The sequence below is a fragment of the Lampetra fluviatilis genome, chromosome 37, assembly GCF_964198595.1.
Source record: "Lampetra fluviatilis chromosome 37, kcLamFluv1.1, whole genome shotgun sequence".
Classification (NCBI taxonomy): domain Eukaryota; kingdom Metazoa; phylum Chordata; class Hyperoartia; order Petromyzontiformes; family Petromyzontidae; genus Lampetra; species Lampetra fluviatilis.
Genome location: NC_136311.1, coordinates 3,966,504 through 4,231,533, shown reverse-complemented (window position 1 = coordinate 4,231,533; position 265,030 = coordinate 3,966,504). Strand labels below are relative to the sequence as shown.

General features: G+C 51.8%; 7 protein-coding genes, 1 long non-coding RNA gene and 2 other non-coding genes across 17 annotated transcripts; 5 read left to right on the top strand and 5 right to left on the bottom strand.

The window, feature by feature from the left end:
* The first annotated feature begins 1,865 nt into the window (after positions 1-1,865).
* KDM2B (lysine demethylase 2B) lies at positions 1,866-89,248 on the top strand. Of its 6 annotated transcripts, none has more exons than XR_013639644.1 (14): positions 2,495-2,580; positions 9,540-9,594; positions 25,603-26,390; positions 68,631-68,987; positions 69,723-69,866; positions 71,096-71,182; positions 71,839-72,456; positions 76,180-76,218; positions 78,941-79,926; positions 83,648-83,811; positions 84,294-84,455; positions 84,761-84,970; positions 85,130-85,388; positions 88,218-89,248. XR_013639644.1 is itself a non-coding variant. In XM_078873658.1 (13 exons), the coding sequence occupies exons 3-13, from the start codon at positions 25,617-25,619 to the stop codon at positions 85,321-85,323; spliced, it is 3,735 nt and encodes a 1,244-aa protein (XP_078729784.1). In that variant the 5' UTR covers positions 1,866-1,921; positions 9,540-9,594; positions 25,603-25,616; the 3' UTR covers positions 85,324-89,248. The 6 variants fall into 6 exon arrangements, 4 of the variants coding, with proteins under 4 accessions (XP_078729784.1, XP_078729783.1, XP_078729782.1 ...); XR_013639645.1 differs by having other exon boundaries at positions 85,130-88,293; positions 88,775-89,248; XM_078873658.1 differs by lacking the exon at positions 2,495-2,580 and adding an exon at positions 1,866-1,921 and having other exon boundaries at positions 85,130-89,248.
* On the bottom strand, positions 32,725-40,690 carry LOC144945410 (uncharacterized). Its single transcript, XR_013639655.1, has 3 exons — positions 40,679-40,690; positions 36,314-36,475; positions 32,725-32,751 (listed from the first exon to the last, which is right to left on the bottom strand). It is a non-coding gene; the product is annotated as an uncharacterized LOC144945410 (long non-coding RNA).
* Positions 89,249-97,744: 8,496 nt separating the features above from the next.
* Positions 97,745-119,046, bottom strand: HPD (4-hydroxyphenylpyruvate dioxygenase). Its single transcript, XM_078873655.1, has 14 exons — positions 118,992-119,046; positions 113,326-113,352; positions 112,234-112,296; positions 107,714-107,818; positions 107,272-107,314; positions 106,866-106,948; positions 105,785-105,874; positions 105,200-105,303; positions 103,340-103,417; positions 101,687-101,849; positions 101,312-101,383; positions 100,732-100,854; positions 99,960-100,076; positions 97,745-98,778 (listed from the first exon to the last, which is right to left on the bottom strand). The coding sequence occupies exons 1-14, from the start codon at positions 118,992-118,994 to the stop codon at positions 98,665-98,667; spliced, it is 1,185 nt and encodes a 394-aa protein (XP_078729781.1). The 5' UTR covers positions 118,995-119,046; the 3' UTR covers positions 97,745-98,664.
* On the top strand, positions 114,092-114,164 carry TRNAM-CAU (transfer RNA methionine (anticodon CAU)). Its single transcript has one exon. It is a non-coding gene; the product is annotated as a tRNA-Met (tRNA).
* Positions 116,669-116,741, top strand: TRNAM-CAU (transfer RNA methionine (anticodon CAU)). The gene has a single exon. It is a non-coding gene; the product is annotated as a tRNA-Met (tRNA).
* A 4,189-nt stretch (positions 119,047-123,235) lies between the features above and the next one.
* On the bottom strand, positions 123,236-163,541 carry LOC144945270 (huntingtin-interacting protein 1-related protein-like). 2 transcript variants are annotated; one of them, XM_078873653.1, is made up of 32 exons: positions 163,247-163,541; positions 150,229-150,292; positions 144,480-144,622; positions 143,997-144,053; positions 142,947-143,027; positions 141,870-141,946; positions 141,643-141,704; positions 138,948-139,088; positions 138,413-138,470; positions 137,180-137,255; positions 136,594-136,725; positions 136,155-136,225; positions 135,888-135,960; positions 135,496-135,679; positions 134,871-134,959; positions 134,216-134,332; positions 132,742-132,843; positions 132,113-132,307; positions 131,210-131,357; positions 129,937-130,023; positions 129,456-129,563; positions 128,817-128,953; positions 128,088-128,198; positions 127,231-127,289; positions 126,817-126,847; positions 126,560-126,622; positions 125,727-125,827; positions 125,239-125,344; positions 124,901-125,024; positions 124,726-124,793; positions 124,370-124,478; positions 123,236-123,560 (listed from the first exon to the last, which is right to left on the bottom strand). In XM_078873653.1, exons 1-32 carry the CDS (start codon positions 163,349-163,351, stop codon positions 123,553-123,555), a joined length of 3,087 nt encoding a protein of 1,028 aa, XP_078729779.1. In that variant the 5' UTR covers positions 163,352-163,541; the 3' UTR covers positions 123,236-123,552. The 2 variants fall into 2 exon arrangements, with proteins under 2 accessions (XP_078729779.1, XP_078729780.1); XM_078873654.1 differs by having other exon boundaries at positions 143,997-144,044.
* Positions 163,542-167,428: 3,887 nt separating this feature from the next.
* Positions 167,429-195,961, top strand: TBL2 (transducin beta like 2). Of its 2 annotated transcripts, XM_078873651.1 has the most exons (8): positions 167,429-167,611; positions 169,278-169,423; positions 170,298-170,482; positions 177,364-177,515; positions 182,538-182,664; positions 183,693-183,845; positions 192,935-193,170; positions 195,034-195,961. In XM_078873651.1, the coding sequence occupies exons 1-8, from the start codon at positions 167,446-167,448 to the stop codon at positions 195,258-195,260; spliced, it is 1,392 nt and encodes a 463-aa protein (XP_078729777.1). In that variant the 5' UTR covers positions 167,429-167,445; the 3' UTR covers positions 195,261-195,961. The 2 variants fall into 2 exon arrangements, with proteins under 2 accessions (XP_078729777.1, XP_078729778.1); XM_078873652.1 differs by lacking the exons at positions 167,429-167,611; positions 170,298-170,482 and having other exon boundaries at positions 169,341-169,423.
* A 35,648-nt stretch (positions 195,962-231,609) lies between these two features.
* Positions 231,610-238,315, top strand: C37H22orf39 (chromosome 37 C22orf39 homolog). The gene is made up of 4 exons (XM_078873649.1): positions 231,610-231,676; positions 234,083-234,250; positions 235,820-235,968; positions 237,315-238,315. The coding sequence occupies exons 1-3, from the start codon at positions 231,626-231,628 to the stop codon at positions 235,946-235,948; spliced, it is 348 nt and encodes a 115-aa protein (XP_078729775.1). The 5' UTR covers positions 231,610-231,625; the 3' UTR covers positions 235,949-235,968; positions 237,315-238,315.
* Positions 238,316-238,663: 348 nt separating this feature from the next.
* Positions 238,664-248,060, bottom strand: LOC144945267 (voltage-gated hydrogen channel 1-like). The gene is made up of 4 exons (XM_078873648.1): positions 247,632-248,060; positions 246,980-247,084; positions 242,497-242,731; positions 238,664-238,925 (listed from the first exon to the last, which is right to left on the bottom strand). Exons 1-4 carry the CDS (start codon positions 247,794-247,796, stop codon positions 238,735-238,737), a joined length of 696 nt encoding a protein of 231 aa, XP_078729774.1. The 5' UTR covers positions 247,797-248,060; the 3' UTR covers positions 238,664-238,734.
* Positions 248,061-254,278: 6,218 nt separating this feature from the next.
* LOC144945409 (protein spinster homolog 1-like) lies at positions 254,279-264,501 on the bottom strand. The gene is made up of 12 exons (XM_078873928.1): positions 263,595-264,501; positions 261,171-261,236; positions 260,756-260,892; positions 259,924-260,075; positions 259,636-259,702; positions 259,036-259,193; positions 258,121-258,273; positions 257,287-257,482; positions 256,526-256,591; positions 255,705-255,803; positions 255,252-255,417; positions 254,279-254,381 (listed from the first exon to the last, which is right to left on the bottom strand). The coding sequence occupies exons 1-12, from the start codon at positions 263,989-263,991 to the stop codon at positions 254,293-254,295; spliced, it is 1,746 nt and encodes a 581-aa protein (XP_078730054.1). The 5' UTR covers positions 263,992-264,501; the 3' UTR covers positions 254,279-254,292.
* Between the last annotated feature and the right edge of the window lie 529 nt (positions 264,502-265,030).

Here is a 265,030-nt window from a genome sequence, read left to right as displayed (position 1 = left end):
TTCGGAATCGCGGGTGCATGTCATTTTTAGATATTCATTACGAACTACCAAAAATGTCATCATACGGGCGTCCAGTTTAGGGAGGCGGAGGGCGCATTGCCCCCCATGGGGGTGATTTGGAAAGATGTGGGGGGGGGGTTGACCCCTCCCCTCCTCACCCCACCTGGGACCCCCCCCCCTCGCCCCGACTCGTGCCCGGCTCAGCCTCGGCACCACCACCACCACCCCACACACCCCGGCACCATCAGCCATTGGCTCCCACGGCAGTGACATTCGCGATCACGTGAGCCAAGATTTGTCCGTCCCCTGTTCTCCACGATCCCAACCAAACCCCCCTCCCATCGCCACCCCTCCCCTCCTCCTTCCACCCCCAAACACTGCCTCCTCCACTGCATCAAACGCGGTTTCCGTGTTTCTCTCACCGTGGCTACTGACCCCCCCTCCACTCCTTCTCTGCCTGTGTTCTCCACTCTCTCCCTCTCTCTCTCAAACCCTCCCCTCTCTGCATCCCTCCCTCCCCTCTCTCCATCCACTCCCTCCATCCTTCCCTTCGCACGCCACCTCCTCCCTCCCTCCCCCATCTCTCCCCATCCATAATCTCCCCTCTCTCTCCGTCCCTCCCCTCTCTTCATTACCCCCACCGCCCCCTCTCTCTCCATCACTCCCTCCCCCACTCCATCCCTCTTCCTCCTCCTCCTCTCCCCATGCATCCCCCCCCCTCTCTCTCCATCCCGCATCCCGATTCAACGCCCCCTCCTCCACACATCCCTCGTCACAGTCACCCCCCCCCACCACTCTCCTCCTCCTCACTCCCTCCCTCTATTTCCTGCTCCGCAGCGGTGCACAGATTGAGTGCGAAACGCGGCGTGGGTGCGTGTCTGTGTGAGCGTAGGCAGGCAAGGGCTTTTGCATCGACGGCATCATCGCCATCAGCAACAACAACATCGTCATCATCAGCAGCAGCATCGTCTCAACCATCGACATCGTCATCATAACAGCAGCATAATCAGTAGCATAATCAGCAGCAGCAACATCACAGCATGATCATGATGATCAGCAGCAGCATTTTGTTGCATCATCGTCGTCATTTGTAGCTCTAACATCTTCATCATCGTCGTCGTCACGTGGCAGCATCAGTAGCAGGAGGATCACAATCATCATCATCATCATCACGTGGCAGTGACAGGAGGATCACAATCATCATCATCATCACGTGACAGTGACAGGAGGATCACAGTCATCATCATCATCACGTGACAGTGACAGGAGGATCACAATCATCATCATCACGTGACAGTAACAGGAGGATCACGATCATCATCGTAAGCGATGCATCGACGACGCTCGATCCATTCGCTCACGATACCAGCGACAACGCTCCAGGATTAAGAATCGATTATTTTAAACGAGCGGGGGGGGGTGGTGGTGGTTGTCCCTGCTGGTAAACTCTGCGGCCACTGGAGGCGCTAACAATGCCACCGCCGTGCTCATGAAGAATAATCGGTGCTCCAGTCGAATCGCGACAAATCATCGACTCGCGGCGAGAGGCGTGATTCTTTGCCGGTTTCATCATCATCGTCACCATCATCATCATCATCGTCACATCATCATCATCATCAGCGGCCGCAACGGCACATCGTAATCATCGGTAGCGGCAACAACAGCAGCATCGGCAGCATCTCAACAGCAACATCATCAGCTGGGCACGGACTCCATCGACCCAGCATGGGTGCGGATTCAATGGAAGTGCCTTTGAACGCGACATCGCCTCTTCTTCCCTCCTACTCCCTCCTGCCAGAGAGCTGAGGGAGGGAGGGAGGAGGGGGAGGGAGAGGAGAGAGGGGAGGGAGAGGAGGGGGAGGGGAGAAAAGGAGGGGGGGCGGGAGAGAAGACATTTCCTCCTTAAGCTTCATCACATCAGGTGAGGGCTGAGGAATTTGCCCATCTCTCACACACACACGCGCACATCTCTCTATCTCACACACACACACACACCGCTCTCTCATCTCCTGGCTCGCCGCTCATTTCACGTCTCCCCCTTCTTCTCATTCTCTCTATCTCCACCCCTGCCCCCTACCTACCTACCTCTCTCTCGTGTGTCCTCCACTCATCTTAGTACAGACATTCATTGGTGTCCGGGCAGCAGCAACAAAATAAATCTGGCAAAAATAAAAGGTAAAAAAAATAATTATTATTAAATAATGTGCGTGCCATACGATACGGTAATTAAATTCGTATTATTTGTATATGATCGGCGATTTAAACGTACCAATCTCCGACCAATCTACGCCATTATTACACATTTAAATGTCATCGCATCTTCCCCACCACCAACATTTTGTGTCTCTGTTAAATTATTTAATACAAGACGGCACGTGATAGCACAGATACACACACAGCCACACACACACAGCCACACACACACACGCAGAGGATGTGATGTGATGCGGTGTGGTATGTGGCAAAACCAGGCGCGCCATCACTCCCACCACCACCACCACCAGCAAAATTTGCATCACGGTATCTCCTTCACCTGTGTAGCCACCATCCGGTATGGAAAGCGCGTCGTCAGCATTGAGGGTTGGTGGAATTCGTGTGTACACGCCGCCACCACCACCACCGCACTCACGCACGCGTAGTCCTCGTGAGAGCGAAATTGATTTTACGGGACTCTTAATTTGTTCATCTGCGCGCGATGTAGCGAGCAAAAAATGAAACCCTCTGAGTCTCAAGACTCGTTTTCATGGGGGGTGGTGGGGGGGTCCTGCCACGTTTTCCGCAGTGTTTCGGCATTGGGCGGAGTGGGAGGGGGGGAGATGTTGCTATGTGTCATCCAAATTGAGTCATTTGCTGGTTATTTGCCCGGTATTGGGATGTTTGGCCGATATCAGTTACAATGGAATGATGTGCCTATGTGTGTGTGTGGATTAATGTGGGTGTGTGTGTGATGGGCTGTGTGTGTGTATTAATGTGTGTGTGTGTGATGGCTCTGTGTGTGTGTGTTGGGTATGTGTGTATGTGGATTCATGTGGGTGTGTGTGTGTATTAATGTGTGTGTGTGATGGGTCTGTGTGTGTATTAATGTGTGTGTGTGATGGGTGTGTGTGTGTGTATTAATGTGTGTGTGTGTGATGGGTGTGTGTGTGTGTATATTAATGTGTGTGGGTGTGTGTGATGGGTCTGTGTGTGTGATGGGTCTGTGTGTGTGGATTAATGTAGGTGTGTGTGTGTGTTGGGTCTGTGTGTGTGTGGATTAATGTGGATGTATGTGATGGGTCTGTGTGTGTGGATTAATGTGGGTATGTGTGATGGGTCTGTGTGTGTGTCATGTGTGTGTATTAATGTGTGTGTGTCATGTGTATGCATTAATGTGTGTGTGATGGGTCTGTGTGTGTGTCATGTGTGTGCATTAATGTGTGTGTGATGGGTCTGTGTGTGTGTCATGTGTGTGGATTAATGTGGGTGTGTGTGATGGGTCTGTGTGTGTGTGTATTAATGTGTGTGTGTGTGTGATGGGTCTGTGTGTGTGTGTATTAATGTGGGTGTGTGTGATGGGTCTGTGTGTGTGGATTAATGTGTGTGTGTGTGATGGGCTGTGTGTGTATTAACGTGGATGTGTGTGATGGGTCTGTGTGTGTGGATTAATGTGTGTGATGGGTCTGTGTGTGTGGATTAATGTGTGTGTGTGTGTGATGGGTCTGTGTGTGTGGATTAATGTGTGTGTGTGTGATGGGTCTGTGTGTGTATTAACGTGGGTGTGTGTGATGGGTCTGTGTGTGTGTGTATTAATGTGGGTCTGTGTGATGTGTCTGTGTGTGTGGATTAATGTAGGTGTGTGTGTGATGGGTCTGTGTGTGTATTAATGTAGGTGTGTGTGTGATGGGTCTGTGTGTGTGTGTATTAATGTAGGTGTGTGTGTGATGAGTCTGTGTTTGTGTGTATTAATGTAGGTGTGTGTGATGGGTCTGTGTGTGTGGATTAATGTGTGTGTATGTGTGATTGGTCTGTGTGTGTGTGTGTGTGTATTAATGTGGGTTTGTGTGATGGGTCTGTGTGTGTGGATTCATGTAGGTGTGTGTGTGATGGGTCTGTGTGTGTATTAATGTGTGTGTGTGATGGGCTGTGTGTTTGTGTATTAATGTGGGTGTGTGTGATGGGTCTGTGTGTGTGTGTATTAATGTAGGTGTGTGTGATGGGTCTGTGTGTGTGTGGATTAATGTGGGAGTGTGTGATGGCTCTGTGTGTCTGTATGGAATAATGTGGGTGTGTGTGATGGGTCTGTGTGTGTGTGGATTAATGTGGGTGTGTGTGATGGGTCTGTGTGTGTGTGGATTAATGTGGGTGTGTGATGGGTCTCTGTGTGTGTATGGATTAATTTTGGGGGTGTGTGATGGGTCTGTGTGTGTGTATGGATTAATGTGGGTGTGTGTGATGGGTCTGTGTGTGTGTGTATTAATGTAGGTGTGTGTGTGATGGGTCTGTGTGTGTGTATGGATTAATGTGGGTGTGTGTGATGGGTCCGTGTGTGTGTATTCATGTGGGTGTGTGTGTTGGTTCTGTGTGTGTGTGCATTAATGTGGGTTTGTGTGATGGGTCTGTGTCTGTGTGTGTGTATTAATGTGTGTGTGTGTGATGGGCTGTGTGTGTGTATTAATGTGGGTGTATGTGATGGGTCATTGTGTGTGTGTATTAATGTGGGTCTATGTGATGGGTCATTGTGTGTGTGTATTAATGTAGGTGTGTGTGTGTGATGGGTCTGTGTTTGTGTGTATTAATGTAGGTGTGTGTGTGATGGGTCTGTGTGTGTGGATTAATGTGTGTGTGTGATGGGTCTGTGTGTGTGTGTATTAATGTGTGTGTGTGATGGGTCTGTGTGTGTGTGTGTATATTAATGTGTGTGCGTGTGATGGGTCTGTGTGTGTGTATTAATGTGTGTGTGTGTGTGATGGGTCTGTGTGTGTGTATTAATGTGTGTGTGTGTGTGTGATGGGTCTGTGTGTGTGTGTATTAATGTGTGTGTGTGATGGGTCTGTGTGTGTGTGTATTAATGTGTGTGTGTGATGGGTCTGTATGTGTATTAATGTGTGTGTGTGATGGGTCTGTGTGTGTGTATTAATGTGTGTGTGATGGGTCTGTGTGTGTGTGTGTATTAATGTGTGTGCGTGTGATGGGTCTGTGTGTGTGTATTAATGTGTGTGTGTGTGTGATGGGTCTGTGTGTGTGTATTAATGTGTGTGTGTGTGTGATGGGTCTGTGTGTGTGTATTAATGTGTGTGTGTGATGGGTCTGTGTGTGTATTAATGTGTGTGTGTGATGGGTCTGTGTGTGTGTGTATTAATGTGTGTGTGTGATGGGTCTGTATGTGTATTAATGTGTGTGTGTGATGGGTCTGTGTGTGTGTGTATTAATGTGTGTGTGTGATGGGTCTGTATGTGTATTAATGTGGGTGTGTATGATGGGTCTGTGTGTGTGTATGTGGATGTTATGATTAGGTTTGTGTATAGGTGCGTGCGTGTATGCAAATGTGCGTGTGTGGACGGATCTGTATGTGTAAGGATATGTATTTATAGGTGTGTGTGTATATGAGCGTGTGTGCAAAAGTATGTGTGTATGGACACGTGTGTGTATGTATGTATGGACACGTGTGCGTGTGCAAACGCACGCGCATGTACTGCATGTATACATACCCATTAGAATTGTTAAACCGGCTTGTTATTATTGCCACTACCGCTACGTAACCGGTTACCGCTTTGCCGCACGTGCAAATTAATGCCCGGAGCAATAAAAACGACGATTCGACGGTATGGCAGCAGCAGCAGCTGCAGCTGCAGATGTGGTGAGCGACCCTACTCGAATGGCCATCCAGAGGTGTTCCAGATCGATTCCGTGTCCCGGCGCGGCGGTAGGAACCGAGAGGGGAGGTTGCGGGCGAGTTTCTTAAATCCCCTCGCCCCCAACGCTCCTCTCTGACCCCGCACAAGCTGTTGTCGATGGGGGTGCAACCGCGGTTGAGTTGATGGCAGAGGTCGCAACCGGGTACCCGATACCCGTACCCTACCTGATACCCGGCTACCCGTACCCGGCCGGGTACGGGTACCCGTTTGCGACCCTGGTGCGGCCGGGTACGGGTAGACCGTGAGTCACTGGTGAATAACTGTTTGTCACTCATTTCCCAACGTCTTGTCTCTTTTCACAATTCAAGTTCCTAGAATCAACCTACCCGCGCCTGCAACATGGCTTCATCCCAGAGGTCGCAATCAGGTACCCGATACCCGTACCCTACCCGTACCCGGCCCTGGTGCGGCCGGGTACGGGTACGGGTAAGGAATCAAAACCCGTTTGCGACCTCTGGTTGATGGGCAGGTCGCGACTGATGGGGGTTAAAGTGTGGCTCCCATCACAAAGGTTTTTGCGGGTGAGATCGCGTAAGTGGAAATGTGTCGTTAACACGCCGCCACCCGACGCGGCCGATTTAGTAAGGTTTGTCACGTCAACAAAACGTGGCAATTAGTTGTGACGTACACGTGTCGACCCGTTCGGTTTAGCCGCATTCTTGTACAGGGAAATTGAGTTTTCGGCGTACAGCCGTTTCAATACGGGCAACGAAATGTGTTGTTGTCTATTTGTTTGTGTTTCTCCCTTGTGATGGGACTTTGTAGGATGAACGTTGAGATTTATTAGGTGGCACGGGGTGACCAATAAGGTCTGAATTGGTCTGTAATAAGGCAGGGCACCAACAAGGGGTTGACTGGTATAGTGTAGTGTATAGTGTAGTGTGTAGTGTAGAGTGTATGGTAGTCTGAATTGGTCTGTAATCAGGCAGGGCACTGCCAAAGGGTTGACCGGTATGTAGTAGTGTATAGTGTAGTGTATAGTGTGGTGTATAGTGTAGTGTAGAGTGTATGGTAGTCTGAATTGGTCTGTAATCAGGCAGGGCACTGCCAAAGGGTTGACCGGTATGTAGTAGTGTAGTGTATAGTGTAGTGTATAGTGTGGTGTATAGTGTAGTGTAGAGTGTATGGTAGTCTGAATTGGTCTGCAAAAAGGCAGGGCACCGCCAAGGGGTTGACCGTTGTGCTACGAGCTCAGCCCACCGCTGTGTTGGAGAGCAAATCCACAACATTTACAATTTAGCTACCGTGTGACGTTCCGCTCATAATTAAATCCAGCAACATCGGTGGATTGTTGCCATGAATGTGGTGGGTGCTCTCGCCTCTTTGAAGGCACCCGGCCTGCGAGGAAGAGTAGGCCTAACCACCCTTCCTAGAGGGGGCCTCTCCAGGAGCTCCCCCCCCCTCCGGCAGAGGAGAGGCCTCTCCCGCCGATCGTGGAGTGAGCGGGCACAATTTGAGGGAGACTGCGCGTCTGCCTTCTAAAAACTGAGGCACAAATGGCAAAACGTATTTACCGTGCGGTGACTTGTGCTGCCGCCGTGCCGTTTGTACCTTCGCGCGTGCGCCGATCGGTGCGTTCGTTGCAAAAAACAATTTCCACTAGGAAACGGTTTTTAGTTTCAGTTTTTTCAGTTTCATTTATGAGGTATAACCCTATTCATATTCTTGGTTCTTTCGGTAAAGTGACGTAGAAGGGAAATAATAAAATAATAAAAATATTAAACTATTAAATTCTCACGACGTTTCGATTACAACACAAGCAATCATCATCAGGTGTGAAAACTACGGCAAGAAAATAAAAAAAAAGTATAACCCTGTGAGCCATGCTGCTCTTGACTCGGGTGCAACCGCAACAAACAACAACAACATGAACAAAAAACATTTTAAAGTGGCTACACTTTAAGATGTTTCAGGAACCGGTCGGAGTTGGGGTTAAAATGCTGCGCGTTTAAACGGCGCGTTTGGCGCATTCTGGCTTTGGTTGTCACACACAAAGACCCCCCCCCCCGTCCATAAATGACGTCACGCACCTAGGGGGGGGGGGTAGGGTCAAACATTTGTGACGATATGTGACGAGGGGGGGGGGGGTGAGAAATGTGACGTCACATCAAAATGCGCAACTTTAAATAAATACAGACAACACGTTCTACTTAATTAAATAGACTTTGTAATAAATGTTTTCTCCTACAACATCAGAGTGCAGCGCCACATTAAATACGCACTACAATGACAATAGTTTAAGGCGATTTGAAGCATGTTTTTTTTTGGGGGGGGGGTAGAGCTTTGTGACGTCATATTTGAGGGGGGGGGGGGTCTGACTTTTTGTGACGCCGTGTGACGAGGGGGGAGGGGGGTAAAAAATCGTCCAAAATCGCGTGACGTCATTTATGGACGGGCCCCAATGTCATTCGACCTGGGTGAGTGTCACGTGAGTGATCCTGCACCCCGTGTGCATGTTGACGGGCTGTCGTGCCCGGTCGTGAAATCGAATCTGCCCAGTCTGTCGGCGAAATTCTCCACAGCGCGGCAGAACGATGTCCACGAGGCCGCAAGCACCGTCGTCTCTGACCCCTGGTGCCTCGCGATCATTACCACGCGCATACCCTGCGCTAATGGGCATGACCGGCTTCGTAATGATTCGACTCCGTTCTTCCGCGCGGCCAAACGATGAAAATAACGAGGCCCCTCCCTGGCAAGGGCTGCAATTAAACAATTAAGTAATTGCGCGTGGCTAAGGACCTTAATGGAAATAACAAGAGCCTCTGTAAACACGGAGCGGTGGACAGGAGGGGTTGTTTTTAGGTCGTTGTCCGCCAAGTCTTTGGCTGTTTTTTGCCGTTTCGTTTTGCATCGTGCCTCCGACGTGGTGCTGCTCGCTTTAGACGACGGCCTGTGGAAGGAGATATCACAGAACCACGTCTGAGATCCCCTTTCCGGTGACTTCTTAGCCCCCCCCCCCCCCCCAGTGCCGCCCCATCACTCGAGGAGCGCTGCACTCTCTCCACGCCCTCTGCTGCAGACAGAGACGTTCGCGTGGCGGTCAAGCCGGTGTTGTTGTTTTTGTTCTCGGCACCGCAATGCCTCCAAAGTAAAGCGTGAGCCCAAATGTAATGACGGCGAAGTGAAAACCCAATCTCGGTGTCGTCACGTCCGCACTGAAGAAGCGGAGGTGGCCCTGGCGTGGTGCTGGCCGCCCACCCCCCTGAGCGCTGTGCCCGCCTTCGTAGGCGCTCAGCAACAGCATTTGCCCCAACAGTACGACACGATTTAAAGCTTTCGTGACTGCAGGGATTCATATTCTTGGTTCTCTCGGTAAAGTCACGTAGAAGGGAAATAATACAAATATAAAACAATAAAAATTCTCACAACCTTTCGACTGCAACACAAGCAATCGTCATCAGGTGCAGTCGAAACGTCGTGAGAATTTTTATTGTTTAATAATATTATTTTATTATTTTCCTTCTACGTGACTTTACCGAAAGAACCAAGAATATAGTACGACATGAGTTACACTGTGGATCTCTGTCTCTTTTCACGAGACCACTAACCTTGCCTGCATTCTGCCTCCCTCCCTCCCTCCCTCGCTCCCTCGCTCCCTCCCTCCCTCCCTCGCTCCCTCCCTGTCTCACCGTCATCCCCGGACAGGAATCAAACTGGACCCATGCTGCTCTGTGGCCATGGCACGGAGGACAACCCCTGGGTGAGTGAGGCACCGCCGCCACCACCGGCACGTGGTCACTCTGACGACGCGGCCTCCGGTCGGGCCGACGTCCCCGTCAGTCTTTGCTCCGCGTGCCGGCCAGCTTCTCCCGGAACTCGGAAAATGGCTAGGGACTCGGAGCGAAACGTCGGACGTCGCAGCCGTGTCCGCGCAGCCCGGTGGAGTGGTGCTTGGGGAGCGCGGGCGGTGCAGCTGGACGGGGGTCCCGGGGGCCGGTGCTACCAAGAGAGGGGCGGCAATTGGCATGGGGATGGGGGGGGGGGCGTTGGAAGAGGGGCATTTAGCTCCCTGCAGCAGGGCCCATGCTGACCTCGGTATTATGCCCCTAGGCTCAGTGTTCATCCCTGTGGCTCATGGAGCCAGACTAAGGCTCCCTTTGGGGTTCAATGCGAATTGTTTTGGCTCATAGAGCCAGACTTAGGCTCCCGTAGGACTCAATTTAAATCACTGTGGCGCGTTGAGCCAGGCTGAGGTTCCAATTTAGACCAAACCTGGAGATTTGTCTCGGTCGCCACAGGCAGGCCTACCATCAGAACCGTGCAGTAAAGTTCAGCACGATGCCACCGCAACCTCGCGACTATTTACGTGTACCACACAAGATGGCAGTTCCCCGGACCGCGGGTTGAAGCCATGCAGTTGCTGTGTATGTAGGTTGAACTTCTTTCGCACCATACGTAGTCAACGGCGCTAATCGGAGGTGCGGGGGAAGGACAACAAACTCGGCACAATTCGTTTTCCAGCTGGATTTAAAAGTGCATAGCTGCAGTGGCTTCCTCACATCGGAAGGAAGAGCGTTCCAGACGGACCGCAGAAGCGCATCGGAAAGCGCGCGACGCGGCGGCGACCGTCTTTGTTTCGATGGCCAGCCAAAATGCCGCTGCCGCCGCCACCACCACCACAAGGATGACCAGAGTTTGCGTGTCGCGAAGCGTACGGTGGCCACACCGCAAGAGACACCGCGCGGGGAAGGCAACGGCGGTAGCCTGCGTGCGGCCAGTTTGCGTGATAGGTGTGCGTGGGATCCTCGCAACGTGCGTGGGATCATGAAGTGTGCGTGGGATTGTACAGTCTGCGTGGGATCATACGGTGTGTGTGGAATGGTGCACCGTGTGTTGGCAGAGTACTGTGTTGTGGGGAGCGGTAGTGTGCTGCACTGCTAACCCGGCGACCCGATTTTCGATTCCCGCTAATGGTCAACACCAGTAACGATTATCTGAATCGGTCCTGGGCCTCTCCTAGGTCTACTCAGCCTCAAGTAAGTACCTGGTGCGATGTGTAAACTTCGCCACTGGAAAGACAAAGGCGGCCACCCACCCCCTCGTGTGCCTTCGTAGGTGCTCAATAACGGCACTTGCCTCAACAGTCCGTTAAGGCTATGCAGGGGATCTTTGTCACTGTGTGTGATGGTCGTATGCTTTGCTGACCGTAATAGGTGGTCTAAATCTTGACTTAAAGCTTTCGTGACTGCAGGAATTCATATGCTTTGGGTCTTTCGATAAAGCCACGTAGGTAGAAAAAGAATACAAATATCACGACGTTTCGACCACCTGATGACGATTGCTTGCGTTGCGATCGAAACGTCGTGATGTTTTTATTATTTGTTCTATCTACGTGGCTTTACCGAAAGACCCAAAGAATGGGTGGTCTAAACTTAACTATGAGACGATTTATTTGACCAGGTAAGGCCCACTGAACTCTGGAACCGGCTCATCGCATGGGGATGTATAGCAGTAGCCAAACACTCTGAACGCGTGGTGGTGATGTCGATTGTGATGTCGATGTCGATGGTGATGTCGATGGTGATGTCGATGGTGATGTCGATGGTGATGTCGATGGTGATGTCGATGGTGATGTCGATGTTGATGGTGATGTCGATGGTGATGTCGATTGTGATGTCGATGTTGATGTCGATGGTGATGTCGATGTCAATGTTGATGTCGATGGTGATGTCGATGGTGATGTCGATGGTGATGTCGATGTCGATGGTGATGTCGATGTTGATGGTGATGTCGATTGTGATGGTGATGTCGATGGTGATGTCGATGGTGATGTCGATGGTGATGTCGATGGTGATGTCGATGTTGATGTCGATGTCGATGGTGATGTCGATGTTGATTCTAAACGTGGAGGGAACAACCGGAGGCCCCGGAGAAAAATCCACGCGACCACGGGGGGAGAGAGAGAGAGAGAGACACGCAAACTCCAAATATACAGCAGCAGGCGTCAGGGTCAGGATAAAACTCACGACATCCTGTACACCAGACGAGGTAGTTAACATCTCCTAGCCACCGTGATGATGATGATGAGAGAGACACGCAAACTCCAAATATACAGCAGCAGGCGTCAGGGTCAGGATAAAACTCACGACATCCTGTACACCAGGCGAGGTAGTTAACATCTCCTAGCCACCGTGATGATGATGAGAGAGACACGCAAACTCCAAATATACAGCAGCAGGCGTCAGGGTCAGAAACCACGACCTCCTGTATACCAGGCGAGGTAGTTAACATCTCGCCACCGCGGCGCAAGTCAAGCAACTCTTGCCCCAATAACGTTAGAGGCTATATGGGGATCTCTATCTTTGCCTTTGCGTGATGGTTGAATGAGAGATAGTGTGATGTGTATGTATGAGCACGCAGCTGTGTGATCAGCGTGCGTGTGTGATTGAATGTGTAAGATTGTGTGATGCGAGTGTGCGTCTATGTGTTGGCACGTATTTGTGAGCAAGCTGATGAGTGACGGGGGTTTGTGATGTGCGTGTGTGTAAGTGATGTGCGTGTCGACTCAGCATCAAATGAATATCTGATGCGGTTGTATAAACATCGCCACTGGGGAGACAAAAGCGGTCGGGCGTGGTGCTGGCCACCCACCCCCTCGTGTACCGTGCCGGCCTTCATAGGTGCTCGCTAACAGCACAATCTGTTAAAGGCTGTACGGGGGATCTTTGTCTTTATGATTATATATCTGTGTATGTATGTATGTGTGACGATATGCCAATGCGAGTGTGTGATGCCTATGTATGGATATGTATATTTGTGTGTGAGATGAGCAGTGTGTGTGATGAGATGCCTGTCTGTGTACGTGTTGCGATGATATGCCAGTGTGTGTGTGTGATGCCAGTGTGTGTGTGTGTGTGATGAGATGTCAGTGTGTGTGTGATGAGATGTCAGTGTGTGTGTGTGTGTGATGAGATGCCAGTGTGTGTGTGTGTGATGAGATGCCAGTGTGTGTGTGTGTGTGATGAGATGCCAGTGTGTGTGTGTGTGTGATGAGATGCCAGTGTGTGTGTGTGTGATGAGATGCCAGTGTGTGTGTGTGTGTGATGAGATGCCAGTGTGTGTGTGTGTGTGATGAGATGCCAGTGTGTGTGTGATGGGATGTCAGTGTGTGTGTGTGTGTGATGAGATGCCAGTGTGTGTGTGTGTGTGATGAGATGCCAGTGTGTGTGTGTGTGATGAGATGCCAGTGTGTGTGTGTGTGATTAGATGCCAGTGTGTGTGTGTGTGTGTGTTGAGATGTCAGTGTGTGTGTGTGTGTGATGAGATGCCAGTGTGTGTGTGTGATGGGATGCCAGTGTGTGTGTGTGATGAGATGCCAGTGTGTGTGTGTGTGTGTGTGATGAGATGCCAGTGTGTGTGTGTGTGTGATGAGATGCCAGTGTGTGTGTGTGTGATGAGTTGCCAGTGTGTGTGTGTGTGTGATGAGATGCCAGTGTGTGTGTGTGTGTGTGATGAGATGCCAGTGTGTGTGTGTGTGATGAGATGCCAGTGTGTGTGTGTGTGATGAGATGCCAGTGTGTGTGTGTGTGTGATGAGATGCCAGTGTGTGTGTGTGATGAGATGCCAGTGTGTGTGTGTGTGATGAGTTGCCAGTGTGTGTGTGTGTGTGTGATGAGATGCCAGTGTGTGTGTGTGTGTGTGATGAGATGCCAGTGTGTGTGTGTGTGATGAGTTGCCAGTGTGTGTGTGTGTGTGTGTGATGAGATGCCAGTGTGTGTGTGTGTGTGTGATGAGATGCCAGTGTGTGTGTGTGTGTGATGAGTTGCCAGTGTGTGTGTGTGTGTGATGAGTTGCCAGTGTGTGTGTGTGTGTGATGAGATGCCAGTGTGTGTGTGTGTGATGAGATGCCAGTGTGTGTGTGTGTGTGATGAGATGCCAGTGTGTGTGTGTGATGAGATGCCAGTGTGTGTGTGTGTGATGAGATGCCAGTGTGTGTGTGTGTGTGATGAGATGCCAGTGTGTGTGTGTGTGATGAGTTGCCAGTGTGTGTGTGTGTGTGATGAGATGCCAGTGTGTGTGTGTGTGTGTGATGAGATGCCAGTGTGTGTGTGTGTGATGAGTTGCCAGTGTGTGTGTGTGTGTGATGAGATGCCAGTGTGTGTGTGTGTGTGATGAGATGCCAGTGTGTGTGTGTGTGATGAGTTGCCAGTGTGTGTGTGTGTGTGTGATGAGATGCCAGTGTGTGTGTGTGTGTGTGATGAGATGCCAGTGTGTGTGTGTGTGATGAGTTGCCAGTGTGTGTGTGTGTGTGATGAGATGCCAGTGTGTGTGTGTGTGTGATGAGATGCCAGTGTGTGTGTGTGTGTGTGATGAGATGCCAGTGTGTGTGTGTGTGTGTGATGAGTTGCCAGTGTGTGTGTGTGTGTGATGAGATGCCAGTGTGTGTGTGTGTGTGATGAGATGCCAGTGTGTGTGTGTGATGAGATGCCAGTGTGTGTGTGTGATGAGATGCCAGTGTGTGTGTGTGTGTGTGATGAGATGCCAGTGTGTGTGTGTGTGATGAGATGCCAGTGTGTGTGTGTGTGTGTGATGAGTTGCCAGTGTGTGTGTGTGTGTGATGAGATGCCAGTGTGTGTGTGTGTGTGATGAGTTGCCAGTGTGTGTGTGTGTGTGTGATGAGTTGCCAGTGTGTGTGTGTGTGTGTTGAGATGCCAGTGTGTGTGTGTGATGAGATGCCAGTGTGTGTGTGTGATGAGATGCCAGTGTGTGTGTGTGTGTGTGTGATGAGATGTCAGTGTGTGTGTGTGTGATGAGTTGCCAGTGTGTGTGTGTGTGTGTGATGAGATGCCAGTGTGTGTGTGTGTGATGAGATGCCAGTGTGTGTGTGTGTGTGTGATGAGTTGCCAGTGTGTGTGTGTGTGTGATGAGATGCCAGTGTGTGTGTGTGTGATGAGATGCCAGTGTGTGTGTGTGTGTGTGATGAGTTGCCAGTGTGTGTGTGTGTGTTTGATGAGATGCCAGTGTGTGTGTGTGTGATGAGATGCCAGTGTGTGTGTGTGTGATGAGATGCCAGTGTGTGTGTGTGTGATGAGATGCCAGTGTGTGTGTGTGTGTGATGAGATGCCAGTGTGTGTGTGTGTGTGTGATGAGATGCCAGTGTGTGTGTGTGTGATGAGGTGTGTGTGTGTGTGATGAGATGCCAGTGTGTGTGTGTGTTGAGATGCCAGTGTGTGTGTGTGTGATGAGGTGTGTGTGTGTGTGATGAGATGCCAGTGTGTGTGATGAGGTGTGTGTGTGTGTGATGAGATGCCAGTGTGTGTGTGTGATGAGATGCCAGTGTGTGTGTGTGATGAGATGCCAGTGTGTGTGTGTGATGAGATGACAGTGTGTGTGTGTGTGTGATGAGATGCCAGTGTGTGTGTGTGTGATGAGATGCCAGTGTGTGTGTGTGTGATGAGATGCCAGTGTGTGTGTGATGTGATGCCAGTGTGTGTGTGTGTGTGATGAGATGACAGTGTGTGTGTGTGTGATGAGATGCCAGTGTGTGTGTGTGTGTTGAGATGTCAGTGTGTGTGTGTGTGTGTGTTGAGATGACAGTGTGTGTGTGTGTGTGATGAGATGTCAGTGTGTGTGTGTGTGTGATGAGATGCCAGTGTGTGTGTGTGTGTGATGAGATGTCAGTGTGTGTGTGTGTGTTGAGATGTCAGTGTGTGTGTGTGTGATGAGATGCCAGTGTGTGTGTGTGTTGAGATGCCAGTGTGTGTGTGTGTGTGATGAGATGCCAGTGTGTGTGTGTGATGAGATGCCAGTGTGTGTGTGTGTGATGAGATGTCAGTGTGTGTGTGTGATGAGATGCCAGTGTGTGTGTGTGATGAGATGCCAGTGTGTGTGTGTGTGATGAGATGCCAGTGTGTGTGTGATGAGATGCCAGTGTGTGTGTGATGAGATGCCAGTGTGTGTGTGATGAGATGCCAGTGTGTGTGTGTGTGATGAGATGCCAGTGTGTGTGTGTGTGATGAGATGCCAGTGTGTGTGTGTGTGTGTTGAGATGCCAGTGTGTGTGTGTGTGATGTGATGCCAGTGTGTGTGTGTGATGAGATGCCAGTGTGTGTGTGTGTGATGAGATGTCAGTGTGTGTGTGTGTGTGTGTGATGAGATGCCAGTGTGTGTGTGTGTGATGAGATGCTAGTGTGTGTGTGTGTGTTGAGATGACAGTGTGTGTGTGTGATGAGATGCCAGTGTGTGTGTTGAGATGCCAGTGTGTGTGTGTGTGTTTGTGATGCCAGTCTGTGTATGCGATGAGATGCCAATGGTTGTGTGCGATGGGATGCCTGTCTGTATGCGTGTGTGTGTGTGATGGGACGTGTGAGTGAGTGTGTGTGTGCTGGGACGTGTGAGTGAGTGTGTGTGTGATCAGACGTGTGAGTGAGTGTGTGTGTGCTGGGACGTGTGAGTGAGTGTGTGTGTGCTGGGACGTGTGTGTGTGCTGGGACGTGTGAGTGAGTGTGTGTGTGATGGGACGTGTGAGTGAGTGTGTGTGTGTGCTGGGACGAGTGTGTGTGTGTGTGTGCTGGGACGTGTGAGTGAGTGTGTGTGTGTGCTGGGACGTGTGAGTGAGTGTGTGTGTGCTGGGACGTGTGAGTGTGTGTGTGTGATGGGACGTGTGAGTGTGTGTGCTGGGACGTGTGAGTGAGTGTGTGTGTGTGCTGGGACGAGTGTGTGTGTGTGTGTGCTGGGACGTGTGAGTGAGTGTGTGTGTGTGCTGGGACGTGTGAGTGAGTGTGTGTGTGTGCTGGGACGTGTGAGTGTGTGTGTGTGATGGGACGTGTGAGTGAGTGTGTGTGTGCTGGGACGTGTGAGTGAGTGTGTGTGTGATGGGACGTGTGAGTGAGTGTGTGTGTGTGCTGGGACGTGTGAGTGTGTGTGATGGGACGTGTGAGTGAGTGTGTGTGTGATGGGACGTGTGAGTGAGTGTGTGTGTGCTGGGACGTGTGAGTGAGTGTGTGATGGGACGTGTGAGTGAGTGTGTGTGTGTGCTGGGACGTGTGAGTGTGTGTGATGGGACGTGTGAGTTAGTGTGTGTGTGATGGGACGTGTGAGTGAGTGTGTGTGTGATGGGACGTGTGAGTGAGTGTGTGTGTGCTGGGACGTGTGAGTGTGTGTGATGGGACGTGTGAGTGAGTGTGTGTGTGCTGGGACGTGTGAGTGTGTGTGTGTGATGGGACGTGTGAGTGAGTGTGTGTGTGATGGGACGTGTGAGTGAGTGTGTGTGTGATGGGACGTGTGAGTGAGTGTGTGTGTGCTGGGACGTGTGAGTGTGTGTGATGGGACGTGTGAGTGAGTGTGTGTGTGCTGGGACGTGTGAGTGTGTGTGATGGGACGTGTGAGTGAGTGTGTGTGTGATGGGACGTGTGAGTGAGTGTGTGTGTGCTGGGACGAGTGAGTGTGTGTGTGTGCTGGGACGTGTGAGTGAGTGTGTGTGTGATGGGACGTGTGAGTGTGTGTGTGTGATGGGACGTGTGAGTGAGTGTGTGTGTGATGGGACGTGTGAGTGAGTGTGTGTGTGATGGGACGTGTGAGTGAGTGTGTGTGTGCTGGGACGTGTGAGTGTGTGTGATGGGACGTGTGAGTGAGTGTGTGTGTGCTGGGACGTGTGAGTGTGTGTGTGATGGGACGTGTGAGTGTGATGGGACGTGTGAGTGTGTGTGTTGGGACGTGTGAGTGTGTGTGTGTGTGATGGGACGTGTGAGTGTGTGTGATGGGACGTGTGAGTGTGTGTGTTGGGACGTGTGAGTGTGTGTGTGTGTGATGGGACGTGTGAGTGTGTGTGATGAGACGTGTGAGTGAGTGTGTGTGTGTGCTGGGACGTGTGAGTGTGTGTGTGCTGGGACGAGTGTGTGTGCATACTGGGTACCGAGGTTTGTGAGGGGGGGGGGTCATGTCCCGGTCTCCTAGCAACCGTATCCATGACGTCACCACGTGGAGAATCTTCTCTGGGTGCGTGTGGAGCAATCGGCGCCTTATTTTAGTTTTTGCTCAATTACGATGCTGCCCCCCCCCCTTCTCCACTCCATACCTTCTCTAGCCCCCCCCGCCCCCACACAAAAAAACCCTTCCCCAATGTTCTGCACCCCATCGTCAGCTCATCCCACATTAATCTCTGCTTCTTATTCTTTTTAAATGAAGGGCAGGCTCACCCCGCCAGAGCTGCGTGCCACAGTGTGTCTGTGCGCGCGCGCGTGTGTGTGTGTGTGCGAGTCGTGTGTGTGTGTGAGTCGTGTGTGTGTGTACCATGTGGTGCTCCATGTGTCTGCGTGTCACGTGTATCGGTGTGTTTCCACGTGTGGACCATGCGAGTCTGCGTGTGTCTTTGTGTCTCTACGTCTGTGTGTACATCACACCCCGCGCGGAGCAGTCGGGCACGGTGGTTAGCGCACCGCACTACGAACCGGGCTACCCCAGTTCGATTCCTGCTCCGGGCCAACAACGGTGGATGATTATTTGAACTCAGCCCTGGGCCTTCCCTAGGTCGGCCCAGCCTTAAATTGATACCTGGTGCGGTGTGTAAAATATCAGCAGTGGCCACCCACCCCCTCGTGTGCTGTGCCGGCCATCAGAGCTGCTCGCAAACGGCACTTGCCCCAAAATGTTGTGAGTGCTATAGAGGTTTCTTTTGTCTTCGTATTTACAATAGTAGTATCATCATGATTGTCATCATGATCAGCATTAACTGCGTGCGTATTAGCAGCAGCAGCAGCAGAGCCATTGTCAATAGAATCAGCAGCAGCAGGATTATTGCGATTTTTTTTTTATAATCATCATCAGCTGGGTGTTCGTCTTCGTCATGTCTCCTGTCCAACATGTACAGTCTTTTATCAATATTGTGCACAGGCCACCGCTTCTGGTCTTGGCATTTGCCAAATCTTGAGGAGTACATTGTGGTGCTGCAGGGCATCTCAGGAGATGTGATCTATGGTTTGCTTTTGGGTAAAAAAAAAAGTCATCATTTTTTTGGGGTGGAGCGGTGGCGCAGTGGGTCAAGCGCTCATGTGCCACCGTTTGGCTCGGAGCACAGAGCCGGCACCACCGAAATACCTGGGTTCAAATCCAGGTGATTGAAATACCTGGGTTCAAATCCAGGTGATTGAAGCGCGTTCTCAAGAGTGCCCAGCCACCGAATAACCGCACGGAATACAATCGTCACGTTACGTTTGGCTCTGCACTTAATTTCAGCTTGCAGGATTAACTTATCGGTTTGACTTGTCACCGCATGAACATTACTCTCGCTAGCAGAGTGGGTGGGGGGAGCGCTGCTGCCCCCCATACTGTGTGCAGGACAGAGTGTCCCTTAAAGGAGGGACCTCAACGGAAGCTTTCTGATGTTCGCTTCCGGGTGCCGTTCGGACTCTCCGTCTTCATGAGATGATGCCAACAGCACAATCTGGGGATCATATTTTAGGGGAAAAAACTGAAAAGCAACCGCAGCGATCATAACACAGAGACAATGGCCCCCTGCCATGGGAATGTGGAATTTCCACCGGCGGTTTCGGGCCGTCAATAAAGATGGGAAGAGGGGAGTCGACCCCGAGCGGGGGTCGTGACTCTCGTGCGCTGCGCGTGGTGTGGAAGGTGTCACTGCGTGTGTAGAGACTCTCCTCCTCCTACTTCTGCTGCCCGTCGCCCTTCTGTAAAAAACGAGATGCGCGAGGCGAGACAGCCCTCGTAATCGCATCGCGGCGTTTAAATCGCGCGTGATTTCTTGACACGTAGGCTTTCGCGACCAATATTAGTCATAATATAGGTTTTTGGGTCAGATCGCGTTATTTGTAAATGTGTCGTAACCTTCCACCACACGACACGGCCAAACAGTAAACAAATATGTCACGTTTTTCAAAGGACAAATAATAATTCACTTCTTTAGCCCACCGGTGTGTTGAAGAGAGAATCAACAGCATTTTTAAATTTGAGTACGAACGTTCCGTTAATGAGCTCAAGCCATTCTGACTCTGCTGATGAGGCACTGAATGCCAAAACCCTGTCCAGAGTTTGCTTGTGTTAAACCAACGCTACTAAAAAAAGATGTTTTAATTCCAGAAGTTAGGCCATGTGGCTGATGGGATGTGTTAAAAAAACGAGTTTGTTTTGAATGCGGAGAGACAAATGTGAGAAGGGAGGCATCTTGTCTGCTTTCTTACTTGATTTATGGTCATTTGTGGACTTAATGCGGCGACCACATCTTGTCGCTCATCAGCATTCTGCCGCTCTTCCCAGAACTCCTCCATCCTTCGCCTCCCGTCTCTCCCCTCCCCCCTTTGATGTCTCATCCCTAACTTACGACATCCCCCCCCCATCCCGTTTCATCTTGCTCCTCCTAAGTCAGCGCCCTCTTTCTTGATCTGCGATCATTCTCTTCAGCCTTCTAATACCCCCACGTGCAAGCACAAAAAGCGAAGCCCAAACACTTAACGAAGCAAAGTTTCAGCCCTTCAAATGAAAACATAAAATATAATTTCGACTGTCATGCCACAAAAATGTATCTGAGTGCTCAAGTTTATTTTGTTGAACCATGCAAAAGCTCAAGGGGGAGACCATTATAATCTAATTTGCAAGAATAACCTGGGTCGACAAAAAAAAACCAGTACGGCAATGAAGTAAATAGAGATCCGAGCAACAGACACCGCGTGACGGTGTCTCCGATTCGTACGGTGGGCTTCGTACGCTGCACGGCCGGCTACGTACGGTGCAAAAGAAGTCCAACGTGCATGACGTGACCCTGTCGCAGGGTTCGGTGGGAAAGCGTCGCCGCTCCGACTGACCGTGTGCGGTCCGCCGGCGGTTACTTGCCAGCGGTCTCGGAAGTAGCTCTTTGACATCTCCTTTCGCGTGACGTTCTACTCGGGCAGGCCGATGCCGCCCCCCCCCCGCTCCCCGCGGTTTCCGTCGTCGCGTGGCGTGGCGTGACGCCAGCAGAGGATAGAATTGGATTTTTTTTATTGTTTTAAAGAAAAAAAATAACAATTTTAAAAAAAATACGTAATTTTTTTTTAATCAACGGGATTTTATTGCAGACGTGGCATCGCGTTCAAGTGGCGCGTTGGGTGCGCGCGCTCACGCGCTCTCCGCCCCGCGATCGCCTCTCTATTCACGGCCGTTCTTGCGCAAATGAAAAATAGATTTTTGCATTAAAATTAGAGCACGCGGGGGCCGGTGGTATGAAGATGAATGCGCGCGTGCGGGGAGGTGACCGGCATCAATTGTGTTTGGGATAAATGTGACACAGCTGCGATGATTGTGTGTGTGTGTGTTTTATTTTTATGAAGATCTCATAATAATCACGCGAACGTTTTAAGGCAGCGTCTTCGTCGGGCAAGGTTTTGCCCCGGCCTCTCGTAGTCTGCGGCCGTTGCGTCCCGGAACCCTTCCGGCTGCCGTCCGGATTCGGGGGGTTGGGGGCGGTGACGCGGCGATCCGGCGCGTTCGCCGCTCGTTGCCAACGGTTCCAGCAAGCCACCCCGGTTAATGTCAACCGGTGAGAAGTGACCACGCGAATACGAATAGGCGCCGCCCGTCGCACGACGCCGTCCGAAACGAGCACATCGTTGCAGGGGTTCGCGGTTCGATTCCAGCGGCCGCCCTGGTTAACACCGTGGTCTGTGTAATAGCCACGATAATACGACTCCTACGACAGACGGAGCCGTCTACTTGGCTCGCGGCGGACGTTAAAGAATCCCCGTGACATCGTTCGCAAGACTAGGCCGCTGTGTGCCGGCGTCAGGCTCCAAATTTTGGCAAAAAAGACGCCGAAAATGACCCAAGCGGGGACAAGGCACAGCGACACGGCTCCCCGCTGGCAGACGACGGCAGTCTGAGAGGCCCAGCGCAGCTCCTCCCGTTGCGATCGCCCTGCTCGGAAGAGGTGGTTGGTCAGTGGTTCTCTACCGTTTTGCTATGGCGGCCCCCCCCCTCCAATCACAACCACGTGCACCCCCCCACCACGCCGCTAGGTGACTAAGGCCACACCATCGTGGAGATCACGTGTCCACGCCTGCAGTCGACGCGGCGTTAGCAAGGCATTCGTTTGATGTTGTGCGTTTTGCGTTCGTAAGGCCACAACGGTGGCGCCCGGCGTTTCCTCGAGCGCGTTCACAATTTCCCTCCCGCACGGGATCCGTGCCTCCAGCCTGAACCGCCTCGCTTAGGCGGCTCTCCGGGACACGGTTCGGCCGGAACGTGTTCGGGTTCAATCGGCGAGATCCGTTAGCGCCAACGCGGGTTGTGGAAACCGTGGGCGGTTTTAGGTGGCGATGTGCGAATTCCTTTCGTCGTCTTCGTCGTGCGACTCGTCACGGTCGTAACGCGGTTACCTTATTCCTCCCGCTCCTCTTCTGTGAGGTGGGCCCCGTCGGTTTCACCTCTCACTTTGAAAACATTTAATTGCACGCGGCCGACCGTTAGGGAGAGGGGGGGGTGGCCCCCCTCTCCGAGCACAACAAAACCACGGCTCTGAGCCGACCAACCATCACGCGCTCCGTGGAGCCTTGGGTCGCAACAAAAAAATGTATATATATCGTGGCCGAAACGGTCGCCGGGACAATGTTTACGTTTCATATTCACATCCTTTTTTAATACAAAAAAACGGCGGTGGCTACCGCTGCACGTGGCCTGTAACTCCCCCCCCCTCCCAACGCTGTGGGGACAGTGAGGGTTGGTGGACCACACACACACATGGGAAACTTCCTCCCTACACTGCCTGGCTTGCCAGGGTACAATGGTACAATGGCAGTACAGCAAGTGGGCTAATATTCCATCTGTATTACATCTGCACGGAGTATTAAGTTTTAACCCCCCATCACACATGCTTCATTTTTCTCCTGGTACTCCGTTTTCCTTGTCAGTGGAGGTGGCCAAACTTTACAAAAGTACAGGACTGCAGAGCTTGGGCAATTGTCGATAGCGCCGGTTCTGGTTGCCTTCTCACTTTCCGTTGTCTCTCTCCCTGTTCCCAAGAGTGAGCGGTCACTGCCCCCGTTACGAATTGTGCATTTAACATTCTAACATTATTAATTGTCTAATTGTTTTAGTAAAAAAAAAGATCTGAATAACGCGGCCCGGTCCGAGGCCTCGTGCCTTACGTGGCCTGAACTCTCAGATAGTGGCTTTCTTTCAATTTCGACATCGTGGGGTTTTTATTTTTTACTCCGCTGAAGGGCCGTTAATTACATTGCGTTTTTTGTTGTCGTAATTTTCCTCCACAATGTGCGAGCTTAACTCGCAATTAACGTGAGCCCTGCAGCGTCCGTTGTTTTGCACACTCGTTTTTTTTGGTGGCCAATTCCTCAGGGCGAGGAGGTGGAGGACTGAATACGGAGTGAAGGAGTTGGGGAGGAGAAGGAAGAAATTGAGGAGGATGTAAAGGGTGATGAGAGAAAAGATGAAATACAGGAGGAGGCGAGGGAGGGGTGGAGGAGGAGGCATGAAGAGGTGGAGGAGGAAGAGGTAGAGGGGGGCAAGCAGGAGTGAAGGAGAAGAGGGGAGGAGGAGCGGGAAAAGGGAGAGTGCAGTTATCGATTCGGTAAGAATTGATTTTGTTTCTAGCAAAGGCAATAATGGATCTAGCGTGCTCTACGGAGGTCTAGAGCAGGGGTCTGCAACCTTTAAGACATAAAGAGCCACTTGGACCTGTTTCCGAAGGAAAAAATAAACTGGGAGCCGCAAAACCATTGCAACTATTAAAACAAATATAACACTGCATATATTGTTTCTTACCTTATTGCTATATACAGGATCGTGCAGTCAGCTGTCAATCTGAATAAAAAAAGGACTTTTTCACTTAACAATGTAAAATATATTTTTGCAAATTAATAGCTAAATTACCTGGTTAATGGGATTTTTGCTCCTGAACCTCAGTGCACAGTGTCTGCACATCAGGGCTGTAAGACGTCACCTTCATTTTCACACAGGCTTGCAAGCTGTCATCTGTGAGGCGTGATCGATGTTTGTTTTTAATATAGTTCATGTTGGAGAAGACCTGCTCACATACATATGTGGAGGCGAAGATCGACAGGACTCCAAATGCATACTTTTTCATGTTTATATAAGTGTTGGGGATGGCATTCCATGTTTCGAATACAAGTTTGTCCTGTTTGGGAAGGTTTTCAATATCACTCCATTTATGATTCTGAGCCAGAATGGCCTTCTGACGGGCAACATCCTCAAGAGTAGCGGTCAAGCATTTGAACTTGGACACCCATATATCTTTGTCGGCTATATCGGCCAGTTCCATCTCAAGATCAGGTTGACTTACACCTGCAAATGCAGTCATATTCAATAGGGATGGATCGATCGCCAGGGGAGTGACAGGGAAGGATAATGTCGTTTTTTCCTCTCTGAACTCACAGAATCGTTTCCCAAACGAACTTTGCATTGTGGTGATTGCAGACTTGAAATATTCCAAATTTATCGTATCATGACTTTGTTTGAACTCTCTCAAAGAGGGAAAGTGAGACAGTGTACCTCTCTGTAAATCTTTGACAAACACTGTCAACTTGCGCTCGAATGCCAAAACCTCCTCCAGCATGTGCAGGGCTGTGCCTCCTTTCCCCTGAAGGGTTGTATTTAGCGTGTTTAGATGTGCTGTCATGTCTACCATAAAATGTAATTTTTCCAGCCACTCTGGCTGTTCCAGCTCAGCAAAGGTGAGCTCTTTGCTGCCCAGGAAGGTTTTTACTTCTTCCAAACATGTGACAAAGCAACGGCAACGTTATTGCCTGTCACCGGGCGGGCAGTGTGGAGCTGAGCGGCGACCTGTCAGCAGCGGCAACGCCAGAGCAGGTGTCACAGTGCGCCTCCTCCCCTCGCTAGCATCCGCCCCGGAGCCGCGGTCAAGGTTCAAAAGAGCCGCATGCGGCTCCGGAGCCGCAGGTTGCCGACCCCTGGTCTAGAGGTATCGCAGTGTTGGTGCGGTGGGGCGGCTGGGTGAGTGCTGAGTCGGGGTGAGTGTTGGGGTGAGTGTTGGTGAGTATTAGGGTGTTGGGGAATGAGTGTTGGGGTGAGTGTCGGGGTGAGTGTCGGTGAGTGTCGGGGTGAGTATTAGGGTGTCGGGTGAGTGTCGGGGTGAGTGTTGGGGTGTCGGGGTGAGTGTTGGGGTGAGTGTTGGGGTGAGTGTCGGTGAGTGTCGGGGTGAGTATTAGGGTGTTGGGGTGTCGGGGTGAGTGTTGGGGTGAGTGTTGCGGTGTCGGGGTGAGTGTTGGAGTGAGTGTTGGTGAGTATTAGGGTGTCGGGGTGAGTGTCAGGGTGTCGGGGTGAGTGTTGGTGAGTATTAGGGTGTCGGGGTGAGTGTCGGGGTGTCGGGGTGAGTGTTGGTGAGTATTAGGGTGTCGGGGTGAGTGTCGGGGTGTCGGGGTGAGTGTTGGTGAGTATTAGGGTGTCGGGGTGAGTGTCGGGGTGTCGGGGTGAGTGTTGCTTGTTGCGAAGGGATGCTGTTTGAGCCCGGCGGCCGCCCCTGGTTAATCCTGCCGTGCGCACTCCCCGTGAAACACGACGCGCCGTCCGCTTCACGTACGGTGGACATTCAAATATCCCCCGACAAAAGACCGGGGCCGTTGCTGCGTGACAGCGCCACGGTCGTACCTCGCCAGCGACCCGCAGGTTCCTATGAAGTGGGAAGCACCACGACGCTCGCCAGTGGCGCGCAGCAGCGCCGTCCGTCGCGCCGGCCTCGCGAGCGGTGGTGGCCAACGCCCCTCGCCCCCTCCCCCGTCGCCCCCAGATCCTCGTGGTAAAATGGTGGACAACTCCACGCTGAAGTCACGGCTTGACCCGGAAGCAGACGGCCTGCCGAGGGTCCGGGCCCGCAAGGGCCGTCGTCACGGCGACGGGGAGAGCGACAGCGTCCACTCGGACTCCTCCGACTCCTCCAGCTCCACCTCGTCAGCCGCGTCATCCACCGCGGCCTCCTCCGCTGCGTCGTCCACCTCTGCCTCGTCCGCCGTGACCGCGGCCGCAGCGGCGGCCGCGGCCGCGGCGTCCACCTCCTCGTCGGTCTGCTCGCCCTCGCCGCCCTCCAGCGCCGCTTCTGCCGATTCCGGCGGAAGCGGCGGAGGCGGCGGTGGTGGCGGTGGCGGCGGCGGCGGCGGCGGCGGCGGCGGGAAGATCCGGCGCGACGCACCCTGCTGGAAGGGCTCGCCCGGCGCCGCCTGCGCCAAGCGGTTCAAGCGCGCGGGGTCGAGCGACTCGGAGCGCAGCGATGAGGGCTGCCCCCGCACGCCCACGGGGTCGCCCGACGGTGCCCAGCAGCCGCCGCTGGCGCCCGTCGGAGCGGAGCCGCCGCCCGTCGCTCGACGTGGCGCTCCGGCCGCCACCGTCGTCACCGGTGGCGGCGTGGCGCTGCTCAACCAGAGTCAGCCGCCGACGAAGGCCGTCGCCAAACCCAAGGCACCGGACAAACCGGCGGAGTGGCAGCCCGGGAACCGTAAGCAGCAGCAGCAGCAGCTGGCGCCGGCAAGCGGAGCCTCGGAGGACACCGCGGTCACGGCACCGGCTCCCGACGACGGGAAGGTGAGGTCGCGGCAACTCTGCACTCGTGGACATACCCGGGGGGGCGGTGCACTGCGGGGGTGCAGAGCCCATTTGCCCGACGGTTTTGCCGCGCCCAGCCCGGTTCGTGTTGTCGTTGTGAAATCCCTCCGGCCCCGCCTCCGAGTCTGCCATTGGCCGGCGGTTCATCCGGTCGGCTTGAGCTCCGCCCATTCCGCGGGGTGGTGGAACGGAACGTCGGACGGCATCCGAACTCCACCATAGCGGTGGGTGTCCTTGGCGGCGGGATGCTGCCGTGAACCCGTGTCGCGACGTGCCGATTCACCATCACGATCTGGGACCGCGATTCCAACCTCCCCGAAACATTTCTGTCTATTTTCCATCGCGGTGAATGCAGTGGCGCCGCGACCTGTGGTTGGCGAGCCATGTCCCACATCCTTGTCCCACAGCCTTGTTCCACAGCCGTGTCCCGGTACACGGGTGCCGTGACGGGCGGATGGGTCGTGGCGCCCTGAAAGAGGAGGGTTGACCGTGCCAATGAGGCACGATAGGGCACCGTGGTGGTGAGATATTGACTACCTCGCCTGGACCACAGGAGGTCGTGGGTTCGATCCCCACCCTGACGCCTGTATATTTGGAGTTTGCGTGTCCCTCTCCCCATGCTCGCGTGGATTATTCTGCGGGTAAGCAGCAGCCCAATAAATTACGAGTATTGGTCTGCGATACAGTTCCACGTGATAAGCCACTTCGTTGAGCTATCATTTGTGGCCAGGTTGCTTCTGAAAAAGAGCTGCATAGCTCAGTGGGCCTTAGCTGGCAAAATAAAAGTAGTTTATAGTTGTTACAATTAGATAGTCAAATATGTTCTGATTTTATTTTTTTTGTTCCGATTTATATTTGCTTCATTGCTGTACAGTATATTACTGTTGTTCTCATTATTTTATACATTTAACATGTTATCGTCTTGCAAACGAGACTCTATCCTGTTCTCTAGAATTCTCACCTGGTCACACGAAATCAACTTGGAACCTGATACTTGACTTGCGTTGACACCCAAAGCAAAGAGCATTCAGAAATTTTCTTTCAGCCGACCTAAAAAACAGAAAATGACCTACATACCGCTGAGATTAAACTACACGAGCATGTGCGTGCGTACGTGCGTGTGCGTGAACGCGTGCGCGTGGTTTATGTGGCAGTGGTTAACGCTCCGCCCTACGAACCCAGTGACCCTCTCGTGAGCAATAACAGTGGCGAATATTGCAACCGGTCCTGGATCTCCCGTATGTCAACTCGGCCTTCAATAGCACCCAGCGCGGTGTATAAAACATCACCACCCCCTCGTCTGCTGTGTCGTCATGCAGAGGTGCTTGCTAACACCACTTGTCCTAACAGTCTATTGAAGGCTATAGGAGAGGGATCTTTGTGTTGTGTCCTTGCCTGCACGCAGGCGTCCGTGTGTCTGCGTGCGCCCACGTGCTTTTGTGAGCTACGCGCGGACACGTGGCCTCAAAGTGCACCTCGCCTGGACACGTCACATCACTTGAGTTTCACTCGTAGTTTTTTTTGTTTAGATGATTATACCGACTGTAAGCACCCAGGAATGTCTGTCCTTAATGCTCGTGACGTCACTCCACATCGAACGGCCCCCCTCATTAATAATCATGAGCAGGTGACATCCTCCAAATGGACACCCCCCCCCCCCATGATTATTACCTAATATAATGAGCCAAGAATGTCTGTGTGCAACGCTCGTGACGTCACTCCACGGTCGACCAGCCCCCCTCATTAATAATCATGAACAGGTTACGTCCTCCACATGGACCCCCCCCCCCCTCATTAATAATCATGAGCCGGTGACGTCACTCCACATGGAGCACCCTCCCCCCTCATTAATAATCATGAGCACGTGACGTCACTCCACATCGAACAGCCCCCCTCATTAATAATCATGAGCAGGTGACGTCCTCCAAATGGACCAGAGGCGTAGCTAGGGGGGGGGGGCAGGGGGGTACATGTGTCCCCGGGCGCCAAGGTAAAGGGGCGCCAAAATGAGGCTTACAACGTTACATTATAACTTATTGCGGCGGGCGCGGCAGCCTGAAACTACTGCACAAATCTACACCTCAACCTAAAAGTTTATATATCCCGCCACACACAGCCTACATGTCATGTAATTACATTTTGGTACGCGCGCCTATTAAGAACTTACATGGAAGAACGTCCCAAACAACAGACAGGCGCAGTCTTTCAGCCTTAGTCACTGGCCTGTTTTTTGGTGGCGGAAACTACGACGGCCTGAAACACGCTGGAGTGCACGATCAGAAGCTGTTAAAGCTATATATGAAGGACTGAATGAACTAGTAGGGCTGCTAGACAAATTATCGGAGGACGTAACTATGACGCCTGAAACCATAAGTGATGCAGAACAGTTACAGGCATGCGTATTACATTTTAACTTCATAGTTTTATTACATTTCTGGAAACATCATTCTTGGAAAAATGTATTGTGTTCAGAAGCGCTTACAGGATCCTACTATGAATTTCAAGGAAGCAGCAACTGATCTTGAATCGTTGGAGCATGAATTTGTCAAGCTTCGTGATGATTTGAGCCAAGTTGCTGTAGAAAACGCCAAAACAAGATGCACAGCCTGGGGGATCGATGTGGACAGAAGAATTAGGCGATGTCGGAAGATGCCAGGAGAACTGGCAAGAGATGCAGGACTTTCAGCAGAAGAAGAAATTGTGCACGTTATGAGGAGCGTATTTGATCGATTTCAACAGATGTCAACACGGTTTTTACGACTAAAAGACCTGAACACAAAATTTTGATTTCTGCTGGACGTCAAAACTCTTCTATCCGACACAGATGTCGATGCAATTCATCGAAATTGCAAAGATTTTGGAAATTTCTATGACACCGACATCAATGGCCACGAACTTTTCACAGAAATTGGAGATTGCAAAATGCTGCTCAGTAACCAGAATGAAGTTCTACCAGAAACTCCTTTGGATCTTCTTGGTTTTATTGTGTTTTATGGAGACGACATATTTCCGAATTTGCGAATTTCACTGCAAATTTTATTAACAATAGCAGTTTCAATTGCAAGCTGTGAGCGGTCGTTCAGCAAATTGAAACTTATTTTGTCGTATTTGCGGCTTCAATGGGACAAGATCGTCTCAGCGATCTTGCTCTTCTTAGCGTTGAAAGAGAAACATTGGAAAAAAACAGATTTTGATTACGTGATTGACCAGTTTGCGACAGTGAAATCAAGAAAAATGAATCTTTTGTAGACTATGTCAACCAGTCTACGACAGTGACTGAGTGAGCCATGTAATATAATTTCTATAAATTTGCTTCTTTAAATACAATGTTTCATTAAAATTGTTGTTCCTTATTCGATGTAATAGGAAAATGTGATTAAACGGGGGGGGGGGGCGCCAATTTTATAGTTCGTCCCCGGGCGCAAAATATCCTAGCTACGCCTCTGAAATGGACACCCCCCTCCATTCATAATAATTAGCGGGTGACGTCACTCCACATAGGGGGCCGAGGCGCCTCCTCCCCCCTCCTCGGCGTCAACTTACAACCCTCACAACAAAGGCAGAACCCTCACGTCACGCGATCTCCGTCACGCTGTTGAGACATCAAAGTAAAAAGGACGTCATGATGAACAAGGGATTATCACCTTCACATGAAATAAGTCTGTCACCGCGCCCTTACAAACTGCACGCGCATTGATGCAATGAATATATATCGCGCCGCGGTCTGCTTTTTGCTTGCAAGTTTCAGATTTACAGCAATACACCCGTCCTTGGACGGGCAAAAGGCTCGTTGTTTATGATTACTTACGGCCCTCGGTTCGATTGTCTGGACCACGGCTGACGATCAGTGGCGAGTGATGCCCGAATGGATACTGGGCATCCGCTAGGTCGGCTCGGCCCTTACAGTGAGCACTCGGTGCGATGTGAAAACATCAGCACTGGGGAGACAAAGGTGGCGTCGTGCGTGGCGCAGCCCACTTTCCTCTCTTATGTTCCGTGCCAGCCTTAATAGGCGCTCGCTAACAACACTTTCCTCATCGGTGTGAATGTGTGTGTGGAGATGGAGCGGTGCAATTGGATCTCGTAAAATTGTGGTCGGTGTCAATCCATGGTCAACGACTTTCTCTCTCTCTCTCTCTCCTGAGTGTGACTGCTACTACGAACTCCAAACCATGGACCACATAAAGTTGCACTGCCCCAAATGTACACGTGGAGGTGGCGGGCGGGTGGGTCGGTAGGTGAGTGGATGGGTGAGTGTGTGGGTGGTAAGTGCGTGGGTGGGTGCGTGGGTGGGTGGGTGCGTGCGTCGGTGCGTGGGTGGGTGCGTGCGTCGGTGCGTGGGTGGGTGGGTGATTGGTTGCGTGGGTGGGTGGATGAGTGGGTGGGCGAGTGGGTCTACCCACAGTTCACCACCTCTCGGACAAAGCAATTGAACGGCTCAATCACTTACGCCCGAGTCTTCAGTGTGAGCACGAGAAAGGAGCGCCCACTTTCGATGCCCCCACGTTGTTACCCAAAAGTCTCTCAGCAGCCGCCCCCCCCCCGCTCTCCGTGCCACACGAGTGAGCGGCCACGCTGGCTGGCACAGCGAGACGAGCCCGAGGCCTCCATCGGTGCTGACTCAGCAATTGGGTCGCAGTCTCCCTCGGGACGTGGGGGCGGCAGGGGTGGGGGGAACCCGACGCTCATGGGGAAAAAGGGGGCCCTGAGTGTGGTTGGCACCCCCAGTGGTGATGACCGATGACCCCGTAACCCCGAGCCTCCCCAACCCCGAGCCTCCCCCCTCCACCCCCCCCCCCCCCAACCTTCCCGCTAGGGTTGCCACCTGTCCTGGTTTTCCTTGGATTGTCCTTGTGTTGAGGAGGCAGCAGCAGCAGCAGTTTCTGCCCTGGGAAATCTCTCGGTCTTCGCGGGACATGAAAAGTCCCGGTTGTTGTCGGCCGCGTCGGAGTAACGACAAGCCACCACTCGAGGCGACGCTTTCGCATGCAGGTCTCCCCTCTCGGATAAGACCCATTCGTGTTTTGATATCGCGCCATCATTCAAGAATACTGGAGATCGAACCGCTGCGGAATATGCGACGCGCACAGTTTTTCGCCAGGAGGCGCAGGAGGCCACAGACGGCTAAAACCAATCGCCGGCAACAATTGCCCAAGCTCTGCGATCCCATACTAGGATAACGAGTGCTTGTATTTCAGAGGTGGCGACCGTAAGCGCCCTCTCACCGGCGACGTTAATTCAGCCCTGTGCGCCCATTAGCCGTGTCGGTCCTGGGGGTTGCTTGACCGTACTTCACCGCGCTGGTCAGTGTTGTTGTTGTTTGTGAAGAGCAGGCGGCTCAGGTCCTCGTTCGGATGTCACGTGCCGCCGACGTGAGCCGTTAGCCGTGGCTGGGGGATCGGACTCAGCTCGCCGGATGGATTTAGCCTCTCTCCAGCCCCCACCAAAGCTATGAGGGCTGGCCTCTCTCCCAACTCGGTCCCGAGAAAGCAACACAACAGGCGGGGCCTCGGGCCCGTTCACGGCGGTGGTGCCGGCGTTGGTGGTGGGTGGCGGTGGTGGTGGGTGGTGATCAGTGATCAGTGAGTCAGCACCAGGGATGGGTGGGTGGGTGGGGGGGGCTGGGCTGTCGTGGTGGCGGCGCGAGAGGGGAGCGCCATCCTTTGTGAGTCCCACGTCTTGCCTCGCGCAGCTGGGGCCATCGCTGTGAATGGAGGCCCCGTGATTGATGTCGCGCTCCGCGGCTCCGGCCACATTCACGCCGCTCGGTTCCCTCTTGTGGCAGCGCGCCCGGGAATCCACGCCGCTAATTATTAACGATGGCACGGGAAGGGGGGGGGGTGCGGGCGGTGTTGTAATCTCACGTGTAAGGACACGCGGAGGAAGACGCGGCCCGTGGGTCGGTGGCGTTAAAGATGCGCGGCGGTTGCTGTTGCGCGTAAGACTGAGAATATCGATCAACATCTTGACGGTTGATGATAATAATGATGATGATGAACGGGCGACTGCTTTAAGCAGGCAGGAAACGCTGCTGCTTTGCTTGAGTGCGACTGGGAAACATCAGCAACTGTTCGCTGGCGGGACGTTAAAGACTTGTGAGATGTTTTCTGCTCGGGCACGTTCCCCGCGGGGCCCGACGTGAATCTGGCAGCAGCAGCAGCAGCAACAACAGAACCCCGCGATTGTGGGCAGCGCAAAAAGCGTTTAGGGGCCTGTGCCATCCTACAGCAGGGGGCGGGGGGCGCAGGCTTCATCCCCGGCGCTGTCGTCGGCATCGTCAGCCACGGTCAATCCACTGCTGGATGAAGGCCTCCCAGAATCGACGCCATCTCGCACGATCCTGCAATGCAACAAATTCAACTGTAACAAATGTCAGGGTTATGAATAAAATGTCATCATGATAATGGAGAGCAATCGAGAGAGAGAGAAAGAGCTCGGGCGATTTGGTGGGGGGGGGGGGTGTGGGAGCGGTGGTGCAGCGGTTATCACGCTGCGCTGCGAACCCTGCCGACCTGAGTTGGACTAGCAGCTCACAGCCCTGGGCGCACCCCAACTTCACCAACCCCCACTGAGCAGCATGGTGAAGTATGGTCGAACAACCCCTGCGCTTGACAGTGTGGGGGGAGACCTTCATCCAGCAGTGGATTAGCGAAGCTGCTGCACACCTGCAATGAGGATCACATTGCCTGTGTACCTAGCCTGGCACAAGTGGCGTGGTGACATCACCGCCACTTGGTGAGGAATGTCGGTTGTTACTGTGATTGAGCGTAGGCGCGTGCATGTGCATGTGTGTGTCTGTGTGATTGTACGTGTACGTGTGTGTGGGGAGTGGTGGTGTAGCGGTTAGCACGCTGCGCTACGAACCCGGCGACTCGAGTTCGATTCTCGCTCGCGGCCAAACACCGTTGACGATTATCCGAATCGGTCCTGGGCCTCCCTTAAGTCGACTCAGTCTGAATTGAGTACCCGGTGCGATGCGTAAATATCAGCACAAGGGAAGACAAAGGCAGCCGGGCATGGTGCTGGCCACCCACCCCCTCGTGTGCCGCGCCAGCCTTCATTGGTGCTCGTTAACAGCACTTGCCTCAACAGTCGGTTAAGGCTATATGGAGGATCTTTGTCTTTGTGTACGTGTGTGTGTGTGCGTGTGCCTGATCTTTCGCTGCTTGAGAATTCGGGCCGTCACCGAGAATAAACAGTTTTCGCTGACTTTCTCTACTTCCTCCACTTTTCCCATGTTTTTTTCCAAAACCCCCTATAAATAGCGCCGCTTTATCTCCCTTTAAAAACACACACACACGCACGCGCGCGCGTGCGCACTCGCGGCCGAAGGTTTTTATTTTTTTTACCCCCCCCCCGTCCGTATGCCCTGTTTGTGACTTTTTTTATTTTTGTGATCTTGGAGAGAGAGTTTTTAGTTTTTTTTCTCATACGTCTTTCGGCGCCGCTGACACCCAGAGAGAGCCAGGGGCCGCGGCGTGGCCCGTTGCGATCGGCCAAAGGACCGCAAATTGGCCGCGAATTTCGCGCAAATTACGAGCCCGTGCCTCTGGTACAGATCCGCCAATTGACACTTTCATTGCGATCATTGAGAGGCAGCAGCGATGTCGTTGCGATCCCACGTGTCCGCGTTTGTCCGCCTATCTGTGTCTCTCTCTGTCCGGCGGTGCGTGTGTCCGCGCGTCCAGGGCCCAATATTTCAGACTGCCAGGCCACCTCCAGCGTAGAGTTCTGAGACTCAAAGAAATTACGTAATTATAACGCTTTCCCATAGAGCAGCGGCAACAGATGACAAATTTACCCACGGGAGAGAAAAAAAATGTCTCCACGTGGCATTCATCACCGTGGCTGGCCGCGGGGCCACGAGGGATGTCCGGTCGAGGCTGCCACCCCGCCAGTCGCTAAACCAATCCAGTTTGGATGAGTGACTGAGTGAGTGAGTGACTGACTGGCTGGGTGAGTGAGAGACTGAGCAAGTGAGCAAGTGACTGAAAGAGTGACCGACAAAATGTAATGAGTGAGCGAGCGAGCCTTTGTGTCAATTACACGGGCAACAAGTATGCTCCGAGCAAGCTCTCCCTTTGCCCTCCCAGCTGCTTGGCATGACAGGTGAGAAGTTGCATTGAGCCTCTGTCTATATATAAATAAGTAAACAACATAAACCATGCCCACTGTTTCTGTGCCATGCCTTGAGATGTCGTCACATTTATATGGCATAGACTCGCACAGAGACCCACAGACTCGCACAGAGACCCACAGACTCGCACAGAGACCCACAGACTCGCACAGAGACCCACAGACTCGCACAGAGACCCACAGACTCGCACAGAGACCCACAGACTCGCACAGAGACCCACAGACTCGCACAGAGACCCACAGACTCGCACAGAGACCCACAGACTCGCACAGAGACCCATAGGAAGTTGTGACCGAGCGCAGTTTCTGAGATCCGACAAGATCGGGCAACACGTTGGGCCTCCCCCACCCACCCCACCTTCACCAACCCACACTGACCAGCGTAGTGATAGTGATGTGTGGTTACTCAACCTCTACGGCGTGGGGAGGCCTCCATCATAACAATAACAAAGGAGTCTGTGACGTGCTCGGATTTAGCGAAACTGACAAATCGTTTTATGGTCGCGAACTCGGGCGGCGCAGAGCACAAGGCCGTCACGGTTCGTTGTAGTCCAGCAGTGGATTTTGGGCTGAAGGTGAATGCCAATGAGCTTTGTACAAAAACAGTCGCACAACAGCCGAAGCGGGCAGTGACGAGTGGTCTTATACACCGCGTTGTCCAGAACTCCCCATCGCCGCACAGGTACATCGGAGCAGATGAGAGTGGTGAGATGACAGGGGAGAGGTAGGAGGGTGCGTGGAGGGGAGTAGAGCGAGATGAGAGGGGAGAGGCAGGAGAGTGCGTGGAGGGGAGTAGAGTGAGATGAGAGGGGAGAGGCAGGAGAGTGCGTGGAGGGGAGTAGAGTGAGATGAGAGGGGAGAGGCAGGAGAGTGCGTGGAGGGGAGTAGAGTGAGATGAGAGGGGAGAGGCAGGAGAGTGCGTGGAGGGGAGTAGAGTGAGATGAGAGGGGAGAGGCAGGAGAGTGCGTGGAGGGGAGTAGAGTGAGATGAGAGGGGAGAGGCAGGAGAGTGCGTGGAGGGGAGTAGAGTGAGATGAGAGGGGAGAGGCAGGAGAGTGTGTGGAGGGGAGTAGAGTGAGATGAGAGGGGAGAGGCAGAAGAGTGTGTGGAGGGGAGTAGAGTGAGATGAGAGGGGAGAGGCAGGAGAGTGCGTGGAGGGGAGTAGAGTGAGGTGAGAGGGGAGAGGCAGGAGAGTGCGTGGAGGGGAGTAGAGTGAGATGAGAGGGGAGAGGCAGGAGAGTGCGTGGAGGGGAGTAGAGTGAGATGAGAGGGGGGAGGTAGGAGAGTACGTGGGGGGGGGGGGGGAGTAGAGTGAGATGAGAGTGAGGGGAGTAGTGCGAGCTGATAGGGGGGAGGTAGGAGAGTGCGTGGAGGGGAGTAGAGTGAGGTGAGAGGGGAGATGTAGGAGAGTGCGTGGAGGGGACCAGAGCGAGCTGATAGGGGGGAGGTAGGAGAGTGCGTGGAGTGGGGTAGAGTGAGGTGAGAGGGGAGAAGTAGGAGAGTGTGTGGAGGGGAGCTGAGCGAGATGTCACCTGCACCCCTCCCCCAAACTCGACTCCTCATCCTGATTGGCCAGCGGCCCGTGTCGTTAACAATGAAGTGGTGCTCGGTCTCCACCCGGAGCGAGCGCTGTGATTGACGCAGATGTCGCCCCACAGGAGCGGAGCGCGCGTGCGTTTGTTTGTTGTTGGAGTCGGTCCGTCAACTACGGGGGGGGGGGTGTAGGGGGTAGTGTGGGGGGTGGGGGGGTCACCGGCCCAGCCTCACTCGCTCACGCGGTCCCACGATGGCCTCGCCTCGTGCTGCTGCTGCTGGTGCCGGTCAAGTCTGCCGGGAGCCGCTGGCGGAAGGGAGGGAAGGGGCCAGCCGCTCAATTCGGTCGTTTAAAAGAAAAAGCGTAAGGAGCCGTCCATAAATGACGTCACGCACCTAGGGGGGGAGGGGGTCAGACATTTGTGACGATGTGTGATGAGGGAGAGGGGGGTTTGAGAAATGTGACGTCACATCAAAATGCGCAACTTTAAATAAATATAAAACATTTATAACAACACTAATTGTTATAACAACACTAATTGTTATAACAACACTCCTACAACATCAGAGTGCAGCGCCACATTAAATACGCACTACAATGACAATAATTTAAAGCGATTTGAAGCATGTTTTATTTTCAAAATGGAAATATGGTTTTGAGGAGGGGAGGGGCAGAGCTTTGTGACGTCATATTTGAGGGGGGGTCTGACTTTTTGTGACGCCGTGTGACGAGGAGGGGGGGGGTGTGGTAAAAAATCGTCCAAAATCGCGTGACGTAATTTATGGACGGCCCCTAAGCTCTCCGGCACGCGGAGCGAAACGTCGGAACATCGCGCCGAACGACATGCGACACCGATGGCCACCGCCGCCGCGTGCCAACGTTGAGTCGACGTTGGCACGCGGTTGCAACCGTCGGGGTGGGGGGGGGGTCACTTCGCTTTGTGACGATTTCTCGGCTGAAGTTGCCGGCGCACGCCGCTGATCCGTTACGCTTTCGTTGTGTTTGCTGTCAAGTTGCGTTGTCGTGCTGTTGTTCTGTTGTTGTTGTTGTTGTGCTGTTGCGGTGTTGTAATGTTATGCTGCTTTGACATTACTCTTTGGTTCTTTCGGTAACGTCACGTAGGTAGAAGTAAACTAAATCGCGACGTTTCGAACGCAACACAAGCGTTCGTCTTCAGGTGAAAATCGCGATAGCTGCGATGTCTGCTGCGAGCAGCAACTACGTCTGCTGCCTTGATATTGTTGTGCTGTTGTCATGTTCATGTGTTGTTGTGTGTTAAGCAGCTGTCACGCTGTAGTTGTTGCTGTTCTTGTTGTTGTTGTCATCACCGTGGCCGAGCCCAGGTGAACTTTGCAGAATCGCCGCCGGCGTGCGAGTTTATAATTTGGCCGGTCGCCGATATTTTCTCTCTTGTGCCTCTCTCAGTTATACGTAAAAATACAAAAACCTGAAGACAACCTTTACATAATGAACTCTGAAAACAATATAACAGAACGCTATAATCCACGGTTAACGCCGGGAAGTGGCGCGCGGGCTTGTGATGCGGTTCCCGGGGAAAGCGTTTAGCGGCGCGACTGTTCGCAGGGGGGGCCTAAGGGTTTTTTTTGTCCTCTGCTGAACATAGAAATAGGTTTTACACTTTCTGCCAAATAATATAGCAGGTGGTAAAGATGTTAAAACACCAAACTGAAACCTTTTGCGCAAGGAATCATGGCTGCATTGACCACATATACTCGTGGTGAACATATGCAAACAAAAAACGTACTTCTAGATTTGAAGTTTTCGTGACTGCAATGATCCATACTCTTTGGTTCTTTCGGTAAAGTCACGTAGGTAAAAAAAAATGAAAACAACTCAATTAAATCACGACGTTTCGGGCGCAACACAAGCGTCCTTCATCAGGTGAGGACCACCTGATGAAAAATAATCGCGTGTGGTGCCACCTGTGCCAAAATCGCTGAACTATGCCATACTTCAGTGATTGTTTTCGCTGTGGTGGTCCCCACCTGATGAAGGACGTTTGTGTTGCGCCCGAAACGTCGTGATTTAATTTAGTTGTTTTAATTTTTTATTTTATCTTATTATTTTCACCTACGTGACTTTACCGAAAGAACCAAAGAGTATAAAAAAACATACTCTGATAATATATGCATTGTCTTTGAAACTGATTGGTCCACACCAGAGACAGCTTTCTTTAGAGCCTCGTCTCAAAACGGTGTTAGACCAGAGGACGCCGAAAGGCGAACAGCACAAAGACAATGCCACTATCAGGACATTGATACTGGCAAGGAAGAAGTCCCATGATCCAGGGACGTCGTCACCTCCGCCGCGCACGCTGAAGTCACTTAGATAATCCGACTTGGGAGGGGGAAGCAGAGATGTATGCAGTCTCTCCTCTATAACGCGAATTGGACGTAACGCGATTAATTTATTGGAGAACACTTTTTTGTATAACGCGGATTGCGAATTGGATATAACGCAATCGAGTGAACGGAACTATACGTCGCGCGACTCGGAACAAGCGGTCATGCGGGCTGCCTCGGCGTAGCATCGCACAAGGCAGCGGGATGCTGCTGGATGCTTCTAGATGCTACCCACACGCCTCAGTCTTGGTCCGGCCTGCGTACGCATCTTGCGTGTTATCGCGGACTGCGCTTTACCCCACATCAGATGTTAATTATAACGCGATTTTACCATAACGCGGTGTTCTTCAGGAACGCAGGTAAACAGACTGTATGTATAGCATACAGTATATTATCACATTTTAAACGTTATATTCCAACCCACTTTCGGTGGTGTCTTTGTGCCATCTCGTAAACCTGACGGGGGGCTCATCATCATCCCTATGTGGTCGATAAAATAGCTAACACTTATTTTGTGATAGCGGGGGTGGGAATTCAATAGTGATTGTCTTATGGATAGACTCGCCTCCACCATATGAATGTGGAATTTCCACCACTGGATCGGCAGGGCTGTGAACAGGCAAACGAGGAGCGCCTCAATGATCATTCGAGCTGGAAATCACCTAAACTTGTTTTAACATTGACAAGGTGGCAAACACCGTTTTTCATGTCCAAAACGCCGTTTTTCATGTCCAAAACACTGGTATTCACTCAACCTGCGTTCTTTTGCGACTCGCAGATGGCAGTGAGGGTAATGGTCCCTGAGAATTGGGATCTCACACGCAGGAGCAATCGCCACCCTTGTAGTGATGACAGACTAAGTCCCCCAGCTCACGCTTACAAATGTGGCAATCATATTGGTCTCTTGAGTTTTCATCCGATTCAACAATATACAACAGTACTGTACAGTAAACTTTGTCTTATGCCTTAATGGGTGCTTGCTAACCGCACTTGCCCCAAGTGAAAAACTAAAAGGGTTTTGAACGAAAATAATCCGCTTTTTATGTTCAAATCTGAATAATTCGAAAACGGAAAAAGATAGGAGCTTCCTCTCAGTGTATTAAGTTAATTATGTTTAGTTATTTCTGATTTTAAAAAGAACGGAATCTTCAAAATGAGTGGTTTCCGTTGGGTATGTATTTAGATAAAAGTTGAATCAAGTCGTCAACAATGTTTTTTTGCGGAAAAATACATTTTTTAGTAGTTGCTTGTCTCATCATACATTTAAAAAAAAAATTGTCAATCATATAAGGTGCATTATATTTATTGAAAACTTTTGCCTGGCGAAAACAGGCTTTAAGAAAAAAAATATCGGGCTCTATTTTGAAGGCTTGGAATTTCACGAGCGTCCTCATTCCCTCCCTCCCGTTGAGAAGTTTCTCGATCCCTAGATCCGCCTCTCGTCTGTCGAGATCAGGGGTCAGCAACCTGCTGCTCCAGAGGCCGCGTGCGGCTCTTTAAGAACTGGCCCCGTGATGTTATTAAGAACTAATCGTCTCGTATTCACATGCATTGAAATGTTATTTAAAAAAATATACCGAATTCACAATTTTTCTTTTGCTCATCTTGTTATTTTGGTTACAGACTCTTCTAGATACATTCTACATGACGGGTTGAACGGGGGGGGAGGGTTCGCAAGATTTCACCCACGTGCTGAAACGATGGAATGCATCGACGACACATGCGGGACCCCCTCGTGTATCGAGGCGGGAGTCCCCTATGCTAGACGTGCAAGATAGCGAACGCGCCTTCAGTCCACGTGGGCGGCGGCGAGATGTGGAACTTCCTCGTGCGCAAGTACAGCGCGGGATTGGTGGTCAGCACGTGTTTTGCGTGTGCACGTGGCGTGAGGCGGTGGCGCTTCTGTCTCAGACGTTGCCAGGTGGTGACCCCAGGTGGTGACCCCAGGTGGTGACCCCAGGTGGTGACCCCAGGTGGTGACCCCAGGTGGTGACCCCAGGTGGTGACCCCAGGCGTATTGGATGGCCGGCAGGGGTGGCACACACACGGGAGGGGAGGGGGGGGGAGATGGCACCCTCAGCGTGGGGCCACGAGACGGGTTCGTACGATGCCACCCACGTGCTCGAACACCGGTGGGGGGTGTAGAGCTACGCAGGTTCCGGGGCCCGCGGCCTGGCCGACTGCCACCCACGTTCCGGGGCCAGCGGCGCTGCCTGTAGAGTGGCTCCAACTCACGTTCCGGGGCCGCGTTGTTTTCGCCCGGCAGCAGCGTGAGGCGCGGCCTCCCATTGGTCCGCGGCGACGCGTTGCTCCGCCCATTCTCCCCATAACCACGCCCCCATTTCCCTCAACCCCGCCCCCATGTCTCCCCCCCCCAACCCCGTTCGCGTTGACGCGGCCCGCGTGCTTGTGGGCGCGTTTTTTTTGTCGCTTCCACGCCAAATTGGGGGGTCAGCGGCCAACCGGTTCTGGTGCATGGCTTGTTTCCCATTGGTCGCGAGCCGAGCACGTGACTCGCATCGACCAATGGTAAGCAGATTTGTGTGGGGGGGTGGGGGGTAAGACTCAAGCTGCACTCCGATTGGTGCACCGCGCTGCACGGGGGCTGTTGCATTTGGCTCCAATGGTGAAGCAATTAAATAAATAATCAAACAATATATTTTCCTTACTCTCTACATACACAATTTTTGACACTTATCGTCAACCACACATAAGACTCCTTCCTGTGAGAATGGGGGGGGGGGGGGTTCGTACCGTGCAGCATTCAAAGATGCACCGAAACTGCACCGGTCTGGCCGTAATAGGTGCGGTTCAAGCTCTGCACTAAACCTACCACCGGGTCCGCCGAACGAAACGCACCCATCTGCACCGGGACCTCTTTATTAGTTGCACCGTCCCTTACACCCGCGCAAGCGCAGCAACGTTACCGATTTGCACCGGTCAAATATTAATCGCTGCACATCCTGCACTGAAAAAACTGTGCAGTGACATCATATGGGGGGGGGGGGGGTGCGATCTTCTGCCTTCTGCACGGGTTCCTCCACTGACTTGCATCGACCTCATTACCGTAATAGCTGCCCCCTAGAGGGTCACCAAGCTGCACCCGTCTCGTATTCCTACAGTGGCTGCACTCAACATTGACCCATCTACACCCAACGACCCCCCGTAAAGCATTTGGCCAAGTGCCGTTAGCGAAGGCCCCCACCCCCCCAACCCCCCCCCAAACTCCCCCCCCCACCCCCCCAAACTCCCCCACCCCCACCCCCCCAAACACCCACCCCCCCCAACCCCCACACCCCCCCCTAACCCCCCCCCAAACCCCCCCCCCAACCCCCCCCAACCCCCCCAACCCCCCCCAACCCCCCCACCCCCCCCAAACTCCCCCCCACCCCCCCCAAACACCCCCACCCACCCCCCCACCCCCCCCACCAAACCACCCCCCCCCACCCCCCCAAACCACCCCCCCCACCCCCCCCAAACCACCCCCCCCACCCCCCCAACCCCTCCCCCCCACCCCCCCAACCCCTCCCCCCAACCCCTCCCCCAACCCCCCCCCCCAACCCCTCCCCCAACCCCCCCCCCCAACCCCCCCCAACCCCTCCCCCAACCCCCCCCCAACCCCCCCCCAACCCCCCCCCAACCCCTCCCCCAACCCCCCCCAACCCCTCCCCCAACCCCTCCCCCCCACCCCCCCAACCCCTCCCCCCCCACCCCACCCCCCAACCCCTCCCCCCAACCCCTCCCCCAACCCCTCCCCCCAACCCCCCCCCCAACCCCCCCCAACCCCTCCCCCAACCCCCCCCCCACACCCCCCCCCAACCCCCCCCCCAACCCCCCCCAACCCCTCCCCCAACCCCCCCCAACCCCCCCCACCGACCCCCCCCACAACCCCCCCCCCACCAACCCCCCCCACCAACCCCCCCCCCAACCCCCCCCCCCCCAACGCATCAACGCCGGCTTGGGGGGGGACTTCCTCCCTTAAAACCGCAGCGCTGCACCGACTCCGCCGCGTAAGCAACCAAGTGCGACCCCCCCCTCCATACTCCTCCCCCTCATGAATATTAAGTAGCGAGTGAAGGGGGCGGGGCACCGTCGATGAATATTCATGAGGGGGGCGTGCCCCCGCTCTCGCTCTCGCGCGCTGCCGCCGCCGCCGCCGGCGGCCATGATGGGAACTCGGGCCGCGGCGCGGCTCATGGAGAAGGCGAGAAGACGGCGGCAACGACGCGGAGGAGGAGGAGGAGGACGAGGAGGAGAGGGCGGAGGAAGAGACGGAGACCGCGAGCACCTCGAGCACCACCACCGTCACCACGGCGGCCAGCGGCGGACGGCGAGGGCGGCGCGGCCCATGAGCGCTTGGTTGTCGACGCGGTTGGAATGAGGCTAAATGCGTCATGGCGAACTTGAGTACGGACGAGGAAGACTACTGTGACACAGCCGAGGTGTGGTGTACCGTGCGTGGTGTGCGTGCATGGGTCAGTGTGCACGGGTGGGTTTGTGTGTGCGGTGGTGTGTGTGGGTGTTCATGGGCGTGTGAGGGTGCAGTGGTGTGTGAGGGTGCAGTGGTGTGTGAGGGTGCAGTGGTGTGTGAGGGTGCAGTGGTGTGTGAGGGTGCAGTGGTGTGTGAGGGTGCAGTGGTGTGTGAGGGTGCAGTGGTGTGTGTGCAGTGGTGTGTGTGCAGTGGTGTGTGGGGGTGCAGTGGTGGGTGAGGGTGCAGTGGTGTGTGAGGGTGCAGTGGTGTGTGGGGGTGCAGTGGTGTGTGGGGGTGCAGTGGTGTGTGTGGGGTGCAGTGGTGTGTGAGGGTGCAGTGGTGTGTGAGGGTGCAGTGGTGTGTGAGGGTGCAGTGGTGTGTGAGGGTGCAGTGGTGTGTGGGGGTGCAGTGGTGTGTGAGGGTGCAGTGGTGTGTGAGGGTGCAGTGGTGTGTGGGGGTGCAGTGGTGTGTGGGGGTGCAGTGGTGTGTGGGGGGTACAGTGGTGTGTGAGTGTGCAGTGGTGTGTGAGTGCAGTGGTGTGTGAGTGTGCAGTGGTGTGTGAGTGTGCAGTGGTGTGTGAGTGCAGTGGTGTGTGTGGGTGCAGTGGTGTGTGAGGGTGCAGTGGTGTGTGGGTGTGCAGTGGTGTGTGATTGTGCAGTGGTGTGTGAGTGCAGTGGCGTGTGAGGGTGCAAGTGGTTAGGGTGCAGTGGTGTGTGAGGGTGCAGTGGTGTGTGAGGGTGCAGTGGTGTGTGAGGGTGCAGTGGTGTGTGAGTGTGCAGTGGTGTGTGAGTGTGCAGTGGTGTGTGAGTGTGCAGTGGTGTGTGAGTGCAGTGGCGTGTGAGGGTGCAGTGGTTAGGGTGCAGTGGTGTGTGAGGGTGCAGTGGTGTGTGAGGGTGCAGTGGTGTGTGAGGGTGCAGTGGTGTGTGAGTGCAGTGGTGTGTGAGTGCAGTGGTGTGTGAGTGCAGTGGCTGTTGAGTGTGCAGTGGTGTGTGAGTGTGCAGTGGTGTGTGAGTGCAGTGGTGTGTGGGGGTGCAGTGGTGTGTGAGTGCAGTGGCGTGTGAGGGTGCAGTGGTTAGGGTGCAGTGGTTAGGGTGCAGTGGTGTGTGAGGGTGCAGTGGTGTGTGAGGGTGCAGTGGTGTGTGAGGGTGCAGTGGTGTGTGAGGGTGCAGTGGTGTGTGAGGGTGCAATGGAGTGTGAGGGTGCAGTGGTGAGTGCGTCCAGTGGTGTGTGTGGGTGCAGTGGTGTGTGTGGGTGCAGTGGTGTGTGAGTGTGCAGTGGTGTGTGAGGGTGCAGTGGTGTGTGAGGGTGCAGTGGTGTGTGAGGGTGCAGTGGTGTGTGAGGGTGCAGTGGTGTGTGAGGGTGCAGTGGTGTGTGAGGGTGCAGTGGTGTGTGAGGGTGCAGTGGTGTGTGAGGGTGCAGTGGTGTGTGAGGGTGCAGTGGTGTGTGAGGGTGCAGTGGTGTGTGAGGGTGCAGTGGTGTGTGAGGGTGCAGTGGTGTGTGTGCAGTGGTGGGGGTGCAGTGGTGGGTGTGGGTGCAGTGGTGGGTGTGGGTGTGTGGGGGTGCAGTGGTGGGTGAGGGTGCAGTGGTGTGTGAGGGTGCAGTGGTGTGTGGGGGTGCAGTGGTGTGTGGGGGTGCAGTGGTGTGTGGGGTGCAGTGGTGTGTGAGGGTGCAGTGGTGTGTGAGGGTGCAGTGGTGTGTGAGGGTGCAGTGGGGTGTGGGGGTGCAGTGGTGTGTGAGGGTGCAGTGGTGTGTGAGGGTGCAGTGGTGTGTGGGGGTGCAGTGGTGTGTGGGGGTGCAGTGGTGTGTGAGTGTGCAGTGGTGTGTGAGTGTGCAGTGGTGTGTGAGGGTGCAGTGGTGTGTGAGGGTGCAGTGGTGTGTGAGGGTGCAGTGGTGTGTGAGGGTGCAGTGGTGTGTGGGGGTGCAGTGGTGTGTGAGTGCAGTGGTGTGTGAGTGTGCAGTGGTGTGTGAGTGCAGTGGTGTGTGAGGGTGCAATGGTTAGGGTGCAGTGGTGTGTGAGGGTGCAGTGGTGTGTGAGGGTGCAGTGGTGTGTGAGGGTGCAGTGGTGTGTGAGGGTGCAGTGGTGTGTGAGTGCAGTGGTGTGTGAGTGTGCAGTGGTGTGTGAGTGTGCAGTGGTGTGTGAGTGCAGTGGCGTGTGAGGGTGCAGTGGCGTGTGAGGGTGCAGTGGCGTGTGAGTGCAGTGGCGTGTGAGTGCAGTGGTGTGTGAGTGCAGTGGTGTGTGAGTGTGCAGTGGTGTGTGAGTGTGCAGTGGTGTGTGAGTGTGCAGTGGTGTGTGAGTGCAGTGGTGTGTGGGGGTGCAGTGGTGTGTGAGTGCAGTGGCGTGTGAGGGTGCAGTGGTTAGGGTGCAGTGGTGTGTGAGGGTGCAGTGGTGTGTGAGGGTGCAGTGGTGTGTGATGGTGCAGTGGTGTGTGAGGGTGCAGTGGTGTGTGAGGGTGCCGTGGTGTGTGAGGGTGCAATGGAGTGTGAGGGTGCAGTGGTGAGTGCGTCCAGTGGTGTGTGTGGGTGCAGTGGTGTGTGTGGGTGCAGTGGTGTGTGAGGGTGCAGTGGTGTGTGAGGGTGCAGTGGTGTGTGAGGGTGCAGTGGTGTGTGTGGGTGCAGTGGTGTGTGTGGGTGCAGTGGTGTGTGTGGGTGCAGTGGTGTGTGTGGGTGCAGTGGTGTGTGGGGGTGCAGTGGTGTGGGATGCAGTGGTGTGTGGGGGTGCAGTGGTGTGTGAGGGTGCAGTGGTGTGTGAGGGTGCAGTGGTGTGTGGGGGTGCAGTGGTGGGTGAGGGTGCAGTGGTGTGTGAGGGTGCAGTGGTGAGGGTGCAGTGGTGAGGGTGCAGTGGTGTGTGGGGGTGCAGTGGATTGTGAGGGTGCAGTGGTGTGTGTGTGGGTGCAGTGGTGTGTGAGTGTGCAGTGGTGTGTGTGGGTGCAGTGGTGTGTGAGGGTGCAGTGGTGTGTGAGGGTGCAGTGGTGTTTGAGGGTGCAGTGGTGTGTGAGGGTGCAGTGGTGTGTGAGGGTGCAATGGAGTGTGAGGGTGCAGTGGTGTGTGTGGGTGCAGTGGTGTGTGTGGGTGCAGTGGTGTGTGTGGGTGCAGTGGTGTGTGTGGGTGCAGTGGTGTGTGTGTGTGAGTGCAGTGGTGTGTGTGAGTGCGGTGCAGTGTCAGGGTGCGGTGCAATGGTGGGTGGGGGTGCAGTTGGGTGTGCGGGTGTGTGAGGGTGCAGAAGTGCAGTGGGATGCGTGAGTGTGCAGTGGGATGTGGTGTGTCATGGTGCAGTGGCGTTGGTGAGGATGCAGTGGCGTTGGTCAGGGTGCAGTGAGCTGTGGGTGTGCAAGGGTTTGTGCATAGTTGTTGCGTGGTGTCTGTTGTATTGGTGTGTATAGGTCTGCACGGTTGTGTACATACGTATGTATTATTTGCATATAGTATAGAGAACTGTCGTGCATGGATGTTGGGGTGTGCACGAGGGTGCATGGGCGAGTGTGGGTGTGCATGGGCGAGTGTATGTGTCTACTGGTCCGTGTGTGCATGCGGTTTGTGTGGGTGCAAATGTGTGTGCGAGTGTTGGGTGTATTCATGTGGTTCTTACGGTGTGTGTTTGTGCCTAAGTGTACAGGGGGGGGGGGTGTTGGTGTGTTCCCGGGTTTGTGTGGTTGTGTGCATGTTTGTGTGTGTTCCATACAGTAGCATACCTTGGTATACCGCGGTATATACACTGTGCGTATTGTCTTTGCTTACGTGTACATGCATGTGCGTGTGTGCGAAAATGCACGCTCATTCAAACACGTGTTTTATATGTGCACAGTCGTTTTTGTGCTAGACTATGCATTGAAGTGTACACCTCTGTAACACGTGCACACTACTACATGTTCACAGTATTGTACACTGTAATATATGCATGTGTACAGTGCATACAGTGCGGTAAGTGCACACAGTCCGTATCCCGTGTATGTAACCATGTACTGTATACACGTGCGCTTTTGTCAGTGCAGTACACGTGTGCGCTCACGTGTGCATATGTAAATGTACAGTCTTAGACCATATATAAACAACGCCACGTGCTTAGGTGTGGACGTGTATTGATGTGTACACGTGTGTGGTTTAATTGTATATTGTGCACTGCCCTATCAGGGCATTTAAACCCACACACGCTTATTTGAGGCCTATGCAGCACAGCTCCGTACACCCAAATCGCTGTTCTTTCTATGCTCCTCGGTGCCGCTGCCGCTGCTGGCGTTGATTATGATGATGTAATTCTTCTTACCAGTCTGCCACAATCATCATCAGCAGCAGAATCGCTGCTGGAAAGTGCAGTCTGCACGCAGTGGGTTGTGTAATGGCGGTTGCCTGGGAACCGAGCACACAAATTGTCTCATTTTCTCACACCCGTCACTGGCTGTTCTATGGTTTGAGTAATAACAACACAGGGAAATGAAATACACTTGCAGTGCTGAAGGTGACGATGATGACTGCTGTTAAGGATGCTGATAATGAGGATGTTGTTGCTCATTCATGAGACTCGCCTTTGGTATTTAACCCACTCAAAACAACCGGACTATTGGTGAACGACACACTGGAACACACACAAACACACACGCGCACACGTGTTGTGTTACACGGGACTGTGTGTCGGCTTACACGCAGATGTGTCCTCGGAATTAGACATCACCACATGTCAGGACCACGAACATGTAGCAAGCTAAACAGAAGTAGCAGCAGCAGAAGCGGCAACAGTAACAACAACAGCAGCAAGAACAATAGCAGCAGTGAGCACAGCAGTGTCCTTTTTGAGTGGGTAGTGGTCTGTGGGCACGTGGTGTTTGTTGTACCCTGCACCCATACGTGTGCATTGTGTAACTTGTACACACGTGTGCGTCGCCATGTGCTTGTGTGCACACAGCTTTGCGCCTGTGTAAGTTCTGTAGATGTCTTGTTGAGCGCCTATTTCCAGTTGCGTGCTTGTATATGTAGCCCTGTGTGTACATTTTGTGCGTGTGTGTACGTAGCAATGTGTGTAAATGCGTGCTTTTTTAAGGTACGGGTAGGTGTGTTGGCACAGCTACGTTCTAATACAGATGTGTGTAATACAGATGTGTGTGTATATACGGCTGTGTGTGTGTGTACAAAGATTCGTATACTTGGGTACACGTCTGTTTACGTGCACAGCCTTGTACTTCAGCATGATGCTTGTTCACCGCTCGTGTTGTCAATTGTAAGTACACAGCCCCGTGCTTGTGTCGTGTACCCCGTTGGTTATGTACCCGGCTGCAGTGTTTTTGCACAGATGTGTGTACACATCCGTGTCCTTGTGTAAATGCTCTTCTACACTGCTACTTGTGCACAGAGTATACCCACTTATGATTACCATCGTTTATAGTACACCTATTGTACATCATGTTGTACTGCATGTGAGTGTTTTTTTTGCAGTGTTGTCCCAATGAATGGATTCCCATCCACCATGGGAATGTGGAATTTCCGCCACTCGGCTCAGGGCTGCCAATAGAAATTGGCACCCCCAGCGTGTGCACTTGTTACACGGTCTCCCTGTACCGCAGGTTTTGCTCGTATGTTGTGTTGTGTTGGTCGTGTTGAATACTATACGAGAGGAGTGGTGGCCTTATGGGGGGAGGTGGGTGGGGGTGGTATTATAGATACACGTGGTGGTGGTGGTTGTGTTAAGCATGCAGGCCCAGTGGTGGTTGTGTTGGGTATTGAGAGGCACGTGGTGGTGGTGGTAGTTTCTTTGGTAAATGCATGGGTCGTAGTTGTGCAGAATATCAGAGCCAGTGTGGTGCTTTTTGTGTTGACTGTAGACACAGTGTGGTCGTGGTGGTATCATTGTGATTATGTAAAGCGCGTAGGTATGACGGCACTGGGATGGTTTTGTTGCACAAGCAGGGTGGTGCTGGTGTTGATGATTTTGTTGAGTGTTGAATTAGAGTGGTGACATTTGTATTAAGTTGAAAGGTCGGTATTGGTGGATGCGTTGAGTACCATACAGACCGTTGTTGATGTTTTATGTTTACTATAGTTGCCACGCTTATCTTGGTTGCATTGACTGCAGAGGCAGTAGTATATAGCACGGGTTGTGTGACTTTAGAGACAGGCTGGTTGGTTGGTGGTTGCTTCTGTTGAGTGAGTGCCAATAAGATGGTGTCAAACAGAGACATGTGGGTGCTGGTATAGAGGAAGCGGGCTGGTGTTGAGTGTAGAGACAGGATGGTTGGCAGTTGCTAATGAACTGATGGTGTTAAATATCGAGGTGTCTGGGTGGTTGTTTCCCACCCTCCCCTGCCTGCCCTTTCCCCTATAGAGGCAGGTGGCAGCGGTGGTAGTGGTTCACTTTAGCCAGCCAGAGCCCGCCAACAAATGTGTCTCTGGGTCCACATGGCCGGACTGCCCCCGGACCCCCTTAGCTGGCTGAGGGGGGACACCACGCTGTGTTGGTGAGGAGAGGGGGGTGGTGGGACGGCCATTCTCCCCCATCTCCAAATAACTAATTAAATAAACATACAAGTGGGCAATAAAAAAAAAGCCCTGATGGGAGGTTTTATCTGGCGCTAAGCTGGAATGCAAAAGGGGGGAAGGGGGTGGGGGGAACGCCGGGCGAGGAGATGATGAAACTCTCGGTTATTTTCACTTTATTGTCTTGCGTCCCTGATCAATAATTACCCAGTTGCTAAAAGAGAGCGGGTTAACACGTATTGTTATCTGGGCCCCCACCTGCTGGTAAATCCAGTGAGTGAAACAAAACTGTGTGCAGGCTTGAGGTGCGAGGGGGGACCCACGGAGGTGTGACGTGGTGGGGGGGGGGGTGTGCTCGTTTGTCCAATTTGGTGTGCCAGCCTCAAAGAGGTGGGGGGCCGAGATCCTACTTTCGTGTTGGTAAAAGGTTAAAAGGGCGTCCGCCACAGTAGTTGTGATGGTTAGCGCACTCGACGTGATATCCAGAGGGGCGCCCCCATCGCCGCCTCTGTCCACCCAGCAGCAATGAATGGATGCGTCACTCGCACAAGTTAGGTCGATCGTCAGATTGCGCGCGTGCGGTGGGGTAAAGTGTGGGTCCCCACCACCTCGTTGTTGAGCGTCTGCAAAACAGACCGACCCAAGCGACCGTGGGTGCCGTTTAGCCGAGATGCGTCCGATGGGTGGAACAAAATAAGGAAGTTGTGTGCCGCAAAGAGCGCTGAAGGAACGTCGAGTTTTTGTCTTGGTGAAGTGGTGAGCCCAGAGCTTTCCTTTGCTGGGGGAAGGTATGAGGAAGTGTGCGAGTATTTTATTTGCACTTCATGTTGTGCGCTTGCTCCTCCATTCAAGCGGAGCAGTTTTTCAGGCCATTGCTGTGGGCACTAAATGGCCACGTTTAAATGGGCAAGTTTATTGTACCAGGTCATGCCCTTTCACATGAAGAAGCGACGACTTTACGGTTTGTGAGTAAAGCAGTGGATGAGGTCATCATTGTTCCTCACGTGCTTCTCATACTCACAGCTATGGGGGGGAACATTTGTAAACACCTGTCTATGATGCGGTTCGTTTTATCCGAGGGTTGTGTTTTCGCAGTTAATTTTAACAACAAAAAACCACACGCTTCGGCAACTTGCTAAATTGTGTCAGCGGTGTAATGTCACAAAGCGTCTTGCGTGGTGCCTTCACCTTGAAACGCGGTGTTTCAAATGTCTCCTAATGTGGCGTGAGTTGGTGAAACGGAAACAGCACCTAAAGCATCGCAGCTGTAATGCTCTAAAAACTCTGTGTATCGACGTGTCACACCAGTGCAGTGTAGCTGCCAAGACACTTCATGTAATGTTTATGAAAGGATGCTTTCAAAGGCCTTTGAAATCCATTGTGTCATTCACTTCTCAGTGCACATGTATATTCCTTTGCACTTACACGTATCTAATAACAATGCAGGATTGAAGCCCCCTTTTTGGACCAGCAAAGCCTCGCTGAGCCTCAAGACTCTCGTTAAGGAGTGGGTGGGGGGGGTCACCATGATTTTTAGCCAATCCCATTCATGAGAGTTTGGCAGCACGAGAGGAAACCAGAGAAAACCCACCATGCATACGATGGGTGGCGAAGATCCACGCGGATGGATTCAATAATCCATTGACGTACTTCCGTCTCCTGGCTACCTTACCAGGAAATGCCCACAACACGTGGTATTCCCAGGCAGTCAGCTTTATAAATATTAACCAGGCTCGTATCTGCTTGGCTTCTGAGATTTGACGAGATGGGGCCCTTTTAGGTCAAGTTGGGCATAGGCGGAAATTGAGTTTCCTGTTTACCTCATATTTTATATTTACCTCATATTTCATGTTAAAGTGTTATTAAATATTATAGGCCTCTGCCTCATCCAAGATCACTGGGAATGCAGCCAACGTTGTCCGTTCTTGGGCCTGGACACTGCTTGGATGGGTGGCCACCATGAGTGCCAGGTTGGTCATGGTTGGATGCGTGGCCACCATGGATGCCAGGTTGCCATGGGTGCCAGGTTGTCATGGGTGGATGGGTGACCACCATGGATGCCAGGTTGCCATGGGTGCCAGGTTGTCATGGGTGGATGCGTGGCCACCATGGATGCCAGGTTGCCATGGGTGCCAGGTTGTCATGGGTGGATGGGTGACCACCATGGATGCCAGGTTGCCATGGGTGCCAGGTTGTCATGGGTGGATGGGTGGCCACCATGGATGCCAGGTTGTCATGGGTGCCAGGTTGTCATGGGTGGATGGGTGGCCACCATGGATGCCAGGTTGTCATGGGTGCCAGGTTGTCATGGGTGGATGGGTGACCACCATGGATGCCAGGTTGTCATGGGTGCCAGGTTGTCATAGGTGGATGGGTGGCCACCATGGATGCCAGGTTGTCATGGGTGCCAGGTTGTCATGGGTGGATGGGTGACCACCATGGATGCCAGGTTGCCATGGGTGCCAGGTTGTCATGGGTGGATGGGTGGCCACCATTGGTGTCAGGTTGAAATGGTTGGATGCGGGAGGCTGTGCTTCAAGGTGGGCAGCATAAGGCATTGCAGAAAAGTTCATTGTTGTACTGTAGTTATATGGTCCCGTGGCTATGCTTCCTCCCTTTGCCATCGCGTGGCGAAGTATCGTCTCAATAACTCCTATGACCCACACAGCGTGGGGATGGACCTCATCAAGCAGTCGATTTAAAAGGGCTTTAAATGTACATGCATGTCCAGTACTACAGTGTCATTTACACCATGTATTATCAACCAGACCACATGAGTGTGATTCCTGGCCATGGCTAGCATCAGTGCCGACTAATGTTGTCCACCGCTACTGGGTTCAGTCCTTAATCAACCTGCGCTTTCCAATTTTGTGCGTGTGTAACCAGGTCAGAACTCAAGCAACCAGAGTGACCTGGGGCATTACTCTGCCAGTAGGGGAGGATGATGACTGCTGTTGTGTGTGTAGTCCCAATCGAGTAATTAATTCATGGTGTAATTTTCGAATTCGCTGTGAGCGAAGCGGACGGCGTGCATTTGTATGGCGTTGACACCGGCGGTAATAGTCAGGGCGCCCGCTGGATTTGAACCGTGGAGCTCTGCAATAAAACCGCGGAGTATGGCAGAGCACCTTGGGCAATTGCAATGACCACCAACGAAAATGTCGAAGGGGTTGTGTCACATGGTTAACGACACGCGTCGACACCCTCGGACGCACTGCCGTCCACTTTCACACACAAAGACAAAGATGCCCCATATAGCATTAACAAACTGTTGGGGAAAGTTCTGATCGCGAGTAGCATCTATGAAGGCCGTCACAGGCACACGACGGGGTGGGTGGCCAGCCTTTATCTCCACGGTGACGATGTTTACAAATTGCATCCGATATCAATTTTAGGCTCAGTTGACCTAGGGGAGGCCTGGGATTGGTTCAAATAATTGTGGCTAGTATTAACCGTGAGCGGGAATCGAACTCGGGTGGCCGGGTTCGTAGTGCAGCGCGCTCACCGCTGCACCACCGCTCCCCATTTTCACACACGTTTCGACATGCACACGTGCGTGAGCTTGCGACAGACGCGAACACACAAGTACAACGCGCACACGTTTTACAAGGCCCAGCAAAACTATGAATCGCTAAGTCGGGGGCTCTCAACAGTGCCAGTAAACCGCGAAACTCAGCTCGTCAACTTTTGCCAGAAATACCCACGCTTGAGGATTGCTGCTTATGCGTCAGCGCCCCAAGTTTGATGGGCCTGGCAAGTGTTTTTTTAATATAAACGAAAATAGAGTACATTTTCTTGCAGCGCCTTTGACAATAACGCGGCTCTCTGCTGTTCAAACGGGAGGGTGGTGGTTGCGTTGTTTTGCTTTTGAACACGATACACATGCCTCGCTCGCATAGCGTGCGTTGCGGGCTGAATGGAGCACATGTCCGAGCCAGGATCTTGGCAGCATGCGCCTCAAACTCTGGGGGGAGGAGGAGCGCCCATCGGCATCACGCCGTCAGCACGCCTCTACTGCGAACAACATGCCCCGAAAAGCATTATTACTCCGCGTCGCAAGTACTCTTTCTCATGTACACGTGTACAACAAATGCAGAAGAAAAAAAAAACTCCTTGGACTTTCTTAATTGCGCCTATGCTGTAGTCGACGCACGTGGTGTGACACAGGCACACTTGTGTCACTTTACGCAGCGCCCACGTGCACGATGCATGGGGGGGGGGAGTGTGCGTGCGTGGGAGCGGGTAGTGTAGCGGTCAGCGCGTCTGCGCTACGAACCTGGCAACCCGGGTTCGATTCCCGCTCACGGCCAACACACAGTGACGATTTATCTGAACTCGTCCTGGACTTCCCCTCAAATGAGTTCATGGTGCGATGTGTAAACATCGCCACTAGGGAGACAAAGGCGGCCGGGCGTGGTGTTGACCACCCACCCCATCCTGTGCCGTGCCGGTCTTTATAGGTGCTCGCTAACAGCACTTGCTCCTACAGTTTGTTAAGGCTATACGGGGGATCTTTGTTTTTGTGCGTGTGTGTACAGTAATGCAAGACTCGTGGTCGCGTGGGCGGGAGTCGTACAAGCCCTGTAGAACGTGTGCGCACCGTGTGTGTGTGTGCACCGTGTGTGTGTGTTTGCGTGGGCGCAAGTTTTGCTCTTAAGAGGTACACCAGCATGTTCGCGCGTGCCAAGTGTGTTGCCCCCCCACGTACAATCCGTCTCCAGCCGCCAGCCATCGCGTTGCTCGTTTGACGTGGCATTAGCGTGCGCATCCGCTGACGTGCATCGAGACGGCTGAGGCATTGGAGGAGTGTGGCGTTGCTGCAGTTTAGAGGGCAGTGAGCGGAGATTTCGTCTATTGTAGCGATGAGTCCCAATGGGGACGGGACGGGCTTGCAGTTGCTGCCTCTGATGCACTCGTGCAATGCTGAGACAGCCACATTTGACCTCTTCTCCATTGCCCATTCTCTGCTTCTTCCCTCTCCTCGCCCCTCCACTCCATCCTGTCCCTCCCCTATAGCCCTTTCGTGTCATGGTCACTCATTCCTCTACCTTTGTTACCGCTTGTAACCTATGTAGAGTGCTTTGAGCAAAGAAGGCGTTCTATGAATACAAAACAAGTTAAGTATTTGGCTGTCGCCTGATGATGCTGGTTGTAATTACTGGCGAAACGTCGTACTCGAATTGTCAATGTTGTTGGTTTTCTTTCCAACACACCGGTGTACTACACTAGTAACTAATTGGCATGTTTTGTTTAAGTGACACACCTTTCTAACTGGCTGTGTCGGGTGGTGGCAAGTTCAACGACACGTTCATATTTACACGATTTAACCAAAAAAACTCTAATGGATATTTTGAACTCTTCTCGCGTTGGTGGCCCCAAACAATAAGACAGCCACCACGTGTGCAGCTCTTGTCCGAGTTTGGTGGTCTAAACAAGGCCGAGACAGTTGTTGCATGCAGTGTGATGGGTGACGTGACACGCATGCAAAAGGGCGCAATGGCAATTGGGGGCTTCCTGCCTATGGTCGTGAGCGGCACAGCCTCTCGGTGTTTTGCCTAAATCTGCCGTGAGGATGTGGAAAACGCCATCAGATTTTTTTGCAGCTCACGTCGAACGAATCTCCTCTTCGGACGTTTGTTTTGCCCCCCCCCCCCCCAGTAGATGCTGATGCAAGACGTGCCGGCCTCAATTGAAGCGGTGAAACCACGCAGAAATTTTCCTCGGATCCGATCTGCGCGGTAATTTGAGGTCCATTCAACTCGCAGCGTTTTGAGTCACCAGGAATGCACTTTATTAGATCTGCTGTGGTCTCGTTTCCACAAAGGTTCTTTCATGGCAGGTCGTAATGTGGTTTTTCCTGGCTTACAGATAGAGCCTCTATACTTTTAATGTCATGATAGAGGAAATGTTATGCCCGAAGTACGAACGTAACATTACAATTAAATATTGTAATTGCCTATGGATAACTCGATCTAAGCAGCCTTGAGCCTAGTTTGTACTTGGACAGGAGACTGCCTGGGAATTCCAGTTGTTCCAGGCTTGGGCTGTGATGAGGTGGCTGGCAGATGACAGAGCAACACTGGATTCTTGAATCTGTCTGTGTTGATCTTTATTACCTCTCGTACACATGGTGGGTTTCCTCCGGGTTCTCCAATTGCCTCCCACACTACACCAAACCAAACATCCAACCGTAGCAGCACCCTCCTGAGCAAAAATTTTGAGAGTCTGTGAAGCGATCCTGCATCAACAAAAGACACGACGGATGATTATTTACTTGATGGGGGTATGTAGATTTAAACAATTTTACTTGCAGGTGGGCAGTTCCGTATTTGTGTACCCGTTCATCCCCTTCCAATCCACTGCTGGATGAGAGCCTCCCACACGCTGTGCGGGTCACGAGGATGGTTTGACCGTACTTGACCGCACCGGTCAGTCGTTGCGCGTTGGTGACGGCGGCCTGGAAGCATGGAGGTGGACGTGTAGAAGTGTAACGAGTGTTTTCTGTCGACCGCCGTCGAAAAGGATGGGGCCCACATCTTGACAGAACGGTTGGAAGGCCGTGGCCCTGCTGTGTTGGCCCCACAGGGGCGTTGCCGTGACTCTCGCTAACAAGTTGAAGGGGGGGGGGTGAACAAAAATAACCTTCGTCAAACGAGATGCACGAATCTGCAAAGGAATTTCTCTTTAAGCGAAATATTTCCAACGTGTGAGTAAATAAACCGACGTGCGCGTCGCTTCAGAGTGTGATCTGGCCGCTTAGACTGACCAGAACGTCGTTTGAGCAATTATAGATGGAAACAATTATATTTTTTTCAGGTGGCCAGCTAAGCGCCGGGGTTACACGCAGAGCCCTTTTTACCGCTCCACTGCTGGATGAGGGCCTTCCCACGCCGTGCGGGTCAAGAGTGTTGTTTGACCCCACTTCGACACGCTGCTCAGTTCTGTTTGGTGAAGGCGGCCGGGGGGGGGGAGCTGAGATGACGTGAGAGCGGAGAAGTAAGAGTACAGCTTTTCTGCACTCGCCACCAACGTAGCCTTTCGGCTCTGTTTGCGCACGGCAGTCGCCCATCCTTGGACTATCCAGGCTCAAACCTGCTTGACTTGCGAGTTCTCACGAGATGGGGGGGGGGGGCGGCGTATTCCGAGCGAGTTGGTCGTTCGGTCGGCGTAAGTGTGGCGGGTTTGCAAAGCTCGCTGCCGAGCACATGCTCTGGGATGCAAGCTCTCGGCATGGTGTGCCATGCGTGTACTCACGCATGCACGCGTGCACATGTTGGTGTTGCACGCTTGCCGTACGGCACCGTCGGTGCAAATGGACATGTGGTGGCGGTTGAGGGTGCCACACAAGAAACGCTTAAGACGTGCGTTGGCAAGAGCCGAGAAGTGTGGCGATAATTGAATAGGCATGATAATTGCACTGTTTAGAACAGCTGTGACACATTGTTGGAGGCAGTATACAGTTTCCTAAGGCCAGTGCAGCAGGAGAGATGTATTACTCACATTTCAGCTGTTAAGTTGGGGTGTTTTTTTTTTACGTTTAATACTCTGCGTTAAAGTGTTTTTAAGATTGCTCACGATTTTTATGTTATTTGCCCGTTGTTCGGTACTGGACGACGAGTGAATCTCAAACGCCCTTTACAGTGCGCCCCGCAAATAAATTGGTGCAGAGTCATGACTTGAGGCTTAAGCGATTTATTCCGATTGATTGATTGGTCATAAAGCGCAGGTTAATACGGTGAAAGCATGAGCTCCGTTCCGTCGTGTGACCCCAATATCGCGGACGAGATTAAAGGATCAAGCATGTAAAATTACGCAAAATGACGGCGGCCAGTTTATTCTTTATTTTCGGCACCAAAAGCTCTACACCTTCTTGCACACACGAGATACCGCGACGTTCTTGTCCGTGGTGGGGTGGGGGTTGCGGGCAGCTCACGTAACGTCGTCCTTGGTGCTGGACATGCGTGTGCCCCACTCTGCCCGTGTGGCCTTTTTACGCCTGACCGTAACGACACAACCGCACGACAACGATAATGACGGCAGTGATGAATCTGCTCGGATCTCTACTTTTTTTTTAAATGTCACAGGTGTCAGAATCTCAGTGGGAGAGGTTGCTTGCAGTGGGGGGAGGGAGAGCTGGGCCGTTTTCGAGCTCTGTTTTTCAATTCCTGAGAAACAGGGAGAGCGAGAGAGAGGTAGCGAAGAGGCCCCCTCCCTCCCCCATGGGTGGACTCGGGGTCTTGTACACTTCACTTTCCCACACACACAACCGGAAAAGTTAAATCGCAGAGGAGCAAGGGGGGGGAGGGCGAGAGAGATGATGGGGTTGGGGCTGCAAGGCTAGAGGGAGAGAGGGAAGAGAGCACGGGGCTGTGGTGGGTGGTGGGGGTGGTGTGGAGGTTGTGTCGTTAAAAAGCTGCCAAGCCTGCTGCAAGAGGGCCAGGCAAACAATCTCGCTGTGTCTTCCCCTCGGGCTGTTCTCATCTCTGGGAGTTGGGGGGGCTGGGGGGGGGGATACTGTACATGGAAACATTCGCTGGCTTATGTTATTTGCAGCATTTCAAATGGTCACAAACGATTGTGTAATTTGCGTTTAAAGGCCCAGCTCGTTCGCCAGTGTGTGTGTATGCATGGGGCGACGAGGGAAGGTTTCGTTTCTCTGATCTCGCTCCCGCGCCATGCACTGCTCCATCACTTCACATTGGCGCTCACAAAAGTTAACAATTTTTGTGTGGTACCAGAGTGGCGGTGGTGGCGGTGGTTACCGGTGGTGCCTTGTGGAATGACCGGTGATGGCTGCTGGTGTATTCCACCAGCCCGTTTTAACGCCAAAAAGTGAAAAACATGATTTTTCCCTTCACAATCAGCATTGAGGCATTGGTGCTCATCTCCTGCTTTTGCAGGCCTTGAGCAAGTGGTGGAAAGTCCACATATTGAGAGGGTGAGTCTCTCCATCTGCCAACAACTGTTGACTCCCCCCCCCCACACAAAGTGGTACTAATTTTTTTTTCCCCAAGGGAGGTGATGGGCCTAGCTAACACGCAACCAGAATTTTTACTTTTGCCACCTTGAGATTTGGCACTCTCGCTCACGCGGGCAAGTTCCACAAGTTAGGCAAGCTCGCAGTCACAATTTCATAATTATCCGCAATACATGTGTGGGGGTGTGTCATGTCGAAGGTTAATTATAGCCTTTGGAATAAAATAGGCCAATTTTTGGAATAAGTCAGTGGGTTGTGACAAATGTATGGAAATGAATGCCACCAAACCCCACCATCCCAGCGTGGATTGGGGTTCAAATCAGTTGGACAGAGTCCGTCCCATGCCACCGCGGGTATTTTAGGACCACGTCTCCCTTTAAGAAAGGAAAGGTGGGAGCATTATTTCCCCATTCGAGTTACAGAATTTCTACTTGGTGGGAATACACTACATCTATGCGAAAAAAGCTATTCCATCATTGTTCTGACGATTGCCCACACCTTTAATGTGTCGGAAGCGTATGCCCGAAATCACGGAACTGGCCCACAAGCAGAAACGAGCGTTCTAAATAAGTCCAGGTTCCAATCGTGGCAACCGAGCTTTGATTTTATTTTTCGACAGCAGAACATTGCATATGCGCTAACAGCCTAGTAGTGACAGCGAAATACAACAATCCAGAGTGTTGAAAGAACACCTCTTTAAGTTTAAAGGTTAAGCCCCCAAGCATGCACTATTGTCTTGCACCAGGCCACATGCCTTGCGGGCGGCGGTGTGTAGGAGAAGGAGAGAAAGGCGGGGGAGCGCACGGGGTGGGGGAATATTTCCTGATTGACGCGTCTTAATTTCCAAGGCGAGTGTGTGCAACAAACCTACAGAGAGAGAGATCTCAATGTAAACAGAACAAAGATCACCATCACAAGTGACTCTTCAGGACCGACCAGTGTGCTCACGCGTTTATTTGCACGATTTGGGAACTGTTGCCGTGCGCACTGTACCCGTGTGTGTGTGGGTGGTTGCACGCACCGCGTGGGGGGTTGGTGGGACAGCGATTGGTGTGCTGCGCTACAAACGAGAACACCCGCAACCCGAACTCGATTCCCGCTCACGTCCAATAACAGTGACGCAATATTCAAACCGGTCCTTGGCCTCTCCTAGGTCGACTCGGCTCAAATGAGGTATGTGGTGTGTAAACATCGCCACTGGGGAGACAAAGGCGGCCAGGCGTGGTGCTGGTCACCCACCCCTAAGTGCGCCCTGCCGACCATCATAGGCGCTCGCTTAGCAGCACTTGCCCCAAAATTCTGTTAAGGCTATGCGAGGGATCTTTGTCTTTGCACACTCCGCCGTGCCACGGATGGAGTTTAATGGCGCTGTGTCCGTAAAATGCTTGTGGGTGAACTTTCGCGGGGATGACTCATTGTTGCACGAATCCCTTGGCCGGCTCATGACCTGGCTTCGACAAAAGCCCAATGGATAGCTCTGGGTAGTGACGCTTCACAGCGACTGTGCTCTGCTCTGTTCATCGTCGTTATTGGTTTTTATTTTTGATTCTTTTTAAACTCGTAAATGACGAGTAGGGGCGGACGCGTGGTCCTCCTTTTTCCTCTCGAGCGCCGCTTTAGTCGGGACGGTGGCGGGCTTCATTCGCGACTTTTTTTATCGTCATCGTGAAGAGCACGCCGAGCCACACGGTGGGGTGCTGTGTGATCACACGCGCTCGTCGTTGTCATTAAAGCGACGAGGAGAGAGAGGTGACGTGTGGGGGTGCGTATCTTCATCGCTGCAAAGGGGCAGGGTGCCAGATCTCGTATTTTGTTGGAGACAACGAAAGATGGTTTGTGAACGATTCTTAAGCGACCAAAAGAATGGGTTTTGTTTTTATTTCCTTGTTCGGAGAAACAGGGCTTGCTCCCGCAGTCGGCGCTGTTATGCTAAATTATGAAATAAAGACGCGTGCAACTTCCTCAACAGAAAACGCATTGTGTCAGCACTGGTAAAGAAAAATCCAAATGTAAACGAAAAATGTAGAGAATCGCGCAAGAACTAACGATTTTCCAGGAATTTCTAGTTGTTTAAATGTTGCTTGCCCGTTTTCATTACGCGGCCCTTCTTGAAGAATGTTTCATTGTTGTGACAACCGCATGCAAGAGGTCGACCAAATTGTTCAAACTTTTTCCCAGGTACGCGATCTCTTTTCTTTTTTAAACGTGTTCTCTTCCAGTCCAAGAATGACCGGGGGAGCTCGGCCAATGGAGGGTTACGTTTATGGAGAGAGGAAAAATGCGCGAGCGTGCGTATGGCTTTATTTTTTTAATCGGATGAACCGCCGCCGTCATAAATATTTCCGTTGTGACGAGCCCGTTGAATGCCTCTTCCCCCAATTATGCAGTAGCTCCCGAACAGAGTCGAGCTGAGCTTGAGCGTCGGCAATTTCTCCGGCGAATTTAAGCGATGGTGGGGTGGCAAAACGAAAGGGATGTCAAGCCGGCTTTTTGGGCTCCCGTTTCTCGCCCTCCAGCGCTGAATTCTGAACACTGCAACAAACGGTTTTCCGCCTTTTTTCATTCTTTTTGGCAGACGCCACGCAGCCTCGGGTTGGCCCAGCTCTCTGGCTGAGGGATAAAAAGCGACGACGTTGGTGGCGATCCGTGCTGGTTAATTGACCGATTTATTGCCTTCCTGTCAAAGTTTGCGTAAGAGACAGACGCCTTTTGTTTCTAACCAGGTGAGAGAGAACCCCATTTCAACGGAGGGCTTAGTTACAAAAGGGCATTAGCCACAAATTATGCAATCTCACAGTCAAACCTTTCAAAATCGTCCTTATAATACACAAGGCTGTCCTTTCGAAGGTAATTATAGCTTCAGGGAAAATGGCTTTTTTATAGACTTGGATGGTTTAATACATGCGCAAACAAAACAAATGCACCATCACCACAATTCTAGCATGGATGAAAAAATGCAGCTTGTTTCAGTACCTCCATGTGACACGATGATGGTATTTTATGAGCGTGTTTCTGTTAGGAGTAAAATTACACTTTGCGATCAACCTAGTGTGTCTGAAATGCACGTCCGAAATCTTGGAACTGTCCCAGAACAAACACATTCTAAAATGCGCAAATGTCAAATGCCATAACTAAACTCGTGGCACTTGAAATTCATATCGGTTCCAAAATTTTACAGTGGGAAATATTGGCAAAATTCTGTAATTTATAATTAAAAAAACCAAGATAAAAGACCAGATGGGGGTGGAGGAAGTAGCGCGCGCAGTAGTTTACACACTGCTTTATATACCCAGGGACCCGAGTTCGATTTCCGGCCACGGCTAACATTATTGGCAAGTGATGGACTCCCCGCTTCACCAACCCGCACTAAGCAGCGCGATGAAGTATGGTCAAACAAGCCCCATTGGGGACACAGCTGGGGGGCGGCCTTCAACTATCAGTGAATTTCGATTTAAAGCTTTCGTGACTGCAGGGATTAATCTTCTTGGTTCTTTCGGTAAAGTCACGTAGAAGGGAAGTAATAAAATAATAAAAATAAAACATAAAATCATTTTCACGACGTTTCGGCCACAATGCCAGTAGCCGTCCTCAGGTGAAGACCAGGTCTGTCGGGGAGACAGCGTCTGAATGACGCTGGTCTTCACCTGAGGACGGCTGCTTGCGTTGTGGCCGAAACGTCGTGAGAATTATTTTATTATGTTTTATTTTTATTATTTTATTACTTCCCTTCTACGTGACCTTACCGAAAGAACCAAGAAGATGTATCAGTGAATTGACAAAAGGGTTGTAAATTATTCATCTTAAAAAGCAGACGGAGCAAAAGGAAATGATCAAAATAATTTAAATTCACATTGTCTTACCCAGTGCTTCCCATCCTCCCTGGGCCCACAGACTACTGTCAACCATCAAACATTTTTCATGGACCACCATGTACCAGTGACATTTGTCAGATTGAAACCTACTCTAAATCATTGTAACTCAAATAGTTCCGCAGAGAACTGTTTCCACCGGTCTTTCAGAAACTCATTTGTCCACGGATCACAGGTTGAGAACCACTGGTCTAAGCAACGAGTCCGATTTATTGTAGAAGACCGATTAACAGTTTACGGTCATTAAATGTAAGAGATGCTGTAAATTTCCTGTATTGCTAGCGATTCGCACTGGCATCTTCTTGAAGCCAAAGCTCCTTCCAGCCCACGACTCGGAGGTGATTCATCATCTCGCTTCCTGTGAAGACGTTATAAGCAGTGCTTGGACAATCTGTGCCACGTTTTTTTTTGCTCAGACGAAGGCCTCCCCAAGCCCACCACCTCTCAGTTTCCCCATCGCATGTGTACGCAACCTGCGGTGCCCGGGCAAGAGCGGCTTTCGTTAGGTGACCTCCAAGAAGCTTGGGAACCACCATCAATCCGGACCCATGCGCACTGAATCGCCCGGCTTGGGATGAACGGTGCGGCAGGAGGTGGCGGTGCCCGAAAGGCCGTGGGCATCACGATGCCACCCAACACGGGGCCAGCCTTATTCGTGGTGTCGCTCTTCTTCCTTGAGCTCGCCAGGCCTGCGAATGAGAGCCGAGATGTAGGGAATAATGCACTGAATGTGAAATGGCTCTTAGCTGTATGCTGTGTGTTGATATCTTCCCCTCCTCCCAATATAGATTTTATTATTGGCCTGAAGCCCCTTTTACAGTGCACTGAAAGGAGGCAATTGTGGACCTCTGTGGTGGTGAATGAAACGCAATTACCGTGGTAATCTGGGCGGGCAGCGAACGTCGCTGCAAATGCCTTTATTTAGAGATTATGTAACGCGCATCGAGTCCGGCGAAATGTGCAGGTGCAGTGTTCGCTTGTGTTAAAAAACGAAATAGCGCACCATTATCCAATTCCTGTGATTTAGTTTGCGTTTAACGAGGTCACAGCACTTTCCTTTCTGCCTGTGTTCCCTCACGTTGCTGCACTCTGGAATTTCCTTCAATTATCGTCTTCTTTTCCCAAGCTATTAATTCAATTCAAGAAACTTGTTACTCTCTTATCGATTTACAACTTTGGCAGTGCTCTTTGTTGCTGCCCACCTTATGTCTTGTGGGCCTCTGTCGGCCTGTGCTCAGTAGCTGAGGAAAATATACGGCAGAACAACTTTGTGCAATATTGTAAAACCTTGGATTGCGAGCATAATTCGTTCCGGAAACGTGTTTGTAATCCAAATCACTCGTATATCAAAGCACTCGTACGTCAGTTGTAATCACGTGACGCTCGGCAGACAAAGCGTATACACGTACTACTCGTATTGCAAGACCTCGCTCGTTCATCAAATTAATATTTATTTAAAAAATGTGCTCGTCTTCCAAAACACTCGCAGACCAAGTTACTCGCAATCCAAGATTTTACTGTATTTACAAACGTAAAAATCTGCGTGTTCAGACACTTTCTGCAGCAATATAGCGACCCTGCGTGTTTTTATTCCCCTCTCGTTTGGAAATTGGCTTCACGTGCACAAAAGAAAAAAAACACGCAAAGTGCAACGGCAATCATTATTATGATGTGCAAGTCAATGGAAAATGTAAGAGGCTACTAGGTTTGTGTGAGGTTAGCGGATGGAAACCTAGCGGTAACAGATTCAAAGCGTGGAACAGGCGGGTTGGTACGGCTGCAGAGCGAACCTCTTAGTCATCAGGCGTTTCGTTGGTGAGCTACTTCTCTGGTCTGCTCGCCGCAGCAGTGACACTTTGGAAATGCACTGTGGGGGGGGGGGCACAGAGGAGCCCCCCCCCACATCCCGCCGTCACCTCTTACATTGTCCACTTCACAATAACAACTCCAGTACATGCATTCCACCCTTTGAATGCGGGCGCCCATGGATGGATGGATCAGATAAGAATGTGTCAGCAATCGCAGGGCCTGCATGCCCGCCCGCCGGCGTCATTGACAGCCACTTTTAATGTTTTGTCGCCGGCTTGCAAGTTGGAGAGAGCGATTCCTTGACAGTAATGGCCGCATTTATCCCGACAGTTGCAATGTCACGGTGCGCGTTAAGCGGTGGGGGAAGGGGGGGCGGTGGAGGGAAGGGGGCCGGGGGTGGGTTGGGGGGGGGCAAGCTCGCCGCTGTGCTCCGGCAGCGTTTACGTATTCCGCTCATCGCCACCCGCGGTGGTGAGTGAGGTTGTTTCATTCAATTAGCAAAAACCTCAAAGATGGAATCAATCACGCGGCCGCCCCAACGCACGCCAGTGCGATGACGTGCGGAGGAAGGGTAGGCCAGAGTGCCGTGGCAGGTGCCTCGGGAAATCTATCGCCGAGCACAACGCCCCGGCGCCCATCAATCGACGTGCGTTCACGTCGCCGTTAACCTTTGCGTAAAAAACGACACCGGGTGTAAACAGTCCGCGTGCTGGACTTGCAATTCATAGGTCGTCGATTTGATTCCATCTTCTGCCAATGGGCACGTTTATTAACCCCACCTCCCCTTACCCAGCAGTGTAAATGGGTACATAACAGTTGGTTGACGGGCAGGTCACGTGTGGTGGGGTAAAGTATGTGTACCCCCACTTCTTGCAACAAGTGCATTGTGCGAGTATCGGCCCGACTGCTGTCTAGAGGGGCCCTGCAGGGCCCCCTCTGTGCAAGCCCCTTAACGGCAGCGGCGGCGTGAGCGCATGCGATTGCAAGGCTGCGTGCGCCTTTTACCGTTTGCTCTTCGTAAAATCTCATGCCAGCCGCCAGTTGGGGTATTTTTGGGTCGGATTTGGCCAGTGTGCGCGCGCACGTGCCCGTGCGTGTGTTTTTTTTCCCGCATCTGCCAAAAAGGTGGCGCAACACGTGCTGTGCCCCCTAACTCAACGACGGGTGGGCCGGTGCCGGGGAGAGAGCGAATCGGCCGTAAAAATCACGAGAGACAGCCACCCAAGACCATCACCCAGTCCGTTTTTTTTATTGGAGGCATCATCATCGGGACACTAAGTAACCCTCTGCCAGGCTTAAATAAACAACGTGCCCCGAATGAAAATGAGACGCCGTTGCGCTCTTTGGAAAAACCGCTCATCATAATTTCTGATTATTATGTTTTGTTTGGGTTGTGTTTATTTTCGCTGTGTTTTTTAATCCACGGGGGTTTCTATTTCATTAGGCGGATTACGTCGTTCGCCGAGTGCACTCACTAATTTATGTCGCCGGGTTTTTTTTACGTTGGTCTCGTGAGACTCGGCTGGGTTTTTTTTATCGGCTTGATTAACATCGATCTGTATTTGTAAGGCCCTTGTCGTCTATTTTACATCACTCGACGCAAACGAGACGGCGGTTTTGAACTCCGGGCGACGCGTTCGCAAACTTACTTTTGCACGGTTATACGTCGCTTATTTGGGGTGCGAGGTGCAGCGGTGGCGTAGCGGTTAGCACCGCTACTTTATGAACCCGGCGACCTGAGTTACGGTCCGCACCTCCGATTAGCACGGTTGGCTACGTACGGTGCGAAAGAAGTTCAAGCATAGATACACTGCTAACATCGGTAGCGAGTGATGTCCAAATTGAGCCTCCTGTCATCCACCTGGGCCTTTTCCAATCCACCAACCTGCACTGACTGCCCTCTCCCCCACTTTGTAATCCCGTACAATATCATTTAATGCTATTTTTGTATCTGTTTTTTTAATATATAACTGTGGTCATTGTAGCGACCTCTAGTATACTGGGGAGGTTACATGAAAGCATTATGTAAAACATGCACATTTTAAAAAAATCGATTCTTACACGATTCGGTGCATGTATTGTGAACTTAAGATACTTACGATTTAAGAACTCAACTGAAGCGTGGTCCTAATGTAAATAAAAACAATAATACGCGTCCCTTTGTCGATTCAATGCTGTATGAAGGCTTCCCCATCAGTTGGGGGGTGGGGGTGGCTGGCCATGCTTGACCACGCTGGTCAGTGCAGGTTCGCCGTGGCCTGGATTCGGAACTTGCAGTGCACTTCGCTAACGACTGCGCCACTGCTCTCCGCCACCCCTTTCAACTCTTAAAACATTTCCAGCGTGTGTTTTCAAACAGGGTAGATTTAAAACAAACAAACAAAAAACCTTTCATTGAAAAAAATATGTACTTTTTTTTTTTAAACCGTTTTAAAAAAATTCAAAGCTACGGCGGTTTGCTTTCAGCGAGTTGAAAGTTGGCGGTGCGACAGTAATTTTTACGCGCCGATTGATCGTTTCCGATTGGCTGCCACGCGTGCGGATTACAGGAATAACAGCGTTGGCGGACCGCCGCGCGGCTGGATACACGTGTAAGCGTTTTTCCAACGGCGGATTTATGAGAAGCGACGAGCAGGAGAGCGTGGACGTCGTTAGCACGCGTCGCACTTTACGCTCAATTAATGTGCGCTGCCTGTTGGTATAGCTAAAAAGCTGGGGCGGTCGCAGGTGGAACAGAGCAAAATCGTCGTTTAACATTTACTCCCTTTGCGTGAAAGTTGACACGTGGGATTTCCGCAACCAAATGTTTCACTTCATAATAGTTTTGTGGCTCCGATCGCCTCGTGAGTACAATACCCAATGGGTGTCGTGCACCCTGACGCAGCCAAATAATTGGAGTTGCCACGCGAACAAGCGACACGTCAATAAAAAAAAACTGATGCAAATAAAAGGCGGCGCTGCTGTCCGCATGACAACTTCATTTATTTAAGTTCAGTTTAATTTGTTTGGCTGTCTCAGGTGGAGGAGGGTGTACCACACAACATTGGTATTGTGTCCACATGGCGATCTGGCCTAAAAATCGATTTATGAATCATCCGCACAAAATATTCTCTCTGTTTTTATACGTGGGTGTAGGCGTTTGCAAAAGGACCTTTTTAATCGTTACAGCGGCAATGTTTAACAAATCTGGGAGCGTGTGTCAGAATTCACCGTTGGGGCTGTTCTAAGCAAAGGGGAGATGGTCAGAAAGTGGAGAAATTCCTTCCACATCCAACTCGAAACAAAATGAATAACGGTGGACGTTGGAAAAGATTAGCAGCTGGTCTTGCTGGATTTTCGGGCAAAGGTTAAGCTTGTTTAAGAAGCAATCAGAATTTCACAAGACCCTTTCATATTTGCGGTGCCGGTCTTCCACGTGTCACCACGTGGCCGCTGCTCCTGTGCACGGCTTGCGGACGAACAAACAAAATAAGAAACAAGCGAATGCGTTGCCTGCGGCAGGATCTTTGGCAAAATGTCTCCTCCTCTGCCGCAAATCTAAAACACTCCTCGAGGTGGATTTTAACTTCATTACGAGTAGACGCTCATTGAGCTCGAAGAGTCGATATAATCGCGTATGCGGCGGGGAGAGTGTCGAGACAGTTTTCACAATAAACGACTGCTCCGCGCGGGTCAATTTAAATTCACTTAAATATTTTTTTGGCAAATGTCACGCCGTTATTTCTGTGTGTTATGGACCCGGTGCGACGATATTGAGGATGGTTGTGTCTTTGTTTCGTGTGTTCTTTGAAAGAAAACATTTTGTACGACAGATTGCTATATATGTTGATGATGAGAATAATAACGATTTGCATTCATTTGTCAGTCCACTGCTTCATGAAGACCTTCTTATGCCTTGTTGATAATGGGAATTTATTTGACCATACTTCACCTCGCTGGTCATTACGGTAAAAGTGGGTTGGGGGGTGGGGGGGCGACCATCGGTTCGGATATCACTCGCTTTGGATGCTCGCCGTAGCAGAGAGTCAAACTCCAGTTAACACGTTTAATTCACTGCATACGAATCAACGCGCCACTGGATGGAATAGAGGGAACTTAAGCCATGGACCTGCCCATGGGCAGACAACTCAAGAAGAAGACATTGCATTTATATGAATTAATAGGGATCAATGATCCAACCAAAGTCTGATTCTAAGCAAATTGGATTCAATCTGCGTTTTTCTGGATGCGATCGTTTGGTACCAAGATCCCAGGTGAGAAAGAGGGAAACACAGTACAGTAAAACCTTGGATTGCGAGTAACTTGGTCTGCGAGTGTTTTGCAAGACGAGCAAATTTTTAAAATAAATATATCTTTGATAAACGAGCGAGGTCTTGCAATACGAGTAGTACGTGTATACGCTTTGTCTGCCGAGCGTCACGTGATCACAACTGACATACGAGTGCTTTGATATACGAGTGCTTTGGATGACAAACACGTTTCCGGAACGAATTATGCTCGCAGGTTTTACTGTAAATGGAAATATTCCATATTTCTTAAAGTGGTGCGCGTCGGAAACGGTGAAAACCTATAGCCCTCCCCTGTCTCCTGCGCGTGCAGTACCGTGTTGGGAACAAGCCTGGGAAGGCGCGCTCTGGTCAGGCCTCGGCAGCTGCTAGCGGCGGCGGCGCCGGTAGCAGCGGCGGAGGAGGCGGTAGCGGCGGCGGTAGTGGCGGTGGCGGCGTGAGCCCCGGTCCGGGCTCTGCCTCGTCGTCGTCAGCCGGCCCGGCGCAGGGCCAGGGCTCGGGCCTCCGCTCGGCCATCTCGAGCGGCGCGCGGCGACGGCGCACGCGCTGTCGCAAGTGCGAGGCGTGCGTGCGCACCGAGTGCGGCGAGTGCACCTTCTGCAAGGACATGAAGAAGTTCGGAGGCCCCGGCAAGATGAAGCAGTCGTGCATCATGAGGCAGTGCATCGCCGTGAGTAACCCGCGCGGCGCAAGGCGATTCGGGTTTTTGTCTTGTTTGTGAATGCGTTCCAGCTACGGTTGAACGCGAATCGGGGCGACTGCTCCGGGCTCCGCGCTTTGGGGGGGGGGGGCCGGGGTGGACCCCCCCCCCCCCAGCAGTTATCGGATTTGAATGAAGCTGTGGAGAAGCGTCGTGTTGCTGTTAGCGACTCGTCCTGTTCTCCACCGGCCACGTTGATCAGAGTGCCGCGCACAACTAGGAGAGACGCATACCAGAGCAAACATAAAATACTCATCTGCATACTTACAGATGAACGCTGGCTCGTAAAATAATTCCGAGGACTAGTGTACGATGGAACTCCATACGTAATCCATGTTAATGTATTATTATTATTCCTAGGTTGTATTATTTATTTGGACACACATGTAGGATGGACAACAACAGGATAACTTGAAAGAGTTGTCCAGAAAAATGGAAGGAGCCGGGTTTCAAGGGACGACCTAACAGAGAATGGCGTGATGACAACATAAGAGATTGGAGCCAGAAATATGGACACCTCTTGAGCATATTGGCACAAGACAGAGGAATGCGGAAACATGACCAAATATGTGGTGGACCCCCAAGTGCTATGCCCACGGATCGTGATGATGACGACGATGTATTTTCTTGCTTCCACTTTAAAATTTTCGCTTGTTTTGCATTTGCACTAATGTTGACCCCGCGTGTGCGCGTCGCGCGTCACAGCCTATCCTCCCGCATACGGCCGTGTGCCGCATCTGTGGCGAGGCCGGCAAGGAGGATGCGGCGGAGGGGGAGGAAGAGAAGTTCAGCATGACGCTCATGGAATGCTCCATCTGCAACGAGATCGTCCACCCTGCCTGCCTCAAGGTCGGATTCCCCGTCGTCCACGGAGACGCAGCCCCCTTGCGTGCACACGCTGGCTGGGATTCCAGTGTTTTGTGTCGTGTTTTGTGTCGTGTGTGTTTCGTGTCGGGTACAACGGAGGCGAGATGTTAACTATCTCGCCTGGTACATAGGAGGTCGTGGGTTAGATCCCGACCCTGACACCTATATATTTGGAGTTTGCATGTTCTCCCCTTGTTCTCCGGGTCCTCCGGTTTTTCCCTTCCACATTTTAGAATTGACGTGCCTTTAGAGTATTTGGCTGCTATAAATTTCCATATGATAAGCCACTTAGTTGAGCTATCATTTGTGATCGCCAGGTCGTTTCTGAAAAAGAGCTGTAAAGCTCGGTGGCCCTTCACCTGGTAAAAAAAAAAGCTTCGTTTTATGTCGTATGTTTTGTGTGTCGTGTTTCATGTTGCGTGTGTCATGTGTTGCATGTTTCATGGTGGAGTGTTTCATGTCGGAGCCAGTGTATGAATAGGGCAGCCCAATGGCCTCTATGGCTGAGGATTTCCTACGCAAATTAAAGGGCATTATTATTTTTCTCATTCCGTTAAGTAATCGGGAGAATTATTTCATGTAATTGCATGTTTTTTTATTCAAGTAAGTTAAGTTACCGTTTGCCAAAATGGAATTGTTTCGGTTAAACGTCCACTCCTGACTTCATTTCCTGTAATTAACATATTTTGGTTACATTATCGTCACGCTTATGATTGTCTGTGATTGGATGGAATCCCATGACGTATAGGTTATTCTGATTTAAAGCTGGACAACCAAGTCCTTAATGCATGTATTCACCAACATATCCTACCTTTATCGTTATGCACTATCTCACGAGTAGGATGCATTTTTCGGAAGGATGTACCTGGGGCTACGTGCTGGACAGCAGTGGGCAGCGCAGCACCATCCGTTGTATTGTACTTCTATGCTCTTGTTCTATGCTCCCTGCCTGCACTGACCGGCATTTGCCGGTGTGATAAAGCACGGACAAATATCCCCTCATCCAGCAGTGGATTGATTGAAGGGCTGCATATATTTAATCAAAGGAACGGCATTTGTTCCAACAACAAGAACAACGTGGATGAGCAACCTAGTCGCAGGCCATCGTTGTGCGGGGAAGGATGGCCGTGAACGTTGCGACCGCGAGCGTTGTGATGCGAGCGTTGTGACTCACCCGCGCACCGTTGCTTTGCCCCGCCCGTGCCGCCCAGATCGACGATAAGGAGGGAGTGATCAATGACGAGCTGCCTAACTGCTGGGAGTGCCCAAAGTGCAACCAGGAGGGCAAGACTGGAAAGGTAATCAAGGCGAATGCTGGGACAGGAGGCCAGGTTGGGGGGGAAGGACGTTTGGCTAATGGCCCACACTCAAGGTCGAGAGGTTATCGTGGTCAATGCAATGCCACCGGTGCCACCGCGAACCTCTCCATCGCTTCCTTCCTTCTGCCTGCTTCTCAAACGATTACACGGCCAAATCTGGGGTTGTGAGCCCGTTTAGTACTGGGATGGGTGACCACCACCGGTGCTTCCCAGGTGTGGGCTTGCCAGGTTTGCCTGATGTAATTGGGATTCCATGCCTCGTGGCTAGTCTTAATTGGAGAGTTATGCTATTTGCTGGTGCTCGTGTGAGGGTGAGAATTAGGTTACAGCCCGGGTTAGGGCTACCTTGAGAGCTAGAGTTATGGCAATTTCCAGAGGGGGGGTTAGGACATTTTTGCAGAAATGGTTAGGGTTATGGTAAAGGGTTCGAGTTCAGGGTTTGAGTAGAGTTAAGAGTTGGGGATTGAGTTTTGGTAATTGCCAGAGGGGTTAGAGTTCAGCTAATTGCCACACGGGTGTGAGGGTTCGGCTCGGTGTAATTGTCGAGGACCGAGCGGGTCGTCAAGTGCCCAGGTCACATGATATAAATTTGACGCGCGAACTCTGTCCCACGCGCGTGTGTGTGGGGGGGTAAGCAGAAGCGCGGGCCCGGCTTCAAGTACGCCTCCAACCTGCCGGGCTCGATGCTGCGCGAGTGTGGCGAGCGGCGACGCTCCGAGCAGGACGACGCCTTCCCGCGCCGGCGCTCGGACGAGACGCTCAAGCGTGAGCACGCTCGCTCGGACGACGACGCCGATGACGACTCGGACGCAGACTCGCGCTTCGGCAGCGTCGGCGAGGACGACGACGACGGCGGCGCCGACGAGGAGGAAGAGGAGGAGGAGGACGAGGGGCGCCGGCGCGACAGGGACGAGGACGAGGAGGCGGCGGCAGCGCTGGAAGTCTCCGAGGCGGCGGCCGAGTCTGTGGCGGCCGCGGGGGCGGTGACGCCGACCGTCCCGGCCGCGAGCGATGCCGCGATGCTGTCGGACCACTCTCCAGCGTCGCCGCCGTCGCCGGCCGGGTCCGCGTCGTCACCGCCGCCGCTGGAGCCGCCGCCGCCTCTGCCGACCGCCGCCGTCGTCGCCGCCTCTGCCGCTGTCCAGCACACGCCGGCCAACGCCAACCGCAAGGGCACGGAGGACGGAGTCGTCGTCTCCAAGAAGAGGAAGGAGGTGGACGGGGTGCAGCAGCCACTCGGGCAGAAGAAGAAGGTAGCTGTGCTCACGTCGCCATGCCCTTGTCTGCGTGCATGTGCGTGCGTGTTGCGTATGAGCGGTAGTGTTGCGGTTAGCGCGCTGCACTACGAACCTGGCGACCCGGGTTCGATTCCCGCTCACGGCAAACACCGGTGACGATTATCTGAACCGGTCCTGGGCCTCCCCTAGGTTGACTCAGCTTTAAATGAGTACCTGGTGCGATGTGTAAACATCGCCGCTAGGGAGACAAAGGCGGCCGGACATGGTGTTGGCCACCCACCCCTCATGTGCCGTGCCGGCCTTCATAGGTGCTCGCTAACAGCACTTGCCCCTACAGTCTGTTAAGGCTATACGGGGGATCTTTGTCTTTGTCCCCAATTCGGGAGCACAGGTGGTCATCTCGGTCAATCAACCCGTGACACCTGGGTCTGTCCCGTGACCTGCCAGTGAAGTGTTGACACTTCATAGCCTGGCTGTTGATGTGTGTGTACGTGTACACCTGTGGGTGTGCCGGTGCTATTTGTGCTGGGCATATGGTAGTGAATTTGTTTGTCAGGTGAAATACGTTCTTGTGCTCGTGATATACGATGCATCGAGTCCCGATTCTCGACCATGTATTATTTGTGGTAAATGCTATTTATTTGTGTGCATGATACACTGATGTCACGTTTACGCAAATGAATTGTCGGAAACGAAATTGTACAAAACGGAAACAAGAACCAATGCAAATGAAACTATAAAAACAAGACCAAAAAATAACTTCTCGAATTTAATTGCAGCCCCCCAAAACGGCAGAGTTTATTCCGTGATTTCTGAACCGGTCCTGGGGCCCCGCCTTAACCAACCCGCACTGACCAGCGTGGGTGAAGTAGAGTCAGACGACACCGGCACAGCGTGGGGAAACCTTCATCGCGCAGTGGATTGACAAACGATTGCACAGAAGTGCTCGTAGCAGCAAGCTGGGGGGGGGGGTTATGTGGAGGCGTGGCTAAGAGCTGGGGAGAGCTGTGATCAGCTGGGGAGAGCTGTGATCAGCTGGGAGCTGTGATCAGCTGGGGTCCTGGCGAGCGCCGTGGCGTCTCCAGAGTGCCGTGGCTCTGGGCCAGCGTGGCTCAGGGCTTCGGTTTTCTTGAATCGCTCAATTAGGAAAACGAGTTTCGGTGTTGCCGCCAAGGTTTAGTGACGAGACAGCTTAAACGACTCATCCCCCGGCGGATTTGATTGTCCGCCAATTAATTTTGGGTTCCGCTTGTCGTTCGGCACGACGTTTCACCGTACGTGCCGGGGTGAGCCAGAACGTCGGGAAGCCAATTCGATTCCTAAAGAGGGTCCCGTCGCGCGCGGCTGAGCGTCCGTGACGCTGCGCCGGACGGCTCGCGGCACAAAACGCGGAAACGTGTCGGAGACGCAACGCGGCACCACCGCAAAAACCTTGCTGTTTGTTACGCCAGAATCCTCTACTGTAGCGCGCCGTAGTGGCGGTGGCGGCAGCGACTGTTTTTGTGTATGGAACTCCGATGGCTGAGTTCGTAGCGCAGTGCGCTAATTGGTGTCCCACCCCTCCCCCATATGCGATCGCGCACATGCGCAGTACTTAACCACAATTATCACAGTCAATTGAGTTACTCGCCTAAAAATGAAATCACGGTTTACTTGGAGTCGTTAAGAAATCCAAGAAAGCCTCGCCCTCCAGGTTTAACGGCTGCCGGCGTAGTCCAGGGCTCAACTTAATTTACTTATGCTAATTAGCATATCAAAATGATTGTAGTTATTAACTCCCATCGTCCCCTCCCTCCCATCCCGCTGAAGAGCTCCATAGCTCAGTGGGCCTTACCTGGTAAACTAAAAATAGTTTAGTTCCCGCATGAGTGCATGGGGCTTTGCGTAACCACCCATGAGTCATTAGCCAGGGTCTGATGGCCAAAAAAATTGATGCTGCTATCAAAACATACAATGTCAATCTCGAGAAAATAACCCACATATGACTCGCGTGGCAATCACCGCCCCCCACTGGCGTCTTGGTGCCCATCGCCGAGCCCGGTGCCACATCAGCTCGTGCCACACGGCGACAGTTGCCAATCGGGGGAATCCACGCTCTGTGAAACGTTTCCTTTTTGTGGTGGAGGGTAAGGAAAGAATATACGTGGAGGTTCATTGACTAATACTGGTAGGAACCTCCTGGTTACACCAGCCCACAGGGGATTATTGTGTCCGTCTGTCGTGCATCCAAAAATGGGAGGGGGCTGAGTGGAGAGGGGAGGGTGGGGAGGGGCTGGGTGGGGAGGGTGGGACTGGGTGGGGAGGGGCTGGGTCACCCCGTGGTGCCCTTATAAAACTCAACGTTTTTAACCTACTCACGCCAGCTTGTGCCCGCCCTCAGTCGGGAATATTTGCGGAATACACCACACCGCCGTTGACCCTGGCCATTGACGGAGTAACCAAACGTTCCTACCAGCTCCCTCCGCAGGAATGTGTTTTATGTTGCTTTTTGGCCAATTTGTGTTTTTTGTTCTTATTCCGTTTTTTTACGACGCTTTTTACCCGAAGTTGTGCTGCTACATTTTCACGGGTAGAGGGCGACAATCGATACGCGTTTCCCAATTAAGTAATTCGTGGGGGCTTTTTTAAAATTTATTTTCTCAAATTAGAAAAATGTGGACCACGATGCCTGGCACCCAACACCGTCGACGGGGTCTTTAATATCCACTGTGAGGCAGGCAGCGTGTAGCTTGTACGGCTGATACAGGGACTCCTCTGCTTACGAACGAGTTAGGTTCCAGAGGTCTGTTTGTTATTTAGTGGATTTGTTCGTAAGTCCGGCTTTACTCCTGTCGATTCCAAACATTTTGTACGGCATGTACACTAAACACAGGGAATGGCTTTAAAAATTGTATAATCTCCTGTATATGTAGATGCCACCGGTTCTTGACGTTCTGCAGATGTAGATGCCACCACCGCCATCTATTGCGCGGCGGTTGAACTTACGGCTCTCGGTCCGAGCAGGCAACTGGACATACGGACAGGTTTGTTCGTTTGTCTGAAAGTTTGTAAGTCGAATGCTCGCAAGTCGAGGAGTCCCTGTAGAAACCCGCACTGTTGGCCAGGGCGGCCGTCAGTTTGAACCGACTCCACAGGCGGATTCCGCGTTTTCGTAAAAAAAGAAACGGCGCACCACAGGTGGTGTACCATCGTCTCCCACCCAGAATGAAACTCCGCTTTGTAGTGGCGTCGCGCACACGTGCCAAAGACCGTAACTCGAAGTCTTTATTTGAAGCGCGTGACGACAGTTGGCGCGGGTCGCAGCGGCTAGGTGCGTAACTCGAAGCTATAACTAGTGAAGAGGTAATAGTGCATTGTCAGGAGCGCACAAGCACAATTAACAAACTCAACACATTTGTTCACAGTAATGCGGACTTGAAACGGAAAATGTATATAATAGGCGACATGTTTGGGTCGTGCACATCTGTGTGCTGTGAAGAAGAGCCATTGCCCTCAACGTCGCTTATTATATATATATTTTTTTCCATTTGAAAGCTGCGGTGTTGTTGACGATTGCGTTGAGTTTTTAACTACAAGGTTATAAGAGCTGTTTGTTTTCTGGATTGCATCTCCTTATTAAACAATGTAAAACCATTAGCTCGCTCTTCTGATAACCCTTGCTCGTGGGAATTAATAAATAACCACACGGTCGCGCATGGCTCATCTTTCTCCTCCCTTTCTCTTCCCTTGCTCGCACAGGTCAAAGTAGAGAAGGCTGAAAAGCTTCTGAGAAAAAAGGTGAGCGGTTGGCTACGTACGGTGCGAAAGAAGTTCAACAACATGCCTTGCGTCCGGGATTGATAGCTCGCTAAACAACGAGCGCTCGGCACGCTCGTGGCATCTCATGGTCCCGTTGCAGCAGCCAGCCCCTGCGGTGATTCGCACACGTTTGTCGTTTTAGTTGCGTCGCCGCTAATGACGGCGAAGTGGGATTGAGTGCACTAGACGATTGGTCGCGCACCCGACGCTCCCAAGGGCAAGAGCCGTATGGTGGGAGGGAAGAGTGTGAAAGTTGGGTGTTGGGGGGGAACAGAATTATTTAAAATCTTTTCGACCTCGCCTGGAACGCAGGAGCCCCCGTGGGTTCGATCCCGGACCCTGGCGATGCCCGTCGTATATTTGGAGTCCTCGTGATTTTCCCCCAGGCTTCCTCCGGTTTTGCCCTTCTCCACATTTGGCAACATTATTTTAGATGATTTAGCTGCGACAAATTCCCAGGACAGATGGTGATTATGATGATAAAGCCACTTCGATGAGCCATCGTCATGGGTCGCCAGGTTGCCTCTGAAAAACATCTAATAGCTCAAGTTTCCTTTACCTGGTATAATAAAAGTTTAGTTTAATATAAGAAAAATTATAATCGAAAATAAAGTGGGAAGGCACTGACAGCTGCGAGTGAGATGCGCCACTCGGTGGTTCACGGTGGGGTGAGCGTCGCAGCTTTCGTCGATCAAGCCTTGCGGCCGCACGAGGACACATTCCTTCACATTCCTTCACATTGCCGTAAACGTTTACCTTGAGTTTACAAAAAAGAAACACAAGCAACACCAAACAAACAAAACGGACGAAGCAAACGATCCGCTTCTCGTACAAACGTAACAGACAAGCCAAATCCGTTCTCGAAGCACAGCCTAGAATCGCAACGATTCATCGGATTACCGGTGGAGCGAATCGACGCGTGCCTAGTTCGACGAGGAGGATACGGGAGGGGGAAAAAGGGTGCAGCGCACAGAGGCCAGAGCCTGAGTGACAGGTGTGGTGGATGTCCCGGCCGTGCCCATTGCCGGCTGGTGTAGATTGATCGCGTCTCGGGTTCCACGCGAGTGCCCATGCTCGACGCCTGTGCTCGATGCGCGTGCGCGTGTGTGCGTGTACGTGTGTGTGTGCCTGCATGCGCGTGTGTGTGCATGCGTGTTAAGTGAGTGTTGGCCACCCACACCCTCATGCGCCGTGCCGGCCTTCATAGGTGCTCGCTAGCAACACTTGCCATAAGTCTGTTAAATGCTATACAGGGGATCTTTGTCCTTGTGTGAAGTGAGCGGGCGCTGAGGTGGGAGTGTGCGTGCGTGCGGGCAGCGCATCTCCGCGTCCGCTCGTTTGGCAGCGTCAGTTTATGGAGGCCGTTGTTGACAGGAGCACTTTGCCCGCAGCCCAGCCCGAGTGGTCGCGCTGCGTTTGGTGTATCGCCGCCGCCTTTTACCTTGCGTGGGCGTCGTCTGAATGTGCCTCTGGTTCTAAAATAACGTTTGAGAAGTGGAAACAGGTTGGGGAAAATCTTTCACGCTCTAGGATTGCAGAACGCCGTTCAACACGCGTTTGTCTTGGGCAGTATTTAATGAACGGCGCTTAAGCGGGCAGGTTGTCTGGCCAATGGTCCCTTTTTGCTCTGGTCTGTGTCTCCCATGTTTCGTAGCCAATCCGTACATAGCCAATCCCGCTGATCGGAGGTGCGGGGGAAGGGGCAATAAACTAAACACAAAAAGCAGTTCTGAAGGAATTATTTTTTAATCTAGATTTAAAAGTGCGTATAGCTCCAGTAGCTTCCTCGTATCACATCAGCATGGTGTTTTTTTCGTCGGGGATTATAAAAGAGCAAGTGATGCTCTGGAATAACGTTACAGCAAGATACGATTGGTAAAAGTAAGAAAGAAAAAAACAATGCAATTGTTTCTGCATGTGGATTAGCACTCTGCTTGGCAGTTTGAATTCTTTCTCGGTAATGCTCGTCGCCCGCTCTCCTGCCCTGCGTTAAGATAGCAAGCACCCATTGGTGTCCGCGGGGCAAGTGGAGAAAGCAAATTAATTGCAGAAGGAAACGTGGTGCTTTTTTGTTTGAATTGCCATTCAAACGAGTTTGAACTGAGCGTTTGGTTAATGATGGAACTCGCTCACGGAGAAAGTTTTCGGGTCTTAACAGGGGAGGATTTTGTTGGGCGTTGCCGAGTTGGAGTTGCAAGTGGCGGAGCAGCAGTTGGGCGCTCTCACTGCTCTATGAACCCGGCGACTTAAATTCGGATTGCATCGGTGGAGAGCGATATCGGAATGTGTCCAGGAACCTCCCCCTCTCACTTTACTAAGCAGCGCTGACCAGCAAGTGAAGTCTGCTAAAAAAACGCACTACCAACATTTTGGGAAGGCCTCCAGCCAGCAATAGATTGACAAAGACCTTGGAATTATTATTATAACAAAACAATCTTATTCTCTGGGTTAGAGGATTGATAGGCTCCGCCAAATTCAGTTTTTGTTGAAGCAGATCCCCCCCCTCCCCCTGCCGCTTCTCGTACTTGACCGTGAATTGATCTGGATTTCAAATTTGCCGCGTGCGTTGTAGTACCGCCATCGCGGTTGTTGTTCCTGGGCTTGCCGGCGCGTTACATACGGTTGCTGAGTGTGTAACCTACCCGCGAGGCGCGAAGCGTCCCGTCTCACGCCCCTTTTGTTTTTGCATGCCTCGCATCAGAAGCAGAAGGCCGTGGAGGTGAACAATGGCCGCGTGGAGTCAGGCCACCGGAGGGAGGGCCCGGCGGCCTGGCTCGAGAGGAGAGGCGTGGCCTCGGAGCAGGGCCGCGCGTGGAGGGGGACCGACAAGCAGTCGTCCGCCGCCTCTGACGCACCCGCCGCCGCCGTCGCTGCTGCTGCCGCGGCCGCCGGGCCCAGCGGTCGCGAAAACGAGCGGAAACCCAACAAACACTCGCGCGACGCTGCCACGGCCGGCATCACCGGTGGTGGTAGTGGCGGCGGCGGTGGTGGCGGCGGTGTCACCGCCGGGGAGCACCGTTCCAAAACGAGAGACGCTAACGACCGCGTGAGGCCCGCCAAACCGCATGCGACGAGCAAAGCTTCCTCCTGGGGCCTCCACAAACCCGAACAGAACTCTGTCGGCAATAGCAGCGCAGGTCGCAATAACGCCAACAACAACAGCAGCAGCAACGGCAACAGCGGCGACGGCAGCGGCACCGCTAACAGCACGAACAAAAACCACCGCGCGCCACTGGTCAAGTCGGAGGAGGATGGCGAGAATGGCAATAACCGGACGCCACGTTTGTTCTCGAGTAGCGAGCGGCTGCAGAAGGCGGCCAAGAGCCTCAACGGGATTCCCCGCGGTGGCCCTGCCGCCAGACAGCCGCAGCAGCAGCTGCAGCTGCAGCAGCTGCAGCAGCAGCAGGCCGCGGGGTTGGCGCAGGCGCAGGCGCCGCGGCTGTGCGGAGTGAACGCGCGGCTCGGTGGCCTCCCGCGGCCGCCTTCCTCCGTGTCGCCGCCCAAGCCGCACCTGCTGGAGAGGCACGTGATCAAGCCGCCGCTCGTGAGCCCGCCGCCTGACGCCCTGCCGCTGGGCGACGGCGGCTCGCACCCGCTGCGGCGCGAGGCCTGGCTCGGCGTCTTCCGCTTCCTGTCGCACCGTGACCTCTGCGTGTGCATGCGCGTCTGCAAGACGTGGAACCGATGGTGGGTGGCACGTGCACTGGCGCGCGCGAGTGTGTGTGTGTGTGTGTGCGAGCGGTAGTTGTTGCGGTTAGCGCGCTGCGCTCCGAACCTGGCGACCCGGGTTCGATTCCCGCTCACGGCCAACACCACGGTGACGATTATCTGAATCGGCCCTGGGCCTCCCCTAGGTCGACTCGGCCTCAAATGAGTACCTGGTGCGATGTGTCAACATCGCCACTAGGGAGACAAAGGTGGCCGGGCATGGTTTTGGCCACCAATCCCCTCATGTGCAGTGCCGGCCTTTATAGATGCTTGCTAACAGCGGTTGCCCCAACAGTCTGTTGAGGCAATATGGGGGGGTCTTCGTGTGCGTGTGTGTGCTTGGAGGGACATTGAAGGGAACAGTAGTGTGCAGTGGTTAGCGCGCTGCGCTACGAACCCGACAACCCGAGTTCAATTCCCGCTCATGGCCAACACCAGTGACAATTATCTGAACCAGCCGTGGGCCTCCCCTATAACCAACTAAACAATGTTTATTTAATTTTACCAGGTTAAGGCCCACTGAACTATGTAGCTCTTTTTCAGAAGTGACTTGGCCACAAATGATAGCTCAACGAAGTCATTTGTCATGTGGATATTTTAGCAGCTAAATATTCTAAATGCGTGTTTCTAAAAGTGGACGGAAAAACGGGAAGTCCCGAAGAAAAATCCAAGTAACCACGGGGAGAGAGAGAGAGAGAGTCACGCAAACTCCAAATATACAGCACAAGCATCAGGGTCGGGATCGAACCCACAACCTCCTGCATACCAGGCGAGGTAGTTAACATCTCACCACCACGGCTCCCCAACCGCACTGGGTCGGCTCAGCCTCCCCTAGGTCGGCTCGGCCTCAAATAAGTACCTGGTGCGATATGTAAATATCGCCACTGGGGAGACAAAGGCGGCCGGGCGTGTTGCTGGCCACCCACCCCCTCGTATACCCTGCCGACCTTCATAGGTGCTCACTGACAGCACTTGGCCTCAAAGTAATTTAGGCTATACGAGGGATAGGCAAATGTTAAAGTTTCAAAAGGTGAGGGTGTAACACGGTTTCCCGAATAGAGCAGGCTTATTTATTATAGGAGATTTGGACAGAAAGAGACTATGGTGGCACTGCGAGCGAGTGGTTTGTGCCTGCAGTGTCGCTGTCGGCGCTGGGCAGTGCTAACGTTAAGAACAAATAAGTGCCGCTGACGCTGGCAGAGACTAGACAAACAAAAATTAACCCAGGTTCAAAACGTCATTTTGTTACCGTTCTACGCACGTGGGTTTACGCCGCTAAGCGGGTACAGAAATTGCAGAACGCCGCGTGGATCCGGGGCGCGCGCGCCCGTGCGCATCGCATTACAGCCGCCCCGACGTCACCACGAGCGGAGCGACGGCTCCCGTTGGGAGCAATCGCAGCGCGCCCGGACCCCGTGGTGACGAGGGACCGAGCTCGCGATCCCGAGAGCGGAGGAGCAATTTGTGACTCGTTAACGACGTGGCACCTCCGGAACGGGCGACTTGAGGGATTGGGTCACATCCGCGTGAAGCCTCTAGAGCCTTGGCGGTGCGGCCCGGTCTGGGTCCGGTTCGCTGGCGCCACCCCACCCCACACCACCCACCGCGCGTCGCCAAGAAGGCACAAACTATTTAAAGCGTTACTGAAACAATAATGCGGCACGTGGGTTTGCGCTGTAATACCGCAGGTTGTAATGCAGGAGCAATCCCCTTTTCCGTGCGCAGCCTGGGCCGACGTCGCGTGTTTGACCATCGCACATTTTATTTTGTGTCGAGTCGTCCGTGTTCGTCTTTCTCGACCGGAGCGGGCACGTTAGGACGTGGCGAGAAGCTGCGTGCTGTTAACGCTGATAACCTGTGGCAACGTGTGCACACACGCTCATCCATCCACACACACACACACACACGCTCATCCATCCACACACACACACACACGCTCATCCATCCACACACACACACACACGCTCATCCACCCACACACACACACACGCTCATCCACACACACATGTGCACGAACCTCCCCTCTCCGCCGCGTGACAAAATAATAATGCTCAGATACAGATTTAAAATGATGACAAAATTCAATAACGTCGGGTTTGTCCCAGCATATATATTTGTCTTTAAACTTTCCAGGCGTAATGTATTTTTCGAGTAATAGTGTTTGATATCGGAGGCTGTCAGAAAATTGGCAGCTTGGGTGAAAAGGCTCCTGTCTAAATACGGCAGTAACGGCACTTTCATTAATCTTTCATCTTGCCTCATCATTCTCGCAATCGCTGTGGAGGAGGGGTGGGCCGGGTTTTCTACGCGTGATATTGTTTGTAAAATTGTTTTTGACGGATATTTAGCATCCACATTTGTACTCTTTTTCTAGATGGGTGGGGGGAGGGAGGGGAAAAAAATCCAAGTGATCTCCTGGCAGCGTCGAGCCGCAAAGAGCCGTTTCAAACGAACGTGCGCCCTCACCGACGGCGGCTCGCGAAAGCCCCAAACTCGCGACGCCGTAACGCTCCCCTCTCGTTGCCGTCGCGCTGCCAGTAAGCGAGGCGCTTCGTCCTTCCGACCCTGCGATCGGAAGTTTGGCTTCCAGGTGAACGATGTCTGCGCTTTAGATATATTCGATCTCCAAAGTTATCGAACTCCCACGTCGGTCGATCGGTCGGCGTTTGAATGCCCGTGAACGTTTAAAAACGCTGGCTTCGTCTTTATAAGTGCCTGTCACATGGCTCCCACGTGATGAGCGGTGCCCCAATGTGCAAAGCGGGCAGGGAAAGTGCTGCCCTCTGCTGTGAAGTCACTTGAAGAGAACATGGAGGTAGCTCCGTGGTGTCTTGCTTTCGTGGGCCGTTGCGCCTGCACCCGCTCTGCTTGGGCGAGAGATCCGGGTGGACTCTTCGCCTCGTGACTCGATGCCCGATGGCACGAGCGGGTAAAGAACGAGGGGAAATTTCAGCAGCTCCGATGAATCATCGGGTCCCTGTTCACCATCGTCACCGAATCCTCCGCAGCTGAACCTCCTCCCCGCACGGCACCCCTCGTGGCGCGTTGCTATAAGGACTGTCCCGCAAGTGGCTCCCTTAACACGTGCGGATGGAGCCATTTGGGGGATTAGGTGTGCGGTCCGCAGGGGTTTAGAGGGCACGGGGACCCTGATGGTCGCGTTAATCTCGCGCTGTGCCCCTGGGGCTCTCGTAACCTCCAAGCGCAGTCTCTGCTCAATGCACGCCGCCTTGCATGCGTTTACGCCTGTCGGCAAATCGCCCCAATGGCGTCCGTTCTCGCCAGATCCCGGGAGCTAAGCAGGCTTGAGCCTGGCTAGGAGGGGGAAACCGTTTGTTACGGGCTTCCGCGGGGCTACGCTGTCGGCAGAGGGCGGTGCAGCACGATCCGTTGTTCTGCTCTGCACTCGGACAACGCCCGCGATCCTCGCCTCCACCAGCCCCGCACGGAGGAGCGCGGCGGCAACTGTGAATCGGCGCTCGCGGTCTGCACCGCGTGGGTTAGGCCCTCGTCCAGCGGTGGAGTGACAATAAGGGCTGTACGTGTACGTAACCTGCACGTGGTCAAGTGCTTTACCCGAACGGCATCTGCTATGCGCAGCACATGGGCTGCCCGATGTGTCCTGAGCACAGAAATACTCTTCCTTGCGGTCGGTCGCCTGCTCCGTTGAGCGTTGTTGTTTATCTCCCCACCGCCGCAGGTGCTGCGATCGGAGGCTGTGGGCCAAGATCGACCTGAGCCGGTGCAAGTCTGTGACTCCGCTCATGCTGAGCGGCATCATCAAGCGCCAGCCCAGCGCTCTTGACCTAAGCTGGTCCAACGTCTCCAAGAAGCAGCTGGCCTGGCTCGTTAACCGGCTGCCAGGTGAGTCTCGCGGCGCGCGGCCACCGCCAAAATCTCTCTCCGCGCGCGTTTGTTGAGACACCGCGACGGCGACGTGGTGTGGTGCGATCGTCCGCACTGGGGAAGCAAAGGCGGCCGCCCGGGAGCGGTCCTTCCCCCACCACCCTCTCATTTGCAGTGCCAGCTTTAATAGGTGCTCGCTAACAGCACTTGCCCGTTTGTCTTTTCCATTAACGTCGTTGCCATCAACGTACTGGGTAAGAGGCAGCAAGAGGCAGCCGCCCTCCAACAGTAAAAGAGGCTGCAGAAGCGACGCTCACAATAGAGAGTGGGGCACGGGGCAGCTAAGTTGCAGCGCGGTGGCCTCTGCCAGTCATCTCAGCCAGTCGACCGGTGAACCGTCATCGGCGCGAGCCTTCCACACTTCACACGATAGACTCAAAGCGCACCGAGCCGGCACAAGCGCCGCGGTGATGTCGCCGCCCCCATGTACGCCCGCGCAGGCCTGAAGGAGCTGGTGCTGTCGGGCTGCCCGTGGGCGTCGGTGTCGGCGCTGTGCGGCGCCAGCTGGCCTCCGCTGCGGGCGCTCGACCTGCGCTGGGCCGAGGGCGTGAAGGACGCTCACATCCGCGACCTCCTGTCCCCCGACTCGGACTACACGCCCGGTATGGGCAGCGTGCAGTGGCACGCGACGGTGCACCACGCGCACCCGACGCAGTGAACACTTTGCGCGCGGCAAACAAATGCCGTAATACACCACACACTCGTAGCACTACGCACGCACGCGCTCGCCACTCTACCGCTACTCGCAGAGCACAGCGTACAACGGCACGCGAGAAATTTAAGGCAGGCAGAATAAAGGATTTTGTCAATGAATGCATGTGTTTTGGGTAAATCTGTTTGGGGTGGCTGCTGCGATTAGGACGTTGTTGTCATCGTCATCATCGTTGCTGCGATCCCTGGCGCGCAGGCGCGGAGGACCGGCTGCGTGGCGTGTCGGAGCTGCGTCTGGCCGGCCTGGACATCACGGACGCGAGCGTGGCCCTGCTGGTGCGCCTGGCCGTGGGGCTCTCCACGCTCGACCTGGCGCACTGCGCGCACCTCACGGACCAGGCCGTCAACGTGCTGACGGCGCCCGGAGCCCCCACTCGCGACAGCCTGCGCCACCTCGTCCTGGCCGGTGCGTGCCGCTCGTTGGCGCCCGTCGCTACGCTCGTTGCACCGCTCGTTGCGCCGCTCGTTGTTGTGAAGTCTACGGAATTCCGTAGGTTGTCGTCGACGGGCCACGGGCTGAAACCGCTGACTTGCATTATCGCTGCGCCCGCGCCCCCCCACGCAGGCTGTGCCCGCATCACGGACGCGTGCCTCCCGCTGCTGGTGCGGTGCCCTCACCTTTCCCGCGCCGACCTGCGCTCCTGCAAGCTGGTGACGCCCGAAGCCTGCCAGCGCCTCGTCACAGAACTCTGCCCGCAGGGCACCTTTGCGCTGCCGGAGGACCGGCTGATCCTGCGAGTGACGAGCACTGGCAGCTAGGGACCGGGGCGGATGGGGGGGGAACGGGTTGGATAATGGACGCAAGCGGGGGTCATACGGAGGAGGTGCGTGAGTGCGCATGCCTGTGCGTGCGCGTTTGTCCATGGGACGTTTGCGTATGGAATTTGCTACAATGTTTGCTGTATTTGCTTTGTATTTTTTTCTCCATCCGGACCCCCCCACCCCCACCTGGTCCCCCCCCCCCCCCACCTGGTCCACCCCCCCTCCCCCGGCACCATCACACTCCTTAAAGGAAACATGTACATCTTACAAATATATATGTGCGTGCGCCTGCGTGTGTATATATCTATTTTTTAGGCTGGGTTGTACTTGGACCATTCTCTCGGGATTTTGTAAGTACGCGATTGTATGTATGTATATATATGTGCGAATGAAGGACTGACTATGCGTGTGAATTTCCAAGTTCCTTTGAACGACGTTTTTTTTTTTTGCCACTGAAACTTGGAACCCAGCACGCGGTTTCCCCGCCGCCGCCAGGCAACGCTGGCACCGGGGGGACCGCGCCAGCCGGGACAGGGCAGCTGCTGTACGAGTCGTGGTCGATGGGGTTCATGGCATTTTACTAAATATTCATTTACAGAAGTTTGCGGAGGGTGGGGGGGGGGTGCTTTGATGCGATTGGCAGTTTGAGGAGAAGGGGTGGCACTGAGCGTGCGTGTGGTGGTGGTCGGTGAGCACGTGTGATTTTTTTCTACGCCTGCAAGTGTATTTTTGTACGTGAGTGAACGAGGTTGTGTGTGTTTTGCGCGCTTATTTGCAGGTGATTGAACGAGCGAGTGTGTGCGCTTGCGTATGGGCGCGCGTGTGTTTTGTAGTCGTTGCACGTGGGAGTGTGTCTGCGTAAGTGCCAACGAATAAGCGTGCGCGCAAACGAGCCTTTCATTTCGAGTGCGGTTGAGTGTAGGCGCTGGTGAGTGAACGTGTGTTTTTGTGCGTAGATGTGCATTGGCGCGTGTAGTTGCGTGTGTAGGTGTGGGTGGGTGAGTGAGCGAGCGGACCTCTGTTACTGTTGTGGCTTGCCTGTATGCTTTCTCAATAGTGAATGCGTGCAGGTGTGTTGTCAGTGTGTGTGAGTGAGTGAGCAACTGAGCGCACGTGTTTTGTTGGTAGATGTGCGGGTGTGTGTGTAGGTGTGAGCGAGCGTGTGGGTCTGTGTGTGTGTGCTTGCGTAGCGGTTCCCACGCTGCGCTACGAACCCGGCGACCCGAGTTCAATTACTGCTCACGGCCAACACCAGTGATTATTATCTGAACCGGTCCTTGATCGCTCCCCTACCGAGTGAGGTGTGTAAAATCATCGCCACTGGGGAGACAAAGGCGGTTGGGCGTGGTGCTGGCCACCCACCCCCTCGTGTACCGTGCTGGCCTTCATAGGTGCTCACTAAACAGCACTTGTCCCAACAGTCTGTTAAGGCTATACGGGGGATCTTTATTTTTGTCTTTTGAGTGTGTGCGTGTAGGTGTGAGCGAGAGTGTGTGTAGGTGTGAGCGAGTGTGCGAGTGCCGTGTTGGTCGCTGGGAGTGGCCGGTCCACCAGGGCTGGCCTTGTGCCTCTGCTGTCGGGTGCTGGGCTGAGTGTGAGGGTGGTGGGTTGAGTGTGAGGGTGGTGGGTTGAGTGTGAGGGTGGTGGGCTGAGTGTGAGGGTGGTGGGCTGAGTGTGAGGGTGGTGGGTTGCGTGTGAGGGTGGTGCGCTGAGTGTGAGTGTGCTGAGCTGAGTGTGAGGGTGGTGGGTTGAGTGTGAGGGTGCTGAGTGTGAGGGTGGTGGTGGTGAGGGTGGTGGTGGTGGTGGCGGCCGTGCGCCTCTCAATGTGAATCCGTCATGATGCCTCTGCTTTGTGGCCCAGGCCATTTCACTGGACCAGAGTCCTTAACTAACAAACAAACAAAAAAATCCTTAAAAAAATATACCAATAATGTACGTACTATTTTTGACTGAACTCTGTAAATACCTGTTTTGTACGCCGCTTTATAACTAAAAGAGGAAGTTGAGCTTTGCCCGAAAGTACTTGAATATTTTCAAGGAAAAGAAACTGCTTCTGATACCACGTGATCCAACGGGTTACCCACTGTCAGACCTGCCGAGGCCCCCCAACGTAGGCCTGCGACGTTACACGAAAATGTCTAGTTACATCGACGAGAACATTTTACAGAGGCGCGAGAGCGAAATGGGGAGCTGAAATAGTGTTAATTGAACGAGACGTTCTGCCATCAGCGAGAGGGTGCCGACACTCGGAGGGGGTTGTATTTCTCTCCGGGTCATGAGCCTTTTTTTTGGCACGGAAGATCAGCAGTGGTGGCGAGTCGCTTTGTTTTTTTTGGAAAGGTTCCTCTTTGTGGAGTTTGTATTTTTTTTGTCGCCCCCCCCGCCCGGTCCTCCTCCGAAGCTACACAAACATTATCACGCATGCTAAACAGACGGGGCGACCGCAGGGCAGCCCTCCGCTGCCAGCTCTCGCCCGATCACGGCTCAAGTCATGCTTGAAATTAAAACCGTCGACATGACGCAGCCGTTCATCATTTCGCCTGCAAAGACCGTGCGTGTGCACGCTTGAGCGCACGCACGCTGACACCGTGCGTGCGTCCACGTGCGTGCACGCGGGCACACTATCGTGGGTTATTCACAAATCTAGCACAAGATTTTCCTTACGTCCGCGTCTGTCACCGTCCACTGGAGGGCAGTGTTCGTAACTTGAGCCAATCTCACGGGACCCAGGAAACGTCGTGCAGAGGAGAGATTTGGTGTGTGCCTCTGTGTGCCCGTCCCTGCCGCCTCACTTCCCCCAGCCCCACTACCTGCAATCCTCGCTCCTTATTATCGAGGCCATCTCAAATCTATCTCCCTCTCTGCTGCACCATGTTCCGTGGCCCCGACAGGAGTTGCTGAGAAGGAGAAAAAACTCCCTGCAGTGAACGTCGGCAGCGCGGACTAGAACGCTGCGTTTTTGCCGAGGTACAAAACCTGACATTGCGAAACTTCTCCTTACGGTGTGAGTGAACGCCTTTGTGTGCCGTCTTATGACCACGTTTAGGGGCTGCATTTGTAAATGACATTCATTGAATAAAACGTTTTGTAAATTATGCTGTTACGCGTTTACCTGTTTGAACCTCGTTTTTCATTTGTAAAGATGCCCAATTTTGTTTGTGGGTTTTTTCATTCATATTGTTTTTATTATTGTTTTTTACCTGAAATGGGACAAAATATTCCAACAGCAGCGTTTAAATGTTTATTGTAATTGGTGTTGAAAACACAAATGTTTACTGTTCGCATGGATCACATTTTCAAATAGCAAGTGTGTGAGTGGTGCATTATCGCAAGCCTGTAATGCCATATTTATGCCCTGATCTCTTCATCGGTGGCTGGACGTCGACTGGGGGAACCCCATCTCACCCCAAACCCGCCCACCGCCTCTTCCTCCGCACCCAACGCAAAGTCTTCGTTTGCGGGGGGACGTGTCCGCCCGCAAAAAAACCAAAAGCACTCCCGCGCCAATCGCTAGTGCCACTGGCGGTGGGGGGACGCCGTTCTGCATTTGTGAATAAGCATACCCCCCCCCCCCCCATATACTGTCTGCTCATGAGTAAGGCGTACAATGCTCTTCTTGTGAATGATCATAATGCGGTTCTTCACTTGTGACTTAAGCATTCAGCGATGCGGTGTTCTGTGGTTTGAGGCTGGTGGGGTGGTGGTGGGAGAAGGAGGAGCAGCCAACCCACCTAGCCTTGAGTATCTGATGTCTTTGGGGAAAGTCTGGGCAGTGGGAAGTCGAGTGGTGGAGTTGGGAGAGAAATATTTGTTCATGTCACCGATTACATTGGACAATTTATATCTGCACCCCTGCCTTGCTGGTGCTGTGTTGGTTGGCTGTGTTACAATAAGTTGATTAGGGGGTTGATGATGGGGGGCAGGGAAGGGTATATAGAAGAGGGGGGGGGGCTGATGTAACCTGTCCACATTTACAACTCTCTCGGTGCTCTTTTGAAAAGTAAAAAAAAAATGCACATGCACTGCAATCGGCGACAGCGTCAGCATTGTGTACATACAGAAGCCGTGTGTACATACAGAAGCCGTGTGTACATACAGATGCCGTGTGTAACTGCCATCCGGTGGCCGCCTCGTGGCGCGTTGCTGTTTTCCCTGATCAAACGGTGACCACCTTGTCCATTTGTTTAGGATTTTACATATTTTTGCAATGTAATATATAACACAACCACTGAGGCAAATGAAGATGTCAGTTGGAAGTTTAAAATTAGAACACTTAAGTGTGGGGAGGTTCAGCTTTTTTGTTGGAGTTAAGAGTTTTCCTGCAGGTTGTTTGTAATTTATATAAACTGCTGAGACGACACCTCCCATTTCATATCTGTATAATTGTTCAATTATACCGGCATGTTTCGAGAGGTTTGTTTTGGTTTTCTGTTTCGTTTTTATATTTCTGTTGATATTGTTTTTTTATATATGAAATATCTATATGAAAGTGAGACGGATGATGGTGACGACGACGATGGTGACGATGACGATGGTGGTGATGGTGGTGGTGTTGGCATCCCCTCAACTCGTTGGGACTGAGTTGTCACTCGATCGCTCGCTCTCCGGGCCGACGAGAAACAGATGTTTACGTCCAATAAACTCGACTGCTCTGCTGGAGGAAAAAAAATAATCCCACGCGCGTGTCTCTTATCTTATATTTTATATTTATAGAGCGCATTTGATCGACGCGCTTAAGGTGATTCATTAAAGTGGTACTAAGAAATGATTTAGATGACGTGGGCGTGCAAGCGATGAGGAATGCATGAGAGTGTTTGTATCTGTTGAGTTTATTTCGCACCGTACGTAGCCAACCGTGCTAATCGGAGGTGGGGTGGGGGGGACAACTGCGCTAGAGAGATCATGAAAGGGTGATGGAGGGGGGAGGGAAGAGAAAGAGAATGGGCAATGGAAGAGAGGTGATCCCGCCTTGCTCACATTTGCATTGCTCTGCAAGATTATTTTTATGTGCTCTGAAGAAGGGCGGTTGCCCGAAACGTCACCTTGTTACGTGTTTTTTTAAGGCCACGCACACTTCTTTAATGTGCTTGTTCACCAACACAGCAGCATCACCTTCAATGCTCACGTGGGAAACGATGCAGATACCTGAAGAGACGTGATTGGGAGGAATGCCCCCCCCCCCCCCCGCTGTTCTGAACCCGGACAGTGAGATGTTTCTGCGCTAGTCACAGAATGTGAATAACAAACACCATGTTAGAACACAAGGATGCTCATGAATGTATTTGGTACCAGAGCACCTTAGGCCGAAGTTGAGTGGTTGACTTTATAGTTGTGTAGTGGGTTCAACTGAGTCGTAGACTCACTTCTTGGAGGCAACACATTTATTAAAACCAACACCAAGGGGTAACTGCCCCTTAAGATAACAACTTATGGTGGTGGACCACCAGGCTAACTACACTAATCACACAGGAACTAGCTACGACGGACCGGACCCCGGCCTGGGTCCCGGTCCACGTGTTGGTGACTTGTAGAACGTAGATTCTTCAGGATGAACAACAGCAGCCGGTCCCCCTCAGGGACCCAGCTTATATCCTCCGTGGCGTGGCTGGCTCCGCCCTTAGCCACGCCCACCTTCTAGAACCCTCGAACAGGATCTCGGCCCTGACACGTGATCACCCCTAGCCCCCACCTGGGGGCCCTGTGTAGACTTTACCGGTCACGTGTCCTTCAGGGTTAACCAGAGTGCCATGGCCCTTAGTAACCCCATTCCCGTGGCTGGCACTCTCACAGCCTATCCTGTAGGGGTCGGCACTGCACGCAGAGCGTGGTGCCACTCAGCACTTCCAGTCAGTGCTCACCGAGCCCCTCTAGGGCCGCTACTGCACCCACATACACGTGGTGCCCGAGAAGGCAATTCACGCCGTGCCTCTCTCGGGCAGGCATGACACAGTGACATCCGCGATGTCACTACAGTTGTATAATCGAACCTAAGGCCATATGTTCTGTACACTGGGAGTGGAGAGAGGGGCCGGGCTGTCAACTGATCACCACCTGGTGGTAAGTTGGATCCGATGCTTGGGGCACCGACCAAATAAGACGTGGAAATCCCAAACGAATGTTGCGGTTATCTGAGAACGTTTGGCGGAAGATCCAGTGCAGAGAGATTTCAACTTCCATCTCCGGGAAAACTTCTGCACTCCAGGAGAGGTCGTGGACATTGAGTTCGAGTAGACGATGTTCAGGACCTCGATTGTCGATGCAGCTCTGGAAAGCTGTGGCCTAAAGACAGTTGGTGCCTGTCATGGCGGAAACCCTAGGACCACCAGTGCTGAGGTCAGCTGACGTGTTGAAGGAGGCTTTCCGAGCTATGGTCGGTTAAAAGACTCCCTACTCGATTGAGAGGTACCGGTTTGCCAAGAGGGCAGCAGCTGCAGCAGTTGCTGAAGCGAAAGCCCGGGCTTGGGAGGAGTTTGGAGAGGGACTATCGGGCAGCCTCAAAGATGTTCTGGCAAACCATTCGACGCCTTACGAGGGGTCGACGGGACGTGGCCCAGGCTGTTCTCAGTAAGGGTGGCGTGACATTGACCTCAACTAAGGAGATAGTTGACAGCCGGAAGCAACACTGAGGAGCTCCCAAACCCGGTCAATATACCCTCCTCTCAGGAGAGACAGCCCTAGAAGCAGCTGGGGGGGGGGGGGGGTCGGATCCATCACGGCTGATGAAGTCACTGCGACGGTCGAGGGCCTTCGTAGCGGCAAAGCTGATGGGGTGGACGAGATTCGCCCAGAGTTATTGAAAGCGCCGAACAGTGTAGGAGTGTCGTGGTTAGCACGCCTCTTCAATGTTGCATGAAAGGTGGGTACAGTGAATCTGAATTGGCAAACTGGTTCACATTTTTTTAAAAAGGGGACCAGAGGTTGTGCTCCAACTACAGAGTAATCACAACTCCTCAGCGTGCCAGCTGAAGCCTATGCCAGAGTGATGGAGAGGAGCTCTGTCCAGTGGTCGAGCTTCAGGTTCAGGAGGAACAATGTGGATTCTGTCATGGTCGTGGAACAATTGACCAGCTCTTTTCCTTCTCACAGATATATTTGAAGGGTCATGGGAGTATGCTTCTCCAGTCTACCTCTGCTTTGTAGACATATAACGGTGTTCCCCACAATGACTTGTGGGAGGTGCTGCGGGAGTACGATGTACCGGTGCCGCTTTTGTGCGCTATCCGGTCCATCTATTCCTGGAGTGAGCGCTGTGTCCGTATTCTTGGTGTAACATCAAAGTCGTTCACTGTGGGTGTTGGACTCGGCCAAGGGTGCGTCTTGTTTCCACTCCTGTTTGTGATTTTCATGGACAGGACATTTTTCAAGGCGCAGCCGACGTATGGAGCTTATCCAATATGGGGGCATGGAGGTGGCGTCGCTGCTTTTTGCAGATCACGTCGTCCTCTTTGCCTCGTCAGTTTGTGATCTCCAGCATGCACTTGAACGGTTTGATACCATGTGTGAGACGGCTGGGATGAAGATCAGCACATCCAAATCTGAAGTCATGGTTCACTCCCGGGAGATGGTGGATTGTTCTTTCCAGTTGAGGGGGGGACAGCTGCCCTTAGTGGAGGAGTTTAAGTACCTCGGGGTCTCTTTCGCGAGTGATGGCGGGAGATCAGGCCGGCGGATCGGTGCGGTGTCCACAGTGTTGCGGGCAATACCGTTTCATGTTAGTGAAGCGGGAGCTTAGTTCTCGAATAAAGCTCGCTGTTTACAGGTCGATCTACATTCCCACCCTCACCTATGGTCATGAGCTTTGGGTAGTGACAGAAAGGATGAGATTGCGGACAGCAGAGGCCAAAATGAAGTTTCTCCGCAGGGTTGCCGGGTTCACTCTCCATGTTTGGGTGAGGAGCTTGGTAGTCCGGGAGAGCCTCAGAGTTGAGCCACTGCTTCTCCGGATCAAGAGGAGCAAGTTGAGGTGGTACCGGGCACTTGGTAAGGATGCCCCTCAACAGACTCCCCCTGGAACTCTACCGGGCAGCAAGTCCCACTGGGCGAAGACCCCGGGGCGGGCCCAGGACACGCTGCTGGTGAGACGATGTCGCTCGGCTGGCCTGGAAACGCCTGGGAATTTCCCAGGAAGAGCTGGAGTCTGTTGCCAGGTAAAGGGAGGTCTGGACCGCCCTACTCAACATGCTGCTGCCGCGACCTTCACCTGAACAAGCGGACTGAGAAACGAACACACACCCCTACTCCACCACACCCCTACTCCACACACACACACACACCCTACTCCACCACACACACCCCTACTCCACCACACACATCCCTATACCACCACACACACCCCTACTGCACCACACACACCCCTACTCTACACACACACACCCCCTACTCCACCACACACATCCCTATACCACCACACACAATCCTACTCCACCACACACACCCCTACTCCACCACACACACCCCTACTCCACCACACCCCGACTCCACACACCCTACTCCACCACACACCCCTAATCCACACACACACCCCCTACTCCACCACACCCCGACTCCACATACCCTACTCCACCACACACACACCCTATACCACCACAAACCCCTACTCCACCACACACACCCTACTCCACCACACACATCTACTCCACCACACACACCCTACTCCACACACACCCCTACTCCACCACACACACACCCCTACTCCACCACACACATCTACTCCACCACACACACCCTACTCTACACACACCCCTACTCCACCACACACACACCCCTACTCCACCACAAAACAAAGACAAAGACCCCCTATATAGCCTTAACCGACTGTAGCAGCAAGTGCTGTTAGCGAGCACCTATGAAGGCCGGCACAGCACACGAGTGTGTGGGTGGCCAACACCACGCCAGGCCGCCTTTGTCTCCCCAGTGGCGATGTTTACACACCACACCAGGTACTCATTTGAAACTGAGTCGACCTAGTGGAGGCCCAGGACCGGTTCAGATAATCGTCACTGGTTGTTGGCCGTGAGCAGGAATCGAACTCTGGTCGGCGGGTTCGTAGAGCAGCTCGCTAACCGCTACACTACCGCTCCCCACTGCACGACACCCACACACCCCAACTGCACCACAACAACAACAACCGCCATTCGCCACTAAGTGGCGGTGACGTCACCACGACGCTTGTACCAGGCTATGTGCACGTTGAGGCCACGTGAAGTGTCGAACGCCCGCTGGCAGGAGGTCACGGGGCAGACCCAGGTGCCACGGGTCGACTGATTGAGATGCCTGGCTGATGCACCACCTGTGCCCCCTACTGTGCCAACTCGCTGTGCTTTAGCCACCCGGCGCTCCGCTCGTTATTGTGAGCGTCGCTCCTCCGCCCTCCGTTGTTGTTGGAGGGCGACTGCCTCCAACTGCCCAGTAGCGTCCTTCACGAGCCTCCTCCACAGAGGCCGATCTTGACACCGCTGGTACCAGTCATCGGCAAGTCCACTCAGCTCCACGTCCTCCTGTACCACATCACTCCATCTCTTCTCTAGCCCGTGCCGCGCCCGTTTAGCCCCCTCGATCCGGCCGAACAAAAGCTGTTTAGGCATGCGGTGGCTGGGCATGCGGGCTACATGACCCAGCCAACGCAGCCTTGCCTGCTGGAGGAGCTCACCGATGAGACTTTGTCCAGATCTTTCAAGGATTTGTGAGCTCACACAATCCAGCCTGGTTAAACCCAGGATGGATCGTAGGCAGGCCAGCCTAAATGTTTCTAACCGGCGAAGATGTTTCATTCGGGGGGTCCACGTTTCGCAAGCATAGAGAAGGGAGGGCATGACTGGCCGAGAAGACCTGAAGCTTCGTGTGGAGCGACAGACCAGGTAGCTTCCACACAACGATACGCAACCGATGAAAAGATAATGCCGCTCGACTGATATGGAGTGAGACCTCTGATGTCAAATCGGAGCCATTCATAAGTACACTGTCCAGGTATGGGAAGATCTCCACTCTCTCCACAACTGCCCCATCACCAATTGGGAGTTGTGGGGGTGGAGTGTCCGATGGTACAAAATACCCAGGCAGGTGCTTAGTTTTGATGGGGCTGATGGTAAGGCCCCACCTCTTGGTAGCACGCTCCAGGTTGAGCAGCAGCGCCTCCAACTGAGTGAGGAGCAATCACCAGATCATCGGCATACACAACGTGGTTGACCAATAGGGAACCATCCCTTGACTGCACCCGGGCATCGATCAGCCTCCCATTGTATCTGTACCAGATGGAAATTTATCCGGTAAAGCAATTGAAGGCTTCATGAATTACGTGGTTGAAATAGATGTTAAGTAATGTGGGAGCCAGAGGACATCCCTGTCGCACCACAAGGTGAACCAGGAATGGCTCCGACTCCCAGCCACGCAGTTTTTTCCCAGCCTGCTAACCATCATGAAGGTACTAAATGTCGTGAGCAGAGGGTCAGGGACTCCTAAAGCACTAAGAACAATCTTCTTGGTTCTTTCGGTAAAGTCACGTAGAAGGTAAATAATAAAATAATAATATAACATAATAAAATAATTCTCACGACGTTTCGGCCACAACGCAAGCAGCCGTCCTCAGATGAAGAACAGGTCTGTCGGAAAGACAGCGTCTGAATGAACACCACCAAGCTTGGCAGCGTATATTTACTAAGAACAACCCAGAGCCCAGTCCTACTAATGGTATTATAGGCCTTGACCAGGTCAATAAAGCAGAGATGTAGGTCTTGTTGGAATTCCCTACACCTCTGCTGTAGCAGACGGACATAAAATATGACATCTGTGTAGGACCGCCCTTTCCTGAAACCACATTGGGGCTCCGCAAGCCTCTCCTCAGCCTGCCGGGCAAGGCGATGTTGAATAATCCTTGCCAGGACCTTTCCCGGCACACTGAGGAGTGAGATGCCCCTGTAGTTATTACAGCCTGTGCGGTCCCCCTTCTTAAAGAGGGGGGCCACCAGGGCATACTTCCAATCCTGCGGAACCCGTCCAGTGGTCCAGACTGTTGTTATGATGTCATGTAGCGCAGTCTGTACACAAACGCCACCCTCCCTCAGCATTTTGCTTGGGAGATCATCTCTGCCCAGTGCCTTTCCTGGTCTCAGACTCTGGATCGCCTTCAGTACTTCCTCAACAGATGGTACCTCAGCCAGCCTCTCACAGGGAGGGTGACATCTTGCTCTAATATTTGAGGCACGGCAGCCTCAGCAGGGTCATCCCCACTTTGCCCCATGATGTTTTCCAGGCTGAGGGATTTCCCCTCCCCCAAGACCTCACAGAAATGCTCAGCAAATCTGAAAACCTGTTCCTGGGGATCGGAGATTGGATCACCATTCTTCCCCTAATGATGGTAATAGGTGTGGCGCTGCAAGTTACTTTGATGGAATTAAAGAGCAATTTGTGATCGCGGGCCACTGAGGCAGATTCCATCTCCCCAGCAACCCGCGACCACCACCCATCCTTGCAGCGCCTCACGGCTCTCCGAACCTCCCAGCAAAGGCTGCGGTAAGCCTCTTCATTCCCTGACGTGGGATGCTATAGAGTATAGACGATGAGAGTGGGCCTGTCGCTTTTTCTCAGCCAGCCTGAACAGCTGTGACAGGAGGCCATAGAAGGCATCTGACTCATCAGGCTGGCCTGCATCCCTCCACGGATGTTCGTCTTCAGTGGGGGCACAAGTAACTCCGACCACCACTCCTCGCCTCTGGTTGATGGGAAGTCGAGCCCAAAGTAGCCTGGGGCTGACACCCCCAACTGCACCACCACACACAACCCCCAACTGCACCACACACACCTACTCCACCACACAGACACACCAACTTCACCACACACACACATCTACTCCACCACACACCCGGCTAACGGCATCCACGCAAAGAGCCCAGCAGAGGGCGCTGAACACAAGCGCCCGTCGCCCACCACCACGATTCCAGGCCGCGATGACGGTTTTCTCAGGATTCAGTTCCCCTGACCGCAGACTTCTTTGCGCACGCGGTTGGGCCCGAGCGGCAGTTCAGGTGATGAGTGGAGGTGCGAGAGGCGGCTCACCCTGGGTAACCCGGGGGGACCCTGCACCTGGACCCAGGGAACCCTGCACCAAGATCAGTGATGATTATTTGAACTGGTCCTGGGCCTCACCTAGGTCGACTCAACCTCAAATGAATACCTGGTGCTATGTGTAAATATTGCCACTCATGTGCCGTGCTGGCCTTCATAGGTGCTCGCTAACAGCACCTGCCCCAACAGTCTGTTAATGGTATACGGGGTAATCTTTGTCTGTGTAGGTGTTAGGGATAGGGTTTGTGTTCAGGATATAGAGTTAGGGATAACGTTAGGGTTGGTGTTAGGGACATGTTTGGTGATTGGGTTGATCCAAGTCTACAAAAATAAGGACAGGGCAAAGCATGCTTTTATGTTATATATATATTGTTTATAGAACGACAAAATATTGCTCCAGTAACACACGTGGTGCGGTCGAGTCGTACGTACAACATGCATTTGAAAAATCACGTGCGTTTTAAGTGGAGCCGTTGCCGCGAGGGCGCGAGTGATCCGGCGGCAGGAGGGATGATGAGGCCCTGCCAGTGTGGAGAAATTAGGGTCGCCCTCTCATTTCTCAAGATGAAGAAGATGCTGACGGCACTCTGGCTACAACCTCAAACGCTTCCGTTTAAACCCTGAAACCCAAACACGTTTAGCTGTCCATACATTCACGCTTCGGTAACGTGCAATTCACATTTAATTTTAGAAATTTTATTTTCGTTTGGTAATTTCATTGCTTAAATTTCACTATCCACCATCACGTACCGGCATGCGATATTTTTTGCTTAAAAAATTTTCATTAGAAAAAATGCTAAATCAAATTGCCTTATCATGAATTAACGCCATGAAACATTACCTGATATGTTCTGGGTCGCCAAGAGACCAGCCTTAGGTTGGCACAGAACCCGTAGCCATAGCAAAAGGTATACTGTAGGTGGAATACCCGGAGCGGAAATATGTTTTTGGGTCGCCGACCCGGACAGAGCCGGCTGAAATGAAGCCCTGAGCGGCATCGTGGAACCGGGCCACGCGCCGGGCGGCGACGGGGATCGTGGCGGTGCGGTGTGCGCTATGGAACAAGGCCTTGCCGCTTTCCGGCGTGGCTTGGAGTGGCTCCAGCGTGGCCCAACGCAGTTTGGCGTGGCTCGCCCTGGTTTGGGGTGGTGGCTTGCCCTGGTTCGGGTGTGGTTCAATGTGGCTCACCCTGGTTCGATATGGTTCAATGTGGTTCGGCGTGGTTTGGCGTGGCTCGCCGTGGCATGGTTGCACGGGGTGTGCGGAGACGTGTCGGGATCAGTTCAATCGGTCGCAGCCGCCGTCGGCCGTGGTGATGGTGAGGTTTCCGCGTGCGTTCTGGTCGGCTTCGATCGCTTCGAACAGCGACTTGAAATTCCCGACTCCGAAACCCTGGGGAGTGGAACACAGCACCCCCACACTGGCCATCAGCCTCACGGGAACTCGGACACTCACGCAGTCAGATCGGTACAACATGGCTTCACCATAACACTCACCCAGACTCTAGCACTAAAATAACCCCACACTCCAACCATAATCCTTGTACTTAGAATGACACCAACCCTAATGACACCAACCCTAACATTGACTGTAACCATTAAACTAATCCCTAACGCTAATATTAACCCTCACTGCACCTCTAACTCTTATAATAACTAATTCCAAACCCTATCTTAAACATTAACATGAGTGCTAGTACAAGGGCCTAGGATATGGTCAGGGCTGGCACGAGGGCTTAGGCTATGGTCAGGGCTGGTGTTAGGGCCTAGGATATGGTCAGGGCTGGTGCTGGGCCTAGGTTATGGTCAGGGCTGGCGCTAGGGCCTAGGCTATGGTCAGGGCTGGCGCTAGGGCCTAGGTTATGGTCAGGGCTGGTGTTAGGGCCTAGACTATGGTCAGGGCTGGTGCTAGGGCCTAGGCTATGGTCAGAACTGGTGCTAGGGCCTAGGCTATGGTCAGGGCTGGTGCTAGGGCCTAGGTTATGGTCAGGGCTGGTGCCGGGCCGAGTCTGTGACCAGCATTGGCGTGAACCAGAATGTAATTTCTCACTTGGTATATTACGGCACGCCACTAGGCTGGCTTGGAGTAGGGATTGTTGACGTAAGGCACTGCCACTCGAGGATATGGTTACGCTTATCGATTACAATCCTATATTACTGTACTCTATATTTCTACAATCTACAAACGGGTTACGCAAATTATATGCATGGATTTATCGTTGTCATCAGTCTGGTTGTGATTTTCACAAAAATAGGCCGAGATGAGCGTGGCGTGTCAGAAGTTATTATTATTAGCTTTGCGCGTGGTTACCCAGGCAAGCCTCACTGAGTTCCTAATATTTAAGTATTGGGATGTTTTGGCCAATACAAGTTGCAATGTATGTTGTTTCTATAACTATGGGAGGAAACCAGCGAACCCGGAGGAAACCCATACAGAACAGAAGAAGAACACAACAGACTCCACACAGAAAGAGCGCCCGAGTCGGCAATCGAACCCAGGAACTTTTTTCACCGCTGCCGAAAATTATTATTGGAGCGGGCGTTAAGCGCCGGCGTTGGGTGTAGGGTGAGCACCTGGTGGTTGTGGCGCTGAATGACCTCCAGGAAGAGCGTTGGGCGGTCCTGCATGGGCTTGCTGAAGATTTGCAGCAGGTATCCCTTGTCGTCGAAATCCACGAGGATTTTCAGCTCCTGCCACACGAGGTGGGGGGCCCAAGCGACGCTCACCATGATTTTCACTCCCCATCGTTTGTCACCGTCATTGTCACCGTCATCGTCGCCGTCCTCTCCATTGTCACCACCATCGTCATTGACACCATCGTCATCTTCATCACCGTGGTCATTAATACATGGAGCATTTGTGCCAAACTGCTAGGCTATCACAATGTAGATGGTAGTGTTGCCGCTGCTATGTTTCACATACCCAGTCTGCAGTCGTTTCGCAGTTAAATGTAAAAATTTGGTCAACATTTGGACCATTAGGCCGGCACACAATCGCCCTTTTTTTTTTGCAAATGACGTCATGGAATCTTTAACGTCCACTGTGAGTGAAGCATAGTGAACACGTGTGTGTGCAAGAGACAGCGAGCGAGCGGGCGAGTGAGCGTGAATGAGTGGGCTAGCGTGAGTGAGTGAGCGAGCATGTGAGCAAGTGAGTGAGTGAGCATGTGAGCGAGTGGGCAAGTGAACGGGCATGTGAGCGAGCAGGCGTGTGAGCGAGCGTGTGAGCAAGTGTGCGAGTGAGCATGAGCACGAGCGGGCAGGCGTGTGTGCGAGCGAGCGAGCATGTGATCGAACAGACATGCGAGCGAGCGAGCATTAGTGAGTGAGCGGGAGGGACTCGCACCCGCAGCTTGTCGAGGTCCTCGACAACCTTGATCTTGGCGCAAGCGAGCTTCTCACACAGCAGATCGTAGTACGTGTCTGGCACCGACATGAACTCCATGCCACGCTTCTTCAGGTTGACGATCTGTGGCGATGCCGCCATCACCACCACAACAAACACAGTCACCACCACGATCATCACCACCACCACGGTCACCACCACCACGGTCACCAATGCCAACACCATAACCAGACCACAGTCACCACCACCACGACGATCAGCACCGCTGCTGACTTTCACTACCATCACCGCAATCATCACCACTGCCGCCGCCATCACCATCACCACGGTCGCCACCAACCACAAACTCAATCATCGCCACCACCATCCACCATCACTACCACAAACACAATCGCCACTGCTGGTGGTGAGTGGACTCGTGTGGGGCGAGTGGTGGACTCACGTAGAGGTGAGGGTGGAGGTGAGTGGTGGACTCACGTGGAGGTGAGGGTGGAGGTGAGTGTTGAACTTTTGTAGAGATGAGGGTGGAGGTGAGTGGTGGACTCGTGTGGAGGCGAGGGACGAGCGCCGAGGGACTCACCGACGTGATGATGTCGGAGCTGTTGAGGGCGATGTGCTGCACGCCGGCGCCACCGTTGTAGTCGACGTACTCCTGCGGGTGCGCAGTAGACGCGGGTCAAGCGGCGCGACAGCACCACGTGCGGCGCACGATAGACGAGACATGACGGTACCGACGATTCGGCGCAGATACAGGACAGACAAGTCTCGCGAGGCAGGCAGTACCGGCGGGACGGACAGCAACGCACACGGTACAGGCAGGCGAGAGACGGACGGGCAGGTGGACGCGCCACCAAACACGCCAGGTGAGAACGCGCTCTCCGACCCCAGATCGCGGCAAATCGTTCAACAATCTCGGGGGGGGGAATTCGTTCCTGGCCGACTCGGAGGCACCCACCTGGATCTGGGACTTGCGCTTGGAGACGGCGGGCTCGTTGATCGGCATCTTGATGGTCTCCTCGTAGTTGGAGACGACGATGGAGCGCAGCGAGCTGTACTCCGTGTGCACCTGCTTGTCGTCCACCGACCAGAACCGGTGGAACAGCAGGTTCCGGTGGTACCTGCGGTGGCGGTGGAGGGGGGCCACGACACGGAACTCAGCACGCAACTCGCACGCTCAGTCCCCACTACTGTGGGGGGACGGGTAGGGTCAAGGGGGAGGGTAGGGGTGAGGGGTAGGGTCAGGGGTGAGGAGTAGGGTCAGAGGTGAGGGGTAGGGTCAAGGGGTCAGGGTAGGGGTAAGCGTGAGGGTTGGGAGCAGGGGCGGTTTCTTCATTAGGGCGATTGGGCGACGCACCACCAATGTCATTCAACCACAGAGTCACGCTAGCCGTCACTGTGCCTCTGGATATAGTCCAATCAGCGTCATGCTACGTTCTGTGGAGTACCGCCTCTTTTTGGGCGATTTCCCTCCGGCTGAGAATCGCCCCGAGTGGCCCCATAGACTTACATTCAAAGATGTTTTTTTTCGAACGGGGGCGCTGCAATGCATTCTCTATGGCTTCCGGGAGGGCATGCACTAACGTGCTTACGTCATCATACGTAAGCACGTTGCATCCAACAATATTATTTGTCGCCACCTAGTGGAATCTTTAATAAAAGAAAATTGAGTGGATTGTATTAATAGTGAGTTTAGAAACAAACAAGATGTATTGTAAGAGTCACTTTATTTTTCATTAATATTAAAGAAGTGAAGTTGCCTTTACATGCTTAAGCTGTTAATTTATCCTTTGCATGGGTGGACCTTATCCTTATCAATCATCCAGACATTTGCCCCCCCTGAGAGATTTTGCAGGAGCCGCCACTGGTTGGGAGTAGGGTTAGGGGTAGAGGTATGGGCGAGTGTGTGAGTTAGGGCTATGGTCAGGGGTAGCAGTATGAATGGGGATTTGTATGAGGGTTGAACTCGGGTTACGGTTGGACTGGGGTTAGTGCTAGGACTATGGCCTGCGTTACAGCGAGGCTTGGGGTTTGTGTTCGGCGGTCTGGGGTTCGCGCGTGCGACAGGTGTGTGGGATAAGTCTGTGGTGACGGTTAGATTTGGGATCTGGTTATGGATGGGTCCAGCCACAGATAGGGTTTAGGGCTACGGTGAGCGTGAGTAGTTGGTGCGGTGTTCTGCTAGTTCTCTGGTTTCGGGTTATAAATACAGGGTGCTTCAAAAAAAATCTGAACACTTCTGAGAATTTGCAACAATACCACGAGGAATGTGCCTCCGGGCTCTGGAGACCACCTGGAGAAGATTCCAGGCGTGTGTTGACAACGATGGCGAACAAGTGTATACTCTGAATTTTTAAAGCTTTTAACATTACATTTGTTATCATGTTACAGTGTATTATCCGTTCTTTTTCCATTAAAAACCATAGTCACATGTAAGTGTGAAAGAAAATTTTAAGCACCCTGTATATAAACCGATATTGTATAGGTAGAGGTGAGGGTTAGGGGATAGGCTTAGGTGTGTAGCTGGGGATTAGTTTAGGGATGGGTTCGAGTCGTGGGTTTGAGAGCCGGTCGCTTAGCCTCCATCTCACTCGGCTATTCCCATCCTCACCACTCGACCACGGACTCCATGTTATCCTCAGGCATGTTCCCCACGATGTGGTCGATGAAGTGCAGGTGACACAGAGGCCTGGGGGGGGGGGGTGGGGGGGGCACGGCATCGTCATCACCACAACCCAAGCGTCACCACACGGCATCATCATCACCACAACCCAAGCGTCACCACACGGCATCGTCATCATCATCACCACCCTCGGTGTCCCCGCACGGCATCGTCATCATCATCATCACCACCACCCTCGGCATCACCACACAGCATCGTCATCATCACCACCCTCGGCATCGTCATCATCACCACCACCCTCGGCATCACCACACAGCATCATCATAATCACCACCCTCGACTCGAGATCGTCATTTCTCTCAACTCCAGTCCTCATGACCCCCGCGCAGTCTGCTCATAATCTCCGATGCATCGCGAGCGGCGGCGGGGGGGGGGGGAGTTTCCAGAGGTGTGGACTCGAGTCATGTGACTTGGACTCGAGTCAGACTCGAGTCATGAATTTGATGACTTGCGACTCGACTTGGACTTGCATAACAATGACTTTGTCCCACCTCTAAGATGTGGACTCGAGTCATGTGACTTGGACTCGAGTCAGACTCGAGTCATGAATTTGATGACTTGCGACTCGACTTGGACTTGCATAACAATGACTTTGTCCCACCTCTGGGAGTTTCTATTCGGCCGTTCCTCGTGTTCACGGAGGCTGGGAGCCAGGGCGGAGTGCGAGACAAGCAGACAGCCACAAGCCCATCAGCATCGCTGCCCCTGAGCTATTGAATGGCCCGACGCAGAATAACTGCTTTTTGTGTCTAGTTTGTTGTCCTTCACTGCACGTCAAATTAGCGCGGTTGGCTACGTACGGTGCGAAAGAAGCTCAACGCATTCAGAAGGTCCCCGGATTCGATCTCCGCCCTGAAGCTTCTGGGCCACAGGCCCTGAGCAGCATCATCTACTGCACCAACCATGACAGCTGTAGCAGCAACTGTAGCAGCAGCAGCAGAAGCAGTTACCTGGTGATGATGGTGATGACGGTGATGATTATTGTGTTTAAGTGTAGAATTTAAATCTCTCCGATCAGTGTGCGGTGACTGTGGTCACCACCCAGAACAGGACCATGGGAACATTAAATCCGACCCCAGTGCCCGATTCACAAAACCGAAGGGGGGAGGCGTCGGCACAGCGATGCGGCACTCCGCCACTACCGACTCCGCGCTCATCCGGCTCAGCCACCTCAAAGTAAAGTTACGGCTGTTGCTCTCCACCAACATCAGCCACACGAATAAGCTGATCTTATTTTATATGTACAGAGGCGCCTCAGCTCAAGGTGCTTTTGGTAGTTTCAAAGCGGACACAAAAGTACGTAGAGCGATTTAGATGGCAAGGGCCGTGCAAGGGCCGATAAATTGAGTGACCGTAACAGAGGGAACGTGGGGGTCACGAAAGGGCTACAGGGGAGGGACAGGACGGAGTGGAGGGGCGAGGGGAGAGGAAGAGGAAGGGAATGAGCAATGGAAAAGAGGTGCTGCGCTTTAAGAGATGAACGAAATGTATATATATCCTTGGTTCTTTCGGTAAAGTCACGTAGAAGGGAGATAATAAATTAATAAAATAATATAAATATATTTCTATTATTTTATTATCTCCCTTCTACGTGACTTTACCGAAAGAACCAAGAATATGAATCCCTGCAGTCACGAAAGCTTTAAATCGAAATGAAACGTATGTATGTTGAACTTCTGTCGCACCATACATAGCCAACCGTGCTAATCGGAGGTGCCGGGGGAAGGACAACCAAAGGGGTTTCCCCCACCGCCCCCAGCCCATCCCCTCCACGGCGCCCCGACTCACAGTGTGGGCAGCATGGGGTCCCGGATGAGGGGAGCTCGGAACCCCGGGAGGAAGAGCCCCTTGTAGGCGCTCCTCTCCACCAGGGTGTGCGTCGTGTCCCCGTACTGCACACACGCGAGGCACGGGCAGAGCAGGCGGGGATCACGTCTGCGTGTTCGTCCGTACGTCCGTGCGTCCGGGAATGAAACTTCCCTCGCTCTTCCCTCTTCGCCGCGCCCGATCATCGGCATCTTCATCAGCGGTGATCTGTCCGCTGCTGGATGAAGGCCTCCCCATGCTGTCGCCATGCTTAAACGTTTTGTCTGTAGTGGTTGCTAAGCGTGGCCCACGGTCACGTGGTATAATAACAATAATCACAATTCATAATTATATTATTTCACGCCATAATTTATGCAAATTGCAATCTGACATCACTGTAAGTCATTATCACGGGGAGCAAGTTTCCGCACACGGAGGCGTGTGGGGAGCCACAGACGAGCGCTGGGGAGGGGCGGCCAGGACCGGCGTCGCCGCCCACAGGTGCCCAAGCTCTGCCGTCCTCTGCTGGGAGTGTCTGCGGCCAAATCGACGATTCCGTCTGCTCACCGTCTGCAGCACGGCGAACTTCACCGTGCCGAACTCGTCCTCCTCCACCCACGGCTCCTTGACGATGTGGGCGCCGCGCTCCCGCGCTACCTGTGTGTGCGTGCGTGTGTGTGCGTGCGTGTGTGTGCGTGCGTGTGTGTGCGCATGTGTGTGGGTATGTGTGTGTGTGGGTGTGTGCCATGCCGTGTGGATGCGGGGGAAAAGGGGTGGGGGGGGCATGGTGGTTATGGGGAGATAGCGCGGCTCCTCATCTGCTGCCCCCCCCCCCCCCCCCAACAGTCTGACACTCCCTCCTTTTACCCCTGTTCCAAGTCCAGGCCCAACACTTTGGCTCTTCTCTGCCCAGTGACCGGCTGCTTCTCTCTAAAAGTAACGTGCCCACTCAATTCCGTAAAATCCTTTGCTTTGTAGGAGCCACGGCCGTGCAATTTTCCCGTCTCGGCCGCCCCCCTCCCCGTGTCCTATCACTGCCCCCGCGCCTCCCACCCGCTGCTGCGTCTCTCCGTCTTGGGTCTCCCGCCCCTCTCCTCGCCTCCCTCCCCATGCGGCCGCTGAGGCGCCCGGGGACACCTGCCAGATGAGGCCCCCATTGAGGGCCCCTTGACCTTTTCTGAGCACCCCCCCCCCCCCAACTCAGATTTGAGGCCCGAGGGAAACTGCCCACCTGCCCCCCCCCCCGCCCCTCGATTATGTGTGTACGTACAATGAGCTTCTTTCACGCCGTACGTAGCCAACCGCGCTAATTGGAGGTGCGGGGGAAGGACAGCAAGCTGAATAAAAAAAGCAGTTCTAGAGAGGTGAGTTTTCAGTCTAGATTTAAAAGTGCATAGCTCCAGCGGCTTCCTAATATCGGAGGGAAGAGCGTTCCAGACGGCCGCAGAGGCGCATCTGAAAGCGGCGTGCGACGCGGTGATCGTCTTTGTTTGATGGCCAAAAGCCGCCGCCGCTGCTGCTGCGAGGATGACCGGAGAGGTGTCTACGGCCTCCCTCGCCACATCTCCCACCTCCCATCTCCCTCCGTCCCCTCCCTCTCTCCGCCGTCTCTCTGTCGCCGCGGCCTCTCCCCCCTACTCCTCGTCACCTGCACCAGGGCGTCGCAGTCCTCCACCGTGAAGGCCACGTCCTTCACCGCGTCGCCGTGCTTCTCCGCGAAGGCGCCCATCTCTGTGGGGACGTCACCGCGCGTCACCCCGCGTCACCCGTGTGTCTTGTGTCCTCGTGTTCCCATGTCCTTGTCTCCCGTGTCCCCACGTCCCTCTGCGTCCACTTGTGCTAGGTGACCACGTGTTGTTGTGCCCCTGTGACCCCATATCCCTGTGGCTCCGTGTTGCTCTACCCCTGTGTCTATTATCTCATGTCTTCCGTTTCCCCGTGTTCCCATCTCTCTGCGTCCGCTTGTCCCAGGTGACCCCGTGACCCCGTGACCCCGTCACCTCATGACCCCGCAGTGAATGCGATGCAGAGTGGAGACCAACGCAGGCACCGACCCTTATTGCCAGGGTTGAGCGCCGACTGGAAGACGAAGATGATCTGCAGGGATCAAGACCGACATCGTCAAGGGGATGATGACAATGAAGACATTTGAGGTGTGTTCGATGGTGCAGGTGTAGTGGTGGTAGTCGCGTGATGTTGGTGGTGTTGTGTCATCTCAGTATATGTGATATGTTAACCGCAAGGTATGAATCTCACCGTGTTAATCTCATCGCGTGAATCTCACTGTTTCAATCTCATCGTGTGAATCTCACTGTTAATATCAGCGTATCAGTCCTGCCGTGTTGATCTCTTCGCGTGAATCTGTGTTCATCTCATCGTGTAACTATCACCGTGTCAATCTCAATCTGTCCATCTCACTGTGTTCATCTCACCGCGTTAGTCTCGGTGTGTCAGTAATGTCGGTGCGGCTAACGATATCGGTGTGCTAACCATCACCTTGTCTTGCCGCACCACGTGCGCCACGACCTCGCGGCTTCCCGTCTCCAGGCCGCGGTAAGCCAGCGCCTCGCAGCCCAGGCGCGTGCAGTAGAACGTGGCCGCCTGCGCAGAGGTCAAGGGTCAAGGTCAGGGAACATCAGAAGGGGTGGAGGTTGGTGGTGGACTCAGAACATCCACCCCCGATAACAGTGGCTCACTTATTGTCATCGGCATTGCGCGACCCAGGTAGCGCGGCATCGTCGCTCAACCCAATGCCCCACTCAACCACGCTCCACCCTGCTCAACCACGCTCCACTCAACCACGTTCCACTCAACCACGCTCCACCCTGCTCAACCACGCTCCACGCTGCTCAACCACGCTCCACTCAACCTCGCTCACGATGCCACGGGGCCCAATACAGGTGCGCCAGGTATGGGCATGGGTAGGAGGTATTCGGTATAGAACGTGAGTATAGGGCGTAGGTGAGGGCATGGGTCGGGCATGTCCATGTGGCATGGGTACTGTATAGGATGTTGGCAAGGGCGTGGATAGGGAAGCACAGCTGTTGGGTGTGGAACACGAGCACAGGTCAGGGAGTAATAGGACGTCGGTCAGGGCATGGATACGATACGTGTGGTGGGCAGTGCCGGATTATCCCAGTAGCAAAAGTAGCATATGCTACGGGTCCCGCACTTTCAAGGGACCCGCGCTAAATGCTTTCAAGCTATTAATTCCGTTTCAGTGATTCTGCACTTGCTCTATTACTATAGTACTATACCGCCTTCAACTTTTATGAACGACTGTGTGTTTAAGCTGTATTTGAAGCTGTCGTGACTGCAGGAATCCATACTCTTTGGTTCTTTCGGTAAAGTCACGTAGGAAGAAAAATAAAAGATCACGACGTTTCGATCGCAACACAAGCAATCGTCATCAAGTGGGACAACCACAACAAGAAAAAACTGCTACTTCAGCGAAAGAACCAAAGAGTATGTGTGTTTAAGGTGAGCGATTTGTCGTATTTTGCTGTTTTGCAAATGAAAAAATACAATTACTTTACTATGCAAGCAAAAAATTAGTGTTTTAATATTTAAGTGTTTTTTTTATATTTAGGGCCCCTTTATAACATATGCTACAGGCCCCGCACTAGCTTAACCCGACACTGGTGGTGGGGTGTGACAGGGTGGTTATAGGGCACGGGTTTTGGGACACGTCTATGGGGCGAGGGGCGGGGCCAGTGTGCAGGGGGCACGTGAAGGTCAAGTGGGGGGGGGGGGGTGGCTACGGCCGTGAGCCAATGGCCACGTGGGGGGTCGTTGCGCGACCCCTCCGAGTCGGCGGCGGCGGCGGCTGCGGTTGCTTCATCGCCCGCGGATCTGGGATCGGCCGCTGTGTTTGTGAGCGATCCGCCCCTCACGCACGACCAATCGAGACCACGGCCGGACCACTACCCCCCCACCACCTCCCCCCCCACCTACACCACCACCACCCCCCCACCACCACCCCCCCCCCACCTACACCACCACCACCCCCCACCTACACCACCACCACCCCCCACCTACACCACCACCACCCCCCCCACCACCACCACTTCGCTCCCACCCATCGGGGAGGGGGAACTCACGTCTCCCCCAGACCCCCCCCCCCCCACCACCCACATCAGTTAGGAATTAACTCGGACCGGGGGGGGGTGGGGGGCAATGCGTTGGGACCTCAAATCTGCCACGGGAACAACAGCGGGCAGAGAGTGGCCGCGTGCGGCGCCGTGGTCACGTCCCGCGCGTAGCCGCGAGTAGTCCCTCCGAGAAAGGGGATCGCCTCGATTTCCCATTTGTTTGGGGGGGGGGGGGGCGCGGTGGCGGATTAATTTCCAAAATCGTCATAATGGGATCGGGACGAATCGCTCGCCAAGTGATGATGACATGAGATGCGACGATTGCAAACATGGTTTGGTGGTGGTGGTGATGCCACTTGTGATGCCACTGATCCGGTGATATTATTTCTTAAAATGCATTGATTCATTCTAAACATTCATCGATGTTCATTCTTATTTTTTTCCGCGCACGGGTGGAATCCATTCCCGGTCACGGCTAACATTTCGTGGCGAGCGCCATATCTTGGCGGCGACCGGATCCCTCCCGATCACCTTCACAAAGCCGCACTGACCAGCGCGGTGAAGTATGGTCAAACAAGCCACATGACCGACACTTTGTGGATGCCTTCGTGTAAACAGTGAATTGTCAACGTTGATTGCGAATCATTATTATTATTACTGGGGACGTGGAGGAGACGTGACGGATGACCCCCAGTGTAAGAGAGCCCAGACCTGTTCTCCCAGGAGGTCGTGTTTGGGCTTATTTGGCAACAAAAAAACCCCGCAAGGAAGTTCACGACGCTGACCTGGAGCCGCAAACCCGTGCAGAAGGTGAGGAGCGGTCGTGGTGGGGATGTCTGATGTCCCTGGTGTGTGCCGTGACTGCGTGGTCACTGCGTGGTGGCTGCGTGGTGGCTGCGTGGTGGCTGCGTGGTCACTGCGTGGTCACTGCGTGGTCACTGCGTGGTCACTGAGTGGTAGCTGCGTGGTGGCTGCGTGGTCACTGCGTGGTCACTGCGTGGTCACTGCGTGGTCACTGCGTGGTGGCTGCGTGGTCACTGCGTGGTCACTGCGTGGTCACTGAGTGGTGGCTGCGTGGTGGCTGCGTGGTCACTGCGTGGTCACTGAGTGGTGGCTGCGTGGTGGCTGCGTGGTCACTGCGTGGTCACTGCGTGGTCACTGCGTGGTGGCTGCGTGGTGGCTGCTTCGGGAGTGGAGGCGCGGTGGTCAGCAGCACGCTGCGCCACGAACCGAGTTCGATTCCCGCTCACGGCCGAAATCCGGTGACGATTATCTGAACCGGCCCTGGGCGCCTTCCCCTAGATCGACTCGGCCTCAAATGAGTACCTGGTGCGGTGTGTAAACATCGCCACTGGGGAGATAAAGGCGGCCGGGCGTGGTACTGGCCACCTACCCCTTGTGCCGTGCCGGCCTTCATGGGTGCTCGCTAACGGCACTTGCCCCAACAGTCTGCGAAGGCTATACGGTGAGGGGGACGTTTGGTGAATGCCCGGCATGACCAATGTCTGCTGTATCTGCTGTTGTCCACAGCGTCTGCTGTGTCTGTCCAACTCGTCCCCACTCCGCCCACCCCTGGACACCGCTGTGCACCACATTCCTACACTCATTACGCCCCGCGCCACCCGCCATGGACTCCCCACCCTCCCACTCACCCTCCCACTCACCCCACCCACCCGCCCAATGAACGATAACAACATGAGCAAGCAGGGAATCCTCCTGCTTCACAGATCTGTCCTTCCACCAAAACAACGATGCAGAGATAGTGCGTATTATCAGCAGCGTGGGGTCAACGCGAGCGAAACTCTGGGCGAGTTTTGGCAAACATCGTGTCGTCAGCAGCAGTCAGGCTTTCTTGAATAATAACACTGGTCAACACACTTTTTCTGGCATAAGGTATTCCAACGGGTTTAAAGGTAATTTTGGGGTGCTGATTCCAAATCTGGCATCAGTTTTTGTCTATCACATCAGGTTTTTGAGATATCAAATATTGCATTTTCAATAAAAACTGCAGAAGAAAAATATTAAATAAATGTGGATATCTACATAAAATTATATTATAAACACACTATCCTAAAATACAGCACCATATTTTAACACTAAAGCAGTCACTGACTCGCAACAACTTGCAATCATAAGTGACAGAGTTAATTTCGGGTAAAATCAATGAAAATGGGGTATGCCGATAGCATAAAATGAGATGTGATAGAGCAAATCTGAGATCAGATTTGGAATCAGCACCCTGAAATTAGTCTAAAACAGCTGCAAAAGTCCAGGCCAGAAAAAAATGTTTTTTTTTGTTGACCAGTGTAATTGATGGCGAACAACCAGATACCTGCAGGCAAGGCCCCTCCCTCTCTGTTCGATATGTGTTGTCCTGGTTCGTACAATTAATACCACAACACAAGCATCAGCATCGTTGATAATGTAAACAAAAAAGGATATTTATTTGTTTGAATGGGCTATCGTCATCCTCGACTATCTTCAATTCACTACTGAATGAAGCCCTCCCCCCCCCCAACGTCTCCATCCCTGACGATCCTACGATACCACAATCCATCTCGCTCCAACACGTGCGTGAGTTTCAAGTCAATGTTGTCGAACCAGATGTGGGGGTGGAGTAGGTGAGTGAGTGAATGTGAGTGAATGGGGTGGGTGGGTGGCTGGATGAGTGTGCTGTTGTGGCCGACAGCGTGGTGAGTGAACGGTGTGAACGCTTTGAACTGGCTGTGCATAGAGCTACGCGTGCGAACGAATGGGTGGACGAATGCGTGAATTAGCGAGTGCATTAATAAGTAAATGAGCGCGAACACGTTGCTGAACAAATGGGTGAACGAGTACAGACGGGTGAAAGAATGAGTGGCGTTGCAAGCTGTGGCAGTGCTGGATCGTGATTGGTGGGCGCGTGACACGCCCTCCAGGTCTCACCTGCTTGGCGTTTCCCACCCATAGCGTCACGTGGTCAAAGTTCAGGTATTTCCCTCGCGCGTGCTGGGGGGCAAGAGAGGGAGGGAGGTGAGATGGGGGGGGGAGAGTGTCAGTAGGAGATGGGGAGAGAGATAAGACTCGGGGAGAGAGATGGAGATGCATTGGAGGTGGAGCTGGTGGTGGGGGAGAGGGGGAGGTCGGGGGGGGGTGGAAGAGGTGGAGGAGAGAGACGGTAGTGATGGAGGAAGATGAGGTGGGAGCTGGGTTCACACACTGCTCCGCTCAGCGTCCTCAGGAGTGAGTGGGACTGCGTGAGGCTCATTGAGCCAGGCCAAGGCGCCCCAGGCAGCAGTATCGCATTATCGTAGTAGCAAAAGTAGCTACATATCCTACGGGCCCCGCACTTTCAAGTGCCCCGCGCTCAATGCACTTGCTCGCTTACTATAGTACTATACCGCCTTCAACTTTTATGAACGACTGGGTGTTTAAGGTTAACGATTTGTCGTATTATGTGGTTGTATATCAAAATTAAAAAAAAATACATCTTCTTGGTTCTTTCGGTAAAGTCACGTAGAAGGGCAATAATAAAATAATAAAAATAATAATTGAAACATAAAATAATTCTCACGACAGCGTCAGACGCTGTCTCCCCGACAGACATGGTCTTCACCTGAGGACGGCTGCTTGCGTTGTGGCCGAAACGTCGTGAGAATTATTTTATTATGTTTTATTTTTTTTATTTTATTATTTCCCTTCTACGTGACTTTACCGAAAGAACCAAGAAGATGAATGCCTGCAGTCACGAAAGCTTTAAATCGAAATTAAAAAAATACAATTACTTTGCTATGCAAGGGAAAAAATGCGTGTGTTTTTATATTAATGTTTTTATTATTATTATATATATTTATAGTTAGGGCCCCTTTATAACACGTGTTACAGGCCCCGCACTGCCGGGCAGCGGTGCACGGCGCGGGGGGTGGAGGGAGACCTCGCGGGGCTCCATCGCGCCGCGTCTCCCGTCGGGAAGTGGCTCTCGTGGGCCTCGGCGGGAGGAAGAGGGCATCACGAACCCAACCCGTGCGCTCCTCTTACCTTCTCGCCTTTGTCCGTGTAGGTGGTCTGCAGGGAGAGACGCCAACGTGTTAATTGATGGTGAAACAGGCAGACGGCAGCGATTATAAGGCTCAGAATCTACGGCGTGGTCCAGATGTCTTGTGACCGTCCCAATTTATTGACCCCTAAACATTTATTACTTTTCCTTTGCTTATTTATTTCTGTTTTCACACCCATTGGTATACAAAAAAATATTACGTTTTAGAGAATTGAATTTGGGGGGGGGGGGGAGTCACAAGACATCTGGACCATCCTGTACAAGCGTTCTTAACGTCTTCACTTGCTCCTCCTGCATGACTGATGCACCTGAGAGGCGATTTTTTGTTTTGCACGTTGAGTGTACAGCCCAAGGAACAACCGACCGCGTTTCTTGTTTACAATCCGAGGAAAGCGTCCGAGAAAGACGTCCACCAACGATGAAAATCAGCTCGCGTGCAGGTGACTGGCTGGATTATTACACCGCAAGTTTGGTAAGCCCTCCATCCAGCAGTGTGTTGACCAAGGGTGATGATGATGATGATGTATGTGTGTGTGTATATACATGTATATGGGGAGCACAGGTGGTGATTTACCAGCAGCTCGCCTGCCACGCTTCACGTGACGACTTCAAAGTGCACCTAGCCTGGCACGAGCGTCGTGGTGGCGTCACCGTCACTGAATATCGAATGGTTGTTGTTGTTGCACACTGCGTGGTGGATGTTGCCCCAACAGTCTAGCAGGGTTGGTGGCGGTGGTGCGTGCAGCTGCCTCGTTAGCGCAGTAGGTAGCGCGTCAGTCTCATAATCTGAAGGTCGTGAGTTCGATCCTCACACGGGGCACGCGGTAAATATTTTTTAAATGATTATTTTGTTAACAACTCTGAAAAAGCCATAAACTATTTTTAATTGCTCCCGCTTCCTCTTTTTTATGAACGTGTTTGTTTTAGTTGAGAGCGGTGGCCGAATTCGATATCCCCCGGTCACGGCCAACATAAGTGGCGAGTGATATTCGTCAACAACAACAACAGCAGCACCACTGTGGCATTGAAAGGAACAAAAAAACATAACGAGCGACGTTTCAGGAAATGGCCCTTCTCACGACGACTGTGTTCTCCAGGAGGAGGGTTGTGCCAGCTATGAGTACAGTCTATATTCCAGTGAGTATTTATGAGCCAGTTTTTTTTGTCATTTAAAAATTGGATCGTGACACCAGTGCACACGCAATGATGGCACACTCTTGCGAACAACGTCACGGGATCTTTTTAACGGCCTCCACACCGCAGTATTTATCGGGGCGGCCGCTGGAATTCGAATCGTGAACTTCTGCAGCAACAGCAGCTACAGTAACAACAAGCGGTTCGATCCCGACCCTGATGCCTGCTGTATATTTGGAGTTTGCGGTGTCTCTCTCTCATCATCATCATCACGGTGGCTCTGAGATGTTGACTACCTCGCCTGGTATACAGGAGGTCGTGGGTTCGATCCCGACCCTGACGCCTGCTGCTGTATATTTGAAGTTTCCATGTCTCTCTCTCTCTCCCCATGGTCTCGTGGGTTTTTCTCCGGGTCGTCCGGTGTTTCCCTCCACATTTAGAATCAACAATCACGCGTTTACAGTATTTGGCTGCTATAAATGTCCACGTGATAAACCACTTCGTTGGGCTATCATTTGTGATATCCAAGTCGCTTCTGAAAAAAGAGCTTATATAGCTCAGTGTTAAAATTAAAATAAACTAGTTTAGTTTTAGTGTACACACGCAGGGCAAGAGGTAAAATGCAAAGTGTCTACCAAGTGTGCCCCATCATCTCGTTGCAGGACCCAGCGAGGTTTTGATCTCCCGCTCTGAAGCTCATGGACTAACAACCCCTGAACCGCATCATCGACTGCACACAAACCACAGCTGATGCGAGGATATCTGATGATGATGCACAAATGAAAAATGTTAAAGCTCTCCTCTGGTCAGTGTGCGGAGAAAGTGGCCACCACACGTGGATTCAAACGCATCCTCTTAATCACGAATGTGTTGAGTTCATCATACACGCGCAGTGTAGGTGTTGCTTGATTACACACATACACGTGTGTGTGTGTGTGGCACAGTGTATACGTGTTGGCTTAATCACGATTTAAATAAACAACAGTTAGAATTCCACAAAGCGCCGTTTACACGTTCAGGATGCAGGAATTCAAAGTTACTTTCATTGTCCCGGCCGCTTTTGTCTCTAAAACGCCTAATTCACATTCACAGACCTGGAGCCGTTCATCTCCAGCGGGTCTGGTCATGCGCAACACTTCCACACTCAATCTTGATTTGAAGCTTTCGTGACTGCAGGAATCCATACCACACTCGCTGAACCAGTTATCCACACACACACAGACACATTGAGACACACTAAATTCAACTCTTAGGTTTTTTCGGTAAAGTCACGTAGGGAAAAATAAATAAATATTAAAAAGAAATAATGCAAATAAATAATAGAAATAATAAATACAAAATATGTTTTTATATATTAATATTTTAAATACTATTTTATTTATATTAGTATTCCTATTATTTTTTTTATTATTTAGTTGTATGAATTTTATTTATTTATGAATCCTTGCAGTCACGAAAGCTTCAAATCTAGAACTAAATTCAACGACAGTCACAGACGTTATTGCATCCACCTGGCGTGCGCGGATATGAACGGCAGATGGGCAAGCCTAATAACGGAGCTACAGCCAAGGAGGGACGATGCAACGATGTCGAGCGGACGTCCACCAAAGGATCGGAGAGATAGAAAGGAAGGAACGAAATCAGCTCGCGTGCAGGAGACTGCGTGGATTATCACACTGCGACGGCTTGGAGAGGCCTCCCCTTCATCCAGCAGTGGATTGACCAAGCCTCATGCTGATGATGAGATGTGTGTGGGTATATATATAGATGCGGAGCACAGGTGGTGCATCTGCCAGTCATCTCAAGTCAGCCAGCCCATGGCACCTGGGTCTGTCCCCGTGATTCTTCAGAAGGTCTCCTTCCACGCTTCACGTGACGACTTAAAAGTGCACCTAGCCTGGTACGAGAACCACAGCAAGATTTTTTGTTACTGAAGTGGGCAAAAAATGATTGCTGTGGTTTTCACACCTGATGACGATTGCTTGTGTTGCAATCGAAACGTCGTGATTTTAGTTATTTATTTTTTATTTTAAAAAAATCACCTACGTGACTTTACCGAAAGAACCAAAAAATATGGATCCTTGCAGTCACGAAAACTTCAAATCTATAGCGAATGATTGTTGTTGTATACTGCGTGGTGTCTATTGCCCCAACAGTCTAGCAGGGTTGGTGGCGCTGGTGCGTGCAGCTGCCTCGTTAGCGCAGTAGGTAGCGCGTCAGTCTCATAATCTGAAGGTCGTGAGTTCGATCCTCACACGGGGCACGCGGTTACTTTTTTTAATTATTATTATTTTGTCAATAAAAACGCTGAACCAAAGCAGTAAACTCTTTTCATTATTCTCCTGCTTCCTCTTCTTCAGAGAGTGCTGATTTTAGCTGGGTTCGAATCCCCGCTCACGGCCAACATCAGTGGCGAGTGATGTAGCCACTGAATATTTTGGTGATGCTGCCGCTACTGCATTGAGTTGACAGTGGTACACAAACAACAACAACAACAAACTCAACGCATTCGTTAAAAACACTATGTGGCCTTACATGAAAACATATGAGCCGACGTTTCGGAAAATGGCCCTTCTTCACGACACATAGTCCTCGTGATTTGAATCTCTCTGAAGGGGGTCTTTCATTAAAGAATCCCGAGAATATCTCAAGGGGGTCTCTCTCTATCTCAAGGGGGTCTCTCTCACTCTCTCAAGGGGGTCTCTCTAAGGAGAATCCGGGTGTCTTTCTGAGGGGGTCTACAAAGAGGGTCATTCTCAATGAGATCTTTCTGAGGGGTCCACAAAGGGGGTCTCTCTGAAGGAGATATTTCTGAGGGGGTCTACAAAGGGGGTCTCTCTCAAGGAGATATTTTTGGGGGGTCTTCAAAAAGGGGGTCTCTCCCAAGGAGATCTTTCTGAGGGGGTCCACAAAGGGAGTCTCTCTCAATGAGATCTTTCTGAGGGGTCCACAAAGGGGGTCTCTCTCAGGGAGATCTTTCTGAGGGGTCCACAAAGGGGGTCTCTCTCAGGGAGATCTTTCTGAGGGATCCACAAAGGGGTCTCTCAGGGAGATCTTTCTGAGGAGGTCTACAAAGGGGGTCTCTCCCAAGGAGATCTTTCTGAGGGAGTCTACAAAGGGGGTCTCTCTCAATGAGATCTTTCTGAGGGGGTCCACAAAGGGGGTCTCTCTGAAGGAGATATTTCTGAGGGGGTCTACAAAGGGGGTCTCTCTCAAGGAGATATTTTTGGGGGGTCTTCAAAAAGGGGGTCTCTCCCAAGGAGATCTTTCTGAGGGGGTCCACAAAGGGAGTCTCTCTCAATGAGATCTTTCTGAGGGGTCCACAAAGGGGTCTCTCTCAGGGAGATCTTTCTGAGGAGGTCTACAAAGGGGGTCTCTCCCAAGGAGATCTTTCTGAGGGAGTCTACAAAGGGGGTCTCTCTCAAGGAGATATTTTTGGGGGGTCTTCAAAAAGGGGGTCTCTCCCAAGGAGATATTTCTGAGGAGGTCCACAAAGGGAGTCTCTCCCAAGGAGATCTTTCTGAGGGGGTCCACAAAGGGGGTCTCTCTGAAGGAGATATTTCTGAGGGGGTCTACAAAGGGGGTCTCTCTCAAGGAGATATTTTTGGGGGGTCTTCAAAAAGGGGGTCTCTCCCAATGAGATCTTTCTGAGGGGGTCTACAAAGGGGGTCTCTCTCCCAAGGAGATCTTTCTGAGGGGGTCCACAAAGGGGTCTCTCCCAATGAGATATTTTGGGGGGTCTTCAAAAAGGGGGTCTCTCCCAAGGAGATCTTTCTGAGGGGGTCCACAAAGGGAGTCTCTCTCAAGGAGATCTTTCTGAGGGGGTCTACAAAGGGGGTCTCCCCCAAGGAGATCTTTCTCAGGGGAGCGGTTCTCTTTAGAGCAGGCGGATCGGCAACCAAAATAACTTTGTTTTCGAATTCGGTAAAAGCTGAATTCGAAATTTCACAATCGGCAATGCACTGTGGTGGTGAACACGACACAGTGGTAGGTCCTGAATAAACATTGCCACTAAGACATTACTCAAGGTGGGTGGGGGATAGAGGGGGTCCCTGAGGAGGCCTCTACCCAGGTCTCTCTCCCCGAATCTCTCTCTTTCAAGGTCTTTTTTACGATCAGAGGAAACAAGAAGATGCTCGGTGTAGTCGGCACTTTGCTTCGTTCATCATTTAGTTTTTTTTTATCTTTGCTTTATGTACACACCCCCCTCTCTGCCCCCCCCCTCTCTACGCTCTCTTTCTTTCATATATATGTTTTACTACTACAAGTGCTGCATCTGCACGCAGCCCTTCTCGCAGTCCAACGGCCTCCGACCCTCCTCTCACTCAAGGTGGGTTGGTGAATCGGGGGGGGTCTCTCTCCCCTCCTCTCTCTCTCAAGGTCTCTCTCCCCTCCTCTCGCTCTCTCTCAAGGTCTCTCTCCCCTCCTCTCTCTCTCTCAAGGTCTCTCTCCCGTGCGCTCTCTCGCTCTCTCTCAAGGGGGTCGGGGTGGCCGTCTCTCTCAGTCCTCTCACCATGTCGCTGCTGGCGGGGTCGCAGGTGAGAGCTGAGCGCGGGTCCAGTCGAGTCGGGATGGCTCTGTCGGGGGCGAGTCGCGGGTTATAAAGCCCGAGAGAGACTCCCCCCCCCCCTCAACCCCCCCCCCTCAATCCCCCCCCCCCCCGCGGCGCCCAGAGTCCCCGTGGTGCCGAACTCTCCCCGCGCTCCCCATTGGCCGCGCGCTCTCCCACCCACCCCACACCCACCCTGCACCCCGCACCCACCCTGCACCCAACACACCCCGCACCCACCCTGGACCCCGCACCCACCCTGCACCCCGCACCCCGCACCCCGCACCCACCCTGCACCCCGCACCCACCCTGCACCCCGCACCCCTCACCCAACACACCCCGCACCCACCCTGCACCCAACACACCCCGCACCCCACAGCCACCCCGCACACCCCGCACACCCCGCACACCCCGCACCCCACAGCCACCCCGCACCCACCCTGCACCCCGCACACCCCACCCTGCACCCAACCTGCACCCACCCCGCACCCACCCCGCACCCTGCACCCACCACCCCCTGCACCCCACACCCACCCCGCTCCCACCCCACACTCACCCACACACCCACCCTGCACCACACACCCTACACCCACCCACACACCCGGCACCCACCCTCGGTCAGCTCGACCGGGACTGCTCTGAACACCGATGGGCACAACCGATGAAGCATTGGATACGACACGAAGAAAGTTATAAAGACACTTTATTGAGAAGTACACAGCAAGGCACACGACCAACACCACACACGGACACATCACCACCACCCTCCACATTATACAGCACTTACATTACACACAGCGACACACAAACCTCGACTCGTGTGACACTGCGGGCACGCGCGCCATGACCCACAGGATGAAAGTTCATTCGCAAAGAGAGAGACGAGGAGAAAGAGTCACGGTGGGAGAGGGAGACAAGGGGGGAGAGAGAGAGGGAACGGAGCCGGTAGCCCAGCGCGATGTGAGGAACACGACTTAGCACGAGTCCCTGCGCAGCGACATAGGTGGGGTTGAAGTTAGGGGTGGTGGGGTAGTCCTCGTGGCTGGTTTGGCTAATTTGTTAAAGTTCGGGGGCTAGAACTCATGACCGGTTGGTTAGGGCAGGTGGTAGGGAGAGGTTTAATGAGAGGGCTAATTGCTGCTTGGCTAGTTGGCTATTATTAGTCGGGTTAGTACAAGTCGTTGATCGACTCTCGTTTGGTAGTCAGTGGTAGGGGGGGGATAGTCCTCGTGGCTGATTAGCCATGGTTAGTATCGGTGGTAGGATGAGAGCTCCGTCTGGTTGCTGTGCTTCCCCCTTTAACACGCTCCTCCGTTCTCATTCCGCTCGTCGTTTCGAGCGCTCAGAGCTAGGGGGCCGAGAAGGCGGCAGAGCAGCGCAGCAGCCCGTTCAGCGCCATCGTCGTCACCTGGTCGTCACTAACGGCATCGCCAGTGTCCGAACAGTCCTCCCTGCCAATGATCTACTTTGCCAGGTCAATAACTGATTTTCATCCTTACCGGATCAATAACACGAGGATCACCCTGCGTCTGTGTGTATGCGTGTAGGTCAACGGTCATCGCCGTCGTACGGACAGACTGGCACCCACCAAGTGAATGTGGAGTCCGTAACCACTGGTTCAGAACCGCCAAAAAGGCGCACCCGGCCCCATCCGACCGCGGACGCACTCGCGCCCCGAGCGCGGAGATTTCGCTCGTTTGCGTTATCATCAGCAAGATGGCAGCCTCCGACATCGCCACGTTACATCGAGGCACGCCGGCAGACGGATATTAACTTCAACTCGCGAGTTGATTTATTGATTGATTGATCTATTGGTCGATAAGTGCACATTTTTTTAAAAATGAAATAAAACGTCGAGGTCGTAGCCGCGGGGACCGCTGCTGATCGCGTCGGCCTCGCCGATCGCCAAGAGAAGCCGGCGCTAGCGTGGTGCGTCGCTTGCCACGCGCAGCGAGAGGATCACGGCGTCAATCGCCACACGGTGGCAGTGGTTCTACAAGCCTGGCGTGCAATCATTTCCGTCTCTCTGTCAGCCCAAAGACAAAGATCCCCCGTGTCGCCTTCAACATACTTTCTCGGGACAAGAGCTGTTATGACGAGTAGCACCTACGAATGTCGGCATGGTACACGAGCAGGGTTTGGTGGGGGGGGCAGCACCATGCCCAGTAGTCATTTGAGGCTGGGTCGACCTAGGGAAGGCGCAGGACCGGTCCAGATAATCGAGTCAAACCGCACGCGCGCGCTTACCGGTGAATGCTACCACGCCAACCTCTCCTTGGAGGAATCTGTTGGTTCCAGTGGGACGCCGAGCCTGCCGTCCGACCAGGGGGCCGCCCCCTATTGCGAGTTTCATCTCGCGAGCAAAACCCTTCCCGCTGACCGACCGACCGAACTCCAGAAGTTGACAAAAAAAACACGAGGCTCCCAGAAAAAAAAAAGCGGGAGGTAATCGGATTCCCATTTTGACAAAACCGTCCACAAAACCGCACTTTGGCCGACTTTCCCATGCCGACGTCGGCGCGTTTTTCGCAACAAAAATGTTTTATCCGACAAAAGTGAAATCCCGCCGAAAACGATGAGAATCTGGCCCACGTTGCGCTCGGGATTGCTGCACGGCCGGAGTGGCTGCGAGAAGTTTTCTCGTAACGAGGACCAAAATTGGCATTAAAAGTAACCGCCATGGGGTCGGATCACCGCCGGGGGTACGCTCCACCGCGATCGACGGTCACAAAGCAAGGAGCGTGCGGCCGAAACCTCGATCCCAGTGGCGGCGGCGAGCGATCGATCGTAAACCACGTCGCAATTTCACCAACGCGCGCGCCGCGGATCACGTCCGATGCACGAGTGGAAACGCTTGACGGGACGACCCGTACCACGGTCGCGGTGAACATTCAACAATGAAACGCGGCGTAAACAGTCGGGCCCCGTACATTGACACTCTGGCGGGATAACAAAGACTAGATTGTACTTGACACAGGACGTCTAAACTCACATCTAGCGTTCAGCTATTTGACGTGATGGCTAATTTTAACCTGCACGTGGCAAGCAGTGGGCAACTGAGAGCACCGAGAGCTGCTCGCGTCCCGCACACACACACACGCAAGTACTCGGATGAATGTGCGCACACGCACACATGCGTGCATGTATGTATGTACACACAAAGACAAAGATCCCCCGTATATAGCCTTAACAGGATGTTGGGGCAAGTGCTGTTAGCGAGCACCTATGAAGGCTGGAACAGCACACGAGGGGGTGGGTGGCCAGCAACCACGCCCAGCCGCCTTTGTCTCCCCAGTGGTGATGTTTACACACCGCACCAGGTACTCATTTGAGGCTGAGTCGACCTAGGGGAGGCCCAGCACCGGTTAAGATAATCGTCACTTGTGTCGGCCGCGAGCGGGAATCCAACCGGGGTCGCCAGGTTCGTAGAACAGCGCGCTGACCACTACGCTACCGCTCCCCACAATGTACATGTACACACACGCACGCACTCACATACTTCCTCTAGCAAAAGAAAGCTCCGAGCTCACCACTTAACGAAGACAAAACGCGACGTTCCTCCTTTCGGAGCGCACACATTCCTGAACAATGCACGAGCACGGAGGCCGGTCCGCCGCGCGAGAGAGAGTGTGTGGTGTGGGGACAACACCGCGCCCGGCCACATTTGTTTCTGCCCCTCGTGCTGATGTCTCCATACACAGTCGACCTAGGGGGGAGCCCCGGGACTGTTTTAGATAATCGTCACCGGTGTTGGCCGTGAGCGGTAATCAAATAATAAAATATGGGGTTCCCGGGTTCGTAGCGCAGCGATCAAACCGCTGCGCCACCGCTCCCCCACCCCGCCGTGTGCACACACGCGCCCTAGTGCAGTGTGACGCACAAACGCGAGCATGTACACTTACTTAGGATCCACACAGGAATGTATGCGCACGCACACACACACAGGCACTCAACTCATGAGTGCATCAAATAAAGGTGGAACGCCAGTAAACTGCAGCAGTTAAAGTTAAAATAGAACAACAATGCTCACCTTAATTACACAGTAAAAACTCACTTATGATTTACAGGGCAAATGGACAGCGACAATGACCTTGCTGCCCACCCACCCCCCACCCTCAACGTCCCCCCCCCCCCACCTACGCTCCCTCCCTCCTCAATCCCCAAGCTGTCAGTCCGACCGCACATCGAGCACAGCAGCCCGGACCCTCATTGCACATCTATGAACCGGGGGGGGGGGGGGGGTCGTGGTTTAAGGATTTAATGACGGTTCGTACGGGGTGGGGGGGCCCCCGGGGCACGAGAGCGCAGAAAATGGGAAGTAAAAACTGCCAGTGTCGACACCCACCGCCTTAAAAAACACAACAAGAAACATTCTCGAGTCCCAGTAAAACACCCGTTGAGCTCCATCTCGCTATTGCAAAAGCACTCGCACGGTGCCCCGTGGGGAGTGGAGTGGACGAATATCCCAGCGAGGGAATGCGGACCGCCAACTCCACCTCCTCCACGCTCACCGCCGCCACGGGCCTCAGTTGCCTGTGAGAAACGGGGGAAGAGAAGGTTCAGGTCATCGCGCGGGCAGCGGAGACGTCAGATCTTCTTGGTTCTTTCGGTAAAGTCACGTAGATGGGAAATAATAAAATAAAACATAATAAGACAATTCTCACGACGTTTCGGCCACAACGCAAGCAGCCGTCCTCAGGTGAAGACCAGGTCTGTTGGAAAGACATTCAGACTCTGTCTTTCCGACAGACCTGTTCTTCACCTGAGGACGGCTGCTTGCGTTGTGGCCGAAACGTCGTGAGGATTATTTTAATATGTTTAATTTTTATTATTTTATTATTTCCCTTCTACGTGACTTTACATTTTATGATGTTTAATTATTTTATTATTTCCCTTCTACGTGACTTTACATTTTATGATGTTTTATTATTTTATTATTTCCCTTCTACGTGACTTTACCGAAAGAACCAAGAAGATGAATCCCTGCAGTCACGAAAGCTTTAAATCGGAGACGTCAGAGTTTCGCGGGTCGAATCCGGCAGGCCGCCCCGGTTACCACAGCGGTGGGCACGAACCGTTAAATAGATAGGAGGTGCGTCTGCTCCACGACGGACGTTAAAGATCACGGTCCCGGGCCGCCCCTGGGTTGACTCGGGACTTCAATACCGAGAAGCCGGTGCGGTAAGTAAACATCAACGCCGGAGGGACGAAGACGGCCGGGTGCTTCGCTGGCCACGTGCACTGCGCCGGCCCCTCCTCGCATGCGCTCGCCAACGGCGCTCGCCCCCGACGGTCTGCGAGGGGCTACTCGGGGGACCTTTGTCTGGTGCGTGTCGAATTACCGTCCGCTCCCTGCGCCAAGGTGCCGGCCAGCTCGTAGTGCTTCTTCCGGAGCTCGCCCAGCCGCATGCGCTCCTTCTCCAGCAGATTCTCCAGCTCCAGCACCTTGACCTGCACACAGAGAGGGGGAGGGGGAGAGAGAGAGCCTCGTGACGCATACGGATACTCCTGCACATGGGTGGGTGCACGCACGCACATGCACCCCGCCTACCCCCCGACGTGAAGCGCACGATTTGCGCAAACATGAACGCACATGGGTGGAACACAGACACACGTACACTCCCCCTCTACGTACACACCTGGTCTTGAACAAACACCTCTCACACACACAATCACACGGAACAGCCCCTCGCCGTACCTGGCAGTTCATTTCTCGAAGCTTCGCTTGCGTCAGGGTCATGGTCATATCCTTAAAGTTCATAGCTCCTGCAGAAGTAGCGCACAAACGGGCGATCATTAAGCAGCGTCGCACCACCGCGGTATGCTGCGCCTGTATCACGCCACGTCACACCGCGTCACACCACACTTCTCACCAGACTCCTCGATCTGCGACATCCCGGTCTTGGTGGAGGCGACGACGCGGGCCGTGGCCTCGTTGACCCCGCGCGACGCGTGCTGCAGGCGTGCCAGCTTGCCGCTGTTCCTCTCGGCCTTCACCTGCGGGCGGAAGGAGGGGGAGGCGGCACGGGCGACGGCGCACGCGACCACGTTAACCCGCCGCCATGGCACGGCCGATGGCAAACTGCGGGCATCGTCGCGCAGGTGGGCGCAAGGGCATGGAGTGAGCATGTGGAGTGAGCATGGGTGTAAGTGTGCAGGGGCAAGCGGCGCAGGCGCGTGATGCAAGGTGTGTGGCGCAGGCGAGGGGAACCTTGGAGGCAGCGACGAGCTGCGCGGTGCTGGCGGCGATCTCGTGCGAGCAGACCACGAGCTCCTCGAATTTGCCGTCACCCTGCACCACCTTGTCGGCCGCTTCGCTGCTCACGAGCACCAGCACCGATGAAACCATGGGGGGGGGGGGGAAGAGGAGGAGGGATGAGCGGGAGTCACTGCACAGCAGATAGCGCTGTAGTGCACAGGCTTGCGCCCAAAGTAGTGCCAACAGACACGCGCGCGCACACACTAGTTCAGAGACGTACGCACAGGCACATATGCGTATGTGCAGACACGTACACACACACACGTGCAAAGACAAAGGTCCCGTATATAGGGTACACAGTCCGTCGAAGAAAATGCCGTTACACTCATAACCGCTGGGGGGAGGCTATAGCCAGAGGAACGTGAAACAATACAAACGAGACAGTAGTAAAATTACAAGTCGACACTGCGGCGACGACTACGGACGGGGGAGGTACGTACACCAGCATGGTGGCGCCCCAGCCCACGGCCTTCGAGGCAGAGATGAGGCCCTCGGTCCAGCGAGAGTTTTTGGCGTAGAACTCCTTCGGTGAGGCGGCACCCTGCACACGCACGCACAGACGCACGGACGCACGCAGCGGTCAAGCTCCGTTAAATCATCACACATCGATGCCTAACTTCACACACGAGCAGATGGAGAGATTTCCTGTCAATGTTATTCCGATTGTGCCGTCCGCGTCGCGTCGCCACGAGTTGAAGAATTCTCTCGGAAATTCCGCACGGCTGTACGACCCTCCTTGTTCGCAGAACGGCTCGCGGAAGCGGATACCGCAAAGTTCCCTCAGGAGAATCCTTCAAGTGGTCTCCAGTCCACCCATTAGGGGGCAGCACTTTCCCACCCGCATTGCCACCGAGAGTGATGCTCATCACATTCAGTCGAAGTGAAGTTTTTTGTTGTTGTAATTTCTCAGGAGCTAGAATTTATCCAAAGTGCAGAGCCAAATTTAACTGCGACGGTTTTATACGGTGCGGTCGTTTGGTGACCGGGGTCGAGACACCCACGAAACTCACGACGTTTGGGCACCCCATTTAAAAATCGCATTACAACGTTGGCCGAAACCCGAATCCGAACCCAGGCACGGAGCGGCACGGGCTCAGTGCCTGTGACCTTGGAGCTGCCCTTGCCTCCTCCCGTGGTCCACACGTTCACGCCGCGATTGGGTGGCGGCGGCGGCGGCTTACTTCGCGTTTATGATTGGACACGGCGGCATTGGGGGGTTTGTGCAGTGCACGGGAGTACACGGCGAGAGGAGGAGAGATGGAGGCCCGCTCACCCGTCCGCTCTCCACGATTTCTCTCTGGAGCTCCGACGATGCGACGATGAGAATTTTGATTGCCTGAGAAGAGGGAGGGGGGCGGCGGCGGCGGACGTCGCTGCGATTAACACCGTGTCGTCGCCACCGTCGTTTGAATTCAAACTGAATTTAATTCAATTAACAAATGGCACAAAGGCGGCAAAACTAAAGATGTGCAAAACGGATAAAAGTTACAAATGAAGCACTAGCTGCACGTTTCTCGTAACTATACTCACTTGCATCAGATCCGTGCAAGACGCGAGAATCCTGCAATGTTCATAAAAAAAGTTAATAAATTGGAAAACGATTTAAAAAGTGCCCCTCTTTCCCCCAACGTTATCTCCCGACTGTTCCCAGTGTAGAACACCACTCTCTGAACTCTCAGAGCGCCGCGGCATCTCCCCGCAGTACAGAACGGGCAAGTGGAATGAGACATCACAGAGCTACTTCCGAGACCCGTTCAAGTGATCTCTCATATCAGCGCACTAGGGATCACACTTTTCCACTATGTGCCCTACTGCAGTGAAATGTTTCTTGCGTAGCAGTCAAAAAAATATTCTTAATTCTCAGAGCTAGAACCGTGAATTCAGCACACACACGGACCGCTCGCGCACACACGGACCACCACGCTGGCGCTCTGCGCTGCTCACCGCTCGTTCACCTCCAGCTTGATGCCCGTGTCGGCCGCCCGCGACTTGTTCAGCATGTCCTGCGGAATGCGTCAACACGGCCGTCACGGCGCACGCGGTGTACCATGCCGGGTTATCACGCCCGTAACGCGAGATCATCAAGTCCAGGACATTATGATCTCAAGATGATCATCCTCATTTGTCAGAATCGCGACGAGGATCGGTGCAACTAGCCCAGACGAGGGGCCTCAGGTGACGGTGGTGGAGGCGGCGCTTTAGGCCACATGCCTTGGCACAATTTGTGACACCGATGTGACCCTGGGCCGGTCGTGCCCAATATCTCACAGAATATTTTCCCCGGTGTGGCCGGTTGACCAGAGTAGGAGGCATGTGACTTAGAATACACGCTGCTCATAGCGAGGGGTATACTGGACGTGGTGTGGCGTCTTCTTCAGGATCGCAGACCCGGGTGGACCCGGCTGAAATTACGCCCTGGAGGTGTCTAAATAACAAAAGAGATCTTGTTGGTTTTTTGTGATCCCCACGTCATATTCCACCAACCGCCTAGCCCGGTAAAACAAACTACAGCACTCACAATATCTGTTCTTGTCATGTCGCCGAGCGTGTAATTTGGCACCGCGTCTCACGTTTCACTCCCAGCAGATGCAAGGAAACGTCGGACATCACGACAAACAGCACGGGCCGCTGTACGACTCGAACACATATCGAAGAGCTGCGCAATCGCAACCACCAAAAACATTCACTCCCGCCCCCGATTGCTCTCAGGTCGGGGTGTCACAGGGTCGCAGGGTCGCAGAGTCGCAGGTATCGATACGATAGCGATGGGGGAGGGTGGAGGCGCTTGACCCCCCACTCACCTCAATGCGAGCCGCTGCCGCCTCCACGGCGGCGGATGTCGACGCCATCTCCTGCTCCACCAGGTCGCCCAGCTCCTCCTGACGCACGTCCATGCCCTTGGGACGCAAATCCTGAGACAACCAAAACCGACGGGCGGGTGGGGGGGTGGGCGGGTGCGTTCAGAACATGGTCGCGCAACGATAACAAATCGCCCAGCATGTGACTACCAGTTGCTACAGTTGTGGAAAGAGATCCACTGGATGTGGTGGCGGGTGCAGAAATATTCCCTGGGTCGCCGAGCCCGCACACGCCAGCTCACGACCAATAACAGCCGTGGATATTTCAACCATCCTGGGCCTCTCCCCTAGGTCGACTCAGCCTCAAATGAGTACCTGGTGGTGTACTGTGTAAAACATCAGCCCTGGGAGAGGGAGAGACGAAGGCAGCTGTGCCGTGTCGGCCTTCGCAGGTGCTCGCTAATAGCACTTGCCCCAAGAGTCTGTTAAAGCAGCTTATATGGGGGACTTTTGTCTTTGTGTATATGGTACCGAGCCTCCCTTAGGTCGACTGGTGCACTGTGTAAACATTAAGTGTGCAAAGGCGCGGTGCTGGCCACCCTCGCGTGCCGTGGCGGCTTTAATAGGTGCTCGCCAACAGCACTCGACCCCATCAGTGTGTTTGGGGCTATACGGGGGGGGGGGGGGGAGGAAGGATTCTAAAGGCTCCGCGGCGGACTCCTGCCGGCACACCTCCCCAATGCGGACGATGCGCTCCAGGGTGGCGCGCAGAGCTTCGGGGTTGGCGCCGGGCAGCGTCGAGCGCTCCTTCAGCTTGTCCAGGAAGGCCAGGGCGCCATCGCCACACTGCTGGCACGCCTCCGTCAGGCCTGGGGACGCGGGGACAGGGGGGTGGGGGGGGCAGCGCGTACAAACAGTCACCAAATTTGTTTGCTGCGAGGAACAGAGGTCACTTGAATTGGTCTCGGAGGTAGCTCTACGAGATCCAGTTTCCATGGGCCGTTCCTCGAACAAAAGGGGTCGTTGTTGCCGCGTCGCTCCGCGAGAGATCCGATTGGACGCACCGTCTCGACGCACGATGCCCAAAGCAAAATAGGGATAAAATTAAGCGGAAAGACAATATTACCCATAAGTGATTATTAAATAAGCCACCGCCAAAAAGAGCCGAGTCGGCGTAAATCATCTGTGGTAGCCCCGTCACGAACCAATCGGCGGAGTCCACCCAACCCACTAAGTATTATGGCGCTGGCAAAAGCCAGAATGATTTATGGCCGCCCGCCCGCAATAAGCACCAAGACTAAAACACACAGCGGAGAGCCGTACGGCACAACGGCGACAACCTAGCGGGGTTGGTGGTGGCGCGATACTCACGGTCGGCCTGGTCCCCCGGCACCAGGTGCGAGGTGGCGCTGCCCTGTACGATCGTGTCGCTGACCAGGTGGGAGAGCCCAGAGACCGCTCGGAGCAATCCACTCGCATCTGATTAGCGGGGGTGGTGGGGGGGGCGTTAAAGGGGAGGAGGAGACACGAGAGAGTGCGCAGAGAAGTAACGAGAATGTCAGAATCGCTGATAAACAAACACAAAACAACTGCAAATGAATCCCAGCTCCACCCTCCCACCGTTTACAAAACTGAAACAAAGATCCCCTCACCCGTGTCGCCTTTCACACAATGGAGGACCTTGGGTAGGGGGAGAGTAGTAGCGATCTTGTAGTCAGTCATGGACTGGATTGCAGGCCAGTGACGGGATCAGAGAATCGGGTCCTAAAGTTCACGACAATGAGGTCCCCCCCTTGGTGTCCCGCGCGTGCACTCGTCATGTACGATGCTGATGATTGAACGGCTCCCTTACCAGACTCGTCCTTCACGTACTGGGCATGACCCGCCTTGGTGCGAGCCACAGACTCCAGCGACGCCTGCGCCCTCGTGATGAGATAGTCTGCATGGCACAGACAGCGGCGGCACATTACAGTCACAGCAAGCGGCACGTGTCGATCCACTGCTGAACGAGGGCCTCCGCACGCCGTTCGGGTCACGGGGGAGTTATTTGAGCGTACTTCGCCGCATTGGTCCGGTTGTGAGCGGGCAGCATCGTTCGCAAAGAACAAAAATGCCCCCTGCTGACCGCCAGGTGGCACAGCCCCACGATGTTACACAAAGATGCAGAATATTAATTCTAGATTTGAAGCTTTCGTGACTGCAAGGATTCATACTCTTAGGTTTTTCAGTAAAGTCACGTAGGTAAAAATAAATAATAAAATAATAATAATAAAATAAGACGTCGTGCTTTATTATTTTATTTATATTATTATTTCAAATTTTGATTATTATTTATTTTTACCTACGAATATTATAAATCAACTAGTCAAGCAGAAACATTGTAGGGCACCGCCTCCCATTTTTACATTATTCCGTAAAATCCAAATTCAAGGCCTAGAAGAACCAAATTTTTGTTTGTGTCCGACTGACCCCAAAAACCGGACATTTCCTGCTGAAAGTTGGGTCCACGTGGCATCGGGTGACTTCATCATTATTATTATTGACACATTTCATATGAGCACACAATAGAAATTATCTGGAAGTAAAAAAAATACCCAACTTGTCCTTAAACTTCCTAATTATTTAGTTCAAATCTGAAGCTCATCCCTAATCCACTGTAAGAATCCTCTAACTGCGAATCAGAATTGATGCGATTCAACGGAATCGCCGTGGCGGGAGAGGGAGGGACATCGCTTGCACCGCCTCCCCAGCGAGGACTAAACTCAAAACTAAACTAGGTTTTATATTCCCAGGTAAGGCCCACTGAGCTATATAGCTCTTTTTCAGAAGCGACCTGACAACAAATGATAGCTCAACGAATTGGCTTATCAGGTGGAAATGTATAGCAGCCAAATGCTCAAAAACGCACATTTATATTCTTATACTGTGGAGGGAAAAAACCGGAGGACCCAGCGAAGATTCCACGCGACCACGAGGAGAGAGAGACATGGAAACTCCAAATATACAACAGGCGTCAGGGTCGGGATGGAACCCACGACCTCCTGTATACCAGGCGAGGTAGTTAACATCTCGCCACCGTGGCAAAAGACCCTCCCCCACCCCTATTTGCGCCGCCACACGCTCACCCGGGGAGCTCTTGCATCCGACGTGCAGCGGGTCGTCCAGCTTGTCGATGGCGTCACGCACGATGCGCTCCCCCTCCTCGACGGCGCCCCGCAGCAGCAGGAACTGCTCCTCCAGGAGACGCTGCCTCAGGGACTTCTCCTGTGCCTCCTGCGCAGGGGCAAGCGGAGCAGGGAGGTTGTCATCGTCACCATCATCGTCACCATCATCGTCACCATCATCACCGTGATCGTCGTCGGGCGGAAGACGAATCGCTAACGGCGATTGCGGCTGTTATTATGCTTGTTTGGGTGTTGACCTTCTTTCGCACCGAACGTCGCCAGCCGTGCCAAAATCGGAGGTGCGGGGGAAAAACAGCTTCGACTCGTTTTTAGGAAGGTCGTGCCAAGTTTTCGCAGGAGGGGGCGATGTTGAGCCAGTCAGAGAGTTTGTCTGGAGGCAAGGCCCATTGAGCTAAGGAAGCTCTTTTTTGTCATTGTCGCTGCTGTGTTCGAATCTCAATTGAGTAACTAGCAGGCAATGCCTCAGCATTGGGATGTGGCTTGGCGATAGAGACAAGCGGCTTGCGATCGGAAGGTTGCGAGTTAAGTGGGGGGGGGGGGGGGGGGCAGTTCGCCGAGGCCATCATCTCTCCAGGCTCAATAAGATTTGTATCACTTTCCAGGGAAGTCAACCGTGGTTGTCTAGCCGCAGCCATTGTAACGCAGAATTCCCACCACAGGCTGTAAACGGAAGGCGACCGCGGGGAACATCACCTGGATTAGAGGATCTGCACGCGTTGTGCATCACACCACCGTGTTTGTATTTCATTCTGAATTGGGCGGGGGGGGGGGGGGATGACCGAGACCCGCCTTGCACGAGCGCGAGCTGGCCGAACCACCCCAAGCGCCGGCCGGAACACCGACCTTGTCAGACAGCCGCTGCTGCAGCTGCTGCACCTCGGCCTGTTTCTGCTGCTTGCTGTCGTCGAGAGCGCGCTCACGCTCGCTCAGCTGCGATCCCAGCGCCGTCACCTCCTGGCTGCGCCGTTCCAGCTCCTCATGGACCCGGCGCTTCTCGTCCTGCAGAGACTGCATCCGGCTCGACAGCTCCGTGCCCGACTGCGGCGCGTACGCACACACACACACAGACACGCACGCACAGACAGACACGCATGCACAGACAGACACGCATGCACACACGCACGCAGAGACAAACACGGCGGAGACGGTGACAATAAGGACATGTCTAGTTTCTTTTGTTTAACCAGGTCAGAGCGGCCTGGGGCACTGGTCTGCCATTAGGGGGCGGTGATTGCTACCCCGTGTGGTAATGATCCCCATCGCGATGGTCAGGATGGGACGGGGGCGTGGGGTCGAGAATGTTGGTGGGACGAGAGTCGAGGGCGGAGGCGGGTGGACAGGGGGGGGGGGGCTCGAGAGTGAAAATGGGATGGGGATTGAGGGGTGGGGGTGGGTGGATGGCGGGAGGGGCGGTCGAGGGCGGGGGTGCGTGCGCGCAACACGCGGGCGTTGAGAGGGGCCAACTGGAGCACCTTCTCGGTGTTCTCCAGCGTGAACCGGAGCGAGGTCAGGTCCTGGCGGCTGCTCTCCAGCTCCTTCTCAAGCCTCTCCACCGCGCGCCTCTGCTCCTGCAGCTGTTGGAGCGCATTGAGGGTGGGAGTGGGGGTGGGCAGCGGATGAACGAGCAGTGGAGGGGGGCACCGTGAATGCGTGTTCGTGTTTTCACAGACGACGTATGCACACACGAGTGTGTGCGCGCGCGCGCTGAGTATCTATTAAAAAGGTGCTCGCTAATGGCACTTGCCCCAACGGCCCCTTGAAGTTAAAACGTAGCTTCTTACAGCCAATGGCGCAGACCTCATTTTTTATTTTAAATCAGCCTACTAAAGGATATACACAGGCAGAGTTGAATAATATCAGCTGGTTTCCCTCTTGGTCGGTCACAAAAACATATCTCCGCACCTGGCACACCACATCCAGTATTACTACGGGCTGTGGCTGACCGGCGACCCCACAGAATATTCAGCGAGGAATGAGTGCCTCTCTCTGTATTAGGGAGCTTTGACTTCAGAGCACAATTTCTTTGACGAATTACATAAATAATTATCGGTACGGACGAAGGTGCTGAAAATGGGCACGAGAACCCGACACCATTCTGTTTGCCAGCACCTTCTCAGAATAAGTAAGATCTACTTTCTCTGTAAATAGTGTTTGGTATGGCATGGCAAGACCAACACGCAGAAACACACGCGTGTGTGTGTGTGCGCGCACGTGTAGGAAATCCAGCCCAGGCGATTCTGGCTGTGAGGCACGCGTGCAAACCGTGCCACAGTGTGGGCCGTCGTGTGGTGTTCACCAAGTCGGGGGACGGTGTTGCTACTCTACGTGATCCCAATTAAATATTTCATAGCATTGGGATGATTTGTCCGATACCAGTTACAATGAATGTACGGTCGTTTTAGCCACGGGAGGAAACCGGAGAATCCATAAGGAAACCCATACGGAACAGAGGGAGAACTTACAGACTCCACACAGAAAAAGGTGTCCCAAGTCGTGGATCGAGCGTTACCACTGCGTTGCCAGCTGGCCGCCCGTTTAAATAAATGAGTGGCGCACACTGCCGCCGGTTCGTGTGGCGTGCACCCCTGGCTGCGACAGTCACAGGCGGTGTTGCGTTTTGATTTCGGGTGCGTTGTGGCGAGGATCGTTCCACGTCGCCTCTCGCACCCGAGCGACAGCGTTGGGAGTAACCACCAACACAGCAGCGTCACGTCGACATTAAAAAAATGATATACATCACACGGACATTCCAAAACGACTGCACTTTAAATCACACTGTACTGCCGCACCCTCAAGCACTCATTCAAGGGGGCATATTTTTAAAAGGCATTGTTATTAAGCGATCAAGTAAATAAATAGATTATACGGTCAAATACCACACTGCCAGCGGGTCCCCCCCCACTGCCCAGCGACTAGAAAAACCAGTTCCTATTTCCCATAAATCACCTTGGCGTCCGTTTCTTGCTCGGTCTGTTGGATAATCTTCTCGATGCCAGCCCGCGCCGTCTCGGCCTCCTCCTTGGCCTGCAGCAGCGTCGTCAGCTGTCGCGCCACGTCAGCGTTCTGCACAGAGAGCAGGAATTTGAGAGTAAAAGATGAAATAATGCGCTTGCTTGAATGCCTCGGGCGACTAAGCACCGGTGTGTCAAATCCGATCTCAATGCATGCCAAGGTCAATCCCCTCCCCACCACAACTGGCAGCTGTCCCTGTGTGGCACAACAACTCGGCACCTGGCCTGCCAGCGGGCGTCAATCTCTTATCAGTAGGGGGCGATCATTGCGACTGCTCTGTGCGATCGCAAGTGAGAGTAATTTGCAAATCATCTTTCTAATTGTGGAAAATTTTAACCGTGACGTTGGCATATAAAATGGCCTATTCATCACAGGACCTTTGCTTCACAATCGACATTAGACGACATTATCACGTCCGCAGATTTAAAATCGGGGTGGCCTGCCAGAATTTAACCGCAAACCTCTGCAACAAGCAGCCAATGGCGTGCCCTACCGGGCCGCGTCACAGTCCCAAACAATTATTATTTCTCCGTCTTTTACCACTCCCCCCCACAACCACCACTGGGTTTGCTCGCTCGCCCGCCCGCACCTTCCTCAGCAGCTCCGCGTGCGTCTTCACCAGATCCGTGTGCGTTTCCTTCATTTTCACAAAGCGCTGCTCGTTCGCTTGCGCCTTCTCTGCAACGGTACCACCGCAACACGATCGTCTCTGCTCCCACCGCATCCCAGCCATGGCACCACCGCAACACAAATCGCCCGGGGAGGAGAGAGCAACCGATTGCCAAAGCGACACTGTTAGCCCAGGATCCCAGTGGTTTAGAAACTAATGGTGGTGACGACAATGGTGATACAATTGAATAATAATGATAAGAGGGTCCTGCATCAGGGACCATGGGGTCTGGGAGTGGCCGAGAACGCCGACGATGGTTTAAAACATCAGGTGACATGGTAATTTCGACTTCCTGCTTTTCGACCTGAAGATGCTTGATAAAGTATCAAGCAAAATATCTCAGGCGATTGAAACATTTGTTGGCGAGAATTGTTCTTCAACTTATCGTTGAGCAGAAACAACGGACGCTTGTGCACGTGAACACGAAAAAAAGTTTGCTAACAAACAAAAAACGTGCCCAACCCAAAAATCTATTACAAACGACGGTGACGATGCCACCGTGGGTGTGGGGCGTGGGACGGCACGTGACAGCGCGGGGACTCACTCTCCACCTCGGTGAGCGCACTCTGAGCCAACTCCGTCTCCTCCCTGTCGCGCTGGGCCTCAAGAAGCTCGGCCTGCACACGCTGGCCCTCGGTCTGCGCCCGCATGCGCAGACCGCGCTCCTCCGCCAGCTCGCGCTCCAGCTGCACCACGCGCTCCCGCAGCTGCACGATCAGGCGGCGGCTCTGCGCAAACGCACACGACCAGCGCACCGGCAGCATAAGGGTAGCGCGGCAGATGCACATCGGCAACGGGGGCAGCACTGGGGCAGCACTAGGAAGCACAGGAGCAGCAGCACACTGAAGGTACAGGGGCAGCAGAAGCATATGGGGAGCACGAGGATAGCAGAAGAAGCACAGCTACTGTGTGCGTCTAGGTTGTCAGGGCACGCACCTCGGCCTTGATGAACTCCAGTTCCCCCTTGAGCCTCTCGATCTCCCGCTGCAAACGTTCAATGAGCTGGTCCCTAAGCGGGCGAGACGGTGGAATTAACGTAAACACACGGTGCAGTGCGAGCGAGTGAGCGCCGCACACACACACGCGCACTACGATCCCAGCGAAATCCATCCCCTCACTCCCAATACACCCCCCCCGCCCCCTCCCCCGGCACCACCAGCCTGCGATCCCCTCCAGCCCACGGGATGGCTCTTGTGAACGCACCTCTCGTCAGGAGCGCTGCTGCTGCCATTGCTGAAGTCGAGGATATCTTCCACTTTGGGCTCCGCTGCCACCTGTCAGGAGACGAGCGCGGGATCAGTGGAGTCTCCTGAATGTCATCCGAAAGCCATCGAGCGCTGGCAGAGAGAAGTGCAGTCAGAGACGTGGGGAGTGTGGTGAGGGGGGGAAATGAGTGCGGGAAAGGATGCGGGACACAGGAAGTGCAGGAGAGCAGGGAACATGAGAGAGTGCAGGGGCACAGGCAGTAGGACGCAGGTAATGAAGCAGATAGAATGATGCACGAGGAAGTGTGGGATACTGTAAATGCCGACATAGGAACTGTAGGAGAGTGTGGGACATTGGGAGTGCGGGACAAGACAAGACAAGGAAGCAGACCAGACACAGGGCAAAGCGCCTTATGTTTTGTATTTTTTTGTTATACCAAAGGGCTGTGCACCGGCTCCACCACCTCCGGTTCCACCAGGTCGTCAGGCTCGACGCTGTCCCCCGGGATCACCACGACTGGCTTCACGTGCTCGAAGAGGGCTGAGGCACGCAGGAAGTCGGGAGGATTCTGGGCAACGCACGCACGGTGGGGGTGATATAGTTTTGCGCGCGTCGCGCGTCAGACCCTCGGCTGTGCCGCTGGGTGTTCGGTTCGCGGCGAGGCACACGGGCCAAGAAGAAAAGCCACGCACGCAGCTTACCGAACTTTGTTGAACGCACGTTTGCCTTCAGGGAGGAGTTAAATTAGCAGCTCGGAACCTGGCAGCCAAGCTGGTCAGGGAAAAACGCATCCACGCATTTCCAAAGTGATTTTTGCTCTGGTTTTGGCGGACCTTTTTTTAATGAGTTTTTCAAATCGGCTGCACGACTTCATACTCAAGCGTCGTGCACAAGCAGATCGTCTTCACGAGAGCCTTCATGCTCCCACGTGCCTCCACATGCACCCCTCCCTCTCCACCGTGACTTTTGTACGGACGCGGAGAGCGAACGCGGAGCAGAAAAATATGGACGCGGGTTCTCACGTCGGGCAGTCGTGGGATCTGGATGAGGCGCTTGAAGTACTGCAGGTTGCTGCAGCGGTAGAAGTAGTCCTTGAGCCTGCGGGGAGCAACATCAAGACAAGTCACGACGCACTACAGCGCGTACAGAACAATACGCAGCAACAACGACACACAACCTCCTCTACCTAAACCGCCTCAAGCCCCCCCCCCCGTACACACCCCCCTGCCCCGTAAATGACACGACTTCTGTGTGACCGCCATTCCCACTCCGAATCCCTCCCCTCTCCCCGCCGCCCACTGTGAAGGGTTTCCTGGATTAAGATGCATTATTATTATTATTGGCGGAGCAGTGGCGCAGTGGTTAGCGCGCCCGCACGTTGAAACCGGCGAACAGTTGGGATTGGCATCAACGGCTAATATCAGTGGCGAGCGAAATCCAGTCAAACATCTCCGAGTTTCCTTCACCAACCTCTCACCAGCCCGTCATCGGAGAAGTGCGGTCACAAACAGATCCCCAATGACTTGATGAGGAACTCATCCAGCAGTAGTTCGACAAAACTGGCCGCACGTGTGCAGTACATGATGGCAACGTGAGCCCCCCTCGTTCCATGTCTCCGCGTGCACTCGTTAGCACATTGGGGAGGGGGGGAATCTGCTTCCCGCTGCCGGATGTTGCCACCAGAAGAATGTATTTTTTATTTTATTAAATGACATTAATCCAATCACACGGCCGAGGTATTAGGCAGCAGAATATTTGTGCCGGTCACAAGGCATCTAGATAATCCGTGGCCAGGCATGGAATTATATTTATACATATATGGGTGAAAGATCCCCCATATAGCCTTTAACAGAATGTTGGGGCAAGTGCTGTTATCGAGCATCTATTAGGGCCGGCACGGCACAGGAGGTGGTGGGTGGCCAGCTCGATGCCCGGCCACCTTTGTCTCCCAGTGCTGATGTTTACACACAGCAAACAGATATATTTTACTGCCCTTCTCTATCCATCACTGGATGAAGGCCTTCCCCACACTGTCGGTCATGATGGTTGTTTGACCATACTTTACCATGCTGGTCAGTGCGGCTTGGTGTAGGCGAGAGGAGGGTACATGGGTGTAGCACGAGTTCAAATCTCACTCACCACCAACATTAGCCGTGGCAGGGAATGGACAACTTTGCGAGATTTGTTTAAGCGGGAAAACTCTAGACCGGCTTCAACTATTCCGAGGCTCATCAGCAGAGGCAGGGGGAGCTGACCTCTTGAATTGGTCTTGGAAACGTTGCCTGTGTCCGTCCAGGGTGTCCGCTGGGAGACCTTGGGGCAAAAAAAAAAAAAATGGCACACAATCACACATCAGCAACATGGGCAAGGGAAGTGCGAGCGAGCAGGTGCAAGCAAGTCAGAAAAAGCAAGCGCATAAACAAATCGAATGCAATGGCTATCGAACTCGTTCCCATTGTGCGCCTTTTCCCAAAATCCAAAAAACCTCGCTCAGCCCAAGAAACGGGCACGTTTCAGCGTGCCGCAAGATCGTGCGCGTTCGCGTGCTAAGAAGCTGTCGCTGGATGTCCTGCGAGAGCCGAGCACTGAGTGTTGGATGGCGGATGTTGGGAGGCGGATGATGGTAGGCGTACGCTCGGAAGTAACCACTGGGTGTTGGGTGATGGATGTTGGTTTGCTGGTTGGCGGATGATGGGAGATGGATGATGGGAGATGGATGTTGTGTGGGGGGGGTGCTGGATGCTGTTGTGGGGGATGCTGGGTGGTGCGTGTGCGTTGGCGAGCGCTCACAGGAGTGCAGGCGAAAAAGCAGCTTGACGATGTAGTCGTAGAGGTGGCTGCAGTCTTGGATGGCCTGGATGAGCGGCGCCAGACGGCACTGCCCAGCCGGGGTCATTGACACGGCCTTCGACATGTCCAGCGAGTTGAACACTGCGGGGATTACAGCAACGGGGTGAAGGCGTAGCCCTGCAATTGCCTGCTCACGCCGCAGCTGGCGGGCATGGCCTCCGCTACAAAAACTCAGCGTATATAGGGATTTTGACCGACTGTTTCCAGTCTGCAAGACATCTTGGAGGGAGGGAGGGTACCGACACAGAAGTCAAGTGATTTACAGGAGGAATGAGCCGATTTTTACAGATAGTTGTTAGGTGCCTGCAGGTGATGAGTTGCGCAATGATTTCGAGAGCAATTCGATCGCTGGGGTGTGGAGCCACCTTAACAAATTAACCTCATGGCGGGACCTCGGGGTCCCATAAGCCCCCGGCTCTCGCATAAACTGCATTGCTCACGTCATTGTATGCCTGTTGAAGGCGAACGATACGGCAATCTAATGCGCTAATCAAAGTTTCAGAATTTTGTTTCTTCTGCGCGTTCGTCCTCGCTGCGCTTGGACGATATGACAACAGAATGATCCGCGCCAGGTGGGTCGAGGCATTTATGTACGCGGTGGGACGGAGTCGCCAAAAAACTAATTAATTAATTGCGATTTTGACTTCCGTTTATTCGGGACCCTGGGGTCCCGCCATAAGGTTCAAATGTCACACGGGTTTTGGCAAGTACGTTTGAAATGCGATGAAGGTCACGGAGCCATTCAATTCCCACGCTGTGTGTGAACGATGAAAAACCCCATCAGGACGGGGTTAACGCGTGTGAGCTGGAAAGGGAGTGGATTTAACAGCACGCAAAGGTGTGCTGCTGCCACTGCTACTGCTGCTACTTCCAAACAGCTGGAGGGCAGGCGGTGACTCCCATCCATACGCCCCTCGTGCGTGCGTACGTCATGCGACCACGACCACGTCGCATGCACCACGGCTCCGCCGCTGTGGTCTGCTGGCCGAGTTGCCCTCGAACAAAAGCTGCATCGCTCAGAATCTGAATTTAAGTTTATGCTGGAGGAATCCGACGAGCTACAAGTCTCTTTTTCACAAGATATCCAGTACATGGGCTCTACCTCGGGGAAATACAACTTCTGACATCTTCCGCCTTGTGCTCTCAGCTCAACGGCCGAATGTGCGGGCCCCCGCATTATCGAATTCGCCCACTCTTCGTTGAGGGCCGCCATCCCCGAGGCGGTTACGAGTTTCGAGGCAACAAAAAAAAGGTTGCATCAGCAGGAAAGCCTGGCGGTGGCAGGGTGGCCCCGCAGGCACAACGCAGGTATGTTGCTTCCACAACCACGGCACGCCTCACCCCCCCACCCTCCCCTCTCCCGATGTTCTCTGTTCACGGGAGGAACGCGCAGGGAACCAGTCGTATCGGTTTGCAGAGTAACGAGAAGAATGCGGTGCTTGTTCGAGTTTGCGATGGTGCTCGTTTGCTCGCAGCGTCCCCCACCGGTCCACGCGTTCCTCTTTCGGTGTGGAGGAGCGGTTTCAATAAAGCGTTGTCCCTCTGTGCACTTTTCAAATTCTCGTTTAATTTACTCTGTTAACGTCCATGTGTTCGGGCAGATTTTAAGACAGATTGTCCACTGTCATAGCAATGTGGACATTCCAGTGTCAGGGCTACAAACGTGAAAGAGCACTGATCTATTCTCACTTACAGACACCGACTATTAATGTTCTGATTTAAAGCTTTCGTGACTGCAGGGATTCATCTTCTTGATTCTTTCGGTAAAGTCACGAAGAAGGGAAATAATAAAATAATAAAAATAAAACATAATAAAATAATTCTCACGACGTTTCGGCTACAACGCAAGCAGCCATCCTCAGGAGGACGGCTGAGGACGGCTGCTTGCGTTGTGGCCGAACCGTCGTGAGAATTATTTGATTGTTTTATTATTATTATTATTTTATTATTTCCCTTCTACGTGACTTTACCGAAAAAACCAAGAAGATATTAATGTTCTTTTTATTATTTGAGTAATGTTATTATTTTAGGTTCTGTATAGGATTGTAACTGACATGTCATCAAATTTTTGCTGCGTAGGCTTTGTACGTCTCAAGTCTCACTGCGCACTCACCTGGGTACAAAGTTCAATGAATTAGTTCATGAAAGAGACTAAGTGTCAATGGGCTCTTGACATGTTCAGAAATTTAGTACACACTCGGCCCTCCCCCTCTCCCCCTCTCCCACTGGAGTTTTTAATAGGTGGCAGCGGTGCATGCCGCTTGGCTGCCATGCGCACTCACCAGTCTGGAAGAGCACGAGCTCGCATTGAAAATGAAAGGCAGTCGGTCTCAGAAGGGCTCTCACCTGATTATAAAGTCCATGCATGAATCAATGAGTTCACGAAAGAGACCAAGATCCCCTCACAAACCGCAGGAAGGCAGAGCTCCCGTCATGCATTGCAAGCACGTCACGTGACCACCGCATTTTTATCTACTACGCTCTCAGCCTCGTCTTAACCCTGCCTGCTCCGGTGGGTTTTGATAGGAGGCAGCCACGCATGCGTGCGTGTGTGCGTGCACATGCGATTGTGTAGATACGCCTTCCGAACGGGGCAGGTGAGCGGGTGGGTGAGCGGGCGGACAGCTCAGCTCACCGGTCTGGAAGAGGGTGAGCTCGCATTCCATGTAGTCGAACAGCGACACCGTGAGCTGGAATCTGCGCGACAGCGTCAATAAGGACAGAGGGCGGGGCAGGGCGGCACCCGTGACATTTCAAAAACAGAACACTGCAGCCAAATTTGCGACCTATAAGGATAAAAAAAATGTTTACTCGCACACGCACGCAGGCACGAGATGGCAAACGGAGCTGCGCTATACTCACATGGTGCTGGCGTCGTTACCTCCGGCCTCCTCGAGCTTGGCATCGCTCACCGCCAGATTTGGAGGAAAGATCGGATTCTGTGTGGGGTTTGGGGGGGGGGCAACAAGGATTGGTTTGTGAAACGCTGCAGCCCGGCACACACAGGGCTCGCTGTTGATCCGCGAAAGCAAATGAAAGTGGACTTTTAAAATAAATAAATTGATATAAATAATACGACTCTTTGTCAATTCAACGACTGAATTCTTTTTTTTTTTACACGATTTCAAAGTAGATAAGATCCCGAAAACGGAACGCTGGGGAAACGCATTTGGGAGGCTCGTACACGCTAATCAGGAAACCACATTGAAAATTTGAAAAATGGCATGAGCAGGAGATGAACAGTCCCCGCCACCAGAGTTACAAAACTTTATTTACCAGCAAATCTACCGAAACTCACCAACAGGTGCGTCATTATGGCACCACGGTGACTTATTATTCTTACTACTACGCGTGTTTACCCAGGCAGGGGGCGATGCTGCTGCTGCTGCTGCTGTTGCCGCTGCGTGTAATCCCAATTGAGGAATTTGCAGGTCAATTTACAGCACTGGTGATGTTTGGCCAATACCAATTACATCCTATGGTTTTTTTTTTGCTATGGGGAAGAAACCAGAGAAACCCGGAGGAAATACATGCAGAACAGGGGGAGAATATACATACTCCGCATAAAAAAAAATCATCCGAGTCAGGAATGGAACACAGGCAATTCTTGCTGCGATGGGGCAAGTGTTACAACTGCACCACATAGCGACTGCGTCTGAAATCCCTTGCCCCAGCCGACGGTGCTGTTGACTCCCTACCCCTGTTCAAGTCCAGGCTCAAAGCCCTCCTCCGCTTCTCCCCTGCTGTGACCACCAACTGCCCCTCTCTCTATAACAAAAACTAAACCATACCCCACGGTTTCTGCCCGGCGACTCGAGACGCGGTCGGACGCAGGGAGCCAACGGCACGGGCGGCTGGGGGGGAGGGAGGTTCGTGAGAAGCGAGACTTGTGACCCGTCTGAGCTTGTCTTGACGGCGGGGGGGGGGGGGGGGCCTCACCTTCTCGTGGAATTCCATCTTGGTGAGCAGCAGCTTGAGGTACACGCTCACCATCTGCCCGAAGCGGTTGTGCATTTGGCCCTGTGGTGAACAATATCAATGCGAAGGTATAAGGCGCAGGCCTGCAAGCGATCGCTCCCGCGACTGCCGCCGGAAGGACCTCCCCACCTCGAGGAGGCCCTCGAGCACCCCCTCTCAAGGGTATTTTCCCGACCTCTTCCATGCTGGTGAACCCACACTTTGCCCCACCGCGAGCGACCTGATTTATACTGCTGCGTGTACAGAGGTGGGAGTGGATTTAAGAAACCTTCCCCTTGTTACATCCACCACAGCGGGAGATCGAACCGGCGCCCTCTGGATTCCTAGCGTGCTAACCATCACACCATGGCAGCATCAACCGACATTACTGTAAGGATTCAGATTTCAAAGGAGGATCCTGGATTGACAAGCTTGGCCAAATGCAAAGTGCACTAACCGCTGACACACGAGTAAGCAATGGCTGTACAGCAAGCGTATTCTTACACTTTGTCATTGATTATTGGGCAAGGCCACAATAACCTGGCATAATTTGTGTCGTGCAGACCCTCCATCACCTGACACAGCCAACTAATTATCATGTCACCTGCTTAAACAATCATTTTAAATGCATGCCAATAATTATTGTTTCAGTTCGCACCGCAGAGTTGCAGAACAATTTTTTCACAACCGAATTTTCAATCGAGAAGAATGACGTTTCCCTTGAAACTGCGTTAACCTTCTTAAGGACAAGACCCCAGGTTGGTCGGAATAAAATAAAGTCAGACATTTATTTTGGCCACGTTGGGTGGTGGTGTTAGGGGTCCTGACGACACAATCTGGCCAGGTCATTAAGTGGGCAGACCCCAAAAATACAATCATGATACTAGGCTGCAAAAACCCACGCGTCAAGTATTGTTCGGCACGAGTCGATACGATTCTGAGATTATTCACCGTGAGGCTGCCTAAATTTGTGGAACTGCCCGGGTCGCAAAAACGACAGCGAAGATGCGACGAGCGTGGACCGTCACTCACCCACATGCGGCCGAGATCCTTCAGGTTGGACATGCGGCGCAGCGAGTCCTGCAGCACCTGCCGTCCGTCACACACGGGGCCAAAACCGACACAGACGTCAGGCGCGGTGGAGCACGACTGTCCTCGCCCATGCAAGTACAATCCAGGCTCAAACCTGCTTTAGCCTCCGAGAGACGACAATGAGACCGGGTGCGTTCCGGGCGATTTGGGCATTTGAATGAATGGGCACGAGCGAGGGGCGCGTCAATCATTCCGGGTTATTAATAAAGTAAATAAACAAATTAATGAAAGAAGAAGTTAATGAGCGAATTAAATAGGATTTGGACCCAACGTGTACGCATCGCACATGGTCAACCACTGACGTGAAGGTGCAGCCTCGCGATGGCGTCTTGCTCGCGTCACTTCTGCCAGAAGGGCCTCAACGAATGGACAAGGGTCGCATGCGACGGCGGGGCGCGACGGTGCACGTGCCCCGTCACTCACGTTGGGGTGTCCATCGCGCAGCACCTTGTGCAGCACGTGGCAGAACTTCCAGCTGATGATGGGGCTGCTGGAGAGCGGCAGCGTGCTGGCCGTCGTCCAGAAGGTGAGCGCACCGCGCTCCTGGTGCGTGCCCATGATGCAGAGTGCGGCCAGAGTCAAGGGCGGCACCACCAACCAACAGCCGCGGCATTATCCACGCCCGTTTTCAACTCATTCAACAACTCATTCCTCTCCTCGCTCCCGAGTGTCCGCGACGCAGATCGGAAACAAAAGCCCTGCAACTGGTTGCTCGCATGACTCTGGTGGATGGGCCTCCATGAGAGAGGCAGCTCTGGACAGCACCGTCGAAGGGTATTTGGTCTACTCTTCCAGGCTAATTTCTTGCGTTCATATGTCCTATGAAGAGTGGCTATTAAGGATTCAGGTGCTATTTAGCCATTCAATTGCTTTGTCACTTACCCATCCACCTTCTCAGCCATCCACCCATCACCCACCCACCACATTCACATGTATATTATTTTGGGCAGCGTGAAGCTGCGCGGACCATGGTTTGGTGTTCGTAAACGCAGTCGCACGCAGGACAGTCAGTCTTTCATGCTGGCCAGATGTCTCGGAAGACGTGGTAGTACCCACACTTTACCCTACCGCACGCAAACATGCCAATGACGGTGCTGCACCCATTCATTACTGCGGTGCTCGAAAATGCCACAATTACCATGAATGCCAAATTGAGCAAAAAGCAACAACATCGCCGTCCTTTGCAGCACCACTAACCTAGCAGGTATGCGTTGCTTAATGTGACAGGACACCAGAGTAAAAGCTGCGCTTACAACGCCATAGATGCACAAAGAGAACACGGAGATCATGCCTCGCGCCGACGGAAGCCGAAGGCAACAGTGGACAATCTAGATTTGAAGTTTTCGTGACTGCAAGGATCCATACTCTTTGGTTCTTTCAGTATAGTCACGTAGGTATAAGATCAAATAAATTAAATCATGACCTTTCGGGCACAACACAAGCGTCCGTCATCAGGTGGGACAACCACAGCAAGAAACAATTGCTGAAGTGGGCAAAAGGGCTGCTGTAACAAGAGGCCATATAGGTAACACAGGGGGGAGGAGCCAGGGAGGAGAGATAGAGAGAGAGGGGGTGTGGGGTATGGGGAGTGGAGTGCTGCAAGTTAGAGGGATTAGAGCGAGCAAGGCACGAGCACGACAAAATGCGGGGGGGGGGGGGAGAAGTGGACGTTGTCACGAGCGAGACACAGGCAGGGGTGGCAGGGGGGGGGGGTCTTGCTTATATGGAAATTAAAGCTGACCTAAGGAGGGGTCGGAGGGGGGGTAAAAGGGATACGTGCAGCGAATGAGGACGAGAAAAGCAGGAGATATTGGGGGAAAGGAGGAAGAAGAAGACCAACAGATAGGAGATATAAGGGTTAGAAGAGAGTGAAGAGGATGAGTACACAATGAGAAGTAGAGAGGGGAGATATAGAGATGAGATGAAGACGACGAGGGAGGGATGTGCAGGGTACTCCACAGTGCGACGGTGCTATCATCTGGCCATCGCGGTTATCGGAGTAGTCCCATGCGGCCGTCGCCCCTCGGGGAGCGAGCGAGTCTTCACGCCAAGCATTTTCTTTCCCCACCGTCAAGCGCGGACGGTGACATCCTACTTCTCACGCCGCAACCGTGGGGGGTGGGGGGGGGAGAACCCTCACCAACAAATATCAAACCACAAAAGATGCCCACCTCCTTCAACCCAACCCGCACGCATCCGCAGGCCATGGGTGCCCTTTGAATTTACGACAGTGGCCTGGAGACCTCTCCAGTCGAGTAATTGGGAAGACCCATGGAACTAGCCACGCTTGAAGCCGACTAAACCCGATGCAAAATGTCCACCCTTGAACACCTAGGGGCTCTGTCGGTGGGGTGGGTCCGCTAAATGGTTTACAGGAGGACCTGATTCCCTTTCATCGAGCCTTTTCTCGATTTGACCTCCTCAACCCCTTCCCGGGAGGTTCCCCATCGTCGTGTCCTTATTGCCGTCTTCCTTATCTCGTTCTGGCTTCTCCTATAATCTTCCTAAATCCACTCTTCCATACAGCAGGCTTAATGTCCCAGGTCCCTTTTGCAAATGATACTCCATTCTGGGTCTCTTGAGTTCTCAACCAGTTCAACAAAAAAATCAACTCAAAATCGACTCCAAAGTTGAACTTATTCCTCTTCCTCCCCCCTAGCCCTCCACTCTCTCCTGCGGTCAGATTCCTGCTCCCTTAAGTAGAGCAGTTGTCACGGTTGCATTGCGTGCGAGAGCCGGTACTAGAAGTCTTTGCGTTGTGAATGTAAAAAAAATGTAATCTAGTTTCTGTATGGAAATTTCATTTTTAAACACACAGCTGTATGTAAATCAGCAACGGGTGACTCATGAACAATTACAACAGCCGACTCAAGGATGCAATAAAAATGCCCCAACAGCCCGTGTAGGATTTTACAGCCACAATGTCAACACATCATTTGTGCGAGCCTTCCGTCATAGATTTCCATTAAGCAACCTGTAATTAAACATACAGGAGACACAAAGATAGCCTTAACGGACCGTAGGATGTGCACCGCAAGGACAGGCAAACGGGACTGGCTTGTAAAAATTGTTAAACTGAAATTAGGTTATGCTCGAGAAGCAATGAAAATGCCTTTCCACATCGTTAAAAAAGACACGAGTTAAGCCTCACAGGTGTCATTCAAGCCCGATCAAACTGACGACAGACATCGAACTCGTATTGCTAAAAACTAGTATACGTACATACTTTTTACATTCCATCAACAATCCACTGCTGGATGAAGGCCTCCCCATGCCGTGTCGGTCACGGAGGGTTGTTTGACCACACTGGCAGTGCGGGTTGGTGAAGAGGGGAGTGGGCAGGACCGGTTATGATATCACTCACTGCTGATGTTAGAGGCGTAGCTGTGGCCGGGAATGGAACCCATGTCATCAGACTTCTCACGCAACGCACGTATACCATTGGTAAGAATCGATGCAGCAATACACTGCCAACAATTCCTATTTCGTTTTTATAAATTTCAAGCTTAACTTGTTTCACCGGGTAAGAGCTCAAAAGAGACAATGATGAGTCTCAATTGCAAGCGTGACCTGGGGGCGTGAGTCTGCCAGAAGCAGGGAGCGACGATTGCTGCCGTGTGTTGTGTGTGTGGCTACAGGTCCCCGTGCGAGTCTATAGGTTTGTGCGTGTCAATAACATTTGTTTTTTGACGTAGCACCAAAATGTGACCGCATCTCAAGATACTTTATAGAAATAGTGGGCACCATTTCCTTTATAGAGGGAGACAAAAAGGCACTTGGTCACAACAGGTGAGAAGAGAGCCATTTAAGCCTGGACTTGAACAGGGGCAGGGAGTTGACAGCACGGATGACTGGGGGGAAGTGAGTTTCAGAGTGTGGGGTCAACGGAGGAGAATGAGCGCCCTCAATTGAGTAATTCGCGGTGCAATTTTCGAATTGGGCAAATTCGGACCCCGACGCCGCCGCCGCACGATGGCCCACTCCTTCGAATTACGCCACGGGATCTCTTAACGTCCACCGAGAGCGAAGCGGATGGCGCGTAGTAGTAGCAGCATTACGGTTAGCATACACCACGGTGATAAAAAAAAAAAATCGCGGTGGCCGCCAAATTCGAACCACGAAGTTCTGAACCACGCCGAAGTGCGCTGCTGCTGGGCCACGGCGTCACTGCCCCATCGATCCGGGGTATTGTGCTTCTTGTATTTGTGCCACGTGTGCACACACGCGGGTTTCAGTATCCGTCCGCACAGGTGGTTTCCGGTCTGCGCACTGTGTGAGTTGCGCACCCATCGCGCTGGAGGGCTCGAGGCGGTAAGACGACGCCAACACGCGACGAGCACGTAATGACGCCAAACCGGCGAGCGGCGGGTGAATGGAGGCGTCGCCATACCACCGAGCGCCGAGTAGCCGGCGCTAGGAAACCAACAAATGCAGTCCTCTACAGTGCAACGCTATTGTTGTCCCAGCGCACGCACGCTCACACGCACGACCAAACACACCTGCACTTAGGAACAAATGAAACCTTCTACCATTGCCAGGTGAACGCCCGTCGTCAAGACGATGCGATGTGGGTTTTACGTAGCGTCTCAATATGCAGCGCACAACAGAGGGCGCATTTATTTTATAAAGGAGGCAGATAGTCACAGGTGTGAGGCTACAGGTCCCCGTGCGAGTCTATAGGTTTGTGCGTGTCAATAACATTTGTTTTTTGACGTAGCACCAAAATGTGACCGCATCTCGAGATGCTTTATAGAAATAGTGGGCACCATTTCCTTTATAGAGAGAGGGAGACAGAAAGGCACTTGGTCACAGCAGGTGAGAAGAGAGACCCTTTAAGCCTGGACTTGAACAGGGGCAGGGAGTTGACAGCACGGATGACTGGGGGGGGGGGGGAAGGGAGTTTCAGAGTGTGGGGTCAACAGAGGAGAATGAGCGCCTTCATATCTCATTTACAAGCGAGACCCCAAGGAGGGGAAAAAAATAAATGATAAAGTAAGCTCCACATATTATTTTTAATAGAAAATTACAACAACCAAACGCAATGAGCAGGAGCAGTGGTGCAGCGGTTATCGCACCGCACTATGAGCCCAGCATCCTCAGTTTGACACCTGGGTCACAGCTACCACCAGTGGCGAGCGATATACGAATCATTACGAGGCCTTCTCCACCACCCACCTTCAACAACCCACACTGACCGGATTCGGGAAGTATGGTGAAACAATCCCTCATGACCGAGACTGTGGGCACACTGCACTATGTACCCAGGAGCCCAGAGTTCAATTCCCCGCAATTTATAATATAAAGGGCGATTGATATCGGAACCGATTGACGTGTCCCCTCCCCCACAGCTCTTCACCAAACGGCATTGGCCAAAGTAGCTAAGTATGGTCAAACAAACCCCGCCAGTGACACGCACCATGGGGAGACGGAGACAATTCACCCCGCAGTGGATTGACAATGCCTGAAAAATATTTAATTTTTATTAAAAATAGAAGAAATTCCACCCGTGAATAGATGCTCACAAACACACAGCAACGTGGCAGCTCGCGGAGAGATAAGAAGATGAAATACAAAGCTCCTGCACTGCGAGCGTGAGGTGCGGCTACTGCAGATTAAAGTACCTACCCACATACCACAAACCCGCTCACCACGCCACCCCATCTCACTTCCTCCCTCACCACCATCCACCTCTATTACACACCACCCGCATCGCTCCTCTCCACGTCACCCACCTCTCCCCAACCATTCACACCTCCCTTCACTCGCCACATCACTCTCACCCTCACCCAGCAAGCAAAGACTCGTCAACATAAAGACAAAGATCCCCCCTGTATAGCCTACACCAGCTATCGGGGAAAGTGCTGTTAGCGAACATCTACTTCAGCCGACACTGTGCACAAGGGGGGTGGTGTGGCTAGCACCACGCCTGGCCGCCTTGGTCTCCCCAGTGCCGACGTATATACAATCACACGAGATTCTCGTCTAAGGCTGAGCGGACCATATGGAGTCCCAGGGGACCGGATCAGATATTGTTCACCGCCGATGCGAGCCGTGGCCAGGAATGGAACTCCCAACGTGTCAACAACTGCACTACCGATCGTCAGCACACACACACCGACACACACGCACAGGTGAACCATGCTGGCACACCCGAAGCCGGTAGCAAGGATATTGCGTGCATGCTTTTCCTTGACCGGCACCTCCTGTGTGTTCACCGCCTTGTTGATGCTCGTCAGCTGTGGAGGGAGACACACACACAAACACACAGGGGTGGACGGTGAATTTGAGACTCGCGGTAATACCTGCTGGGACGTGGCATGGGTTACAATGAGCGGATGAGAGGAGCATACATTGGAGAAACTGTAATGCACAACATCTTTCGCGCAAGGAGGCACAGGAAACCACAGACTAGGAAGGCAGCCAGAACCAGCAATTGCCCAAGGTCTGCGGTCCTATATTGTGATGTTTGGCCAACTTCAATCATGCTTGTACTGTACTTGTGCGGGCAAATCGCAGCTTCTCTCGAAAGTGACCCCAAGCAAACATAGCAGCCTGGAGGGTCAATGTTTACAGATGAGTCATCAACACCCCTGTTGACCCGACACAAACTTTACTTTAACCACACGCACTGAAAAAATAACTTTGGAATTTTTAATAAACTCAGCAATTTCTATTTATGATTAATACATTCCCTAAGACAATGTTATTATAAGGCATTTTGTTTAAGACTGACACTGCTAACTATAGTATATTTAATAATTTTCATTATTTACCCAGGAAAGCATTACCGGGTTTCAAGATATCTTTTTAGAAGGGCATGTGCTACAATCGGAATATTCGACCAATTGCATCAATGAGTGATGGGCTTAGCACACAGATGGATTCAAGAATCCATAGCTGGACACATTCGTTCCCCCATGTTTGTTCATCTAAATTAGAACGACTCCACTTTAAACGTTTTTTCTACGAGTTGTTCAAGTTTTAGGTTTCAAATTTTATTTTATTGAACCAGATGAGAACTCAAGAGACCAGGACAGAGGATTCTCATTTGCAAAAAGGACCTGGGGCATGAGCCTGCTGCCAGTAATGGACGATAATTGCTATGCATTCATCCCAATTGATTAATTACAATTGTCACAGATGCTGTACAATTATCAACAAAAGCCGTGTAGTGGTGGCTACCCACGTGGCCTGTTAACCAGCACTGTGAAGGCGAGGGTGGGTGGATCGTACCAATGTTGCGAAACTCTCTTCCCCTAGGCATTGAGGTGCCATACCCCTGGCTTGCCAGGAGAACATGGTTAAAGAAAAGCGAAGAATAATATCATCTGGTTTCATCTGCATGGGACAGAGTGGTCTTCTCACACGTGTGAGGTTTTTCTGGGTGCTCCCGTTTCCCCCCCACATGATTAAAACGCTCTTTAAATTGGCCAAAAACATTTTACGATATAAACTGCAGAACTTGGGTAATTGGCTGCCGCCTTTCAGCTTGCCTGCAGTTTCACAGCTACTGTGAGATGCCAGTTGAATATTTCGAATGACGATGCTATATGTAAAATATTAAACATCATTATGATATCCTAACAAAGACAGCTTTGCTTCAATTAAAAGACGATGATATTTTTTAAGTCTGCGGAAATTGTTAGCGCCTTTAGTAGCAGGATAAATCACAAAAACCCAATTATACACAACACGTAATATAATTCAATAAAATTACGATGAGCTAAAGAATCCAGAGTAACCAGCATATCTCTACATCAAATCCAACGCCCTCTCTAAATAATGAGAAAACCCATCAGAACAGAAAAATGCGTGCAAGCTGGATGCCATTAACTTGAATCAACATAAACAACAGTGTGCTATTCACACACAACGGCTGTGTTTATTTGGGGACAACAACATGACGCCACGTGCAGCTCTGACAAGGCTAAGAGCGTTTCCCATGCAGTGCGATGGTCACCTGACCGGCTTGCAAGGCATGATGAGAGTTGGGCTTTCTTGCCGTTTACATCGCTACACCCGTACACGCAACGCTTCATCCGTTAACACCGATGCCACTATTGTGAATAATCTGGAAGGAGTAGTAACACGAAAAGCCCTAAGACCAGGGCTTATGGAGCAATGGTTGCGACAACGAATTGTCACACACGCAGGTACAATAGCCACGTCAAGGCTGTCGCTGATAAAAGCTTAGCAATGCAACATCGATGGCATTTCATAATTTTTTAACCGAAGGAATGAAATTGCGTGGAGTGGTGGCGCAGTGATTTGCGCACCGGTCACGGCAAACATCAGTGGCGAGCAATATCTGCCGCCGGTCCTGGGCACCCAGATTTTCCCCAACTCGCAGTGACCAGCTTAGGTGAAGTATGGTCAAACGACTCCCACAACTGGCGCGGCAAAGGGGGAGGAGGCCTTCATCCAGCAGATGCTTCACAATTGTGACATCCGATGCTAATTATAATAATAATACGCGTGAACTAAAGCTTGCCCAACGTGAAGTGTGCAAAATTATAGTAATTTGTGCGCCTTGTGAAACCACGTGGTTACGCTTGCGCTAGGCCACCGCTACACGAGGTTTCCTCTGCCACCAGTGGGAAATAAAATAAAAACCCCACTATCACTCTCCAACCCATGGCTGCTATAAATGTCCACGAAATGTTACAATGAATATCACGTCGCGGTCTGCTTTTCGCTTGCAAGTGTCAGATTTACTGAAATACACCCGCCCTTGGACAGGCAAAAGGCGAGTTTTCTATAATAGGTGACAAGATCTAGATTTTGACACGGAGTCTGTACGTGAACCGGTGGGTGTCCTGAAGCTTTCTTCAACCACCGGGACTGCCCCGGCCAAACCAGGACGCTGGAGTAGCCCTCACACAGTCTCCTCATCTCTCACGGTAATTAAATGCTGCAGTAAAACCCGTTGCGTTTAAACGCCAACGGGCCAACGTGAGACACAGGAACATTCCAGAGGCAGGTATAAAAAAAAGCCCCTCCCCTCCTCGCACGGTAGAACCCAACAACAACATGGCCACCACAATTATGTAATATATCTCCCCCTCCAACAATTCCATTCAAATTGTGCCATCAGTCTTATGTCACCAGACAAACAAAAACACTGCACCACCCAGTATTACACAAACCACTTCAATAGGCCCTTTTACCCACACTGGGGAGGGGGCACACGCTTTCATTGCCTGCATATACTGTCTGTCGCTTGCAAATAAAACAGAAACCTTACATTTTTAAAGCTAGAGTAAGTCAAACAAAGTGGGGAAAAACCCCCAGTGATAAACATGTATTTTTATACTCATTAATTTGTATTTTTCGCACAAATAAGAGCATTAACAAGCTTGGATGTTGGATAACTGCACGTGTGGTAAATGTTATGTTGGGCAAGCAGGACAAATGATCAGCACGAGGCTAATATAACATCAGATGAATATTAAATGATCCCAAATACAACTGTCAGCAATAGCAGAACACGCGTTCCAACAAGGACATTCAATTGATTTTGATAATGTTGAAGTTTTGTGCAAAACTAGCTACGACTGGCCAAAACTAATTAGAGAATCTATCGAAATTGAAAGAAATTAAAATAAACTTTAACCGTTCGGATAGCTACCGCCTTAGTGCTGCGTGAAAGCGAATCATCATATGAATAATGTACTTTGCCTCAGTAATCCCCCCACTTTGTGCAAGAGCAGTCAACACATCGACGCCTCTATATAAAGGAACGAAACATTAAGACTTCTCCGCAAATCTGGCTGCCGCCTGATGAAGCTAGTTGTAATTACTAGCGAAACGTCGTACTCCGCAAACGTTGTGACTTGGCTCTCCAAAACACACCGGTGTGCTGTACTAGTGACGAATTGGCACGTTCTGTTTACGTGTCGGGTGGTGGCGGGTTTTAACGACACATTTATACATTTACGCGATCTAACCCAAAAACCTCTATTATGGATGATATTGGTCGCGAAAGCCTACTACGTGTTAAACGGACGCTTGGATAAACGCGAGTAATACAACAGGATCAAGCCATAGGGCCTCCTGATATCGCGACAGATCAGATTGGCTTCGCTGCAATTGCACGTGATAACTGGCACACTGGAATCAGCGGCCATCGACGACTCCGCTGCAAATTTGATCAAGCGGTTTCATCCAAAATTTGAAGGACGCGTCAACACCCGCAAAACCACAAAGCATCGGACGGCAGATCTGGAGGTCTCGTACACCGAATGGCAAATTAACAATCCGCGATGCGACTGCGGTCACCCATCTCAAACCACGGACCACAAAGTTGCGCCACTGCTCGCTTCAATCATTCATCAGTGGCGTTTCTGATTTTCACGAACGCAGTCCCACTGGCTCGCTAACCAACCTCAACATGAATGTAGAAACTCAACACAAAACGAGAGAATAAAGGACCGCAACAGAGTGGCTTCTGCGATGCATCCCCAGTACCCGCTGTGTGTGTCGATGGCCCGGCGAGAAGGAACAAACACCGCACCTACATGCTGGGTGAGCTACCAATCCCTCGAACCACCATGCACGTGTGATGCAAGAGAGAACCTCTAAAAATTACAGCCCACTGTGACCCAACAGCAGACGGATAGCATAGACTGCGATTGCAGCTTTTATTCCCGAAACCTCCAATCGTTAGTAGAAATCCCTTATGTTTAACGTCAGTAATGTCACAGTGCATAATCTACGCTGAAATAACATTTATGGCACCGTGTTCGTCATGGTAAAAATGTAAAGGTGCAGCACTGCAATTGCTTGCGCATGTCACGACTGGTGCGAGGGTCTCCTCCACTGCAGGCAAAGAGCACCTCTAGACGGTGTTTGGTCTAAAGTTACACACTGGCCAGACATCCAGAAAGAGGATCAATTCATGTAATGATTCAACACGGGGCGACCCGATGAATTGTCACAATTCGGGGGGGGGGTTTGGAGGGGGTCGTGATGAGTACCAAGAATCGATTGTTTTGTGTCATCTCGTTTGTACCGTATGTCGTGTGTTCTATTTCATACGTTCCGTCTCATTTGTTCCACGAGCCAATAGGTACACTAAACATATTTCGCAACCATTTGACACGTATCGAAAATATTTGATTCTTTAAATCTTGAGTTTTTTTCATTGTGGGCAAAGCAATAGAAATTGGTAAACTGTTCTTGTTACCATGATGCTGCTTGCTACTACTCTCTCTCAATCCGACCTCGATGGAAATTTGAACTTGTTACCTGGTTAATAGAAATCCAAGTGTCTTGAACTATATGTTATCATCATCATCAGCAAACAGCCATGCTTCATTCACTATGTAAATCAATTCATAAACAGGTTGTATCTAATAGGTTCACGTCAACCCATGTAGCCAGAAGTGGTGCCCCATCATTCGACGCAATGTTTAAAAAAAAAAAGTCCAAGTCGACTCTGAAAATTGAGTTACGACCCTGAACTGCCACATCATCATAACCGGTCATGGTCAATTAATTGCTGGATGAAAGCCTCTCCAAGCCACCACAAGCTCACGTTGTTGCTATGTAACAATCGACAACAATTAATCAAATCGGCAGGGTGCGTTGGTTAGAATCGTGACGTGGACCGTTGCACCCCTAATGAGCACAGCGCTGGCATCAACAATTTTTTTCCATATAAAACAACGAAACGTGCCCTAGGAGGCGATCCACCGCAGAGATGGAGCGATTAAATCAGTCTGTGCGCAAGTGCCGAGTGGATAATTACGAGTCGCTGAATCATGAGGCGGCGGCGGCTTAGGGAGGCCGTCATCCAGCAGTGGATTGACAATGCCAGATGATGATTATAAAATGCTACCGTGGAATGAGGCAGAACTGGGAGAAAGAAGGGAGGGTTGATCGGGCCCCTCCCTAGCCAAGCAACCACCATTATCTCACCGGCAGCAAGAAACCAGATCTCCCGGTGCCTGCGATGTGGCAGAAGTTGCATGATGAGAGTGGCGGCAGTGACAATGTCAGCCCCGGCACATTGTAAACGGCACGTAACTTTCAGGAGGTTATACCCACCCCCTTTCCAGCCAGACCCACACACACACAACAATCATGTAAAAAACACAAAAGAGGAATTTTAATCTGTGGGAGCTGCTGTGCTGCGCTGCTTTGATATGGGTAATGAGCAGGGCAGCGGAGAGACAGTTTAGTGCGGGAGCGACACCACCAAATGTGGATTTTTCTCCGGGTCCTACAGTTTTTCCTTCCATATTTTAGAATCAATGTGCGTTTATAGAGTATTTGGCCGCTATAAATGTCCACGTGATAAAATCACTTCGTTGACCTGTCATTTGTGGCCAGGTCACTTCTGAAAATCAGCTACATAGCTCAGTGGGCCTTACCTGGTAAAATAAAAATAGAAATGTCCCTTTGGCCCATCCAAGTTGGTTCACTCTCCTGGTGGTAAATCACTGTTCTGGTGACCCACGCAGCAGTTCCGCTGCCCCCCTGCCCACCCCATCCGAGTGGAGCTGTATCCGGGCTTGGTTTAGCGATTGCTAAATCCATGAAAAGTACGAAGGCTCAACACACACACATTATGCACATAGCGTAATTTTGTTATACTGCATTGGCAGTGGTGAATAGGCACAAAAAATGTCCTGCTCTACAAGTAAAACGAATCTATAAAATGCGACGTTTCAGATAATGGCCCTTCTTCATAGCACTGACTACATACACACTTATGTACGTGCACACACAGAGTACATACTGATGATACATAAAAAGAGTTGTTTTACAGATAGAGACATGTGCATATGTAGGCATCACACATCCGAAGCAGATGCAAACATACCTACACACAGGTACAAATACACATTTGTACCTGTTGGGGCAAGTGCTGTTAGTGAGTAGCGCCAATGAAGGCCACACGAGGGGGTGGGTTGCCAGCACCATGCCCGGCTACGTTCATCTCCCCAGTGTTGTTTATACACTGCACCAGGTACTCATTTACGGCCGAGTCGACCTACAGGAGGCCTAGGATCCGTTCAAATGTCATCACCGATGTTGGCCATAAGCTGAAATGAAACTCGAGTGTCTGAGATCATAGCGCGGTGTGCTAACCACTACGTAACCGCTTCACACACACACACACAGTCACTTGTACAATAACGCACATGCACACACACAACACACACACCCACCTACACAACAACAAACCCACGTAACGTTCTGTCAACCCAACACACACATACATAAAAAACAGACACCACAGTCACACCCAACACACAGCTTCACAGCAGCAAAGACACACGTGCATGTGCAGTCACATCCACACACTTTCCACAACGATACGCGCACACACATTCACAACCGACACACACACACCTTGCTCTAAATCATCACAGGAGACACACCCAGCACACAAACAGGCGGTTCTCTGAAGGCACCAAATGTCAAGACGTAAGTCAACAGACGTCACGGTGTGCCACGCTCACGAATGCAATCCAGTTTGTGAGGATTCTCCCAAAATCTGCAGATGACACACAGCACCGCATAGATGACACACAAGGCTGTGGCTGTGTGCCGTGTGAAAGTGATCGGCTGTGTGGCGTGAAGCTGACGATTAAAAACCACACTCAAGCCCATTACTGAGCTGGCGTGTAAAAAAAAAGGGGTGGTGGCGAAATGGGGCTAATCATCGTATTCCTTGACACATTCCTCGTCGGTGATGTATGCTTCGTAGGTACAGTAGAGTATTTCGAATGCACGGCGTATGAATTATGCAGTGTGTGTGTGTGCACATAAGTAACGTAAATCATTTTTGCACGGGGAGCGGTGGTGTAGCGGTTAGCGCGCTGCGCTATGAACCTGGCGACCCGGGTTCGATTCCCGCTCACGGCCAACACCAGTGACCATTATCTGAACCGGTCCTGGGCCTCCCCTAGGTCGACTCGGCCTGAAACGAGTACCTGTGCAGTGTGTAAACATCGCCACTGGGGAGACAAAGGCGGTCGGGCGTTGTGCTGGCCACCCACCCCCTCGTGTACCGTTCCGGCCTTCATAGGTGCTCGCTAAAAGCACTTGCCCCTACAGTCTGTTAAGGCTATACAGGGGATCTTTTTATACAAGTAGCGTAAATCATTTTTGCACCAGTAGCCTCAAAACACTATTCAAAAAGGTAGGCAGCAGGGCTAGTGCTCATCCACACTGGTGGCCGCTGAGTGGTGGAAATTCCATATTCTCATGGCAAGGACGCAATGTATTCTTACAGGAAAAAACTTAAGCCAAATGCGTGTCACTCATAGGGGAAGGGCAATGGCTCGCACAGAGTCTGATTCCAGGCCACAGCCAACATCGGGTTGCGAAAGCCATCTAAACTGGTACCGTATCTCCGCCCGCATTCAACAAAGTGGCACTGGTCGGCGTGGTGAAGTATGGCCAAACAACGTGCGTCCCCTCCCCTCCACAACCTCATCTTTCTCATTACACCTATACACCATTCGTTTACCCGTTCTTCTATTCCGAATTTTCCAAATAACCTGCCCCACCTCCCTCACCTGTGAGCAGGTGAGACCCAAGTGATATATTTAGCATGGCCCAGGCACAGCAGGATCTGAGACCAAAGCACAGCACAGCGTGTTCACACTGCGCTGCTCGTGAGTGGATTTCGAGGTGTGCCCTGGCACCAAGGCTGAACTGAACGGGACATCAAAAACAACGCCACTCAGTTTCCCTGCACAAGAAGAATAAGGGTAAACTGTATGGGTTGACAGGTACGCTTCGCACACAACGTCGTTCTGCAGGTGCCCGCCGCCACCCGCCTTGTTAACCAATCACACGGGGACCCGCTGTGAAATTCAAATCGCAAATAGACCTCGGCAAAATGACCTTGACGAAGGCGGGCCATGCATGCACCTGATCGGGCCGTCAAACTCTCCACCACGTGTGTGCGCGTGTAAAAGCCGAACGCAAACAGACGCTTGCTTGCACGTCCACCGAGCTTGCCACCTATTACAGAAAATGTCATGGCCATCTATTATCATGCCCGAGGCACAACAACAGCTCTCGGCCTCACCTTACTGCAAAACCAAACCCTGGTCCTAACCTTACCGTGAATGGTAGGGATCACCCTTACATCAAACCATAATACTAACAAATACCTTAAACCTAACCCCTGGTCCTAACCTCAATCTCTAAACTTAACGTTGGTTCGAACCGTCCTATTAAGTCTAGGAGTTGAACCTTACTCTGATACTAACATGGCCCCTTAAACTTAATCCTAGTTTAACTTGGACCTTATAAGTTTGGCTAGGACTTCCCGAGACCTAACCGTGTAATAAAAGTACTAATCTAGCCCTTAAATCTAACTGCCCGGTTTCAACCATTTTGCTTAAGTTAACTTCTGTGCCTAATCTAACACTTACACCTAACACTGGTCCTATAACCTAGCCCTTAGGGCTGGGCGTCAGCCTTAAGTACATCATTCAACCCTAAACTGTATCCTTAAAAAGTATGTTGAACTTCTTTTGCACCGTACGCAGCCAAACGTTCCCTTAAACCTAATCAGAGTCTTTAATAATTTCACCTACAGCACTTCTGGGCCGAAACTCAATCCGAAACCTAACCCTGATCCTAACCTTAACATAGCCCTACCCAACAGGCCCTCATTGTAAATCCTATACCCGGGTCTCTGCGCCCTATGGTGTCGGTTGTGACTAAGACTTTACCCAAAGGAACGGGTCCATCTGCCGCTGATGTTGATGTAGACAGCCCGGGTCGAGGTTGACTGGTGAACTATTAATCCTGTGGCTTGCTGCCGCTTGGCAAGCGCGCAGTATATTATTATTAACGGAGGTAGAAAAGAATGGGTGGTCCAAACTTCACCTGCCGCTTTCGTTTTAGCCCCAACAGCGAGCCCCACAGGTAGCTTCCCAGTTCACACGGGCAAGGAACTCCTCCCCCCCCCACCCTCCCCCAAGCTATGCCGATGGTTTATAACCCAACGTTCGGCCCACGTTTGGCATGCGATTGGAACCGTGGGAACAACGTTAGAACGTTCTTCTTGTACGTTTGTAGAGGACTAAATACTCGGTAGTTACGTTGAAGCGCATCAGAGCATCGCACAGCAGATGTGCCCCTCTCGCGAGCCTGTAATCAAGGACCACGTGCATTGTAGTAGTAACACCACAGAATTTAAGGTGTCACGCGCGTGTTGTGCGAGTAACTGGTGACTATGCGAATCGATTAATCTCCGTGCCAGTCGATGCAACTCAAAGCACGGACTGCAGAGGAAACGGCACTGCCGGCGTTCCATGTTTGTTTGTTGTGGTACGGAGTTAGAATGATGGCTTTCATCTAAGTTGTCTTGTGGTTGTTGTTGTTGTTTGACTTGCATCCCATTGGGATTTTTGCACACAGCGTTGGTGTACGGTGCTTTTTTCTGGAAGATTTTTTGCTGTTTTTTCCTGGATTTTTCTGTTTGCGCTTAGTCACTTTAAGATGTTTTCCTGTTCATGTTTTTGGTTTTTTTTGTTTGTTGCGGTTGCACCCGATTCAAGAGCCGAATGGCTCACCAGGGCTATACCAAATAAATGAAACTGAAAACTGAAAAACATGTTCAACGTGGCGAGGCGACTCCTGAAGCCGTCCACTCACCAACATCGACACTCATCTAGAAACATCGCCAATCAACTCCCCACGCCATCCACGAAAAGTGTCAACGCCGCTACAACCAGTGTTCACACTCAGCTCTGTCAGTCCGTGGTAATGCTAAAGCAGTGGGGCGGACCACAATCTTGACTTCACAGCCAGTATATGTCTCCAGTGTTGGAGATATAAGCTCCAGCCCTGCTAACCCTTACACCAAACCCATATAGCCCTTATGGAGTGTTAAACTTAGCGGCGGTTGTAAATCAAGTTATTCAACCATAAGTCGAGTCCTAACCTTTTAAAGGCGTTAACATAAAAATAACACGTCATCGTCAAATTATGCAGTCGCATTTAGACACTATAAATGCCTACATCATATTGCACTGTATCCTTAAAGCTAACGCTAGTAATATGTTTTTGTACAACTGAACCCTGGTTGTAATATTACCCTTACACCGAACCCTATTGCAAACCTCCGTTGTGAAATCTAACAGTTCCCCAACCTTACTGTTAAAACATAGCCCTGGTTCTAACAGTATCCTTAAACCTAAGCCTACACCCAACCTTACATCAAATCCAAGTCCTAACCTTAATTTGAGACCTAATCCTTAACACCTTGGTCCTAACATTACCCTTAAACCATCTTAACATTAAGCCTTGCACCTAGCCTCCGACCATAATGTCACCTGAACACGTGGCTTGTCAATGTCAACTCTGAACACACAAATGGAAACTAAATCCTTTACACAAGAAGGCATGCGCGTTTAGTTTAACCTGCCGTGTGAAATCATTGAAGTTAATATCTCACAGCCTTGTCAATTATTCGCCACTTTAAATACATGGAGGATTGTATTTCAACCTATTAGTCAAAACATATCCGCTGAACCCGTGTATTCTCATACCATTTGTAAAAAAAAAAAAAGTTATTTTGTCAAAGAAAAAGGAACACGGGGATTATAAAATATAGGCAAATGAAAGACATCGGTGTAATTGTCGTGAAAGGTGAGAGCGAGTGACATTGGGCCAGGACACGTCGCTAGAACAAGATGATGGTTCGTGGTGAGCAGTAAGGGGCCATCCATTTAGTAGGTTCGCAAACATCTGTCAAAACCTGACCCCCTCCCCCCCAATCCTATAGAACGGCCGATATTTAATCTACGCAGAAACGATCAAAGATGAATACTATTAACGTGGTTAAGCGAACAGATAATCCACCGTCCGGCTGCATTATTATCGAGGCTTCGCCCCCCCCCCCCCACGTTTCCTATGTGTACTAACATTGTCAGTAGACCCCCCCAAACGCAAGCTACGCATTTGGGTTAACCTCCCCCTCTATGCGTACGGACTAAATGTATGACCCCCATTTAAAGAGTGACGGAGTGAAAGCCAAAGAGGATTTAGGGATGGAGAAAGCCTCCCGAGATCACTCCAACCCAGGAGATGGAGCGACGAAATCAGCTGGTGTGCAGGCAGGGTGCTAGGTGGGTTAAATAATGACCATGAGAGATGGCAACAACGCCTTCAGAGGGGGCCTGTATCCAGTCGGTAGATTCAAGTTAAAGTTAATTTATTAGGTGTAGCCCTGTGAGCCATTCGGCTCTTGAATCGGGTGCAACCGCAACAAACAAAAAACTAAAACATGAACAAGAAAACATCTTAAAGTGACTATGCGCAAACAGAAAATCCAAGAAAAGACAGCAAAATATTGCAGAAAAATCACCGTACACCATTGATCGTGATGCCGATGATTGTCAAATCAATGTTAAACGGCACATACTTATTTCTAAGAAGAGATCCGCTGGGTCTGCGGTGTGGTAAAGAGAGCCACGCTGTTGGTTTATTGGGGTCACCGTAACACCAGCAGTGGGATTGGTACCATAACGTGCACAAAGCACACACACACGTTCTCACGATCGTCAGATGCGTTGATAATCGATGACAAATGCAGCCGTGGCAGGGTGAAAGCAAACAGGCGAGATGCGTGATGCTTTCCAATGGAACTCCAATTTTGAAAATCGATCGCCAATAATACAATTCTCGCATGCATCTATCTATTCACCGCTTCAACGACGCAATTTTCTATTTCGTTCACGATGCGGCCACGATACGTACGCACACATTAAGCCATACAAACACGTGTCTTCCTACTTGCAATTCACATTGCAGCATGCTGCGTTTGGTAACGTACACAAATCGACCACAGCTTTAGCATATTGCGCGCTGTGGCATCATCGCCAGCTGACGTGTTACACATCTGTGGTTGCCTGCGTGGGTGCCGGTGCATGTAACTTTATACAATACCAACCCTTCAACCAATTCGCGTATAAGGTCACCTTACTACCCACAAAGTGTACCCACAGCATGAGAATACGAGCTTAGTCTGCCTGTAATACGGCTTACAATCGATATTTAGCCGCGGGTTGCATATACGCATCTTAATTATGTAACGTGCAATACAGTATTCGCATTTCAAGCGTAATTTAATCGATGGCAATCTAATGATTTTTTTTGATAGATCACTTCGGATATTTAGTTCAAGGCCGTAATATCTTGACAGCTTAGCTCACCTGTACGCGTTCGAACGTCTCCCTATCGGCTTCCATCGTGTTCACGGAGCGCCTGTTCAGCAGGCTGGTGGGAGCATGCCGGATGGTGCTGGCCACCCTCTCCATCGTGGCCAAGCGACGGGCAAATGCACAAGAAGGCGGACGATGTCAGGAACCCGCAAACTCCAGCACGGAGCAACACAGCACGCCCGCCACACAGCAACTCAACACTTGCCTCTTCACCGTGAGCTCCCCCCACCGCTACTACCACTACCACCACTCCTCCTCCCTCATCATCCTCCTCCCTCTTTATGCTCCCACGAGTCAGGTGCGGCCGATCCCACGTGTGGGTGTCGCGGTGACAGCGCGTGTTGTGATGCCGACCGCGCCATCTTGCCTAGGGAGGGATGGGGGGGGGGCGTTGGGAAATGCGGGTGGCGCGTGACGTCACGCGGCCGTGTGTGTTTTTTATTCCCTGAGTAAGATGGCCGCTCAGTCACCGCGGCAACCGCCCCCCCCCCACAAACACTCCCACCCCCCCACCCCGTATAGCCTTGACAGACTGTTAGGGCAAGTGCTGAGTAGCAACATATAAAGGGCAGAACGGCGCACGAGGGGGCGGGTGGACAGCACCACGCTCGACCGCCTTTGTCTCCCCAGTGGTGTTTTTGCACACCGTACCAGGTACTAATTTGAGGCTGAGTCGACATAGGAGGAGGCCCATGACCGGTTCAGATAATCGTCACTGATGTTGGCCGTGAGCGAGAATCGAACTCGGGTGGCCAGGTTCGTAGCGCTAACCGCTCCACCACCGCTCCCCTCCAACCCCCCCCCCCCACCAGAGTTGACAAAGCTGTCGCGTCACGTGAGGCGCTACGCACCAATAGGAAGGGCGAATCCACCCTCGGGGGGGGGGGGGGCAGGGGGGGGTTATTGAGGTGGTGGGGGGGACCCCCGGACGCGGTTGCTAGGGCGACGCGACCCCCCCACCCTCCCCCGTACTGTACGTACAGTGAATCACAGTGGAGTGAGACTCATATATGATGGACAGCGCCGTCGTGGTGAATATAAGAAACGAAATAAACAAGCAGGTGGTATCGCTCGTTCCCGTATATGTCCCTCCACGTAATACAAACGAATGTCAATTGGTTTTTTACCCTTCTATCTGGCAACAAAACTGACACCTTTTTTACAAGGAGTCGTGTTTGCATTGACCACAATACCTGCAGTCGGAATGCAAACAAAAACACAACTCTGATAATGTATGCAGTGTCCTTGAAATTGATTGGTCCACAACCGAGACAGCTTTCTTTAGAGCCTAGTCTAAAAAGGGTAAAAAACCAATTATCATATTTTGTTACTGGCAAATGAGGTTCCAATGGTGCAAACGTATGTCGTTTACAATATCCCATAGGCCACGCGGGCCTTTGGGAGTCTTTAGCTGCATTGGTTCAGCACAAGCAAACTCTTACACGGTGTGTCTCGTCAGCGGTCAGGCTGCGTGAGCCAATGCTGGTGGAACTTCCACATGTTGGAGGCAAGCATCCTCTTCGATAGATATGGGCTCTGGTTCGACGAAAAACGATAGAGTTCAGATCGATCAGCATCGTTTTGGAGGATATCAGCGACTGCTCACGGTTATTTTGTGTTCGGGGCCGTCCATAAATGACGTCACGCGATTTTGGACGATTCTTGACCCCCCCCCCCACTTCGTCACACGACGTCACAAAAAGTCAGACCCCCCCCCCCCTCAAATATGACGTCACAAAGATCTGCCCCCCCCCCCTCAAATAGGACGTCACAAAGCTCTGCCCCCCCCCGAAAAATAAAACATGCTTTAAACTATTGTCATTGTAGTGCGTATTTAATGTGGCGCTGCACTCTGATGTCGTAGGAGAAAACATTTATTAAAAAGTCTATTAAGTAGAACGTGTTGTCTATATTTATTTAAAGTTGCGCATTTTGATGTGACGTCACATTTCTCAAACCCCACCCACCCTCGTCACACATCGTCACAAATGTCTAACCCCCCCCCACCCCCCAGGTGCGTGACGTCATTTATGGACGGCCCCTTAGGTTATCTGCAAGAGCAAACAGCGCCACCGAGTGGTCTGCAACACCGGCAGTGCTCTGACTGAAGTTCAAATGTCACCAACGACAAGCAGAGAGAGAGACCCCTCGCGTCTTCCTTCACACACACCCGTCCCTCCACGTGATTAATACAATTATTACTTACACAACCCCATTAGCAGCACGGGCTTCTGTGAGTGCATACTTTTGTAGTGTTGTAAAGGACGGGCTCTACACTTCTTTATGGCACACACTGTTTATTATCTTAATACACAGTCCCTATCACACTAAGGGGTATATGGTCCCCTCACCCGTTACCCTGAGGAGACACAGCCTCCGGACCTTGCAGGCTATCTAATCTCCCTGCTATCCCAGCGTCCTCTGGCTGGACCTAGGGGATCTCTTCCCGACCACTGGTTACACTGAGCCCTAGCCCTGATAAGGGCTGGAGGGCTTGGTCACGGGTCCTAGATGTCTTCGGCCGACTTCAGTCTTCGTGTAGCAGAACTCCAGAGCTCTCAGCGCTCTGGCTTTTATACGTGTTCGTGGCCGGGTTGTCCAATCCCCGGCCACCTTGTGGGACCCTCTGATTGGTCCTACCCAATCTGGCGTTTGGATCCTACCTCACCCCATTTGACCCTGACCGTTTGATTGAGCGGGAAACCCTTGTTTACGATCTGCTCTCTCACAGTTTGCGAACAGCGAGTAGTTAACACCACTACACTTTCATCAGCACTTGTTTCAAGACGAGCAACACTATGGCTTTCCTGGATAAATAAGTCAATTTTAAAACGTAATGATTCATTACCTTGTCCTTGTTTATGGTGCAATGTACCAAATTATGCGTTACTTGTTGAGCTTAATGCATTATTTTTGCATGTACTTTACAGTATTTCCAACACCTTCTTGGTTCTTTCGGTAAAGTCACGTAGAATGGAAATAATAAAATAATAAAAATAAAACATAATAAATAAGCCTGAGGACGGCTGCTTGCGTTGTGGCTGAAACGTCGTGAGAATTATTTTATTATGTTGTATTTTTATTATTTTATTATTTCCATTCTACGTGAATTTACCGAAAGAACCAAGAAGATGAATCCCTGCAGTCACGAAAGCTTTAAATCGAAATTTATTTCCAACACGTTCTGTTCCGATGTTGCCTATTCATCCGTACGGATCACTTTTATGTTGTCCTGTGCTGATGCAACGCAGATCTCCATCACAAACTCTTTGGGTAATTGGCGAAACTGGATTGTCCGTGAGAATAGGGTTTCCCCTTTTTTATGGCAACAAAACAGGTGTTAAGATGTTAAAACACCAAACTGAAACCTTTTACAAGGAATCATGTCTGCATTAACCACACGACTTGTGGTCAGAATGCAAACAAAAAAATACTCTGATAATATATGCATTGTCCTTGAATCTGATTGGTCCACACCAGAGACAGCTTTCTTTTGAGCCTCGCCTCAAATGGTCCTTTGGTCTAACACTGTTTAATATTAGGCTATAAAGAAAGCTGTCTCTGGTGTGGACCAATCAGTTTCAAAGACAATGCATATATGATCAGAATATGTTTTTTGTTTGCATTCTGACCACAAGTAGTGTGGTTCATGCAGACATGATTCCTTGTTAAAGGTTTCAGTTTGGTGTTTTAACATCTTAACACCTGTTTTGTTGCCAAAAGGGGAAAACCTATTCATATATTTTGGTACTGGCAAAGGAGGTCCCATGATGGATTGTCCGTGTCACAAATAGACGTTGCATTTCATTGAATGTGTATTTTTTCACGTGTTTACCATATAATTTGATTTCCATGTAATATGGCTAACATATAATACATTTCTATGACATGGTTACCATTCAATCTGATTAACGTGCAATGTAGTTAACATGTAATAATATTTAATGTAATCAGATGGCAAGTAATATAATCTGATTGACGGCTAATCTGTCCGCTCTATACGCACGCTCATACTCCCTTTGTGATATATTTCAACGCAACGGATTACACATTATCCGGTTAACACGCAATCTAGACCCCTTGGCTAAAGTGTAATCAGATTACATGTAACGGCGGTGGGGATGGGGGCGAAAGGTAAATCCGGATTACACTCGGGCCGCGCATGCGCGCTGGTGACACGTGGAGCCGCTATGGCGGCCGAGGCTGGGGAGACCGCCGCGTCCCGAGGGCAGTTGCTGCTGCAGCCGCCGGGTTTGGCTGTGGCCGTCGCCACTGTCGCGGTCGCGGCCGCCTTCGCCATTTACTTCTTCGGGCTCGGTCGGTCCAAAGAGAGGGCGCTCAGCGCCAGCGATTCAGGTGCGGGCACAACCCCCAACCTCGACCGGCCCGGGGTACGCCGCCGGGTGTCGGCGAGAGTGACTAGGCGAGGTCGGGGATGCGGCCTTCGCTACGGGGTCCCCGGTGTCCGGGGGTTTTGCGGCGTTTTAAAAAAAAAAATTCATGATGGCACACGAGTTGCGATTTGTCTTTTTCTCGCTTCGGTCTTAATGAAGGGATGCCCTCTCACTTCTCCCCGATTGATTGGCGTTGGTTGCGGAGGCTCTCAGCTGCGTGTTTGTGGCTCTGCTAATGAGACCCAGAAAGAGCGAAACCGGTCCAGAGTTTGTTTAAGAAATGCCGATTGATAATTTTGTCCTGAAATGTTTATTTTACTTATATGCAGAGACAGAATTGTCAGTTGTGTTTGTGTTCTTTGCTTTAAAGTTAAACTTGGTCTCGAGACACCCAAGTCCTGACAGCAACACGATGTAATAGATTAGTTTAAAAAAACACATTCGTCAATAACACTAAGACCTTAAAAGTAAAAATATATAATTAGCGACGTTTCGGGCAATGACACTTTCATAGCATCTAGGCCAGAGAGAGAGTGGATAAGAGTTGTAGACTGTGCTTTACAACATGGGGGGTCTAGTGATAATTAAATGTTAATGCTGTCTGATTACCAATGCTTTAATTGGCATATGCATAGTTGCCAATTAGAGATTGAGTAGTTGGAAAACAATAAGACAGTTTGGTTTCGTTCTGGGTATATCGATGCAGGGAAAGCTTCCTGCCAACAGAAACAGGCCACGTCACTGCTGTACTTATCTGCAGGGGAGGGTTTAACCCCTCCCGAGTGACAAGTTAAAGCAGCAGCCCACGTAACTTCTTTCCATTTGTGAAAAATAAGTTTGCTTGAGCAGGACCCATGCATCATCTCTCGAAGATATTTTGTATTCATAATAAAGGTTTTTTGGGTTAGATCGCGTAAGTATAAATATGTCGAAACCCTCCATCACCCGACACAGCCAATTAGTAAAGGATTTGTCACGTAAACAAAACGCCAAAGTTACTACTTGAGCCCACCGGTGTGTTAGAGAGTAAATTCTTAACATATACAATTTGAGTACCACGTTTCGCCTGTAATTACATCCAGCATCGGGCGATTTTCCAGAATAGTGAAGCAATCCACCTGCTTCCGGTCTTAAATAGAGCAGAATGTCGTCATCACCTGATGGAATGGCAGCCAAATGAGGTCACGTACTTCAGGAGATGAAGCTGTGTGACATCCGCGCATGCAGAAGGATGGTGACGGATTTTGGAGGCAATCATCCAGCAGTGGCCAACAATGGCATAATTTTGGTTGATGTTGACGATGAGCGGTCCTGTATTTTAAAAAAAAAATACGTGAACGTCTTGTGGCAGTGCCTGTAATGAATAATTGATTGTCTGTGTTCCAATGGTTGTCCTATGAAGAGACTCGTCTTGGTCAAAGGCATATCGCATTTACATCACTGGCTGAGGGCTACTATTGGAGATGTGTGGTGACACCGACACGGGTCACTCTCGAAAATGGGACTACCCTGGTCTCTTTGAGTTCTCACCTGGTTAAATTAAAAAATAACTAAACTACTCGGTGCTCGAATCTCGTGTTCAGCTCCCGGGACATCTTGACATCACCAGTTTTCTCACCTGTTCTCAGAGGTTGAAGAAGAAGAAGCCTCTCCCAAGAACGGGGAGGTAAAGAAAGCTGAAGGTGCCGGCAGCAAGAAACAGAAGTGGCAGCAGCGACGCGAGAAGACTCAGCAAAGCACGTTCAGCCACCCGCTCCTTGCAGCAACTCTCAAGGTGTTCCCCCAGCTGCATTCCAACTTGCCTGGCACCAGTGAATTGACCTTGAAATCGTGTGTGCAGCCTGACTGACAATTATCCAAACACCAGTTCTCCCTAAGACCAAATCGACCCATAATACGCCCCATCTAATCAGATCTCTGAACCTAAATATGATTGAGCTGGGATGGTGCATGGTTGAGTGGCCACGACGCACGTACAGGTTGTCATAGTGCTTTGGGGCCATTTGGCGTGCAGTGCTACAAAATCCATCGCTCTGCTGTACTTTTATACTATCGAGGCTATGTTCTCCACGTGCACCAACCCTCGCTGAGCAACGCGGTGAGGTATGGTCATGTCACCCCAACAACCTGCTGTGCATGGAGAGGCACATCAGGTTCCCCATCCGTAACGTTTCGTGTAGCGTTTACAAATTCCAGTCGTCGTGGCCTCCCTCCATGATCTTCCTTTTACTTAATACCGACAATCATATGAAAGTCAACCCACTGTGTACACTTCATGCATCTGATTGTTGGTAATCACGGGAAGTTGTACATAACGCCAGACACTTTAATCTAATTTGGCCAAAAATTCCAATGCAATGACCAAAGGAAAGAGTTTTAAAACTTAGTGAGGCTTTCCTGGGCAAATAATTGGCATAAATTACTTGACATTTTTGTTTCTCATGGAGATCTTGGCCAGGACCACTGTGCTGATCCCTGGCAATCTCTGGGCTGTTTGAACCTAGTTCGCCATAGTCCCAATACGCATGTACATTGTTTGATTGACCGTGATCTGGGACATTGGCTATTCATTTAGATGCTCTACCCAATTAAAGTGACGTAAACATTTTGACCTTGGAACTTGTTTTGCCTCCTTTGCCAAACAAAAGGCTCACAGCAGCAATGTGACCAGCCTGGACTTCAGCAACAATGGGAAGTATGTGGCGACCTGCTCCGACGATCGCACCGTGCGCATCTGGCAGAGCAAGGACTTTGGCGATCGCGACCACAAGAGTTCCCGCGCCAACGTCGATCTGGACCACGCCACTCTTGTCCGTTTCAGCCCCGACTCGAGGTGGGAGTCATACTCTGAGAGGCCGGTGCGCTGCCTCGCGATGCGCCTGGAAGTAAAACCGACGTCTCATGTTAACCAACCTTCTTCCCCTTCGTATGGCTGGAGGAAGCAGTTGTAGTTCGATGTCGAGGTTAGAAATGCATTCAACAGCTTCAGGTGAGGCAGAGTGAGTGGTTGTGATGCCACCGGGAATGAAACTCTCAGAGCAGAAGTTCAGTACGTGGGCGACTGACTGGGTTTGCCACGGGAACAATTTGGGCTGCTCCTCATGTTCCACTTGTGGAGTAAGTGGAGACGTCTGCCTGCGTCAAAGTGAGGCACCGAGGTTTGAGGTGGGTTATAGCAGCCACTGGGAGTGATAGAGGACCTCCTTGGTAATGAGGTTCTCATCCTTGGGAAATCGTTGATGAATCGGCCCCATCTTATGGATGTCCTGAGACTTTTTTATTGAAAGGTCCCCTTGACGATGACAAGGGGACTTGTTGGTGCTACCCCTTGCCATTGTTGGTGTCGAACCCCAGGTGCTTTGTCCTCGCTTATGCTGTGGTGTTGACTTTTTCATGATTCCCTTCCTTGACCACCCTCCCTTTTATCTTTTTTCGCTTTTCATGTTTTGAATAGAGTATGGGCCTTGAGGCCCAAAATGTCAATTGGCCTGAAACAAATAGTACCATCAAAGTTGTTATAGATTGGAGCAAACACATTACTTGAATTGAGGAATAGAGACAATGGGAAGGAATTCCAGAGTTGAACTCTGGTGGTTGAACTCGATCTCAATGAGACGAAACAGTCAGTCTGTAGATTGTTTTAAGATGTTATGACATATCGACATTATCAACCTGTTATTATTGGCCTTGGTAGAGGGATTATCTGATCCAAAACTGGGGACACAACCCTCCCCCCTCGTGTCCATTGGTGATGCTGGCCCTGACGTAAAAAATATAACACATTCCTGCGGAGGGAGCTGGTAGGAACGTTGGGTTGCTCGGTCAATTGCCAGGGTCAACGACGGCGTGGTGTATTCCGCAAATACCCCCACCCAGCCCCACCCTCCCCACCCAGCCCCTCTCCACCCAGCCCCTCTCCACCCAGCCCCTCTCCACCCTCCCCACCCAGCCCCTCCCCACCCTCCCCTCTCCACCTAGCCCCACCCCTCCCATTTTTGGATGCACGACGGATGGACACAATAATCCCTTGTGGGCTGGTGTAATCAGGAGGTTCCTACCAGTATGAGTCCCTTACCTTAACTGTTTCAATCATAATAAGTATTCCCATCTTTTGTGAAATACATTCTTAGCATCGCTGGATTGGCCCTCAAATGTCACCAATGGCATAGTGAGTGCTGCAGAGGGCAGAGTTTCACTGCGGGCTGTGAGAGTGGTTATCACCTTTCTGTTTTGCTGCTCTTCCATGAGCATGTTTAGCTGCTGTCCACAAGGTGTCACCAAGTGGACACTGCATGCATAGCTGTAGCATTGCCATGGCAAGTCCTCGAGTCACACGCACAGGGATGGCCAGGGTGCCAGGGCCGTATTATCCAAAAACATGGTAAAATTTTGTTCAGAGGCCCTTTAGTATTTGTAGGCCCTAGGTACAGTAGGCACTGTTTTTTTGTATGATAAAAAAAAATTGTAACAAAGATATCTTCTTGAATAGATATATTTATATAGCAAGGATAGGCAAAGGTGTATATACAGAGGTAGAGTCATGTCAATGTCTTTTCATAAGGTGAGAGAAATTAACCACGGAGATTAATTAGCAATAACATCTTCAAATGGTGTTTTTCGCACAATTTATTTTCAATAGAGAGTAGTGCAAAGGCTTACCTTCTTTTTTTTCAATCATCTCAAATGAAATTTGCTTATCTGCGGCACACAGCTCGCTGCCATTGGATTAGGGCACCGATTAAATAATCATCGTATCGGTAACGACATCTGCCCAGCGGCTGGACGAAGTACGCATGAAACAAGCGAATGACAGTGGCGGTAGTGACATGGGCAGCAGTACCAACCGTATAAAGTTATCACTGAAGGCGTACAAAACAGAAGTGCTTACGAGAACCCTATTCCGACCCTGCAGGGCACCACAGTGGCGAGATGTCAACTACCTCGTCTGTTGGTTTGCAGGAGGTCATGGGTTCGATCTTGACCCTGACGCCTGTATATTTGGAATTTGCGTGTTCTCCCCGTGGTCGCGTGGATTGTTCTCCGGCTACTCCAAATTTTCCCTCCACAATTAGAAACGTCCGTTTAAGAGTATTTGGCTGCTATAAATTTCCACTTCATAAGCCGCTTCCCTGAGCTATAATTTGTGGCCATGTCGCTTCTGAAATAGAGCTACATAGCTCAGTGGCCCTTGCCTGGTAAAATGTTTTTTATAGTTTTTTAAAATTGTTTTAAATAGTGTTTACATTTGACCACACAACATGGACCATACGCTTCATCTAAAACGAATTAATGAGACATTGCCACAAATTGGTCGTTTTGTTTTATCCCTGAGGATGCCCTGGCACTCGTTGGTGCCACCATGGCTGCCCCGGCTGTCCCCTGGGACTCGTCGTAATTCGTGATGGTGCTGGGCTTTGGTCGCTTCTGCATGTAATTTGAATACAAGTTATAGTTCTGAGAATTAAATAGATCGGTTTTCCTGTCATGTAATGAACATTAATCTCTGTGATAGGACAGCTGGGAAAGTGCTGCCCTCTTATGTGTGGCACAGAGCTGACTTGAAATGATCTCAGATGTAGCTCTGTTGAGATATCCACTGCCGCTAGCCGTGGATGTCACAAAGAGTCACACCGTTCTCTAAGCATTCTAAATGGACACTTGGGCTCAGGACATGATACCGATAGCACAATCGGGATAACGTTTAAGAAGGGGAAATATATCATTCTTGAGAGATATCTTAAACTGGTCAGTGATATTGGGCTAATGCTCCAGTGCTTTTAGGACTCGCTGACTGGACATTTGTAGCGACAGTACTTGTCACTGTATGGTGCCGGGCTTGCGAAGTCACGGCCGGTAACGTTGTGATTACAGGCAGCCCGGGTTATGGGCTGCAGTACCAACTCTAGCGGTGGTTGGGTGAGCGCTGGTTAGCGCGGAGGCACCGCGAGCAGTGTGCGGTGTCGGCTCCCTGTGAGGGAGCGAGAGGGAGCGTCAGTCAGCCAAGGTTACTCTGGGGCATGACACTGGCTGACCTGTTGTCAAGTGACCGGACGATACTGGAGGGGGGCCACCGGTGGACGGGGGCCGAGGGGCGGTCACGTGGTTCTGAGGGGCTCTTGGGAACATTCGAGAAGGAGCTCAAGAAGCCTGGAAGGTGGGCGGGGCTCAGGGGCGGTCACGTGGTCTCGGAGAGCTCTCGGGAACATTCGAGAAGGAGCTCGTGAAGCCTGGAAGGTGGGCGGGGCTGAGGGCGGAGCCAGCCCCAGCCCAGGAGCATATAACGAGAGCTCTGTGAGGAGCTCGGGGTTCTTCAAGTGTTGGTGTTCGCAGATGCACGTCGGGAAGAAGAAGCCTCTAGCCCAGGGGTAGGCAATCTTAATCAGCGGACACGAGAGTGGTACAGCAAGTCCTGATGATCCACATCAGTTTCCTCCAGGAACGTAATAAACTGACGGTGCTGAAGTCAAAGTGCGCCATCTAATGGGGAAATGGGGGCATTACAAGAGGAAGGTAAAATGTAATTTAATAATAATAATATTTGGACAAGTTCGGCGGGCCGGATTAAAAAGCCCAACGGGCCGTACTTTGCCCATGTTTGCTCTAGCCACACGGTCTGGCAGCCAGCTTGTGGTCCGGACCGGGATAGCGAACCGTGTCTAGTTCTGCCGTAGCGTGGTTAGATGGGCATTCGAGAGCCGAGCGTAGGTTGTGTTATGTTACGTACTGTTATGTGAATAAATAGTGTTGCTCCCCAGATAACGTCTGCAACTCAGTTGGACTCACTACACATGTGTAATACCGTTGAGGACTCTTGGACGCCGGGGTTGAGGCACACGTATTTATTCCGCAACAGTTGTCACAACCGCGGACATACAACACTGGAGGGGGTATCGGCCCCCTCACCCGGCTAGCTGGGAATACACTGCTAGCTATCTCTGACCTACCTCCTAGTCCTCCACTAACGGGCTAGGGGAGGCTGTCTGGCCCGACACTGGTAAGTCGGGCTACGGTACCCGGAGTCCCAGAGCACTAGCTCTGGTTCTCGGGACCACGCCGCTGGCTCGGTCCTGCGCGGCCCTGACAAGGGCGGCGTCCCAGGGGAGTCCAGGGCTCTAGCTAGACGATCTTCGGTCTTCACTGGTTTAGCTTTAACATTCTGCCCCGAGCCCTCTGACACATCCCCCTTTATACTCAACCCCCGCTGAGGGGTGGGGCCCCGGGCTGCCTGGAGCGGACGTCGTTGAGAGCACCCCCCCCCCCGTGCACTCACGTAGCCCCGCCCACTGTGTTTGTTTCCCATAAGCTGCCATGCATAACGGCTCTCTCTCTAACACCCCTACACATGGAACAAAATTGCCACGGTTGCACTTTTGTGTATGCTGGCCATCTTTCTAGAGTGTCACCTCAACGGGCATGGCAAGTGCGTTGTGAGGTTGTGTACAGGACAAAAATGTTATATCGTGCCCTTTTTACAAAACCTTACCGAGTTTCAAGACTTTTTTTTTCATGTGAACCCTGTATCGTGATGTTTGGCCAGTTTCATTATTGAGTGTTTGGAATTCGGGTGAAGACCAGAGCTGTCAATTTATACATGGAAGGGAGTAAACACTCATAACTCCATACAAATAAATTAAATAATCCATTGCTATGCTGAACCTCTCCTTGACACCTACAACACCTGGTTCTCCCAAATTAGTCGCCCACCCAAGTACTGTATTCGCCTCATTCTTGCTTAGCTTACGAATTGTGATGACATCGGGGTGCAATGAGGGTGATTTTGTCGTCGGAGTTAAATGCCCCGTAAGGAGGACCATGTTTCATGGAGGCTGGCAGTGTCAGACGGAAATGTTTGCCTGCCGACCAGGAAATGTGGCATTGTGGTATTTCCATGAAAAGAGGAAACATTGCAAAGCTTAACTTCTCCATCAGAGAGACTCTCAAAGCCACATTCTTTTTCTCCTTCAATAAGCGTGTGACGTCTTATATTTTAGTCTTATGAAATTAATGAGTAACGAATGTATTCCTAATATACTCTACACATCAGCCGCTCTCAACCCGTGGGGCACAAAAGCCTTTCGGGATGCGGCATGGATACTGTGCAGGATAAATATTTTAATGTGCGCGGGGAACATGAATGCCACTTTGCGGTGACAAAGCAACCTAATACACAACATGAAACCAATGCCTTACCAACAAAAAGCACACTAATACAAAATATAAACAAACATATGCTTTACTAGCACTGCATAGACTACAGGAGTGGACACGTGATCTCGCTGTGTATTATGGCCTTAGTAACATGGGGGGTGAGGACCTGGTAGGGGGCGGCATCTGGTCCAGTGATCTTCATTGGTTGAGAACCACTGCTGTACTTGCACAGCCCTTTGTTTGTCCACTGCTGGATGAAGAGCTCCCCATGCCGTTCGGATCATGGCTTTTTTTCTTTTTATCATACGCTGGTCAGTGCAGGTTGGTGAATACTGGGAGCAAAGACGTGGAGGCTGCCTAAAGTGCAGCCTCACAGCCTATTACGCCTCTTAATCAAGCGCTATCCAGGCTCAGTCTAGCTTAGCTTGTAAGAGCTAACGAGATGCGGTGTACAGTGATCCCTCGTTTATCCCGGTTAATGGGGACCGGAACCCCTCGCGATAGGTGAAAATCCGCGAAGTAGGATTGGCTCCCTAGGAATTTCCGTATATGTGTGTGTGGGTACCAGAATGTTTAAAATATGTATATTTATACTTTATATATATTTTACTTAAATCTATTTAATTATAAAACCTTAATATTATACATTCACTCTCTCTCTCATACGATACGTATTATGGTGTTCTACACTCACCAATGACAGTAGTATCTTGAGACTTGACTCCAGTAATGACGATGACAATGACAATGACGACGATGACAGACCTGTGCAGTTCGATGAATGTGATGATGAATGATGATGATGGTGTTACTGCACAGTTATAATGAGGCCTTTAAATCAGTTCGAAAAATCCGCAATGCACTGAGGCCGCGAAACTTGAACCGCGAAGTGGCGTGGGATTACTGTATTCTGGTTGATCTGGTATGAGGCAAATAAATCCATTCATACAGACCTTCAGCTTACATTTCAAACCATCATGCTAAACTTCCGTCTCAAACTGTCCATGCATTCCTTGTGTCTTTCCCTTGAGGAAGGCCTCTTGCCTGCAACGGTAGTCTAATATAATTTGTTTCTGCTAAAAGTGATTGTTAGGGATGATTGTGGTGGAGATATTTGAGTGGGTAATGAAAATGCTAAAGTTTTATCGAATATCCAGGTTAGTTTTTTTAAAATGGTATTATTCTCAGCTGCATTTATAGTAGAAAACATTACCTGAATGTTTATCTATTTTTAAGCGCAATCGTCTAACTTTTTTTCCCCAAAACTTCCGTATTTTACCATTGCCATGTTTAATATTGATAACATCTCTAACTGTCTAACATGTAGATTGTCGAATGCATGTGTAAAGTTACGTGCGATTAATTTTAGGGTTAGGAGTAGATTAAATTAATAATAAAAACGCATCAACCTGTGTACAAAATAGCCGCTTCTTTATCATTAATAAAGTAAATTATTAACGATAAATATCACAGCATAAAAGCCACAGCAGCAATATTATTGTTAAAAAGATGGGATTCAAAAATGGCATCTTTCCTTCTTTACGACCTCTCATCCTGAACCTCTAGGGCATTCATCGTGTGGCTGGCCAGCGCCGAGACCATCCGTGTCTACAAGATGAGCAAGAAGGACGACGGGACGTTCGCGTTCTCCGTGGCGCCCAACGATTTCCCTCGAAAGCACAAAGCTGAGATCATCAACATCGGCATCGCCGCCACCGGTGAGACCCCCGCGTGCGACCCTGCACGTGACCCCCGCTGGTGCTGACCACCCACCCCCTTGCATGCCGTGCTAGCTTTCATAGATGCTACTCGCTAACAGCACTTGCCCCAAAGGCTAGATGGGGTGTCTTTGTCTTTTTGACACCGCGTGTGACCTCGTGTGAATCCTGACGCATCTCGCTCAGCGCGGGAGGTGGAGGAGGGAACTGCCGACCGCTCGTAGCATCGCTTGTGTGGCACGCGTAACCGAACGTAAATTCTCGCGCCTCTCACTCCCAAGCCGTGGGTGTGCTCCCTTGTGCAGCTTACCGCAGGCCATTACGACCACCGCACAACACCGCACACTCACGAGTCATTCGTTTGTGGCATTTCAGTGGCTTGGTATGCCGTTGGTCTTTGCGGGTTTGAGTCACTGATGATTAGAAGTCAATTAGATAATCATTGGCTCTGAATCTAGCTTGCTGGGGTTTCCTAAAAGTGATCGGGTTTATTGGAGGCTGTTTGCAAAATAATTTGAGAAGCGTGTGTTTTGGTTGTGTAACTGCATCTTACCGGAACGAATAGCTTCTAAGTACGTTTTGAGAGCCACAACAAAGGTATGATTTGATATTTGGATAAGAACGCTCAATAACTTTGCAAGGCATTTTAAACGTGAAGTTGTTTGCGACTCGGTGGTAAAGAGGTTTTTTGTTGCGTTTCTAAACTAGCCTGTTTTAAACATGCATCCTGTTGTAATGCCAGTGTGAACTGGAAAATCCGTCAAGTAGTGCAAACCCAATGCAGCCGTGCCAAACCTCAAATCTTGTTTTTATTTTATTTTTATTCCAGCGTAATTAGTGGATTTTTATTTTCTTACGGGTTTTCCGCACCTGGGCACCTTTTGCCTGTTAGTCACGATTACGGTAAGTGCCGTGCCATCCTGCGTGTGAGCTCACAAACACGGTGAGCGGTTTGGACAGACGTTGGTTTACGAGAAACCGTGAACCTGTGCTGCGCGAGCGCTCACTATTTTTTTTTTGCTGTTTTGCATCCCAGTGCCACCTTGTGCCCGCAAAACAAAACGTGGCGGTGGAACAGCCCACACGAAAAATTCCAACTTTCAAGCAAATACATTTTGAAAATAACAATTCTAAAATTCCCGACAATTGTACGCATGTTTCCCTTTGTCATGGTTCATGGAAAAAATAAATGTTGATGCCACAGGTGCAAAGGTAAATTTCCCGACCTTGCTGTACACAAGTGATTCCCCTGGTTCGAATGGCGATGCTCTCTAGGTTGACATTCCGATGCGAGCGAAAATTAAGCAACAGTCACATCTGACAAGTTGTCTGACGGAACATGTATGAGCAGCCTCTCCGCCCTGCGGCAATGAGACTATAGCTTCTTCAGAGAACTAAAATAGATAAGCGGACTCCATGGCTCCTATACATATCAGTCTCTCCTCATGAATAAAAAAAGTATTACACAACCCGTCAACCGCGTGCACACGTTCAGCAGTATTGATTTAAGGCGAGCAAACTGTAGGTTGGTTTCAACATACAGTGTGTTCATCAGCAGAGTCAGGCTTGCTTGAATCAATGTCGGTGAACATCCGATCTTACAGACGAGGACCCTCTCTTTCCCATACGAGTCCTAACTCAAAATAATCATTCGTGTCGTGGAGATTGTAAATATTTATTCCACAAGCCATCGGCTACACATCCTTTTGGGATTTAAAGCTTTCGTGACTCCAGGGATTCATCTTCTTGGTTCTTTCGGTAAAGTCACGTAGAAGGGAAGTAATAAAATAATAAAAATAAAACATAATAAAATAATTATTTTTATTATATTATTTTATTATGTTTTATTTTTATTATTTTATTACTTCCCTTCTACGTGACTTTACCGAAAGAATCAAGAAGATGAATCCTTTTGGGAGTGCACATGTTTAACAGCATTGATTCAAGACAAGTAAATTCGGGACTGGTTTTGACATACAGCGTCTCGGCAGCTGATTTGTAGGGCCGTTTATGAAAGTGAGCTTAATTTTGAGCATTTCAACGCACTCATCACTTCATCTTGTATTTTGCTATTTCGGTTTCCTTCACTTCCCGAGTAAAAAATAATAATATCTGACAATTGTTCGGACTGTTTGTGCTTGTGCGTCTGCGTCGTTTGTGTTTAGATGTAAATCTCTAGAGTTACACGATCTGCGACCTTGACCCTTTTCAAACGAGGTTCTTAGCCTTGCAATTTACACATTATTAACTTTGTCACTTCCATATTGCACTGAGCAGGAAGATACAGAGAAGCTTATCACAGAAACAATGGATGCAATCTGCCTTCATGGCCAGGAGCAGCTTCTCCTGGTTGTTAATGGAATTGTTACGTTTCTGGGTGGAGATTTAGTTCGAGAACTGGTTGTATTTGGTCTAGTTTTTATGAACTCCCTTCGACCGATCCCTGTTTTTTTTTCCGTCCAGGTTGTTAATTTCCACAATATATTTATTATCTAGGTTTTTTTGGGTTAGATCGCGTAAATAAATAGATCGCGTGAATAAATACTTATGCGATCTAACCCAAAAAATCTATATTATGGATGATATTGGTTGCGAAAGCCTATGTGTTAAACTGTTACAGTTTCAGTAGTAATAGGTTTTTTTACCCTTTCAACTGGTACAAAACTGACACCTTTATACAAGGGATCATGTTTGCAATAACCACAACACAAGCAGTCAAAATGCAAACAAAAAGAAACAACTCTGATAATGATAATGATATGCACTGTCCTTGAAGTTGATTGGTCCACACCCGAGACAGCTTTTCTTAGAGCCTAGTCTCCATTGGTGTTGGACCAGATGACGCCAAAAGGCATACAACTCATAAACAGCGCACTATCAGAGGTTATTGCAAACATGATCCCTTGTATAAAGGTGTCAGTTTTGTACCAGTTGAAATGGTAAAAAACCTATTACTATATTTTGCCACTGGTAAAGGAGGTCTCATAGTGTTACAGTTTCGTTTGCAACTTTAACGTGTCGTTTGCCGACCGCGTGATTTGCGGAGATCGTAAGTGATTTGTTTTTTTACGAGCAGGATCACTGCGTGAATGGCGAACTTAAGGATGCATCGTAAGTCACCACATTTCAGAAAATGAATACCTGAAATGTCAATTGATATCTCAAGGGATCATGGCTACGTCACCTTTTGATTTCTTTTTGCAATACATAGAAAGTAAATATCGTTTTATAGTAGGGTGTCTACAGTAAAATGCTTGATATACTTTATTGTTATTGTTTAAGAGTGGGAACTTTCAATTGATGTTTGGGTTTGGTCACGTAATGATGTGGCCACATTTTAGCTTTAACACAAAATTAAATTCCGAATAATTATTTTAGCTGTGAAAACCTACCACCTGTTTAAAGTTAAACATTCAGCAGCTTGAATTTATTTTAAACCAACATGTTTCGGATCTCGTACCTTATTTCCTGTTCGGCAAAAAAGATTCACTTTTGTGAAACAATCGGGAGTGATAACCGAGCCAGAAGAAACTGAAAAGAATGAACGTGCGGTTTTCGCCTAGCTTTGTGATTGCGGTGATTTCTACGGAAGCCGGCTGGCACACCCCGCCTACTTTCCCAGTTGAGTTTGCGACGTTGATGCGGTTTCCGACAGCGCACTTCTGCGGTTTCACAGCGAACACTTTCCCCTCCTCCTCGGGAGACTCGGCCCGCGACTGCCCCGTCATCGCCGCCGCGCTTTCTCAGGAATGCCGAGTTTTCTCCCGGTAGAGTTTTGTTTTTCCTCCGGAACGGCACAGGATTTTGTGCACACACAAACATTACACATGCACATTGCACGCACGCGCGCGCGCACGCATGCATTGAGTCAGCGGCGTGGGCTTTTCATGGTAAGCCACGGACGATGGACGACGGCAGTCAGTGCCGTTATTTCTTTTCAGAAATTGGGGGAAAAATCCAAATCCGAAGTGGTCGCTCGAGCACGTCGCGCACACACACCTGTCGTGAATGAGCCGGGAAGCTTGAGTTGTGACTCACTGGCTTTCTTGGAATGTTAAGCTCGGAGCCATTAATATAACTTTATACCGTAAAAAAAATTGTTTCATTTTTCGGGCACCGCTTTCCGATTGCTACGAGATAGTTGATAGCAAACAGTGGGACGGTGCGTCGATTTGTCAGTTAAAATCGATTCTTAAGGCTCATGGTACATTCATTGAGGAGTGGACGTTTTACGATTTTTGCAAATTAAATGCAAAAGCTGTCATATCTCGCTTAGGCTAACGGAGCAAGCAACGCTTTAAAAACTAGTTGCAAAAGAAATGAGAAAAATAAATGGTATGAAAATAATTAATTCCTTAATCAAATCGCCACTCTATATCGCAACAAACAATCGAATCGCCAGTTCCGTGAATCGTCACAACACTGCTAATCGCTGCAGTGCGTCAGCCGGCACTGCCAAGGCTGAGAGTGACACGGGCCCCGTGCTGGCTCGAGGGCAGCGTTGACCTACATCGACCTCCTGTCTAAGCTGACACTGCGATTGAGCGGTTCTCATTCGCAGCCGTTTAACCCGACGTGTTCACTTGCTCAACGTGGTGAGACACACCCAAACCTCGAGCGGTGGCTCTAGACCGTCTTTGGCCAGTCATTTCTTAGTCGAGTGAGCACTGACGCAGTGCTCATCTCCTATTTACATCCCTGAACCAATGGTGGAAGCTCCACGTTCCTACGACGGGGACGGGTTTATCCACAGCGCAATGACTGTTGAACTCAACCTCCTCGCAAAATTGTGCTTATTTTATCGATTAGCTTCCTTGCCCAGTATGCAGGAGGTCGTGGTTTCGATCCTGGTCCTGATGCCTGTATATTGGGAATTTGCATGTTCTCACCGTGGTCGTGTGGATTTTCCTCCAGGTCCTCCGGTTCTTCCCTCCACATTTAGAAACAGGCTTACAGAGTAAAGTTTACTTGATAATGAATGGCGTTTGTTGGTATGTGTGTTTGTTTGTGTGCGGCTGCTAGGCAAGTTCGTGATGACAGCCTCAGCAGACACGACCATCCACCTGTGGGACCTCAAGGGCGAGATCCTGGCCACTATCAACACCAACCAAATGACCAATGCCTACGCGGCCATCTCTCCCTGTGGCAGGTCAACATGCACACCCTGGCAGCCAGAGATCCCTGAGGCTCGTCGTAATAATTTAATAGTCACGTATAATTTGGACCTTGCACAGTGTTTGTTGATGCATAGAGAGAGAGAGACAGGGATAAAAGGTCAGAGGCACGAGAAATCACAGGCAAGCGGGAAAGCAGCCAAAACCGTCACTAACAATTGCCCAACCTCTGTGGTCCTATAATGGAATGTTTGGCCAACTTCACCTGTTGAGCGTTGTACATGTCAAAGCAAAGCACAATCCAAGCATAGTCTTCCCGGTTAGGCCACGGGTTCAGCATTTCCTCTCTTGAGATTTAGCCACGCACTACCGCAGGCATCTCCAGGAGCTGAAGTTAGAAATCTAACCTGGTTTCCACCCTTACAATTCATTGCTTCGTTTGTCCTGATTATGTTGGTGACCCCAGGATTTGAGTGATTGGCATGCCATGCCCAGTATACAGTACCTCTCGCTGTAGCTGTGACTTCACGTAGTCACATGCAAGCCTACTGCTGTCAGAGGGGTGTCCCTTCGGCATTTTATCAAAGAGCCGTTATGCGTTGACAGGAAGTTGGCGTAGCGTTGCGGCAGAATTGGCGGCAGCGCGCGTGAAGTTCGGTGGCGCGTGCTGCCGGCCACGCCAATCCACACGAAGGTGTTACGGGAACGTGCGGAGCGCGTGTGTGTGTGTGCGTGCGTACGGAGCGCTAGTGTAGCGGTTAGCAAACTGCGCTACGAACCCGGCGACTCGAGTTTAATTCCTGCTCACGGCTAACACCAGTGACGATTATCTGAACTAGTCCTGGGCCTGGCCTAGATCGACTCAGCCTCAAATTAATACCTGGTGCGATGTGTAAACATCGCCGCTACGGAGACAAAGATAACCAGGCGTGGTGCTGGCCACCGACTCCCTTGTGTGCCATGCCAGCCTTCATCAGTGCTACTCGCTAAAAGCATTTTCCCCAACAGTCTGCCAAGGCTACACGGGGGATCTTTGTATGTGCGTGTGATTTTGCCGCGGCAGGTTCATTGGCTCGTGTGGATTCACACCGGACGTCAAGGTGTGGGAGGTTTGCTTCGCCAAGACGGGAGGATTCCGCGAAGTGAGTCGTGCCTTTGAGCTCAAGGGACACTCTGCCGCCGTGCACTCCTTCGGATTCTCCAATGACTCGCACAGGTGGAGCCTCCCACACCCCTTCCACCCACTACCCCACACCCACCTCACTCCCCCTTCCGCCCACTACACCACCCCCCCCTACATCTGCTACGCCTCCTCTACCTGCTTCACCCTCTCTACCCGCTACACCCTCTCTCGCCACCCATCCAGGCTGTGAATCCTGGGACAAAGAGATGCAGTGAAGTGGGAACACTCGTGCCTCACAGCAAGGAAGGCCTGGGTTTGACTTTTGACCTGGGTGCCTTACTGTGTGGTGTTTGTATGGTCTCTACCCCTCTGTACTCCATGGGTTTCCTATGGGTTCTCAAGTTTACTCTCATCGTTCATAAAAAAAAAAACTAACTGCTATATAATCAAATATCCCAATTTTACTTAGAAAATACTCAGTTGGGATTACATAAAGCAATCATTGCCTCCCTACTGCAAACATGTGGCAGGACCATCCTGAAAAAGAGTGTTGAGATTCTATAAGGCTTTCTTGGGAAAATAAGGGTAGTAGTATTAATAATAATAATTCCTGGTTAGTATTTTCAGGCCCCACCCTATTTGGCTTCTAAGATCCGATGGGAAATGCGGGCAGCTGGTCAAAGCCATTGCGATAGGTTTAACCAAATCTGGCTTGAACTTCTACAGCGAGGAAAGCGATTATGATTCGTGGAATGACGGGGTTGGGGAGGTATGAAGTGCGTGTTATCGGGCCATTGCTAGGGCTCAAGTGGCACGCTGGCACAATACAGTCCAGCTACCCACAATCTCTTTATCTCAGCTGTATATTGTTATGACCAGGGTTCCGCACACGCAAAGATGCAGATCCCCCATTTAGCCCTTTAACAGGCACCTATCTCAAGGCCCGCATGGCAAACAAGGCATGGCCGCCTTTGTCTCTCCAGTGGTGACCTTTACACACCGCACCAGGTGCTCATCTTAGGAATGAGTCAACCTCAGGAAAGGCCCAGGGACTGGTCCAAACACTCGCCGTGAGTTGGTATCAAATTTAGCGATCAGATGAGGTATCTTAATTGCAACATTTTTGTTATTGTGAGCGTTCTCTTTCAACTCGCCAGTGAGCTGAAATATTAATCAAAATAACAACAAAAATTGGCCCATCAAGCACTTGTAATCGTAACATGCATTAATTAGTTTGGCTGTGTGGGGTGGTGGAGGGTTTTTACCAACACAGACTCGGTCAGATCATTGCGAGTCCTCGCCAGAAAAAAAAATCACTTGAATCAATATAGAAATTGTTCCCCCGAAAGGATAAAAACCCCAAATAATAGTCAAAGGATAGACACGACCTCCTGTTCCTCCTTTCTGTGGCATTCGCTCAGGCTATGCCAGCTCACGCTTTCGTCTTCGTTCCGTGCTTGCGTTGTTCGTCGCGGTATTGTCGCTGGTTTCGGTGGGACGCCACCGCGCAGTCCCGTGACCCCAACACCGCTCTCCGCTGGCGTCCGTGGTCTAAACGTTTCTGTTTTTTTTTATTATTACCACTGCACAGGTTTTCGCTTTTGTGGTTTTCTAGCTCCGCCGATGAGTTTGTTTAAGAAAAACAAATTGATACGTTGAGTCATCAATGCAAATTGCGTCTCAAAATACTGTGAAACCGTCTCATGCTATATCAGAAAGAAAGTTTGCAACCTGGCTTGCTGCCTGGCTGGGAAAGGAGGGAAAAGAGGTGCGTGCAGGCTGCTAGTATAAAAAATAATTAACCCTTTCCCGTTACGATGACATAGGTGTACATGACGTACGTGTACGTTATCAGTTTTTCTTCCAGTTCCGATGACGTGCGCTTTCATCATCAAAGTTAAATCGGAAGAATAACTCAAATAATATAACTTTATCGGTACCGAGGCTCCCACAAGGCCATGCGGGAGGGTGTGTGGCACCGTTTGGCGCCGGCTATCGTAGATTGGGGATGTGTCGCTACAGTTCTGAGGTGAATACAATGTCTTTTTTAAAAATAGCGCTATATCTCTCTAAATAAAATGAACGCTGAGCCGCTGGTGCGTTCCGAGATTCAGAGACGAACGGGACCCACCCTGCAGCTTGCAGACATCTCGAAAAGGAAAAGTATTAAGACTGCGTCACCACCATGCATGACGGTTGTTGCAGGCTGCTGCGGGGACGAGGGCAGTGTAGGAAATTCCAATGATGTGTTGGATTATTGTGCTCCTACGTTGTCTCTGCTCCGCACCTTCCCCAGCCCGCACTGACCAGCACGGTGAACTATGGTCAAATAATCTCCCACAACCCGTATGCCCTCATTCGGACAGTGAATTGACAGTACTGTGCATGTGTAGTATGTAAAAGGTGTCCTTGGCAGACGTACCATCTCAATCGTCATTTTGTTGTATAATTGTTAGGTAATACCTTTCATAAATGTGTATAAATAGCTGTATAAACATAGTATCCGGCCAGGGCCAGATGGCTCAGCGGTTGTGCGGGAGACTTCAAAATCAGAAAGTTGTGAAAACAAATCCTGTTTGGGGGGTTGATCCAGCTCATCATCATCATCCATCCAGGGCTCAACAAAATAAGCCACCACATTATGGGGAAGTCAACAGCAGATGTCGTGTGGATCTACTTGACCCCGCCGTAGTAGAAATGTGGGATTACCACCTCTGGCTCTGCAGGTCTGTAAACAACGAGATGAGCACCATTGCATCAATGCTCGGGTTCAGTGGGAAATCGCTGACCTAGTCCAAGTGACCTATTTGATGGAGAGCGCTTGTGACTTTTGTACTAGCTATGACATGGGCATCGCACCTGGTATTTTTTATTGACGCTTATACTCCATGGGGCACGGATACAACACTCGGACCCGCAATTATTTATTTAGCTATATATTTATCTATATATTTATTTATCTATATATTTATTTGCGTACATTTTTTGCTGCTGCATTAGGTTTTTATTTTTACGATGTTTTCGGGCCGTTTCACCACAGCGTTTAATGACAAGCGGGGAGGACACCGAAACCCCACTCGTGCAAGGGGGCAACACTATATCCCCATACAGATGGAAACAGATGGCAATTAGGCAACTTGCTGTACTGCCTTCTCCCGTCAAGCCGAGGGTATGGCACCCACCTCGATGCCCACAGTGAAGGAAATTTCCGAAACGCTCGAAACTACCCTGAAAGGAAAGCTTCCTCTCTTTCACGTTGCTGGCACGGGAAGATAATCTACCCACGCTGACATAAAAACTCTCGCGGGCGTTAAATCGAGATGTGACGCAATGTTGCCAAGATCCCCGGAGTGCTTTCTAACAGATTTCGACCGAAGGAAAATTTCCCCCACCCCACCCCAACTGCCACTCAGCTCCTTGCCTCTGCTGGGTGGCTCGGATGTCTTGGACGGTTGCCAAGTGAAAAACACGCAACGCCCTCGCAAGTGGCGAGTTGCAGTTTCTAATTGTTCGTCATTCACCCGGCGATTCTTCGTGCCATCTTTACCACCCACCCACCCCCAGCTTGCACACGCACGTATATATAGCCTCTTCGTGTCTCCACCACCACCCACGCAATGTGTAGTTTCAATTGACCGTCTGACCCGCGCACCCACCGATCGTGTTAAATCCCAACGCGTCCACTTCTGCCACGTCTCCCTGGCATCCTCGAGGAGGCTACATTGTGGTTAGGCGTCTGATTTTTTTTCATTCATAATTTTTATATCTCTAGGCAAGGGGGGAGGGTAGTTTGAAAAAATTGAAAGACCACCCAAGTCATGTCTTGCTCATGAGCACTGAGCTGGCGATCATCTCCTGTTTAGAGCTCTCTGATCATGTGGTGCAAATTCCACAAATCCGACCTTTCTATGTCGGTTTTCCCCTGTCTGTTGTCACCCTCGCCACTTGCGAGGGCGTTGTGTTTTTTTCACGGAGTTTTTGCCTCCACCTTTAGAATCAACATATTTGCCTACTATAAACGTCTACATGGGATATAGTTTGTGGCCAGGTCGCTTCTGAAAACGAATGATATAGCTCAGTGGGCTTTACCTGGTAAAATAAAAAAAATGTAATAGTCGTTAGTATGTCGTTCCCCCACTGACGTTAGCCGTGACCAGGAATCAAACCCAGCTCACTCGCTGGGTTTAAAACCCAGTGAGCTAACTGCTGCGCCGCCATTCCCCCCATGGATTAATAAAGTGTCACAAATTATCTTATTATCTTCTGTTCCTTCGTGTTCTCATTACCGCTGTGTAGCCTACGGTGCAGGAAGTCCCGCTGAAAGTTACAATTGCCCCACTCGCGATGACACCGCAGCTGCCACATGGACTCGATGCACAGGGCACCGTCACTTTCGGGAAGCCACGTGGCCCGGATTGCACACGTTCGAGCGGCACACTTGGATTTAAAAAAACGCAACAAAAATGCGTGTAAAGAACTTGAACGACGCTTGTAATGTTTTGATCACAATGAGGTTCGTTTTCTGTTCTAAAAATACATTTAGAATGCACACAAACCCTTGAGCGAGTTGGAGGGAGTAGGCGTTGTTGGTTTCTGGCGATAGTGAAACTTGGCGAAACCAAGAGGGGGCGTGCGACCCTTGACCACAAGGCAAAGGTGCGGCGGGTAGGTGTTGCGCTGGATGGGTTGCGATTCTGCGGCGTTGGTAAATACCTCGAGGCTCATCAGTGTGAACATTCTCGGCCTCGCGATAAGCGCATTGCGTGCGTCGAATCGCGCAGTCGACAGTGTTTAACTTTTTTGTTCGAACGCGTTACGTGTAATAAGTTCACGTGGCTCTCCGCTCCTGTCGCTAGAGGCTGCCTATGCCTCACATTTTTCATCATTATTTTAAATGCACGCGCAGGATGAGACACTAAATTTAACACGTATTGCGACGGAGCAAACAAAAACGTACGAGACAGGATAATAAATTAATTGTGTTAAAACGAGACGCTTCAATATCCGGTGCAAAGCTTTTTTTTTAATATTTTATTGAAATATTTCTCCAGGAAATTATTTTGGGATGAAACCTACCTGTTTGTCGGGGCTCCCAGGGTGTCCATTGACTACACGCGTAGCAAAGAGTGGTTTACATCTGCATCGTGCAGTGAGTGTCACATCTGGTTAGACGCAGAACTAAATAAATGGGGCACACTCCCAGATGTTGAGCAAGCGTGTTCTTAAAGATTCAAATAAGTCGAGACTATATATATTTGTTGCGTGTCTTGGGGACATGGTTTCACGTGGAAACAGCTCTGAGTGTGAGTGCACCTGTTCAAAACTTTTACTGCATGGACAGTTAAATTGTTGTGATTTTGGGGCAGAATCGCGACACTGCAATAATGACAATTCCATAAATTGCATGAAGGGGGGAAAGGTAGCAGGAGGGTAAGTGCTTAGACTCGTTACAGGCCGAAATAGCAAACCTAAACAAACGAACTCCTGAAGCCCTCATCGCGGCTGGGCAGACCTCTATTTGCATCTCGCTCCTGAATGTATTGTCATACGCGAGATTAGAACAGCCCTAGTACATGCTGTGGCTTTGATGACAGGGGTTTGCTCAGGACAGGGGCATGTGCCCACAATGTTGGGAAGATAAAATACACTGCCACCGGCTCGCAGGTGGAATTTCCCTGCACGGTGAGGGGGTGTGTGTGGTTGTGGAGGAAGTTATGTGCGTGCATGTGTCTTTGTGTGTCTGAATGTAAACGTACAGGGTGGGCTATAGTTAACAACCTGATTTGTTTCGCCGATAACTTTTGAAAAATGAAATAAAAACGCGAAACTCTAAATGATAGAAAATTCTTAAATTCGTGGAGATTCGATCTAATTTTGTATGAACTCCAGAAGCCGTTAAAGTGAAAATGAGCTTCGTCTGACATTACATTTGTAATGAAAGCATCGTCTTGGTCTGCAAGTTCAAAGAAAGCACGAGTAATCTAGGCCGCTTTGATTGTCTCTGGGCTGCAATTCTTGCACCGCCTGTCCCAGGATTCGCCGCAGCGACCGTCGTGCGATCCCCAATTGAGCGGAGCGTCCTCATCAGAGTTTTGGGGTTCTCATTTACACTCTCCCTTGCTCAAATGAAGTCGGAGATTGACTGGCTCGAGGTCTGCCAACACACCGATTTGCATCCACCGTTGTTCCTGATTCCTGAAATCGGGAAATCAACGCCCGAATATGGCGGCGGAGTTGGGAGCCATTCGGGACCTAAAATATCTGCGATAGTCTCTCTGTGTTGAAATAATTGAACAATTGTTTCTAAAATTTATTTAAACTATTCTTGCACGCTGCTGAGGTGTACACCGGTTCATCATAAACTCCCAGACTTGTATGTTATTTCTGCAAAATAATGTAACAAAGTAATTTAGACAATGCCGCTATTTCAAATCAGGTAGTTACTGATGATCCACCCTGTATTAGCCCATTCGGCACACGAAGAGGTGGGTGTCAGCGCCATGCCCCGACCGCCTCTATCTCCCCGGTTCTGATGTTTTACACACTCATTGAAGGCCCGTCTTGAACTAGGGGAGGTCTCGGACCGGTTCCGATGTACGTCACTGATGTTGAACGTGAGTGGGTGGGTGGGTGAGTGAGCAGTGACTAGGTGAACCATGAAACCTCTTCCCTCCCGTCGACCCGGGCGGCATTGCTCACACGGTCCCACGTGGCACAAGATTGAGACCGCGTGCAAGCGGAGATTGTTTATTGCTCAAGAGGAAGCTGAGGAATGTTATATTTTATTATTATGGCTGTCCTTTATCGGCGCTATGGTAGATGCGCAGATTGCACGAAAAAAATCCACTTTGTGAGTAAATTATAAATTAATCACGAGTAGTGTCGTACCGTGTGATATAAATATGCTTATTAAAATCGGCTTGCTATTCATCACAATTGGCTTGCCACGATAAGGGTTCCTGTTCTTGGTTTGGGAATTCTTGCAACCTTCCCATGTATTTTCTGGACCATACATTCAAACCTTTCCCACCAATAGTCCATCGGCCAGAGCAGACATCGTTACCCACCTAAGGTAGCAAAACATTGCCCATTTATTTGTATGGATAATAAGATTTTTATAATAATGAACTTTCTGTTGTAGTCCACATCAAAAGTCATGCTTACTGCAGGACGTATCGGCGAGTGAGCTACATCTGATCTGGGCATCAAGGGCTTTTAGAAGGTCTCATGTCTCTTGTAATAAGCATTTTTTCTTTTTTAAACACCCTTCCACCAAGTACTACTGTCTGTTATTTATAAAAATGGAACTTCCCGCGGGTAACGTGAGTGGAATGCACGCCCGCCTGTCTATTCAAAACACACAGCCATCCTGTGCAGGCTTCATAGTTTTCCGTGGCCTTTTGTTGACGCCATCAAGAAGAAAAACACATTGGAAAACAGGTTTTGACATATTTTTTATTTTAACAATTTTCCCTTCTGTGGGAGTTTTTTCAGGCCTGACCACCAATGCAAAGGGCTGCGTGGATGTGCAGTCGCTCTGTGTGCTCACCGGCTTGGAGGTTGAGTGGCGTCATTAACTCGGGGGTAATACACTTTTATGGCCATATGCTTCCTTCCCAGATCCGTTTCTCCACTTCGTAGTCGTAATAATAATTACACATCCCATCAGCCATACGGCCTCCTTCTGGGAGTGCATTATTTGAGCAGTGTTGGTTCAACACAAGCAAAACAACAGCAGGTACAGTAAAACCTTGGATTGCGAGTAACTTGGTCTGCGAGTGTTTTACAAGACGAGCAATTTTTAAAAATAAATATTAATTTGATAAACGACCGAGGTCTTGCAATACGAGTAGTACGTGTATACGCTTTGTCTGCCGAGCGTCACGTGATCACAACTGACATACGAGTGCTTTGATATACGAGTGCTTTGGATTACAAACACGTTTCCGGAGCGAATTATGCTCGCAATCCAAGGTTTTACTGTAAATCTAATTTATATTTATAGAGTGGCTTCACTCAAGGCTCTTGACATGGCTTACAAAACGATGGCAGAATGGTATGATGTAGTTGACAGGGGCGTAGCAAGGATTGAGGAATAACTGACAGCAAGAGAGTGGTACGTAGGGATCACGAAAGTGCGGGGGAGGGACCGGGTGGAGGTGTGAGGGGAGTGAAAAGGAAGAGAATGGGCGATAGAGAAGAGGTGAGCTTTAAGATAGGAACGGAAGGAGGGGCGACATCCATGGCTAGAAGGTACGACGGTCAAGAATATTGGACCATCGTCACGGCATGGGGAGGCTCTCATCCAGCAGTGGCTTGACTTGAGAGCTGTACGCGTGCAACCTCGATTGAAGGGATAACGTACACCGCAGGCAAACGAGTCGGTGGTCGAGTGGAGTGTGGAACGGTTGGGTGCCGGTTATCGGTGGAGAGCTGCTGGTGGAGGGGGTATCCCGGCACCTCACCCTCTCGTCATCGGTGTATATCACGCGCTCCGAAGTGCGCGTGGCAGGCGGAGGGTTGGGTTGGGGGTGTTTATAGTTTTTTTTCTGACCTCATAGCAAGAAAACGTGCGACGCAATCGCCGCTCATCGTTTCAAGTTGTACACGTTTCCACGGCAACCGAGCGGCTGTGCGGTGCCGCCGAGCGAGCCCTGGGGCAGGGAGACGGGGGGGGGGGAGAAGCTCATCGTTCAATCTATCGCTGGTGCAAGGTGCGGTTAGAGCACCTGTCTTGCTGCGGCAACAGGTGCAATGATATCCGGAAGACCGATTCAAGCTCCCCTTTCTCCTCCCCGCCACCCAACCACGCCCTCCTCCCTAGATCCAACCAACCCCCCCCAATTCCCCCTCCCCCCACACATTTTATTTGATGCGAGCGGCACCGTCGGCTCTGTGCTTTTCTCTGTGCGAGCAAAGCGATCTCCTCTCCGGTTTGGTGCGTGCAAACGAGAGCGTGATGGCGCACACCCATCCGCCCGCGAGCACGAGCGCTTTCAGATTTGTGGCGGATGACGATCGCGTTCCGTCCTGTTGGCTCCGAATCCACGGCATCCGCCGCTCGGCCCGATCGGACGCGGCGGCCCCGTAGCTCGGGCACCGCGTGTCCGCTGGCACGCCTCCGCTTTCGCTCGTCCCCTTATAACGCTTCTCTCCCGCTTTTTCGCCCGCCCGCCCGCCAGGATGGCGACGGTGTCCAAGGACGGCACGTGGCGGCTGTGGGACACGGACATCCAGTACCGCCTGCAGCAGGAGCCCTACCTGCTCACGAAGGGGAAGTACGAGGCGGCCACGATGGCGGCGTGCCGACTGGCACTATCCCCCGATGGCCGCGTGCTGGCGCTGGCCGCGGGGCCCACCGTGCACGTGTTCGACGCTCGCACAGCCCGGCTCATGGAGACCATCGTCGGCCCGCACGGTGAGAGCGGCTGCGGTGGCGGTGGTGCCGGTGACGGTACACGCATGCGTCGCCGTGTGCGTCTGTGTGTGCGTCGTGTGTGCGTCGTGTGTGCGTGTGTGTGCGTGTGTGTGCGTGTGCGTCGTGTGTGCGCGTGTGTGCGCGTGTGTGCGTCGTGTGTGCATCGTGTGTGCGTGTGTGTAAGTGTGCTCGAGGGCGGTGGCGCAGCGGTTAGACCGCTTCGCTATGAACCCGAGATTCCCCCTCACAATCAATAACAGTGGCGAATATTTTAACTGGTCCTGGGCTTCCCCCAGGTCGACTCGGCCTCAATGAGTACCTGGTGCGATATGTGAAAATCGCCTTTAGGGAACGACCGGACGTGATACTGGCTATCCACCCGTTTGTGTGCCGTGCCGGCCTTCATAGGTGCTCGCTAACAGCACTTTCCCCAACAGTCTGTTAAGGCTATACGGGGGATCTTTATGTGCGTGGGTCTTTGTGTACGTGACGACAATGCCTTGGCTCGGTGCCAGCATGTGCAATAGGGCACGATAAACGTGGCGGCTTTCAGAGCGTGTTGATAAACGTCTCCAAGAAGGAATTACAATGGGGTTTTTTTTTAAGTCAAAGTGTTTTCCTGCTGAATTGAACTCGTCCGCTCGCTACAAGCCCACAGAGCTGGTGGTGGAAATTGCACATTTCTGTGACAGAGGTGAATCTTTTCCCAGAATAGCACTTTTGACTTACCTGCGATGTGGTACCATTTTTGCAACCTCCCAACCAGGGTTTGAACCCATAACCTTCCGACTGTGAGCCCCCCACTCTGCCGCTGAGGCAGCTGATAAATAATAGTGATAGCAGTAGCAATGCCTAGCCCTGTGCCAATCCCAGGCTTCCCCATGCCATGTTGATCATTGGGGGGGGGAGGGCGGGAGTGATTATATAACTCTACTTTACCATGCTCGTTGGTGCAGGTAGGTGGAGGCAGGCCCACCAGGACTGATTCAGACCTCACTTTCCACCACTGTTGTCCGTGGCCCCGTAATCAAACTCGGGTCCTCCCTGGGTTTGTAGCGCAGTGCTCCCCAACCCGTCTTGCGGAAAAGATCGAGATGAAAATTGCACGTGCAAGCTACGCGTGGCCGAGGGGCGGAAAGAGATGTTTACCGTCGCAGGCGATTGGCGTCCGCAAGCGGTGAACATCGTGCCGTGGAATTTGTGTGAATCCGAGCTCGTGAATCATAGCCGTGAGCTAGCGGTGACGGTCAGGTGTCCGCCGGGTTCCCCCCCAGCCCCAGAGCGTTGCGGATACCGAGTGGCGGTTGCTCTGTGGCCGATGTGTAACGCGACTGTCACAATGGTCACGGCGGTGGCAGGGGTGACTAATCTGACATTTAGGCATATCTTGTTGCCTCACGAGAGAGATCTAATAAGGTCTCAAGGCTGAGAGTGGTGGGGGCAGGAGTGGGATATGCCCAAAGGATCGAGTGTTTTTAAATGGGGGGGGGGGGGGGGGGGTGCTATATTACACCGCATGCGTCAATTCATTAAATCAAAATCAGTTCGTAACCTCACGGTGCGTGCGTAGAAACCTTCGTGCGAGAGCCAGTTTTCTGATTTCTGCAGATGACATCGCAAACAATGCGACTCGGCCTCGTGGAATGGACAAATCTGTACAAACAGAGACAGACAGACAGACGACGAGCGGGAATAACGCGAGCGAGACGCCAAACACGACACGCTTAACCGATCCGCGCCCCGTGCCAACGACAGATCACGGGAGCTGGCATTGTGCTCCATTCCCACCCCCTCCCGCGCCTCCCCTACCAACCACCCCATCTCCCCCCCGCCTCTCACGCCCCCCCCACTCCCCCCGCGCAGGCCCCGAGGCGGTGCTGGAGCTGACCTTCGATCCCCTGGGCCGCTACGTGGCGTCGTGCGGGGACCGCGCAGTGCGCGTGGTGCACAACGCCGCCGGCTTCGCGGCGCAGGCCGAGGAGCTGGAGGAGCAGGCCCGCGTGGCCCCCACTGAGGCCGTGCGCGACCGCCTCCGCCAGCAGGCCAAGAAGGCCCGGCAGGCGCTGCGCCAGATCACCGCCGTGGCCTAGCGGTGCCCGCCGCTCTAACCCCCCCCCCCTCCCACCACCACCAGGCGCTCACCGACATCGGCGACGCACGGAGCACGCCTTTCCCGCGGCCCGTGACGGCGAAGGACGTACGTCAATGTTTCGTGGAAAAAAAATTATCGCCGAGGGCAAGGGCGAAAAGTGAACGCGGATCGCCACGTGGGCCGGATCCAGGCTTGTTTCTTTTCCAGAGTGTCCCACGGTGAATTGGGCTTTACCTGGAACCGCGGAGAGATATGCCGCAATCCATCACCGACAAAAGGAACGATATCTGTCATGTCACGCTGGACCGGAACTATGTGGGCAGCGCGATGAAAAAGCCCGCCCCTGCAAAAAAACAGCATTTTTTTTACGTGGGCGTTTTTTTGTGAATTTTTTTTAATCAATATCGCAGTCATCGCAAGCGTAGCCGATCGACTCGGCGGAGGGGCGCCGCCGGGGTACCGCCGTGGGGGGTGAGGCATGCCACCTAAAGACCGCGGCAAGGACGAGCGCGGCGCGGGAGCGGCGAGCCAACCCGGCAGCAGAGTTGACTCTCGTTAAGAAACCCGCCGCCCTCTCAAAGCCCTCTCGCCGCGTCATCAAATCTTAGAGACCGGACGGAGGGAGTAATTTGTTTGACTGTGGTGTTTTGCAAGAGTTTAATTGTCGTTTTAGAGAAATTAAAGGCACATTCACGCAGATCGAGTCGTCCGCTTGCTTTGCAGGTTACCCGATGTCAATCGCCGCTGGCGACTTCGCGTTTTGGGACTCGGAGGGGGGGGGGGGGAAATAGATTACGAGCATCGGAAAATCGCGTTTTTGTCTCGGAGGAGCTGTAAATTTCTGCACGGGGACACGGGCATTGAAGTCATCATTGAGGGTGCCTCGGGGCATTGAGGGTGCAGCCGCTGGATCCGTCTGCTGAGCTGGTGTTGAGGTGTCTGATTTGTGTTTTTTATAGACGTGGCGTATGTTCCACATTATATGGCCCACTTGTTTCCCCGCCATTGGATTCAAACCGCAAAAGTTAAGGGTGCGTCTTTAAATCCGCCCACTGTGTTGTCTGCTTGTGTGAGTGCGGGCAGCGGAAGAGCAGTGGTTAGCGCCCTGTGCTGCAAACCCGGCCGCCCGAGTTGGATTCCTGCTCACGACCAATAACAGTGGCGGATATTTGAGTAGCCGGTGTGTGTAAACATCAGCGCTGAGGAGACGAACGCAACCAGGCGTGGTGTTGGTCACCCACTCCCCTCGCGTGACGTGACGGCCTTCAAAGATGCTACTTGCTAATGGCACTTGCATCAGTGGTCTGCTTAAGGTTATATGGGGGGGGGGGGTCTTTGTCTTGTGTGTGACAGTATTTGTATCACGTGTTGTTGTACCTGGTGTCGCATACGGCGCACGAGGTTGTGGCGTGGTCAGCACCACGCTTGCCCGACGTTCTTTCCCCAGTGTTGAGGTTTACACCTCTGACAGCTAATAATTTAGGGCTGAGTCGAACTTGGGGAGGCCCAGAACCGGACAAAGATCCCCCATGTAGCCTTCACAGACTGTTGGCAAGTGCAGTTGGCGAGCACCTATGAGGCCGGCACGGCACACGAGGGGGTGGGTGGCCAGCACCACGCCCAGCTGCCTTTGTCTCCCTTGTCACATTGCACCAGGTACTCATTTGAGGCTGAGTGGACCTAGGGGATGCCCAGGACCGGTTCAGATAATTGTCACCGGTGTTGGTGGCCGTCAGGTGGAATTGAACTTGGGTCAGCTGGGTTCATCGCGCAGCGCGCTAATCGCTGCACAACCGCTACCCTCGCACACCCACACACGTGCCACACACGTGCCACACATCTCCACTACACAAACGTACCCATTCGTACGCCAATACACGCGCCCGTACAATACACACGCGCGCGTGCGTGCAAAAGACAAAGATCCCCCGTGTAGCCTTGGGACGAATGCCGTTAGCGAGTAGCACCTATGAAGGCCGGCACGGCACACGAGGAGGCGGGTGGCCAGAACCACGCCCGACCGCCTGTGTCTCTCTCGTGGCGATGTTTACGCACCGCACCAGGTACTGCTTTGATGGCAGAGTCGACCTCGGGCCGTTTCGCGGGTTACGCGCGTCGTGCACGTGGCTTTGCCACCTCCCCACAAGCAGCGGCGATTACGATCGCAGAAGTGTCGGCCAATGTTCGCCGTCGCTCACCGCATCAACGCTTGAGTCACCCACCGCGTTGTTGAGTGTCGATTGCGGTGGGGGCGACGGCGGTGGTGGTGGTGGTCGGAGGAGGAGTTTGGAAAATGTTGCGCTGTTTGCTTGGCGCATTGACCCGGCACGGCCCGCGTGTGTCACGAGGAACGTTTCCAATCACGGCTCTGCTGCTACCTGCCACGAGAGGAGCTGGCGGAACGAAAGGGGGGAACCAAAACCGATTTTAAAAAGGCGGTAGGTGGGTGGGGGGTGATGTGCGAAGAGGAATCGCGGGGCGAGGACGCGCTGGGAGATGCAACCCCGATTCTGAGCGGCCGTTTGAATCTTACAGAGGGGGCCGTCCATAAATGACGTCACGCACCTATGGGGGGCAGATCAGACATTTGTGACGATGTGTGACGAGGAGGGGGGGGGGGGTTTGAGAAATGTGACGTCACACCAAAATGCGCAACTTTAAATAAATGCAGACTTTTTAATAAATGTTTTCTCCTACAACATCAGAGTGCATCGCCACATTAAATACGCACTACAATGGCAATGGTTGAAAGCGATTTGAAGCATGTTTTATTTGGGGGGGGGGGAGAGCTTTGTGACGTCATATTTGAGGGGGGGGTCTGACTTTCTGTGACGCCGTGTGACGAGTTGGGGGGGGGGGGTAAAAAATCGTCCAAAATCGCGTGACGTCATTTATGGACAGCCCCTTAACCAGAATAACACCGCACCAGTCCGCATGTCACTCATCGCCGACGTTCGCCGTGTTGGCTGCGAATCGCATTCCCTCGGTGGCTGCTTTCGCGTTGCCGCAGTGCCGTCATCATGGCATTGTCGCTCCCCCCCCCCCCCCACACATTTACTGGTCAATAAAATGTCATCATGGGGGTGATCATTTACTCTCGGGAGAATTTACTCCCACATTAACTTTTATTGGCTGCGTACAACAATACACGCTTCGACAAAGGCGGCGAGGCACGGGGCTCTCTCTCGAGCTGCCGAAGTTTTGGAAAGTGACTTGAACATCGAAGACTCCCCTCCCCCCCCACCGACCCCCACCTCCCCCCACCAATCCCTCACTTCCCCTCACTTCCCCCCACTGACCCCCACTAACCCCCCACCATCGCCCAACAAGTCTAGGGCTGAACGATTTGGGGAAAATATCTAATTGCGTTTTTTCTGACATTGCGATTTGATTTGCGATTACAACATTTTAAGTCAAGCTTCGGTTCAATATTCACTGTGTAATCGATTTCAAACATGTGATGGAGCATTACCACATGGTACCATCAATTTGTGTCGTCGAGAAGCGTCCACCACCCGACTGTACAAACTCCCTCGAGCAAAATTTATCGGCCGATGTTCAAGCCGGGTGCCTCATCCGCACGCTGGTGATTGGTAAGGAGAAGTTGGACTCGGAGATTGCAGTGTCGTCGTCCGATTACGACTTGTACGACAAGTCCATTTACTTGCTAATTTCTCGAGCCCCACCCGTCTCTGCACGTCACAAACCCTCCCCCCCTCTCCCCTGTGAACTCCTACAGCCAAACTCCCCCCTCTCCCCTCCCGTGCCTATATAAAGCCACAACAGATACATTTTTCACACCTGAAGACGGAAGCTTGTGTTGCGACCGAAACGTCGTGCTTTCTTTTATTATTTTTTCTACTACCTACGTGACTTTACCGAAAGAACCAACGAGTATGGATTCCTGCAATCACGAAAGCTTCAAATCGAGACAGAAGAAGAAGTATTACTATACTACTGCTGTTTGGTGAAGGCCGCGGTGTTTGTCAAGCAAAATGCATGGAGTATGAGAATAGGTTTTCCACTTTTTTCTGGCAACAAAACAGGTGTTAAGATGTGAAAAAACAAAACTAAAACCTTTTACAAGGCATCATGTCTGCATTGACCACATTTACTAGTGGTCCTCTGGTCTAACACCGTTTGAGACTAGGCTCGAAAGAAAGCTGGTGTGGAACAATCCGTTGGTGGTGTGGACCAATCCGTTTCAAAGAATGCATATGCTCTATGAGACCGCCTTTACCAGTGGCAAAATATAGTAATAGGTTTTTACCCTTTCAACTGGTACAAAAACTGACACCTTTATACAAGGCATCATGTTTGCAATAACCACAACACAAGCAGTCAAAATGCAAACAAAAAGAAACAACTCTGATGATGATGCACTGTCCTTGAAGTTGATTGGTCCACACCCGAGACAGCTTTTCTTAGAGCCTCGTCTCCATTGGTGTTGGACCAGATGACGCCAAAAGGCGTACAACGTCAAGGACAGTGCATATCATTATCATCATTAGAGTTGTTTCTTTTTGTTTGCATTTTGACTGCTTGTGTTGTGGTTATTGCAAACATGATGCCTTGTATAAAGGTGTCCGTTTTTGTACCAGTTGAAAGAGTTAAAACCTATTACAATGCATATGCTATCAGAGTATGTTCTTGTTTGCATTCTGTGGTTAATGCAGACATGATTCCTTGGTGTTTTAACATACGAACGCCTGTTTTGTTGCCAGAAAAATGGGGAAAACCTATTTTCGTATTTTGGTACTGGCAAAGGAAGTCCCAAAAAATGCACGGACGACAAGCCTCCGCTTCATGTCTGTATCTCCGCATACAAAAAGATGTAACAGTTTTTTTTTATTTACACATCCCATCTTCCATCACACGGCCTTGTCGGGGTGCGGACGTACATACGTGGTGACTCAACTCGGAAACAATAATATGTGGGGGCCGTTGGCCCCCGGGGTCCCTCCCGCCTGCATCCCCTATTCCGTTTACGTTACCGCACCTCCCTATTACCCGCTACGATTTCGCCGGCATTCGAACGCGACGCCCCTACTGTTACAGCCTCGCGCCGCGCTCCCACGCTGCGAGTATACGTGCGCACAGCATCATCAATCAAACGCCACACTCCCCCTCTTTACACCACTACATACAGCTCTCGCACACTGCGAGCGTGTGCCCGTCTATAGCCCTGTGCGGCACTCGCCTCCACGTCGAATAACCACGTTACCAATGCGCATCCGTATCCGACACGTAACGAACGTATGCGCACTCACGCACACAGCTCTCCGCGGCACTCACTCACCACTGAATACTCGCGTTATGATCGCGCACCTGTATCGCGCACGGGGTGGACGCACGCACACACACGCAGCTCCCCACGCGACACACTGCTCAACAAGATCACGCGAGGCCACGCTTCGCTATTAATGATTTATTATCTGCTACTCGTGAATTGATGCTAAGTCAGTATGAGTCGACGAGGCTGGCCTATCCTACTTCCCCTGGACCTATTCCCTATTTATCGGCTTTGATTTCAATTCACCTTCGTACTCACTGTTAGGTGCTCACGGCGGTCCGTTGATCTCCTCCTCGCAGTGAACCGCGGTGCGTCTCACGGACGTCCGGGTCGCTGGGCTGGAGCTCGTGGTGGGTGTCGCCTGGTGCTGGAGTGAGAGAGAGCCCGATTTCCCCTTTGCGCCCACTATTTATCCTCCCTACCTCAAAGGGATGCGGCTCTGAACAATGGGCTCGCGCCCCTCTGGCACGCACACCGCGGTTCCGGGCGCCTGTGATATGCTAATCAGTGTGCGGCGTGGCGCGGCGTACATTCTAATGAATCCCTTTCCCTCCCTAACAATGGTGCCTGCGCGCTCAAGCGCAAGTATCCCAACCATCCGTGACTATGCGCAAGAGCCCCTGCGGTCCCGCTACTCATGCTGTCCCGTCCCTCCCCTGCTTGCCCCGTCGACACGTGGGTGGTGTGTGTGGGGGATGCGCTTCAACCGCGGTGGCCGAATGCACCTCGCCGCGGCCATGCCATCTTAAGGCAGGTCGCAGCGCCGCGGTGCAACGTAGCGTCGGGGGAGGCCGTCCAATTCCCTGATCGCCGGAAACCGTGAGAGTTAATCCCGATAAGGGTTTCTCGGATAAAAACCGGTCGATCAGGTGACCTTCCCTTCCAGCTCTATGGGGGGGGGGGGAATGCGTGCGGGTGTGTTCATGTGAGGTGAGGTGAAGGGGACGAGGGGTTGGCTCCGTTGCTTGGTGGTGGCGAGGTCGGGGATGGGGCGCCTGCCGAACGGCTTCGTGGCGGCGGCATCACAAATACTTGGGAGGCACTTATTTTATTTAACGTGCCACCATCGGGATGATACACACCACCCTACGTGGGTACACACTCTTACAGTTGCTACCCTACACACAACTCTAGCCGTCTAACACCGATGGCGCTGACAGAGACAGCCAACAACGATCTTGAACATCACGACGGAGATCCCGCTTCCAGCAAGGACCACGAGGCCCGGCACAGGGACCCCTCTCACTCTCCCAGCGTACCCTTGCCCCGACCGTGCCCCACTTTCTGGAACCTACCAGCGGTTTCCCTGTGACCTTTCCCTCCGAGATGTCCCCCTCTCGTGTATATCGTGGCCTCCTGACGTGAATACTGCCATACACCGCAGTTTGCCTTTTCCGCCAGCGCTATGCCACTACACGTAATAATGCACACGTGCATTCAGCAGCGTTGATTCAACATCCGCAAGACCTGCGCACCGGTTTGGACTTTCGGTTTCTCGTCGGCATTCAGGCTCGCTTGAAGCAATGCTGGCAAACTGCCACGTGCTGATGATTCACTGGTCAACAACAAAAAAAATTAACCCGTAAAAACAAAGTTTTTCACTATAAATCCTTTATATGCGTGGCATCGGGGCGGCTAGAGTCCTCTCGTCCTCTGGCTTGAGATGGCTGTCACCTATGGGTCAGATGATTGTCTGCCACCATTAAGCAATTGGTAATTAAATATTTATTTATTTTCCCCTAAACAGTGTAAAATTTGGGAATTTCTTTTTCAGGAAAATTAATTGTCACGCACCACGAGGCTGTGTGCAAAATGTCACGGGAAGTGGGTTAAACAACGACCGAAAGATTTGCACGGTCCTAAGCAAGCAAGTGAACTTAATATAAAGGATTTAAAAAAAAAAATTCTGGCCTGGACTTTTGCAGCTGTTTTAGACTAATTTCAGGGTGCTGATTCCAAATCTGATCTCAGATTTTGCTCTATCACATCTAATTTTTATGCTATCGGCATACCCCATTTTCATTGATTTTACCCGAAATTAACTCTGTCACTTATGATTGCAAGTTGTTGCGAGTCAGTGACTGCTTTAGTGTTAAAATATGGTGCTGTATTTTTAGGATAGTGTGTTTATAATATAATTTTATGTAGATATCCACATTTATTTAATATTTTTCTTCTGCAGTTTTTATTGAAAATGCAATATTTGATAAACCTGATGTGATAGACAAAAACCAGATTTGGAATCAGCACCCCAAAATTACCTTAAACCCGTTGGAATACTGTGGTGCCACAGCGACGGGGCCGCTCTGCCGAGCCAGGGAGCCGCCCGGCTTCCCCCACCGCACTGCCCCCCATCACCTCCCCCACATAAGCACACACCCGCACGCATTCCCCCCCCCCATAGAGCTGGAAGGGAAGGTCACCTGATCGACCGGTTTTTATCCGAGAAACCCTTATCGGGAATAACTCTCACGGTTTCCGGCGATCAGGGAATTGGATGACCTCCCCCGTGCTACGTGGCACCGCGGCGCTGCGGCCAGCCTTAATATGGTGTGGTCGCGGCGTGGGGCATTCGGCCACCGCGGTTGAGGCGCATTTCCCCCCACACACGCGAGTATCGACGGGGCAGGCAGAGGGAATAAGTATTGTGATAGAGGAGCATCGTTAGAAAACACGCAGCGCATCTGAACGCATAATCAGGCACCCCCGCACAGGCAGCGGAGGGACGACGTAATTACGCTCGGGCACGCAGGCACCATTATTAGGGGAGTTAAAGAATAAGGCTATTAGTATGAATAACCTGGAGAGCGGGGGCACGCGGGCAGTCGTGCACAAATTCCCACGGCGCACCTTTGTAATGGACGCCGCCGCATGAACCTCGATGATGGGGGCCTGCGTGAGAAAGGGATTAATTAGGATTTACGAGCCCATTGTTCAGCGCAGCACCCCTTTGAGGTAGGGAGAATAAATAGGGGGGCGCAAGGGGGAAGGGGTGCGCTTCTCTCCAGGCCAGCGGACCAGCAGCAGCTGCAGCCAGCGACCCGGACGTCCGTGCGACGTATCGAGGTACCTCCGCGGGCGCCAAACAGTGAGTGGGGAGGTGAGGTAGGATAATAGTCGATAAATAGGGAATAGGTACCGGTTTAGTGGAATAGGCCAGCCTCGTCGACTCACTGATTCAACATTAAGTTACCAGGTAATAAATCATTAATAGCGAAGCGTGGTCTCGCGTGATCTTGTCGTGCAGTGTGAGCGCGTGGGGAAGCGTGTGTACGCAGTGGTTCTGTAGTGCTGCGGCTCGCCTCGGGGGAGCGCTGCGCAGAGCGGTGCGCGTGTGGGTGCGCGTGTGTTCACTACGTATATGATACAGGTGTGCGATCACAACGTGAGTGCTCCGTGTTGAGTGAGTGCCGCGCAGAGCTGTGTGTGGGTGTGCGCGTACGTAAATTAACCATGCCGGCTACGCGGACCCGCGGTGGAGGGGAATCCTCGGGCGACGGCTCCCACACCACGGGTGGGGAACCTAGCAGCGGGGGGGCGATTGATGATGCTAGCCCGGCCGTTAACATTATCGAGGGAGGGATCTCGGGGGCTAGCGACCCCCACAATACCTTATGCCAGAAAAGTGTGTTGACCAGTGTAATCTGTGTTCGATACTGATCCCAGTTCTATGCAACAACTATGCCATACGAATTATTAATTCGCCTCATTGTGGAGAATGTAAGTAATAGAACATAAATTACGTGCCAAAACACACACACCTTCCTTTATTTTACGTAGAGTGAGTTATGTGTTGCGGTACATGGACTGCAATTGACTTAACCCAGCTTCACCCTTGCGAATGAGACTTCTCTGCTTTCTCGAGTTGGTTCAACACCAAAAAAAATAAAATATAAACTTGATCTGAGCTTCGGCGTGCGGTAACTTCGCGGTTTTGTGTTTGAAGTTCATGTTTCTGTGCAACCAGGCGAGACCCCACGAGGCCATGATAATCTCATTCGCGTGTGCGGTATGTCTGTTGGACTTGTTTAGCGCCGGACGTAGCCAACCCTTGCTCCCGGGAGGTGTATGATCGCGTGGTGGGCACTGATGCAGTGCCGGATGATCCTCGTAGCACAAGTAGCTACATATTATGTAGTAGTAGCTACTACTACATATCTAGTAGCTACATGTTATGTAGTAGTAGCTATTACTACATATCTAGTAACTACATATTATGTAGTAGTAGCTACTACTACATATCTAATAGCTACGGGCCCCGCGCTAAATGCTTTCAAGCTATCAATTCCGGTTCAGTGATTCTGCACTTGCTCTATTACTATAGTACTATACCGCCTTCAAATTGTATAAACGACTCGGTGTTTAAGGTTAGCGATTTGTCGTATTATCTGGCTGTATAACAAATGAAAAAAACAATTACTTTGCAAGTTAAACATTTGCGTTTTAATATTTGTGGGTTTGTTTATTTATTTAGGGCCCCTTTATAACATATGCTACAGGCCCCGCACTATCTTAATCCGGCACTGCAATGGTGATGTAATGGCATCCAAATGAGGAAACGTCCCTCAGGAGGAGATGAATCAGCGACATCGGCTCACGCAGAAGAGTCGTCGACCGCGCTCATCGGAGGAGGTGCGGGGAAGGACAGCAAACCGAGCGTGACCTGGGGGCATTTGGTCTGCCAGTAGGAGGGGCGATGGTTTTAGCTTAGTTTAACACTTATGCTCAAGAGCGCAGGAGCTTATGTCACCACATCTTCGCCTCTATATAAGGAACGGAACAGATGGACTTCTCCACAAATCTGACTGTCCGCCTGATGAAGCTGGTTGTAATTACTGGCGAAACGTCGTACTCAGATTGTAAATGTTGCGGCTTGGCTCTCCAACACACCGGTGTGCTGTACTAGTACACTACACTATACACTACTATACACAACACTATACACTACACTATACACTACATTACACTACACACTACACTATACACTACATTACTATACACTACATTACTATACACTACACTATACACTACGATATACTACACTATACACTACATTACTATATACTACACTATACACTATACACTACACTATACACTACACTATACACTACACACTACTATATACTATACACTACACACTAGTGCTGTACGAGTGACGAATTGGCCACGTTCTGTTTACGTGACAACCCTTACTAGTTGGCTGTGTCGGGTGGTGGCGGGTTTTAACGACACATTTATATATTTACGCGATCTAACCCAAAAACCCCCCTCTACTATGGGTTATAGCTTACAAAGTTTTTTTTATGTTTAAAAATCTTATTTGAAATGTAACATCACCCACACTTGGGGGGTGGGGTGGGGCTTTCAAAACATCCGACAATCCTAGTCGACCCACGGTGCGATGTCATTTTCGAATTTTCCATTTTTCTTTGGCGGCCCCCACGCAAACGGCCTTTGCTTTTGGCGAATGACGTCGGCGGAATGTTTCGCCGTCCACCGTGGAGCAGATTCCGCAGAGCAGCGTCACGGTGATTGCACAGAGCGCAGTGTCCAATCCCGGAGGGAGGGGGGGTCGCACTGGAATAGAGCCACGAACCTTTGCAGCAACGAGCGGTGAGCGCGCTCGCACTCGGTTGAATCACAGCCCAATCCATCCAGCGCGTTGCCACGCCTCCCTTATTTCGGTACAAGGAGAAAGATTTCCCCCTCCCCGTGTAGCCTCGAACTGACAGCGGTCCCCAAATTTATTGGCACCAGGGACCGGTTTCTTGGAAGACAATTTTTTCACGGACTGGAGGTGGTGGGGAGGTCATCATTGGGTCTTTCCCCCTTTTTCAAAGAAGCTCTCCAGCCACGTTTGTTTTTTACTCATCGTGGCTACTAGGGGGTTAGCAGCTTGTGGGCGAACCAAAACAAGTGCGCAGTGCCGGAAAGAGGCGCGCACAGAGAAGTGGTAAATAATAAACCAATGGGGGCGGGCCACGCACGGACTCACCGCTCTCACCTCCTGCTGCTGCTGCTGTGTCGCCCGGTTCCTAACAGGACACGGACCGGTACCGGTCTGCGGCCTGGAGGTTGGGGACCCCTGCTCGAACAGACTCCATAGTAGAGATTTATTCGGGCGAGATGGCGTAAATATAAATGTGTCGTTAAAACCGCCACCACCCGACACAGCCAATGAGTGAGGTTGGTCTCGTAAACTAAATGTGCCAATTCGTTACTAGTACGGCACACACCGGTGTGTTGAAGTGTAAAACCCACGACATTTGCAATTCGAGTACGACGTTTCGCCAGTAATTACAACGAGCATCATCAGGCGACAGCCAGATTTGTGTAGAAATCCTCCTGTTTGATGATGCTAGTTGTAATTACCATCAATGAAGGCCGGCACCTCGCCCGACGTGGCGATGTTTACACACTGCACCAGGTACCCATTCGAGGCTGAGTCGACCTAGGGGAGTACCAGGAACGGTTCAGATGTGGCGCAATATTATCTCCCTCGTCTGGTTTGCAAGAGGTCGTGGGTTCGATGCCGACGCTGACGCCTGCTGTGTATTTGGATTTTGCATGTCTTTGTCTCTCCCCGTGGTCGCGTGGATTTTTCCTCCGATTATCCCCTCCACATTTAGAACCAACATCACGCGTTTGGATTATTTGACTGAAGTTTCCACGTGATAAGCCGCTTGGTTCAGCTATCATTTGTGGCCAGGTCGCTTCTGAAAAAGAGCTGCATAGCTCAGCGAGCTTGGCCTGGTAAATAAAATAGATATTCGTCGCCGCTATTGGGCGTGAGCGGGGATTTTTTTGTGCTGAGTCGACCTAGGGGACGCCCAGGACCGGTTCATATATTCGCGGCCACTGTTATCGGTCGCGAGTGGCAGCTGAACTCGTGTCGGTGGATTCGTAGCGCAGTGCGCGGTATAACCACGAACATGCACACAAACTTGATGCAGCAGTCGGACTGTGACGGTTCCACCTGAAGACGGAAGCTTGTGTTGCCTCAAACGTCGTGATTTTTATTTTATTTTTATTTTACTTTTATTAATTTAAATTTTTTTCCTACGTGACTTTACCGAAAAAAACCTAAGAATATACACACACGTGTGTGTGTGTTTCAATACCCGTGTTTCAACATATGAAGTATTAATTTACGTGGGTTTCAGTTCAGTTTGGTTTCATGAAAGATGCGCGTATTGATGCGTTTGTGTAATGTGTGCAGTGGGGAGCGGTGGCACAGTGGTTAGCGCGCACTGCGCTACGAAAACCCGGCGACCCGAGTGCAGCTGCCACTCGCAACCGATAACAGTGGCGGCGAATATATAAACAGGTCCTGGGCGCCCCCTAGGTCGACTCAGCACTTAAAATTAGCATCTGGTGAAGTGTGTAAACATTAGCGCTGGTCGTGGTGTTGCCCCCCCCCCCTCCTCGTGCACCGCGCCGGCCTTCAAAGGTGCTACTCGTTAACAGAACTTGCCCCAAAAGTCTGTTAAGGCTATACGGGGGTGCGAGAGTACGGGATATTTTGTCTTTTGATAGACGGTATGATATTTGTGTCTTGCTGCAGCGTGTGTATGAGTGGGTGCGTGTGTACGTTTACAACCCTTTGTCTCACTCCACTGCTGGATGAAGGCTTCTCTCCACGGTGCCTAACTTTTCAATACGTTGCACTCCTATTTGTTTTGTATTGCTTGTTGTACCTCTCTGACCCGGACCCTCGTGTTTAAAACATCCGCGTAACTCATCGGAGTCTCCCGGTCCAAAGATGCCGTTAAAGTATCTCACGTCATATTCTTAGGTTTTTTTCGGTAAAGTCACGTAGGTAAAAAATTTAAATTAATAAAAGTAACATACAAATAAAATAAAATACTTTTATTAATTACCAAAAAAAACCTAAGAATATGAATCATTGCAATCACGAAAGCTTCAAATCTAGAATCTCACATCATGATCGCACGCCCGTAATCCAGCGCTGTGGAGGCAGCAGTTGGAGGATCGTCGCACACCGATGGGTCGTAAAGCTCCCTTCTACTACCCGTGGGACCCAACTGCAGGGATAGATTAAGTGTTTGAAGACCCCTGGGCTACAAGGTACTGTGAGGCCCCCCCACCCCCCACCCCCCCAGTAATATTTTCAAAAGGAAAACAAAGTTCAAGAAAAATTTAATGTATTTTTACGAGGCTAAAAACAAGTAGAATTCAGCATTCACAAATTAAACAACTTGTCACTTAAATTTCGATTTAAAGCTTTCGTGACTGTAGGGATTCATATTATTGGTCCTTTCGGTAAAGTCGCGTTAAAAAAAACCCGCCACTTTTTTCAAATTTTCTTGCTGTGGTTTTCACACCTGATGATGATTGCTTGTGTTTCAATCGAAACGTCGTGAGAATTTAATTGTTTTATTTTGATAATTTTATAGTTTTTTCCCTTCCTCGTGACTTTACCGAAAGACCCACGAACTTTTCACTTCATCTCTGGAAGCCCCTCCATCTGGAGGAGGCCCCTGGGCTTGCAGCCCCTATAGCCCCCACGCCTTAATCCGGCCCTGGCCGCCAAGGCTCGCCAGAAGGCGGCGGTTACAGCAAGTGGACCAACCCTCATCTATTTCCATCTGTACGGGGATCGAGTGTTGCATCCTCGCGCAAGGCGTTGGGTTTATAGGGCTGCTGTAGTTTGCTCCCCACGTGGCATGATAAACAACTCGTTAATTGGTTGAAAACGTTTTAAATGAAATAACCCAATGCAGTGGCAGGATCCTCCTGGCAAAGAGTGCGACGACTGAGTGTGGCTCTCGTGGATAGATCAGTCGACTGTGACCAGTAATGCGTGAACACAAGCTGCAATCGATCGCCACGCGCGCGCTGTCAAAGTGTCTGTAATGTTGCTGCACGCCAGTTACACACGTGTCTGCGTGCAGCAGCTCCAAAAAAACATAAATAATAAATAGAAATCGTGAAAAATATATTATATATAAATAAAGTCGAGATCATGGAAAGAAAATGCGGCGATACCTACAAAGTTCAATAAATAATCATGGACGATGCCTGTTGGACATCTGTAAAAAAAAGCCTCGTGGCTCGTGGGGTTCCTCATCGGATTCCTCCAGGATAAAAACAGATCCTGATCCTGATTCTCTTTTAAAAAGTAGGAATGCTACGGTTTAACCCCCCCCCCGCCAACCATCGTACAGAACGTATGGCCATTTGTCTCTTAGCATCGCATGCACGACTCTTACAACATAAATACCCAGCTCACCATCAACATATGGCTCATGTAGATGCAGAACAACAACAACTGCAATGTCACATTCAGGTGGTCAAGCCAGACAACCGCGTCAGGAGCAGCAGAGTGTGTCGCCGACGTATATAGCATCATAATCATTATGCTTATATATATATATAAATATATATATAAATAACAGCACCCGTAGAAATACAATCACCAACAATATCTCCACCGTTTGAGAGGCAAACGCAGACTAGGCGGCTCTGTGTGATGATGATGATGTTGACGATGAGTACTGCCACTGTTGCTACTGCTGCTGACGATGATATTGATGATCATACTCCTGCTGATGATGATTGACCTTGATGATCGTTCTGCCATTGCTGATTATGATCGATGCTGGTGATCCAGATATATGATACTGCTATTGCTGATGATGGTTTGTGACGATGCTGCTACAGGTGATGATGCTTATTTGATGATGATGATGATGAGCAAAAGGCCACGTGAGATCTGAGCCACCCTGCACGTCGACTCAAGAGTTGACCATCACAACGCCGTTCACGCGGCAGAACCCGTAACAAACATACAATAGGCGCCCAGCACACCACGTCCAGTTAACCTCTCACTGTGGCTCCGAATGAACAGAATTCGTTTTTATATTCAGTGAGAAATGATGACCACCCGTGGCCAACTCAGCTGCGCACGAACTGCTCTGCCCAAAACGTCGCCTACGATATTACTACTCGTGCTTTTGTTAAGGCCGCAGATTTTTTCGGGGGTAAGGCGGTTTTACGCTTATATTTCTAAACGTCTCTTGCGACGAGTTCCGCGACCGGCTGCTCCAACCGTCGCCTAGAAATCCCGCGCCGCGCCGCGCCTAACGCCGTCGCCCCGCGGTCACCCGCCTGGGCGCGGCGTCCGAGCAATTGTGGGCCACCGAGGCACCGCGCAGCTCCATGTGGCCCCTCGACAGCCAACTCCTCAGCTGGTTGATCACTTGCAGTCCGCGCAACTTCTTGCCGAAATCCCCGACCATCTCGTGAAACGTGTCGGAGGGGCGCGCGGCCGCGGCGTCGGCGGCGGCGCAGCCGCAGGCCCCCCCCCCGCCGCCGTCGCCGTCCTCGCGGTGGCCGGGGGGGGCCTCCTCGGAGCGCCGCTCCTCCTCCAGCTGGTCGCTGACCACGCGCAGTAGGTTCACGTGGTCGACGAGGTCGCGCTTGAACGTTTGCAGGTCGCTCCGGACCGCCTCGGAGCCGCTTGAGCCGCGTTGGTCTTCGACGAGGACGTCCAGGAGATGCAGGAAGGCAGCCAAAGTGCGGTAGAGGCAGCAAATCTGGTCGCGTGGCCTCGGGCCCATGTGCGTCCGCGCCACCTTGATGATGTTTGGCAGTGGAACTCCCGGCAGGGTCATGACGGGTATGTTGAGGTTCGGGTATTGGTGTAAGAGGCCCTGAGCTGCTTTCTGTGTATTGCAGAGAGAAAGAGGGCCAACAATTAGATGATGAATAATGTTGGCGGTGATGATGGTGGCGGTGATGGAGAGTAGCAACAGCAGCAGCGGCGGCAGCGTAATCAAACAACGAGGCAGCCATCGTCACGAGCAGCATTAGTCTTTCTCATCAGCAGTACTGACGGCAGCATCGTCGTCATGACTATCGTCGTCATCTTGATAAGCGTCATCACCACCACCACCACCACCACGGTTAGCATCAAATTAGCATCATCGTCGCCACCACTCCCATCCTCTTCGCCGAGACTTACGTAAGTTTCCAGGGATTTGTTGAGTCGGACCTGCAGCGCAGAGGTGAAGCAGCTGAGGAGATTGAGGTTATCGCACACTCTTGTCACGTGGTGGTGGCGGTGAAAGTGGCGGGGCGGGCGGCACCAGCAGCTCGTCGAGAGGAGGAGCAGGAGGAGAGTGGACACTGGAGGGGCACGACAGGGAGGAGGGGTGGGAGGGACAGGGGTGGGAGGGTCGATATCAGGGCTTTACACACAGTCACCCGTTAACCCACTCATCTACCCACGACCTCACCCACTAGCCCACTCATCTAGCCACGAACTCACCCACGCATCTACCCACTAACTCGCCCACTCATCTACCCACGAACTCACCTACTCACCTACCCACTAACTCACCCATTAGCCCACTCATCTACCCACAAACTCACCTACTCACCTACCCACGAACTCACCCACGCATCTACCCACTAACTCACCCACTAGCCCACTCATCTACCCACGAACTCACCTACCCACGAACTCACCCACGCATCTACCCACTAACTCACCCACTAGCCCACTCATCTACCCACGAATTCACCCACTCATCTACCCACGAATTCACCCACGCATCTACCCACTAACTCACCCGTTAGCCCACTCATCTACCCACGAACTCACATACTCACCTACCCACTAACTCACCCACTAGCCCACTCATCTACTCACGAACTCACCCACTCATCTACCCACGAACTCACCCACTAGCCCACTCATCTACCCACGAACTCACCCACTCATCTACCCACGAACTCACCCGCTAACCCACTCATCTACCCACGAACTCACCCGCTAACCCACTCATCTACCCACGAACTCACCTACTCATCTACCCACGAACTCACCCACTCATCTACCCACTAACTCACCCACTAGCCCACTCATCTACTCACTAACTCACATACTCATCTACCCACTAACTCACCCACTAGCCCATTCACCTACCCACGAACTCACCCACTCACCTACCCACGAACTCACCCACTCACCTACCCACTAACTCCCCCACTCACCTACCCACTAACTCACCCACTAGCCCACTCACCTACCCACGAACTCACCCACTCATCTACCCACTAACACACTCATATACCCACAAGCCCACTCATCTACGCACTAACTCACCCACTCACCTACCTACTAACTCATACACTAGCCCAATCATCTACCCACTAACTCACCCACTAGCCCACTCATCTACCCACGTCCCACCATTGTGTCCATCAGCCCAATAATGATCACTCAGTCAAGCACTCAACCACTCACTAAGTCACACATTCACCCAGCCTCATACCCACTAACCGACTTGTTCTACCCCGCGTTAATCTACTCACCACTCACTCACTAACCCTCTCACTCAACTACTCGCCTGCGTACTCGATAACCTCTCATCATTTACTAAGTAACCCATCCGCTTGCCTCATTCATGCAACCACTTGCTTACCCACTCACTTGCTTACCCACTCACGCCCCCTCGGTTATCCACTCACTCCCTCACCCACCCATTCCACACTTCACCCATTTAAAACTAAAACTAAACGTTTTATTTTACCAAGTGAGGCCCACCGAGCAAGACAGCTCTTTTTCATGAGCGACCTGGTTGTCACCAACGACAGCTCAGCGAAGTGGCTTTCACGTGCAAATTTATATCAGCCGAATATTCGAAACGCCTGTTTCTAAATGGGGAGGGGAAAACCGAAGGATCCGAGGAAAATTCCACGTGACCACACGGAGCGAGACACCCAAACTCCAAATATCCAGCAGGCGTCAGGGTCGGGATCGAACCCACGCCCTCATGAACTCACCCATCCATGGCACCCACAGTACAATGCAGAGCAACCCCAGGAGAGTAAAACGTAGATTTCTCTCCACGTCGAAATCACGGACAGGAACCTCCACGCGGCTCGACGCGTTGGCCGCATTGGGTCACGTGGCGGCACCGCGACGGTCCAACGACGTCGATATTTGGCACGCGAAGGGGCAGAACACGCGGCCCGGAGATTGCTAAGTTGGAAAAATGACCCGCGAATTCACTCGATGATGGACTATAAATAGCCAGCATCGCCACCACCTTCTGCGAAAAGTTGGCAGGACCCTCGTGAAAAAGTGTATCGAAACTTGGCGAGGCTTGCCTGGGTAACCACGCGTACATAATACACGGCGGTATTTATCCACTGGAGATCAAGGAGTTCAGCATCGAGGCACTGGCATTGCCTCCTGCTTACAGCCGACGGTGGGAATTCCACATTCCTATGACCTGAGCGAGTCTCTCCTCAAGACATCCACTGCTTGCTAACTTCCCCACAATGTGGTAGTTGTTTTATTGAGTCAACCCCCCCCCCCCATAACCATGGTGTCAACTCGCAACATTCCAATTGCGAGGAGGCGCTCGATCTCCAGCCCAGAGCCGCCACCACCACCACCAGGCCCCATAACCGTAGAGTTTGTCTCACGTTCGAGCGCTTCATCAATGATCATGATGATGATGACGACGACGGTTGAAACTGAGGGTATCCACAGCTCCCACGAGTGGGATTTCCCCAACGAGCGGCGTCACGTGGCATCTCTCTCTCGCTCGCCTCCCATGATCATCATCATACAGCGCGCACGGGAACCAAAATCCCCTCCTCTGCTCACCGACCGCCTCACCCACCCCAGGCTCACCCACCCGCCCCTCCTCCCAGCTGCGTGTTTATGCGGATGTGATTGCTCAAGGCAAGACATTACAAATCGGCTGCCTCCTTTTCTCCATCACCACCACTATCACTATTTACCACCAAAGAAAAAGATCCCCCCGTATAGCCTTAACCGACTGTAGGGGCAAGTGCTGTTAGCGAGCACCTATGAAGGCCGGAACGGTACACGAGGGGGTGGGTGGCCAGCACCACGCCCGACTGCCTTTGTCTCCCCAGTGGCGATGTTTACACACCGCACCAGGTACTCATTCGAGGCTGAGTCGACCTAGGGGAGGCCCAGGACCGGTTCAGATAATCGTCACCGGTGTTGGCCGTGATCGGTAAATCGAACCCGGGTCGCCGGGTTCATAGCGCAGCGCGCTAACCGCTACACCACCGCTTCCCATAATATTTACCACCGCACGCTCCATCAACCCCAACAAAATCACCACCACCATCACGACAATCACCTATTACCCCACCAACCATCACCCACCCCCCCACTACCAACGCCATCACCCACGTGTGAGCCCACCATCGTAAACATCACCCCCATCACCGCCGTCACCCCGCACGACAAGACGCACCGGAGATTTACAGGGAAGTGGCGAGTCCACAGCGGCGAGAGCGGTGGCGTAGCGGTCAGCGAGCCCCAAAGTATGTTAAGGCTTCACGGGGTATCTTTGTCTTTCGTTGTGTGTCTGTGCAAGACAATGTCTGTGTGTGTATGCGAGCCACCCTCTTGTCGAGAAGTCTCAATCGCTGCTCGCGAACAACGCGTAATCCCACGAAACTCAATAGCTCCCCACGTACACCATCACCACCATCACCGAAGAGGAAACGCCTGGCAGTGTGTACATGGAGAAGATCGGAAATGCAGTCGGTTTAAAATTCACATCTAGAAACTTAGGACCCTGCCGATCTGCTTGACGTCCTATCTGCCCATCTGTATGTCCATCTGTCCGTCCATCCATATGTCTCCCCACATATCTGTCCAACAACCTGTCAATCTGTCCAACCGTCTGTCTGTCCATCTGTCCACAGCTCTAATCCGCACATTTGTCTACTTCGCCTACCTATCCCACCCATCGATTCATCATGCGGCGATGCGTGCACCGACCGTGCCGTGCACAGGTGTGGCGTTACCTGCGCGCTTAGACATAGCCGGGCGAGCCAAACGTCGCTCGCTGCTGGAGAAGGAAGAGGTGTTGGTGATGGAGGAGGAGGAGAAGAGTGGTGGTGGTGGAGATGGTGATGGGGCACTCGCCAGCGGTCCTCAGAGTTGCGTTCGGGCCTACAGTCACCGGCATCTGCGGGTGGTTTAGGGGCCTGTGAGCTTTTTATACGCGCAAAAACACACGTGGGCGAGGTGACTCAGAGCTCACCTCCCCTCTCGAAGGGGGAATTCTAGACCAAGAGAAACGGTGCGGTTCCGGAAAGAAATTAAATAAATGCAAAAACTTTTTTTTATTCATTTGCGGTCGTGAGCGTGCGCGTGTCACCGAGACGCGGATTTCTCCGCGGCGCGGTTTCATTGTGGCTCTCTCCCTACTGACTCGATTGTCGCCCCGAAGATGCGCGCGCCGAACGGAAAGTCGCACAGCGCTGCACAACCACGCAACACACATCGACCGCGTGGCTGCAGCTGCTGCCTGGTGGCACTCTCCCCCACCCCCCACCCCCTTTGATTGCGGGCCACGGTAGCGAGAGAGGAGCGGACTGGGTAGGAGTGGTCATAACAGCCACCCAGCCACACACGTGCGTTGGCGGAGAGCAGTAGCGTGGTGGGGATAAGTAGCGCGCTGTCCCAATCCTACGAACCCGGCGACCCGAGTTGGATTTCCCGTTCACGGTCGAACATCGGTTGCGAATGTGTGAACCGCGTCATGTTGACCCAGCCTCGAATGAGAGCTTGCCTGGTGCTGTGTGGTAGACATCAGCAGTCGGGGAGCGTGGTGCTGGCCACCCACCCACCCCCTCGTGTGCCACAGTGCCGGCCTTCGTAGGTGCTGCTACTCGCTAACAGCACGTAGCCCCGACAGTCTGTTAATGGCTATGCTGAGGATCTTTGTCTTTGCGCGTGTATGTCTGGGTGGAGCGGTGGGCGTAATGGTTAGCACACTTCACTTCGATTCCGCAACCACGGATATAACATCAGTGGCGATTATGTGAAACCGTAACTCTTTTAATGACGACCTTGATGCGGTCATTTGAACATTACGCCGCGAATGATACTCGCTTGTGATCACACACACACAGCAGCAGCATCAATAATCGCCCCCTACTGGCAGACTGACGCCCCCCAGGAATCCCCTTCCCAGGTGAGAGTCATCCATCCGGGTCTCTCTCGACTTTCTCACTTGGCTCAACAAATCGACCTTGGAACTTGAACCTGGCGCCTGAGCAGAGGCACCTGGGGAGATGAACGGTAGCCCTGCATCATCGCAGACGCCGTCTTTGCCAATGATATGTTCCATCTAGAGCTATTATCCAGGTTTACATCTTTCAATAAAACAAAATTTCCAGGTAAAATGTTACACTCGGTAGCAACCTCCGTAGTTACACTGCAAACGACGAATACTATTAGCGATGATAATGACAATGATGGTATCACTTAATGATGCAATAAATCACCCACTGATTTCCTGTTCAAACGAGCCACGAGGCATCGGTGCTCATGTCTCATGTACAGCCCTGCCGAAGACATTGGTGGAAATTCCACATTCCTATGGCGGGAGGGGGATGGGGGGTTGGGTCGAGTAATCTCCATAGCAGGACCGCTGTTGCATTTCCTACAAAGTGGTACTTATTTTAACGATGTCGGAGGGTAGGGGTAATGATGATGGGCTGAGTCATGACCCCCCCCCATCCTCCCATCGCCCCTAACCAGGATTTGAACTTGCGACCTGCGATTGTTTGCTAGCTGCTCGCTCTACCGCTGGGCCACCACGTGACCTGCTACCAGCGCGGTTCCAACAGGCCGACCTGGTTTAGTGTCAGAAACCTGAACACGCTCGTCAATAATGCCTGCGAAAAATAGCAACTGGATTTATGTGAAAAAGAGCTTGATAGCTCATCGGATTCGCTTCAGTCGAAATAAAGATTCCGAATAACAGTGAGTGACCTTTCAAATAAAATAATTGGCGGCGTTTCGGTCAATGACCCTTATGCAAAGCGTCGCCTATTACGTATATAGTTTCGCTTTTTTTCATTTTAAGGTCACGGTACTGTTGACGAAAGTGCTGCGGGTGTATGGTGTAGAAACGTGTGTCGAGATTATTCCGATTATTTTGCTGCTATAAATGTCCACACGATAAGCAACTTCGTAGAGCTATCGCTTGTGGCCTGGTCGCTTCTAAAAAATAAGCTAAGAGCTCAGTGGACTTTACCTGGTAAGATGAAAAAAGTGTCGTCTTTATTTGTAAATACGTTTTAAGTGATTTGTTTACCTTTCTTATACTTTGCTATCGTGTCTTGGTATGATTTGTTGTTGTGACGTTCTGACCTGCCCCTACTGGACATCTGTAAACAAGAAAGAGCTTAATAGCTCATCGGATTCCTCCAGTAATAGATCATGATTCTGAGTTAAGGCTCCTGTGTACGGTTGCCAAAGCAGCAGCAGCAGCAGCATCACCAAATAGATTTTGTGAGGTTTCTGCGTTTCTGGATACGGAGTTTTGATTTCCCCTTTCCGACCTCAAGTCGAGGGGGAAATCGTGATGTCGGGGTTTGGCAGTTTCGTCAATCGTGTGACGGCGACACAAGGATAGAGGCGCAGCCCTGCAATGCCCTGGCACACACGGTGCGGCGCATGACCGTACTTCACCGCGATTTGGTGAAAATGGTATTACGGCATAAGACGTCAAAATGCCTGCTTCAATTAATGTATGCACTGAATAATACTAATATTGGAGAAGAAGAATAACTTGAATGCCAGTGCACGAATGCACCCGGGGAAAGCCTCATTGAGTCTCAAGGCCCCTTTCGGAAAGGGGTCCTGACACATTCGGATGTCTGACCAAGACGATTCGCGAGCGTTCGGGAAGAAACCGGAGAACTTGGAGAAAAACATACACCACGCATTCGGGCATGACACTCCAAGCTCCGCACAGATGCATTCACGAATCCCAAAGCTACTCCCCCGCAATTGGCCAATATGCCTGGGGAGAGATGGCAGGGTAAAAAAAGAGAATTAGTCAGTCAAGTCTAAAGTGGCTTCCTGCTCAAATGAGCATGGAGGCGGGTGTGAGTACTCACATTCTACCCCACCAAACGTCACCAACCTTCCAATGACTCACGCTGCGTTACCAATTTGGCATGCTGGGTCTACGGAGGCTGCGGCGTGCTGGGCGGGGGCGGTGAGGGGGGGGGGGATTTAATCAAATTTTCCATTGCCTCAACTGCCGCGCCGAGAGATCGAGCCGGCGAACTCTGGAACGGCGGAGAGATCGGGTCCGTGGTTCCGCGCGCGAAACCCGTAGGCCGGCAAACCCGAAGCGATCTAATTGGGAATTCCCCATTACAGTTGCCGGGGGATCCGTCTTATCGATATCAACACCACCACCACCGCCGCCGCCGCCAACCACCAACAACAAAAACCCCTCCACGTGAATTGTTGAGCAGATTACGCGGCCGTAAAATCCGATCGTTTCTTTGTACAATTGAACCCTTGACCCCAGATCCGAAGGTGGCTCTGGGTCCACACGTGCGTCCATCGCTGCTGGAGCAAAGCAAAAGACAGAGGATCCCCCGTGTAGCCTCTGCGGACTGTTGGGGCAAGTGCTATGGGGGGGGGTCTTTGTATTTTGTGTGACAGTATTTGTATCACGTGTTGTTGTACCTGGTGTCGCATACGGCGCACGAGGTTGTGGCGTGGTCAGCACCACGCTTGCCCGACGTTCTTTCCCCAGTGTTGAGGTTTACACCTCTGACAGCTAATAATTTAGGGCTGAGTCGAACTTGGGGAGGCCCAGAACCGGACAAAGATCCCCCATGTAGCCTTCACAGACTGTTGGCAAGTGCAGTTGGCGAGCACCTATTAAGGCCGGAACGGCGCACGACGAGGTGGTTGGCCAGCACCACGCCCGGCCGCCTTTGTCTCCCCGAGTGGCGATGTTTATACCCCACCCCAACTACTCATTTGAGGCTGAGTCGACCTAGGGGGAGGCCCAGGACCGCTTCACTGCCGCGCACACACGGACACGTGGCTGGGAGGGAGGAGGCTGCAATGCATTCGATTCCCGGGCGCTTGAGCCACCCCCTAAACCGTCACCAACCCGCATTGACCAACGCGGTGAAGTATGACCAAACAGCCAACGTGGCTGACCCGTGATGCCCGACACGTGGTGCCGTCATCCAGAGCAGTGGAATGGCAAAGGGAGCTTGGGGTGGTGGTGGTGCGGGGGGGGTTACAGATCTTGAGTTTGTTGTCTTTCGCCCGCACCTCCGATTAGCACGGTTGGCCACGTACGGTGCGAAAGAAGTTCAACACACAGGTAAATGTGATGGGGGGTAGAGTTCATTAATCCGCCAATGAAACTCCACAGCGGAGTCCGAAACAGCGTTGGTTTCGTTACCGTGAGACCGGAATGTGTCTGCGGTGGAGGTCTGTCTGGCCGCCGCTCGATTGCTTTCGAGCTGTTGTTGCAGGCGTGGAGTTCAGACGTTTCGCTCCCGTGAGCTACCCCCCACCCCCACCCCAGCCCACCACTTCTCCATCCCAGCCACCCAACAACCCCTGCACGCGGTTGGGAACGTCGCAAATCAACGCCGCGACACAATTCGGAGACGCAACGCCGCAACCACATCGGATGGCTCGAAAGTGACTTTAACGCGTTTCGGCAAATATACGTGAGATAAACACATTTATATTTTTATTTGAAGCTTTCGTGACTGCAGGAATCCATACTCTTTGGTTCTTTCGGTGAAGTCACGTAGGTAGAAAATAAAATAAATCACGACCTTTCGATCGCGATTTATTTTATTTTATACCTACGTGACTTTGCCGAAAGAAACAAAGAGTAAACACATTTCTATTTCTTGACTAAAAGCTTTCGCGACTGCAGGAATTCATATTCTTTGGGGGGTCTTTCGGTAAAGCGACGTAGATAGGTTCAAAGAAATTAAACGAAAAATCTACGACGTTTCGATCGCAACACAAGCAATTGCGTACGGGTCACCCACGTATGACTATGAACCTCTATGCCTAACACATGTAGCACGATGATACATACTACAGTATTACAATAGTATTTGACCATACTTCACCACGCTGGTAAATGGGCGTGGGGTAGCGAGCAAGACGGTTCCTGTGAGGCGATGACGTAACATCAACCTCGGGTTGTCCCGGGACCATTGCGTTAGAGCGCTAACCACTGCGCCACCGCTCCCCCTCCCCTGTAACCTTAACAGACTGTTGGGGCAAGTGCTGTTGGCGAGCACCTACGAAGGCCGGCACGGCACACGCAGGGGTTGGGTGGTCAACGCCAATCCCCGGCCGCCTTTGTCTCCCTATTGGCGATGTGCACACATCGACGCAGGCACTCATACGAGGCTGAGTCGAATGTCCCCACAAACTTTCGCCCTCTGGTTGCTGCGCTCTTGACGCAGCGCGCTAACCACTGCGCCACCGCTCCTCGACCGACACAAACGACACGCACGCGCCCACTTCGACGCTTCATGTGAAGCGTGCGATCATTGTGAGCGTGCGCGTGGTCGTTAACACGCGCGCGCGTGCACATACGCCGCGTTAGATGACCACTTATGCCGCGTTAGATGACCACTTATGCGGCAATGGGCACAACATTAAAGGTGCAATTTCGCTCGGCGGAGACGAGACTTAGAGAGCGGACCTCATCCAGCAGTGGAGTCGCCATGGGCACGATGCGCGGAGGCGAGAGAGATCGTGACGAGGTGGACCGCGCGTCAAACGGGAAGAGACGAAGGCATCAATCACCTCCTTGGGGACCGTCCGTAAATGACGTCACGCGATTTTTGACGATTTTTGACCCCCCCCCCCCACTTCGTCACACGGCGTCACAAAAAGTCAGACCCCCCCCCCTCAAATATGACGTCACAAAGCTCTGCCCCCCCCAAAATAAAACATGCTTCAAATCGCTTTAAACTATTGTCATTGAAGTGCGTATTTAATGTGGCGCTGCATTCTGATGTTGTAAGAGAAAACATTTATTAAAACGTCTATTTAATTAAGTAGAACGTGTTGTCTATAGTTATTTAAAGTTGCGCATTTTGATGTGACGTCACATTTCTCAACCCCCCTCCCTCGTCACACATCGTCACAAATGTCTGACCCCCCCCCCCCCCCTAGGTGCGTGACATCATTTATGGACGGCCCTTTGATCGAAAGTGCGCCCCCACCCATCCTCCTTCGGGGGGTGGGGGGAGGTGGTGGGGCGAGCCCAGGTGAGGTCAATTAACGCATCGTGCCCCAAAACAGGCAGCTAAGAAATCCCCAAAACCCCTCCCCCACCACCACCCCGTCAGTGGAAAGCACAGTTAGCGAGCACCTATTAAGGGTCAACAAGGTGCACGAGAGGGTGGAGTGATCGCTGATGTTGTACACACCTGCGCCAGGCAGTGTGCTCGTTCGAGGCTGGGTCGACCTAAGAAGGAAAGCCAGCAACAAGGACCGGCTGGAGACTGCAAGCGCCACCGTTGATTTGGCCGTGAGCGGGAATCGAATTTCGGATTTCCGGGGCTTTGCAAGTGTCCGCGAGTTGGGTTGAGCAGAGAAGCAGGCGAGAGTTCTGGAGTCAGCGATATGTCGGAGTTATGATTCTCAAAAGTGGCACGGGTTTTCATTTAACTTCATTTATTAGGTGTAACCCTGTGAGCCATGCGGCTCTTGACTCGGGTGCAACCGCAACAAAACAAAAGCGTGAACAAGAAACGTCTTAAAGTGACTAACACGCAACAGAAAAATCCTGGAAAGAACAGCAAAGCCTTCCAGAAAAAAACACCGCATTTCAACGCTGTGTGCAAAAATCCCAGTGGGATGCAAGTCAAACAATAACAATTACCACAACAACAAACGCAAATACGAACGAATGCAATTACTGCACGGCATCAACGAATTAAATAGAAAGCAGAACGAAAAAAAACGATTGCGTCACATGGCGAAATGGAAGAAATGTTGCGAAACCATAAATTAGTGTTCATTCATAAATGAACGTAAAGCAAAGACAAAGATGCCACGTACAGCCTTGACAGACTGCAGGGACAAGTGCTGTTAGCGGGCACCTACGAAGGCCGAAACGGCACCCGAGGCTGCCCAACACCACGCCCGGCCGCCTTTGTCTCCCCAGTGGAAATGTTTACACAGCGCACCAAATACTCAGAACAGGTTCAGATATAATCGTCGCTGGTGTTGGCCGTGAGCGAGAATCGAACTCGGGTCGCAGGGATCGGAGCGCAGCGCGCTAACCACGACACCTACACAAGACAAAGATCCCCCCTATAGCCTGAACAGACTGGAAGGTCAAGTCCTGTTAGCGAGCACCTATAAAGACCGGCAAGGCACATGCGGGGGTGGGTGGCCAATAGCCCAATACCACGCCCGCCCGCCTTTGTTTCCCCAGTGGCGATGTTTACACACCGCACCAAGTACTTAATTTGAGGCTGAGTCGACGTACACCCATACACCCCTACAAACACAGACCCACACAACCACGCTTCTACACATTCCCACACTTACATACACCTATACTTATTAACACGTATAGGCTTTCGCGACCAATATTATCCATAATCGAGGTTTTTGGGTGAGATCGCGTAAAAATAAATGTTTTGTTAAACCCGCCACTCCCCGACACAGCCAACTAGTAAGGATTGTCACGTAAACAAAACGTGTCAATTCGTTACTAGTTCGGCACTAACCGGTGTGTTGGAGAGTAAAATACAGGCGGACAGCCAGGAGGATGTCTCAACAACTTTGGTTGTCCGCCTGATGATGCTGGTTGTAATTACTGGCGAAACGTCGTACTCGAATTGTAAATGTTGTTGGTTTTACTATCCAACACGCCGGTGTGCTCAGCTCGTAACGAATTGGCATGGCTTACGTGTGACAACCCTCACTAATTGGCTGTGTCGGGTGGTGGCGGGTTTTACGACGCATTTATATTTACGCGATATAACCCAACAACCTCTATTATGAACCTATACTTATAAAGACACGTACTTTCACACCCGCCCAGAAAAACTTGTACTTACAAAAGGACCCCCCTCCCCCACCCCATGTATAAAGACAAAGGTCCCCCCCGTAGCGCTAGTAGACTGTTGGGGCAAGTGTTGTCAGAGAGCACCTATGAAGGACGGCACGGCACACGAGGGAGTGATGTGGCCAATACCACGCCCGGCCGCCTTTGTCTCCCCAGTGCTGATATGTACACACCACGCCAGGTACTCATTGAAAGCTGGAGAGGCACGGTGCTGGTTCAATAATAATGATCCGTCTCTGATGTTGACCATGATCGGGTTGCCGGGTTCGTGGCGGAGTGAGCTGACCACTGCACCACCGCTCCCCACATGCAAACAAATACTGTCTGCACATACACACTGAAAGCACACACGCTCCGAGCACACGAGTACACTTCCACACACAATAGACAGAGACATACACACAAAGACCCCCCGTATACCCTTGCCATACGTTTGGGGCAAGTGCTGTTCGCGAGTAGCACCTTTGAAGGCATGGCACGTGCCAGCACACGACACGAGGGGTGGGTGGTCAACACCACGCCCGGTCGCCTTTGAATCCCCAGTGGCGATGTTTATAACAACACCAGATACTCATACACACATACACCTACACACACGTGTCTACTTGTAGTCATACTTTCGCATATATACGCGCAAAGACACATAAACATACACAGCCACTTTCCATACCCACACAAAGACACACGCAAACACATATTTGCACTTACAAACAGCATGGCAAACAGCGAGACACACACACTTTGTAGAAACACGTACCCCGCACCCACACACAACTTACAACACTTGCGCGAACCACCACAACACTCGCAGCCACACACACACGCCCACACGCGCACACACACGCACACACACTTTACACGTTTGGGCAAGTGTTGTCAGCGAGGACCTATCGAGTCCGGCAGGGCACACGAGGGGGTGGTACACACTTTGTAAACACTTACACTGTACAGCACGCCGCCGTGACATCTGTGACCCCGAGGCGCGCTTCCCGTACCTGTGCCGCCAGGTAAGTGCGTCTCGCCGGGGTGTCCCTGGGGAGTCGAGTGGATGAGCCGCCGGTGAGCCGTGTCTGGGCCTCCCCGAAGCAGCAGCAGCGGCAGCAGCAGCAGCAGCAGCGACGTCACGGTCATCTCACGTCGAGATCTTTTCACGCCGAGACGACCAACATCTCACGGCGAGTTCGTCGTCGTCGCCGTCGCTTGACGCCGGGACCGTGCACGCCGCGTCACCGCGGAGCGGAAACGCGGGAGGAACCGCGCCCCAGAAGAGCGAAAATGGTACCGGTTCGCACCTGAACAGGTGTCGCGTTCACGAGCCCACGGGCGTGAGACTGGGGACCCCGCCATGCTATCGTGGAGTTTGCGTGATCCTTATCACTATCGGCACCACCACCACCACGACCGTGGGGGGGGGGGGGGGGGAGACGCGCGCGTGCCGGCGTGGGGAGCGGTGGCACAGTGGTTAGCGCGCTGCGCTACGAGCCCTGCGACTCGAGTTGGATTCCCCGCTCGCGATTGCGAACAGTGACGAATATTCGAACACGTCCTGGGCGTCTCATAAGCCGACTCAGCCTCAAATGAGTCCTTGGTGCAGTGCATAAACATCAGCAACGAGGCGTGGTGCTGGCCACCCACCCCCTCGTGTGCCGTGCCAGCCTTCATAGGTGCTACTCGCTAACAGCACTTGCCCCGGCAGCCTGTTAAAGGCTACACGGGGCGTCTTTGTATTTGTGTACCCCGCCACGCGCCGATCTTCTCCCGGTCTCTTGGCACACAGTGACGTCTCGCAGACAGCAATGGACTACCGCGAGGTTGACATCAGAACCAACTCTTAGAGTCGCTTCAATTGGCGCCGCACGTTCCCACGTGGCCTGGTGCAGGGGAGGTGTCACCTCGAATGTCGATCGAATCCGAGCTGGAATTTGCCCACTTAGACGAGAGACCAAACTTAACGCAGACTCGCAAACCTGCCGACCCATACGGTTTACCCCGTATTCTTGTACAGGAAAATGTAGTTATCGGGTCCATACGGCGTACAGCCGTTTCAATACGGGCAATGTTTTGTGTCTATTTGTTTGTGTTTCTCCCTTGTGATGGGACTTTGTAGGATGAACGTTGAGATTTATAAGAGACACGGGGTGACCAATAAGTTCTGAATTGGTCCGTAGTAAGGTCGTGCACGGTGTTAATAGCAGACCTGGTGCTCACTGAGATATGTGTCCAGGGTTTGCTCGACAGTGGGGAAAAAAGGTGGAACGCATATTTACAGATGAACCCTAACCCTAGCCATGACCTGAACGGGCTAACCCGCCATCAGCACGCGGTCTGGGCGCACACGCAACCCCCACCCACTACGCGCCCTCAACCGCATTCCAACTTAGACTTGCGTCATCGGAGGCGGCATCATCAAAGCGAACCCGCGCCGCACAGGGGCGTTTATTTTGGGAGGGTACAGGGGGAGCCCCTTGAATTTCTTGCAGCAGCAGCAGCCGCCGCAGCAGTAGTCGTAGTAGCAACAGCACTCAGCATCGGTGCCAGTACTTGCATCAGAAAAGCGCAGTTGTATCGGCAGTAACGGCAGCAGAAGCATCAGCAACAAACGTTCAATCAGAAGCAGCAATATCAGCAGCAGTACTTGCATCATAAACATCAGTTGCATCGGCAGCAACAGCAGTAAGCAGCAACACGAGTGAATCAAAAGCAACAGTAGATACAACAGAAGTAGCAAAAGCAACAACAGCACTAGTATCAGCACTTGCATCAGAAGCAGCAGTTCCATCTGCACTGACAGCCGCTTCAGAGGTATCATCAGCAGCAATAGTTCAATCAGTAGCAGAAAGAGCATCAGCAGGAGAAGCAGTAGCATCAGCAACAGCAGTCGCATAGTAGTAAGAGCAGCCACATCAGCAGCATCACAAGTAGTTTAATCAGAGGCAGCAATAGCGGCAGTAGCATCAGCAGTAGTACCATCAGCAGCAGCAGCAAGTGCCTGGCTGTTGTGGAAAGAATGCAGGAGTGATTTATGCAAATTATAGAGGAAGAAATGGCTTGATATGGGCGTGAGAAATATCTGCTGACACTGACCTGGCAAAGTCGAAATAATTTTGGGGGGGTTTTTTTCATATTTTATTTTGACCTTAGGTCCACCCAAGCATCCGAGGAATGAGCGCGTGGGAGGCGTGGGATGGTGGCTCGGCACCGTTCAGAGAGATGGAGTCGGTGCCGCTGATATCGAACCAGGTTCTAAGTGGGGTTCGTCATAGCCATGTGAGAAACCACCTGCCGGATTGTTGGGAATCTTGGGTCTAAGCCCTGGGTATGGCAGACCATGATTCAGCATTGTTGAGATTCTGAGTCTCTCTCCCTGTCTCAGGGAGGTTCATAATGGCCGTGTTGGAGACCTCGAGTCCAGAGTTAAAATCCGAATTCAACCGCCCATTGTTAGATCGGGTTCTCAAGCGTAGCGAGTTTGTGGTCTCAGTCGGGTTGCCAATGACTGCACTCAAAAACACATGACGTAAAGTTTATATTTCCCCCTTAATTCGGCAGCACAATAAATCGGTGTTACGCGTTTCTGAGAATTAACATGATTGTTGGGATTGACTGCGACCAATGGGACACGTGTCCGGCACGAGCTACAGAGAAGATTCGCTAATAAATAAATAGAAATAGAAAAATAAGCAGATAATCTTTCTCCAAATATATATAAACTTTACTTTACACTTTCCCTCCACCCACACAGCCTTCGGGGAGTGCAACAACTCTGGACCGGTTATTTGGTGTCTTGTGGATGTACAGGTCCGCTTGAACGGATCTCAGAATTTAGTTCTGGGAATTCTCCATCCGCGGGCCGTTGCCTAACAATGAATGATTCGCTGCTGACTACTGGGAAAGTCTCCAATTGAATCTCTCCAAGTGGGGCTCATGGCACGACTCCGGTAGCACAGAGCAGAACTTGCGAAGAGGGTTGTTGTGTTTAGTTTCAACCACCATACCAATTGTGGATGTGTTGTCATGGATTAACCGGTCCCAGCCGTAGGAATGTGGAATTTGCACAACTGGATTAAGACCCGCCTGCGGCGAATTGTGCCAAATAAGCAAAAAATTTTTTTATCATGGCGACACAATCATTGTCATAATCATCATTATCGACTATGCTCAATCCTCTGCTGGATGATTGCCTCCCTCCACTCCGTGTCGATAACGGCGGTTGTTTGACCATACCTCACCACGCTGGTCAGTGCGTGTTGGTGCAGTGACGACCTGTCCGGAATCGAACACACACACAGTGATCCATGTATAGATACCCCACCGCGTTAACAGGGAGAATTGTTGAAGACATATAAGCGTCTGGATCACCCTGTATATTTAAGCAAATGATTTGGCGATACTGCTGCTGCTGCCTTGGCAGAGGTGCACAACCCCGATTAGCACAACTGAATGGCCCATCCAATCAGTTTATGTGCCATAAAGAAGGCCCATTGCCCGAAACGTTATCGATGGGTGTTTTTTCTTCTTTTTTTTTAAAGGCAGTGTTGTTGAGTGTGTTGAGTTTCCTGTATTTAATTCGGATAAGTGTACAGTTACAAGAACCTGCGTGTGTCCTTGGGTGACCTTTAATCCACCCCCCCCCCCAATCGCCACCTCTCTACCCCCACCGCGATCCGAGATCTTCTGGTAACGCCCACGACTCGAGGCAGTGGAATTAACGATGTCAAAGTGTGAAAGGTGAACACAATTTACTCGAGATGTATTGCAACAGACCTTCCATCGTGTGTGTGTATACGTGGGGTTTTTCTTATAAACACACATACACACATATATAAATAACGTGAAACGAAGTTTGACATCTTTTGCTTATTACCACGGTGGAAAGGGATTTTTTCTATAATTTAGGTGACAGAATTTTACCAATGTACAGTGGTTTGGTTTCATGAGCTAGTGTGGACCAGTTTAGTGTTTTGTGTATAAAAAAACAGCTAAATCTTTTCGTGATTTTTTTTTACAACTTGATTACAAAATATCGCTTTTATGTGTTTACGACAACAAGTGTGGATTTGCATTCATCGGGTCATTAATATCCCTGGCATCTCAATCACAAGCTCCGATGCAGCTCAACTATGCCACTTCTGAGCAGTGGTCGAATCGATTGACATTGGGGGGGAGGGGGGGGGCTGATGGCAGCTGTCCTACAGGCACACGCAGCCTACTCTTAAGAATAGCATCACGGGCGCTTGAACCTCCACTGTGATGCAGACCATGACAATGTATGGTAACCACTTAGCAACCCAAACTAAGGACCACATAGTAAACTCACTGTGGCCTGCGCTCTTTCAGCGGAGGAGGTACAGAACAACGACACCTCTCGTCGTAGCGATCAGCAGACCTCGACATTGGCATTACGTTCCTGAACATACTGCTGCCATTCGCAAGAACACAACAGTGTCCCCACGGAGTGTCTCTATGTGTACCTGTACCAACACCGCAGGCCCTGCAGCGCCAACAACCAACTCCATCGGAACCACGACCACAACTTCCGTCACTATCACCAGCAATACCACAACCATCCATCACAACTACCACCACCACCGCCGCACAACCTCCATCACAACTACCACCACACAACCCCCACCTCGCCTACCACTATCGGGAACTTTGGGGCCGTCCATAAATGACGTCAAACACATAGGGGGGGGGGGGTCAGACATTTGTGACGATGTGTGACGAGGGGGGGGTGAGAAATGTGACGTTACATCAAAATGCGCAAATTTAAATAAATATAGACATGTTCTACTTGATTAAATAGACTTTTTAATAAATGTTTTCTCCTACAACATGAGAGTGCAGCGCCACATTAAATACGCACTACAATGACAATAGTTTAAAGCGATTTGAAGCATGTTTTATTTGGGGGGGGGGGGCAGAGCTTTGTGACGTCATATTTGAGGGGGGGGGTCTGACTTTTTGTGACGCCGTGTGACGAGGGGGGGGGGATTAAAAATCGTCCATAATCGCATGACGTCATTTATGGACGGCCCCTTGTTTTGAATCATTCCTCCCGTGTCCCCCATCTCTCGCGCCACGTGGCACCTGGGGGATAGGGGCGGGGGGCTGTTGCCGGTGCCCGCGGGGGTCTCGCGCCACGAGGAGTCCGCGGGACCCGGAGCCCATCGGGGGTCGCTCATTCGTGTGACAACAGCGCCACCTACAGCACCACCAGGCGACAAGCAGCGCACACAGCAAGCCGCACGCAGACTCGCAGAGCTCTGCAGCACACACAGCCCCGTGTCACACACAGCTCCGTGTCACACACAGCCTGTGTCACACACAGCCTGTGTCATACACAGCCTGTGTGTCACACACAGCCCTGTGACACACACAGCCCCGTGTCACACACAGCTCCGTGTCACACAGCCCCTGCGTCACTCACAGCCCCTGTCACACACAGCCCCTGCGTCACACACAGCCCGTGTCGCACACAACCCCGTGTCAAACACAGCCCTGCAGCACACAGCCCTGTAGCACACAGCCCCGCAGCACACAGCCAGCCCTGTGCAGGGAAACTCTCCGAGACGGCAGGGAGAGAGCGAGTGGAGTGGCATGGGGTGCTCCCATCCACTGATAAACGCGCAACGTTGGGTTAACGTTGGAGAAAGTTGAGTCAACTTGGAGCAACGTTAATCCGACGTCGCTTGTTTACTGGGGCTTATAACCACGAGTTATGAGCCGAAGGTAAAAAAAAAGATCTTTGTGAATTGTTAACTTTGATTTAACTCTGCCGTTCGTGTATCACGTAAAGTAAATTAACAAAATTCGAACTGAATTATAAAGCAGGGTGTGACTATAACAATGGAGATGTTTGGCGTCGAGTAATGAGAGACCCCCCCTACCCCTAAAGAAAAAATAAACCATCAACAGCCCACCGAGCCGACTTCCAATGAACACATTCCTGCGGAGGGAGCTGGTAGGAACGTTGGGTTGCTCGTTCAATGGCCAGGGTCAACGGCGGCGTGGTGTATTCCGCAAATATGCCCGACTGTGAGGGCGGGCACAAGCCGGCGTGAGTAGGTTAAACGTTGAGTTTTATAAGTGCACCACGGGGTGACCAGCGCCTCCCCACCCAGCCCCACCCCTCCCACCCCCCACCCAGCCCCACCCCTCCCACCCCCCACCCAGCCCCACCCTCCCCTCCCCACCCTCCCCACCCAGCCCCTCCCCACCTTCCCCTCCCCACCCAGCCCAGCCCCACCCCTCCCACCCCCCACCCAGCCCCACCCTCCCCTCCCCACCCTCCCCACCCAGCCCCTCCCCGCCCAGCCCCACTGCTCCCACCCCCCACCCAGCCCCACCCCTCCCACCCCCCACCCAGCACCACCCAGTCCCTCCCCACCCAGCCCCTCCCCACCCTCCCCACCCAGCCCCTCCCCACCCTCCTCTCTCCACCCAGCCCCACCCCTCCCATTTTTGGATTCACGACGGACGGACGGACACAATAATCCCCTGTGGACTGGTGGAACCAGGTGGTTCCTACCAACAAAAATGCCAACGTCGTCCTAACGTTAGCACAACGTTGGACCCCGACGTTAGAATTTTTTAGAAAGTTGATTCCCTGAGCTTGTGGCCAATTGGCGAATGAGACGGCTCTATTGATGATGATGATGTTGTTTTGACGGTGGTGCTGATATTTCTATTGATTATAATAATTATTTTAAGAATAATAATTGCTTATATATTCTAATATTATAGAATTGTATATAAAAAGTGAAATATACAATTATGTAATAATATATTATTTTGATCATGCATTCTAATTAAATATTAATATATATGAATAATATGTTGTTATATTGTGATATTCTAATATAATAGTATTATAATATATTATATTCATATCGTATCATATATTTTAATAACAATATATTAATATAATATAATTACATGCAATTTCATGTTATTGTAACATTATACTATATATTATAACATATTACACAATATATGAATTTAGCATAAACATTACAATAACACAAAAATACTATATGATGTTATTATAACGTTATAATCTGTAATAACATGTAATAATAATAATTTAAAAATTCGCGTCTCTTGTTTCCCTGGGGGAGGGAGGGGTCACGTGACCGTGACGAGGCGGCAATGGCGGCGAGCAGCAGCAGCAGCGGAGACGTCGCGGCGTCGTCCTGGAGGGTGAGCTGCCCCCCTCAGCGCCTCTCGACCTCGACTCAAGGTCGCGGGGTCACCGCTAAGACGTCGTCATTAACCAGCATAGCCACGAATGTCCCCCGGCACGACGCAGCGAGGTTTAAAACGCTCCCGAGTTGCGACGCCGGCGATCGGAGGGCGTCTCGGCCTAGCGGTTGCGGTGCCAGGGACGGTGCCCCTCAGGGTCGTGAAACACACAAAACACACAAACAGCAGCAGTGGCGGCAGTGGCAGCAGCAGCAGTGCGCTGGTGAAGTTGTCTCGCGGTTTGGTGTGTGAATGTGGTGGCTTGAGGTGGCGGAGGTGGTGAGCGGCTCCAACCCGAGACCCGGCCCGGGCTCAACGAACGCGGCTCTAACACGAGACGCGATTCTGGTCTAACACGAGAACTATCTCAGCTCTAACTTGGGTCTAATACTATCCCTAGCCCAGCTCTAACTTGGGTCTAATACTATCCCTAGCCCAGCTCTAACTTGGGTCTAATACTATCCCTAGCCCAGCTCTAACTTGGGTCTAATACTATCCCTAGCCCAGCTCTAACTTGGGTCTAATACTATCCCTAACCCAGCTCTAACTTGGGTCTAATACTATCCCTAACCCAGCTCTAACTTGGGTCTAATACTATCCCTAACCCAGCTCTAACTCGGGTCTAATACTATCCCTAACCCAGCTCTAACTTGGGTCTAATACTATCCCTAGCCCAGCTCTAACTTGGGTCTAATACTATCCCTAACCCAGCTCTAACTCGGGTCTAATACTATCCCTAACTCAGCTCTTAAGTCGGGTCTAATACTATCCCTAACTCAGCTCTAAGTCGGGTCTAATACTATCCCTAACTCAGCTCTAACTCGGGTCTAATACTATCCCTAACCCAGCTCTAAGTCGGGTCTAATACTATCCCTAACCCAGCTCTTAAGTCGGGTCTAATACTATCCCTAACCCAGCTCTAACTTGGGTCTAATACTATCCCTAACCCAGCTCTAAGTCGGGTCTAATACTATCCCTAACTCAGCTCTAAGTCGGGTCTAATACTATCCCTAACTCAGCTCTAACTCGGGTCTAATACTATCCCTAACCCAGCTCTAAGTCGGGTCTAATACTATCCCTAACTCAGCTCTAAGTCGGGTCTAATACTATCCCTAACCCAGCTCTAAGTCGGGTCTAATACTATCCCTAACTCAGCTCTAACTCGGGTCTAATACTATCCCTAACCCAGCTCTAAGTCGGGTCTAATACTATCCCTAGCCCAGCTCTAACTTGGGTCTAATACTATCCCTAACCCAGCTCTAACTCGGGTCTAATACTATCCCTAACCCAGCTCTAAGTCGGGTCTAATACTATCCCTAACTCAGCTCTAAGTCGGGTCTAATACTATCCCTAACTCAGCTCTAACTCGGGTCTAATACTATCCCTAACCCAGCTCTAAGTCGGGTCTAATACTATCCCTAACCCAGCTCTTAAGTCGGGTCTAATACTATCCCTAACCCAGCTCTAACTTGGGTCTAATACTATCCCTAACCCAGCTCTAAGTCGGGTCTAATACTATCCCTAACTCAGCTCTAAGTCGGGTCTAATACTATCCCTAACTCAGCTCTAACTCGGGTCTAATACTATCCCTAACCCAGCTCTAAGTCGGGTCTAATACTATCCCTAACTCAGCTCTAAGTCGGGTCTAATACTATTCCTAACCCAGCTCTAATTCGGGTCTAATACTATCCCTAACTCAGCTCTAACTCGGGTCTAATACTATCCCTAACCCAGCTCTAAGTCGGGTCTAATACTATCCCTAACCCAGCTCTAAGTCGGGTCTAATACTATCCCTAACCCAGCTCTAAGTCGGGTCTAATACTATCCCTAACTCAGCTCTAAGTCGGGTCTAATACTATCCCTAACCCAGCTCTAATTCGGGTCTAATACTATACCCTTAGGTTTTTTCGGTAAAGTCACGAAGGTAAAAAATAAATAATAAAAATAATAGAAATTTAATAATAAATCACGAAATTTCGGAGGCAACACAAACTTCCGTCTTCTAATACTATCCTGGTCTAATACTATCTAATACTATCCCTAACCCAGCTCTATCTCGGGTCTAACTCGAGACCTAACCCAGATCTAACTGCACTTAACCCATGTCTGACTTTGAACGTAACCTGGTTTGTAACCAGGCCCCTAACACCGTGACCTGAACCCAGCCTTAACCGTCGTCTCTAACCCAGCCTTTAATTGAAACCTCAGACCGCAGACTTAACTCAGACCAAACCCCGTTTACTTATAAACGTAAAAACCAAAGCCAGACATATAAACCCTGCAACTTAACACCGCCCCCCTAACGACGTCTTAATCAAAGTCGCACTCGTGACCCCCCTTCCCTTCCCACGTCTTCGTTCGCAGCCGCCGCGCAGCTGCGATGTGTACCGGGCCGAGCTGAGACTCTGCAGGAGCCTGAGCAACAGGTTCCACCACGTGTACACGTACGGGGAGAAGCCGGACTGCAGTCCCTGGGGACGAGACCTGGACCTGTGTCGTGAGTGGGAGAGGACGGGCAACGAGCTGGCCAAGGCAGGGCCGCATTGTGTGTGTCCTGTGTTTGACCTTTGTGTGTGTCTCATTAGTTAGTGGTCAGTGTGCGTGTGACCCATGTGTGTGTCTCCTGTGTGTTTTTTTCCGTGGGTGTTTTGTTTGTTCCTATGGCCTGCATGTGTGTGCTATGTTTGTGTGGCCCGTTTGTGTCTTGTATGTGTGTGTCTCCTGTATTTGCCCCGTGTGTCTCAGTTCCAAGTGTATGTTCCGTGTGAATGTGTCCTATGTTTGTGTGCGTCTTGTGTCTGTGTCCTATGTGTGGGTTTGGAGCGTGTGTGACCATGGGAGAACTTCAGCTCGTAGTAAATAGATCCTGGCTGATGATAAAGAAATACAACTGACAGTAACATGTTTCACAATGCAGCAGGTACCCAGCGTTTACAAAATAATCAATGAATCATAATGATGTCTCATTTAGAAAAAGTATAGTCAACCCTTTTCGGCCACATCTGAATCGTGGTCATGCTTGTTGGGGTTGTGTTTGTGACGTTTGTTAAAACCAGCCTAAGCATGCGATCAGCTTGCACTAGAACTGTAAATTGCGCGAGTTTAGTTAATAATTTACAGAAGGTTTCTGCAAGGAATACACCCCCGGTTTTTTGTAAACCATCTGTGTAGTTGGGTTAGTTTTATTGTGAAAATGACACCTGTGCTGAAAATAAGCAGTATTCTTATGGAAGTGGGTTTCGTAGGTAGTGGGGTCTCCTCAGATGGTTACTCATTCGTAATTTGTCATCTCGAAAGTTTCCAATCAGGTGACACGCACATCCGCCGTCAGTTGTTCAGACTCCACAATCGCAGCTTTCGTTCATTATGCGGCCGTAACGTAACAAACATGTCGGAGCACAGAAATCCAGAGGAGGAAAATGTGATGACTTGAATCGGTTACCGGAGCCAGGGAAGAAGAGATGGGAAGCAATGAAGGGGTTCTAAAGGCATTGGGTGGAAGAGGAATGTTTTGAAGAGTGACTTAAAAGCACACAGAGAGAGGGGACAAGTAGACAGATTTGCCTGGGTAGAGAGTTTCAGATGGTTGAGGGGCAGCGTAGTTACTAAACGAATGGCCACCACCAACATAATTCACCGCGACAGAGGGTGAGATGTTTGAATTGTGTGCCACCCTGCGAGAGTGAGGTACGTGTGGTGATGTCATCCCTCCTGGTGTCAACATCCTATCGTTAACTTTATTTGCAAGCAGACACAAAAGCCTTTTTGAAAGGGGGGGAGTGGCGTGCAAAGTTCGATACAAAATATCTCGCTGTGTAAAATTTAACTCTCCCACCATAAAATCGAAGGAAATAAAAAAAGGCATGGTTTATTAGAAACGTAAAATGTATGAGGGAAAAAAGACACACTTCAAGATAAATAGCAAAATTGAGTGCTCTATAGGTATGTAATGATTAACTGCCCTTACCCCAGCGATTCGATGAATTGTAACAATTTGGAGGTGTGGATTTTCTCAAGAATCAATTTTGTGTTTTCGTGCCAGTGTGCTCTAACCGAGCTGTTTGCGGTTGTGTGGTGTCCCCTGTGCCGTCGCGTCATTAGGAGGCGTTGCGGGCAAATGAACGGAACCGCGTTGCCGAGCAGCACAAACACCCGCCTGTGTGGAAGCTGCGGAGCAGACCTCCCGTGGATTGGCATCTCCCGCTGGCCGATGAGGCTGCCGGAAAGTAGACCAGCAGTGGCAGACCACGGTAAGCTGTGGGACTCAAGTTCAAATGTATTTGGTTTAACCACCTAGGAATTCAAGAGACATTGATCGCCTAATGTGCAAGAGCTGCCTGGGTCACTTAATTTACAAACGGGGGCGGACTGGTCACAATTGCCCATTGTGGCACTTGGGTCTTGACTTGGGACAAATAGCCAGCTTGCCATGGACTGTAATGTCAAATCCACTTGAGTTGGAAACTAGACACAATTCAACTCGAGTTAACCGTCTCATGGAAACAAGGTAACGTGAAATATATTACGACGGGACTTTAAACTCGACTCAACTTGAGCTGACTGTCCCATGGAAACCAGATTTTAATAAAATGGGTTCCGTATGAAGGTAGTCTCAAGCCAAGTTTAGTTTTTCAGTTGTGTTTATTCTCATTTTACATATTACTTGGTTTGAAATAACTTTCTTACTGATAGTGTTGTTGCCCCCTGGTCTGTGTGGGGTTTCCCCGGGTGCTCCGGCTCTTCCCACGTACAATAAACACACTCAGTAATTGCCTAAAAAACGTCTTCAAATAAAAATCCAATGCAGCGGCAGGACCCTTCTGAAAAAGAGTAAATGCAACTCAAGCGTGGCTCTCTTGGGTAAATAAATAATGTTTTATTTTTGCAGTAGGTGTTTCCAACGCACAGTTTCGTTAACCACACAAGATTGCCACCTGCAGGACCTGTTGAGGATTTGCAGAATCAGAATCCAAATCTCTATTTAGACTGGAGGAATCTGGTGAGCTGTGCAGCTCTATTTCACAGATGTCCAGTGAATACATTACTCCAGCAGAACACTTTGCTCGCCTGCTGGGCGTGTAACAATTCATCCCCGCCACGACTCGATGACTGGTCATGATTTTGAGTTGCCGTTTTGATTTAAGAAGCCTTCGTTTCCATTATTTTTTCCGTCCTTTTTTGTACCGCTCTAATTTTTAATAGTAATTTTAAAACATTAATGCAAGCATATAATATTCATACAATTTGCATAAATCATATGAAATTCCCACACGCGTGGTTCTATGCGTGATTTATAAATTGTGATTTGGTTCAAGAATCTTTTAAAAAAATATTTGTGCTGCCGTTTGTATTATTCATTATTTGTATTTGGTCTCATTCATACATCCCTCGTTCACTTCAGTAGCTTAAATTTAAGATAAACATATAGTTTGAATATAATTTGCATATCTCGTAAATAATCGATTCCTACAAACACGATTCGATGTGGACATCGTACGCATAAAAAACAACGTTAATGATTCGTCGCATGCCTAGAACGTTCGTTTCAGCGTTTTGGTCTTTGGTTTTGTAAATGTTGTGGGGTTTGGTTTTGTAGATGCTGCGTGGCTGGGGTGACGTGCCAAGGACTTGGGAGGCTGCGCGTCTCTTCTGCTGGTCTCCCCGCTGCTGTGCATTGTACGTCCCTGTACATTGTAACAAAACTCCGGTTGTACAGCTGTGACAGTGGCACTTAAGTCTACAGAACATGCACTTTCGGCAGTGTTTCCCGTGGTGGCTACCTCTCGCGCGTCATCAATGTTGCCGTCCGGTGTTGGGTGGTTGAAACGCCCGTTGTCCACTTTTCCATTTTGGTGTCACCAAATTTTCACAGTAAGGGAAATCTATTGCAGCATTGCCCAGAGTCTGTCTGCCTATGAACATGCAATCGCCTCCATAAAAGTTTTATACGGTGAAATATTCTACTGCCGGATGGGTGGCCTGGATCAACACAGGGTGCTTACGTAGCTGAGTAGGTCGAAGCCCCGTGTGTGGATAACTGGCTGGGTACTCGTGCATCTGTGTGATTAGTCGGCTGGTTCATTGGTCTGGTCGGCTGGTTCATTGGTCTGGTCGGCTGTTGGAGTGAGTGGCTGGGTGACTTGGCTGATTTAGTGAGTGGCTCGTCCCTCTTTTGAGAGGGTGCTTCTCCGCGTGGGTGTGCACGGGCACTGGCGAGTCCACGCTCTCCACGCTCGCGTGATGATTCACACTCTCCGCCGCCTGTTGATGCTGTTGCGTCTTGAGCCGGGCCAGCTCCTCCTCCTAAACACAGCAGGGGCAGAGCGAGAACCACAGTGGCTAGAGGAGTGGCGTAGCTGTCGACCATCGAGTGTGCGGACAATGCAACTGCACAAAAGACCCACGGGGCGAAACAGCAGAGGCGCCGGGCTCGGAAGAGATGGGGGTGAAAATGGGCTGGGACACCACATTTCGTTTCTTGCACCAGGACCCTTGCCAATGACGCTACGCCAGTGCTGGCATGGCGCACACAAACTGCGTCTGGGAGTTTGTCGGTAAAATGTTTCGAATGTGAGCACAATAAATTATCAAAACTGATATGCTCTCTTGAGTAATGTTGTAGTTTGTTGCATTTAGACCTGTTACTGTATACACAGGGTAGAATGTAACCTACTTGTTCCACACGGTACCGATCTTAGTTTTAATGACAGAAGTTATTTTATGCTTGAATGGGCATTTAACTGATGCTCAATGCTCATTCAAGCAGGTAGACTGTGGCTGTGGAGATTCACAAATTTCCTAATTGGGAAATGCACAGCAATCTTCGATCCCCAACTGGGAAAACTTCTGAATAAAGAGTGTTGCCACTCAGTGAGGCTTTCCTGGGTCAAACAGCCCAAATAAAATAATAATATTTACCAGAGAGGAAGGAGTTTAAGACGTTTATCCATCCTCGTCGTAAGCCACCAAGTGACAACTGATAGAAAAGAAAACCACCGAGTTTATTACAGTCTTGATTATTGATAGGTCCCTGTAATCTGTGGTAATAATGAACCGTGGTGACGGTGGAACTGCCAGTGTGATCCGCGACTTGCCTGCTTGGCGCACTGCTCCTTGAGCTGCGTCACCTTGTCCTCCAGCGCCGCGTTCTCCTTCTTGAGCTTGCGCACTTTCCGCTGCGCCTGGATCTTCACCGACATCACGATGCCTGTCACCCCGGCACGTCGCGCACAAACACACGCACGCGCGCGTGTTTTAGGGAATTTAGGTCCCGCTCGCACCCGCTAGATTTGGCCAGCGGTTGGCAGGCATTAGCAGTAGACGTGGACGTGTTTGTGCGCAAGTCCCTGTTGGTGCGCACCTCGTGCTCTCTTTTAGCCCCCCCCCCCCAATACGTTCCATTCATTGGCTACCACATTCTGATAAGCTCCCCCCCTCTCCTCCCCCTTAACTTGTATTTAAGAACTTGCATCTTGGAATCCCTGCCTCACTTGATACAGCAAATCTGGCTGTGACGGTCCCACCTGATGACGGAGACTTGTGTTGCCTCCGAAACGTCGTGATTTTTTTTTTTCATTTTTTACCTACGTGACTTTACCGAAAAAACTAAAGAGTATGAATCCTTGCAGTCACGAAAGCTTCAAATCTAGAATTAGGCGTTAGCAGTGTAACGGTGCGATTCAAGAAGTGTTTTCTTTCTCTCTCATATTGTTCCGTGAGTTTGGTTTTGTACTTAATTGACAAATGGATTTGTTGGTGGCGGTGACACTGTGGAATTTAATTTGGTCTCTGCTAAAGCATGCGAGTCGACAGGGCTTCATAATACAGACATGCCAATTGAATTCCTCTAATTGGAAATAAATGGAACAGCTGGACCTTTGCCAGCTACTTTGGAGAACAATCAGCAGGGTGAATGCACAGTGGTCGAAATGAGAATGTAGATGTTCTGGTATGAAACCTATTCGTCCTGCAGTTCATGTTTACTCCCATTTCCCCTCTGCAGAAATATCGTAGCATGGTGGGGGCATAGAAACCGTTCTTAACAGAACCGGTACGGTACGCGTTTTTGGTGTTCCCTGAAGGGCCCGAATGGCGTATCATCGTATACCGGCCGATTTCTACTGCGCGTGCATATAATGTTCGATTCAAACGACATGGATCAGATACCAGATATATATTTACTATACAATGTGTATGGATGAGCGGTGGTGCAGCAGTTAGCATGCTGTGTTATGAACCCTTCGTCCTGAGTTCAATTCCAGGCTGCAGCTAACATCGGTGGTGGCCCTGAACCCCCGACCCACCTTCACCATACCAACACGGTGGTAAAGACTAGGCAACTAATGATACACCGATTCCTTAATTCGATATATGCATAGGGTCATGCTTGTCAGAATCCATTACTTTTGATTGGCATGTGTTGTATGTAATGGGTTCTGATGACCCCTGCAGGCCCTGTGGGCACTGCACGCTCGCCACTCCGCCGCAAATAGGAATCGATCCTCGAATCGTGAACCTCGAATCGTGACCCCAAATCGGACAATTAATAAAAATAATCATGCTCGCATTTAGATTGCACTCATAGAATAATTAAATGTCTCGGAGCCCAGTTTGTTTAGCCTAGAGGACCCTCTATTGGCAGCTTGCCTCTGGGGGGGGGAGGGGGTTTTGATGGAGGGTGACTTCTAAACACACATCAGTGTTCCATGTTGCGTGCGCGTGGTGTCTGTGTGAATGGCGCAGTGGTTGACGCACCATGCTTGTATTTTATATATCTCATCGGTCGCACAGCTTTCTCGGTGTGCATATTCTCAGCAGTACAGGCAGTCCCCGGGCTACGGAAGGGTTAGATTCCCGAGAACGATCCGTAACCAGAATTTTCCGTATGTCAGAAACTGAACAAATTTCCCCCAAAATCAAGATTAAATCCCATAGCAGGAAGTAATTGTACCTCCCTATCCTTTTATCTCTACTATATAGTGCTGTCGTCTGTTTTCAACCACTATCTGTACCGTATCGCTGTACATATGCTCTGCACTTCCTATGCTTCTTTCATTTCATCAAATATCTACCCTAACACTACCCATAATTAAACTAACAGGACATATACTGTATCTGATTGTTTATGAATACCACAAAACATTTTAACAATAATTGTTAACAGAAAGTCGTCACTTCCGAATGTTCATTTACCGTGCATTCGGCTAGGCCTAGACTTCTCCGATCGCTGTTGGCTGAGACCATACGCAATCGAAGCGTAATTGTGTTAAATAAAGTACATATGTAGTGACGTAAATGGTGTCACCAGGGTGTTCGCACCAGCTACTGTTACAGGAGTGCGTCTGGAGCCTCTCTAGCACCAGAGTAAGTGCGGCATGTCAGCCAGCCCCAAGGGGGCATAGTCCTGGTGATGGCCTGAGAGAGATGGCAAGTGAGGACGTGGTAGCCTGAGTGGGACACGTGATGCTCGGTCAGGATCCTTTGGGAAAGGTCTCGAAGGGGGCGTGGCCGAAGGCGGAGCGAGGCCACGCCCAGGGGCATCAAGGGGCAGTCCCGAGAGCGTTCTTGGCTCGTCTGTGGACTCAAGCCGGGGTCCCGCGTCTCGTCGTCTCCGGGTCTTCGTCTCGAGTTAACTCGCTACTCACATAGCCACATCACCTACTATAGAACCCGAGTTACCTTCAGTGTTACCCGCTAGGGAAGTTGTTAAATAAAAATGTTGCCTCCCAGTCCAGAGTGTTGAACACGACACATACAGTAAGTAACTCGTGGAATAAACTTAAAATTAAGAAAACTAGCAATAGAAACATGGGATAAAAGATAGTTCTAAGCGTAGAAAGCAAACAATTATGTAATGCTACAAAAGGAAAATAATTACTTAACGCTCGTGAAGCTCTGGTTCGGTCAAAGCGGCGCTTTGTTGGAGCGAGGCGTAAGGTGTGACGCTTACGCCTTGCTCCGCGATATTCATCCACAACCTCACCGCGCTGCACTGTTTGTGCTTACGTAACGAACGCGAACATTTACACATTTAAAATTATATATATATATTTATGGGAGCATTTCCATAAAGTAGGATTTCCGTAAGTCGGGGCTTCCACAACCCGGGCTCTGTAATGGTTTAATACAAGAAAGCTCTGGACTGGTTTCGACATTCAGTATCTCATCAGAGTTAGGCTTACTTAAGAGCTTTTACAGGTAGGAACAACAGTTCCACACTACCCACCAGGGATTATTTGTCTGTCGTGCATAGCCCTTCCCAAACATGTACACTCCCGGATTGGTTGAAGTGCGTCACGTGACCGCGAGCTTTCTGTCGTGCACGAATGCGCTGTCCAACCAAGTTCCTACCTGCCCACTCCGAAGGAACGTGCTTTATAGATTCACTGAAGCAGAAACTTTATACACAGTCATATTTGTAGTTCCATGTGTTTTTATGAAGCAGAGGTGTGGAGAGTCGTAGCACAGTGTTTTGTGCACTTCACTATGAACCTGTCGACCGGAGTTCAATTCCCAGCCACTACTAACATCAGGGGGCGAATTATATCTGAACTTGCTGTGGGCCTCCTCTATGTCACCTGGGCCTTAAACAAGCACCTGGCGCGGTGCGTAAACAGCACTTGGGGACACAAAGTCGTCCGGGTGCATCTTGCGCCGTGCCACAGCCTTGATAGCTGCTCGCCAACAGCACTCACCGCAGACAGCCTGCTAAGGCTATGGGTGGTGTCTGCTCTTGCAATTATCTCCACGACGGCCCCGCGACGCAACTCGGCGCTCACCGTTGAGCACTCGGGCGAGGCGCCACAGCCGCAGCAGCACCAGTAGGCCCGCAGCGTCGAAGGCGTCCCGGCGCGACGCGTAGGCGATGTCGAGCACGAAGGAGAGGCACACGACGAAGGTGTCGAACACCTCGAGGCGCGAGCGCGTGAACGCCACGATGCCGAACGCAAAGACGTGTGCCAGCCGCTCCAGCACGAAGAACGTCAGCACGGCCAGCGACAGGAAGTTGAACACCTGGTGTGAGGCGGGTTGCGCACGGAGGGACAGGAATTGAATATGGATCAGAGGAGAGGGGTCTCACCCGAGGCGATTTGGGGCGACTGCAGAAGATCAGAATCTTTATTTAGACTGGAGGAATCCGATGAGGTATAAAGCTCTTTTTTTTCACAGATGTCCAGTATGGGTGCGTCAGATACTTCGGTGAAGGTGGTGTTAACCATCTCGCGTTCGCTTGAGATGTCGTTATAACGACCGTTTGCAAATTAACCACAGGAATTGATTACAAACCTGAATGGAGGCTACAAAATTGGGCTGAAAATAAATATTCAAGACAACACGTGATGCTCATTGATTTTTCTAAATATTTATTTTCTCCCTCTGGAATTAAACAACACATTCATTACTGTTTTTCCCAAACATCTTGATTTCCCCTGATCACATTGACACTGGTACTTCTTGGTTATTAACAAGCGATTCTCGTCCTGTTTGCACACACATGAAATCATAACGGGTGGAAAGATAATTGCAAGACCCATTTTCAGCTTTAATCGAATTCTCATTGAAAAACCTAATTACAGTCGCTGTTGTTTTTCCGATAAAAGCTGGAGAAGGAATGTTTCCCTGAAGTCGGTGACCTGCAGGCCGTTGCACCCATCATCGCCGCGCGAATTAGCGGGCGCCAATCACGAGTCCGGCGATCGTAACGAGCCCAGGGGACGACAGACGGCGGCGCGTTTCCGAGAGGTCGAACGGAGAAGGTCACGGGCGCGAGCGAACACCGGCCCTGTGTTCTCTTGTCGCAAACTCCTCATTCACTGGGCCACCGTTCAAGACTGATGTTCGTGTGAACAGTACCTTTTAAAATGTGCCTTCCCTGAATAATTCAATTGTCTTCCCAAAAACACAATTGCAATGGGCAAATTTCGCACAAAAAAAACCCAATAACCATGACCACCACTGTTCAGGTGTGGCAGAGAAGTGTTGACTATAAGTGTGCTGAATTTGGCGAGACAACCTTATGATTCATTGCTGCGAACGCTGGGTAACTGCTGCAGAGTGAGAAACTTCACCGCGATCTTCGCTTGGCCATCACCCACCGTGATCTATCCACCGCTGCACGAGGGCCTCCCCAATTCGTCGCCATCCTTCACGGTCACGCGATGCAACAGTCGATCTCGCGTGAGATGATTTTGCAATGCCGTCACCCCTCCCGTTTGGTTGACCCTGGTCATCATCTCTTCTGTCAATGAGTTCTAATACAACTAGTATAGTAACCGTTGCACATATATATTAATAATAAGAATGCATACCTCTTATTGTGAGCCTACTCCACCGTCCGCAGATATTTCTAGACTCTTGTTCTCTTCCCCCAGTCTGACAAGTAGAGTGGATTGATACCCCCCCCCCCTCTGCTCCCAGGAGGACCACAGAGCCACCAGCAAGGGGGCCCGAGGGGACGGGGGGCCCGGGTTGGCCGGGTTTGGGTGCATGCGTGGCCGCACAATACCGGGTCACCTATTGATCGACCTCCACACTGAATGGAGCGAGCGAGCCCAGCGTCGATTCAATCGACCTCCCCGCCCCCCCACTTTACCGCATATGCATGGCACTGTTCAGAGAAAAATCAGTACAATGTAAGTGTCAATCCACTGCTGAATGAGACCTTGCCCATGCCCTGTTAGCCACGTGGGTTGTTTGACTACTTGAGCATGTGGACCATTGTGAGTTGGTGAAGGCGTGGAAGCATAGATAATAGGCTCGTGTTATGCGTGGTGATGCCATGCATGGGGGAGTGAGTGAGTGTTGTTTTGACCTGCAGTGTAGTGAGCGAGTCGTTGAGTGAGTGTTGTTTTGACCTGCAGTGTGGTGAGTGAGTGTGTCAGTGAGTGTTGTTTTGACCTGCAGTGTGGCGAGTGAGTGGTTGAGTGAGTGTTGTTTTGACCTGCAGTGTGGTGAGTGAGTGGTTGAGTGTTGTTTTGACTTGCAGTGTGGCGAGTGAGTGAGTGGTTGAGTAAGTGTTGTTTAGGCCTGCAGTGTGGTGAGTGAGTGGTTGAGTGAGTGTTTTGACCTGCAGTGTGGTGGTGGTGAACACAGTATGGTTGAGACTAAACAGTCCAAGTCCTCACCATGGGTGGAGGAATCATTGAGTGAAGTTCACGGGCAAAATAACCGTGGTCGTAGCGATAGGATGAAAGTTAGTTCAAACATCGAGGTCTGAGTGGCAAAAAAACATGATACTACAGTTTCTAATTGATATGTTAAGTCACTGTCGTGTCGGCATGTATTGTGATTGGTGTGCAGTACATTACATGCAGATATTAATGTAATAATGCCAATGAATTACCCAGAAAAGCATCGTTGAGGAGGGACTTCCTACACTCGGATGTTTGAACAATTCCATGAATGAGCGTTTGGCTCTCAAACACAAATATTCCTCTTATAGCCTTTTACAGACTGTTGGGGCAAGTGCTGTGAGCGACCATCTGATATGTACTGACTGACACAAAGACAAAGATCCCCGTATAGCCTTTACAGACTGTAGGGGCAAGTGCTGTTAGCGAGCACCTATAAAGGCCGGAACGGTACACGAGGAGGTGGGTGGCCAGCACCACGCCCGACCGCATTTGTCTCCCCAGTGGCGATGTTTACACAACGCACCAGGTACTCATTTGAGGCTGAGTCGACCTAGGGGAGGCCCAAGACCGGTTCAGATAATCGTCACCGGTGGTGCCCATGAGCTGGAATCGAACCCGAGATGCTGGGTTCGTGGCGCAGCGTAGCGCTAACCGCTACACCACCTCTCACACACAACCGCCATTCGCCACTAGGTGGCAGTGACGTCACCACGACGCTTGTGCCAGGCTATGTGCACGTTGAGGCCACGTGAAGTGTCGAACGCCCGCTGGCAGGAGGTCACGGGGCACACCCAGGTGCCACGGGTCGACTGACTCAGATGACCGAGATGACTGGCTGATGCACCACCTGTGCCCCCTAGTGTGACAACTTGCTGTGCTTTAGCCACCCGTCGCTCCGCTCGTTGTTGTGAGCGTCGCTCCTCCGCCCTCCGTTGTTGTTGGAGGGCGACTGCCTCCAACTGCCCAGTAGCGTCCTTCACGAGACTCCTCCACAGAGGCCGATCTTGACACCGCTGGTACCGGTCATCGGCAAGTCCACTCAGCTCCATATCCTCCTGTACCACATCACTCAATCTCTTCTCTAGCCTGTGCTGTGCCCGTTTAGCTCCCTCGATCCGACCGAACAAAAGCTGTTTGGGCATGCGGAGGCTGGGCATGCAGTGAATGGGCATGCGGGCTACATGGCCCAGCCAACGCAGCCTTGCCTGCCGGAGGTGCTCACCGATGGGACTTTGTCCAGATCTTTCGAGGATTTGTGAGCTCCTCACACAATCCAGCCTGGTTAAACCCACGATTGATCGTAGGCAGGCCAGCCTAAATGTTTCTAACCAGCGAAGATGTTCCATTAGGGGGGTTCATGTTTCGCAAGCGTAGAGAAGGGAGGAGGAAATGACTGTGGTCGAGAAGACAAGAAAGCTTCGTGCGTAGCGAAAGACCAGGTAGCTTCCACACAGCGTTACGCAACCGATGAAAAGATGACACACAGACGCGCACACACTACTAAAAAGTAACACCCTCCTCGCACGCACCGACACGCATCGACGCACACTGCCACGAATGGCACACACCCACCGATACACCGACACACGCACACGAGGACACGCAAGGGTGCCCCAATCGTGGGCGAATGGAAAAATCGAACCCTGTACTCTGCATAGACATTGACGCGGAGCTCCATGGGGAACAGGGTGGGATGGGGATGTGATGGGTGCAGCATAGGTGATGGGGGTTTGAGTGGTGTGGAGGTGATGGAGATCACACGTGCACACTGACACTCGAACACAAACTGTCACATTGACACACCGAAACATCACACACTGTCACACGCGCATCGCATACACTGACACATCACACTGACACACCGATAGTGCCTTATTTTGTCACAGAGCAGCAGAGGTGATGGTGGGCTATGATGTGTGATGGCGTGGAGGTGATGCAAGGTTGATGGAGAGTGGGGTGTCAGTAATGAGGCTGAAGGGAGTGATGTGGCTATTGGTTGAGGGGGTAGATAGAGAAGAGAGTATGGATGTAATCGGCTGCAATGTGGATGGTGGGTGATAATCATGAGTGGTGATGGTGGTGACGTGGCTGAGGATGATGATGATGAAGGATGTTCGCGTGTGCTGACCTCGTGCACGACGTCGGCCTGCGGGAAGGTGATGATGGAGAGGTCGAGGAGCAACTCTGCCAGCACGAAGAGCGCTTCCAGCAACACCAGGATGACCACCAGCACCTACATGGGGACACGGGGACAGAGGGGGGCGGGCACGCGGATTAGGGCATCAGAACACGGGACATTGGAGAGCGGGAAGCATCCATGGAGGGGCACGGAAGTGGGGAAGGTTTGTATAGGGGTGCAGAATTAGGGTTTAGGTGGTAGTGGCAAGGTTAGAGATCGTGTTCGAGTTATAGGTAGGGCTATGGCGAGGTTTTTAGCTTCATAGGGATGGTTATAGGTGGGGTTGGTGTTAGAGGTTCGGGTGAGGGTTTCAGAGTGAAGGTTACATGATTTGGGGTTAACATGAGGATTATAGGTATGGTTATCGATGGGATTTGGGCTCGGGGCTATAAGTTTGGTGAGGGTTATAGGGTTATGGGTGAGGGTTATAGGTGGGATTAGGGTTATGTTTACAGGGGTTAGGGTGAACGTTACAGAGGAATTGTTGCAGCAAAGCGGAGTCATGCAGCCAGGTGAGAGCCCTCGTGTCAACCAGCATCCACATCACCTTGGGCCTCCATCGATATGGTCATCAACATTCATTGTCATCACCTGAACTCACCTGAAAAGTGCTGGTGCTGAGCAGGGACTTGAGGGAGTCTCGGTATCCCAAAGGCCCCTGAAGTTCGTCCCCTTTGACGGGGCTCAGCACCTGGATCACATCTTCGTCCTCATCCTCCGTCTTCATCTCCAACTCTTCCACCGAGGCGATCTGGAAAATATGCATCTCCCACTCCTCCCTCTCTCCTCTTTCTCTCTCTCGCCTCTTCCTCTCCCTTGCGTTCCGTCTCTCTCTCTCCGTGTCTCTTGCTCTGCCGTCTCTCTCTTGTCCGTCTCTGGATGATCTCCCGACTCCTGGTGTGCCCCCTCTCTCTCTCTGGAGTCAGCGATGCTGCCTCAGTGCTCCACATGCAGCGAAGTGGATTGAATCCGAATAGAGACGCGGGCAGTTTTGTATTTTGACGCCACCCACACCCTCCCACCCCCCTCTCTCCCCTTGCTACCACTCTTACCTCTCCCTCGCTTTCACGCTGCTGATCTCTCTCTCTACCCTCTCCCTTTCTCCACTCTCCCTGCTCCCACCCTCCCTGCCTGCTCCCACCCTCCCTGCTCCCACCCTTCCTCTCTCCCACTCTCCCTGCTCCCACCCTTCCTCTCTCCCACTCTCCCTGCTCCCACCCTTCCTCTCCCCCACTCCCTCTCTGCTCCCACTCTCCCTGCTCCCACCCTTCCTCTCCCCCACTCTCCCTCTCTGCTTCCACCCTCCCTGCCTGCTCCCACCCTTCCTCTCTCCCACTCTCCCTGCTCCCACCCTTCCTCTCTCCCACTCTCCCTGCTCCCACCCTTCCTCTCTCCCACTCTCCCTGCTCCCACCCTTCCTCTCTCCCACTCTCCCTGCTCCCACCCCTCCTCTCTACCACTCTCCCTGCTCCCACCCTTCCTCTCTCCCACTCTCCCTGCTCCCACCCTTCCTCTCTCCCACTCTCCCTGCTCCCACCCTTCCTCTCTCCCACTCTCCCTGCTCCCACCCCTCCTCTCTCCCACTCTCCCTGCTCCCACCCCTCCTCTCTCCCACTCTCCCTGCTCCCACCCTTCCTCTCTCCCACTCTCCCTGCTCCCACCCCTCCTCTCTCCCACTCTCCCTGCTCCCACCCCTCCTCTCTACCACTCTCCCTGCTCCCACCCCTCCTCTCTCCCACTCTCCCTGCTCCCACCCTTCCTCTCTCCCACTCTCCCTGCTCCCACCCCTCCTCTCTCCCACTCTCCCTGCTCCCACCCCTCCTCTCTACCACTCTCCCTGCTCCCACCCCTCCTCTCTCCCACTCTCCCTGCTCCCACCCTTCCTCTCTCCCACTCTCCCTGCTCCCACCCTTCCTCTCTCCCACTCTCCCTGCTCCCACCCTTCCTCTCTCCCACTCTCCCTCTCTGCTCTCACCCTGCCTGCTCCCACCCTTCCTCTCTCCCACTCTCCCTGCTCCCACCCTTCCTCTCTCCCACTCTCCCTGCTCCCACCCTTCCTCTCTCCCACTCTCCCTGCTCCCACCCTTCCTCTCTCCCACTCTCCCTGCTCCCACCCTTCCTCTCTCCCACTCTCCCTGCTCCCACCCTTCCTCTCTACCACTCTCCCTGCTCCCACCCTTCCTCTCTCCCACTCTCCCTCTCTGCTCTCACCCTGCCTGCTCCCACCCTTCCTCTCTCCCACTCTCCCTGCTCCCACCTTCCTCTCTGCCACCACTCTACCATGGGGGTCTGCGTGGCAGGGCGAGAGGGACGGGGTGAGTGGGAGCGACGAAGAGGGGAAGGAGCTGCAGTGAGGGGAAGGGCCAATTGGCCGCTGATTAATGATGGCAAATCGACGGCTGTGAACGACACAAATTGACACCACCGCTGTCCACAACCAAAACCACCGTAATCACCACCAAGCAAAGACAAAGTTCCCCCGTATAGCCTTAGACTGTTGGGGCAATCGCCACCACTAAAACCCACAAACATGACCTACATCGTCACCATCTCCACAACCACCTCCGCCAACACCGTAACCACCATCACCGTAATCTCTACCACCACCACAACTTCTATCAAATCACCACCACAACCACCCCCATTTCCAACATCACTTCACGCGGCCACGGGACTCACCAGAGAACACCCCGAGCGAGGAGGAGAGTGTTTCTGTGGGAGAGTGTTTCAAGGGATAAGAGGAGAGGGAGGGGGGGAGCGTGGCTCGCGGTTGTACCGCTGACCTCAAGTGACCCAGGTTCGCCCCCGGGTCTCTTGCCACGTGACGACCACCCGAGTCTCCATGGCGACGCGAGGCCATCAACTTCTCTGTGGTCGAGTGGGGAGTGCGCGGGGCTGCGAGTCGCGAGCTCGCGGGTTCAAATCCCCCCCCACGGCTTGATCGTTTAATATTTTTTTTAACGTAATTTTATTTACAACGATCAAACGCAAAACATTCATACTCAATGAGTAGTTTGGGTTATTTCTTTCATCTCTCCAAGCTTTTATTGTATACAACAAATACAAACAAAGAATTGTCATTCGCGTCGATGATTTTAATAAGGGGCCGTCCATAAATGACGTCACGCGATTTTGGACGATTTTTGACCCCCCCCCCTCGTCACACGGCGTCACAAAAAGTCAGACCCCCCCCCCCCTCAAATATGACGTCACAAAGCTCTGCTCCCCCCCAAAAACTTGCTTTAAATCGCTTTAAACTATTGTCATTGTAGTGCGTATTTAATGTGGCGCTGCACTCTGATGTGGTAGGAGAAAACATTTATTAAAACGTCTATTTAATACAGTAGGACGTGTTGTCTATATTTTATTTAAAGTTGCGCATTTTGATGTGACGTCACATTTCTCAACCCCCCCCCCCTCGTCACACGTCACAAATGTCTGACCCCCCCCCCCCCCTAGGTGCGTGACGTCATTTATGGACGGCCCCTAAGCAGAGCCATCACCAACTTTCACGGCCCCGGAGTTTGTAGGTGGGGTGGGGTAGGTGGGGTAGGTGGGGTAGGTGGGGTGGGGTAGGTGGGGTAGGTGAGGTGGGTGGGGTGGGGTAGGTGGGGTGGGGTGGGGTAGGTGGGGTGGGGTGGGGTAGGTGGGGTGGGGTAGGTGGGGTGGGGTGGGTGGGGTGGGGTAGGTGGGGTGGGTGGAATGAGGTAGGTGGGGTGGGGTGGGGTAGGTGGGGTGGTGGGGGTGGGGTAGGTCGGGTGGGGTGGGTGGGTGGGGTGGGTGGGCAGAGTTCGAATTCCCGGTCAGCGTCGGCAAATGAACGGATGAACTCTGAATATGCGATATTATGGAGCGAAGGTGGAGAACGGGACAAGGGGGCCACGGCGCCTACCGAAGACAGAGGAGAGACCGGCAAAGTCGAGAAGAAACCTGAGATAGATGGAGAGGACGGTGCCATGATATGAAGAGAATTGACTCTGGAACACAGAGACATGGGGCAAGAAAAGACCGGGAAGAATGATAAGTGGGGGAGGTCGGGAGGAAATCACGTGGGTAGAATTAGAGCCTTCTTGTCTCGTAGTCTGTTTTTGTTTTTCATTTTTTATTTATTAGGTGTAGCCCTGTGAGCCATTCGGCTCTTGAATCGAGTGCAACCGCAACAAACAAAAACATGAACAAGAAAACATCTTAAAGTGAAATTTCGATTTAAAGCTTTCGTGACTGCAGAGATTCATCTTCTTGGTTCTTTCGGTAAAGTCACGTAGAAGGGAAATAATAAAATAATAAAAATAAAACATTATAAAATACAATTCTCACGACATTTCGGCCACAACGCAAGCAGCCGTCCTCAGGTGAAGAGAACAGGTCTGTCGGAAAGACAGCGTCTGAATGAGCACCACCACGCTTGGCAGCGTATATGTAAGCTGGGTTGGAGGGGGAAGGGCGCCTTGACAAAGGAATTTTCATATCAAGAGGAATTTAGCATATTTATGGAAAATGCAGATATGGGATTAGTCACTACTTGTGAAATGCGTAGGAGGTGATACTGATGTAGTTTATATTTTAGTTTTTTACGTGGTGGTTTAGCTGCTGCAGCTCCTTACTATTAAAATTCCTTCCCTTTATTACTGCTAACCCTACTCCCTCCCATTGATGCTGCTAATCCTGCATAATGCACGGGCATAATATGACTTTGAACCCCCCCCCCCCACCTCCTACGCATTCCACAAGTAGTGACTAATCCCATGTCTGCATTTCCCAAAAATATGCTAAATTCCTCTTGATATGCAAATTCCTTTGTCAAGGTGCCCTTCCCCCTCCAACTCAGCTTAAATATACGCTGCCAAGATTGGTGGTGCTCATTCAGACGCTGTCTTTCCGACAGACCTGTTCTTCACCTGAGGACGGCTGCTTGCGTTGTGGCCGAAACGTCGTGAGAATTGTATTTTATTATGTTTTATTTTTATTATTGTATTATTTCCCTTTTACTTGACTTTACCGAAAGAACCAAGAAGATCTTAAAGTGAGTATGCGCAAACAGAAAAATCCAGGAAAAAACTGCAGAAAAAAGCACCGTACACCAACGCTGTGTAAAAATCCCAGTGGGATGCAAGTCAAACAACAACAACAACAACCACAAAACAACTTAAATTAAAGCCATCATTCTAACTCCGTACTACAACAAACAAACATGGCCAAACCAAAAAAACTTTTCGAAATCACAAATCTCTAACAGATGTGTGGAACCCTCCCCGTTGAGGTGGTTCAATCTTGATTTGAAGCTTTCGTGACTGCAGGAATAGACAAGAAGGCTCACATGATCCGGTCTCTATTTTATTACCTACGTCACTTTACCGAAAGAGTCACGTAGGTAAAAAATAAAATAATAATAAAATATTAATAAATAATCATAAATCACGACGTTTCGGAGGCAACACAAGTCTCCGTCTTCAGGTGGGACCGTCACAGCTAAATTTACAATTTACAGTAAATTTGGGTGTGACGGTCCCACCTGAAGACGGAGACTTGTGTTGCCTCCGAAACGTCGTGATTTATTATTATTTTATTTTTTACCTACGTGACTTTAACGAAAAAACCTAAGAGTATGAATCCCTGCAGTCACGAAAGCTTCAAATCAAGAATTTACCGAAAGAAGCAAAGAGTTTCGGGAGGAAAGTTTAAAATATGTTTTTAAAATTCTTGGTTCTTTCGGTAAAGTCACGTAGAAGGAAAATAATAAAATAATGAAAATAAAACAATACAGATAGCTGTATTGTTAATAAAAATAAAACAATGAAGATAATTTGATTGTTTTATTTTTATCTATTTTCATTTTATTTTATTATTTCCCTTCTACGTGACTTAACCGAAAGAACCAAGAATATGAATCCCTACAGTCACGAAAGCTTTGAATCGAATTTTTTTTTCAAGTTTCAAATCTTCGCCACCAGTGGGCGCTGTGGTACAATAAAATCGGACTGCGATGGAATCACCGAACTTGCTGACGGTATTATGGGGCCGTCCATAAATGACGTCACGCGATTTTGAACGATTTTTGACCCCCCCCTCGTCACACGGCGTCACAAAAAAGTCAGACCTCCCCTCAAATATGACGTCACAAAGCTCTGCCCCCCCCCCCAAAATAAAACATGTGTGACGAGGGGGGGGTTTGAGAAATGTGACGTCACATCAAAATGCGCAACTTTAAATAAATAAAAACAACACGTTCTACTGAATTAAATAGACTTTTTCATAAATGTTTTCTCCTACAACATCAGAGTGCAGCGCCACATTAAATACGCACTACAATGACAATAGTTTAAAGCGATTTGAAGCATGTTTCTGGGGGGGGGAGGGGCAGAGGTTTGTGACGTCATATTTGAGGGGGGGGGTCTGATTTTTGTGACGCCGTGTGACGAGGGGGGGGGGGGAAATCGTCCAAAATCGCGTGACGTCATTTATGGACGGCCCCTTAGGTCTTCTCTTCCCCTCGATCGCCAGACCCCAGGCGACAACGGTAATCGCCCCCCACCCCACGCTGCACACACGTCCCACTCAGCTCCACGACACGTGCCAGCCTTGTTCTCGATTCCAAGACTCTCCTGAAAAGGAGTCACGAGACTCGGTGACGCTTTCCTGCTGGAAAGAACTGCACGTCAGCGTTGGTTGCAGTGTTAAGAACACTTTCCACTTTATTAAAATAGTTAAGAATGTTTTAAATTAGTGTCTGCTACAATTAATTTATATATATGAGGACTGTTTTGCCTCTGGTGCCATGCAAGGGGACAACATTAAACGACACATCCTTACGAATCGGTCTTAAATCTCGGCCGCGGTGCCAGCTCACCCATCCCCGCGTGCGCGGTGACCTCACGGAGTGCAGCGGGTGGCGCCGTGCAAGGCAGACGACTCCACGGACTCTCAACAAAATTCGCTTTTATTCCCAAATTCAAGGAGGCGCAAACCACAAGTCGGGCATTGGCTGCCGTGGAAAATACATTCACCATAGACGACACGGAGTGACCCCCCCAACCTCCAAATACTAACGGCGTGGATGATGGTGACGTTGACATTGTGGTGGTGATGATGATTTATTTATATACAGTGTGACAATACTGAGAATAAGTGATGCTCTTGCAGTTAATTCTGCTACTGCCAACGATGATGTTAACGACAATGAGATGGTGGTGATCATCATGATGAATACGGTGATGATGCTGCTGCTGCTGCTGCTGATGATAACGACGACGATGTCTGCTTCTCTAGGAGAGGACATCTTCAATGCGCACGGTGGCAGCGCGACCCCCGGGCATCGGCACGAGGAGGTCGTGACCGGGATCTTCAGCGGCAGCTGCACACACCACACACCACACCACACACCACATCAAACACCAAACACCACACACCAAACCACACACCACACCACACACCACACCAAACCAGCGATCCACTCAGATCACCCGCACCCCCAACACCACCACCAACACTCACCCCCGACTCCACCACTCACCCCCTACTCCACCACTCACTCCCAACTCCACCACCACCACTCACCCCCAAAGCAACCACCACCACTACTCACCCTCAACTCCACCCATGCCAAGTGAGTGGTGAGTGTATAAAGTGAACAGGATGGCTGAGTGAGTGGTCTTGTGAGTGCGAATGAGAGACTGCTTGTTGGCCGAGTGAGTGCGAGGGTTCGGAGAGTGAGTGCGAGTGAGATTGAGTGTGAGTGAGTGACTAAGTGAACAGGTGAGTGAGTGTGCATGAGTGATCGGCTCACGTTCCCAATGTACGAGTGATCTGGATTGTTGAGTGACTAAGTGAACAGCTGAGTGAGTGTGCACGAGTGATCCGCTCACGTTCCCAATGTACGAGTGATCTGGATTGTTGAGTGAAGCGAGTCAGCTATTTAGTGTGCGAGTGAAATGTGTCTCTGAATGAGTTGCCTTGAGTTGAGCGAGTGACTTTGCTTAAACTAGATTCGCGAGTAAGTGACAACTTAAGTGACATGGCTTTGCGAGTCCGCGTGATCTGTCAAGGTTGAGCGAGTGAGCTTGCGTGTGTGTGACCTAGGTGAGTAAGTGCACAACGTATAAGCGAGCTAGCTTAGTGAGCGAGTGAGCGATCGATCGAGCGAGCGAGCGATCGAGCGAGCCAACGATCCGTCTGTCTGACTAATGGTGCAGATGGTGCCGTGTGCAGGACCCGCGCTCGTCACCGCTCATCTCGGCGCGGTAGCGCACGCGGTCGCGCGGGAGGACCAGCGCCGTGGCCAGGAAGCAGGCGGCGCCCAGCACGCACACCAAGGGGCAGCACAGCTGCGCCGTGAGCAGCGCCTCGAGCCGGCCCAGCCACGAGTCCGAGCGCTGCACCAAGTCCGCGATCTGCCGGCGACAAACACGAACGCAGGGCGTCCCCCCCCACCCACCCCGACCAGGGATCAGTTGGGATAATCGTCACCGACGTCGGCCGGAGCCGCGAATGGAGCTTGGGTCGTCGGATACATAGCGCGGTGCACCGTCTGCTGACAGCACGTCCGCCCTTCCCCCCTACCCCACCACGTGCGCCGTGCCGACAGCAACGGGTGCTCGCTAACGGCGCTTCCCCCGCAGGCTGGTCAAGGCCGCGAGGGGAATGTGTGGGTGTGTGTGCGCGCGTGTTGGTGACGCACCTTTCCAATGAGGAACGGGCTGCCCGCATCACCCAGCAGGTGGCACAGCAGCATCTGTAGTGAGTTGGCGGTGGAGCGGCGAGTGGGAACAACCACGAACTACAAAGGGAAGGCAACAGCAGTCATGAGCTGCAACAAATTCATGACAATAATCATTATCAACACTAGCAACATTAACCAGCAGTAGCAACATTAATAATCAGCAGCAGCAACATTAATAAGCAGCAGCAGCTGCAACAGCAGCACAATAATCAACTTCTGCAGCATCTTTGTCATCAACCTCAACGTCATCATCACCACCAGCTTCACAACCGACGTCATCATCATCATCATTGCAGCAGCAGCGAGTGTAATCTACATCGTCTTTATCGTCATCATTGTCATCATCGTCGTCATTATCGCCGTGGTCATCTCCTTTGTCATCGCCGTGGTCATCGTCGTCATTATCGCTGTGGTCATCGCCGTGGTCATCGTCGTCGTGGTTATAGTCGTAGTCATCGCCATGGTCATCGTCATGTTCATCATCGTCGTTATCGTCGTAGTCATCGCTGTGGTCATCGTCGTCGTGGTTATAGTCGTAGTCATCGTCGTAGTCATCGTCGTTGTCATCATCTTCGTTGTCATCATCGTCGTTATCGCCGTGGTCATCTCCTTTGTCATCGTCGTTGTCATCATCGTCGTTATCGCAGTGTCATCGCCGTGGTTATCGTCGTCGTGGTTATCGTCGTCGTCATCACCGTGGTCATCCTCGGACGTGGCGTGTATCGCGGGCATGCGCTGTGAAACGGCGGCGGTGCCGCCATCATCATCGTCGTTCTCACCAGCATAATGTCGGCGATGAGGGCCCAGTTCAAGAAGAGGAGCACCTCTCCGAGAAAGATGAACACCTGAAACGACGACGAGGTGGATGAGGTGGATGAGGGAGGGGGAGCAGAGGGCAGAGACAGGCCGCCTCTCCCTGTGGCACATCGCCAGCCTTGGCACCTGATTAATAACAATTAGTGTGAGGGCAGCCTCATTGCCATTTAGCTCCTGAACATATTGCCATATGCAATACAAATATTATAGAATATTTTAAAAGAATTTATTTTAGGTTTTTTTTCTTGTTCCAATAGCTAGTTACCTCATGGCTGTACTTTATTCAGTTTGTTTAGATTTCGTCAATGTGGTGGCCCAAGTCACTCTAGTAAATCAGACTCGTCGCTATCTGCCCTCTTGAGTTCTCAGCTGATTAAAGAAATCAACTTCAAACTGCAAAAGCCACGAGGTGCGATATGGCAGTACAGCAAATGTATTCTCGAATAAACCTGCCTGCTCACACCCTGCCCCCCCCAAATTCACAAAAGTGGTCATGGGGGAGCTCTTCCTCGGTCCCTCGCGGCCATATTGTCTTTGATGGATTCCTGTTTGGTGGCATTCTCCTGTCACGGGCATCTGGCCACTCCACTGCAGGCTGCATTCCTCCACTCCTTCTCATCTTACGAAAGATGACCTCCCTCTACAAATCGTCGCCGCGCCCGCCCACCTCCTGCCCTCCCTCTCACCCACCTGACCCCCACCACCACCACCCCCCCACGCTCACGTAGGTGGTGACGGGGGAGCTCTTTGCCAGCAGCAGGGCGGCGTAGAGGAAGGGCCCGGAGGCGAGGAGGCCCAGGCCGCACACCAGGGGCTCGGCGCTCGGCTCGTGCCGCCGCCAGCGCCGCGCGGCCTCGCTGCCCAGCGCCACGCCGGCCAGCCCGGCGCAGCACGTGAGCGCCCCAAACACCACGCTCACGCTGCCGGCGGGGGGCGAGAGAGGTGAGAGAGGTGAGAGAGGCGAGAAGAGGGGTATGAGGGGTTGAGAGCAAATGTTAGGTGCCCGGTATCATCGCCACCAGGGCTTCATTTTGTACGAACAAATATTTTTTTCACAGGTCGCTGGAAATTTATTTCACAGGGGTGAGGGGGGGTGAGTGGGTGGTGAGTGAAGTTATAGGGGGTGAGAGGATCGAGAGAGATGGTGAGAGGGCGGTGGCAGGGTGGTGAGAGGGATGAGGCAGGTGAGCGTATGTGAGTAGAGCTTACTTTCTCACTGAATATTTCCCGGGTCGCTGGTCGGCAAGAATATGTGTCGCCTGACTAGCAGCCATAGCGAGAGGTGCGCTGGATGTGGTGGGGCAAGTGAAACGAAGCCCTGCATGCTGAATCCAGTATCACCGCCGCATGTGGATGCTTCGTCTTGAGTGGTGATGATCATCATCGTGATGATGGTGGTGGTGGCAGCGATGATGATGGTAACAAAACCCAGGGCTTTTGTCATCCCATGGGAGACTGACTTATGGGACAGCTACCAAACACAGAGGACGATCCCGGGGAAAACCAGGACGGGGGACAACCCGAGGCCGGAGCGGAGCCGTGAGTCTGCTAGCGTCACCTGCTGAAGCCGGGGCAGGGCTGGTGCTCGCACGGCTGCAGGGAGCCGCGCACGACGGCCGCCAGCTCCAGGTAGAGCGGCGACCACAGCGCGAGCGCTCCCGACACGAACGACACGCACGTGAAGCCCAGGCTGGACAACACGAGGCTGCGGCTGAGGGCACAGAGTCATCGACATCGATGTCGTCATCATCGTTGTCGTCGTGGGGTCATCATAATTATCATTGTAGTCTTCATTTATATCATGTGGTGGGGGTGCAGGTGTGTGATGGGGGTGCAGGTGTGTGATGGGGGTGCAGGTGTGTTGTGGGGGTGCAGGTGTGTGGTGGGGGTGCAGGTGTGTGATGGGTGTGCAGGTGTGTGATGGGGGTGCAGGTGTGTGATGGGGGTGCAGGTGTGTGATGGGGGTGCAGGTGTGTGGTGGGGGTGCAGGTGTGTGGTGGGGGTGCAGGTGTGTGGTGGGGGTGCAGGTGTGTGGTGGGGGTGCAGGTGTGTGGTGGGGGTGCAGGTGTGTGATGGGGGTGCAGGTGTGTGGTGGGGGTGCAGGTGTGTGATGGGGGTGCAGGTGTGTGGTGGGGGTGCAGGTGTGTGGTGGGGGTGCAGGTGTGTGGTGGGTGTGCAGGTGTGTGGTGGGGGTGCAGGTGTGTGATGGGGGTGCAGGTGTGTGGTGGGGGTGCAGGTGTGTGATGGGGGTGCAGGTGTGTGGTGGGGGTGCAGGTGTGTGGTGGGTGTGCAGGTGTGTGGTGGGGGTGCAGGTGTGTGATGGGGGTGCAGGTGTGTGGTGGGGGTGCAGGTGTGTGGTGGGGGTGCAGGTGTGTGGTGGGGGTGCAGGTGTGTGGTGGGGGTGCAGGTGTGTGGTGGGGGTGCAGGTGTGTGGTGGGGGTGCAGGTGCGGCACAGCTGCTGCAGCATCGCACTTGGAGCACAGCATGCGCACGTCCGTGAACCACGTGGTGCGGGGCCTGGCTGCCGGGCCGCCTCCCGCTGAGCGAAGCTGCTCCACCGCCCCCCGCTCCGGCTCCACCACCACGAGCACCACGAGCACGCAGGCCAGCAGCCCCAGCCCAGGGGTCACCTACCAGGGGTCACGGTCACCGTCCACACACACACACCACAGTCAGGGGCCAGGGGGGTCACGGTCAAGGTACACCCTGGAGTCATGGATAAAATTGGAGGGTCATGGCCAAGGCAGAACCCGGGTCACGGTTAAGATACAGGGGTCATGGCCAAGGGTCATGGATCACAGGGTTAAGAGGGTCGTGAAAATCAATGGTACATGGCAAATACGGTTATCGAACAAATATATCCAGTGTTATCAATACTGCTGGATGAAGGCCTTCCCATGCCATGTCAGTACTGGGGGTTGTTTGACCATACTTCACCACGCTGGTCACAAGCACGGTTAAACAGCAATATGGATAAACAGCAGTTAACTGTATTCCTAGCCCTTACCCTGGTTGTTTTGTAGCCCTTATCCTAACCAAGACTGTGCTGTGTGTGTGCACGAGCCTCCTCACCCTGAGAGCATTTCTCCAGTCTCCCGTCACCTCGGCGATCTTTGACCCCACGATGTAGCCGAGGCCACTGGTAAAGCGGCAGGATGGTGACGGTGGTGGTGGTGGTGGTGGGGGGGTGCAAGGGGGGGTGCAAGGGGGGGAGGGGGGGCAAGAGGCAAGAGTAAATGTATCGCGAGCGCTTGCAATTACCATTAATTAACCGCAGTTAACGATTTGCCCGTCACCCAACCACACGCACGCGCTCGCGCTCACACGCCCACCCACCAACTCGCCCACCCGCTCGCTCACCTGCCGATGGGGATGGCGCTGTAGTAGAGCGCGAGGACGCGCGTGCGAGTCGAGCCCACGAAGAGGTCTCCCAGGATCGTCGCTGCCACGGTCGAGTAGCCGGCCTCACCCACCCCAACCAGGGCGCGCGACACCAGGAACCCCGCAAACTCCTGACAACCCCACGGGGGGGGGGGGGGGGCGGGGGGCAGGGGGGTGCAGGGGGTGCAGGGGGTGCAGGGCGGGGAAGGCCAAGGGAACCAGGGGAGGAGGCAGTGAGATCTGGAGCGAGGTGATAGGTCCATCATTTTTAAATCCACAACCGTGCAGGTCACGCAGCTAGTTTGACAAAACGTCACCACCTGGTCAGTGCGCATTGATTAAGAGCAAGGAGCCTAGACGTGGGAGTTTTTGTACGGTACAACAATACCGTATGGCGTTGGGAGACCCTCAGCCAGCAGTGGATTGATACATGCACACTGCTTACTCAATGCTGGGGACTCTTTAATGGGTGACTGCCGGATGATGGTGGCGGGGCGGGGGGGAACTTTCACGATGGCTTCCCTAGGGGAGCCAAATTCTCCATTATATTATTTTTTGTCCTTTCCAAGAATTGTATCCTGATGATGCATGAGAGCAATGCAACCCTTCCTGTCAAGAGAACGACCCGCGGAAGCGGACACCACAGAGCTACCCCTGAGATCGCTTACAGTGACGTTTGGTTCCGGACAGGAGGGGGCCCGGCATTCTCAGGGGGTTCAGAGTGAATTAGGGAGGGACCCGCAGAAACACACGTTACGCGGTGAGAAGTAGGGGCAGCTGGGGTTGGTTTGGTGGGGGGGGGGATGCTCACCGTTTCCTGGACGAAGGAGCCCCCCAGAGTGGTGCCGCTCCACACGAGGATACTGGCGGCTATTATGAACTTGCGTGGGTAGCGGTCGCCCAGGAATCCGAAGAGCGGAGCAAGAATCATGTAGCTGCACAGGAACACTGCACACGCACGAACACACACACGCACACGGCGCACGCCAGGAGCAGGTGAGAACACGTGGAAGGCAGCGGTTAGCGCCACACGTCAGCATCTCCGTCGTCACATCATTATCGTTACCATCATCACGGGGCACCCGCCATCAAGTTACGAGGTTCGTTTATTGAACCTCATTTGCGCGAGACAAAAGCACCACGCCCACCCCCTCACCACCACTGCACTCACACCCACCCCCTCACCACCTTCGCAAATCTGGATAATCATGTGGTGAGTGGCTCACCAGCCGGTATAAGCCCGGAGAGGCTGTTGTCGATGTTGAAGAAGGTCTGGATTTCAGCGAGCACTCCTGTGATGGCATGAGAGAGACGGGAGAGGGGACACCACGGACATTATCACCACCATCACCGGCATCATTTTCGCCATCATCACCACCATCATCAACTTTACATGTATCAACATCATCACCATTATCAACACCATCACCACTATAATTACCACCATCATAATCACCACCAGCATCACCATTATCAACATCATGACCATTACCACAACTACCATCATCATCGCCACCACCATCATCACATGGGGCTCGCATTCATTAGTCAAAAGATGCAGGGTCTCATTGACATGTACAATGGACATATCGATTAGGCCCTGCCATGTAATGTGGCCAATTTGTCAAGATGTGGCCATGGCTCACAATCAGCCACTCATGAAGATGTCTCCCCGTGATCGCCACTGCGCGAGTATCCGCAGTTGTGCCGCGTTGCTCTGCGATGCACTTTCGGGTTGTGCCGCGCGTCATTCCGTGCGATGCGGACATCACCCTTCTTCATGAAGTGGAGGGTGAAGGCAGAGTGAGACGCTTCTGTTCTTCAGGAACTAAAACTCCCAGCACGACGTCAGGACAATCACCTATTGGTCCATGAGTCCGAAGACTATTTTTGTTTCCCAGGAGGGTTCAGCTTTGGGATGATTAACCAACGCCAGCTATGAGAGGGAACCCCATGCAGAGAGGGAACCCATCCACACACAAAGGCGCCCGAGTCTGGAATCGAACCCAGGTCATTGTTGTTGTGAGGCACACGAGTTACCACTGCGCCACCCTGCCACCCAAGTGGGGCGCGAGACGTCGGACATCATGCCGAACAACACGCGGTATCACCCGAGAACATCTCGGCGATGATGGCAGGTGATGTAAAGGAACATTTTGCGCGACTAACAACATCAACCGGGCCCAGTGCCGGAAGAGTCCACACGACGAGGCCTTGGGTCAAGCGTCGCGTTGCCACGCAACTTTCAACCCCACGCCTCCAATTAAAAAGAGGCTTCTCGTCTCTATGGACTAACTTAGGAACTCGTATCTCACAGTAAGGGAGGGTCTTTGCCTACAAACCTATAAACATCGAGCAGTATGGGTTTAAGTGAACCTTACTCTGCCGACGAGCCGATTAATGTCCAACCCCGTGCAAAATTTTGCTTGCATTGAGCCAATACTACCCAAAAGGAGGGTGTGTGGTCGATGGGTCATGTCAAAATACTGTTATCTCGCATGTGGAGACGCACAAATACGGGAAGGAGGGCGTATAGTCGGCTTACACGTGTTCAAGGCCACCGTGTATGAACACTAATTAATGTAGGCGGCCAAACATCCCAATATAGGATCGCAGAGCTTGGGAAATTGTCGAGAGCGCCGATTGTGGCCGCTTTCCCAGCTCGCCACTTGTTACCCTCCGCACCCCCACGCGCGAAAACTGCGTGTTACAGATTCTAATGAAATATACGATACAAATACACAACATTATTATCCATGAACACGATACAAAGACAAATATCCCCCATATAGTCTAAACAGACTGTTAGTGCAAGTGCTGTTTTTGAATGGCAGCACGGCACACGAGGGGGTGCGTGTTCAGCACCACGCCCGGCCGCCTTTGTCTTCCTAGTGGCGATGTTTACACACCGCACCAGGTACTCATTTGAGGCTGAGTCGACCCAGGACCAGTTCAGATATTCGTCACTGGCGTTGGCCGTGAGCGGGAATCGAACTCGAGTCAGCCGGGTTCGTAGGGCAATGCCCTAACCGCTGCACCACCGCTCCCCACAAAATAACGCACACAGAGACAAACACGGACAAGCACCCCTATCTAAGTAAATCCTGGTATCTTGCACAAGGCACTACTGGTCTCAACCTGTTCACCTTACCTGCGTGCAGTCTAAATGTCACATAAACTGTACCTCCCCATATATAGACCAGCGCGGTGAAGTATGGTCAAATAACCGCTCCACGACCCGCAACACGGCTTCGGGAGGCCGTCATCCAGCAGTGGATTTGCCAAATCGGTCGTAAGGCTGCAGACACAGCCGCTAAATGTGTGGTAACAGTGCGGAAAAGCTGCTGTTGGTCTTTGTTTTGGCTACGCCACAACCCATCTCGACCCTTATTGTCACCCACGTGGTGCTGTGGCGACGGTGTGTGACGATGTACAATGGGATCATTGTAACACACCGCCTGGCACAATAAGAGGACCATGAGAAATGTGAGTAGTTTTGTGAGTGCCTCACGCCGATGGGTCTCTACTACGACCACCACAATCCGGCCGCCTTTGCTGGGATTCTGAAAAAGCATCGGAGCGAGACGTTAATTCGCGCGTGTCCGAGTGACTAGCAGCGGTGTCCATAAGCTTCGGGTGCCACGTCTCACCGGACACGGTGAACCTGTCCATGTAGTTGAGGAGGTTGATGAAGAAGAGGACCCCCACGGTGGCCCAGGCGCGGGTCCCGGGGGAATCCCCCCGCGGTTCGGTGAAGTCCACGGGGTCTTCCGTGTACCCCAGGGACCCCGAGTCTCCTGGGTCCAGGTCGGTCGCGGTGGCGCTTTGCAAGCGGCAGAGCGCACGGCCAAACCCACCATCACCACCACCTCCTCCTCCATCTCCCCCCGCGCCTCCTCCATCGCCACCTCCCGGGGCCCCGCGGTCGTCGTGATCGAGGAGAGCCGCCTCGTCGTCACACTCGGGGTCCCAATCGTCGCCCTCGTTGGCGAGGAGCGGTGGGGGAGAGGCGGGCGACGTTGGTGAAGCGATGCCACGTGCTGACATCGTGTCCTCAGCACCACCACCTCCACCACCTCCTCCTCTCACTGAGGGGGCACGCGGGGAGTGAGGCGAGGGGTGAGGTCGCGAGCACGAAGCATCTCCTCTCGGGCGGGAGACAAGAGCCGGGACGCGGAGGAGGAAGTGGTGGTGGTGGCTGTGTCGCACGTGGGTGAGAGAGAGGGTAAGCGAGTGAATGTAAGGGTGAGTGTTTGGGTGAGTGTGAGTGAGTGTTTGCGTGAGCTAGAGAGAGGGTGAGTGTGAGTGTTTGGGTGAGTGTGAGTGAGTGTTTGCGTGAGATAGAGAGAAGAGTGAGTGTGAGTGTTTGGGTGATTGAGTGTGAGTGTTTGCGTGAGCTAGAGAGAGGGTGAGTGTTTGGGTGAGTGAGTGTTTGGGTGAGTGTGAGTGTTTTGGTGAGTGTGAGTGTTTGCGTGAGCTAGAGAGAGGGTGAGTGTGAAACGGTGAATGGTAAAGTGAGTGAGTTGTCTTTGTCAGTAACGGTGCAGTGGGTGACGGGTGTGTGGGTGAAATAATTCGTGTTTTGAATGTGAGGAGTTCGTCATGGGCGAGATAAGAAGTCGAAATAAAAGTGCGCGAGGTGGAGCGGAGTGAGCGGGGCGGGAACGAGGCTCAGGGCAGGTGTGGGCGGGGCCATGTGCGGGAGTGGGCGGGGCCACCATGTGTAAGGGTGGGCGGGGCCGTGTGTGGGAGTGACCATGTGTGGGAGTGGGCGGGGCCAGTGCGGGAGTGGGCGGGGCCTGTGGGGGAGGGCCTGTGCGGGAGTGGGCGGGGCATGTGGGGGAGTGGGCGGGGGCCAGTGCGGGAGTGGGCGGGGCCTGTGGGGGAGTGGGCGAGGCCGTGGGCGGGAGTGGGCGGGGCCTGTGGGGGAGTGGGCGGGGCCATGTGCGGGAGTGGGGGCCGTGTGTGGGGGTGGGCGGGGCCTGTGCGGGAGTGGGCGGGGCTGTGCGGGAATGGGCGGGGCCATATGCGGGAGTGGGCGGAACCTTGTGTAGGAGTGGGCGGAGCCTTGTGTAGGAGTGGGCGG

Bases quoted from the DNA above. Each gene is read 5' to 3' on its own strand.
- KDM2B (XM_078873656.1), top strand. From the start codon at position 2,554: ATGGAAAGCGCGTCGTCAGCATTGAGG. The intron at 9,595-25,602 runs GTGAGTGAGGCA...CGTCGCCCCCAG, and splicing joins GCACGGAGGACAACCCCTGG to ATCCTCGTGGTAAAATGGTG. The intron at 84,456-84,760 runs GTATGGGCAGCG...CCTGGCGCGCAG, and splicing joins CGACTCGGACTACACGCCCG to GCGCGGAGGACCGGCTGCGT.
- HPD (XM_078873655.1), bottom strand. The intron at 105,875-106,865 runs GTGACGAGGAGT...ACGCACACACAG, and splicing joins ACTGCGACGCCCTGGTGCAG to GTAGCGCGGGAGCGCGGCGC. The intron at 101,384-101,686 runs GTGGGTGCCTCC...GCGCACCCGCAG, and splicing joins AGCGCAAGTCCCAGATCCAG to GAGTACGTCGACTACAACGG.
- LOC144945270 (XM_078873653.1), bottom strand. From the start codon at position 163,351: ATGGAGAGGGTGGCCAGCACCATCCGGCATGCTCCCACCAGCCTGCTG. The intron at 138,471-138,947 runs GTGAGCGCTCGC...TTTTGCCCCAAG, and splicing joins GCTTTTTCGCCTGCACTCCT to GTCTCCCAGCGGACACCCTG. The intron at 129,564-129,936 runs GTAAGGGAGCCG...CCCGCTAATCAG, and splicing joins GTACGTGAAGGACGAGTCTG to ATGCGAGTGGATTGCTCCGA.
- TBL2 (XM_078873651.1), top strand. From the start codon at position 167,446: ATGGCGGCCGAGGCTGGGGAGACCGCCGCGTCCCGAGGGCAGTTGCTG. The intron at 170,483-177,363 runs GTGGGAGTCATA...CTGAACCTCTAG, and splicing joins CGTTTCAGCCCCGACTCGAG to GGCATTCATCGTGTGGCTGG. The intron at 193,171-195,033 runs GTGAGAGCGGCT...CCCCCCGCGCAG, and splicing joins GACCATCGTCGGCCCGCACG to GCCCCGAGGCGGTGCTGGAG.
- C37H22orf39 (XM_078873649.1), top strand. From the start codon at position 231,626: ATGGCGGCGAGCAGCAGCAGCAGCGGAGACGTCGCGGCGTCGTCCTGG. The intron at 231,677-234,082 runs GTGAGCTGCCCC...CTTCGTTCGCAG, and splicing joins TCGCGGCGTCGTCCTGGAGG to CCGCCGCGCAGCTGCGATGT. The intron at 234,251-235,819 runs GCAGGGCCGCAT...TCGCGTCATTAG, and splicing joins CGGGCAACGAGCTGGCCAAG to GAGGCGTTGCGGGCAAATGA.
- LOC144945267 (XM_078873648.1), bottom strand. From the start codon at position 247,796: ATGCATATTTTCCAGATCGCCTCGGTGGAAGAGTTGGAGATGAAGACG. The intron at 247,085-247,631 runs GTGAGTTCAGGT...GTCCCCATGTAG, and splicing joins TCAGCACCAGCACTTTTCAG to GTGCTGGTGGTCATCCTGGT. The intron at 238,926-242,496 runs GTGAGCGCCGAG...CCGGGGTGACAG, and splicing joins CCTCGCCCGAGTGCTCAACG to GCATCGTGATGTCGGTGAAG.
- LOC144945409 (XM_078873928.1), bottom strand. From the start codon at position 263,991: ATGTCAGCACGTGGCATCGCTTCACCAACGTCGCCCGCCTCTCCCCCA. The intron at 260,893-261,170 runs GTGAGCCACTCA...GTGCGTGTGCAG, and splicing joins CTCCGGGCTTATACCGGCTG to TGTTCCTGTGCAGCTACATG. The intron at 259,194-259,635 runs GTGAGGAGGCTC...GACCCCTGGTAG, and splicing joins ACTGGAGAAATGCTCTCAGG to GTGACCCCTGGGCTGGGGCT.